The sequence below is a fragment of the Calonectris borealis genome, chromosome 3 (genome assembly GCF_964195595.1).
Source record: "Calonectris borealis chromosome 3, bCalBor7.hap1.2, whole genome shotgun sequence".
Taxonomy (NCBI): domain Eukaryota; kingdom Metazoa; phylum Chordata; class Aves; order Procellariiformes; family Procellariidae; genus Calonectris; species Calonectris borealis.
The window spans coordinates 101,940,472-102,172,000 of NC_134314.1; the positions used below are offsets into that span (position 1 = coordinate 101,940,472).

At 40.8% G+C, this 231,529-nt stretch overlaps 4 protein-coding genes across 9 annotated transcripts; 2 read left to right on the forward strand and 2 right to left on the reverse strand.

The window, feature by feature from the left end:
• Positions 1-93,162: 93,162 nt before the first annotated feature.
• On the reverse strand, positions 93,163-152,172 carry LOC142080854 (uncharacterized). Its single transcript, XM_075146957.1, has 12 exons — positions 151,411-152,172; positions 149,450-150,862; positions 148,192-149,327; positions 147,989-148,108; positions 146,655-146,740; positions 143,838-143,987; positions 129,522-129,791; positions 123,489-123,551; positions 103,208-103,273; positions 101,183-101,281; positions 95,381-95,474; positions 93,163-93,865 (listed from the first exon to the last, which is right to left on the reverse strand). Exons 3-11 carry the CDS (start codon positions 148,263-148,265, stop codon positions 95,398-95,400), a joined length of 1,005 nt encoding a protein of 334 aa, XP_075003058.1. The 5' UTR covers positions 148,266-149,327; positions 149,450-150,862; positions 151,411-152,172; the 3' UTR covers positions 93,163-93,865; positions 95,381-95,397.
• A 548-nt stretch (positions 152,173-152,720) lies between these two features.
• On the reverse strand, positions 152,721-198,070 carry BICRAL (BICRA like chromatin remodeling complex associated protein). 6 transcript variants are annotated; one of them, XM_075146951.1, is made up of 13 exons: positions 187,876-188,116; positions 178,911-179,003; positions 174,041-174,089; positions 170,065-170,113; positions 169,914-169,982; positions 164,017-165,717; positions 162,111-162,210; positions 160,771-160,868; positions 158,911-158,972; positions 158,636-158,781; positions 158,374-158,468; positions 156,776-156,878; positions 152,721-155,968 (listed from the first exon to the last, which is right to left on the reverse strand). In XM_075146951.1, exons 3-13 carry the CDS (start codon positions 174,082-174,084, stop codon positions 155,166-155,168), a joined length of 3,270 nt encoding a protein of 1,089 aa, XP_075003052.1. In that variant the 5' UTR covers positions 174,085-174,089; positions 178,911-179,003; positions 187,876-188,116; the 3' UTR covers positions 152,721-155,165. The 6 variants fall into 6 exon arrangements, with proteins under 6 accessions (XP_075003052.1, XP_075003051.1, XP_075003055.1 ...); XM_075146950.1 differs by lacking the exons at positions 178,911-179,003; positions 187,876-188,116 and adding an exon at positions 198,012-198,070; XM_075146954.1 differs by lacking the exons at positions 178,911-179,003; positions 187,876-188,116 and adding an exon at positions 197,192-197,586.
• TBCC (tubulin folding cofactor C) lies at positions 198,057-200,815 on the forward strand. Its single transcript, XM_075146958.1, has one exon. It carries the CDS (start codon positions 198,200-198,202, stop codon positions 199,262-199,264), a length of 1,065 nt encoding a protein of 354 aa, XP_075003059.1. The 5' UTR covers positions 198,057-198,199; the 3' UTR covers positions 199,265-200,815.
• Positions 200,816-210,268: 9,453 nt separating this feature from the next.
• On the forward strand, positions 210,269-220,826 carry PRPH2 (peripherin 2). The gene is made up of 3 exons (XM_075148158.1): positions 210,269-210,849; positions 213,593-213,839; positions 220,022-220,826. The coding sequence occupies exons 1-3, from the start codon at positions 210,269-210,271 to the stop codon at positions 220,256-220,258; spliced, it is 1,065 nt and encodes a 354-aa protein (XP_075004259.1). The 3' UTR covers positions 220,259-220,826.
• Positions 220,827-231,529: the final 10,703 nt, after the last annotated feature.

Consider the following 231,529-nt stretch of genomic DNA (forward strand, 5'->3'; position numbering starts at 1 on the left):
CTCAACCCACGAGTTTTACTTTTTTTCTGATTCTCTCCCCTATCCCACTGGGGCGACGTGAGTGAACGGCTGTGTGGTGTTTAGCTGCCTGTTGAGTTAAACCACAACAGCTTATCAACATCATCTGCTCCTAGCTTTAGACCTCTTAAGACTAATCAGCAAAAGAAAGTAGGAACCCAGTGTAAGAGCCCAGGTTAGAGTCCAGTAAGAGCCAGGATTGTTCAATTCCTTGTTAAAAAAAATGCCCACAATATCTCCCACTGGTCACCCATGAATCACAGCATTCTAAAATCTGTTTCTGAAAATGCCTGCTTAGTAAGAAACCCAAAAGCCAGGCTATTGTTTCATGACATATGCTTTGCTCATTTATTGATAAGTACATTTATTTCTTATGCATGATACTTTCTAAGGAAATGCATATGGTACATTTTGTAAAATATAAATAATTATCTGAGAAGTCACTACTGCACTCTGCTCTAAAGTTTTTAAGAGATTGAAAAGACTAGTATATTTGGGGGCAAATAATATGGTATCATACAAAATTCCCAAATATCTCATGTGCGGATATTTCACTTGGTTTTGGTCCAAATAAATTAATGGACACTCTGCTGTGTCAAGATTATGACTACTTGATGAATGATTGTTCCAGTGAGTGACTCTACCCCACAAAGGTGTACTTTTCTTTCTCTCCATCTCAGCCAAATGAATTGGCTGAACTTTTCTGGACACTTCGTAGTGACATTCTAGAGGTCCTTTGTTATGACTTCTATAACTAGTCATTTTAACACTGGAATGACATTTAAATGCGTGTCACTCTATGTAAATCGAATAAATAGTATATAATTTGCTTCAAAAACATTGCCATCTTGAATATAATAGAACGTGATTAGAATTTATCCCCTTTTGGCTCTTTTCCCATTGAAGACTTACAGTTTCACCTGGTAACTCTAACCTGCAAGAACTTTAAAATATTGTGTTTTTTCCGAGTAGGACAGGGCTAAAATGACGCTATTGAGTAAATCAGCCAAAACATTATTAACTCATATGCATAGTTCAATCTTTGGAGATTTTTAGGACCATCCAAGACAGGCAACATCCAGGTCATTGTTGATTTTAGACCATGATTTGAATATGTGAAAATATATTAAATATTTCAGCTGTACAAATCTCTAGAGTAATTAAAATAGAAAAGTTCTGAAACTCACTATTAAAAATTTAACTAGATAATAAATCTAAGGATGTGGGGGACTGTCAAAGGACTTTTATTGCTCTTTCTTGCTTTTAACTTAAGGATGATTACAAATACACGTATTTCATTAGAATTTTGGTTAGATCTGAAACCAAAACAACACTGGAGTTCTTGGTCTGTAGCTGACTTCATTTTTCTCCAAGACATTGCTTAGGAAAAAAGCCTCTTCTTTATTCAAGTTTCATATTTTACAAGCAAATCTGAGTGTTTTTTAAACTATATTTACAATTTCCTAGGCGTCTACACTGTCCTAAGGGGAAAATAAACTCTTGATATTATAGTGTGTCAGAGTCTGCTACTTGTTTAATATCTCACTTTAGACTTAGATACAAAAGTCACAAGAAAAAATGAAACTTCCATTAAACAAATTGCAAAATAGTCATCCCTGAGAACCCACTGGGGTACATTTGTAATCAAATAACTTAACTCTCCACATTACTAATGCGTATTTCTGGCTTTCTTACTTTTCTTAAAAGGAAACTGCTCACTACTAAAATATAGCTTTTAATTTGTGGTAGGTAAAAATTTAGTACTTAATAAGCATACTTACCAAAGACTTTTAAAAAATTAATAGAAACCAAATAAATCTTGGCTATTAAAAAAAAAATCTGACACACAGGTTGAGTTATACCAGCCAGCACAAGTACACAGTAAGATTCCAGATGTGCTATTTTCCTGTACACTGACAGCTATCAAACCCACCCCTGCAATAAAAAAGTCCTGAAATGGGTTTTTAATCAGGTCTAGATTTCCATTAGCCCACGAGGACTGATGTATGTGTGTTGTGGTTTTTATTCTTTACAGCACATGCCATTGCTCTTAATATGTGGGGAACACATATTAAGTCTAAACCTTTTTTCAGTAACCTCCTGAAATGGATTTTTTCATATCTAAATTGAAGCCAAATAAACGTTATTAACAGCTGTATTTTTTACAAAGTATTTGAAGGAGGGGTTAAACTCAGGATTGTTCAATTAACATTTCCCAGGCACCACGTAAGACCAGCATGTTCGATGGATGGACAATATAAAAAAAGGCTCTGAAGTATGAAAAAATGTCAAGGGAATTCAAATAATATGACAAGTTTCAATACATATAAAATAAAACCCAATCTTTCCCTTTGAAAAACATTCAGAGGCTGGCTTTGCATTAATTCACATCTTCCTGGAAACTGTTAGATAGCTATCAATTTCTTCTTATATATTTATTGTAAACATTGGTACAAGATGTTCTGATTGTTTCCAGGAAAATCCTATTAGTTACAGTTGTATAGAATCAATTTCACATAAAATCATACAGCACAGCTACAGAGAAAAAGAAATCTGTAGGCATCTAGTGTAATGAACAAACCACTGTGGTTTATATCCATTGCAAAACTTTAGCAGAACAATTGGCACCAGTAAAAATATTGCAAATTAAAGATATTAGAAGAAGCTGTTTAGGAAAAAACATTTAACCACAGTTAAAAGGCTAACAGAAAAATTTAAATTATTACTATTGTTTGTGTTCTGAAAGGATGTAATTGACCTCAATCACATAAATAAAATAATCATGCAGACCAGTATTTGGATTCATTATAAAGCTGACATGTTCCTTTACTTTGACTAGATGTTGAGAATTTGACATTTTATACCTTTGCAGTGCAAAGATCATTTGCAATTACTGCCAAAATAATAGCCCACTGTATGAAAAAAATGGTCAGCAATGTGAAATTTATAAACCAGTCTGCCTGCCTTCTTCCTCAGTCTAAATGTAAATACCTAATCCTCAAAAAAGCAAAAACAAAACATAAAAGAAAAAGCTTACTCAAAATTTTGGTATAAAGCCACTCTATGAATCAATAGCAAAGTTGAAACTGGCCCCAGCAATTTCAATACAGGCTTTGTTTTTGACATGACTATGGAGAGACATGTCTGTTCAGCAACTTTAAAGAGCAGGGTTTCTATTTTGCTACGTTAAATGAGTCATGCTGGTTTTTTTTTCTTTGTCTTTATGGTTGATGCTGGACTGAAGTAACACCGTAGTTTCATCTCCCTTTTCTCATCTATGTCAGTGCTTTGTTTTCACCGCAAGGACCAGCAACCACAGCTAGCAGACCCAGGTATTAAACCAGATTCAAAGTTAAAATAGGGAAATCCCAGTCCTGTTGATGTCATTAAGTTTTCCAAGCCTGCCTTTTTCCCTACTGGCAAAGGCCATGAATATGTTGTGATACTGCAACCACTGCCCTACTTTGCCTGTCCCCACAGCTGGAGAAAAGCTGCTGTGACCAGATAAATTCAGAGTACCGGCCTGGAAGGGCAGAGCATGAGTGACGCATCCTCCTCCTTTGCCCAGGTGCTGAATGCCTGGCGCTGCCCCATGCTATCAAATTTAAGCAGAATTCCAGTTGAGATTAATAAGGTGGTCTGCTTAAAAACCAAAGCAGGCTGATCCTCGCTTTGTGGAAATTATCCTTGGACTTCCACAGAGCGACAACAATTTACACTGGTTGAAAAGCCACCTGAGGAGGACCTTCTTGCTCCTCTTTCTACTTCCAGGCCTGCTCACGGCAAAAGCCCAAGTTCCATCAGCATCAGAGCCACGATTCTCATACATTGTCTCAACTCTAGGAGAGGAAGCTTTACAAGAAACAGAAGACCCGACAGCACTGGCTCAGCTCTGTGGCCAGCAGCCCCAGCCGGGGTGACAGATGCCTTTGCCACCACTGATCTGAGCGACCAAAAGCCGTCAGTGCCTGCCTGGTGTCAGTGCCCAGGTCACCACTGCTCAGCACTCCATGCTGAGCCAAGCAAAAGCACAGGACCAGCTACGGGAGGGTTTGCACCCTGGGCAAAGGAGGAGGATGCAGGAGTCTCTCATTTCCCTCATGGTCCCACTAGCCACACTTCGGCCAAATTTCACATCAGAGTACACAGCGGCGCTCATATTCATTACATGAGATGGGATTCCTTCAAGTTTTCATCCACAGCAATGTTGTTGCTTTAGTTTTAGCCAGATCCACAACTGAGTGTTTCTATTAGGTGATGGAATACCGTAGAAATACCTATGACATCCATGCTAATACCAAATAAGTTCATGATGATTTACGTTAATTAGAGAAAAGAATATCAAAAGGATTATTAATGGTGCTACTACAGAGCTTTGGAAATGGTTGACAGCACAAGCTCAGAAACTGAGGAAGTGGATTTGGAGTATGCAGAGCAGAATATGAGGTTTCGCTTTTGGTAAATAGCAGCCTGTACAAATACTAAATCAAATAGCCACTTCATTAATCTTTTTGTGATTTTTTTTTTTATTTTAAGGTTTTTCTAAGGTTTTTCTAACAAAAGTCATATAAGCTAACCTTGAAATACTGGCATTAAACTCCATCGGTTAATCTGTGTGTAGTTCTTACACTGAACAACTGAGACAACTCCTTTCCATTTTTCTAACATTCCTAGCTATTTCTTTTTGTTTCCTTTGCTTGCAAAACTAAACCGATTATTGTCTTACTTGATTCTGGAATTTAAATAAGCCAGAACTAACAAAACAAGAATTGGAGTTAGAATAAAATTTATAGCATTATCTGAAGGAATATTTTTCTTTGGACAATAATTTTTGTAAAACAAACAAAAACACAGAGAAATGTGAAAATACCAAACCATTGAAACACAGGCAAGCTGAAGTTCTCCTGGGCATTTTGTACTGCTTGGCAAATATATGTTAACAGTAAAGATGACTCACAACAAGCCTGAACTGCATATGGCTATTCCTTAAGCCCAGCATACCATATTGCAAAAACATTTTTTTTTCCTTACTGAAGATAAAGCTTCTCTCTCATGTCCACCGGAAGATGAGTGACAAGAACCTTGTATAGTTGGCGCAAACTTCCCTGTGGAGCTGAACAACCAGCCTGTTCACAACAACCTCTCCCGGAGTGCACATGGACCACTGCAGAAGCCTCCACCCTTCACAGACCTGCATTTTCAATGCCCTCATCTGGTGGGAAGGCTGTGGTTTTAGACTGTGCCATCTGCAGTGGAAATGGCAGAGAGCTGCCTATTTAAAGTGCTCACAAAAGATGCAGCTCTGGATGTTAGGGCTTCATTAGATGTAGTGGTGGAGCTGTACATATGTGACCTAGCACATAGACTCCCAACCCTCCCATGGCCACCGAAAGAAGACTGGAGAGCCTTACACTCACATCTTTTTCACAAGAAAGCATTAAAAGGGACCCTGGCCCGAGCTTTGCTGCACACTTACTGGACAAGCTGTCTGTGGAGAGAGGAGAAGCATCTCCACGAACGATGCCTCAGCTCACGTGAGATCTGAATCACTGCCCCAAGGATGCTCACTCTCTCTCTCTTCACTGACAATGTGGGAAGGGGAGGATGAGCATAGCTCTTACTTAGGGCATCACAGGTAGGTGCATAAAATAACTGTTGCCCCAAATATCTTAAAAGCCCAGGACCTAATGAAACAGACAGACTTGCTCCTGAGAGCGCGATGTGGCCACACCAGCCCCATACTTCAGAGCCCACTGAACTGGACGCTAACTGAGAAAATACAACAGATTGAATAGCTTATGCCATAAGCAAAAGCAAGCACAGAGACATCATTGAGATCAGTACCAGCAAGTGTTTTTTGGAAGATCAAGAGTCAAAGGTTATACACTAAAATGTGAAGGGAAAAAAAAAAAAAAAAAAAGACCTGTATGGCATTTAGTCCCCAAGAGTCAACCACGCTCACATTACCTTTAGAGCAGGACGGAGTAAATCCGTTTAGCCTACCACCTCCTCAGGCATCTCATGATAAAACCCTCTCTAGCTGCTTTTCTTACCTTCAGCCAGTTGTCTTTTGGTCAATGTAGTAATGGGATGACGAGGCTCTGCTCCTTCAGACTACAGAGTACCTCTCATCAGATACGTGGCTCTTCTGTAAGATCAGCTCCTTTTCTTCCACACTTACATTTTGAATCTGAACAAACTAATATGTTGTCAGGCAAAAAAAATTTGAATAAACAAACACCAAAAATCCCCTCAAACCCAACCAAATTACCAAATTATACAAAAACTCATGCTTTTCCATACTGACACCCAGCAGTACAGACTGAGACCATCAGCTTTTCTGTCCATCAAAGGAGAACTATGAAGCTGCCAGAGGAGAGCTGCTACTTGGAAAGCATTTGCATTTGTAGAATACAGCACTTAAAGTAAATCAAGGAGTGCTGTCTCAGCCATCCATCGTGATGGATGTATCTTTCTGAAAATCTTCTCTAGTACTTTGGTATCAAATTTAGTTTCTGACACTCACCTGATTTTTATGCTTTGTTGACAGAAAAGTAGCTTTACTGTTAGTGCGCTGTGCCTGGGAGAGGAAGGGATGCGTGTGTGCACCTGCTTTTATGTTTTGCAAAGAGCGTTGAGATGGAGCTGCTTGTGAAGGCACTATACAAATTGACACACTGTGGTTAACTCAGAGCAAAAGGAAAACAGGCTGCCTAGATACTGAACTTTCAATTTAAACCACAAAGGTAGACAGCAAGCACTAATTCAAGAACAGGTGGCTTTTTGCTCATAATATTTTATGGCTTTCATTGCTTTACAGTGGAATGAGCTAACCCACAGCTCCCCTCTTGACCTACCCAACATCCTCAAGTTTAGTGAAAAACAGGTGTTTGGTATCTTGGCTTTCCCTGAGCACTCCACAATCTGGGGACTCTTTAGCAGTCTAAAAAACTCATACTTTCACTTTAAAATGGAAGGCAAGTAACAGAGCATGTATAAAGTAACAGGTACACACTCAGCAACTAAAAACTTCACCCACAAAAGTAAAACTCGTCTTTTATATCCTGCACAGGTAAAAATGCAATAAAATGACATCGGTTCAGAAACTCAGAAAAATCTCATGGAAACATCTTTAAAACTGGACAGTTGTGATGAGCCTGGGGCTATCAGCAATCAAGTACTCAGTAAAAGTGCTGAGTTTCCCCTCTCCTGGTACCAGGCCTGAGCTAAAACCTTAAATCCAAACTTGAAAACTCTGATGCAAATATGGACAGACTTGCATCTGGCAAGTCCTTGCATTTTGTCTCCCTCAGATGTTGCCTTCTCTTGATATAATTAGTATTTATACTCTCTCTTCTAGGAACTTTCTGAGTCTTGCTGCAAGACAAAGCCAAACAATAAGAAAAACCTAATTATAATGAAAGGAGTAGTACTGCTAATGCTAAAGCAGTTAAGAAAAAAGAAAAGGGGGCAGGGGGAAGCAGTATTTTGACATAAAATCCTAACAAGCAGGTCATATCACAGAGCAAGGGTCATACGGAGTGACACTCTTCTCAGTTGCCAGAGTTTCCATTTTCATGCATGGTGAAAATGTGTGCAGAGAGTACTCATTTTATAAGATTACCTGTTAAATCAATATGGAAAATCTTTTCTGAAAAGTATTTTTTAGTTGGCACCTTTGGAAAAGCCAGTTGTTTGTTATTTAAATAAATGAATAAATAAACGAATCCAGAAATAGATTACTAGACAGATAGGTAGAGAACTTGTGAAAACTATATACTGTTCACCAAGGCAATTCTGACACTTAGGATGCATATTCCATATGGAGAAAGTTATACCAATTCAAATTGGTACTTAATAGGAACTAAATAGGAGCTATTCATCTGAAGTGCCTATGGCTACCACGTTTGATAAACATGGTTGCAGAAAGAGATGCCTACTATTATATGAAACTGGTATTTTGTCTAAAGAATTTTATTGGACTTAGTGCATTCAGTTTAAAAACAATGTGTGACCTGAGAAAAGGGAAAAACATCTGCCTTCTTGTGTTACATCAGTCCATGGGGGTCTGTAATTTACTTTTTTTTCCAACCTTAAACATTCAAGAATAATGGAAGGGCAAGCCAAGTAATATTAAAAAACCTCAAACAAAATAAAAGCTGAAAAATGTATATACATAAAACAGATCTGTGAAGCTGAAGTGAAATATTTCAGATTAACTGGCTAGTTGATTAATGAAGCCAGAAGGAAAAAGTCCAGATCAAGTTTAACATTATGCGTGTGTGCACACGCAAGCGTGTGTGTGTATATTTCATGGAGTTCAATTTATACATTCTGATTTCTCTTCCCCTCATCAGTAGCCTACATCTTGCTTTTAGAATTAATTTATAATTGATTTATTTTTCGCACAATAAGGTTCGGAGTTTATGTTTCAGTATTTGATTTTTGGGGGCAGGGGGAGGAGTCCTGTTTTTCAAACTGTTTTGCCAAGGCATTGAAGTGACAGTTACATGTCATACAGGCAAACACCTAGGGGAAAAAACTGCTGGATTAATTGAAATTCAGTCTGAAAACATTAAAGATCATCAGAATAGCTATGATAACAGTCTCTAACTAAAGATCAAATATGAGGAATGTAAACATAAGGTTGTTCTTTTCAGAAGTAACAAGGCTATAACATGCTATCAGACTAAGGGAACCTACTTTGTAAAATCAAGTCATATAATGAAAACAGACTCTTCCATCACCATGACGGAGGCAGGTGTGTGAATGCGTATGTCTGCATTTAGACATTGGTACACGTGGGACTGCAAGTTGGGGAACAATGTGAATGTCTATTTTTGACAGTGCGCGTGCATGTGTGCAACTGTGATCAAAAGTGTGGCAAGAAATAAGTGAGACCCAGAGAAGGAAAATGCAGGGAAATAGATGTCTCAGTCTGAGACTCAGGGAAGGAGGGGTGTGGGTGTCTCGAAGCCTCCCATGCACACCAACAAGTTTCCCAGGGAACCTGCAATGGTGAATAAAGACTCAAAACATTTTTATATGGTTTTTTCATATTTTATGCCAAAAGACCTTTGGTTCAGACAATGTACAAATGCTTGTGATGAGAGAGAGGACAGGGAAAAAGTCTGGAAGAAGAAAAGAGGGAGAGTACAGGAAAAGAGGCCATTTTTAAAATTCACTAGTAAAAAGTAGGTGCTAGGAAGTCCCATGTTCTCCTTCACCTTTCAGTTAAATATTCATTTTAGGGTCACTGAAACAAAATATGATAGAGGAAGCGGACACACTTTATAGATGAACTCCTGGGGAACCTTCTGAATATAAACCACAAGGCAGAATAGAGACGTCTGTGTGAGATGTCAGCAACTGTACAAATAAGGACTCATGGAAGCTATGGGCGGCTCAGCAAGGTATAGCTGACTTTTATGATACATATTCCACACAAATGAATTATGGAAAGTCAGATGAACAGTGAGTGTTAAGAAGGGCTTGAATTGACCATGCCAAAAAATATGAAGAGGAAAACAGAAATGTGAGGAAACCTGCAATTCCAAAAAAGAGCTGAGAGTAAGGATTGCTATCTTGTCTTACCGGATTCAAACTTAAAGGCTTTCTAGATGTTTCTACAACACAAAATAAACCCACTCTTCTACTTAGAAGAGCTTTATGAGGCAGAGGAGTAGAATGTTAACAGCTTCATTTTCTGGTACCAATCTAATAAAAATGCCTAGCTTTAAAATATGTCCATCTTAAAGTCACAAATCAAGCAGTATAGTATATTTCCTACAAATATTTGTAATTATCATGAAGTAGTACAGGAGCCTTAAGAATGCAAAACAAAAAGAGCTCCTGAAGTAAAGCCTGTTGACGTTACCTCATAGCTCACCGCTACATACACAGCGGTACAACATGCAGCATAACTTCTTGTACGTGTCCAAACTCAAAAGACCTGATGCGCCTAAGAGAACAAATAAGGCCAGAAAACTGATGTCTGAGAAATCAAACTGCTAGGTTACAAGGCTTGCATAATGCTTTCAAATCAATCTACCTGGGGACATTTTTCTGTCCTTAAGGGTCTATTAAAAAAAAAACTTTTCTGGAGCTGCTGTAGCTGAATTAAGCACTGCCTACGCACTATTCTTTTTTTTAATGACCTCCTGATCGTTATACAATCTTGACTAATTTCTGCAATTAGAGAGGCTCATTTTCAGAGCCCGAGATGCTAATGTTCTTGAATTAGTTTTTATGGTTCGGGGCTTTTAATTTGAGATTTAAATACGATCATAGCTCACAAAACCAAATAAACTGCAGCTAATGAAATTCACAGAAGTGGAGTGCTCACAGAACATTTCTCACTAGCTTTCCTGGATGATTTATTGACAGCTGGTTGTAAAAACAATTTTATTAAAGGTCATAATGTTTGGTTAGAAAAAAAAAAGTTTAATTTATGGTGTAATTAGCCTTCCTGCAATAGGCATGATGCCAGACCCATCACTTACGAACTTTGGCTTTGAAATAAGCACTTGGTGTTTTTAATTATATCTTTGAGAACGTGTTCAAAGGCAAGACCCCAGTGATGTGGTGTTACTTTCTCCCTATAGCCGCTTTATGGCCATTATAATGGCCACAGTAATAGATTGACTTGTACTGGTTGATAGGTGGCAATTGTAGGGCAGTACCTGAGGAACACGGCCGGGACGCGTACGCCGCGGCAGGAGCAGGAGGCGGCAAAGCCCCGCGCTCCCTGGAGGAAGCCATCTGGGATCTGCTCTATGTGCGAGTCTGCTCCTAGGGGCCGGGATAGTTCGAGATGTGCAAAAATGCCCAGGCTTTCTAAGTAGTTATAGTTTTTTAAAATATCCTTGAAATGTTACCTCTGCCCTGCCTGTTGAGTGGCGGAAAGCCAGACAGGAGCCCCGGGTCCCCTACCTGTAGTAGCAGGGTCCTCTGGAAAGCAAGGCCTAGCATCGAGATAGGACCCACATGCTTTCTTAGGTTTCTCCATTTTATTCTTCAGTTCCCAGCTTTATTTTCTTGGTGTTTCCTTCCGATTCACAAAATTAAATTTGTGGCCAAAAAAAATTATATGGGATTAAGGGAGAGAGCTTGTTGTAGGCCTCCAGCAGACCTGCAGCCTTTCCCAGGTGGGGTTAAACTGTCGGGCAAGATCAGGGCCGCGGATACTGACTGAGCACTTACAGGCAAGGTGTCGCCCAGCAATTATCAGCCTGGCCGTGAATTTTTATTTCCACTCCTTTTCACCTTGTTTTGCCCTTATTGTCATGAGGTTTCTAAGATCGGGGGGAGTTCCTGATTTGAACTTCAGACAGAGGTTTCACACCTGTATGTAGAGTCAAAGTCAGGAGAGTCAGCACTGGCTTTTCTTTCACCAAAGTCTGGAAGAGGCAGTACAAATTTCCCTACAGAGGAAGCAACCTGGGAGAAGAGTGCCTGTGAGGATAATTCCAGTGACAGATGTTAGGAGAGCATTAAGAGGCCCAGACCCTGAAGTGCCAAGTTAATCTTTCCATCCTCCAAGTTGTTCCACACACAGCATACCCTTCACAGTGTATGTCGTCAAGAAATGTTTTAATGAAATGCAAGACATGAAAACCTGCCTAACACTGTAGAAAAATTACAAATCTAACACCTAAAAATCTGAGAGCTGTATTTGTTTTTTTACCAAGAAGCACTGCTTCAGGTATCACTGCATATCAGCCATTCTGCCCATCTTTGTTGCTCATAACCCTTTAAAAAATTGATCAACACATCCAGCCACATCTCCGTCAATTTTAAGTGAGGCAAAACAGAAAAGGAGCTTGAAAAGAAAACAGTCTTGCTGCAGAAACTATCCCAGGAGGGACTTCAATTATCTCCCAGTGGGAGTCTCAAACTGGGCAAGAAGGGAGCCATGTTAAGCCAGAAAAATCAGAAATGTAAAGATAAACCCAGCATTAATTCCACTTCTTGACTAAAACACTGTTGAAAAGAAAAAAGGCTCACAGCTGTGGGGCACCTGAAATCTAACACAGAGCTGTCCGATCCAATTAACATTTTTCTCATTTGTGACTACATTTGAATTCTCTATGCAAAACATCTCAGAAAGCTTTATCCATCAAATGAACATAAACACGGAAGTATTGCCTAAAATTAGTTAGCAGTGAATATGTACCCACAGAGCTTCAAGGGAGAGTTGCACTGTGTGTGAATGTCCCGTCCCAGGGCTAGAGGCACTTGGCAGTACGAATCAGCAGTGTTTAAGATTTTGTTTTCAAGAAGCCATAATCACACTGCGAAACCTGATTCTGGAAGTTTTGGTGGCACTGCCTCGCACTTCTTTGGAGCAAATGCCTCAAGGAGGAATTAATGTTGGGCATTAATGAGTGAGATGACCCTCCCCAAAGCTCTGCGGTTACCAGTAAGCACGTAAAGCTGTGTCTAGACATGGCTGAAGCCAAAGCAAAGGGTAAACACATCCCTTTCTCTCTTTGAAAAGGTTTCCTTGTGTTTTTCCCAACTCACTCAAGAACCATCATTCTCTTTCTGTTGCTATATTTTCTAAGACACGTCATCACTTACAAGACATGAGCAGGGCCAGGAAATGTGAAATTGTTCAAGAAAAGTAGTTTCTCCCAGCGTTATAGAAAACGTGAGGCTCAGGTTGGGGAAAAGCGGTGAAACAGACAGTTGAGTAACTGCTCATTAAAACTCTACTCTGCCTTTTCTTAGAAAGTCTGTGATCACCAATTAATTCTTTTTATTTTGCTTTTACTAAAATAATGTAATATAGGTTTACAGAATCTCATGAGAACATGAGACAGCCCTTGTAATTTAATCTGAGAAAGACACATACTTCATCAAAAAAGCAGTTGGTTTCAATGATCTGCTAAGAGTCCCAAAGGGTTCTTTTTCTAATTTTTGAATACAATTATTAAATATTATTTGGCAGCATTGTGTTTTTTCTGGCTCAGCTTCTTCAAAACAAATGCTTTATAATTAATTTTGTTTCAGTCCAGCTGAATGATCTAGAGTTAATTCCAGTGTAATTAAATCCTTTCTTTGGAATCTTTCTTGCCCCAAGTCTCCCCCTCTTCCTCCTCAGTCTTCAACTTTCCTCACCACCACCCTCCACACACGGGTCAGGTATAATTTTGTGAGGGCTCAGATCGTTCTTCTCCTATTGATATAAAAGAGATTCCTCAACTTCTTACAGGTTGAAGCCCGTAGTGAGCTGAATTCTTTCTTCTGTATTGCATCAGTTTCAGTTTTTCAAAGCTAATAGACATGTGATACATAGCCTGAAAGATTTATTACAAAATTAAATCAAATGAAATAAACATCTACAGTATACTAAATTTAATTAGGAATCAGCTAATAAAGAAAATGGTATTAATTAAGATATTTCCTAAGGAGCCAAGGGATATCCAGAGGTAATAAATTGCACAGACTGCTCCCTAAATCAAGTAACACCTCATGTCTGAGATTTCCAAATAAATAACCACCAGTTCTGGTAAATGCTATGAAAAGTAAATGTCTACGTTACGTGGTCTAACTGCCATTCATAGTACTGCAAGCAGCAATCTCAGCAATTTCACCATAGAGTTCGGTGCAAAGACATCTGCAAGACTGGTACCTCAGGGGCCCATGCTAGACCACAGCATTCAACGTGAAGAAAGTTAAGTCCTTCACTGTGTGTTGTTTAATTACTGAGTGCTAAAGCTGCATGCTGAGCGCCAGCTGGTATTTGGTGTTGCATAATGTATTAACATTGCATATTTGTATAATGTATTAACATTAATACCACCAGACTGCACATTTCAGATAAGGCCTATTGCAATTACAACAGGTAGCATTAAACACTCATTAAAGCCCAAAACACAGTGCTGAAAGAGGTGGGAATGAAGCCAAAATTTGCAGATTTTCCTTTATCAAAATATGTTGCAAATAAACTTCATTTCTACACAAAAGAATACCGTTTTCTATCACATATTCATGCTGATTCTGTCACCTTCCCTGTATCTACAGAGCTGGAGAAAACAAGCCTGAAAGTGCACTCGCTATATGAAAACAGGATAGCTATTTTTAACTGCAAACTCTAACACACTAATAAATGTTATACTTGTTCCCAGCTTTAAAGAGTGACTTACAGTGACAAATTTATTGCTAATTGCACAAACAGTTTATTATGCAGACCATAAGAAATCTTGGGATCTAAAAGATGTGTACTAAGAAATTATTTAATCTGGCAAATACTGATGAATCAAGCCCTTATTTATGCAGAATTTGTTAAACTCAGAGCTTTATGCCCTGCAGTAATTCTGTAGGTGATTACAAAAACAAATGGGCTTTAGGGCAAAACATTAAAATTTGGCTAGCTAAAATTAGGCAAGTTAGTCTATACTCAGATTTCCAAGTAGGTTGACAAATTTTTAGATTCAGTGAGTACTTCCAGCTGCCAGCACAGAGACCAACCACTTTTGACTTCAGTACCCAACCAGTTCACCCCCTGCATTGACACGTAGCCATATTTTCTGACCTACTTGCCCAACCTGGCCTTTCCAACTCAGCCAGCCTTACCTTGTTTGACGCAGAGGAAATAAGCCCTGTTTGTTCCTCCTCTCCTTCATTTTGAAGCTCATTGCTCCACCAGAGAAAAGGTTTTTTGGTTTGGCTCTTCCTAGCTAACTCCTTTTTTTTCCATTTGTGCAAGTGTCTGAACTGCATCCAAGCTATTCTGCAGATGCCTGCCCCCCTGCCTGCTTCCTTACTAACAGCTTCTCAGTATAATTGCCCTTCTGCCAAAGGCCATCTGCACGCGAGCCACTGTTTGCCCTTGCCGAACACTCTCCAGCACATCTGGAGGCTGCCCCTGCCTACACAAGGCTGAGACCCTGCGTGTGACAGATGAAGGGATGCCCCAGGTCTAGCTGTAAGGAATCTAAATACAACTTCAAAGTTGTCCCCAATGCCCAAGGTACTGTGACAACAGATGCTGAGCCCAATTTTAGATTTGACATAAGTGTCAGTTAATTCTCACAGCACAGGTTAGTTTTACGATGAAGGACTGTCATTCAGGACATAGACTTCATTCCACATCAACAGGCAAGAAGCTTTCAAAGAGCAGCTATTTTCAGATCCGGATCTGAGGTGGATTTGTTTGTGACCCCGAAGTACTATGTCCTGTTTCCCCAGAGCCAAGGATGGAGCCACACCACTGCCACAGGCTAACACATCTCTCTGAGTTTGGCACCAGTTGTAAACAGTCAACATTTCTAAATTCAGTGTAATGCCATTTCCTAAACAACTTTTGCAACTGAAAAGGGGAATTTGTTAGAATTCAGATCCCAGTTTGTGGCTGATCGAGAAAATAACTAAGAGGTGCCCCATCTCCAAGCTCCACTCTCTGCAAGTCTGTTTCTCTTGGAAGAAATAGGTGTTTCTACCTGAAGTCCCATAGTGGCAATATTCTACCACTGATTTAAGAAAAGGAAAGAAACAATTGTTAAAACAATATTTCAAACTATGAACTGTGGACAGCTGTCTCCCACACTTACCAGGCTGAATTACAATATTGTTCCCTTTTAAAACAAGCCTTCATTTCAGTGAACCACAGTGAGCCAATTAGCATATAAATCAGCTTTCTACAAAATGGAGAACAAGTCTACAGTTGCCATTGGAAAGGCAATACTGAATGTAAATAAGAAAATATCCATAAGGCACACTGTTCCCCAGATACACTCATGTAACTCCTATTAGTGGTAAAGACTACAAACCCTATTTTCTTAAACTATTTGATCTCAAGAGATCTCATAAGCAGCCTGGAACATGCTTAATGAGCACTTGTACAGGTGGTCTTCAAAGACAAGGTCCATTGGTGCTTATGAATCAGTAGCTGCATGTTTCCTTGTGACTAAGCATGTGTCAGTCAAATCTATTCTTTAAACTATGAAGATGAAGTGCTATAAAAATCAATGACATAATCAAACACTTTGAGGAAACTTTTTTTCCTTTACAGAACGGGGATGAATAATGTCAAAATATTTTACATTAACATTTTGATTTCATACCATTTAAAATGGAAAATTTCAATACAGTTGAACATATTTTAATATCATTGTAAATATTTTTTTGTTTTCTAAATAAAATCCTGAGACTGACACTTCATTTCAGCTCAGGATAGTAAATTTTGAAATTTCAGCTACCATTCCAGTTTAAAATTGTATCTTTCAACCAACTCTATCCATTCCTTCTGTTGGATTTAATATTTACTTTGTTTACCAGTAACAGTTACTCTTAGCTTCAATTCCATGAGCAAAGACAACTTCCGATTACAGTATGTTTACTAAAAATACCACATGTTTTTTGTCTGATTAATTTTTCTTCCCTCCCAAAATATGCTGTGCCTCTTTTGTAAATAATCCTTGAATACCTCAGGTCAAATGGTTCTACAGTAACAGAGAGTATTATTAATGAGCACTTGTACAGGTGGTCTTCAAAGACAAGGTCCATTGATGCTTATGAATCAGTAGCTGCATGTTTCCTTGTGACTAAGCATGTGTCAGTCAAATCGTGTTTATCAATGGTATGTACGTTAGGGAAACAGTCGAACTCAATGTGTTTTATAGTGAACACCTATGTATTATTCCATTATCTTACCTTGTACAATGCTGGGTTAGTATTGTGGAGAAGAACAGAAGAGAGCCTGGCTCTCTTCTGCATCCTCTGGCAGTCATCAGCCCTGACCTCGCACAGATCAGAGGGGACCTTCTCCAACGACCACTGAAGTCAGCAGGGATATCGTTTCGATAGGCTCAGGCTCTCTTCCTGCCTTCTCATTTGTAAATGAGGCTTTTATTATTTATCTTCCTTCACAGGGGTTAAGTTAACTGACATTTGTTGAGCACATTGAAGTTTTCAGTGAAGTATTAGTATTTACAGGGCATGTTTTCTTCTTGGTTTGTAGTTGTCGTTTTTGGAATTCCTTTTGTTTTTCTGTTTGGCTCTTGTTCTCTGGAAGGACCATCTGAGTAGTACAAAACTTCCAGTGGAACAAGAGAGGAAACTCAGCTTTTTCCTTATCGGTTATTTGTGTTCAATTCCTTTAAGAAACATCTAGAGTATATTTACATTTGCCAACTGTGAGAAGTAGAAATGAAGCTTCAAGCCGGGTTTTATCCCTTACGAACTTCGTCTGTGTGAAAGCCGCATTAACAACAGTTCCTTCCTGAATGTCTGCTTGCCAGATGGAAATTTATCTTTAAAATCTGTACAGTAGTGTGATATTACTGACATGTTATTTCTGTGCAGTTTGCTGTGCACTGGTGTTCTCTCAGAAAGGAATAATCAATCCATTTTAAACTCAAAATATAATTGCCCATTAATATCCCCTGATACTGTGAGAACTTTTAATCATGCCTAAACATAAGTCATACAAAAGTTCATTTTTTCTTAGTTAATAAAGCAAATAAAAAACATAGCAAGCCATTAGGCTGATACAGTTCACTTACAGAGACTATTGTATTTATACATTTGATTGAAGACACTATTTTAAATCATGCATTTAAAAGAATTAATTCAACTATTTAATTTTAATTGAATCTTACTGTATTAAGACTTGCATAGATTACTTGGTCATCACAAAAAATACTTCCAAATATACAGTATTTCAAAATAAATAAAAATTTTAGGAAGAACATATTTTATTTTTCACTTTCACCCAAATCAATCACAGATTCCCTCCCAGATTAATCTCTTTTCTGACTTACCTTTTCTGGTACCCAGCACTTAATGAGCTCCCAAGAACTTCATCCTTTCGTGTATCAGTGCACTAACATGAGAGTATCTCCCAGAGTTATTTCTCCCCAGGAATACTCACATCACAAAAACTAGCTCAGTCTCCTTATTCTGGTGATCGAGCCCAGGTGAGAACAAATATCCTTCTGTTCTGACTGTGCCACAAGAAAACTGCCACGAGAAACCTGTCCCATCAAGTGGCGCACAAACAACAGAGCCAAAAGATTGCCATTGATATCACTGAATGAACATTAGGCAGAACTACAAAATTCACCTCCTTCCAAAAGGAGGAGAGGGCCACTAAGCCTGACATTAAGCCCAGCTATTTCTTCATTTGGCCCAGCTGGATATTTAGTGCTCGTGTGATGTGATGACACCTGGTACTAAAGGAGTGGCTTCAAAGGAACCATCTATTATTCATCAAAATCAATAGAGACTCAAATATCATCAGCCCTGGAGTTAAACTCTGGCAAAAGCCTGAAATAGTTTAACTACTAAGACAATAAACAATATTAGGTAGCAACAGGGTTTTTGAGAGAGAAAATGTGATTTCCTCTTAGCTGAGTCTCACTGCTGACACAAATCTTCTCTGATGTGCAATCTGGATTTCTCCGTGTTCGAATACTACCGAAGTTTCCCCTGGCCTAAAACCTTTCTAATAATCTTCTCTGGTGCTTCAAATTTCTAGCTTAACTAACAAAAAGAGTTTTATTTCATAGCCTTGTCTCTGAACCTTGAAGTCTTTACATATATCTTCCATTGGGGTGAGAAGGGGTAAAAGGAGCAGTATCAAGAACTATAAAGTCTCCCTGGGAAAAAAGGGGAAAGAAAGAAGGGAAAACAGCATTGATTAGAGTAGCTAAAATGCTGATTTCTGACCGTTTATTGTCGAGAGTAAGTTTTGCCATGTTCATGCACATTCCAAACTAAGAGGTGGATAAAAACTCCTGTCCTGACTCTACACTTTTTGCTTTTATACTTCTGGGTACATCAGAACATAGTCTCTGCTATTCATTTACCACTCGGAGGAGCAGAGAACAGGACCTCAGCACAGAAGGAAAAAAACAGAATTGAGAATATGCAAATATTTCTAAAATCAAGCTGAGAGAATGACAAAATAAACTATGAACCCTAGTGCCTTTGAGGAGTGATTTATGGCTGTGCCGTGACTTCAACATACAAACTATCTACAGAGCTTAAGGGCTAACTATCTACTCTTAGATATCCTGGAAGATCTACTGTCTCTCTTCCCCGCATAGCTCTTCCCTATTTCAATAAAGCCGCACTGTCTGGCTGCCCTCTCTCAGGATGTGTTGCTGTACATTTTTCCATCCCTCCCTTCTTCTCTCCAAACTGGGCTGGTCCACGGGGCGGAGGGTAGGAAAGCACACGGGCTGAGCCACGTTTGAGATGTGTCACTGCAGCAAAAGGAGACGAAGAAGGGGAAATAACATTCTGCAAAGTTTGAGATTAATCCCAATCTTTCCCCAAACAATTTTCCTCTGGCGTCATTCTATGCTAGGAAAAATACCATAATCAGGCAGAAAGAAGGCTTTCTTGTGAAAGTTAAAAGGGAGAGACTTGTAATAGAAAACAGGTCAGGAATTGAACTACAGCATCATTATTGTACTTCCCTAATGCACAAACCACAGCATTCAAGTTTTATACAAACTATCAAAATCTGCATGAGTTTCCCATCATATCCGTCAGTAGGCGAGCCTTATGAAAAGCGTTTTCCCATGTACTTATCAACGCTGCTCTTCTCATTCACAGGCTCTTTGTTTAAAGGGGCACAGTGGGCATCTTCCCAAGGTTTTATTTTTACTCTTCTGGTGCCCTCCAGATTAATGAGAGCTGAGCCCCTGCTCCTGCTGCTGTCAGACCTCTCCTTCATTTTTTGCTGACAGCCAAACCTGCCCTTCCTCCTTTCTATTTGATGTAGAATTTATATCAGCCACATGGGAAAAGGAGGAGCAGCTTCAACCACTGGCTTTAATCTCCATGTGAAAGGCAAGGCAATGATGGGGCAACAAGGAGCATTGAAGTCTTCAGTGTAAATGTTGTTGCTCATTACAAGCTCCCTCTCTAGGGATAAAAAAAAAATCTTCAAAGGGGAATTGCACCAGTCTCGCACACGCCAGCGCTCCCTCTCACACACACGCGCCTTTCACAGCTCATACATGTGGTTTCCACGCAGGAAACAATTACTGTAATTAATAGACGCAAATAACCCCACTGTTCATTTAAAAATGCACTTTAAATTGACAGAGGCATGAAAAAAGTGGCTGGGTGCTTGGGTCTCATTACCCATGTGGACTAAAAACCTGGTTGTGTATATAGACTGTCAGCTCTCTATTTTTCCAGACCTATCACATCAAATTCAACTCCAGCACAAAACAAAATATGCTCAAGATCTGACTGTTCTCCAGGAGGCACTCAGACGCCATTGTTTCTTCCTGCGACACCTAGGAGCTATTTTGTCTAGACTGAAATAAATGTGACTGACACTGGTGAGAGGGATCTTTTGTGCATGAAGAGGTGGTGGTTAATATTTGGTAGGGACTATAACGTATCTCCTACAGAAGATTAAATTAAGGATTCTCATTTGCCCAGTTGGGAACATTTACATTTGCTTAAAATTATTGTTACTCAAAAAAAAAAAAGCAGCATCATATGCTGTAATTTTTACTGCGTTTACATTTGGCCATATCAGAGATGAGAACATGATTTCTTCTTTAATTACCTTTAGTAAGAAACATACTATGATCACGTCAGGGAATTGATAAGTAATATTATTATTTCCATTTTGCTTTTTTCCTCCTGCCACTTGACTGCAGAGGCTGCTCTATCCCTCACACTTGCAAGATTCATGGCAAACCCCAGTAGGTCCCTTTGCATGTGACTGTGAGTCTACACATCCGAGAATTTCCTTAGGATGGGATGGTAGCCTTCTGCTGTGCTCCACATCCAGGAAAGCAGCAGCAGGAGGGAATAGGTTTACGGAGGAATAACATACGACCGCAGAGCTGCAGCTGGAAGCAGTAGGGTTGCCACTGTGAGTAAAGGCTTCGCAGGGCCACCAGTGCAGAGCAGCATCCTCTTCCTATGGACCCTGTCCAACCCTCAGCTCCTCCAGGCCCGGGAGAGACAAAGGAAGCAAAATTTGTCTCTGTAACCATGAGGCTAAATGCCCTCACCCTTGCACAGAGAGCTCATCGTAGAGAGTCTGGTTTGTTGCGAGTCTGAGATATGGTGATGCTTGCCTAGATGGAATAAAACAGCAATCTATTTTTTTCACCTCTTGTTTCTTTTCTTTAATGGTGCTGAGGAAACCCAGGCCATTTCAGCTGGTACAACAGCTTGATGTGTTGTTCAGTTCACATATCTCACATGAATCATCCATTTAATTTTGAACTCTTACTTTAGCTTTTCAAAATAAAGAGTTTCGGGTGGTTTTTTTTAAGGCCCCTGGGAAGAATATGTTAGATTTGACTTCTGGTATTTGTCTTTCATATGTTTCAGTGAAATTAGTTAGATCTGGAAAATGTTGCCCTTTACCTGGTAATTCAGGAAACCAAAGAAACTAATACATTTATCAAATGAACAGAAATGGCCCTCTGGATTTCAACAAAGTTTCCTTTTGTTGTATATACTGAATTCCAGTTAATCAATTTTCTACACATCATAATGTTTTAGAACAAAGGTTGAAATGACAGTGAAACTTGATTGTTATTGCTCCTTGCCTGTGGAAGAGAGGAAAAAAAGTAACATTTTATAGTGTCAATGTACACAGAAATAAATCCAGGAGCTCTTTTTGACAAGAAAGGCCACAGTAGTTCAATTCAGACAGTTAAAGGCTTTTATATCGTTCTAGGGGCCGTGATCAAGCAACGTATTAAAAAAAAGTATAATGAAAAAAGAGAACATAGGAAGGTGAAAAATTATGTTTTAATTTGCATTGAAGTGAAACGACTTCATAATAGGGGTTGACAAAAGAATTTAAAACGTGCCTAATAATGCACATATACTCCAGCAGGCATTCCTAAATCTGCCTGTCGTTTATGAGTAGAGAAATGCTTTTTCTCTCTCATTCTCGCTTGTAATTTGGACACACATAGTGATATCTGCTGGCAAAATAGCTCACATGTATTTCTCAAAACAGCAGATGGGGAACTAAAAACCCTGGATATATTCACTCATTAGGGGATCCTTTCAATCTTCCTCTTTGCTGTGGTTGTTGGGTTTCTTAGAGAAGTCTCTGGAAGCTAAACACTGTTGCTTTCTGCAGGAGTGTGCACTATATATCTTGGTATAAGAGAACAGCAGCAGCGTTGCCAACTCAGTATTTTACTACAAGGCTTAAGTGTTTGGAGTTTTTTTACATCTTCATCTTCTGGGAGCACGAACAGGTTTTTGGTTTTGTCTTTACTGCTTTACAGGAATGTAAATTTTATCCCACGTGTTAATGAGGAAAACTTGATTATATGACCCAAACACACCTGAAGGCACTAGAAGCGAAACAAATAAAAGGTATTAATTATATAATATCTAGCTTCCCAAGAAAACAGTACTAAATCCATACTGTCATATAATCTCACTGAATCCCTTCTTAACAGCTTTATAGCCCTCTGACCAATTTCATCCATATTTGAAGGAAAGGGTGGGATCAGCCCCATGCTCAACCACGTGAGCTATATGTCTGATCTACCGTTCTTGCCAACAGCGAGACAATTAATTCAATCACTTATAGCTGGTTGGTGAGACACACTGATCATATTGATTGCATCTCTGCTGCCAATAGCGGGAGCTGAGCTCAGTCGTAGCTCGTAGGTAAGCATACGGCTTCCTTGTAGATACACCAGTTTAAATGCTGTGTGTGTGGACTCAGTTCTGCACAACTGGAGTTGAGTCCCACCTGAAGGCCCACATCTCTGAGCTGTTAAATTTCTGTGTTTTTTGCAAAAAGAGGCAGTGTGGTACAAGAGAGTCTTCTGAAGAGTGAAAAGTGCCTCGCAAGGTTCAACCACAGGTTCATGCATTTATATCAGAGAGCACCACAGGGTCGCTAAACCCTGTTGCTCATGGAAGTACATTTTCGAATCTCATATCTCTGTGTGTGTGAAATCTCACAATGGCACGTGATTTTGACAATATTTCTGGAACATCAAATCTCCGAAGATTACAGAGCCACTACCATGGGGGATGAGAAAGGTGAGTAAATGCACATACTGGCAGGGAGTGATGGCCCTGTACCTGGAGAAACCCTTGTGTGATGGATTTCACTGCACTGAACATGTCAGGGGGTTGGAAAAGGAGATGAACAGGTTCCTCCAGATTTCCCCGTGTTCCCCCGGGAAACGCAGCATTCTCCCCCACAACATGTAACCCAGACAGTGCGAGCCCCAAAAGTAAAGTTCATCGACTACCACAGCATGTTTGTCCAACAGTCTGCAAGCACGGCGGAGCTTCATGCTCACTTAGCAGCAGTATAAAACACATATAAGGTACGTATCCGTAGAAGCCCAGACTTCCTGAAGCTCTGTGAGTTTAACAGGGGGAAACTCAGGCCCCTCCACATATGCACAAGCCACTACCATAAGCCACTGCTGGAGGAATATGTAGGAACTGAACTTTAGCCCATGAAGTTTCCTCTCCTTTTACAGAATATTCCCACATCACAGTTGAAGTAACAGCTGTGAACAGTTTACAGAATTCAAATGAAGGAAAACCTGTTTACTTTGATTTTTTTTTCTGAGCTGTTGATATTTCAATTATAAATATATATGCCATATATAAATATGTGTAGACATGAGCAACCGCAATGCCTCTGCAGACTCGTCTATTGGAAAGGAATTGTATCATTTCACTCCTCATAGAAACTTGGATGCAAGTTTCATTTTGTTACTAATTCCTGGCAAAGAGCTGTATCTTCCTATTTTAGTTTCACTGACTTTCCTATGTGATGCAGCACTACCCACACAACTCTGTTTTCCTGCTGAGGGGAGGTAGGTCCACAGGAACGTGCCAAGCCCACAGGACAAATCCAGAAGCTCTACTGACTAAAAACTTGCGTGTGTTTTTACTTTAGGGTTCCTGAGTTTTTCAAGGGAAACTACTAAGCAAATTTATGGGAATTTTCGGGACGAGACCTTCATATACCACATCATACTCATAAATATCTTCAAAAGGAACATTTCCTGCCTTGCTTCTTACACCTCCCTTCCCTTTGCACAAAGCAGGGGAAGGGGGACACCCTAAACTCACAAGTCAGAATACACAGAAAGAATCATATTTAACTTGTAAAATCTTTTGAACACTAAAGGCACTGGAAAAGTGACATGCATTTCCTTTGGCCCTACCCTTGGGAGGTCATTCTGCTTAGCATCTGAAAGAAAGGACTGCAGTTAGACAATTTGGTATAAACCTATGGAAAGTTCATGCAGGAATAGAGGAACTTCAGCTCATCTTCAGAGATTACTGTTACCACGCTACCAGGTCTCTCTTCTCTGGTCTGGAACCACACTTTGGCCTGAGAATATATCTGCTGAGCAATTAGGCATAATCTGTCCTAGGCCACTGACCTCCAAAACCAGCTTCAGGACTTCCCCAAAAGGACAATTAAAAAAAAAAAAAAAAAAAAAAAACAAAACACAAGAAAAAAGGACAAGAACTCAGAAAAACTCAGACTGGGAGAGAAAGAGGTTACAGGGGAAGGTCGCCTGCTATGAATTTAGTATCTGGATAAAAAGTCAGGCTGTTAAGCAACAAGACTCAAGGAAATAAGTTCAGAAAAAAGAGACACAAAAGACTTAAGGCAAAAAGCTGAACAGCGTAGATAATGCTCACTCTACCAAGATAAACAGTTTCAGTGTCTGTGTACGGCTGGCTTTTTCAAATGAGTGTCGGGTATGAAAGGAAACAGGAGGCAGAGAATGGGAAGAGAAAGGACACTGGTTCCAAGCAGTAAGGAAACACATACAAGGGAGAAGAAAGTTGAGTATGAGGGATGAATCTTGTTCCATTTACTCAGGCAACACTATTATTAACATCCCAAACGCTTGTCTGAGGAGCAAACTTATGACCACTTGCATGTCCTCAAAAAGGGTGTCTCACCACAGCTTGAACAGTTCCTCTGTGCAAGGGGTGAGGTGGGCATTTAAAAGAAGGCAGGCTTCAGAAGAAATGGCTGCCACATGCAGGTGCTCAGAAACCCCATCATAAAATCTGCCTATATGGAGGACTGTATCAGACAGTGGGATCCATTCTGCTGATACCCACCCTGCTTACACCCTGACCATCATTGAGTCCAGTTCATTTACTTCCCAGGTAGACACTTCCAGTGACATTTTTCACAGTTCCTAGAGAACTGGCACAACTTCAGGCAGTAATAAACGAGCACTTCAGGAGCAGTTATATGTTCAACGTGCAATGAAACTAATGAGTACAGATCTATGACAAGACAATCAATCCCACCAGCATTGCATCTCTGACATAAAGCAGCAAAAAACAGTTTCAGCAGCAGGTTGAATTCTGCACAATCAAGAGCTATGCAATAGTACTCCTTACTCACAAATATGAGCAATGGTTTTTCCCTAAAATATGGGATTAATAACATGAGCTACAGCAGCCAAGAACAACAGATTTCTTAGAGGATGTATATATCTGCAGAATCAAAGAGAGGAAGGAAGACGTCACAATACTCAAGTATATGTCAGATCTTCTGATCCATAAATCAAAGCCTCTTCAGCAGTATGGTGACATCACAAGAAGAGCTTCCTTTAGGTGTTTCCCTCCACAGGGCAATGTGGAAGAGTTTATGGAAACACAAATGGGTCATAGACCAGCCATGCAATTAGCCACTGCATGGAAAACGGCTTAGCCACGTACTGGTAAATATCTGAGACTACTTGTAGTATCCTACATCATTGAATGAAGAAGACCTAATTGTTCCACAAAACTGTGAAAAGATTTCCAACCTAAATTCAGCTATTTTCAATCTTGTACCTGGAACTGCTATTAAGATGGGCTCCTTTGCAGAGCTTCCATCATGGAAAACCTTATCAGCATGGACACAGACAAAAACCTTTGCCACTCCATTTTATGCCAGGTTGAAACAAAGCTGCAAGTACTATCTGATTAAGCCTTATAAAAATGTGCAAAATTTACGCAATGGAGTTTTTGTGCATAAATGAAGTGAAGGGAATGGGTGTTCTTTGGGACCTCTCGAACTTCACGTCTTCTGCATGAATGGCAGAAAACATGCGTTCTGATGATCAGCCATTTTCTTCTGGGGATTAAGGATATTCAATACTCAGCAGAATGGAACTGCTGCCACAGTTTTTATTATTTAGGAATAGGTTATCAGCTCCTTTAGTGTTCTCTAGTTCCACTAAAGACAGTAGAATTAACCAATTTTGTCTGCTCTTACACCTATAACGTTCTCTCAGAACCTCTTTTATGCAGAACTGAAGGTCTGGCACTTTAGTCTGTGGGTACCCTGTGTACAATAATGCTACAGTCCATATTTCCCACACTCAAATGATGTGATCCCTGAGCTCTCCAGGGCAGGCTAAGATTTTTATCTTGTAATTAATATCAGAGTCTTGTCAACAGAGACAGGATGTCAGAAAGGCTAGTGATCAACCTGGCCAGAAAGTCTGTAAATCTTTCCATGGCATTCCTGTGAACCTTCCACCCGCACAAAACTGCAGAGTCTACAGGGTAACTGCAGTAAAAATGAAATCATGCTCGTTCTTCCATCCAGCATTGCAGAGACATATCATGCTAATTCTTACACATCAGTGCTCAGTTATAATCATTTTGTTTGGCTTGGCAAAATAGCTGGAAAAACAAGAGAGAACTATCACTGGGGGAGAGGGGGGACTTAGATCATGTTCCCATGTCATTTTTTCATGATTTCCGTTAAAATTATAAGTCCTGCTAATAAATCGTTAAGACCTATAAAAACTATGCTAAGAAAAATCTGCAAGATGGAGAAAGAGAACATAAAACCCTTCCAGCTAAGATGGAACTTGCATGTATAAAAACATTTTGCCGTTTCTTTGCATTTCTGACCTTTCGCCACTGAAGTAGTCATGATACTTTCTTATTCTGAAAAATATATACATATGTATAAAGGTGTACATATAAAGAGCTATATACAGGTAAAGCATACTCTTAGATTGGATATTAGGAAAAATTTCTTTACTAGAGGGGTTATTAAGCATTGGAACAGGCTGCCCAGGGAAGTGGTTTAGTCACCATCCCTGGAGGTATTTAAAAGACGTGTAGATGTGGCACTTAGGGACGTGGTTTAGTGGTAGACTTGGTAGTGCTGGGTTTACGGTTGGACTCAATGATCTTAAAGGTCTTTTCCAACCTAAATGATTCTACGATTCTAATGAAAGTGTATTTTGGTACTGGGTGCGAGAGGTCTGGGGAGCACATTATAGATCTGAAACTGGACAAATAGCAGCAGGATAACATATCCAAATGGTGCTTTTATATAGGAGAGGTTCAAGAACTCATATTTCATTCAGAATGCAAAGAAAATGGAAGTTCTCTTTCAGCAAAAATCCCGGGCAGCACCTATTGCCTCATGGGGGTTGTGAATCATAGGTGATGTGAAAGCCAATGCTACACAAGAGAAAATTTCAGTAATATTTATTTTTATCATACTTATCTCAATCCAAAATTGTTATTCTTTGTACTTGGCAGAGGAATGTGTGTGGAGGGAGACTGTCCAAGAAAAAAACCTTCACGTTTTCACTGACAAGGCGCACAAAGAGTAAAAGGCCCCAGAAAGGTAAAGCAACTGCCTGGGTGCGCAGCAGGACTGCAGGTTCCTTCACGAGGAGTCCAGTGTTCTCTGCATTGAATCATTCAGCCGTCTACGGAAGCCAACTCCTCTGCGGGTAAACTTTGTCAGCATTTCCATCCATCACTGCAGTGTTCTTTGATCAAGACAATAATAAAAGTCTTGGGGGATGGGAGAAAATGTTAGATTTTTTGTAACAATCCTATTAGCCCTACCTCATGTTTTCTAGCATGAATAAGGTCTGCATGGTTTGGTCCAAAGCTCTCTTAATTCATGTCTACTACTGTTCCAGGTTCCTTAAACTCTTGTTTAAAATGCAATCCATACTGTCTACCTGGCTATTTTACAAACACTATTCTCAGTATGAAAAGGTTAACAATCACTGAAAACTAGCATAGCATCAAGAATCAAGTTGTTTAGAGAATCAACTGTATCTACATTCTGCTAACAGTAAACACTAATTAACAGTATCTGCTAGCACTAACATAAATCAGAACTGTCCCTTTTCCTCTCCTGGGCACTGCACTGGAAAATATCAGAACAGCAGAAGTACTTGGAAAGTTTCTTACTTTTTTTTTTATTTTATTAATGATAAAATATTGGATGTCAACGTGCAATGCTTTGTGCGTTGCATCAGACAGCTCGAACAGTAATTGTGATGAATGGGAGTGGAAGGGCCAAGGTTACAGGCATTTAAGAAGGCTCTGTGGATTGAAAATATTAGGATTGATTAAAGGTCAAATACTTTATGGATTTATCAGTGTTGTATACATTTTCTCATGACACAGAATCACTTACACTACCTATAAAATGAAATAGAAAAGAGCTGCAAATCAGATAATTTTTAAGTCTTTAACCCACATACAGGCTTAGCCATTGATCGTAATTAATGGCACTGAAATGTTTTCATTAGTTAAGCAATAAACCAGCCAACCCCCTACACCCCACCCTCCAATAATTCCTCTAGCTTCACACAGGTTCATAGGTAACAGTCTTTCTCAATTAATGTTTAGTATTTACAAATATACCATCTGGCAAAAGATACTTTTTATAATGTTGTTTAAAATCTGTATTTACTTAAACCAACTGACTTTAGTCAAGAGAGAAACTTTAACTTGATAGTTCACCCATGCTCTGTCTTCCTTTTCTGTTTTCTGGGAAAACAGCTTTTGAGATGGATATCTATATATTCTCTTTAATGCAAAGATTTTTCTAGGATCCAGACAAGCAAATGGCTGTCTCCATTTGTTTCACAGTGGATTTGAACTGGCCTTCCTGAGGTCTGTATGTCGATTAGGACAGAGCAGAAGAAGCTTCAAACGCAGGGAAGCGTTCCTGTGGGAAAGGAGCTTGGATTTGGAACTTCTCTTTAAGAAGTTGTGCGAGGCGACTCTGCTGGTCTCACTAACATCAGGGCTGAACCTTTAGCTCAAACTCCACAACATACCTAAGTATAGTACTTGCTCGAATCAAGTGAGATCAGGTTGGCTTCAGTGGCCCCATTCTTCTGCTTCAGAGCCTGATTGAGTTGCCCCGCAGTCTTTTTCATTGCCTTCGGTGAGCCCTGCGCAATGCGGGTCTACGTCAGTGACACATCTAGCGGCTTTTCGGTGTCTTCCCAGTGCAGCACTGCGGTGCTACCTCCATGTTCTAGTCCCGGCCTGGGATTTGCAATACACTATCTTTTGAACTTTACTGAAAAAAATGGAAGTAGAAACTTGATAGGAATCTCACCATAGTCTTGCACCTGCTTTTTAGGATAGTCTTTGCTATGTATATGTCTTATACATTTGCACGGTTGACAAACACCTGGGGAGACTGAGCAAAGAGAGGGGAAGGAGAGGGTTTTCTAAGCCAAAGCTTTTCTTTATGTGGGTTATGATTTCCTTCTGTTCTGAAAGGTGCTCATAAAGCTCATCTCTTCCCACACTACCGACAGCCACATTCACCACAGAAACCCTTCCCAGTTATCCAAGTTTCCCAAAATATGGCATAAATTGCTGGGTGACTTACTACCTAAAGCTTAGAATGGAGAAATAGCCATCAGCTTAATCAAAGGATCCCAGAATAAAGGCCCCTGTGGGACAGGTTACTGGTAGCTGCATTGTGAGCAAATCTCGTTTCGGTTATCCTGAGGGGTGTGAAATCCAACCCCTAAGGCTCTGCACACAGAAGCATTGAAAGGGCTGTTTGAAGGGCTGCCTGTCTCTTTTCTAGATCGATAGCAGTGAAGAAGAGGCAGAGTGTGTTGGGGACATCCACAGACACCTCTGTAAGGGAAGAAATATGTCTTTGCATTTGAACAACTTCAACATTTTCCCATTCTGTCTCCTGCGAAGAAGCCACTGGTCTTACTGGTTTCCTGAGAGTGTGGACATGCATCTTCCAGTCCACAGCTTTTGGATGCTTGCATGAGAAATAAGGGTTAAGGCAATAGAACAAAGGCAACCAAGTTTAAATTTTGGCCTCTAGTACGTGCCAATTTGTCAGTAATTATGATTCTATTAAATTTGATAGAAACCTCTAGTGGGCGGACATATGAAAACTCAGACCTGTTTCCTCAGCAAGAAAGCTTTAAAGAATAACCCCCATTTAGTAGTATAACATTTGATTAAAGTAGGCTCAAATATCCTAACTCTAAAGGTTAAGCACAGACATGTGTGTCACACATGATGCAGTGAGTAAATGATGTAATGCTGATAGACCCGTAACAACGAAAAACATTCCAACACCGCATTTTGGCAGAAAGTTTGATACCATATAAAATACAATTAAATGGCTATAACTTGCATGGCGTGAGAATCAGTGTCCTGTAAAAATAATACAATATTTAGAAGAAACTTGCCAAAATATTTAATTGCATTTCAAAACAACTGCTCTGCTTTTAAAATTGCAATTTCTTAAACAGGTTTGTACAGTGCAAGCTAGCTTTCGTAGTTTTATTTTGGCAGGGTGATGTTATAAGCTGCAGGCTGTTTCAAGTGCAATCATTTATCATATCCCTGGCATAAAAAAAACTGCTTTTGCAGCAAAGGAGGTGTAGCATGACTTTGCTTTTCTCTAAAAATGAAATTTAATTTATGTCACAGGATCCCTGCACCACTGAGGGTCATACAGTGGTCCAGACATTTACTGGTTCATGGGTACCAAGGAAGCTGCAAAAATTTAAGAAATTATGTGGAGGAATCTAGAAAATGTGGTAATAAGCAACATGTTTTTACCAAAGACAGATCATCCAAACTACAAACCTTGTAGCTTCATTTAGAAAATAAACCAGTCTCCCAGACAAAGGAAGATCTCATCTGTCTATGCTTCTGTAAACATTCAATACAGGGTCAGAGAGTAAATTATTGGGGGGGGGGGGAACCCAAGGATTAACAGGTAACTGGCTAAGAAGAGTTAGTGATTGAGAAGTATTATCAGCGCCATGGGAGGCTACTCATGGAGTTGTTCACAGTTCGGTCTGAGCATGTTTGATGTTTTCAGCAGTGTCCTTAGCATAAAAATGTGAAACTGTGCTGACAAAATTTGCTGATAACCATGGTACTGGCAGTACAGAAGTGTCAGAATGCCACGTCAAAAGGCCTTGAGATTACTCGATTAACAGAAAAGACATTAAATTGCATTGTATGAGTTGTAAGATAATGTATGGAAGGAGAAATAACAAGAACTTCTGATGTAAGCAGTGCATTCAGCTGCCAGAAATGGGTCCTCTTTGGATGTTTCTATGGACCCATGTCTTCAAACAATCACATAACGCTATTGAGCTGTCACTGTGATGTAACCATTAAAAAAACTAAACGGGATGGACCCAAGCCTTATCCACAAGGTATTTTCCACAGTGAAATGGAAATGCATGGCCATTGCACAAGCTATTGCTGTGAACTTTTATTTCAAAACATATTGTTCTTGTCAACAGTGCTTAAAGAGCTTGCCAAAGGAGCAGTGGACAAATATCTGGTGGGCATGGGCTGAGAGGAAGAGCGTGTGGCATCCTATGAAATCACTTCTCAGAAGGTGACAATTAAATTACTCAACTTCAGGGAGGGATTGGGACTGGTCTCTCTGCTCAGTGCAATACAGGACGGAGATGAAACTTCTTGCACTGAATGAGGTGACGTGGTCACTAAGCACAACCTATGGTCTATGGCAACACCAAGGTCCTCAGCTGAAGAACTAAGTCTGCCTGAGACCTTCTCAGTTGCAAGGCTGCTTCTATTACCGAACCAAGCTCATTTAAAACTACGCTGAAGTGAAAAGCTTTGTAGTATTTACCTGTAATGAATATCTTATTAGACTTCAGTAACCCAAAGAGCAGGTTGATTTTGGTTATCACTGCACTAGAGTGCCAACTTCCAAATTTTAACCAAACTTAACCCAAAATGCATGGGGACAGCCCCATAGCAGATATACCTCCTGACAGCGTGACTCCATGCCTGGAAATGACAATATTTTTTCTCATGCTCTTTCTCTTAGCACCAAGCAGACCCAAGCTCAATTTGGTTTTGTATGAAGCCAAGTTTGAAAATTGCTCCTAATTGCTTTATGTGCATAGCACAGTTAAATGACAAAGAAGACATCCTACTTCCCAGTTCACATGCCAGTTTTACATACGCTCATAGACATACCAGACACATATTTAAAACTTTGTGATAATGTGAGAAAGAAACAGTGACAAAGTCATCTGTGAAAGGAAAAGTTTTGGGATCTGTTGGCTCCTTGCTTTCAGATGAAACCTACAAAACATTCTCATCCCCAGGTATCTACGAATGGTGATAGTGAAATCCATAAAATGGGCATAGTGAGAAATCCACAGCATATGTCCAACGCTAGAAAGGAGATATTAGGTAGCACAGAAAAACAAGGAGTTTTATTGTCCTGCTCATATCATATGGAGCATGCTTAATTCATTTATTTATTTTTTTCTAATAGTCTTATCCTTTTATGTTATTGCAGTGCTTCAGAAAATCTCAAGGTCTAGGGGGAAGTTTAATGTTTGCTGTTCTGGGATCATTTGAAGCCATGCATTCAAAGAGGACAAAATCGCTTTTAAGTCTGCCTGTAGGAAATCTATCTTGGCAACCAGACAACTAGAATTAGTTATTAAAGGCATGTCAAATGAATAAAGACACCTCTGTAAGGAAAACCGCAAAAGCGTTTACTTTTTCTAATATGAATAGTGGGCTAATACCAAATCAGCTTTCATTTTCCACTCTCCCTTCACCTCCTAGACCAGAGGTCAGATCCAATAAAGACTAACGCAACTGAAAATCATTTTGGTTTTTTGCATCTATTACATAGCAGATGTATATTAAATAGCACTGCCTGGAAATGAAGCAAAATCACGTAATCTGATGTGGCAATCTCCTTGTGGAACTGGTTCACTGCAAGGCAAAGAAGTCTGTGTTATTATTAAAAGTCAGGAGGCACACCAAAAAGTGGGGGTTTTTCCCCTCTCAGAAAAAAAGAGGTAGATCTTTCTAGTTCTGTAGTGAAAATTAAGATACGGAGACAACTACATTCAGGAACAGAGTCTACACTTCTTCCTTATAACGGGCCACCCCCCTGGAATCATTTAGTCAACCAGTAAAGACAAATAAGCATTTTCATGGTAGCCAAAGTCTGCAGGAGTGGGAACAATTCCTGGTTTTACCAAACATTTCCTATATGATACCGCCTAAATTCCTTAGATCAAAAGAAGTGACTTTGGGATTTCCATCTTTACCGTGCCTACATCAGAAAGCAGGACCTCTGTGCCGTTTGACTGTTACATCTGTCCCCACCACTTCACTTGAAAATGTACAATTTATGTACATACCCACTGCTTTAAATCTCCTTATCAGAATATGGTCAGATTTGACCAAGGTCCAAAAGCAAGCATAAGCTTCTTCTAGACTTTTTTGTTAACTGCTGGGTAATGTCTAATAAGAAAGGAGCCAGAAAACCCATGAGTGGAATGGACAAATGACTGTCCCAATCTAGTATTTGTTGAAAGAAGCAACTACAGATTGTGGTTTTATCTTGATCCACTTAGTCAGGAATATTTATTTGGACTAAAGTAACCATAAAAAACAACTCTAGCTGTAGCTATAAAAAAAATGGATAAATTGTTTTGACATCAGGTAGCATATACAGTTACTAAATTTGTCAGAACTGAGCACTATCAAAGGCTTTCTTTTCAAGAAAAATATACTACTCATACACAAAGTAATTCACCTGCTTAATCAGACACAGGGAAAATTAAACAAAAAAATGGGAAAAGGAAATCTTGTGGATGGAAAAATACTTGTACCACTTATAGAAGTTGCAGGTTAGCTATCCAGCACTAGAAGACTTTGGAAAAGGAAAAGTTCCAAATCTTATAAAAAATAAGCACCTTTCACTTCATGCAATTCAGTAAAACATCGCTCAAAGGAACTTCTAGCCTGTGGCCTACAAATCAGATAAGAAAAGCTCTCCATACTTGCTAGGTATTAGCCTCTTCTTCATCACTTCCCAGAGGAGAATTTCTCAACCTTCTTCACTTACTCCTTGCCGAGTCCTAAAGCCCGCTGTCATATATGCTACCATACCACTTGCACTGTCTCAGGAAGAAAACTCTTCGTTCATACAACGTATCAAGTTAAACACTGGAAAAAGACATCCCTGATTTCTCATAGCATGTGTTGACTTCACATTACACTCACAGCCTAGCTCCAAGGAATTTCTCTTTCACTCAGTCTAGATACAGCTAACAGAGTGAATCCAGCTGAAATGCCTATTGAAATTAACCTTTGGAGCCAGACACAACCGCTGGGGAAGGCATTCTCTTAGGCCTTTCTCATACCTACCAATAAACAGCAAGAAAACATCATAAAATCATCCAGTTTGACTTCCACGACCTCTAACACATGTATACCACAAGGCATAGAATTAACCCAGTTGCTCTGGTATTGAAACGGTCACATTCTGATTTACAAACAGGTATTCCATATGTCTTCAGTGTCAACTTGAGAGGGTCAAGAAATGGAGAAGCCACCACTTATTTGGTACTTTGTTAACTCTGATGAACATTTTTGCAGCAATGATCATCAGTCCTAAAGAGTTAGTTAGACTGATAACTGCCTGTCGTGGTTTAACCCCAGCCAGCAAATAAACCCCATGCAGCTGCTCGCTCACCCCCCCCTCCGGTAGGATGAGGGAGAGAATCAGGAGGGCACAAGTAGGAAAAATCCCGGGTTGAGATGAAAACAGTTTAATAATTGAGATAAAACAAAGTAGAACAGTAATAATAACAATGAGAACAACAACAATAACAGAATACACAAAGCAGGCGATGCACAATACAACTGCTCACTGACCGCCGACCGCGTGTCACGAATGGGGGGCGAGCCCCACCCACCTGGTTTTTATACTGAGCATGATGTCACATGGTATAGAATACCCCACTGGCCAGCTGGGTCCACCACCCCGGCTGTGCTCCCTCTCCCCGGTGCAAGCCTCACCCAGCAAGAGCCAAAGCATCAATGGGCCATTGATGCTCCTTTCACACCAAACCCAAAACACAGCACACCCCCAAGCTACTGGGAAGAAAGTTAACTGGGAAGAAAGTCCAGCCGGAACCAGGACACCGCCCAGCACGTACCTTCACCTCCGTATTTCCTAGTTATTGAACACGTTACCTTGATGCAAGACCTGACCTCAGCTGTTGTCCACATCCCAGAAAGGCACAAAGCCCCATTTCTGAATCTTAGCGCTTTGACAATACGGTATTCACTGTAAAAAGGATTCAGTACTTACTGCAGCTCCCGGGTTGTCCGCAAGGACAGGATATATTTATGTCGTCTTGGAAGTATACGGAGATACAATTCTGTGGTAATTGCCACAGCATATCAAAATAGTAGCCCACTGCTCTTACGTAGCCCGTCTTTGACTTCAATTTGGGGGAAAATAGCCCAGTATTTCAGCAGGAAATTGCCTGTTTAGACTCAAAACGAGTTCCTTCCTAAACTTCCATGGAGGCTGTTTTGTGTCCTGAAACATGAAGATTTAAACCTTCTCTATTGTAAATTTGAATATATTTTTATTCATATGAATCTTCAACATTTTTAAAATCTAGCTCATTAAGCTATTGACCTGTTTTGATACCTTTATAGCACACAAATTTCAGATGAACCATGGGTAGTAAATAAATATTATTTATATTTAGACCAAGTCCTTGGTGACTTTTTTCACGGGCATCATTGCATATTTACTTGCAAAACACAGAGCTGGCCCTGGATATTTCTGAAACTCCTTGCTATAACAATGAAGGGTTTTTTTGCTTTGAAAGTACACACAAAGTCTGCTGCATGCTGGCAGCCCACAGGGCTATTTTGACTTCAAAGCAGTCACCTTTAAGAGACTGGTTAGTTGTGCCCACAGGGAGAAAAGTACTTATAGCAAGGAAAGAGATATCCCATTTAGGGAAGCCTGAAGGAAGTATCTTTACTGAGGGGGGAAAAAAAACCTAACTTCTCATGTGAAAATCAGTGAAAGCAGAGCTCTGCTCTGTAACACTGCTCTTTATAGTGATGTCTTCACGAAATGGCCATAGTACAAGGCTTCAAAAGAGCAGCTGCAAAATTATGTTGATGTTAACATGCTGCTTACCACACACTTATTTTTTCTGTCAAACTTGATTCACAGCCAATCAGATATAACACATGAAATCAAGCAAGGGAAGAGGGCTCCTGTCATTCCCTCCTTTTATTTTCCATAGGGCACAGAACAAGGAATGGCACTCTTTCATTTCAACAGATTACACCAAACTTGCATGTTATTACAACTCCATCCCTGAGCATATGCTTAATTTCCTGTGCATCCGTAATGTACTAGGGTCTAACAAGGCTGAGCAATACGGCCTGCAGTATTTTCTCACATACCAAGACAATAAGGAACCACGTAAGTTGTCCAACAGATGTCTGCTGTTAAGATATGTTTTTAATCACAGAACGACAAATCTAATAAATGGAGAATTTTTATTATGCGTTTCAAGTTGTTGTCTCTGGTGCCTACAATGGCATTGCATATCTGCTGGGTTTTTACCCCACAGCAGTAAATTAGAAAAGAGACAAAAGGAGTAGATCCAGAAGTCACTGCTATTCCCCTCATTAGCATTTAGTGGGTTTAGAAACAGAATAAACTAAAATTCATGTGAAAGAGCATATATATGCCATATTGGATTAATAAAATTAATTTCCTAGCCTTCTGAATCTCCTTTGCTTTCATTGATATGCCTCTCTCTAACAAGTTTAAACATTTTTTTTTATTACAAGCTGACCTGCTGAAAATGAATCCACGCTTGAATTTTAGTCTACTCTGGTTCTAGTTTGTTCATCAAAATAAAAGTAAATAATACTAGAAGGAGGAATACATGCTTGAAGCAATTTGTTCGTAGCATTATTGATTGAACATGACACCTCAGAGAAGGCAGTACATGAAGAACTAAAACTTGGCTTTTAGTCATAAATATAAAACTGTATTCTATTCTATTCTTCATAATCTGCCAGACACATGAGTAGGTAAGTACAAAAGTGTATCATTAGGGAAAGAAATTGCATAATCATGCATCATCAGAGCAATAGAGTAGGTAGATACAAAAGTGTATCATTAGGGAAAGAAATTATAGCATTATGCATCATCAGAGCAATAAAAGAGAAGGTGTACTCAGTTTTTACTCTTTAAGTAAAAGAGAGGGGTTTTTTACCCAGATTTAACAAAGTGGTCTTTATACTTCTAGAACTGAAGAATGATTTCTATTATTTTCATCTCAGCTCTCTTCTCATTTTCACTTAAAACATCAACATTTTCTACACAAAAAATACCTGAGTTTTTCTAAACACGTACGTGGTCATATTTCATACCCACCACCTCTTGCCACTGTCACTGGAAAAGACAAACTATCTCGGCTAACCTATAAGCTGGAAAAGAAGCTGGTAATGGTAACACGAAGCCAGCACTGACACCAATGTGATACCAAAGGCTTTTATACGCAGAGTGTTTTTCTCACATTTTTTTTAATCACAAATCGTAACTGCAAGAGGGTGTGACTGTTATCAAATAGATTCTTTCTGTTAAACTTTATTTTAAAATGTTTGAGGCTCTGCACAATCCTTAAGCAAAAGACCAAAAGAAAACAGTAGAGATAACTGCCACTGACCACAGAAGTCCCACAGAAGCAAAATATCCACAGATCTGAAAAACTAGTGATAAATAGCCTTGCCTTTGGGTCACACATACTATATTTCAGGACCTGTGATTCCAGTATACTTTAGCACACATTTAACAAGAGTTGGATCATGCAAACAGTATATATAAAAAAATCATTATACTTTCATCATTTGTAAGTTAGCACTGTAACCAGAATGATGGATTTCTGTACCCATTGCCCTTTTATGGCTGAAAGGAATTCTACCCAACTGCTGCTTTATTATTTTTAAAGTGGTAATTCATTACTGAAATACAAAAGAACTCATAATGGTAGTAGAGCATTATAAGAATTAAATTTTCCAACGCATGGGTACTCCTAGTCTGGTGAGTTTTTTACAAATGCTCCACAGTACAGAAATTTCCATTAAACAGATCCCATGATGCTACTGGGACTGTCACAAATTTCAAACTTTTCACAGACTGCTACAATATTGCAGAATCCCAACAAAAGGCTATCATTTCCAGTGCACGCTACAGTCCCCTTTATATTTTTGTATTTGTGAGGCTTATTCCTAACTGAATATTTCACTTCAGCCCTGGACCAACTGAATATTGCTAAATTTTCATTTAAAAAAAATCATAAAGCATGGTTACTTTGCATTTCAGTTCAGGTAGTGCACCAACTCTGGCACTCCATGGTGCTGCAGGGAGAACGGAGGAAAGAAGACTGCTTCAATTCAAACCATGTGAAAGTCTATGGCTGCACTGGTGCCTCTTGTTCTGCTCAACAGCGTGATTTCAGAAGACTGTTTGAAGAAGTAATGCAATCCATTTGCTCAGTTTCTAAATAATGAGAACTGACAGCCCTGCGCTGCAATTGCTGTACATAACACTGGTGCTGAAGCTTTACTCACAGCAATGTATATTGGGGGAGGTGGCAGTGAACCCTATTTTTAAGTAGCTTGACGCTCTTGAATTCATTGTTTTTCTTCCCTTGTATGTGTTCCTTCCTCAGGAAAATGTTAGTAGCCTGCCAAAACAACAACAGAACATGAACATTATGAGGGTAGGCCAACACTGCCAGCAAAGCCGCAACAGCCGTATGTGATATCTGAGAACCACCAGAGCTGTTTCAGCAGGTGAATTGGAGGGATGACAGCCATGCTTCAGCACCTAGATTGCAATGCATTGCCTCTTTACACGCTTATATTTTTCTTTCCCATGTTCAGCTTCTCGCACTGTAAAACCAAGGGAGCAGATTTAAATTTGTAGCAGGAACATTAAACAGAGTTAAAAGAAGGTAGGGACCTGCACCTTAAGATACAGGCAGGCACACTGCCTATCTATTGGGCAGACCCTGAGTTTTTTGCAAGAACAGCCAGGTACAAAGCTAGGAGTTAGCATGAGTGTACGGGCCACCAGCTAAGAGCAGACCCAGTACCAGTGCACAGCGGTGTAAGAGCAAACCAAAGAGACCCAGGGAAGCTTTTGTGTCCAGCTCCTCCTGCTAGCCAGGAAAAAGTACAAAAGAAAAAGATTTGTCTGCCTCTCCAGCAGTGACAGAATTTGGTGAACCTCTCTGGCAGCTGCTCCTTAGTAGTGTGTGTTTATTTTCTCCTGTTATAGGACTTTATGTGGAAAAGGTATATTTCCTAATTTGGCAATGTGCTACTTTACAGCCTACACTCATCTAAAGGAGCTTTTTTTAAAGCAGTATTATAATATGAGAAATCACAAATGTTGCTATGAAATAATAGTCTGGGAAAGAATAGTGAATTAATTCTAATGAGAAACTAAATGTGCTTGAGAGAATTATGTAGTAACATATTCTATCTTTGATATTTGCCATCTATAATCGATTGTACTGCATCTGACATTTCATTAGACACTACAAAATACAGAACTGGGACTGTCCTGCCATTTAGAATTTAGTTTTCCTGTTCTACTGAACTGCAATATTTCTACCATCTCTATATATTGCTTTAAGATTATGCAAAGTCATATTTATCTGGAAGTACTTTTTGTCATCCAAATAATTTAGATAAACTGCAATAACACCAGCAACTAAAAAAACCTAAAAGTTTCTGGAGAACAGTGTCACATGTTGAATACTTCTCACTGTTCAAGAAACGATGCCACTTGTATGGTTCAATAAGACATTCCTTATCATCCTACAGCCCAGGCTTATGGGTTGCCATCTGCCCCCCACAGCAGTTTATCTCGCACATCACCCTTTACTAGTCACACAAACTAATTGAGTGCTTGGTGGCTGCTCTCTGTGACCATATTTCCCCTCACCCTGCATGTGACAACGTGCCTCAAATTTACTGTGCATGTGCCAGTCAGCTCTGTTGCCCAGGCAGTGAAGCGCTCCTTTGTGATCGAGAGTCAGGTCTGCAAATGGCTGCAGATTACGGAGTGGAAGTTAGGCACCAGCGACACATCCTACAGATATAGGTACTCCAGAATTCATGCAAAAGCAGCTTTGTTCAAACCCATAGGCAAACTGATTTTCCCTCACAAATCCTGTTCCCTTTGAAATTATTTTTTTGATAGGATCAAGGATCTCGTCAATGTGTATAAATACCTGAAGGGAGGACGCAAAGAAGATGGAGCCAGGCTCTTCTCAGTGGTGCCCAGTGACAGAACCAGAGGCCATGGGCACAAACTGAAACACAAGAGCTTCCTTCTGAACATCAGGAATCACTTTTTACTGTGAGGGTGACCGAGCACTGGCACAGGTTGCCCAGGGAGGTTGTGGAGTCTCCCCCTTTAAACGTATTCAAAAGCTGTCTGGACGTGTCCTGGGCAACTGGCTTTTAGGTGGCCCTGCTTGAGCAGGGGAGTTTGTCCAGATGACTTCCACAGGTCCCTTCCAACTCAACCATGCTGTGAATCTGTGACCAGAATTTGAAGGAAACTTCCCTCAAACTCCTGTGTGAAGTCCAGTCTTAAATCCACCTGAAACATATATAAACTCTGCAAAGAATATGTGCGCAATCTGTCAAGAAGACAGTTCTCAGTTTGATGCCCGTCTGCCCAGTGATTGCCTAGCTAAACCAAGAGTGAGACAAACTGACTTACTACATCCGAAAAGAAGTTCTGCTTTTACGAGAGCACATAAGGAAATGTAAAAACAATTCCCTATTCAAGCCCTGAAGATTAGTTCAAGTGCCCAATTCACTAATGATGTGGCAGATGGACATAAATTATCTCTCTCTACTCTCATGTGGATGGAGAGACACAGAGGTTGTTCACACCGAGGCTTTGCCTTCATCATGGAGCAAAGGTTTGTGTTTTACTGTGGAACGTACACATCAGCTCAGTGAGGTTCTGCTGCCCGAAAAATCACAAGGAGCAGGCACCATATGGGGCTTACCTAGCTGGCAATAAAAGTTACAATTATGCTGACTCCATTGGGATTCAATGCAGATAACTAAGATGCAGTGGCTAATAATTATTTGTGGGATATGTATTTTAAATGGTGAGGGGGAAAATTATATCCTGATGTAGAATGGCTAGATAACTAGATGGTAAAGGCTGCTGTGAAGATAAGTTGAGAATGAACCTTTTGCCAAGCCCTGGCCATGACATCCTTATAAATTAGTATCATCACCTTTGAGACTTCATTGGCCTTCTATGACTTTCTGAGCAGGAGAGGACATATAGCTACTCCTTCTCCTGTGTCATGTACTATATGTGAAACAAATCTGGAATTACTTGTACTCACTGGCTCCCCGTCAGTCATTCTGATGTTGAAAGAGCCAGGTATGGTCTCGTTACTTGCACTTTCTGCAAGAAGTCTCACCTTACCTAGTTATACTAATAAAGCTATTGGTTTCAAAACAGCTATTTTGAACAACTTAGCATCAGAATTTGGAAAACAGATTAAATACTATGAATCTCAATCCTACCGTAATTCAGACTAGGGGAACCTCATTACCTCCAGAGTTACTACTAATTGACACTAGTGTAAGAGGAGATACTAATTTGTATCTACAATTTGAAAATATCTCTCTCATTGGGAAACATCAGGAAGCTGATGTGAAAAAGAACAATTTTTAAAAATCCAGACGAGTCCCTTGAAAAGATTTGCACACATTTGTCACACTACTACTTTGATGGAGCAATTCAGACATTGCAACAGTAATGTTTTTTGACCTTTTAATCAATTCCATTTTGCAACTACTCCGTCTGAGAACCACAAAGGGTATTTACAGGACCCACTCTCTGGAGTCGATGGAAACTTACTGTCAAATAACCATCTGCAGAGACAGATAAAACACATAATGACAGGATACGTTTGTGGGGAATCTGAATGCATTGAAAAAATAAATCTGGACCTGAAAGCAGATGAGTTAGAACAAAGGGACCCAAGAAAGATGTAAGGCAGCAATTAGGGCTAGAAAATTAAAAATACTGAGGAATTTAATCAAACAGGACAGTCTAATCAGTGAAAAGCATGCCACATGCTCTCTGGGTAATTGCATCCCTCCCCTCCCTTTTTTTTTTTTTTGTGGTGGTAGTAACAGCCCATATTTAAGATAATTGCATTCCTATAAAACTCAGAAGTCTAGGACTACCATCATTTTCATATTTGTCACATGGGACTTCATGCTCATTCCCTTGAAGTCAACAGCAGCTGTCAGTGATTTCAGTGGAAACAGGAAGGGCAGTGATGATGGACAGGTGACAAGTGGACTTCCAGCACAAACAACTCCATGATCTTTTATTTTATTGCCTTTCCCTAGAAGAAAGAATTAGCCCATTTGATGACACAGACAATCTGAGTACTTCTCCATGGTAGTGTGTACTCAGACACTATGCAGGTAGGTCTCCTGTGCACCACCCCCTCTCAATCTGGTCTAACTACGTCACTTACTCAAAAGTGGTGAGTAGACAAGAATTAAGTGTAAACCATAAAGCCAAATTGGACAGAAATATGCAAACAAATCCACTAATTAAACAACCACATCAATGATTATATTTACCAGTTCTGTATCTCTACTGCTTTTATCCAAAGAGATGGGTGAAATCCTTTAGAGATGCTTCTGATCTCACATCTGAAACAGTATTTAAAGGTGTGATCTTAAATCAAGATATTTAGCATAAATTAACCAAAACTTAAATGAAAAATAAAGAACTTTATTTGTGTATATACCTACAGTTCCCAATACTACAGCCTTTAGGGGAAGACACATCTGTGTTTGGTAAATGCATCTTACACACTTATCTGCTTTCTCATCTGCCAATAAATTCTGCTAGTTCTATAGTGACGCAAGCACTTCTATAGTGATGCAACCGCACCGCGCGAGGAGGAGCTAGACCAGTACAAGAGCAGTATTTTGTGCAGCCTTTAGGATTTTAGGTCCAGTTATTTAGAAAGAGTTGTAATTATTATAAACCCCCGCCACACACACACTCCTGAGTACATTGGGCTAGCCTTACTGTAAAACAACATCAAAATCTCCATGCCTTTGATCAAACACTCCAACAGACAATCAAGCGCTAATAACAGGGATACTGTTTGGACTTACCATATTTTCCTGGCTAGCAGGCTAATGTCATTTTCCTGATGGGAGATTATAGAGATTTAATTAAAGCTACCATGTTTAAATAATGGACTTATTTAATAGAAAAGCTGCTTTGGAAAAGGACAGTCAGTCTAAATGCCAGTCTGTGTCTGGGACCTTCATAAAGTTCTTTTCTTTTGTACTTAATACTTGTAGTCAGAACAACAATCAGGCCTTTGTTAATAATGTCCCAACAGAAGAGTGGCAGTGAAACTGCAGAAGTTAACTCTTTCATTCTATATCTTAATATTGATTCCCAATTCAATGCTTCTTTTTTCAGCTATAGTAAAATAACCTTCAGTGGACTCTATACCTACCTCCATAGAAAGCAATCTGGACCTGACCATTGCTTAGCCAAGATTTGAGTAATCAGTTCCAAACTATTGGCAGGACTAATCAAAATAGGCTAGAGAGAGAAAATTACTATTGTCTGTCTTAATTTTAAGAAATACCTCTCTTAAAAACGGGTATTATGTTCTATAATCAGTGTACTGACAGGTAATCAGAAATAAGTTTGTATAAAAGACTCTTTTATTCTTGAATAATAAAGGTAGTATCATTGGGATACAAATATGCTGAAAGTTAGGATGCTTCAAGAATTTACATCTAGAACTACTTGGAGACTGACATAAATACAAAATAGAATCCAACACCTAGAAACTCTGGACGAACCTCATATCTCCTACAGGCTTTCTAAAGCCTGCTTGCCCTAGAACAAAGAACACTGTGCAATGCCACTAAGTGACATCCAAAAGCAGTTTCAGTCTCAGCTTCCTCTCAACCATCAATTGTTTTTATTTCAGTGTATCTTCATTTATTAATTTCTCTTTATCTTCTCTTTTCCTTAGTCTCCATTTGTCTTTGATTTTCCCACCACAAATGAAGAAGATGCATTTTATTTTTAATTTACTTTTTAAAAGGAAGTTTCTTCTCTCTGCTGTTCATTCTGTTCCATTGTGCAGTTCACATCCTGATAGTCTGATACACTTCCCTCATCTGGGATTGTGTTTCCAATAAGCCTCCCAAAAGCACTGTAATATTTACTAGCATACATTTTGGCACACATGAAATGTGTGATTGTATTTATATTCATGCTTTTTTGCATATATACATCTATACAGATCTTGAAAATATTGCAAGTGTTTTTCCTAAGCTTTTTAACAATTTGACCCTATTGGTGTTGCCTGCTTTAAATCCCAGTATGACTCTTTTTTCATTAGTATCATTATAAAAACAACACAGAAACCTTAAAACAACCAGATGCAAAACCCCACCAACAGAAAGAATCCTCTACTTAGTTCAAGCCTTAGGAGAAGGCTTGAAAAATATGTATATGTATTTTCTGAATTACATCTTAACAAGCTTTTATTACCATCCCTATCAGCAGTAAAATAATTTGCTTTGAAAACGATCACAGTGATTTAGTCTCTGTGGTATTTATAGATATTACTATTAATGATTCTTTTAGATAAACTTTTTTTTTTTTTAAAGAAGTAGTCTCAAGCACAGTCATATTGTATGTAGGATTTATGAGAGGAATGCACTAAGAGCAAAATGTGACATTAACATTATGTCAAGTGGTTAACAAAAAAAAGCAATTATAAGTTAAATCTGAAGTTCCGTTCTGATGACTGTCTGTTCAGAGTCATTCTTCCTTAGATTTCAGAATAGCTGCTTTTCACAGATAGGCAGTATATAGAGTTTAAGATCCAGAAACACCTAGAAGAATTGTATGTAAAATAAATAGAAACCAATCTGAGTGGATGTTATAAAGTAAATTTTAAAAAGCACATATTTCACGGCAGTTTTTAAAGCTCCCCCAATCCAAAGAGAATTTAGAGACTTGATTCCAAGACACAATAGAAAAAAGACTACTTTAATGGATCAGCTTAAAGTAGGCCTTTAACTCATCTCACAGGTTACTGAACCCTTTTCAGGACTCTGGAGGAGCAGCCACCCTTCTCACTGGAATAGCAAACACCTGGAATGGGTCATTTAGTTAGGTAAGTCTTTTAAAAATATGGTCAGAACATAAAATATAAAAATACTGACACATCCTTTTAAAAAACAGTGCTGCCTGTATATAGCCTGTGCAGCAAAATTGTATAATAGATATACGTAGAACAGCAGAATAAACCCATTTGGAAAGTGCAGCAAAATAGTATTAAATTGTGCAAAGCAATTAGAACTGAACATTTGCATTCTTTTCAGATTACTGAACCATGTATGGCTATTCAATTTTTTTCAATTACAGCATTGTGCAAAGCTATATATTTCAAAGTGCTTCTCTAGGAACTAATATGTAGTTCAACCAGGGTGGTATCCGCAGTGTCACCACCAAGGGCAAATGGATAAAGTTACCAGAGGGAATTATTCTTTTGTGGCAGGTTGATTTAGTCTTTTTAAATGACAGCAGCTGAACAATCAACTCTTATTTGTTTCTGTTACTAATAGGGAGGTGTTAGGTGGGTCAGCCTTGTAATAAAGTTTTTCTGTGAGAAGAAACTGCCAATCTTGATAACAAAATTACAGCATTGATAATAGTAAATAGAAAGGCCAAGCAGCCCCCAGAGGTGTTTGAATCCATCACTGACGATAATCTATATCTGCTCTGTTTGGGGACATTGCTTTAGTCAGCAAAAACATCTCATTTTTTTACAGTTATTCAACTCTAATACTACTTTTAAATAAAGACTGAGGTTTGAGAACAGAAACAGGGGCTTCGAAAACCAAGCGTTGTGTAGCAAACGTATGTAGCATTAAAAATAAGTCCTAATAGCTAGAGATTTGAGAGAAACAACATGTCTCTATGTACATATTTGAAGAGTAACCATAATATTGTATACAGAGCATGTAATGTAATGCCCTGCCCCTGGGACAGCAAGTATCAACAGACAAAAATAAAATAAAATTAAACTCTCGGTAGGATAATCACAAACAGATCATCAAGATAGCAGTTGCCAGTTCATCAACAGCTTGGAGTGAAACAGTCACGTTAACTCTAATTGAACTTACCGTAACCTGAGAAGTAACAGTTTTGAAGGCTGAGGTTGCTCCACGGGGGAGTTGAGCCCAGCACGTGCTGCCCACCCTGCATGGTGGGCAGGAGGCAAGCTGCTTGGCTGCTGTTTGACACGCTGGCTCGCTTCCCGCATGGACCGGGCTGTGACTCCCACCAAAAACACAGGAGAGGGGGTTTCAGGTGATGTTTCTGTGCTGGAGACTGTGATGCTGGCAGAAGTTCAGCAGGTGAAGCCAAGCTCATGGGAAGGCCTAAAAGATGTAGCTCAGCTCTCAGGAGCAGTCCTCTGAGCAAGACTGGACCTCAGAAACCCCCACCCCATGCTAATGAGTTAAGCCAAATTACTCCATTTCCGTAGCCAGTGGAGCCCAAATTTGTCACCGTGACAGCACAGTTTGGCTACTTGGTCTACGAGCTCTGAGCAAAGCCTACCAGGCTTTTTATGAACCCCACCTCCATAGCAAAGGAAGTCTCCTAGAGACAAGCCCATTCCTCAGACCACTTCATACCCTGCTGGGAGCATCCCTGTTACCTGAAAGATGAGTTCAAAGGCTCTAGTAGGTTAAGTCCCCTGTCTTTCCAGTGAGCATGCCCTCTTGATGTGGTTGACATGGTTTTGGTCTAGTAATTTGGTCTGTATTTTTCCTGAAATACAATTGCAAATTTTATCCTCATCAACTTGTTTACCCATATATGCTGGGAAACCCTTAGTTGTAAAGCTTGTGTTTCCATTTCACCTGTTGTTGCCTACAGCCTTTCCTGAAATGATCCCATCATCACACTGTCTACAGCTAAATTAAAAGTGTTCCAGTCCTCTAAAATTGCCCTGCAGATAAACATAACCTAGTTGAATGCAGAGCAGTATTTCTCAATCTGTATTTTGCTTTGTGTAAAGCTTTGTATCTCCTTCAGACTCAGAGGAGGCTCCTACATCATATTTTATGCAGCTACATAGTTTGGCTGAATAGAAGCTCTTGCCTCTGTATTCAGGCCTTGTCTCAGTTATACCCCCAGCCAACAGCTAGCAAATTATTTCCAGATTAATTTACCTGCTGTGCTGGTGTTCAGTGCTCCCCCAAGGAATTCCTCTTGTTTAGTGGCACTTTTACCACGCCCCCTTCTGCATGCTGTGCACTCTCCGTGAACACTTCCAAATTCTCTCCGGGGGATGGTAGCTCCTCCAGTTCCTATACCTCCTTCCAAATGCCAAGCATTGTCGGGACTCAAGATTGCCACAAAACAAATGACAGACTTTAGGCTTCACCTGCCTTGTGATTTCCTGCCTTTTCTTTGTAAGATTTTTAAATTCACCAAAATATCCACACAGGCATCTTTTTTTCTCAAGATTTCATTCTGAAGCCTGCCCAGCAAATTCTGAATACTTCCCTAGACCTCTTTCAGACTTCAGACTGCTTTTTCTCCTCGGTATCAATGTGGATGTCACTTGTAATTGCTCAGGGCAAAGATTTTGTTAGAGGTCTACTTCATTCCAGAGAGGAGTTTCTAACTGGTCACAAACCAAGTTTACCCATTACACAATAGGCTGTGGCAAAGAACACCATTCCCCACAACCAGGCCAGTGGCTAACACGTTCACAGGGAGCAGGCTTCGTGCATCAGTCCTTCCCAGCCACAACTAGCAATGTTCTAACCACCGCGGTGACTAACAGGGTGAGGTCCTTTCCCTTTCTTGCCTTTTGAGTGAGGATGAACGTGCCCTGGTCTCGTAAGACTAAACCCTACAAGTGAGACATCCTCGTGACTAATCCATCCAGGATTAGTCAGAACCTGGGGAGAGGGAATTATGAAGACTTTTAGCTAAGGAGAGGTGCTTTCCGTACTGTGTACAGAGAATCTATTCAATTCTAGCCCTTTCTTTTTTATTATTTCAATTTTTTTTAAACAAAATCTCAGTTTAGGGCTTGAAAATACACTGACATTTCAGTGAATCCCTTGGGACTCCTAGGCCTTGCCCAGCACTAGCAGGATTACATCAGGCTGGAGAGTGCAGAAGTGTATTGGGTTAAAGAAGGATATTGTGAAAAACAGTTGTGCTTAAATCGCTGAAAACAGAGAACTACAGGAAACCTGTAGTACTCACACCCATTTTAAGAGCCTGGCCTTACTAGATAGACTTCATTCAGGGGGGCTTTAGAGGTGTGATGGAGAAAGCCAGGCTCAGTTATAAAAAACTGCTTAGGCAGCAGAGGCTGAATAGGCATGGCCCAGCACGGTGATTCACCATTACCTGCCTGCTGAGCTATGAAGCAGAATTGGCATCGTTTCTATTTAGTGGTTGTAAATAAACTGGCAAAAGTGAAAGAAAATCAAAGCCGAGGGTGAAAGGGTGGGATAAAAAAAATATATAAATAGTGAGAAAGATGGAATACCAGGGATTTTATTGCTTGCTAATGGATTTAGCAAACCCAAATATGTGACAGACTGGAGCATCCCTGTTGCTTAATTGTAAAACCAAATACTTTCCAAAAGCTAGGGAAAGCCACTATAGATATATAGCACTATTGTAGTCTTTCCTTGTAAAGCAATTAAATTGCACCATGAAGAAATTTTAACCATGGAAAACTAAATTTATACAGAGAACTGGGTGTCAATCTGAGGGTTGAATTTACTGCAGTCTCCTAAAGGGAAGATCTTTGAAACCAAACCCAAACTTTATTTAAGCATTTCTGTCTTGTTAAAGTACTTTACAAGGTGTTACCATATCCAACTGAAGTTCACACACAAATGATGTCATTTGCAGCAACACTTCAGGAAAAAACAAGGAATTGTTTAAGAGGCGTTTTATGATAAGCTACGTATCAGAAATGCAGATGATAATAATACACTGTAATTACTGCATGCGTTTCCAAAATCCTCAAGTGTCAATAAAACACTGAAGAAGGTGTGACAGCACAGAGAAGATACCAGAAGGCAGGGTCAGGACTAACTTTTCGGTGCATTAACTGCTCTCACAATAACTGCCCGTGTACTCAGCATTGTGCATAGCCGTGACAAACTTGCCCTTGAGCAGAAATGTGGGGTGGGAGCATGTGATGGGGCAGTTAAAGAAGAGCCGACAGGCTGTGTGCTGTCACCCTTGGCCAGGCACACTCACCCTGTGACACATGGTGACCACAGCTCCCTTCTGCCATCGATCTGGAGCCGCCAGACTGAGTCACAGTGCAGATCCCTGTGGGAGGCATTGGCCAGTGCTGCCGCTGGTCACCATGCATGGTGGTAACCTGGGAAACTAATCCAGGGCATCTCCGTCCCAGCCAGTCACATGTTATCTTGTTCCCGTAGTTTTGCTGCGTGGCTGAATTGTTTGAAGGTTTCTGCTTTCAGGATCTAGCGTTGGGGGAGTCCACAGCTGGAGACTGATGCAGTGTCTGGGTGATAGGCATTACTAGACAAGTGGCTGCTTTACCAGCTGAAAATACCACAGGAATTAGAAATGTGATTGCAGATGAGTTCTAATTAGAAAATCAAGGTATAAAATATTCTCCTGCTAGCCTGTGTGCCAGCAGGCCTGTTTTTCTTTTGATCTGAAGCAGATTTGCAGATCCCAGGAACAAAGCAGAGTCATTGTTCTTTCAGTTCCTGGTATTGTTCTTCCACTCTGCTCAGCCCAATCATATCCCCATAGACAATGCCCATAGACAATTCTTCAAATTGGACCACACTTGGTTCCTTGCTCTAATAGGCTTCTACCTGTCTTTTCATAATTTATTTGCCCTCTCTCAAGTTCCCACCATTGTAACCATTAAATTCTCTAATTTCATACTCTCTTCTCCCTCTGACTTTTTAATCTTAAAATTATTTTTCTTTACACCTGACACTTCGTGAAGAACTCATAGCTTAACTGCATACAGTTCGTTTAAGGCTGTAGTTTCTGGTCCATGGAGTAATGCTGCTAGTTCACCAGTTTTATAAATTTCTTTTTTGATGCCAGTGCAATGCTTTTCACAGCCAGTGGTGTTGATTTCTTTGTTGCTCTCTACATATCGTATATCTCCTTTTATCTGATAAATGTCTATCCTCTCAAGAGAAGCTCCAGCAAAATCACCTTTCTACACTCCATTTTTTTTTATTACAATTGAATTGGTGCTTCATTTCAGCAGTTTGCCCATTGCTTTTCTTCCAGGATGAAGCCACTTTGTGACACCTAACATTTAGTGCGAGTCTAGACCAGCTACACCAAATCTCTAATGCATATGAAGAGCATTATCAGTAACTTGAACATCCATGATGTAATGCAAACCACATGACCAAGAAACTCAGCCCTTGATCAGACAAATGCCCTGCCTTCCAATACAGTAGTCACCATGAACACATGGTGACGTCTGAAGACACTTGGAAGACTAAAATTCCACTCTAAATGATAGAGAATGCTTCCCTCCATAATGAGAACCTTACTTGTTTTGTCAACAAGTCACTCATTGCCCCTACAGTGTTTTTTTCCTTTGGAAGAGAGTAAAAGTTACAATAGGAAAGGAGCTGGGGTTTGTGGACATGACATCAGTAATCTGACATAGTCAGTAAACAATAGAAACAAAATATCCAAGATGAGAAAGTAACAATTATCTCATTTTGATCTTCCACTGTTTTGTTCTACCATCCTCTTCTTCCCTTAAAGAACAGAGCCTTCTTCCTCAGAACTTTACATAGAACTACACTGTTGCCTGTAAATGTGACTTTTTGGAGCAGCTTCGGGTAGGAGAGGTTAACGTACAGACACCTAAATGCTGTTCCTTACCATCCCAGATCATGAGTTCATCTGATAATATTGGATTCCCAGTTCCTTTTTTATTTTTCAAATTATTCTAGCCCACAACTTTCAAAAAAAAGATTGACAACATGGTGTTTATCTGATGTAGCGTGGTGTTAAGGTCTGTAATATGAACACATTCATTCATCTCAGTGAGATCTATTGCTGCAAGGTCTCTTTCAGCATCACCCCACTAAAGGACTGGTCAAATATTACCAGGAGAAAAGGCAGCAGGCTGGGCCAAGCCAAGCCAAGACTTCAAAGCATGGGGAAACATAGCTGCCTGTCTTCCAAGAAATTCCCTGTCTGCAAAGGAAAAGGGATCACTGATGCTGCCCGAGAGGGAAGCCTTCCTTCCACTGCACTTCCAAGTGTGTGAGGAAAGGAATGAGAAGGGGGGCAGGAAAAGCACATCCAATCCGTATGCTAAAATGTGCTTCAGGCTGCAGATAGCCATAATCTGTCCCTTGGTTCCAGTCTCTCAATTCATATCTGTAACTTCCATCAGCAAAAATCTTGAAATATTTGCAGTAAGTTCTTTTGCACATTTGGCTATTAAAATCAGTGACAAAAAATATCCAAGTTGCACCAGATGCTTCCTCAACATGCAGTGGGCGTTTCTGAAAGGGAGCATCAACTTGCTGTACAGTGATTTATAGAATTTTTTTTCATTAACACTGTCTCAACAATGCTGAGAGCCATTTTCTGGCTGGTCTAAATTAAATAGACTTCAAAAATTATGTTGTTACATGCACTGTGCAGAAGAAAATATACATTTCTATCATCTTCTCTGTTTCACTACAACAAAACCAAAATCAAACTAGTTAAATACTTTTAAAAATGCAACAAGGCATTTAATTCTAAATAATTCAAAATTTCTACAGCAAAAGGCCTTGCAAATCATCATGTAAGATACTTCAGACCAACATTTACTCAATTGTTAGCAACTTGTCTATGGCAAAGGATTATTTCTATACACATGATATAACAAGCTCACAGCCAAATACCAACTGAAGAGGGTTATCTTGATTCGACTGGCAGGGTTGGGTTTTCTCTTTGCAATGGTGGCTTTCTTTTTATTAATAAAACAGAGCTTTCCTGGCAATTCATACTCCTATAATTTATAAGTCCTGTAGTCTGGTAGTCTTAAATGGCTATCTAGGGGTTTAAATAAAAGGAAAATGATCTCTGTGCCACTGAAACAACCCAAATTTGTGGTCTGTGCTACAGCTTTATTGATTGGAAACTCTCCCACAGCTAGAAGAACATGAATTACATTTCATTTTGCTAACTAGAGTTAATAGCCAAGATGTGCTCAAAATAATTAGCTAGATTTAAAATCATTTAGGGCAACAAATTCCAAGTTGTTTGATCCTAGGTTAAACATGTCACACAAGCCAAACAAACCACAATTGTGAAATATTTCACTGTTCTGATAAGTTTTTTTCTTACCACGACACATCGGCTTCTTTGGAAACTGCAGCACTGAGCGTGATGTTATGTTTCTCAGACTGAGGAAGCGTTCTGATTGACTGATGATCATTTTAATGTGGGGCTTTAATCTAGTTAAACCACAGGACTCAGGCAGAGCAGATGTTCAGTGTGTTTCTGAACTGACAGCCCTATCTCCTTTCACCAAAAACATATACACTTTTATTTCACTCCCAGAATCTCCAAATATAGTATTTTAGGACACATGAACCCAGGTTGCAGCTAGGACACGGCTGCACTCCTAGCAACAATTAGATACAGTTTTCCTCATCTGGGCTTTCAAAAATCCCAACGCAGGCATTTTGTTATAAACAAACATCTGGTCGTGTCTCAGTAACAAAGAAAGATAAAGTGTTTTTGCCCTCTGGTCAAACTTCACTTTTCACTAGTGTCTTTCATTTATTCTTTTTTGAAGACTATTTGCACAGGCTTCTAACAGGATGTCAATAAGCAGATTCACTGATATGGAGAAAAGTGATCCAATACTCTGCGCATAGTTTTTAGAGCAAAGAAGGAAAATTGGGAGCCTGTAACAAACAAAAAATACATAATCAAGTACAACAGATCAAAGCTGATACAATGTAGTGACAAGGGTTTTCTGACTGCTTTCACTGAGGTTTAAACATGATTATTTTATCTCATACAGGACAAAAGAAAGCTACAAACAGTGCAGCTAAACTGCCATCCCTCCACACTCTCAGCCATATTCTCTTACCACAAGCATCAGAGGTTTCTTTCCTTGTTAATCGTGGGAAAACAAGTTGGCATTTTGAAGTTCAGAAATAAATCCCATCTTTGCACATTAAACTTTACATGCACCTTTTTGTCAGCTGGACATCTTGGAGGTCTCCAGTGAAGCTGGGAGGGGACCCACAGGAGAGCCACAACCAGGGGTGCTGCCCTGCCCGGGAAAGTGTTCTTCCAAATCTCAGTTCTCACCTCTGTTGCCTGAACCAAGAAATGTAAGGTAACCATAAGCCTCTGATTTGCTAAAGAGTATTCACCAATACAACAATGCAGTAAGTGCTGACATTTTACTGACACTTCTTCTTTAATATGTAGGCTAGATAGAAACAACAGAAGTAGGGTACCCTTGAAAAGATAGGTGACATCAAGAATATACCAGTTTCTTTAACAGTGTGAAATAGCAGATGTCAATAGCTGAATCCAATTGGATATTAATTAAGGATGCTATCCTTAAATAGCCCCTGAAAATATCTTACAATCCCACTTCGTTCAGACATTACAACTGAGGGAATTCATCAATTTGCACCTTCCAGAAGACACCACCAATAATTTCACAGAAGAAAGAGTAAAGTAGGAGTTTTATTTTAAGTGAAGTTATTGGAGCTTGCAAAGGACTAGGAGGGGTTCTTGGGATACAGAATGTGTCAGGAGGCAGTACTGATACTGTGCTATGGTCTCCTTAAGACATTCTGTATGCAGAGTGGGAGGAGGAGAAGCCCATTTGATGTTAATTTAATCTTCTCCTTTCAGAGCCTTCATCGCATACCAGCAACTATCCTCTTGGCTCTTGGGAATGTTTAGAGAAAGGAAAAAAAAAAAAAAGAGAGAGATGAGGTTGAAGGCACAGAAATTCTGGAGCAATCTGTAGACAGAGCGCAGCTGGAGAAATTGGGGATTGTGTTTTATTCAGTCTACAAACTTTAAAAAAAAAAAAAAAAAGACTTTTGAGCACACACAGATTTCTCTGCTGAAACTGCCTCATTGGCTGCTTTCTTAACATCTATCTATAGATGCAGCCAGAAAAAGCAGTCGTCTTAATGGAAATCCATACTCTTCATATTCCCTATGTTTGAGCTGTACCACCACATTTTGTTTTCTCTTTAAGAAACAAAGCAAACACTCTGCAGCAGCAGATAGGCTAGTGGTAGTAATCAAACCAATCTGCAATACGTAATTCTTGGAAGGTAAATATATTCCTCTTAAAACAACAAATGAATTATTTTCTTTGCATACCTTTCTCCCAAGAGAAGGGATAACAAAATTCTTGCATTGGCATGATGCTGAGATTTCTCTCCTGGGCTCTGTAAACAATACATTATAAGAGGTTATCCACATGTACTGCAAACACAACCTGTTTTTACGACTAAGCTACTACCAGAACATGAATGATAAGCCAGTTTCTTCCATGTATTCCTGACATTTCTCTTTAGAAAAATCAAATTTCACTAACAATGAAAACTGATATTTTAACCAGAGGTGATTTAGCCTTTGGGGCTCAGTGAACAAAATCCAACTATCTGTAATATTACACTGCTGTGCGGGTTGACAGCTCGTATTTGAGCTCCAAGTGACTGAAAATAAAACAGCCTCCAAAAGCTCCCTTGCCATAAACAGGAAGAAAGAAAAACCCCACCCACCTACATAGACTGAGGTCCAGCATTTCCCGATAGAGTAATGTTCACTCAGGATTTGGAGGTTTAGCTAGTCCTGCACAGATGTCCACGCACACAGCTAATTAACATTAAAGCTCATACAGTAGCAAAGCAATTTAATTCCACGTCTTGAAGTTATTATTCTCACTGAGCTAGTCCCAGAGACTATGGATCTTAACTCCACTACGGGAATGGTTGCTTTCTGCCCAGTTGTGACATTTGTCTTTTGTATATAGTACAGCACAGCATATAGCATATAGACAGCTGACCAGGCTGTCAAGCTAACATATGGGGAAAAAAAGCAGCTCAGCTACAGCAACATGGAGCCCTGCATATGCTCTATAGACCCTCATGCTCTGCCAAAGACCTAGCTGAGCACTGTGGTGTAGGAGGTCTGGCTGTGGTACATCAGGTAGTGCATTTAAAGCCAGTTCTGGTAGATCCAGATTACTGCAGTGTGCAACATCCTATATCATCTTACAGCCCTCTGACGTTACACTGATGGGCACCAGCTGAGAGCCTCAAGTCTTGCTTCCAAAGAAGGCAAAAGGAATCCTGCATTTAACTTCTTCAACTCTTTTTTTTTGTGTATTTTTCAAGCCATAACTAGAGGTAGATGTGGTCCCTGAGAGATGAGAAGCTTTTCTCTGTAACTATCAAGGCAGGAACACAGCTTCCATGACCATGTACAGTACGGCTGACAGCGAGTGTTATTTCCTATCTGGGAATGCTGAGGCTATCACATTAGTCAGCTAAAGTTGTAAAGCTCAGAAATTGTAACCAGACATCAATATGCCCTACAGAGGGTCTCAGGTGTGCAGTAACCCACCTTCACCATTACTGATACACATAAATGCATTAATTCATGGAGCTGATCCACTCCTGAAATATCAACACTGCAATACAAATGCTCTCATAAACTGTTGCAAACTGAATTAAAATGTGGCTATTTTAGGATGCTGTCCCGAAGAAAGGAATATATTTTTGAAAGGAAAACATATTGTTTCCAAAAGTCTTTTACCCACATAAACAGAATTGTAACCATGAAATTCTCCCTTTAGTTTCCTTGCTCTATTTAGCTTTTCAGCATCTGATCATAAAGCAAGTATCAATAAACTTCAGAGCATCCCTGGAATTCTTTTCCCGTATTTTCTTGATTTATGATCACCTTTCCTAACAGACACCAGAAATTAACCTCCTTTTCTATTAAATAGCTCATCAAACTGCAGTATGCCCAGCAGGGACTCCCAGATCTACAGCTACCTCAGCTGTTGACGTTCATCACTGGTATCTTGTCCGAACAGGTTTCTTTTGCCCTAAACAGAAAACCCTATAGGACAAAAAGTCTTCATATTTCCTAGCTTCGTTGCAGTGCCACTGTGGACAGAAGATGCCCAAAGGAATAAACACCACCAGGTGAATGGAGGTGAATAGTCACTGTATCTTGTTCTTCCAAGAGCTGCTTTTTCTGGGAAAAGCATTCTAGTCCTATCAGACTTGCCATCTGCTTGAATAAACTAGCCTTTAAAATAATTTGTCAATCCATCTATATCAGCAACATTTATTTCATTAATTGGAAGAATTAGCTCTTTGTAGCAAGTCGAAGACTGTGAAGCCAAAATATACTGTACTTTCTCCCAAGTGACCCAGAGACCCTTGGACGAACTCTTGGGGTGCCATTAAAATGAATAGTTATATAGAAAAAATAGCATTTTAATGTTTATTTAACGTAGCTACCTTTCCAAAAAAAGGAACTTTCAACATTTTTAAACATCTGGTTGCCTTATTTTTTAGTTTGTTTCTCCAGTGGTATGAGCAGAACGTCTTCAATTTAGAAAAGACAAGTCTGTATTCTTAGCCACATGGATGCTCTCACGTTACAAGCAGTGTGGAGGAGGAGGAGATATATAAATACCTTTTAAAATTATTTTAGGTCTGACATATTACATTTTAGAGGGCCAGGTTCTACTGTCCATTATGCTACTGAGATCAATGAAGCTAGTCTGGAGCTATAGTTGTGTACACAGTACTAGTCACACCAGATACTGCTGCATTTTAAGTATAAAAATATTGTATAAGGTAAAGCAAGATGAATTACAACAGCTTAATACAAGAATTAATTTGCTCTTTTAAATGGCTAAGATTTTTACACAGACAGAAGAAGGTATGTTATCACAATCGAGAAGAAGTTATGTTATCACAAAGTTCCCAAGCATACACACACACATACATACATACTTCTTTATATAAATACATACATATTTATAGATAAAATTATAACACCAGAAATACTGGTATATATTATGTGTTATACATGTAAGTTATACATGGTGCACTTGAGAGTCTTAAAGATCTATAGTATCGATAGACCCTCAGAGCATCCCCAGATTTTTTTCCCCCATATTTCCTTGGTTTATGATCCCCTTTGCTAACAAGCACCGGAAATTAACCTGCTTTTAATAAATAGCTCATCAGTCCTATCTATGAGAATAATCACCTCTCCAATCCTGCGCAATATTCTCCAACCTGCTCATACAGTCATGCTCCTAAAAGCAGCCTAAAAGCTCATGTTAACTCAGCTGACTACCATGAACTTTAAAACTTTCAGGATCACTGATTTCTAGCATGCAGAAATCTTACATGCAGGGCCTTCTTCCTCTTAAATACAGACCTTTGTGCTCACATTTGTCTGTTCTTCCAAACATACCCTATCAAACAGTCCCCCCTGGTTAGCAAAAACGTCCTATCAGAAAAAAGTATGATTACATCAGGATATTTTTCTAACAATAGCTTCATACTTATTTCCAAATAACTGGAAGAAAAGAGTCAACTGACTAGCACTGGGGTAACAATTAGCCTGACTGACTTCCTGAATAAAAAAACCTTTTCTACCCTTGTGATGATGATAACCTTTTTATAAATACTTTTTACAAAATATTTTTAATCCTTGCAATATGGAGTGAGTGGTTTTATCTCCTACTAATTATCTTAATCTAATCTGTTAAGTGAGCAGCTTGTGATCACATTTAACTTTACCAACAATATTTGAAATTTAATCTAGTTATTTGACAAGGGCAGATTTAAATAAAACTATCTTCATTGGCAACAATTACTTTACAATCTTTAGCTAATTGTGTGTCCTAAGAAGATTTTAATGATTTTTGATCAGAATAGTGTCAGATTAGCCTGCCTACAGTTACACAGACTATTCTGTTTATTCTCCTTAAACATAGCCTCCCATAGGTTTTTATTTTTTACTCCTTGGAATTTCTTTGATCTTTCAGAGCTAACATTTACACTGAATTCTGGTAAAATAATTAAAATGGAATAGCAGCTCCCTCTCATTCAGAATCGCAAGATCTATATTTGTTGGTTGTTTTCTGTAAATTTGCACAGAATTTCTCCAGGAGTCCATTCTTGCCAGATAGTATGGTATTTCATAGTCACCAATACAAGAGGTGTAGAACCACCCGCTTTCCGGTTCAGTTCTAATAGCTCAGCTATCATTTTTAGAAAAGAATCAAAAGTCACGTATTAAATTATCTTCAAGGTCTTAAACATCTCACATTACTATTAAGAGTTAAAATCAGGTGAATCATTTTTGTTCTCTGTTGTGAAAATGAATAGTCTCTTTGGTGTAGTTACTTAGAATGCTGCAATAAGTAAGTGATATCCTTCATGGCAACTCAGCAGACAATGCAATAAATTACTTATAGCTGGTTAAATTGTAAGGCAAGTCTGGGGTGTTTAAAAACCACAAAAAGCTGTTTATTGCACAAACAGTCCATTGCCACTATATTTTCATAGAAGAAAGCATTAAAAACCTTTTTTTTTAAAGAAAAAAAAGAAGGAAAATGAAAAAAATCAATACAATTCAGGTTTGAAAGTATTTTGCACCATCTTTCCTAGCCTTCCTACATTCAGGTTTTCAAAATGCAGCACCTCTTTCTGAAATTGTAATATGCACACATAAAAATTGAATCCACTCCCCTATGCATGGAACAATTTGGGGGGCCTTGAAATCCGTGCAGACACGCAGTGTGAGCCTATGCCACACTATCTATGTTCATGCATCTGGTAGCATTTTCAAAGTGTATGCTCTTTCTAGTAAGGCAAGCAGTGTTCTCAAGGAAAAAGACTCAGTGAACCACCACCGGCTGGAGCCAGGAGGGAAACTCTTCACGTCTCTGGGTTGAGCGGGCTGAGACAGAGACCATTTGCTATGTTGAAGGGTTTTGGCAGTTGAAGCAACCATCTGCAGGTTGGCACAGCAGAAGTAGGAGTAGGGTAATTACTTCATCTGTGCAAGGAAAAATGGCATTTTATTGCTAATTGGACCATAGAGCAATACAGCCTTGAGATGTACTAACTACCTTAAGGATAAGGGTTTTGTGAAGATGTTTAGGAGTTTGTGCTGTTCTGCTACCATTGCCTATGATAAGCTGCGACCGTAGCTGCATCATTAAGTGGGAAGAGAAAAAAGAATTAATGTTTTACTAATAGAACAAGACAACCCAAAAGTATTGTGGAATAGATAACCATACATAACTTTAAATTAATATATAAAGTTGGTAAAGTAAGCTATAAAAGGACATGTTTAAAAAATTATTCTTTGAAATTTTTCCTCAATGTGACTAACATCTGTTGGTCATTTTGTCCGCCAGCCCAAGGAGGTTCAGAATATGAAAGAGGTAATGAACTGTGAGCAAGGCTTTGCTTTGCAAGAGTGTTTCTTTGATTTTTTTGTCAGAATTGTAGTGGAATCTGACCAGTCACAAAATAACAATCACTAATTGGGTCCTTTTTACTCTCAGCCTAGTCTTGCAACCAGCAGAACCATGTCCTCCAGCCCATCCTCATCCACGAGCAGCAGAGTAAATGCTGCCGCGAGGAGAACCCACTTAAAGCGGATATCTATTTAAGGCCTGTTACAATATCTCATCTGGAGTAACAAAATCCAGGTGCTCCACATAGCAGCTGCTTGTCACCCTTCCTGATAGCTTGGCAGGTCTGAAAGTGAAGAGAGATCTGAAACCTTGTGCAGACATAATACGTTTCATTCCCAAGAAAATGAAACCATGCTTGGAGTTTCCCTAAGTGACAGCTGTAACAGGAGACACGGCACTGTCAGCACCTGTGTGGGAGCACCATTTGATGGAAACTGGGAACCTTTGTGTAATGCAGACTCAATCCTCAAAGGCCAAACATGATCAACCTCCTAAGAATAAAACGTTTCTTCCTCAAATCACTGCTTTTTATGGGTGCTCTATCAACTCTAGGCTATACTAGAAGACTGAGATAATTGTGCTCAGCTGTGCCAACTAATCCTACCATTCACACAGGTGACTTGGTAGAGTGGATGAACAATCTGAAGAAAAACTGGTCTTTTATAGAAATATTCCTCCATTAACGACATAAGATGCTCCCAGTTTCCTTCTAACATTTTAACCCAGTGTCAGGCTACTCCTTTAGGTACACAGGGAACCTCCATGCATTAGAAGCCCAAAGCAAGTTATCAAGGTCCTTCCTACCCCTCCTACCTTTGCCTCCACCACACATTTCAGAACTGTCGACACAGCTCCTTGTGTGGTCTTGAAACTGATGCTATTTAACAGCAGCCAAAAGAGAGGGGGAAATCTGCTTTTTTATTTATATAAATCTGGCTAAGAGTTTTTATTTATTTAGAATGGAGTTTAAACTGTGCTTGACTCTAAATAAATAAAACACGTTATTTTCCCTCCCTACTGGTTGCCACCAAGCCGTGTGAATTTCAAAGACCACACAGACAGCAGCGGCTGTGTGGTAAGATGGGGACCGATGCAAAGGGAGGTGAAGGAAGCAGGTGAAGGAAGCATTATGAAAGGCACGCTTCAAGGGTACAGCGAAGCGTAACTCTGAAAAAGACATCGATTCCTTGGATATTGTGCTGATGCTAATCCTTCTCCTTCCCTGTCTACCAGTGCATTTCTCCTCCATAGGACTGAGCCTTCCTCACGTCACTCCTATCCATTACAGCGACAGCTCTCTGTGAGTAACAGCCGTCCTGTGAGAGTGCGATGGTGGGGGGACAGGCAGGAAGAATGGCAGGGCAACACATTTCAGGCTTCAGTTAAGTGGAGAGGAAAGGAGGAAAACATCTTTAAGATTTATTCCAGGCTGGTCATTACCAAGGACAAATCAGCTTCAGTCAGATCCTTGAAAAAATAAATTGTAAGGGAAAAACCCCACAGAGGTGAACATGCTGGGATAAGGGACTGGAGTCTTTTTCCTCTCCAGTCAGTCATAGGCAACATTTCTGTAACATGTCTATCTTCTTTTTAGCCTTTAAGTCACAAATTCAATGGACCAAATACAACTCATCTTTGGAGTAGCCCCTGGCATGAATTTAGGTCTAGCTTTAATAGAAGTAGCGTCAGATGAAAAGTAGATGAAAATTGTGCAAAAAAATCCTTCATATCCTGCACTGACCATACATGGGTGAATCTCATCTCACTCAGTGATCAGCAAAGACACGGACTCCTAGTGTCCCACACCTGAACATCCCTTATTTCTTCACATGGTCAGTAAATGATAACTTCAGACAAGTTGACAAGTTCAGACAAGTTCAGTTCAGATCTTGCAGAAACACCATGCTCCTGAGATATCTATGTCCCAAAGTAGGCACCTGCTAAAGCTCCCAGTGTTTGGAGGAAGGGAGAAAAGCAAAAGGGAAAAGTGCTAACTGCTTCTCCTTTTGGCATCCAGCTAAAAATCTATTTGCTGCTTCCATGCTACTTGCTTACAATCAATGCCATATAAAGTCATGCATTTATGGAAAGCTCCCATTTTAGACCATCGGACAAATAAAGAATAGATCCATCCAACGCTCCGCTTGTCTCTGAACTGCTGCACCATTGATTTGCATTCTCATTTCTCCTCTCCTTCCAACATTTCTCCTTTTGAAAGCCCACACAGAGGAAATCACAAAATCCATCTTCTTGGCAGGCATCTTATTGTCATTGACCAAGGACTCCACCGTGCCACGTTTTGCTCCTCATTTTTTTTTTGTGGTTTACCAGTTGTTGACAGGAGGAAGAGCGGATTGCAGACAATCATTTTTCTGGTGGACTGTGATCTGCATTTCATCTAAAGGGCTTAATCTTGATCTCATTGATGCAACCAAGGGACCAGCATTTGCCTCCAAAATTATCGTTATATTCACCAATACCATCCTGAAAAGCCTACTCTTGGAACATGAAGATACAATAGACTACTTCTCAGGGAGCGTCTATAGAGCCTGCTTGCAAAGGGCTGAATTTGCCAGTCTATACTAAAAAGCAGTGGCCAATAGTTCTATGAGGCAGACCTTTCCATGCTCATGATTAAAGTAGGCTATTTTACAAGTTTCAATACAATCCTCAGCAGCAGCATCTGCTGACCTGGTGTGAATGTGAACTTGCAAATGTCTTATTCATGGGATGAACATCAAACATCAGCAGAAGGACTGGGGCACAATTAGCAGTAGCTACTAAAATTTTCTCCTCTTTTTATTGGGGAAGGAAGAGATATCACTGAACTCTTAGATGTGAAAGAGAGAAAAAAGCTTCACGCAAAGACTGGCAAGGCAGAAACAAGGTCAAAGGAGAGTAGGAAACTTACTGGGAGGTCAAGCCAACTGAAAAGCCTACGTTTTTCTCCAAATAAGGCAGATATTCAGAGTCCATAGCTTGTGAGGCACGTGGCCAAAGTCAAAGTGAGACATATAAAACCCTACCACAAGACAGACAGAAAGAAAGAAAAACATCCATATCTCAGCAGAGCAGCACAGCTGGCTGAGAATTTACTGTTGAAGGAAAGGTCAGCAGACAGCCCTTATTCAGTGATGATTGCTGAATATGGAGAGACATAAGCAAGGGGCAGCTAAAGAAGCAGAGATTATTAGAGCAGCAGCAAACCCTCCCCAGCTGGGAAGGGTGCTGTACAAAGCATGTATCTCTCTGTGCTCCCATGGATGCTAAAAACCAGAAGCAATTCTGAGAGGGGAAGAGACCGGTAACCCTATCTGGATTCACAACCTCTTTCCAAATTCAGCTGGTTCAGATAATGATGCAGCACAGATTTCTGCAAAGAGCAACTTGACTTTTCAGGACTGTCTTCTACTGACAGGCATGGAGAATACGTTGCTGCGTGCTGGCTGCAGGGAGACTATCAGAATCCCACGTGGATTCGGGATCCCTGCCCCTCAGTTAACACACCTGGCACATTTCCACCAAATCTGTTCAACATGAAAACTTCCTGTCCTTTTACCCCCTTATTTTCCTCTTTCTCTCCTCTAACGTTCTAGGTGTAACATTTACTGTAAGGCTACCTCTACCCAGCAGTACTCCCTTGTCCCCATCTCTCACATCTTGCACCTCAGGTGAAAGTATTAGCATAAACACAGCCAAATGTAAGGACAAACCACAAAAAACAGGTGCTCAGAACAGCTGCAGAGAACAAACATAAGCCAGAGTTCCCTGTTAACCCTAGTCTGCAAGACCTTTGCCTGCCATATCACCAGTCTTTATGAGTAAAGACTATGAATTCTTACTGCCAAGGATAAGGATGTGGATACAACCAAATTCGAAACATGAGTCAGGAACTCCTCATCTCCTCTCCTCTGTGTCTTCTTACTGGATATTACAGTAATACCTTTCCAAACTGCTCAGACATGTTTCCAAAGAAATGTTCAACACACTGCATTCTAACGGACTGGGTTGAGGGTATATGGGTTGAGGAAAAGTCTATGACTTTCCTCTTTTTTCTTTTTTAAATCTTTATTCTGATTTCTGGGTGGCAAAAGAGAGAAGACTTAAATTTAAAATGTTTTAGAGATCCTATGAGAAACCTCTTTATATTTGTGTGTGGTCCTGCAGTTTTGTCAGTTGTCTGACATTTTAATTTCCTGTTCCCCTATTATGGTGGGATTCTGATTTCCTCTCACTCTTTTTCCTTTCTCCATTACAAAAACCTGACAGACATCTCCATTTCTACCATCTGTTTCCTATTCACTTTTATAAATATTGAAACAAATAATTAATTTGGCAAACAAGCATGATGTAGCCTGGCTCATCTTCTATCAATATATTACTCCTACCATCCCTTTCCAGTCTTTCAACCTCTTACAGATATTAGCTCCTTTGCACCAGACTATTTATGGTCCAACTCATCAATGAAACTGGTCCAGCTTTAAATGGTTTAATGTTTTTACATTAGAAACAGCCATTCAGGGTATTCTGGGTCCTCATGAAATGCTATGTCAACACAGTCCAGTTGCAAACTACTCTTTGAGAAACTGTCTTTCTGTATTTACACAATATAAAATATGAAAGAACCATCCACGAGCAGTGTGATAAAACAGCCATGCTGAGCAATATATACTCTGTCCTCAGTGACTAAATACACATAGTCCTCTGCTGGCAGGCTTATGATGTTACTGGGAGTAGAAAGATTGGTCTACCTTTAAAGCAATCCCAAGCTGTTCAAAAGGATATCACCCAATGCCTGTCTTTTCCTGTTTCATATGCCAATGCAGCTCTCGGTGTATTGGGAATCTCAACCCATGAGATTCCTCCTGAATGTCCCGTTGCCATTTCCACAGAGCAGAGACTATCCTTTTCTTCTGTGGTTGGCTATGGCTTGTGTCAGAGCTGCTCAGTGTCTCCATACACCAAATACAAAACCCTAACATAGTACCTAGGAGTACTCCTATTGCTGCAGGAGCATAACATGTTCTGAATGTCAAGGATCAATTTAATAGATCTGAATTGTTCTTTACTGCTGTTGAAATGCTAAATCATGCCTCTCAATGTACCAAATAAGCTTTGTTGTGAAAGACCACGCTAACCCACCACCCATGCTAGCCAGAGGTGTTACCTGATGTTAAAAATCTCCTCTGTGTTGCAAAGCGCCAAAATCCCTTCTGTATTATTCACTTACTCCTCACACACCGATAAATACTGATGATTGTCAGAACTAAGACAAACCTCAGTGTCTTGTAGCCATTTCAGCCCTCAGCCAGGAGTGAGTGCAATTTTATTCCTTTCTGTTTGTCTGCCATTCACCGTTAAACTCCTTGGGAATACACCATCCTTTTAGCATCAACCCTGTAAGGCCACAGCGGCAAGCCAGCCAGGGGCCCAGTGCTGAGCTGGCACAGCCAGACTTTGTCTGTCACCCACAGGGACGAGTCCTCCATGTCCAAACTTGAGGAGAAACCACACCAGCCCCAGGAGAGCTCAGCATGCATGTAGACACCCAGCAGGGTGTGCTGAAAGGGGACAAAGGCAGGTCAGGCTGCCTTTTTGCCAGTCAGTCCAGCCGGACCGGGACCAGACCTCATGCCCCAGACCAAGGTTGTGCTGCCCTGTCCCCGAGTGCCAGCCAGCAGTGTGCCCCTTCTTCCCCTCTGCAAACGGCTGCACGGACACGCCAGGCTGCGCCAGACACTCACCCTTATCTCACTGACCACCGCAGCGCTCACCAAACCTTGCCCAGACCATCTTTCCTCTCCTCAGACTTGTGGTCATGACTCTGAATTCATCTTCTGGATGTTTTCCCAGATGAACATGCCTGTAACTTTTCCTTGGGGCTTAAAAAAGACTTTTCAACCCATTTTTCCATATCACCACACGCTGCCCTGGAGATGTCTCTGAGGATGATATATGGTAAGGTTACACATTCATAGTCCTCACTGTGAACAGAATTGCAAAAGAACATTCCCATTATTTTAGGTTATGGAAAAAGTAATCAAATATTTCACTCGCCACTAAAATGTCATCGTTTTATGCATTTCACAAAGAATTCTCTCATTATGTTAGATAGGCCTGGAGACACTCCAGTCTCTGTGGGTTGCATGCATTCCCCTGTCCTGTTCAGAAATTAAAAGCCTTAGTCTGTTTTTTAAGAAAGCTAAGTCACTTGGTGCCCTGCTACTGACCCAAAACCTGATGGCAACACACCTGATTTTTCTTACAAACTGACTTGGCCTTTTCTGAATTTGTTCGTCACACAGCTGTGTGCACAGAATTCTCCCCACATGCTTCGATAAAAATAACAATTGCACATGAAGAAAAAAGAAAACCCAGAACAATAACGACATCAGCAACCACTTGAGAAAAATTAATGAGTGCTGCCAAACAGCACAGCCATTCACTGACACTGAATAAACAAGACAGCAAGTCAATAAGGCCACTAGTAACCCAATTTTTAATTTAACTAGACTTCTTTTTTTAATTTTGGCACAATGCTGCAACAATACAACAGCGTTACATGAACATTGCAGCATCAGCAAGAAGGCTCAGAGTTTGAGCAAAGAAGTATGTTAGCAACACAGACTTTATGAACACAAGCAAGTAATTCTCACTGCAGGAGAGCGGCGAAGTGTATCCTTACCTCTTACTCTCCTCCATATCACCATAATGCTTAGAAGCTCAGAAAGTCAAAGACACTGGTGACTGAGCACTGTACAAACACATAAAAGGACAGTCCTAAACCTATATTCCACAGTTCTAAGACTGCAACACCTGCATGAGAAATCCAGTGGCATGGTAGAGACAAAGGTCGAGTAAGAAATGTCTGTATTGAGAAATACATTGTTTTTCAGTCTTTGTTGCTTTAATCTGAACTCCTACATCACTGGATTTTATGTAACAAAATGCATCTCCTGATAATTTGCTGCAAAATTTCTTCTTTTCCACAAGATCTTCATAAAATGTCTTTCTGCAAAATCAGAGAAGTAGAAGAGAAAATCTATTTAAGGAACAAGTATAACACATGTTCCAGATTATCTGAAGGACCAGGGTAAGAAATGACACTGACTGCATCTTAGTAAAAAAATGTAATAGATTCTTTTGAAATGTCATAGATTTCTTTTGAAAAGAAATATGTATTGGGACAACACACATTAGAGAGGCACTAAAGATCCCTGTTCAGAATGGCTAAGTGTAAGTAGTAGCTTTTAGTGCAGGCATTGGTGCTTTGTCCTAGTGATCCTGTGATGATAATAGAAAGTATCAGATCACATCAGATTACATCTGATCCTACAGACTGCACTCATATGAGCAAATCCCATTGCCCTGGCAGGTCACACTTCTGCGCATAACTCACAGAAGAAAGGGTATATGACTGAGAGCAGTTACTGACCCCTTCTAGAGTTGTCTTTGGTGAGGAGAAGAAGAGAGAAGAAATTGTGAATTATTCACAAATTTCAGTTTATCCCTAATCCCTTAATTCTGTCGTTCTGAGGGTAGTGACTTTTGCTTAATGGCAGTGCCAGAAATAACAAGCTAGAATTGCATGTTTATGAAATGGGGTCTTAGTTACTTATTAGGATCAACTGGGCTTGAATTAATGTTGGCTCGCATTCAAGAGCACTGAGTGGACTGAATAAGCATCACAGTTTTAAAACTCGTTAATGGATGTTTGTTGTATATATTTAACGTACTAGAAACATGCTAGACCATAGTTTTCTTATAAACATACAGACATAGAAAAATGCGGCAAATATAGCACTACATTCTTTGGATTTGTAGCGCTACTTACACTGGTGACTGACAGATGAAGATAATCCTGAATTTAACAGGACACCTTTCGCTCCCAAATTTAAGTTGGGCTGGGGTGGATAGACACATCACACTGTTATCATTTGGGCTTTTATCTCAGAAGGTAGGTGACTATTTTACAGGTGATAAGCCAAAACAGAGCAGAAGTAGACTTTAGGTAGAAGTGAGGGTGTAATGTAAGTGGAAGAGAATCCAGGCCAGGTAAAAAAAGTAGCTGACACCTTAGATAGCATGGGGCTTTGAAAAAACTTACTGCTGAAGGCTGCTGAATATGTGAAAATTAGTCCACATCTTGAACTGATAAAAATTGCACATAAGATACTTGCTCCAGATGACTTATAAATGATCTGAAGCACAGAGAGGACAACCATTCACACAGTTTTAATGCACATTGCACAGGACTTCTTACTATACTAGATTATTTTTTTCTTTTTTACTGTGTAAAGGCCCATAATGCTTAAGTTTGCATGAGAGCACAGCTGCATTTCTGAAGATTTAACCATGCAAGGGATATTCACACAGAGGGTAACGTGTTAGGAATCACTGCGCACAAGAAATAAAGGAAGTGTGATCACACTAGCTTTCTGTTTCAAATCAGGAGCAAGCTTTTGAAGAAAATGTCCTCATCATCCCACTTACCGTGCTTTGTTTTGCACTTCAAACAGCCTTAGAGCTCACAAACTGGATTATGAAACTAAATTGGAAGATCTGCTCCAGCAGCACACCTGCTGCACTCCAAGCAGTTACAGGTATGCAGCCTACGGGACCAGATTAGAATTAGTTCAAGGTAGAGCATCTGAAATGTGCTTCATGCGGACATCAGCTCCTCAGCACCAATTGCTCTGTTCACATAAGCAGAATGTGGGAGCAGAGAGAGAGGAAACAAAGTGTGACCTGCCAAGCAACTCCTCTACTCAAAGTGTGACTGCCAAGCAAGGCCAGTCCCAAAATCCTGACACTTGAACCAAGCACCTCCTGAGCTGATTTCATCCCTATTGAAGGACAGTATGTTGCCAAACCAGACCTAAAGAAAGAAAATCACTTTCAAATTAAGGTCCCAAGGCAAAAACTTTCATCTGAAAAGAAAACTGAAACAAACTCACAGGTTTGACTGAAAACGATGACAATAACAGTAACACATGCAATAATAACAAAATAAACATTACAGGATCTGATTTTTCACCAAAACATTGGAAACTTTGACTAAAATGATTAATCTTGTCTGAGCACAAAGTTTTTCTAATTAAAAAAAAATATTTTTTGAGAAGAAGAAATCCCTGTCTATCATACACAACCACAAAGTAATGGTGAGTCAGGCCAGACTTACCTCAAGCTGAGACGCATATACAATTAACATGATCCACACAGGACACAGCCCTGTCATACATAATCTTCATTGTTCTTTCACCAGAAGCAAAAGAAATTTTGCCTATTCTAAGACCTATGGCCAGGAGCTTCAGCGAAATAAATGTCATCCTCCTCCCCTTCTGGTAAGAAGGGAAACCTGTTGCCGAAGACAGTTCCATTGGCAAAGGCTTTCAGCCAGCATCTCTGGTAGGAACATTATCATAAGCAGACATCATTTGGGCTGCGGGGGAGCACTTTCCTGCTCTCACACCCCTATAGTGGAGGACTCTGTAGCAACAGAGAAGTTTGCCGTGACAGATTCAGGAGAGCTGAGAAGAAGCCACCGAAACTCCCAAGTCAAGCCTAATAAAGCCTCACCACGTTTTGATGGCCCCAGCGAGGAGAAAGAGGGAGTCGAGTTTAGCACAAGATCAGGTAGATTACTGCCACCAACCGACCCCAAATGCCAGCGGGTTTTGAGGATGGGTGAGGCACGGCAGTGGAGCATGACTGTGGCTCGACAGGTGGGAAGGAGGTCTGATCCCAGGCAGCCTTACAGCAGCAGCACATCGCTGCACTGAGGCTGCAGCACATTCCCCTGGCTGCGTACGTGCCATGTGGCTGCGCTCTACGAGACACTCACTAGGTGCGTTACATCTGTCTGATGGGGACTTTCCATCACACCTACCTAAAGAGGACCGACTACCCCCTAGCGTAGCTGTTGTACAGGTAACCTCCACAAAGGTTAGCTCTGCACAGCGCAAAGCTGACCACTTTATTGCTCTACCAAGAAGTCAAGAGACATTTGACAGCTCATGTACTGCAATACCTTTATAAGATAGTTCTTGGATAGGTCAAAAGTCCACTTAGATCAAAAGCCATTAAAGATTTTTGAAAGTAATCTGTGATTTTGGGCTCCTGCTTTGAATCACCCAGGAGAGATTGAGACCTCAGTATTTTAGGAAAACAATGCCTGCTTGAGGTATCTCGAGGTTTCAGGCATGCTACTTGATGCACTAGTTGTTCACAAAAGCATACAGAGAAAAGGAGAAAAAAACCCTAGTTGTAAATATCAGATAGATTTACTCCTATACTGTAGGAAACACCAATAGGCAACGAAAATCAGAAGTCATGCTATGGTACTTTCCCAAACGCAAGTAATTGTATTATGATTTAAAGGCTGTCCTATTTTTCAGCTCAAAGAATTTTTTTGCTTTAGCAGATTAACAGTGTCTTCTGAAGAAAACAAATAAAAAATTTTTGTTCTCCCCGCTATTCCTCTGCCTGCCTCAAAACTATCACCTGAAGATGGCAGCTCAGAATGAAGGTATTGAGAAGGATGGGGAAAATGGGAGAAGCACACGTCAAATTATAAGTATGAAATAACATAGTAGCTTTTAAACTAAAACATATTTAGGAGAGCAAGGCAAATAAAGGTTGCTGAATAATCTGAAAAAGGTAAATTGGGTTGTTTTACGCTGCCAAAGAAAATAAAACCAGCACCATTCAAGTTTCTCAGCAATTAAAAGACATTATGATAACAAAATCTAAATGCCTGCAAAAGATTGCATGAAACACAAACACTGATACTAAAAAAAGGCAAACATCACCTTCCTGAAAATCATTTAGAGACGTAAGGCTTTTTGGAATCAGAGTGGATGAGATATCCACTCCACAACATCTGAGTAAAGCAGCAGATTTCTTGTGGTTAAAGGGTTTCAGAAAGGATTCGTCAGACCTAACATCATTTTGCAATCCCACATAACGTTGATTTCTTCATAAGCTCATCTTGATTCCCTCATGGTTCTGGCATCAATAAATCACAGCAGTTTAAAAGAAGGTCATGTACACATTTTCATATTTCGTACACTATCCTGTTGCACAAAACAAACGATCTGGGGGTACTTTGCTTGAGGGTTGTAAAGTCATCAGTTCACTTTGGATTGACTTTAATACGTCTCCGTGGAATACTCTTATCCTTTTCTCCTTCAGAAGGACTCTGTACACTCATTCGTTCCCTAACTACTTTCAGGAAGGCCCAAAACTCATCCAAAATTTAACAGACCACAAAGCTTTCTCTTACACAATACACAAGATCATGCAGTCCGCCTCACTCCTAGCTCCTGAGTGGGATCTCTAACCCTCATTTAGGCACCTCAGCTCCCTGCGTAGTTTGTGAGGAGGAACAAGCACCTCAGAGTAAGACACAAAACCCAGACACACCTAGCACCCGCACCTCTCTGGGAACCTCTGACCTCCCGTATTGCTCCTCAGGAGCCTCCATCCAGCTGCTTCAACATGCTACCACTGAGCAAATCCAGCCTTGAGCCACCTCCTCAGGGCGTACCTGTGCTCTTTCCCTCAGCCCACTCAACAGGACTGCTCTGGTTCTTACTGTTTATTTTATATAAAGCTCAGCACAACTCAGAGCACAGGGGAACATGGTACACAGGGACCCGCATAATCTCAAAGTGACCAGGTTACGCTTAGTAGGGCTGGTGTTGGACTAGAATTAACAATTTCAGCTGGATCAGATCTGGCTCCATGCTAAGTCAGTCTGAAGCTTTTGCTCCCTTTGTGTCCTAGGGAATCTCTGTTATTCTGGTTTTCCCATCAGCCATGGAACCTCAATGCTTCGTCACGGAGAGCTGTGTGTGGTATTGTGTGCGTGGTAATAATGTCTGATATTATGAGGCTACTACACGAGATCATTTCAGGACAGAACGTAAACCTGAGCATACCCATCCCTGACATCTTTTCATTCCTTTTTGAGTTTAGTTTTACTTTTTGCGTCTCCAGGTTTTGTAATTGCTAATCAGAGGATATTACTCTGCATCTTTGCCATTTACTAATAATTTCATGCAATCTCTTACAGTTATTACTAGTCTTGTTTGGAAATATGATTGCATGTACTGACCTTATGTATAAGTATCAGCTTCTACCTAATATAAAATACAAACCAAATTGCTGTGTATCAGGAGCCTATCCTGTATTATCATAGAAACACAACTGTTTACATTTTCGTTACCTTTTTAGACCTACATGAAAATCAAACTCAAGACAATACAGAAAATGAGCACCAGTACCTAGAATAGGTCTTATTTTAAAACAGAGGTGTGGATTTCCTACTTCATGCACCCTTTTTTATGCCAGACCAAAACACTTTACATGCTAATAACTTGAGATGCAACTTTTATTGTGGTTGAAATCCTGACCCTTCCTCACAGCAAAACTGTCATGGTCCATGCTATAAAACGCAGAGCTAGCAACAGATATCAATTAGCAAGAGATTAGGGTCCAAGGGGATTGCTTCAGACCCCATTTTCATGCTCCAGAGATAAGCTATTGTATTATTTCTGCTACTGCTGCCTGCCGTCTCCTTGCTTTACACATGGTCGAGAACCCTCCCTGCTCCCACTCTCTCACGCCTCCAGCCAGGCAACAACTTGTAATAAAAAGCTGACGCCAAAAATTAGAATCATAACTGTATATTGAAACACTCCTCTGAAGTGCTTGCATCCCCAACACCATATGGACCCAGCAAAGGATCTCAGAGAGAGAGAGAGAGGGGAGGAGAGAGAGACGAGAGCTTCTAGCTGAGAAGCACGTGGATTCATGCTAGCAGCAGCACAGCGAGCTGCTGGAACTGATTTACCACTAAAGCTGTTAACCAATAACTGACTTCTTCCAATTATTGGTTTCACAAACAATGATCAGGTTAAAATTAGTAATCTGAATAAAAAACTTTTCTTAAAGGAAAGTGAGTGCTGTCCTGCAGGGGTAGGGGAAGAGGGAAGGCTCAGGAAGAGAAGACGTGAAAAAGTGTCCTGGAGGTGGGAAATGTGTTTTGTATCAGGGCAGAGCTGCAGGACACCATACAGCACACTTTCAGCTCCCTCTCTCACCTCAGGGACTGCCAAATGCCACTGTGGTGACAGCGGGGATGAGCTGGGAGCCAGAGCAGAAAGTATGAGGCCTGGGGACGTGTGTGCATAAGAGAGAGAGATGGAGATTTAATGGCAGAGATTAAAGTCTCAAATATATAATCCAGTTTTGTATGGCTTTTCCTACTCTATTCTCAGTTTGCAATTACAGACCAAAATTAACAACCTAGTCTACCATCTGCACATCTACTTCCTTAGATTTAACCATTGCACTGCAAACATTTACCAAACAGCCAAGTCTGTTTTAAGAAATGTAGCATCATTGAGAGTTGACAGACCAAGAAACAGAGGCACAAAGGTAAGAGACAGCATTTTCAAAAGCAGGGTGGCCCTGATTCTGGGGTGACCATCTCGTTTATCATGAACCAGAGACTTTTTTTTAAAGCTTCGGTTTTGGTGACTGTAGCCAAATACAAGAGAGAAAACTGGAGCCTGAACACAAATGTCTGGCTCCTATCCTCTTCTTAGACCACCATGCTGGATTACCACCACTGCTAACAGCACTTCCACTGAGAATTGGCAGCTGGGCCCCTTGACAAAATATGGAGATATGTTGATGGGCTTTGAGTTGAAAACACTGAAGTATTCACTCCATTTAATAAAGAAAAGCATCTAAATCTTTTAAGTCGAAAGTTCTACTGGGAAATAAGCAATAGGCATTGCCGTGTTCCAAATGTCAGGACTTCCATCCTTCTCCAATAAATCGCAGGCAGGGCTCAAACACGAGGAGGGAAATTCCCAGCACAATTCTGCACGCCATGTGGACCAAAGTTCTAGAAAAGGGCAATACTGAGCAACGGCATTATCCATATAGTTTTCCAGCCTTTCCACATGCCCAAAGAGAAAACAAAGCCCACCCTAGGACAGGAAGTGATTTTACTTAGCATAGTGGAAATTAAGGTACAAATTATGCAAAATACTTGTACAGGAAGAATTCAGCTTCCTACACACTTGGCAGTATCACTGACCAGGAAACGATAATACTAGCTGTTCAGAGACTGCACCACCCTTTCAAATAACTTTGTGCAGAATGAGATATCTCTTCCACTCTGCAAAAGCCTGTATAATTTTGAAGCATATTAGAGGTGAAGGAAGTGAGGACCACTGGCTATAAAACACAAAAGTCAAGATACAACCCTTGCCCCAGGAAGTCCCTATGCTGCGGATTACCAGCTGTTTCGACAGTTTAACAATGAAAGCATCACTCTGATATTGCTCTGGTTTTACACTTCTTTCAGTACATCCACTACAAAGCACTGCATCCTGGGCTAGAAAGGAGGGTGTTGGCATTTTTCTCAGCAATTCTTGAATTTTTGCCCCATATATTTTTGGTTTTAGGTATATTTTCTTCCTTTTTCTGCAAGTAAAAAACTTTCAGTCAGTAAACAACAAGAATTTCACAGCCATTATTTTAAAAAGCTCATAGGAAATTAGGCTCTAAAGTCCATATTTAAGTAACGAATAATTCCTAATCAGAGCAAGTTCTAATAAGATTTCCTGACGTGCTGAAAGACAAGATAGGAAGTACCAGGACAGCCAGGCTGACCTGAACTGATCTCAGACAACAGACTTTCACATAAGGCTTCTTGCCCGCAGTGTCACCACTTCCTGCTCTTCTTTGTTCCACAAGATAGGCTACTTCATTAGATTTGCAACCTCGAGCTCATTCCCATGGCAACTCATGGCACAACAAAACATAAGACATTAATCACCATTCTCAGACTTCATCAGAGGAGAGGAAACCAGACTGTGAGCTGACAGAATTGCATGACTCACAAATAAGTAAATGCAACAAGGGAAAGCAAAACTGTGATAGCATGCTAGGGTGCCTTAGAGATAAAAGGGATCTAAAACCACACCGCGTAGATCCCCATCCGGATCTGGATCTTAGCTCTCTCACTGTTTGGCAATATTAAGAGTCAGTGCTTCAACCTGTGGCATTTGGACTCAGAAAGGGATGAATCTGGGCTCCACAAAGATCATGTATAGTCACATTCCCTGATCTGCTCCTGCTCAGGGCAGAATCAGATGTAAGCCACAATGAGGTCAACTGACCCAGAGTTCAACTGACCCAGTTATTTCTCCTAATTGCACCTCTAGTAGAAATGTTTCCTTATCAGAAGCCCCAGTTGAAAAATCCTCTTCTGAGGGTGTGTGAGAGAGATTGTTTATTCTTATGCTTCACTCCTTTGAATGTTTTTATTTCCACTGATAATCCCATTTTATTGCCTGGCTTTTCTCTCTCTCCGAGATAAAGCCACATCAGTGCCAGAATCTTACTGCTGATGGTGACCTGCTTTCAGTGGGACTTCTCTGTAAAACATTTTCAGAATAAAAGATATTGCAAGACTCCCATCTAACTATTTCTTGCAAGTATTCAATTTTGTAAACTTGCATCTAATACTCTGGCTTCAAAAGAAAGTCATAACCGTTCTTTGGATGGCAAAATTAGTATTATCGATACTAGAACAAAAGCAGAGGAATGATGCATATTTAGATAAACTAAAAAGGTTCCAGAAAGTGAACATTTGAATCAATTTTATGCCTATATCTCAAGCTGAGGCTAAGAGTTTGATCTGTGGGAAAGGCTCCAAAGTAATCTTTGATCATAAAAAGTTCACTGTGCTGTATCCTTCAATTAAGTATAATCCCCCTGGTTCAGATCTCCTTGGACCTTGTGTATAGAAGCTAATCTTCCTTCATTTGCTATGTAAACACAGTTGCACATACCAGGTTAAAGTATATCTAGGAGGCATTCCTGCATTCTGCTGGCATGGACATTTCTCCTAAGCCATTACCTCTAGAGGTTCATTAATATCTTTCTCCCACTCAGTGCTCCATTGTATTGGTTTCAACAGGAGGGAAAAAACCCTTTCCAATAGGATATTCCTAGAAGCTGAATGAGTTTGGAGGGTGTTTTTATTCAAGCATACTCTCCAGGAGGTGGTATTTTAGAAAGACTGAGTGCAATGTGAAGTAAGGTGTGCAATATAAGTATGCCAGACTGGAAGTCTCCATTCACAGGGACTGATGAAAATCATTCCTTAAGCTACAGCTTTTATAGCTTCATATCTATGAACTTCATGCCTGCATGGATCCACACACAGAATAAAACAGAAAGCTAGCCAAATTTCAAAAATCTGGAAATCCCACAAAATTACTGAATCCCACACAGTTTCCTGTTCAAAAGTATAAGTTAACTGCAATTTGTTTGAGAGTCCTGTCAAAAATCTGTGAACGAGCCCAGTCTGAACTTTGCAACAGACATTTCATGTGACTGAAGGACCTAACAGCAGTCCTTAAAGTTTTGAAGAGATCTCAACATGCAGCTGCTCCCACAGAGAGAAGCTGATGAGAGCAGCATACCCCTGCTGAACGCCGAGCTCCGCGGTAAACCCAGGAGCTCAAACCGAGCACTGATAGTTTCCAAATTCCTTTGAAAATAAAATGGGCTCTTCCAAATTTCCCCTGCAGTGGCAGCAGCTCCAAAGGCATAAATGATTGCTGCTGTGGTCAAACAGTCACAGTGATTTCACAAACATTAGAAGTATGACTTGGGAAGGCATTTGGGAAGTAAGCTTTAGATTTATCCCTTGTAACTCCAGGCACCACCAGAAAGTTAGCCAGATCTTACAGTGCGGTCACTAGTCCTGTCTCCACAGACTGGAGGAAGCACTGAAGGCTCCTAGCGGTGGTACTCACCTCGGTGCCCGAAGGCAGGTGACAGGAATAGAGGGCATCATGTTCCCAAACCTCAGCAATGAATCACAGAATCATAGAATCATAGAATCATTAAGGTTGGAAAAGACCTCTAAGATCATCGAGTCCAACCATCAACCCAACACACAATGTCCACTAAACCATGTCCCTAAGCACCTCATCTACACGTCTTTTAAATACTTCCAGGGATGGTGACTCCACCACTTCCCTGGGCAGCCTGTTCCAAGGCCTGACCACTCTTTCAGTAAAGAAATTTCTCCTAATGTCCAATCTAAACTTCCCTTGGTGCAACTTGAGGCCATTTCCTCTCGTCCTATCGCTAGTTACTTGGGAGAAGAGACCAACACCCACCTCACTACAACCTCCTTTCAGGTAGTTGTAGAGCGCAATGAGGTCTCCCCTCAGCCTCCTCTTCTCCAGGCTAAACAACCCCAGTTCCCTCAGCCGCTCCTCATAAGACTTGTGCTCCAGGCCCTTCACCAGCTTCGTTGCCCTCCTCTGGACACGCTCCAGCACCTCCATGTCCTTCTTGTGGTGAGGGGCCCAAAACTGAACACAGGATTCGAGGTGCGGCCTCACCAGTGCCGAGTACAGGGGCACGATCACCTCCCTGCTCCTGCTGGCCACACTATTTCTGATACAGGCCAGGATGCCATTGGCCTTCTTGGCCATCTGGGCACACTGCCGGCTCATGTTCAGCCGGCTGTCAACCAGCACCCCCAGGTCCTTTTCCTCTGGGCAGCTTTCCAGCCACTCTTCCCCAAGCCTGTAGCGTTGCCTGGGGTTGTTGTGGCCCAAGTGCAGGACCCGGCACTTGGCCTTGTTGAACCTCATACAGTTGGCCTCAGCCCATCGATCCAGCCTGTCCAGGTCCCTCTGCAGAGCCTTCCTACCCTCCAGCAGACCAACACTCCCGCCCAGCTTGGTGTCGTCTGCAAACTGACTGAGGGAGCACTCGATCCCCTCGTCCAGATCATTGATAAAGATATTGAACAAGACTGGCCCCAAAACTGAGCCCTGGGGAACACCGCTCGTGACCGGCCGCCAACTGGATTTAACTCCATTCACCACAACTCTCTGGGCTCGGCCGTCCAGCCAGTTTTTTACCCAGCGAAGAGTGTACCTGTCTGAGCCGTGAGCCGCCAGCTTCTCTAGGAGAATGCTGTGGGAGACAGTGTCAAAGGCTTTACTGAAGTCCAGGCAGACCACATCCACAGCCTTTCCGTCATCCACGGGGTGGGTCACCTGGTCATAGAAGGAGATCAGGTTGGTCAAACAGGACCTGCCTTCCATGAACCCGTGCTGGCTGGGCCTGATCCCCTGGCTGTCCCAGACATGACTCGTGAGCACCCTCAAAACCAACCGCTCCGTAATCTTCCCCAGCACCGAGGTCAGGCTGACCGGCTTGTAGTTCCCCAGATCCTCCTTCCGGCCCTTCTTGTAGATGGGCATCACATTGGCAAGCCTCCAGTCGTCCGGGACCTCCCCAGTTAAGCAGGACTGCTGGTAAATGATGGAGAGTGGCTTGGCAAGCTCCTCCGCCAGCCCCCTCAGTACCCTCGGGTGGATCCCATCCGGCCCCATAGACTTGTGAGCGTCCAGGTGGCGTAGCAGGTCATTAACTTCTTCCTCTTGGATTATGGGGGCTTTATCCTGCTCATCGTCCCTGTCTTCCAGCTCAGGGGGCTGAGTAACCTGAGGATAACTGCTCTGACTATTAAAGACTGTGGCAAAGAAGGCGTTAAGTACCTAATGAAGCGCACTGCCTCTTCGGACTTGCTACCAAACCGCTAATCTGCAGGTTCACCAAAGGAAATTTAGTTACGCATTTTTCTAGCAATTAATTTTCTTGCATCTGGAAGGACACTGGAACACGGACCCTATGTTTTCATCACACCTATTTGTTAATGAGTGTAAGACCACCGTCATCCCTGATAGAGTCTGAAAAGGACAGAAGATATGAGAGCTAGGCCAGTGTAGCACATTTGGGTGTTTTCAAGCTGGAGAACCCTTAGGGAACATATCATGGCTTCCTTACATGTAATACAAGAGTACAAATTTGAGCCAGTGATGACCATGGTGGATGATGGGGTATGTGCGGATAGTTTGACAAAGTAGATGGAAATCTTTTCTCCATTCCTCATACTGCTGTAAAAACTTCTGCTAGGAAAATCTTGGTGCAAGAAAAATCAGCTAGTGCCTTGCCTTTGACATCAGGAAGGCTATGATGTTATCTTTGGTATTATAAAAAAATCTTTTCTATAGAATACAGATTATAAACTGCTCCCCTGTTTCCCAGAGGTCTCCACAGATAAACATCAAGAACTCAGATGGTGTGATTATAAGGTCAGACAAGGAAAACGTTACTATATTCACTTCTAAAAACTTGACAGAATGAACACTACATATTCGTGTATGCGTTTATTTAATGAGCTTTCTTTTCTTTTTATTGCTTTGCTTACTATAGCTCAGTAATTTTGTTTCTAGTGGTTTTTTGTAAGTTATCTTCATCTGACATGAAAGACATCATTAGAGGCAGTGTCAGGTTGGTAAGTCATCTGTTTTCTAGCTAAATCCTCCTACAAAGACAGCAGCTAGCAACTGGGATGTATAGCAGCTGAAGCTGTAATGGTGCGTACAATGTTTAATTGTGCATATGTGATACACACTATTTAGCTTTTTCTTTGTTTAACGCAGCACATAGAAATTCTCAGGAGGCTGGGGAGGGTCGTATCCATGGCTGAATGAGAAAAGAACATTAAAATTATCATTACAGGCCTTCCTCCCTTTGACTTAGCTGGGTAAACCCTAGAAGATTTAGAGTTCAGGTTCAGTTCAGACAAACATCCAAAAGTTCACAGGTTTACCCAAACTATCTGAATCTCTAGAGCCCCAAAATGAGCTGGAAATCTCCAGAACTGCCTTTCTTGGGGGATTTCCTGCACTTCCAATTTTGGGCAAAAATCAGAAGTGGAAAAAAAAAGGAAAAAACACTTAGCATGAATTAAATATTGCAGAACCTCAGCACAACTTGTTTAAGTTAAACTCTAAAAGTCAGAGTCTACTCACATAGATTTCTTATCAAGTGTTTTAGTGATCTTTTTTTAAATATCAGCCTTCATGTCTGAATCGGAGCATATTTACTTTTTCACCGACTTCTCAGTCTATCCTACTCATTTTTACCATCAGATTTTTTGTGAGTGGAACTCAGAGCAGGTGGTAGAAGGAGGCTCTGTTCTACACATTTACAGTACATCTACACAGCACATTTATGTCTTGCAGAGAATATCTCTCCGGCTAAAATATTTAAAGCGGAGGCTAAGAGTTGAAGGGAAGAGAAAGGGAGTATAGTGAAGTAGTTTACAAAGTGCTAACATTCATAACAGATAGCACTCTCATTGGCATAGTTGCTGCTGGTTTCCCTCTTTGACACTGATATGGAAAAAAACATCATCAGCCGCACTATCAGCAAGAACACGACCCTCTGATCAGCCATTGTTCACTTTCCCAGAGCAGATTCCCATCTACCAAATTAACTGTGGCCATTCATTTTCTCTGTTGTAAAAATGTGTTTTCAATCACCTTTGGGACCAAGACAGATGATTTGTATTAAATGAAGAGCGTGTTGCCTTATAGTACTTTCTATCATTCCCTCCACTTGTAAAGCCAGAGAGGAACGTGGGCACCCTTGCCACAAGCACGGTTCTCCTGTAGGCTGTGTGTAGCCTAACTCGTCACGAAACACCCTCCAGAAACACTCCCCCTATTCACTCGGTGATGTGTTGTGCCATTTGTACCAGGCTGACAAGAAGTCACTTCTTGTGCTACCAAGTGAGGAAAAAATATATTTCATAATCTAGCACTGCCATACTGAGCCAATCAAAAGTCTGTGTAGTCCAGTCTAATAACAGCTATAAGAAAAGGGGTATATACAAAGTAATTCTTTCCCTGCTGTATTCACCCAGCTACCAGCAAGGTACCAGCTTAGAGACTTCCCGAACCGAGAGTTTGCACCTGCACCACCGTGTTTAATAGGTACTTACGAACCCATTCTCCTCTAATTTGCCTAATCCTTTTCTAAACCTGCTTATGTTTTTGTCCAGGAGAACATCCTGTGGCAATGAGGTCCACAACTTCATCGCACTTCCTTTTGGTAGTTTAAAATCAGCTATCTGAGAATTCAACTGAGTTTTCATAGTTCTTGTTTAGTGAGAAACAATGAATAGAGAAATAGCTCTTTATTCACCTTCTCTATCCTTCTTTGTTCACCCTCACTGCTTTTAAAGATTATTATCATCTTTCCCCCACAGTCACTCTCTTCCAGCCTAGGAAGTCCATCAAGCTCTGTCACGAAAAAGTCATTCCATAGCATCCTTATGATCCATTCCTCCAGTTTTTCTTAAAATCCTCAGGATTTTTAAGTTACAATGTTTCCAGAGTTTCACATAGAAGACCAGGTGTGAATGCTCTGTTCTCTATGCTATGACTTCTATTCCCTTCCTACCAACTCCTAGCATTCCAGCCAACTCTGCCATTGTTTTGAAGTGACATTGTCAGAGCTAACCATAATGACACCTGAGGTGCTTCCCCCCCAGATGGGAATAGCTATTTCCTGCTAGTCATGGCATATATAAAATTTGTGCTAGTTTCTTCACTCTTCGTTTACTAAGATTAGAAAATAACCTGAGAAAAGATATTTTCATCATTCATCATCATCCTAATAGCATCCGGAAATCCCCAAGGTTGATTTGAGTTTAGATTTTCCTGAATAGTTTTGTGTCATTAGCAAATCTTGTCCTTTTACTGCTTATCCCCATTTTTAGATCAGGAATAATTTGAATAACATGGAACAGATTTTTGTCAGTAACTTCCCCCTCCTGTGATTGCCATTCCTTCTATTACATCATTGCAATGTTCTAGCTAATTGGGGAAGTGTTTTCTACATGATTTTCACCCATTTCTTGGAGGCTTGCCACATCCGTCCTCATAAAAGCATGAAATACCTCTTAACTGACATGGGTTATGAGTCAGTAAAGCAACATGTTTCTCTTTCTTACCTTCTTGCTGGGTCTCCATCAATGCTATGATACGTGTTAGCTCTTAAAGAAAAGACCTGATATAGGAAGCTCAGCTTCCTACATCTTTTTTTGTTTTTCTTGGTTGGCTTTTTGTTTTGGGGTTTTTTTTCAGACCAGTTCAGTGCCGGTCCGGGGCTTGCCTCCTATCATCATTGGCTCAAATGACTGAAATAATCAAATATCCCCAGGATGTTCTCAGGTTTTTAGGCCTGCCCCCTCTCCTGCACAGCAAGCCCAGAGCCTGCTAGAGTTTCACACCCTCCAGAAAAACCTACCAGTCAAACTAGCAGCTGAGACACGTGTTTGCTTCACCTTTCCAGAGAAACATGTCTCATGGGGTCTGTTCACCCGCTGATGAAAGGCAGGCTTAAGCATGAAATCTTCTGCGGCTCCAGCGGCAGCTCGGTGTTGCTGTCCCCGGTGCGTTGATGCTGGGGGAAGAGGAGGGGCACACCACACATATATAGCCAGGCACACACAGTACATCTTCTTACCAGATGGTGCATCAGACCTGTTGCAGTTTAACTTTTAATTAAACTAAGAACTAAGGGCCACATTCAGTCACAGCATCAGTTTCCTCCAAACCAGATGTCTGCAAGATACCACAAAAATTGTATTCATGTGAGCCCAAACCCAGGCTGCGGGTGGCCACTGCCCGAGCCTCATATACCATCTCTGTCAGGACAAGAAGTCTTCTCCAGCAGCGAACTGACAGCCCCTTTATTCTGGGCCACCATGCCCTGAAAGCCTCCTCTATCCTGCATGGAGCACATGAAACCAATGCTCCTGCAACATGTCGCTGTGCTAACCGGGCATAGAAAACAGCCTGGCAGGAAATGCTCTGTAGGGTTTACCCAAAGCTTCCCAAAGCAGCATACTTCTTGCCAAGGCATCCAGTAACGGTGCAGTGCATACATAGTTACTTTTATTTATATATTTACCTTAATTTTTTCCAGCAGCTCAGCACGCTGACCGAGACGTCCTCCGTGCCAAAATGCCAGACGTGTACTGTAGTCCTGGCTATGAGCAAAGTGGCAGAAAGTGTCAAAATTGATAAGCCTACTAGACTCCTGGAAAACAATCTATGAAGCCTTCAGAAGCCCCTGGATAACATTTGCAGTAGGTGGAGGGAAAGAAAATGAAAAAAGACCCAGGCCAAGTTGCATGGCAGCCCTACATCTTTCCTGGAGCCCTGCCTCTAGATCTCAGTCAGTGCCATACGACGATTTTAGAGAAATGAGGTCCATAAGGCTCCAAAGAAGCAATAATGATTTAATTTATGTAGGTAAAACCCGAAGCCAGCAGCCTACCTGTAATGTTATTTGTCAAGCAATGGTAACAGACTAGTACAGATTTTTATATCCTGGGCATTGACTCAGTGTCAAATATTTAACGAAAAAAGTAGCTGATCCAAGAACTGGCAATGACTGTACTCAGGGACCCAATCCCTCTCTTGCCTCCAGTCCCCTCCCTATGCTTCACCCTAACTTTCCCCTCCCTCTCTGCCTTTCTCACTTGGAAGATGTTATTGTTTAACATGGCACGTTCCCAAGCTGCTAGACCAGGACAGTAAAATTATTCACTGACTTTACTGTACTCTTCTACCAGTCACTCATTTTTTAAGCTTTCAACCCACCTTCCCTCCACCCCCACCTCCTCCGTTCCCCAATGAAATTCTCCTTTTCCCTTCTCTCCCTCCCTCTTTGCTAGGCAGAATCTGGAAAAAAGAAATCAAGGCCAAACTCAACAAAACTACTGCTGCGTAATAGCAGTCCTTTTTCACACACAGATGGTCAGTCAGGAGAATGAGTGCTTTATAAGACAGACATCATGCTGGTCTTTGCAATCCTGTTCTCCCGGACCTCAGCAGGAGTTTTTCATCACCAAAGTGGATAATAACTCTGTCAGACACCTCATACACACAGGTATTAATAAAAAAAGAAAATACTGTAGTGACTGATTTTACAAGAAACTGGGAATCTTAATGTGATAGTTAAAAATGCGCACGATGATTACGCACAACCGATAGCTATGTCAACAGGGGTTTATAGCAGGTTGCTAATAAGCAGGGAATGCGCTTATGTATACATCTATGGTTTTGCACTTTATTGACAACATTTCCGCGGCCAAAGTCCATGTACCGTTGCATAGTCATAAACATGAACACGTTGTGTGCTTGTAAACGCCTAAGTGGCCATAGACTTCTCCACGTTTGCATATAGAAACACCATTTGCATGGGCAATAGCAGTTTACAGCATTGCTGTCTGATATACCATGAGGTGCTAGCAGTTACGCATGCCTTTATTTCTGAAAATTGCCTGAATCTATAAATAGGCTTAAACATTTTATTTTTTAAAGAAATTTTCTTTTTCCCAAAACTGAGTTTTGATGACAAAGAACGTAGATTCCCATCATTATTAATTAGATGCCAAGCCCTCAGTTTTTCTTGTGATAGATCCAGAGTGTCAAGATCACATATGAAGACACAGACAGCACCAGCATACACTAACCCAGAAACACAGCTCCCTTTGTTTAAAATGGAAAAATATTTTCAGAAGCTCTACATTTTCCTACAACAAAAGAAGCAATGCTAAAGAAAATCACTGCAATAAGTTTGAAGTAGGAGCTCTGTTCTGATAGCCATCTTCCTCTTTCTTCCACAAATGGAAATTCTTAGCACTTTTGTAGCTCAGCATTTTTAAATTCAAATAGAATGAAATTATGTGTGAACTCTTGCACTCTCACTTCATTAGTCATTCTCTTCATTAGTCAAATGAGAGGGGCAGCACTTAATGCTTCTGCTCATGAAAAGTTTTTGCAATAACATATCTGAGAGCTATTCTGATATTAGTTAAAAAAAAAAATTGTACTTTATACTTGATCTGATTCAATGATGGCATAAAAAGAGAAATTACGCCATTTTAGAAGCTTAAAGATGATTCAGATCCCAAAGAGAAATGAATTTGCTGACGTCCTCTTGTTACCAGCAGACCATCACACACTAAGCACTAAACAGTTACTGTGTTTGTGGAAGGACAAATCCCTGCTAAGGACACGCGGTTTTCACAGGTTAAGCAGTACCCAGTCTTCAGCCCTCAATCTCCGTTCTTCCTTGGACAGAGTGGTAAGAAATATCCTCTTTTCCTACTCTGGCTACCCCATTTCTCCTGTTTCTCCCTCCCCCAGCCTGTGGTGCAATTTCATTGCACTACTGAAGTTTCTGAAAAATAAACACCACCAACAGCATCACACTGATGATTTGAACTCTCCTCTGGGTGCAAAATTAATTCAGGATTTTGTTCAGGAGTTACCAAAGAGCAGCATATTACCTATCATTAAAGAGATGCATGGACAAAGCTGTGACTGAATATTGCCAAGAACTGGGCTTTGCAGTGCCCACCTCAGTTTGGTGCTGTCAAGCCTTCAGCTTCATTCTCCAAACATAATGAAACAAATTAAGTCAGCCTTTTCAGCATCATTCTCATCCATCATAAATTAATTTTTAGTGGCATTTTCCCATGGATTCAATCCGAGTGACCTGGATTCCATGCTTCTCTTTTACACCAATCATAAAAATGAACAGTAAGTGTTCAAAATGAGATCTCATGTATTTGGAGGACAGAATAAGATTTAGGAAAGGGAGGTTAAAAGTGTTTAGCCACCAGGGAAAAAAAAAAAGGTAGTTTAAAGAGCAAATCTCTGAAAGTAACAAAAAGTTATTTAAAACAAATTTATATTATACTGTAGTACAGCAAAAATAGATTATGTATTAACTTCGAATGCACAAAAATCACGTATACTCCTGTTTTCAATCAGCCTTTTCAAACCTGTAGACACTATTTTTTAATTGTTATTAATGACAAGCACTCAGACTTCACCACATCAGCAAAACTCTTATTAAAGGGGGTGAGAGGAAAGAAACTTACCCTAAAGACAGGTTTTTCAGCAACTCTTATCTCAGCGACTCATGAAACCTTCTCTGGCACGGATAGTGCTGGCCTCTGTGAAACAGAATGTAGGACTGAGCTGGGGATGAGATTAGCAGGCCAGTCCTGACAGTAAGTAAGCTAAGTTTTTAACTGAGGATCTTAAACAGGGTAGGAGAAAATAAAGTAGACAAGAAAATTTTTCTTGGACAAGAAAATACATGGAGAAAAGGGAAACTGTGGATTTCAATGTATTCTCACCTTCTCTCTCTGGATACCTCGGTCTGACAAACTGTGTTTGCACTCCTAAGAGCATCAGTTGCAATGATTACCATAGCAGCAATTTTTGTGGTTAAAGGCAGGGAAAGTCTAAAAACAGATAGGGTGATGTATCCTCAGTCTCCCACATTTATCAAGCCAGCTTTGGAGAATTTTTATAATCCCACATAAGCTCCAGAGTACTTAACAGGAACTTCTGTGTTTTCTTTCAGAATTTCACTTTTTCTGAGTTGGGTTTCAGAATGTTTTCATCTTAGCCTGAAAACAAGGGAGGGTATAAACCAACCCTGCAATGCTCTGGCAACCTTGTGCAAGTCAGAAATACACATATGTGAATGATCTGACAGGGGCTGAAATCCCAGGCTTGTAAAACCAACCAACAGACTTCAGTGCCCTCAGTGGAGGCAGGATTGATCCCTGGCAATCCAGGATTATTAAGGCTGTATTTTTTAAATAGAACAGCGAATGTATTTTAGCGGGATTTTTAACCCAAGAAAACTCTTCTGATTGTAATGGCATTACTACCTTCCTGTTTTCCCCTTCACTCCTTCCTGCTTAGTTCCCTCTGCCAGCAGCTCCCCACCTTGCCCTCCAACACACAATGCTCTTTCTCCAACTCGGCCTCAGACACACAAATTGCTCTGAAAGGCAGGATCCCCACGCTCTCATGAAGCTCCTGCTGAAGTTAATGAGACTTGGCACAAGATCTTCTTATAGAGCATGATTTGCAAGAGCAGCACCTTACTTACTATTGGAGACAACACAAAAATCACTTCTCCACTGACAGTTTTCGTCCTCAGCTCTAATTTCTACTCGTCAGGAATATTTTTTGCTTTATACCTGACTTGACAGTTATTAATTCTACTGTGAGTACATACCACCTGACTTTATATGATTTAGAAAGAGGAGAGAGAGCAAAGATAACAGTTTCATTATAAGTTTTAAGTGCCCATAAATCTTTCTACATCAAACCATTCCTGATCTCCCGAGAGGGACTGTCCAAACACTGAAGCCATGCCTATTTGGCAAGAACTACAGACAGGGATTTCTTTTTTAGCCTCCTTCGTCTCTACAGAGGGCAAAAATCTTGGATAGAAAACTTTGGTCCAGAAGCCTTTTTCTTTTCCTGCAGCAGTTGGAGGCACAGTGATGGTTTTAATAGAGTTCTCTAATGACTCTATTGCTACTTTTTATGACTATTTCTTGGAGTAATAAAGCGGCAGAGGCAACGATATTGAACCACTGACTTTTCTGCAGCGAAGAAGGGAGCATACTGAGTCCATGAAGTTATTTCTATTCAAAGCCCAGCGTTTCTAGCTCCTGCAAAACACAGAGTAAAAGCTCCTTCTTACCTGTGCACTCTCCTAGTTAACATCAGGAGGTAAGCTCATGCTGCCCAGTTATCTGGGGGGTAATTTCAAAAGTCCCACCTTGACTTCTGTTTTGTGATATTCCAGTGACTGTTCCTTAGAGTGCCTGCGATAGAGCAGATCAATGTCCCCTTGAACACCTGAGGATCTCGTGCTCTCCAGGGAAGTGCAGAAGTAATGGGCAGCTCCCCAGCCTGGCTTACCCCACCTGTGCAGAGCACAGGGCAGCTCCCTCCAGAGAATGAATCAGATCCCAGGTGGAATAAATTGCCCCATGTCTCTTGGCTGGCCTTGAAAAGGGTCAAGGCTCCTAATTTAGGCACTTTAATTTGATGACAAAAGCCAAACAGGATGGTTCTAGACCCTCACACAAGTAGTTTTTCTAATGTCAGGGACCTTGCAACATAAAATAAAGTGAATACTTTTTCACCACAAATCTTTACAAAAGTGCAGACTGAGATTGGGAGACCCATACCATGGCTGTAAGGTAAAATACAAGTTCCACTGAAGGAAACTGATGGAGGTTTTACCACAGATTTCAATGGCACTGGAATTTCACTCCTACTTATGCCCAAATGGCTAGGTTTATTAGCATGAGATCCCCCTATCTATTCAGTAGAAAACTTATTAACTTTACAAGAGTGTATCTAAAATCACTATCTAAACCAATCATGGCTGAATACATGTACGTCATTAACCAAAACCAACTGTGTTTTCCTCTACAGTTCAGTTCTTGCTGCAGCTGTATTTGCTGGGCTGGAGCAAACTCAGTGACATGGGTCTGTGTTATGCTGTACTCTAGCAAGGCATGTCAAAAACACAAACTGTAGGGTAAAGTTATTTCATTTCCAAAATAAATAAGTGCCTTTGGTCAACACTAGTACACAAAAGGCAGGTATTTTAAATTAACGGACCTGCAGGGAATTGGTTCCTCACAAAGCTTCAATTACCTTTCAAATTATCTCTCTCACAATGTGTACAAATATTCCTAACCAAACTTCACTGAAAAATGGATTCTCAATACTTTTATTTACCTAATAGTTAACACAAGGATAACAACACACATGCAAATTTAAAATAAAAACATATGTGGGGATTTTTTGCCCCAAATAAGAATTTGAAACAGATGTGCTCTTTTAACTATATTTCTTCACCCAATGCTTTTCTCTTCACTGTTTGTATTTTTAATGTATTTTTTTTCAAAGGTACAGTAAGATATAATCCTAATAAATTATTCCCCCTTTTATCTGACAAGCATGGATTTCAAATAACGTATTCTATCTTTATTTCTTGCTGGCATAACTCATTCATATCAATTGGTGTTTTGCACAAAGGCAGCTGACTGCAGTTCAACTATAAGCAGGGATACCATTTTCATTAGAACGGTATTTAAAAATCAACATAACAAAGTTGCAGGATGAAAACATTACAATATTCGCTCCTGTTTCCGCCAGTCCTGTATTTTCACATCTTCACTAAACCCATACTTTTATTGGACACTGCTGTCCTACTTCTCTCCTCATGTTTTCAACTAGCAGCACCTAATGTTTAGAGGGATAAATTAGCCGTAGCAGCTTTTCAGCCCCAGAACCAGAAAATACTGGAAAAGATATTTGATGTCTCCTTTTCTCCTCAAAATTTTATCTGTAACTTTTGCAGAAAAGCATCAAAAATCTGGTAAAGCAATATTCCATGCAGTAGCGAAACACAAGAGATATTAATGAATCAGCTCTCTACCAAATGTACCAAATCTGAATGTCTTCTCTAAAACTCAGATTTCAGGGTATGCTCATCTACAGTGCTCTCAGCTCAAGTTATTCAACAGATGATTGATACCAAGAAAGATCCCAATCAGGAAAGAGCAACGTGAATTCCTGTAAAAAAACGCCTTCGGATTTTCTTTTATAACAAATCGTCTTCGGATTTTTCAGGGACATTTAATCATGTCAAGCTTCATTAGCACTCACCTGGTCATGAGGTGTCTTGGCCCATCGTTACGATACAAAGTGCTACTGCATGAAAGCATTTTGCTTCAGCATAATCTAATTCCAAATAGCAGACCCAACTATACAAGTTCATATTCAGATGCTCTGAAAATAGACTTATAACAAGCCCTGTATTTACCAAAAATGTATTTATGGTGTAAAGCCAAGAACTGGTAAGTTAGAAGACGTTCCTAAATTTCTACTGGCCCTAAATGGCAGGGGGTGGGTAGCAGGGGGCTGCAGGGGCCCTGCGTGGAGGAGGTCTGGGGCTGGTCGCCACAAGGTCCTGGTGACTCCGACACCGCTGTGCGCACCCCAAAACTACAGCCTGTCAGGGGAGCCCGCGGCACCTCTGCTCAGACGTAGTTAAAGAAAGCAGCCGCTGGGGCAGGAGACACGTGAGGAAGGGACGTGTTTTGAGCAAGAAAAGGAAACAAAATGGAGGGGGCACGTGGAAGATGTCATCCTTGGGGACATGGCCGGAGACATGCTCTCGGAAGGAGGCACTCCCTGACAGATGAGGGATACCTCCATGGGACTAGGTCGCCCCACACCAGGGCGGGCACACCCCTGAGGGACTGTGGCCTGTGGGCACCCCATACCTGAGCAGGGACACCCCTGAGGGAATGCAGCCATGGGTCACCCACACTGGTGCAGAGGAAAACAAGTAAGGAGCAGCAGAAAGGCCTTAGGCCGGTGATCCCAACCTGCTGTGCCACCTGTCACCTCACTGAGGGGACTGGGAGGCTGTGGTAACACGTGTGGCGACAGGGGAGGCTGAGGCCAGGAAGGAAGAGGAGAGGAGTCGGACTGAAGCCGAGCCTGGGGAAGGGGGAGGAAAGGTGTTTCCTTAAGTGTTCCTTTAATTGTCTTTTTTTCCTCAATACTTGATTCGGTAATTAAAAGTTTATGTTAATTGGCAATAAATTAAATTAAGTAAAATTCCCCAAGTCAAGACTATTTTGCCTGTGACAAACTTAACATTTAGGAAAATCCTTATCTGTCCCTTTCCAGTGTTTTCATTCAGCCTTTCCGGTGTATTCCCTACATGACAGGATCTTCAACTGCACGGCTGTAGGCCACCTTCACCACCGAACCTGCCACATCCACCATGAGTAACTTAACCATGAGTGAAGAGAAAGTGTCTGCATATGACAATGGAATTTTTTTCCTTTTTTACCATGCTTACTTAAAATCTTCCAGAAATCGGAATTGGGAATTGACTTCTTAGCATTTTCAATGGTACTCCTAGTAGCTTCACAATATGATATCCAAGAGCATTTTACCACATGGTATCAAAGAAGAAATTACCTTGGTAATAGCTGAGCAAACCTGAAATTTTCAACACCCAGGAAATGTCAATGCTTCATATAATTCAGACTTCATAAGCTAAAACATTTCTGAAAAATATATTTGAATTCTGATTTCTAAAAAAAGATGATAACCTCATCAAATAAGGTAAGTTTTTTTTAGGGTAGATATCAAAAGATATATTTCTGGCCCAAGTACTCAAACCTTGGGCTTTGTCAGGTCTCTGATTCAAAGCACGTGGCTACAGATACTTTTTTTATCTTTTTAATACTTAACAGTCAAAATATAAATGAAACTGTATTTTTTTTCCTTTGCATTACTCTGAAAAATGCTAGAATATGTTGGTGTATTTTTTGTCCAAGCAAACACATTCTGCTTGATGCAGATACTTGACAAAATTTAAACCTAACAGTTAAAGTCTGGCAAAGCTAAAGAGACTGAAAATAGGGTCTTATTTAATGGGGTCTTACAAGAACAGTTTTATGAAAATGGACAGAAGAGCCAGGCAAATTCAATAACTGGGGAACTTATTAGGACCATGATTAATTTGGATACCAAAGAGTAAATTAGAATATTTTGGGAGCTTTGGCGTCCTTGAAGAAGTGCAGTTTCACAACAGTCAGATAGAAGGGGAAAAAATAAGACCATCTTGCAGACCTGGCACATCTCACTGAAAGTTCACAATAGAAAACCAAGCTGCAATGGCCCTACACCAATCAAAAAAACCTATAAAGACTGAGACTGGGAGATGGCACTATAAAAATCGTAATCAGACTCAGGAACCAGACTGAGTGAATTACATGTTGGCCTTTGAGCAGCAAATCAAAACAATCAGCAGAGAAATCCAAGCAGCAATTGAACATTGACCATTGGAAACTAAGAGCAGCAGCAATTCACCAAGATTTTTCATTTTTTTAAAGTGAACTCAAGTAAAGCTAGTAAAACTCAGCAATTGCTAACATACCACCATAACTACAGGTTTAATAATGTCCCATAAACTTTAAGAATTTGAAATTCATTGCTGCAGAGCAGCTTATGCATTTGGTTTGCAACACGCCCATTTTCACACTCAAAGACATCAGAAAAGCAGATGAAAGTTTATTTTTCTTTTGATAAAGAAGTTAAGCAGATTTTGGCAGCTTGCCATCAATTTGACCCCATCCCCCAACTTCCCCCCTGCCCAAAGACTATAAATTAATCTTACACTGGTTGAGGGAAAAAAGAAAAAAGAAAAAAAAAAAACCTGAAAAACTTCCAACATTCAAGTCCTTTGGCTGAACCTCTCAGGGGCATATCCCATGGTGACAATCTTTAGTCTTGACTATCTCAGCTGACTTCTTCCCCAAAAGTATGCCTATAGCACAAACTTCTCCCTTAAACTCCAATTCCATTTTTTCTTGGTCTTGATATTACCATCAACCACAATATCTCATTCAGACCCTCCAGAAATACCCACTATAACTCTCTTCTTCTGGACTAGCTGCTGGTCTCCACACAAGCACATTTGCAGAGTAACTTTATTCAGCTGAAGTCACTCCAGGTTTCCACCACGAAACCTAAGAGCAGAGTATGGGCCCTACAAACTTAGTCTCACAAATTAGCAATTAAATCCAGGAATTATGCAGGGAGGAAAAAGTTTTAGTTGATTTTGACTGCAAGGCAAATTAGATGAAGGTTTTTATAACTTGTCTGCATACCAATGAATATATGAACAGTGAACAAATAATACAAGGGGACTCCTACTTCACACACACATGTAAGTGCAATGCACCCAGGTTATCCTAGGTCAGATTATAATTTAATCCTAAGAATACTGACATCCCAACCTTCCTTCTGAAAGTTTAACCATTTTTTTTCTGATAGTGATTCTGCAATAATTTCTTACAATGCTAAATCCCCAGCTTCCTCACTTACATAAGCGACCACCTGAAACGATTTTTCAGGACAGACTGAAAATGGAGGAAAATTTCAGAGTTTCTAGTAAGTCTGAATTTTGTGAAACAAAAAGCTGGTTGTTACATCACTCCATGGAAAAATATTTATATTGGCTCTGGCTTTAAGGTTACATTTCTCAGTTCATGCAAGTGGCAGGAAACATGCAGAATCTAATCAAGAGATAGTCCACAAGGCTTGTTAAATGAAATGTTAAATAAAGACTTGTTATGAAAACAAAAAGATGCTGCTCAGGAAATGAGCTTGGTCATCTCACAACACTCTGTTGTTCCACAGCCAAGCATTGGCTAAACATTAGGCTATCTTTATTAACAATACACAGGGAAAAAAATGCATTCAGGATTTACCCTAAAAGTAAATTTGAAGAGCACCTAAGTGACTTATGAGCCTCAGCTTTATTTTCAAATCTGACTTAAAAGACTAATTCAGATCTTAATGAAAACCAGGGGATGTAGGCTTCCAAGTCATGCACTTTTGAAGCATTTACCTAAAATCTAAAATACAGTTTTATGCACAAGCCAGCAAAACCTGCAAGAAAATATATTTACAAAATGTGAACTCACACACGAGACAAATCTTTTCACATGGAAGAGTCCTTCTTTGAGGAGGAAACGCTTTTTATTTTTCAATGCAGAAGGTCAGTGTTACTAGAAAATAAATAACATGAAAGAGGCGGAAGAGAACAAGGGAAATTGCTCTGCAGAAGAAAAACAAAGAACAGCAGTCACAAACTTCTCGTGAACTCCTGAACTACCAAGTTAACCAAGGTAATCTATTGCTATCCTCCATATTTCTGGTCCGGCCCCATCTTTCATTTCTCTGGCCTCGTTGCTGTAACTTTCATACATTTGTAAGGGTGAACCATGTATTAGCACAGTGAATATGATCTCTGAGCTTCCAGTGGGGTACTCAAACTGGTACACATCAGTCTCAATCCAAGCATTTCTTCAGATTATACAAGTGCAACAGCAGTGTCTTGTATTAAAATTGTTGCCTCTGTTTTTATTTGACAGCATGATTGCATTTACATTTGGGGGAAAGCCTGTACAAAGGGATGGCTTTTGAGCTTGGCTCCTGTATGCGCTCTTAGCTCCTAACATGGTGAAATTAACAGCTATTTTTATTTCATCTGGCAGGGAGTTTTGCAGTCAATGTAGGATTGCATCTCCTGTGACCACAGGGTTTCTCAGATTTCCCAACAGCTTAATTGCTCTATGCTACGTGAGGTTGCATTTTCTGAGAGAGAAGGAGCTATCTCATACAGCCAGAGCTCTGTAAACCAGCCAGCAGTCTTGAAACGCAGTCTTTGTTCAGTGCCTAGTAAGAAACGAAAACTAGTAAAGTTTCATTGGATAAAGAACCATAACCAAATAAAGAGTTTATGCTTAAAAATTACTATCAGTCTGATAAACTAATGAAGCAAAAGGAAGTTTAAAACAAAAACTAAAATTTTCAGTGAAAACTTGACTGTGATGGAATGATTTAAGTATTTTCAGTATCTTCAGTGCGCACATTAAAATTCCATAACCCTTTGATTTCTAGAAGGGGAAAAAGGGGAAAGGGAAAAAAGAAAAAGACAACCAAGTGAGTTGGTTGTCTGGACAATCAATGAAACCTGGACAATCAATGAAAACAAATACTTGGTTTGTTTTTACTTTCCTCTCTTCCTGAATGAATTAATGAAACTATTGAACTTTGGCCTCTTTTTCAGGCTAAAGCAGCAAGGAGACTGGCTGACTTAATATCCCCCACAGCCCACAGCAATGCTGATGGAAGATTTTAATGTGAGAACACTGTGTGCTCGTTTGGCATTGCATTCCCTAGAGGGAATATGGTAGACAGTGTATAGATTAGATTTAGCTAGAATTGGACATTAAGAAACACATTCTTGGTGCCTTGATAGTAAAGATCAAGACAGGTCACTCTATATTTGGTTTCCTTTGTAGGTTTATAATGCCTTTGCCTTTCCCATTCCTTTTTTTCTTTTTATGGCATAATTGTTGCATAGCAGACAACCATTTTGTTTTTCTCAGTGATGCTAGTTAGACAATAGGAAACTTGTGTCAAGAAAATAATCAGGATTCTCTGACGCAGTCTCGAAGTCCTTTCAGCATGCCTTATAATTGATTTCAAGTGTCTGATGAAAAGTCAGGCCCTGTGACACAATTTTTCTTTGGCTTCAAAATCAGATGAAGAAAAATTCCTGCCATAGGAAAATAAAAACTTCAGGTCTGAAATGAGAGTTTTCTTGGATTTTCTTTTTGTACATGAAATGCCACTATTCAGAGGTAACCTCAGCATTGCACCAGCTAATAATAACACAAGGATAGTGATCTGCAGCCACTCTTTTGCAGACAATAAAAAGGCTCACTTTTAAAATGCAGTGCCAACAACAGTTTCAGGTCATTTCCCAACTGGCTTTTCCTGTCTGGTATGCCTTTCAGAGTTTTGGCTCTGTTGACACTGCAGGTTAAATGAAACAAAAAATCCAAACAGAAGCCACAAAACTCAGCAACTCAGCCTTTTTGATCTACCTAAGTGTTTTTAAGCCTGCTCATCACCATGGGATCCAAGTGCCCTTTTTCACATTTCAGTGTTTCCAAAAGGGTCAAGCCATGGTAAGACCATAATGCTTGAGTGGTTGTTGCAAGAAAAGATTGCTTTAGAGGAGAAACAAGCCCTCTTCTCCAGAAATAAATCTGAACAGGACAAATTAAAGGTGGAATAGGACAGAAAGGAAAGGGCTGTTTTTCCTTGGCAAAAGGATTAGTAGAGTTGGCAGCATATGGAAGCAGAGTTGTAAAGAGTCGGAAGAAAACGCTTTCCTCTAACCTTCAAGAGCAAAGAGGTCACAGTTCTTTCAAAGGGCTTCCTTTGGGATAATGTGAATATGGACCGTCCCATACTTCACGGATTGAATAACCATCTGAAAGTACAATAATTTGAGATAAACTGAGATTAGTTTCTTGCATTGACATCTGCTTGGAAAATAACATGGAAAATCTCGTGCAAGGGTCATTTGGCTTGCTATGTTAATGATAATACTGCCAACATCCAGTACCAAAACAATGAGTAATTTGTAAAGATTTGTCATATTACATCCTGCTTAATAAATTCAAAGGTTTGAACATGACAGCATATTGTAATGTAGTAACATAATATTGTAAATTAGCAGAGCCAGATTCAACCCATAAGCAGACCCAACATTGATTTCAATATACATGCTTACTGCAAGCTGAATGAATAATCTGAATACATACTTGGCTGAATACATCCTAACCCCACTATATATGCAATGAAAAAAAATTGTGCTGCTTCTTTCCAGTTATTTTATGTAGTCATGTAATAAATGTACTTTTTCATACATATTTGCGTCTATATTTTGGCAATGAGAAAAGTATACATTTAAATGCAAGATAATTGGTCTTTGAAGACCTGGCTGGCATGTTTTAGTTAGCATAAGTTAACAGAAGCACAGGCAAGGCATTCATTCAAAACAGGCACAGTAACTTTGGGATGAACGGAAAGTAGTCAAATGAAAGATAAGACCTGCTTGAGTAACCCAATGTAGCCAAATAATAATGGAGAGTACAAACTGGTCAAGGGGACAATGGAAAGAGGGACAGGATAACCCAGTATCAACTATGGCACATAGTTGCCATAGGGGAGAGGCAAGTTAGTACCAATTTCTTGATTCCCTCCAGCAAACTCATCACCCAAATAGACTGATCACCCACTAGAGTGCCTAAAAAAACATCTCTCTGTCCATCTTACACTGTTACTCAAGGAGCCAAATGAACACCCAGAATAAAAACCCTGATTTTGGGAGTCCCATTGGCAAGATTTTTATCATATATCTTCCCAGAAAGAGGGAAGTTTTCCATCACCAGAGATAAGTCATGGCATTTCTGCTGGGACAGGCTAACCCTCCTACAGAACACCTGATGAGACTGTGGTCAGAGCAGGAACTCATCTGGAAGGACCGCGAACTGGGCATAACGCTCGACAATCCCTATGCTTCCACAAGATCTAAATGGAGAGACACAAAAGAAATGGACATAGACTAACAATTCCCGTTCTTGCTCCAAAACTGGGTTAATTTGCTGTGTGAAGAGTGAAAGTTTCCTCTAATAACAGAGTTCCTCTCTCAGTAGCAAATGGGGGACAAGTGACCCAATGCTATTTTGCTATCCAAGACCCAAGCATGCCTCTTCAGCCAGATACAGAGAGCTGGTGGAGGCAGAGGGGGAAGCAGGGCAGTGTGGAGAGATGGTTCGCTAATCCTGTCAGGAGAAAAAGTGTTTCATGTCACTCAACAGCATCTCCACAGGGCAGTTACAGGAGGAGCGCTGACAGCCTCTGAAAGGAATCGTATCCAGTCGTCCTCCAGCAGGAAGAGGTTGCCTTTGACACAAAGCTTATAGGGTGGTTGAGATGAAAGTGGGGGGAAGGGACCTCTGGGCTCCATGTAGGACTTCGCCTTCCTCTGCCCCGCAAGGAGACGGAAGAGGAATGCATTAGCAGCCCCGACTGCTTTCAGCTAGCCTGTCCTTTCTGACCCCTTTGCCAAGCAGTATCTCTCTCGTTCCCCGCCTTTCAAAATTTAAACTTGTTAATCCTGCTGCCAAAAATAAAGACAGAAATAACATCAGGGTGGAAAGCAATTTTAACATAAGGAAGAGCTGCAGAGACAGACCGGGGATTCTTGCCACATGACACTGAGTACATACCATACTACAGCACATGCTGATAAGTACATTTTGCAACCAATTTTACAGATTTGTCCTGCTTTTCTTTAGAACACGTTTAGTAAGGTTCTTTCAATCACTGGTGCCCTTGAATGATTTTCAGCAGTACAAGCAGTAAATAAGTGTAGACAAAGAGGTGAAACTTCTACAGAAGGGATGAAGTCAGCCAAGACATCAACAGGGTTAAATAAGAATGCACTTAAATCATATAATAAATGTCTGTATTGGAGCAGAGTTACCATCTCCAATGCACAAATCAGAAAGCATACAAAATGAATATCATTTACGTTCTACCTAAGAGCAACTCCTTACTGAGTTGGGATTCACCATTCCCGCACCACGCCGGAGCATTCCGAGGGACAGGGCATTCACCTGTGACCAGGGACCTAAATCCTCCTCCCAGAAGACACTTTAGAGTCATGTTTTTAAAGCACATAGGTGTCTAGGCTTACAGATAGGTATCTGGATTTTTACACAAGGTATTCCTAACTTTCTAGGAGGCTTATACAGCGTTTTTACTGCAGCACACTGCCTACTTTCTGCCATTTCCTCTGTGGCAGCAGCCACACATCCCTCTCAGAGACCCTTGTCCTTCTCTTCTAGGCCCTCAGCACCCCTTTAAAGAGGCAATAATTCTTGCCTCAAAAAGCAAATTAAAACTGCTTTTTTCTGATACTGAATGACAACGCAGAGAGCAGCCCCTTGCCCATTGGTGGGGAATAAAATTCAGAGGTCTGGCTGTTCCTTTGCTTCAATTGTACTTCAACATCACATTTTCCCCCCTTTGGTGGATTAAAGATGAAAGGCTTTACAGGAGACATGTCTGTTACAGTAATGTAAACAATAAATAACAATAGGAAAGTGAAAGAAAGACTGATTTATTGAAGGCTATTCACTTCTATAAAGTAAATAACTGAACTTTCAATTTAAGTGGACATTTTTACTGCCAAATAAATCTCCTTGCACAGATATGAGAGGAGCAAAGACTTCATGTAGTACACAGAAAAGGAAAAGTTAGAGAAATTCAGATAATGCAAGTGAGCGCACAGGGCCAGACTCCTGATGGATGCTGCTGTTTTACACCAACCTAGGATTGTTTATATATTCATCTGCCATTGAATGATAATATTATACACTAAGATATAGCAGAAATAAAGAAATCGCTTTTGAGTAAACGAAAAAATAGCTATATGACTATTCAGCAGCCTTCACATCATGAAAACTCCAAAGAAGTTGATATTTGTTTTGCCCAAATAAGGACTACCAAGACTTTTGAAGTAAGCACCTAAAGTTAGGCACTGCATCTATTTTTATGCTTCTAAATGTCCTGCTCTGAAAAACATTTGAGTACCCAGCAGTTCCGCTGGACCACAAAGAGAAGTGGCATTTTTCAGTACTGGACCACTTATCTTCCTTTGCAGATTCTGATGGAGATGGGTCTGTGGACTGATACGCACATCCAGAACCAGAGTTCAGGTATGTTCAGTATTGGCCACTACTTGCCTCGTTGTAGTAGTTGTCCTAATGCACCAGAGGCCAAATTATTGTTACTGTACAGAGAGCTCCGCTGTAAATGAGAATGGACTGATAGATCTGACAGACCACCATAAGAACAATATTTGCACCTGGCTTATTACCTGAATCAGTCGCTATATTTGGACCCATCGAGTTTCTAGTGATGAAGACAGTGACCTGAATTTCTTACCACTTCTGAGAAATGTTCAGGGCAAAACCTGGGGTCTTCTCCTCAATATTCTTTGCTGATTTCTGCTCTGCAGCTTCTGTACGGTGCAGCGGTAGTAATAACACCATTTCCCCAGTCTGCATGGATTCTTTCAACAACCTAGAGAAAGGGAATTTAAAATCTACCCTCATGAATTTTCAGCAGCTCCACTCTCTCTAACTGTCCTTTTCCAATGAACCAAATCATTTCTTTTTGATCTCATTTCCCACAAAGACAAGGAACAGTTGACACTCCCTGAAGTAACATAACAGATATGGGTACACCTAAAACATAGGAACTCAGGAGTGATTTGGAAAGTTTTATGTATGTGAAATAATTGAATTCACACACCAGTGACTTTTGTCTCAAAGGATGGCTGCACAAAATGCTAAGTATGATTCCTAAGTGGTGAGATACCACTGCACTTATTAGATTTCCATCTGATCTGATGGACAGTCTTAACAATTTTACGGAATGTGTTATATCCCTCTGGCTTAGAGTGAACTTTGGCAGGTCGCAATTTTAAAGCTCCAAAACTTGAATTTGCGGAACAGATTTGCAAATCTAAAAACTTTTTTGGATGAACAAAACAAAAGAATAAGACAACAATGGAAGAGAGGGTTAGGGAGAGCAAAGAAATACATGCTGCAGTTTTTTATATTTGTTTTACTGATTTACTTAATTTTATTTTCAGTTAGTTTAAACACCTACCTCTGAGGCTTATTCTATTTGTTTCCCTAAAAATTAGTAGTCCTTACTTTAACAGTGAAGAGCTAGTTAGGATTATTCATTATTCAGGTACAAATACAATGGATCTTTCAAAATATATAGTAGACTTTTTTTATTCTTGGCTGATCTATTTCAAGATCTTTCCCTGTTTTGTGACCACATACAATAAACCCACATTTCTGTAGCCAAATCAAGCGGATTGTGAACTTTTCTCTAGACTTGGAGCGGGCTTTGAAGTCAGAGAGCTAGAGTGATGAAATTAAAATGCAATAGGACATTAGTTCACTGAGTTCATGTACCAGCAAAAATCTGTTTTAAGATTTGAAACTGAAGTTAAAAGCACAATAAAGATACAAATTCCTGTTAATCTGAAACTTTTTCTTTCTCACCTTGTCATAAAAGCCCTTTGTGCCTGTAACCACAGTCCCTTATCTATCTTCCAGACTCTGCCAAAAGGAAGCTGACACCTCATCAGAAGATATCTAGGGAGAATGGTACTGCTTGAATCCTGCCTCTATCTTCAGAACGATATTTTAGTCTTCAAGGGATGGCAAAGGATTTCCACAGGCAGATGGATCAGCAGAAAATGTAACCGAACAGCTCATAAACAACATGTCCTCCTCATAACCAGCTAGTTGGTTTTCTGTTTCATGTTCTTACTTTTAAGAATTCAGCTGTGACTGTATCTTTGCCTAATACCTGTGAATTTCATTTCCCTAGTTCTGCCCTGGAATTAGAACTGATTTAATAATTATTGTAAATGAAGATAGGTCTTCCCTTCACTGCCAATATTAGTCTGGTTTTGCTGTGGTAGTTGCATAAGTTTACAGTATTAAAAGTTAGCTATTAGCTATCCCACTTAGCAGAAGCTAAGCACTATAGTTTTTCTAAGAGATCGAAGTAGGCAAAGTCAGTCACTGCTGACTGCAAGAGAGTTAAGCCTACTTAGCTACCGTGTGGTAGAAATCCGTAATGCCTGTAGGACCTTGCAGGGTAAGGCTTAGCAGGCACCAGTTACTCTGCAGTAAAAAAAATACCCTTTTGCAGTAAAAACATATACATAGCCACTTCTTTCCTGCTTTCCTATTCTTTAGCTATATTTCTTTTTTCCACATGTTTACATAGCATTTCTGCAAAAGAAATCTTGGGACTTCTAAGCATTTTGCTCAGTCATTGGCTTTGATTACTTGTTATATCCAAGTGCAACTTTTCATTGATGTCTCTTTACTACAGTTTTTGATCCAAGATAAACAGTTCAGCAGGAGCATAGGTAACAATGAATATAGGATAATGGAAAATGAATGACAGATAATAATGATCTTTATTCAAGAACATCTTTTATTGTGCGTGGCACAGTCATTAAAAATAACATTCTCCGAAATACTCAGGAAAAATGAGATTTGGAGTTAGCAAACCATTTAAGCATGTGCTTACCTTTAAGTCTGTAGAAAGTCTTACAAATGTTAACTGGAGTAGTCATGTGCCTGGAGTTAAGCATGCTTAGAAATACTTCACTGGACTTAGAGCCAAAACCTGTTTGCATTATGGTTTGGGAATAGCAAAGGACAGAGAACAAAAGGAACAGTTATTCAGAATTTGGACAAATAGCTGTAAATACATTTTTTTGTGTTATTAAGCCAATATTGGCTCTGCTCAGAGCGCACTGACTGAACACACAGTCCTAATAATCACAGCTGAAAAACACAGACCATGGACGTTTATTGATTTAGACAAGATCACTCCTCACAGGAGAGCGAGCCTCTAGTTTTACAGACCTTTTAATTCCCTGTACACCATTCCTTTCCCTTTTACAAATCTCCTGCTGTGAAACTCTAATGCACTCTTGAGACACCAGAAATCATGGAACTAACTCTGTAAATTGTCCATCAGCCAAAAGAGGAAGCAACTCCAAAGACCAAGGAGTTTAGTTGTTCTTATCCATGCTATGTTTTTGTCCAAGACATAAAGCAACAGAGCCACCACATACCCGCAGAAACTGAAATGCTATTGCAATAGAGATAATAGCTGCATATCGTTGTTGTTTCTGTTGGTATTATTCTTTAGCCACCTCCCACCCCCCCAAAAAGGTACCTAATATCTGGTGTGTCCACTGGCCAAAAACATCATTTCTTATTTTAAGCAAATCCAACATTCCATGCAAATGGAAGTAATTTCTGCAGTACAAAAAGTCCTTTCAGAAAATGCTGAACTGATTAGTATTATGGAAAAGTGGAACTAATTACTATAGTGATATAACAAAAAAACAAAGCTAGAAATTAAAGCCATCCAATTCTTGCAGAAAATGATGGCGTATTTCCCACATACGCAGTCTTTATGCACACTCATTAAAAGGTATAAGCAAGATAATCATACATCCCCTATCTAACCCATAAACACATGGCTCTCTGCAAACCCTTAAGGACCAGGAGCGTATCAAAAGCCTGTACAAAGTGTTCACGCCTAGGCTTGCTTGCTCTTCAGGAACTCACCAAAAGGGCTAGTTTACTCCCTAAAAATGAGGTTTGCCAGCACAAGCCTTATCTATCAGTCAAGCCCCATGCGAGCCTGAGGCAGAGACCTTTTGCTGGCCCTTCACTCCATGGTAAATTTCACCTTTGGAAAATAGAGGCCATGGGCTCGTCTGAACAACATGTGCCCCTTTTTTTGAAGGAAGACTGTCAAGGCCGCAGGGCCAAATCATTAACCTACTCCCCAGCAGTCCCATCTGGATGGTCTTATCTGTAGGAATTCGGTCGTTCATTTATTTTTTCAACCACCGTTTGTGACAGAGTTTCTTAAAAAGCAGGCTCGTGACTTATTATTAGCACATGGGCAGGTCAGCGCACAGGTTTATTTGCTGTTAACCAACATCCTAACATGCTGTGTTTAAAATTTCCAAAGGGACTATGAATAGGTTGTAAAAGTAGGAGGTTGAATTCCTGAAGGTAAGAGCTTATGATGGGACCACTGTCAAAGCAAGACATATTTTGCTCTGATAACCCACAAAAATTGCTGTGCAAAGACATATACTTCATACACACATGAATTCCTGACAGCTCCCTTTTTAAAGGTGCTTTGATGACCGGCCTGTAATACTTCAGCTGTGCAGCTTAGGGAACACCGAGAAAATAAGCAAGCGTTAAACTTAGAAAATGTACAATCCATTCAGAAAAGGTAAAAGAAGGGGAGAAGCTAGGGTCAGGAGAGAGGGGGGAAGGGAAAGAGGTAAGAGAAAAAGAGAATATTCCCATTAAAGCATATGCAGCACAATTCCTGCAGGCTATTAGGAAGAATAAACACTCCCATCACTTTTCTCAGGGGCAAGCCCCAAGCACAGGGATGTGACCAGTAGGACATTGGCAGGAATGCTTGGAAGGGAAGATCCCATTTTCTACCTGGGATGTCTATCAGATCCTAGGTTATTCAGAGCTTCACCAGCAGAAACACTCGCCAAAGTACCTGTGTCCCTTAATGTTGACATACGCTGTATGCACACAGCTGGACACCACACCCAGGAAATTATTCCTAGTGAAAGAAAAAAAATACAGAATCACCTCCAGAAAAGATTATCCACTTGCTTGCTTTCATCTTGTGCAGAGCACTGAAAAGTCTGGAAAGAGATAAATGTCTGTTATACAGGGATTTACACATTTCATCCAGACAATTGACTTAAATTTCAAGCATGAGGCCAGAATTGATCATTTATCAAGTTAATCTTCATGATGTATTTAGCGTCTAACCATAATACCTTCAATTGCTTCCACAGTCTGCAGAGCACTGGGCAGGGGGAGAGCACCTGTTAAGAATCAAGAACTGAAAAAGAGCTATGCAGTAGACTGAAGTTATAAATATTGGCCCTGATCCTGCCAACGCTTGGTATCCACTCAGCACCACTGTGAATGAAGCTACAACTGGCTGCCTTAGTGGTCTGATGGTTGTCTATCTGTTTTAAGCAAGGGCCACCTTCTTAGTTCATTGGGAGGCATGCAAAAGGATTAACAGCTGAGCGTGGTCCACTATTTCTATCCTAACAAAACAAAGGAGCAAATGAAGGCAACTTGATTACAGCATTAACTTAAATTGTTAAGATATCCAGCAGCTTCCTTTCACCACTAGTGCCTTGATGTTTAATCATCACTAAGAAACTTTTTGTTTGTCATTTTTCGTAATGCTCCTGCCAAAAGCAAGTATTAAAAATAATTTTAAAAAATCACAGATCAGACATCTCTCCACCCTCACATACAAGATAGCTTTTTAAATCATGAGCTCTTCCAGCCAGTTAAGAGTCAGAATCTTATTTTCTTTTTTGAACGAATGAAAGAAAGCATAATTTCTCAAGTAATACTTTGACTTCAGCAGCACTAGGTAAAACTGAAAGCTCTGATCAAAACCAAAGATTTAGTAAGTAAACATCTTTAAAGCTAAATTAATCATTTCCCACTCAAAGTTCTGCATCTTAAACTTCAAAACTAAACATTTTAAATAGGTTTTCTTTTTGTTAAACTGAAGTACAAATAATAGGGAAAACACTCAAAACTCTATGTGGTGTTTAGAATAGGTAAAGGCTATTTTGATAGACTTTTGATAGACTTTTAATAAAGTCTATACTCCTAAATCTCTTGAGCGTATTTTCAAAGTTTTGTCTGCTTTGTAAACAACCACTGTCCATTTTTAACATTTGCTTTGCCTTTCCAGCTATCCTTTCTATATATTTAATCTAATTTCATTTTCACTGAATCTTTTCCCTAGATCAGTTTAACTGTCAACAAAGTGAGCAAACTGCTAATTCTTAAAAGCAAAGGGTTCTGTCTCTGCCATCGTAAGTCTAGAAAAGTGGACCTACAGGCCAGTTTCTCGGCTGCCTGTAATCATCACACATCAATAGCTGTCACTGGAAAGGTGCTGAATTACAATACTACATGCTGGGGGGAAAAAAAGATCCCTTAGATCTCTAATTAAATCACCATCTTCTCTCCCTCTAGCTCTGACCCTTTCATTTGATGACCACTTCCAAAATCAGTGGGAGGAGGAGTATAGGGGAGACTTGTTGGGTTATTTTCCAACCCCATGTCAAGAGAGGTCATTTTTCATTCTGATTTTGTACACCACCTTGACACAACAGAATCCTGGTTAAAGAGGGTTTTCAGCATTCCTGTAATCCAGTAATTAAATTAATAGACTTGGAGGCCATTGAAGTTATTCTTTGATATCACTGTGCGAAGAGTTGGGGTGCCGTAGCTCTACGGTCACAGATCCAGAATAATACAATTATTTCCATTCCAGATTTCAAAGATCGACATTTATATACTGAACAATTGTAATGGAGTGTTTTAATTACCCAAATGAATGAGATACTCACATTCAAAATCATTGCTGCATGGATTGTCTAAACTGTACTTAGACATGACATTCTGCTTTCAGCTCAGTAAGCCCAAGTACAGATCACTAACACGTGTGAAAGTTAGAAACTGCAGAGGGACCAAACCTGTAAATTTGCATTTGTACATTTTTTAACTCTCTGGGGTTGGTTCTGGATTACCTCTGATAAAAAAAAAATAAAATAAAAAAAGGAAGCAGAAAATGATGATGTCAGAGTGAAAATTCATGCATCTGGGTAGCAGGGAAACAATGCTATTTTGTCCATTTATACTCAAGAAAGAGTTTTATTTCAAAATGAGAAAAATATATAGGATCTGTATTAATTATTAGTAATTTGAAAAACAGCAAGAAGTACAAGCTAGGCTATGCAAGGTAAATGAAAGCTACTTTGGCCTGACTTTTGCTTTCTTTTCTGAACTGCCGCTTCGCTAAGTGGCAAGCAGCAGAGGTCAGAGGCCAAACGAAAAGGATAAGCGTCAATGGGAGGCCCTGTGGTGTGACACAAGTGCATAGTAGTATATTGTCCACAGCCCATGAAGAACTTGTCAACAGCTCAGTGAGAATCCCTCAAAGGAGCGTCTACGGTTTCATTGCATCCTCCTCCCTGGAGGCGGTGGCAGATACCCAGGGAAGGAACAGCTATATAAGCAAGATGGCTCTCTAGGAGCTCTGCTGTCTTCTAGCATTTATTTTTGTTTATCAGCATAAAGATTATCAGCAGAAAAAGCTTCCAAGTAACTGGAAAGTTCTATACAAGCAAAAATTGCTAGAAACAGGTTAGACTAAAAATTAATTCCGCCTTAGAAAGCTAGCTGTGAAAAATAAATCAAATAATATTTGCTAAATTGGCTCACACTACATTAAGCCCCTGCAAAATCTTCTTGTGACATCCCAATGCCCGGTCTTTTGTTCTCCTGTGAAACCTGAACTTACCTAAGCAGCAGACCAGACTTTGAGGAACCAGAATTTCTTGCAAGGGAAATAACTAAGACATAGCGTCCTTTTCAGGAAAAATTAATTATCAAGTTATCCTCTGAAATGCAACCTCTTGCAACAGGCAAGCTCTCATTTAATTTGTTCTCAGCACTGAAGTTATCAAGGACAGCATAAAGAGCATCTACTGTTAAATGAAATCGGTCAGATTTTTCAACCCTGGTATAGAGTAAATGGAGTTGAGCAGAAAAGAATTTGTCTCACAGTTAAGAAGAATTCTTGCATTTCTAGAATAACCAGTTAAAAAGTACACAATATGCATGCACATTGCCTTTGTTCTGGTTTTATACAGCTCCTAGAACAACTGAGTAAGAGCCCAGGAAAGGGCTTTTAGGCCTAACATCATACAAGTAATAAATCATCATCCCTATCTTATTTTGAAAAGAAACCAGAGCTGAAGAATCTTGAATTGTGTCTGTAACAATACAGACAATGAAGAGATTCATCAGGGAAAGAGATCAGAAGAAATTAAACAGCATCTGTTTGCCGGATGAGGCACATCACAAAAGTGTTTGTGGGTGGACATGAAGCCAGGTTTATTCATACAGCAACAACAGGACTAATCAGAGTTAAAATATGAAGGAAAAAAAAAGTGAAAGCAAGCAACATTTTGTCCTCTTGGCAGTGGATTTTAAAGAAGCTGCAGCTTGTGTTTCTGCAGAAGAGGTAAGGAACTGGTTGGGGTTGCAAAGCACATTTTAATGAATCTCCTCTGGCTCTTAATGAATTCAAGTGTTCTATATTTTCTACCTTACTTTCAGACTCTCCCTTAATCAAAATTTTAAACACAATAAAATATGCAAGTAATGAAGATGGATCCCAGTATACTGGCCACCTAACTTCAATGCAGCAGAGAAATATTTGCCATCTGAGAGGCTGAGTCAGGTGGCTGTATTATTTTTAACCATTTGTAGTGGCCTATGGGCATTTTGTTAACTTCTCTATCACCTATATTATTCCAGATCAGCTGTGTTGAAATGAATGGGGTTATGGCAGCATGAATGGAAACACAGAGATGAACCAGACCCTTGCACTGTAAATACGATGCCATTTGTGGGTTGTAACATTACATGTTTACGTCCACTGCTCCCAAGGCCAGAAGAGCTCAGACTGTCTCACTGAGCAAAGCAAAATCTACAGCACCAAGTTTTTGGAGAAATTACTAGCCGGGAACCAAACCATAACTCACAGATATTAGAAGATGGGTTGAGCTGCTCTGAATAAAATACTGCCAAAGTTATAATAAAATAAATACATTATGATTGTTAATAACAACAGTAATGTACAGTTGTTCAATCCCCTGAGGAGTCTTAAAAGCACGGGCCGGTATCAGTCTGCCAGCCAAGCCTGACAGCATCCCACACCCTCAAGAGAAGTGCATGGACACTAGAAGCAGCATTTTCAACAGCCAACTTGAAAACAAGAGTGTCCAACCTGAATCAAGTCCCGCTATTCACCAATATCGGCACCTGCAGCTCTTGTCGATTCTAGCGGGAACTGCGACTCCTTCAGGTCTAGGAAAATTAGGGTTTCAGACCCAGCCCAAAAGCTGTCTTTGGAGCACAGGTCCTCTGCTCCAAGCAAGACATCTGCATGCTCATGTCAGAGCCGAGCAGACAACGACAAACAGGACTGACAGGCCACAATTTCTCAGTCTTGGGAGCCTGCTATAACTACGTTTACAAGTTACTGTTACAAAGACTGAAAAAAACCCTTGGTACTTTCTTCCCCACAGTTATAATGTAATCCCAGTCTTTATATGAAGCTTACCTAAAAACAGTCTGACTAGAGAACAGCTGCCTGCTGAGAGCTGCTGCCTTCAGAGAAGAGGCGCGACATGGCAAGCCGGCTTACTGGGAAGCACAGGCTAGCGCTCAGCCACGCTGCTGCTGCTACAGGAAAGCAACTTAATTTGGGTGCATGTGAAACCTGTTGTGCTCTCTGCACAAAGCCACACTTTGATCAGCTGCCTTTAGAAACCCGGAGGAAGCCTCTTTTAAACACGGTACTTGAACCTTTGGCAATAGGAAGCTTTTTGCCTTTTTGCCTGAAAGTTTCCCAGTAGGATCCAAAGGCCTGGGAAATCACAACTATACTTATCCTCGGAGGCCACATTTACTGGTGTTTGCCTTGTGAGCCCACTCCCCATTAACATCAACAGGAGATGGACATGGAAGCTGAAGACCTTAAGGGATCACTCCACGTCTGATCCCTTAACACTCGAACCCCTAATAAGAAGGGCATCTAAATTAACTCGACACAGCTTTCAAATCCCCTTTCAAAACTGACTTTGGCCCAGCTTCTCTCCTCTTCAAAGCCAAAAGTGGCTTCAGCTTGTGCAAGCGGAATCAGGCTGTTTGTCTATCCCCACAAAGATGGCAGAGGTGTCGCCTCTCCTGTAATGGAACATTTTAATGGTGTTACCTTCTCCTTACACAGGACATCATGCAGTTGGATTTTGACCTTGTCTCAGTTTCAAGTTAAGAAGTCAGGTTTATTCTTCTATTTTCCTGTAGGGGATTAATCTTTCAGAGGAGAGCATTTATTTTTAAAAAGCTAAACTTTTCTCCCTCCATCATGGTGGCACTCCATTCTCAATCTGCATCTCCCTATTACTTCAATGCTTGAGGAGCTCTTCATCCTATAGCACACCGGCATCAGCCCTAAGCATGAGCAGTCTGCTTCATATGTGGCACACGTGGGGCAATTCCCCGTGGCTGCGTGACACACCAGCACGCTATCATTTGTTACAGGTTGTGGTTCTGAACACAGCTGAAATCACTCCCTAGGATATTCAGAGTGTTAATGGAAGGAAGGAGGAAACCAGAAACTTTCTTCTGCAAATCCCACAAAGTATTCCATAGCATTTTCTTAAATGATAGAAATAGTCATTTGCAAACCTCAGCAACTGTTAAGGGATCACAACACGGAAACAATAAACTCTTCAGATTTCTTTGTGGAAAATGGACGAGAACAGTCTTTTGAACACAAGGATAATTATCTGATCTCTGAACACAGAAAGTTGGCTGACTTGAAAGAAAACCCGAACAACTTACAAGATCCTGCTAAACTTCTGCTCCTCTGTCCAACCAAGGCTATCCAGCAAAGAGCCAATCTTGCATTACTAAAGGCAACTTGACTTCGTTGGATGATGGGCACTGTAAGGAGACGCAGAAGGGAGAGCGACTAAGCAGAACAAAATTTACGTGAGTTTTATTCACAGATCTGCCAATCCCTGGACAAACATAGTGTGGGAAACCAAAATAATGCACTGAGCTCTAAAGATGAAAACCATGTTGAAAAGACTAGATGTCACTGTAAAATTAAAAGATAAACAACATCTTTCCCTTCGATGGCATCAGTACCATGTGACTCTTAATAAATTATGTGAAAACAGATTTACAGGCTCATGCCCTAAACTTATTCTTCCTTTGATAAGAAAACAGGCAAACATAATGATCTGGAGAAGAAAATAAAATCCCTAGGACTGGATCATATTCAGAATAAAAACAAAGAGGTTCTTCAAAAGCTAATCTCTCAGAAGTCTCAGTACAACATGATACTCTCTCAAGGTGCAGATTTCTCTACCTTGCTGCTTAACTATGCTTTACTATGCAGACCGTAACAATAAAGAGCATTTTTTTTAATTCAGTTAAAAGGTAACAAATTATCTTAAATGACAAAAGAAGAGAAACAAGACCCTAGAGCATGAAATTAGAAGTGGTAGGAATCGGATTCACAGACAAATACAGAGATGTCACTCTAGATATATTTGTTTTATGAAAATCTAGCATAGTGTTTTCTTTATCAGCTACTATGTCAGGCATTTCTGAATAAACATATTCGGATATCCAAAGAAACTCCTCCAATGAAAGGAAGTGAACTTTATCATTACACTGACCTGTAAACAAAGCCAACTGCCAAGGCTGTTTCAGGGAGCATCACCCTAATGAAACCGGAGCTGGCAGTCGCCTTCCTGCTGATTTCTCAAAATCCAGAATAATATGAACTGTCCCCCAGGATTTACAGACCCTTCTACCCAAAGCCTCCCCACTCACACTCTTCCACGCTGTTTTCAGCTGGACAAACCATTTCTCCTCCCCATAAAATTTGCCTGCAGAAAGGACCCCTCAGTTTATACCATCACCATAAAATGGGAAACACACCCCATTGCAAGAGGCCACCTGTGGAGTCTGAGATCTGGTCCAGTTGAAGTTGCCACCGTGGAAATACAGAAACTCTGGCTCCTGTGGATAAATGGCTATATAGGAACTCCAGTGGCAACAAACTCGCTGATTTGTGTTTAGCCAGATTGCGACTTTAGGGCTGGTAGTGAAGAGAGACGTGGGAGAGACCTGTAGATGTCTTATGTTCAAAGAAACCAAAGGAGTCTCAAGTTCGTATCCCTCTGTGGAGGGTTAACCTCCATGGCTCAGGAAGAGAGCACGAGAGTTACTCTCGCACATGAAGAGGAGATCTCTAGGCATTACACGGTGACTAGCTCGCTCTCGGTGCGTTGTCAGAAATACAGACCCAACACTTTGGGGCAGCAAGGAACCCCGTTTCTTCTGTAACTTTGGTTCATAATTTGCAGCTCCTGTATTGGAAGGGTCAAGGACTGAACCAAGACCTCTGACTCCAAATCTCCAGCTCCACCAAGATGCCACCTTTCTCCTTTTATCTTCCTGAAACCAAATCTCAGAAGAAAACACCACAACAACTACTGTTCCCTAACCACAATTAGGGAAAAGACGCAGCCCAGCATCTTTCAAATGCTCTCTTCCATCTGGTGTAACTTGACCAATGATGAAGACAGCAAGCAGGCAGTCCCACCTTCGCATGGACCACAGTCACGCCTTGCACCCTCGCGCTGACGGGAGCTTCTGCACACAGCTAGCATAAAAGCGCGGGACTCAGTTCCCTCAAGTCAGAGCCCGGCACAGACCGTGGCAGAAGAGGACGCCACAGCAGCGAGGTGCGGACTCTTTGGATCGATAGCTCCTTCCCTGCTGTGGACCCTACCCCTTCAAAATCCCTGCATAACCACAACTCTAGACAATTCAAAGAAGAGGAAGGGGAGGACTAATGCATTGCATATTTACTATACCTTTTCTGTGATATTTGGTGCTGAAATTTTGCCCACCCCTCTATCTTTTGCCTGTCAGCTATCATGTGTCACAGTTAAGGACCAGTCCAGTGCTGAGATTATTGAATGTCTTTCGACTTGGTTCTTCAGGCTTTCATTGAGTAAAGGGGTCCTGGAAGCCTCTTGAATCAAGATCTACACATTAAACACACGGTTTATTGCCTTTCCCATAGTGTTTCTTTCAACCATCCAACATTATCTCCAAAAGGCTGCAACAGGAGCTTTAAAAAAAAAAAACAAAAATATTAAATACCTGGTTCCCAGACTAGCTTCTTCCTACAAACTTCTCTGTGGAGCAATCCCAATTTCTGAATCAGTGAGGAAGACTTAGGTAGGCATATCTTGCACTCTAGAGGCATCAGGTCAAGCACATGATTGATCTTACTCCAGCTGGTCACTTTAGGCCAGTTACAAAAGTGCAAACAAAATTTACTTTAGCAAGTAAGAAATTATGGTGTTTATAGATCAGAAACATACATTTTTAACACACTCACATATTCTTCCATTGGACCTGTGGAAAACTTAAGGATATATAAAATACCTGCAGGCTGATATCCCAATAGCACACGCAGCTTCTGGTTTTTCCACATGTAGATTGTTCTTCAGGAGGTAGCCACTAAATGTTGAGTGTTCATAGTACTAAAAACTGGGTAACTGGGTGAAGGCATGAATCTAGAAATTGCTAAATTCTTTACTGTGTTCTGCTATTTATATATGTATGGGGCTACAAGGAGGAAACAGATTTTTTTTTTTTTAATGAAAGATCATTCTCTCACATTAAGTCTCTTATATGTACATGTACCAAAAAATTCTCTGTCCTGGGACACACTGATAACTGCTCTTCAACTCACCTTCAAAAGTTAAAACTGTTTTTTGACATTTTCTTATTTAACTAGTACATTTATTGGTAATAATCCCTCATTGTTCTAAGGAATTTCACAAATATTCAAACATGACTGAAAAAAAAGACTAATACCGCTTTTATTGTTTCAAAAATAAAAGTGCATACGCATGATACAAACAATATATTAAGTAATCCAGTGTAATCTGGATAATTATTTTAAATGCATACTCCGAAACCCTGAATGTGTCAGCCTACAAGTCCACTTCCTATGTTTTTCTATCTGCAAGATCTGCAAGTAATTTAGTCTTGTTTTCACAGAGCGCAAAGACATTCCATTTGTTTACACTAGAGACAAATTTTACTCAATTGACGCAATTCCATTGATTAAATAATGGCTTTCTTCCTCATTTTAGGCAATTTTGGCCTTATATCATGACATAAAAGGGGTAAGTGATTGTCACCTGTGTTCATATTATGTGACGGGCAGATTATCAGGTATGAGCCTTACTGCCTAATGACAGGACCTTTCCAAGGACTGATTTGAGTCTGAATGCTCATAACCTGTTCTGAAAACTAGGCAGATGATTAAATAAGTCAACAAAGGGTCAACTGTAGGCCAACTACAGGTGATTTAACTGGAGGGACCTCTAGTAGGTCAAGCGAAATAAAGCAGATATAATTTGTCCAACTTATGCATTAAAAACACTGGTGAAGACCAGCTTCTGTTTATTTGCCATTTTTGTGATAACCCTTCTGTAACAAGATTATTGGACATTCAGGTCCTCTTTACACTTTTTTTTTAAAGGGAAAAAGCATACAAAAGTCTGCCTATTCCTTATCAGCATGGAGTTTTGTCTTAGAATAAAATGCAGAATTAGCTGTTGCATTTGGAAGATAAGAAAATAAAATCCTTAGCAATCCTGGTAAATAGAGCACTGTTGAAATACTTTCACAACAAAAGAGGCATTTGCCCTTATGTGCTTGCACAATGCTAATCCCAAAAGCGTTAGTGTACCCATCCACAGGCTCTTCAAAACCTTAACATATAACATAATCTCATTTTCTGGTCTTAAATTCGTGTGAGATATTAGGCACCACACATCAGCCCAGGCAGAGGCAGAGGCTGCCATGGGCAACAGACCACCATTTACTGCACTTTCTTTTGAATGATCCAACATTGGCTTCTGCCAAGCCAGAGTACTGACTGTGAAAGACCTCTGCTCTGATCCAGTGTGATAACTTCAGGGTTTCATAATGTCTCACAACTCATCTAGCAACATTGCACACAAACTGAACAAGTTAAAAATGATTCTTCTTTGTCGCTGGTAGAAAAGGTACTGAATTGTGAAAAGCATTGATCTTTTCCTCTGGCTTTAGCAGGTATAGGAACAAAACCCTATACTTCAATTATTATGCATTTTCTAAAGGGAAACCAAGAACAGAATTGTTGGGTTTAGAGCATTAACAAGCTGCATCAGCAAGTCACAATCCATCAGCAAGTTACACTCAGTATATATTTATCTTGGGATATTGTATATTGGTATATGAAAGCTCCGTTCCTCAGGTCAACATGGGATGTGGAGAGGCAGTACAAGCCTTAGCACAGGAACGGCGCTGAGACGGGTGCAAGGACAGTGACGATGCTCACCTGTACATCATCTCTTCAACAACCTACCAGAAAAGGCTTTTTAAATCTCTTTTCAGTGAAGTACCAGTGACATCTAGTGGGCAGCTCTTCTACAGTAATATACCTAATGGAGCAAACCCGGGTAGCTTTCCAACTTCTTCGAGGGAGGCTACAGAGCAAGGCTCAGACAGAGAATGGAAGATTTAAATGGTAGATTTAAAAGGAAACTTTAAAGCTTTTCTAGTCCAACTCCCTGCTCTAATGCAGAACCGACTATACCTGCGTCGTTCCTAACAAACACTCGCACAAACAGGTCTTAAAAACTTTCTGTGATGGAGCCACAGCCGCACCAGCCACGCTTCCTCCCGAGCACTGCAGCAACAAGTTAGGCACCGAATTAATTGCTGCACTATAACATCCTTTCTTTCCCCCTCTTGTCCTACTCATGACAGGCTCGGGTAACAGTGAGTGCTTATAACTTACCTAGTTACCTGGATGAGCAATTGTAGCATGATATATAAATGGTCTGGACAGGTTAGTTACCTGCCTAGCAAGTCACTCGGCAACACATGCAACCTCAGCTTCTCACAAATGCATAATTTGTCCAAAACTGGGTGAAGTTTCACAGACGCAGCAAAAAAGCACATCCCTGGCAGCAGGACAATGCCCCAGCCATACTGCAATACCTTATTCCAAAGGGAAAAGCACAAACCCCCATTTCTCAATCTCATTTTCAGCAATAGTTTCAAAAATAGCCTACTCAAAGTGCTCTGCTCACACTGAAGCTTTTAACTCCAAAAGCTAAGGTTTAGCAGACGTGTGCAACAGCAGCAGGGATCTTATAAAGGACAATACTAGGCAGCTGTAGCTCTAAATACGACTTACCTGCATTTGCCTCTATATAATGTATCAGCAGCTAATCCTTTCCTAAATAACAGTGCTGAAATGATATTTCATTTCTTAAACCATGGTACAGACTTGTTAGGTTTCAGCAGTAATTCCAAACACTAAAACCATCTAAAAGCTATAAAACAACAGTAATTTATTTTCTGAATAAGATTCTACATAAGCACTTTATAGACACTCCTGAAACTTGCTTGAATAACACAAAGATTTTTTTTCTAAGCCAGTATCCAGACCTTGGCGGTTTAGGCTGCTGTGTGTGCTTCACACCACACAGCAACATCTGCTAGCAGTTAATTTGGAAAATGGGAGACTGTCACCACAAAATGTAGACCTTTTAAAATAAACACAAGAAAAATATTACCAAGCAAAAATAAAACTGCATAATAAATATAAGTGGGTGGTAGCTACACATTGGTATAGAGGGTTTTATAATAGATCAAACAAATCACCATAGTGAAACTGCCCACCACAGTGCCGCTTTCAAGAGACTGCTGCTGTTGTCAGGCTGAGATCTGGACCTCTCTCTCATCCCCCTTGCCATTTCTTCCCCTGTAAAAAAAAGTCCTAATTATCTATTTACTTTCATGGGATGGTAACATTAAAAATATAAACCTCAAAACCTAAATTTCCGAAGTACTCTGTCAGCAAGAAAAGCTCGGTCTTTCTTCTTTATGAGCTCTGGCTATAGAGGAGCAGAGAAGTACGCTCTCTCCCAACATTAGATGAAATATGGCTTAAAAGCAAAGTAGAACTCAGTTACTGGGCCTCGGTGGAAGTGTTGTTCTCGGATGGACAAAACTGCATTAAATAATGGGATCTGGAGAAAAAACAAAGTTTTTCCTTATGTCTTTATATTCCTCAGTATGAACAAAAAAAGAATAATTCTGCCATTTTCAAAAAGAAGAAAAAAAACATATAGTGAATATAGATAATTTTAAAATGTAGGGCAAAAATTCCAGTAGTCCAGGTGATATCAACTGGCAGAGGTTATTTTGTGAGCCTTGCCAAATGGGGCTTAGTAGATGTTATTGTCAGGATCATATTGAAAGAAATACCCCACTCCCGTATGCCATTAAACCTCAGTCAGGAATCACAAGCCCTCCCCTGTTTGCATTTAACTGGGAAGCCCAATGGCAAAATAAACTTTTCAGCAACCGCTATCGTTACAAGGATGGGATCTCCTGTACTGATTTTTCTCACAATGTGGTGCTCTTAGGGAGTCTTGCCCAAGTTTTCAGAAAGACTGTGGCATTTTTAGTCTGAGAGCATATTGCCTCACATGAGTCAGGCTTCTGCTTGACTCTAACCGTTCAGACCTGTTGACTGATCGCATGGGAGTCTATACCATGAATGTTTAGGGAGAAGGGTTTTGTGCAAAGCTCCCAAGAATCACACTAAAAAGAGTATATATGTTTAAAAAAAAATCAGAGCATTAAGGCTCTCAACTTGAGCACTCAGAGTGTTTTGGTGCACAAAATGACCTGGATTTGGCCAGTAGGTTTGATAAAGTTCCAGCTGAAGATAGTGGGGAAAAAAAAACTTGTATTATCATCAGTGGGGCAGAATAAAATCCCTGTTGAACATCGACACTGCTGGGGGAGATTTTCAAAAAACCCATAGAGATGAACTGCCTATTTACCATTCACGGGTTTTTACATCTCTGTTGCTTTCTTCCTCATTCTGCCTTTTTGCTGGGAAGACTGGAAGGTGCAAAGTGAATGCAGGGACAGCCGTTTTCATGGCTCCAGCACACGAATGCTGCTCTCAGCAACTCAAGTTGACTCTTGCTGATGGGCAATGCTTTCAGGTGGCTCTAGGCAGCTCCCCACAGATGGTCACCAATTCTGGGAGTCTCACCTTGGAGTGAGTCTAAACCAGATTTGTCTAGAGCGTTAATCCCTCACAAAACCAGCTGAAATTATTGGAGACTCTCAACATCCCTGTTGCAGTCTTAATCCCTTCTATCACTGATTTGGGCCATTTCGTCACCTCACAGGGGCAGAGTAAAAATGAATGCATTGGTATGAAAGTCTCAGATAACTTCATGATCAGCACTGTAGAAAAGTCCACAAAAAGAGAGAGCTTTATATATAACGGATACTTTATGGAAACATGCATGACCCAGAAGAGCTGGCAAAACCCATGGAATAATAAAGTGAGACACTGAGTAACTGTTCATTCAGTGCTGTCTGTCCTGTCCCCTGTGCCAGGCTGAGCTGCCCTCAAAGCTGCAAGCTACCTATGAGGAAAGAGGGCCTCTTCTACATGGAAACAGGCATTTCAGACAGTCTGGAGGGGAGAGCCCTGCCCAGTGAGTTCTCTGGCCCCTTGGGTCTGCCAGGAGCTACGGGAAATGGTATTCCCTACAGCAAAAAGCTGGCTTTTGTAGGCAATTGAATGTACCGCAACTGATAGTACTCAGGTCAGACGTCAAAGGAGGACTGGTGCCAGAACGGTGATATATGGCTGGCATGAAACGGCTTGGGGCGTCACCATCACCTTCCACCTGAAGATATCAAAGACACAGTCGGACATGAACAGATAACATCCACTCACACTCGGAGAAACAAGAATTTCAGTGCTTCCAAATATTTCTATCCCCAAGGTAGTCCCAATGAATTAACCCCTGTAGAACTTGTAAGTATGCAAGAATATTTGGTTATCAAGCTAGAAACAGGAAAACAGGAAAATAAGATTCTAACAAGCTTTTTCAGGTCTGCTGAGTGACCAATTTTGCTGTTTGATCTGATGAGGTATACTAGTCTAAGGTTCCTCTTCCTCCAGTATGGGGAGATCTAGCAGACACAGCTCCCTTCGCTATGGGGAGTGAAAGCTGCTACTGCCACCCTCCCTGCCTCAAGGCTGTCTCTCCATACCCCAGACAGCCCTTGACTAACCGAGTCTGGGTTAACCACGTTAGACCCACGCTGTTTCTCTGCTCCCACTCTTCTGTTGACATGAACGTAGCTACTTCTCCGTCTTCATCCTTTTGCTCTCAGGCGAGGCGAGGTCAGAGCACAACGTCCCCTCGGGCCCCGCAGCGCTGGAAATGTTTACATGCAGGAATCGCTCTCTGCTGTCAAACCAAACTGGACTAGAGCTCACTTGCCTGAGAGTTTATTTCATAGCGGTGATTTTGAAACCAGATCTGCTCACATGGGAACTGTGCTGTGTGTTGGCTGCGACTATGTCCATAATCCGTAGGAATCACAGGTTGGAAATAGCACATCATCTGACTCTGTTACTGGAGGTTCTCACTAGCCTTTTATTATTGCAATATAAAGGTAATGATACAGCCAGGCATTTAACTTCAACGACCTGACTGTAATTGTCTGAGGGGCTCAGCTCTTTCTGATTGGGCATAGACGTCTCACATCCGTACTGAGGACTGGGAGTCTTCTCACGATGGTAAACGTGAATCCCTGGTGGTTTATCTGACTTACAGGCTTTTACAGCTCGGATCTCCGTATTCCTACATTGCATTGTTTCTCCAGAAACTGCACCATTATACATTTCATAGTTGTAAGTTATCTTTCACATTTCTCTTCAGTTATTCAAAGCAGCCAATTCTCCCAAGAAGCATTTAAAGTGCTATGCTTACATAGCCTGTTTTGAAACTGGCAGGCGACGGTGAAGACACACACAAGTCAGCGTAGCTTTTGCTCACATGCTTAATTTGCTGTTCAGATTCCAGAGCTGGTTTTTACGTCTGTTGCAGGGTGTCTGTCATCACTTCTCTTCAGAAGCCCAGCAGGGTATCCCAAACAATACCAGCCTTGCAATGGGGAGGAAGGTTCCTTTCTTCCCAAGGTTTTAGTGGCAAAATCTCAAACAGAATGAAACATTGTGTGTCAGAGCCCAAACTGGAGAAAATAAAAAAAAAACAAAACCCAAACAAAAACCAGCTTTTCCACCCACCCATCTTTGCAGTGAGCCCAAACTCTCCCTGACTTATGGCAAGCACCCTGGAAAATATAAGATTTTTCCAAATTAGAAGACCATATGTCCCGACCACGGTTCCTTTTCAGAGAAAATCATAGAAAGTCCTCCTGCGTTCATAGTCTACTCCAGTGGGAACAAGAAATTCTTGTTTACCCTTTCTCCTAGGATCCTATGGGAAGAACAAACAGGGAGTGGCTTCAAGGAGGACTACGTGGTACTAAGCCCCAGACGTCACCAGCACCACTAATTTATAAGCAGATACCTTGGGATCAGTTACATTCTGCTGGTACCTGTCTTTTGTCTGCAAAGCAAAAACAAAAACCAAGTTTTTCTTGGTTTCGGAGACCCCCCTCTCTCAGCTCAGGGCATGTGCCAGTGCAGTTTTGGTGGCCTGCCCATCAGACCGCTGTTGTCCCAGCTGCTGGCCCCTCTGTTACAGTCATCCCAGGATCCCAAGAACCAGAGGGCTACAGGCACCCGTCCCCTCCACACGCAGCTGCGGGCACGGGACCAGCTGAACATCAGCTGAGCCTTCACATCAACCACTTCCCCCATTCCCTGTTTATCTGTCAGCTCCTGCTGATGGTACCTGTCCCACACAAAATGAAATAAACACTGCAGTTGTAAGAGGCCTCCGCTGCAGGGCTGACACCACGCAGGGCAGAGGACGCAGAAGCCACATGCAGGTGGCTCATCAGGCCAGGGTGCAAGCGCTCCAGCTGAGGACCGCTGCACGGCTGTGATCCCTTCTCAGAGAGCCGCCTCGCACCTTCACTGCCTGTGCTGCAGCTCTGGGAGGAAGATAAAGATAACTCCAAAAAGCTGCTCTCCTTTTCCCAGAAACCTAGCCCAGACGCATGTCCCTTCCAGGAGCTTTTTCAATCAGCTGCCCATGCTGTCCATTTAAAGTCCCCTTGCACAATTTCTTAATCTTACCCAATATCTGCTACATTGTGTCTGGGAATTGATAAAACAGACCCCAGGTTCCTGACTTACAATGATTTCTTTGCAGTGATTTGAGGCTGTCTCAGCAAAGCAGTTTTTTTCAGGGAGCATGAGAAACATCATATTCATCTGTGGGTTCCTAATCCCTCCAGATTAAAGACTACTTTCAAGAGTTTTTTCAAATTACTTTCAACTTCTTTGGTTAGATATTGCAGGAAAGAATTCATGGAAGATCTTATCTGAACCCTGGCATGCAATGACCTTGTTGCTCCACTTCATCACTGGTTCTTGGGTCACGTTATTAGGGATAATACTGGGAACTACAGGATTATCTTAGGCTTCTGAATACATTTTACATTGACTAATTTATTCTGTCTTCCCTTTCATGAATGCCTGATGTAATATATAAGGCAGAGGGTTTATAAGACTCTAAAGGTATTAAGCTTTCACCTAATCACTATTGTTTGAGGTCTGATGGAAACTCAGCCTGATCTGCAGCTGGGTATTACTAATATCTGACCTCAGACATGTGATGGTACATTAAAAGTGCTAGTAAAGTATCTGGTTAGCAGATTCATGAAGGGAAAGTTAATGAACTAGTACTATGTGTACGCCGCTGTGCGTGTAAGTTATATCTGGCTGCCATGTGTGCCCAGAAGCAGTTCTTTCTCAGAGTATGCTGAAAAGCTCTGTCACCACAAGTCAGGCGCACCCTTGATACGTTTCATAAGGCTCCAGAGGAAATTAATGTTGGTTCTTCCAGGTTATAGCTTTTATATGATAAAAAACCCTACACCAGCTGTATCATATGGAAAACAGAAACAGATCAGAACAGAGACAGGTAACATAATCCACATGCAACTGATAATTCAAATACAGGTCTGATGTTCAGTATTTGACAGAATGATAGATGAGGCCAGGGTTTACCTCCTTAAAATATCCAATAACTGTGGGAGAAATGAAAGCAACACAAAAATGTGCAGCCTGATCGTGACTGAAGGTGAGCTGTAAAAAAGGAATAATTGTTATTGAAGGTGACCTTTCAGTCAGTAGTAAAGTCCCTATTTATTTCAGTGTGCTTTATGCTAGGACATATGTGACCAATCTGCAGGTATCAAGAGATTTTCTGTATACCACCAAGCTCCGAATGATTTGGTCCTGAAGATGTAGTGGATATACCATAGCAACGCACGCTCTACCCTTGTCAGAGTTGCCAGCCTTATGCACTGGACTGAAAGGCACTCAGTTAATGACCGAATGCTTAATAAATGCCTCGATGAGACACAGACATAAGAAGCTTGGAGGTCACTCCCATGGTGTTGCATCAATATAAAACTGGAATAATGCAGCGGTGAGTCAAACCAAGGACATACCAATCGACTAACACGAGGGCTCATTTCTTGACACACTGCACATGAGACTGGTGAGAGCAAAGTGAACCCTGCAGACAGCATTTTGGGTTAATCATCCCTTCTACCTTTTAGTTATTCATTTGCAGACCCTTTTTGTGGAATAAGGCAAGATGGATTATACATACAGAGACAGGCTGTGTTTTATGGGAACGGAGGAGGTGTGCTTTATAGTGAAATCCATCTTAAGCCCAAAATTCAGCACCAAATTTTTCAGTGATTATCTGTACCAGTAGCTTGTAAATGCACCCCTTAGATCTTAACTAAAATGTTAAAAATATTTGAGTATAGCTGTACAGAATTTGTCATTGTCCACACAAAAATTCCTCTTAAGGATTCATCATTTCCCCTGTATCCTAATTTGCTATTTTCACTATCTCTGGGTTTGTCTTATCAGAAGAATTCTTCTTTTAACCTGGTTTCATATCAAAGCAAGTTCTATCTTCATTAACACAAAATTTATCACAGAGAGAATGAAGATTTATGACATCTTGTCTGCCTAAAACAGGAAATATTCTACCAACGCAGCTCAGCGTGTCTGCAACTGCAAAGCCGCTGAAGCTTGTTGTCCCATGACATGAAAAAGATCTCCATTACAGAGAAGGTCCCACACCTTGCCAAATTTTTAAATCTTAAGAGTCTAATTTTTGCATGGCTGAACTACTTTGCCAATACAAAACAAAGGCCTTGAACCAGGGCTCTGCTATTTCAAACAAGAAATGTAGTTCTCAGATACTACAGCAACAAGGATGGTGGATACACCTGGCTTAGTATGTAGAAGTCAGATAACAAAATATAAATCCCCATTCTTTTGATTTTTGGCTGTTTGCTGTCACCCAGTGCCTTTCAGCTTGAACCTTCTCCCACAGGCATGATGCAGCTTGGCGATAAGGAGACCGCGGCAAACACCATTTGCCTTTCACAAGCTATGGCACTGCCATGCAGGCAGGTCCTTAATGCCAAAGCAGAAACTGGTTCCTTTTTCTTTCCAATTCCCTTCTCTGCCGAGCAAAGGAAAGGGAAGGGTAGAAACACTCACGAGGAAGATTAACATGTCATTGACTCCATCTTCCCTTTCTTTTCCTGACTGGCTGTGTGCTCCCATCACGAGAGACCGTGTCTGTAGCAGGAGCTCCAGCATTGTATGGTGGGAAGTCCAGGGAACCTGCTTGCCACCTGTTTCACCAAAACTGGCATTGCCTGTGGAAATGAGTCCACTGAGTTAAAAGTTAAATAAAGTAATCTGAAGTGATCAAGGTCTTCTATATCCACATATTTTGAATGGGATATCTAGACTTTTCGTTCCTAATTATTTTTTTATTTTGAAAAAAATCTTGTACAAAGTGAAAAGATAAAAAAGATCGCCCCCCCCCCTCCCCCCAAATCCTAAAGGAAGACCTTTAGGAGGACCCTGCTGACAGCCTCAGAAACGGACTCTTGATTCAGAGTAGTGACAAAGCAATTCAGACTCCAGAATTCAAACTAAAAACAATTTATCAGATTTATGCCTGGCCTGATGCATGCTTTCCTAGCTCGTAAATGCATTACATGTGGCATCTAGGAATAAAGCATTCAGCCTCAAAAAGGAAGAGGAAATACATACGAATGAAACCTTGTGTGGGAATAGTCAGTGCTTCCCTGCTTAGCAGTCTGAAAATGCTGCTTCAGCTTTGGCTATGTTTTCTCAACTTCAGCTGCACTGTGACCTCAGATGACCCAGACTGCTATGAATCTGGCCACTGTACATTTGATCCAGAGTACTAAACAACCGGTGTCATTTTCAGTCAGTGCTAAATCCAATCTGACCTAGATAGAAAAGCCCTTACATCCCATTGCTAATCCCTTCGGTTCCATCCAAGCAGTGAAGCCTGTAAGCAAACACAGCACATGGACTTTAAGAAAAGCAGGCAAACAATTGGACCTTCACAGAAATCTAAAAACTCAGACGTCAGGAGATCGGCCCAAGTAATACCAGTCTCCATACTCTCTAGAAGCATATTTCTCTGTATTGCCCAAACACTTTCAGACCATTCTGTGACAGTAAATAGATTTTATCTTTCTTCAGTGTCTACCTCTCTAGGACCAGACCGGAGCAACAATATATGTATTATTTCTGGTCTTCTAAAAAGGTACATCTTGCATGAATCTTGCAAGAAGTTAAAAAAAAAAAAGTAACATTTTTAAAATATTTTGCTTCAACATGCCAGACATTCCATTTCGCATTTTTTCCCTTAAAATCATGATTCTCAGCCACAGCCACTTCATCAGTATAGAAATAGCTGATTTTCCCACAGTCTCTCCAACAGTCAGACAACAAACCTGCACCAAGATGGTTCAATTTCATTGGAGTCAGCACCTACTGAGCAATGTGGTTTAGGTTTCTTTTAAGCATTCAGGAACGTTTTTCATAATAATGCCAGATGGCCTCGCAATCAAAACCTTCACATTTAGCCTTTTACCTCCAAATTTGCTGCTGATAGCGTATGGATTTGAATTTGAATACACAATACAGAAGTTTCAGATTTTCTCAAAAAAATAAAACAAATTACCTCTGTAGCGACAAATTTTCCAAATTAACTGCATTAACTGTGCTCTGGCTTCCACATACCTTTCTAAATATTATGTGAAGAAAACAAAAAGACAGAAAAGAAAGAAACATTGCTTGACTACCATCACAAAAGAAATTGTTCCTTAATTACAAACAGGACAACCTTAAGCCGAGAACTGAAGAGAAAGGCAATCTATACGACCTTCCCCCATCATTTTGCTTTGAAATACGGGGTAGGCAGAACCAATTGATGTGAACAGATTTAGTAAGATAAACACCGGTGGCAACTTTTTATATTGAACAACATTAGGCCTTCTCCAGGACAAAGAATAGGAATGAGAATACTTGTTATGTACTCTCACAAAATGTACTGTGTATTTAAAAAGAAAATATTTGCTTATCAGTTGTGGCTGTATAATGTCAAACATACGGTAGTTACATGATATTTTAACCTTACCCCCCAGATACAAGGAAATTGAGTAGATAGTTGGTTTTCTAGCGTCTTTAAAGTAACTAAACATGAAAGGTCAGACTTAGGAAGAACAGTAGATAAGCTGCCCAAAAAGGGCGGCAGAGCTGAGGAAACACGCTCATGTGCAACAGATATCCCAATGTTTGCTTAGAAACATGTCATAAATGTAACATTTAGTGATGGTTTAAAGTAGCCCACGTGAATAAGTAGTGGAATTTACACAGGAAAGAAAAGGATATGAGAGACTGATTCAGAGAATAGAAAGATGGCTGCGTTAACACTCTTAGACCAATTTTAATTAACTGTATTACATACTACCATAGTTCCTGGTCTTATGACCATGCATCACAGTTAATGTAAACATATTTCCCACAGATGGCCTGCACTGACACCCCCAGCCTCAGAATAATGTCCTGTACATATTTAAGCCACAGGGTATTAGCCCTTTGTGATGACAAAGTGGTGAAATGGGGAAAATGTGCCTGTACCTGCCTGGGCTGGACCCAGTGTCCTCTGAAGTCAACTGAAATAAGTTTTCTACAGACTTTGACATAAAACTCAAGAAGAAATATAAGCATAAGTTGAGGTGCTCGCTATTAGAATTTTTTAAAACTTGTACTAACTGTTGGAGGGGAATTGTAAGTGTCGGAAGTTTGTTTCATGCCAGTACAGAATAGTCCAATGTTTTGGAGAAAGAGACATAGGGCCCTTTCCTATACACAGGATTTAAAACTCCACTATTCAGTGATAGTGCCCAACACATCTGGAAGGCAGGATGTCTCAGAAAGAGTAATGAGTCCTACCACAGTCACCCACCACCAACGTAGAGGTAGGATGTTGCAGTGAAAGGGCACCATTCTTCAAGCAGGTGGCTATCTCACAACAGTAGAAATCTCAACAAAGATGGTGTTGTTTAGTCATGAACTCTAGAAAATTTTTGTTTGTTCCAGTGGAGGTTTGGTAGGGTAGAATTCAAAGAGAATGTCTTCCCCTCGTTAGATCGTTTTTAGAGAGCTGGATCCCACGCTGGAACTCACACCGCAGAGAGGCTGAAATATTTCCACTGAAAAAGGTAAATATTTAAAAAGATTTTTTTCTTGGCAAATATGTAGATATGTGGGTATAGGCCTGTCACAAAGTTTCCTTACAGCTAATTACATAACTTTTTTTTAACCCCGTAATATCACTGATAGCTATACATTTGACTGCTTTGTTCTGAGACCAGTTGAAGCAGTAGTCATAAACTGTTGCAGAGTTTAGAAATTTGCGGTGGACAAGACAACCAATATTGCAATTCAAAAATTACAGCTTTCAAACAAATCACTCACAGATATCGCTATTTTATTTCTGTGGGTCATGGAATCAAAAAACACATCGCTCACCCGGCTACAGAAAACACTCCCAAAACCACACTGTTTGACAAAGCAGCTCAGGAGGGCTGCATCCACAATTTCCATCCTCTGCAGCTGCTCTTCAGCAGCAACAAATGAAGCCGCACAGGAGCTCGGTGGACTGCAGAGCTAGCACTTGGCAGTGAAGCCCCCCCTGTCCCCAGCCGTGCTCCAAAGCTGTCCCGAGACCTTTCCCGTGTGCCATCTCAGTGGAGCAACATTCACGGGGACACAGGGATGGGATTCATGGGACAGAAACATCACGTGCCTCCTTCCGCCATCGTCCTGAGCCAAAGCCTGTGCTATGCTTCCGACAAAGAATGACGAATGGATGTTGGAAAATCACTAACTTAATGGAGGTGCAAGTGCCAATTTGAATAAACTCTGTTTAACCTGATATTCCCCCATTGTAGACTTGTCATACTGTACTTTGCCTTAATTTTTATGAAATTTTATTTAACTGGAGTTTTGAGTGTTCCCCCTGACTTCCATAAGTTTGGGGTTTATTGTACACCAGTCAGTTCTCTCACATCCAGCATACAGTGCCCGTAAATTTCAGGTTAATTAACTCACATCTGGTTTTCCACAAGCACAAATACTAAGTTCTGCAGCCAACTACTATTACTAGCTAAAGTGCTTTGTGCTCTCACTTGTCTGGGGATGAAACTAGTGCATCTTTGATTTTTTAAATCTATATCCTTAAATTCTGATGCCTTGTTAGAAGGCCAAGGGTTATTAATTTCAAAAACAGAAGGTAGAGTTTAATGAATAATGAATAGCAGCTGTTGGAAACAAATCTTTGTAGCCCTGGGACCGTCTTTCCCTATGTTACAATTACACTTTGATTGACCTCAACAATAACTAACAAGCATGCCCAGCTGGATCATAAACCAAGTATATACTATGTCCAGATACGGTGTAAAATTTCACATCAATGAAACACTCACTGTCAGTCTAACTTTGTCCCATCATATGTCAATCAGACTTACAAATAAACTTGTTAGAGCTGGGACATGCATTTTCCTAAAGAAAAAAAGTTCTTTACTGGCAATGAACACACAGTTTAGGAAAATCATGAGTACGCAGGGATGGCTCTACCTCTGAAGAAAAGCCTTTTGTCATGACAGACGTGTGGGGTTTGTTCACTGTGTGAATATGTAGGGCTTTAAGGAGGAAAGGCAGTTTTCCAGGTTGCCTAAAACAGCTATATCCCCATAGCCGGGAGGCTGAAAGCAGAAAAAGATTACGTTTGGGCTGATCAAGCATCTGACATATTTTCTCTATGAAGGAATGTGCTGCACTGGGACCTGGTGCTTTCGGGGGTCTGTGGGTGGGAGGCCCGTGGAGTTCATTGGGGGTTCAGTGCCTCTCTCCTGTGGATGACCACATAGTGCAACACCTAAATTTGGGATCTGTCTAAACAAACGGGAACAAAAGTGCAGGGACAAACTGTTTCTACACGCAAAACCAGAAAAATCTGGCTTGTGCTGTTTGGTGGATGGATTACTCAGTTTTACATCCTGTCTTATCAGATAGGAACTTTGGTGTATAGCCAAACAATATTAGAGATGAGCCACTGGTGAATAAAATACTCCAGCCTTGGGATTTACATATACTGTCAGCTTTCTAACACCTTATCCTCCCTCTCCTGACAGTTCCAGGTGCAAAAACCAGAGAAGCAACAGATCTTTCTCTCATCAAGTCGTTGGACTTCTCCTAGGCTTCCCATTTAAAACAGCTATGTATTATTATTTGTATTATTATTTATATTATTATTTCTATTGCTAAACATGACAAATTAATTTGTCACCATTTCTTCCTGTTCATGGACTACACTATTACAAACCCCAAAATATTTTCACAGGCACTTTCTTAAAGGGCACAGCACAACCATTAGTGCATTAGCACAACCACAGCAAAATTAGTTAGATGCCCAAATATCCCGGGTTTAGTTTTCCAGCTTTAATTTCCTTGGTGCGCCCTGTGAGACCACATCATGGCACCTCATACAATCTGCACTGAACAAGAGCTGGCTCAGCTTGCAAGTTGTGTGTTCTGTACTGCAGAACTGTAACTGCACGTCCTACCTCTCTCCATCAGAAATCAAGGTCAAGCACATCCTTTTGCAGCTTCCCATCTTCTGCACCTTGTTTAACGAGCTGAGAATAAAACAGATTGCATGACAAACGTCAACACAGATTTTGCCTCCCCTTATACTATTGCTTGCCTTTGCTTTGTTTTCTCCAACTGACATCTCTGCTCTGTAATGGCACGTCACTGATCACAGTTTTAAAGGGAAGTCCTGTTATCAGGGTTTCCTGATCTCATCCATCTTTACATAGAACTTCTTTATAGATTCTTATCTGATCTCAAAAGTTTTGCTCAGGGGAATAAATCCTAGTACCAGGGAATGAGTTGTATACTCCCACTGATTTCAATGGAATCAGAAATGTAATTAATTAAAATGCAGTTGGCAATGCCTTGGTTCCAGCCATATGATTGCAGGTATAAACTCTAGCTATGGTATCATTTCAAAGACAATATACTGTTCTTTCTAGCAGAAAGAGAAAGGGGGGAAAAAAAAAAAAACACACACACCAGTAAGTAAAATTACACACCACCACCAGCATAAAGCAAACCCCCAGTACCTTGCACCATCCCCTACCAGGTGTTCAGGCAAACCAGCTGAACTTACAGCACACACCAACTTTTGACAGACCCCAGCCCAGGTGGATGGATTTGGGAAGTGAATTCCAAAGCCGAGGGCGAGTGTCTCTGGCTGATCCCAGTTACAAGTGCTGTGCTGCAGGAAGGGAAGCAGCCTCCTGGGTAACCATTTGGGGCTTTATAGGTTCAAACTAACACCTTGAATTCTGCCCAGGAACTTATTAACAACCAGCAGAGCTGATCTAAAGTGTTCTTGGCATGAAGTTCCACATTGTGCACCAGCTCCAGTTTCCAAGGGTCTCAGCACGCAGCCCTGTACGGAGCGCATGGCGATAATATAATACAGCGTCAAGGTGTCAAAGGCATGGATAACTGCGACAAGGTTTCTCCATCAGACAGAAAAGGCCCGTTTCTCTTCATAGCAACATAGTAGGGAAAACACGTGGATATTTTGTCAAAGACTTTTCTCAAAATGTTTTTATGCCCTGGACACCACTAATCTTAGAGCCCTTATAAAAGCTCGGTTATAGACCTGCTCTGTGCTTTGGGAGTTTCCTGACCTCACCCTGATGAAATTAATAAAGTTATCTAGGTGTGAAAGCAGCGTGGGGGGGGAAACATCAGCCCCAAAACTCGACAGGTGTGAAGATTAGCTAGGATATACCAGTGAAATTTTAGAGGATAAAATGTCTGTCTTTGTTCTTAGAGCTTATTTCTGCCATGCCCCATTGAAGGTTTATGGAGGTCAATTAATTCTTCCCCATTCTCAATTCAGGACTGAGCTGTACCGAGTAGTATATTCTGGAAAACCTATTTAAAATCATATATAGTTGAGCTGATTGTCTCCACATTTCTTCTTTTGATACTTACTTTCTGACTGTAATTATATGAACAATTCAAATTACTTTAGGACTGGAGAAGAATCTAAAGTAATACTTCACTTTGCTCTAAAAGACTTGCTGGACCAAAAGCAGAAATAAACAAATACTGTAGAGTAGATTCCTACATAGGTAAAGGCAATTTGAGTCTCAGATAGTCCAGGTACACATGTCCAGCACAAAGTTGGGGACACAAGCTCTGGCACACACAGGCTGTCTGTGTTATTGATTTATGAGCAATAATATGCAGTACGGATGCAAATTATTCTAGACCGAACTAGTCAATGAACTGAAGTTACTAGATACGCAAAGCAAAGTATTATTTTAGTTTCTTGTCCAGTCTGGAAAATTATTAGGATTTCCTTTATGATGAACAGTAAATAGGAAGCTCTGTGTTGAATTACCAAGAATGCATCAGGGTGTTTGCAGTTATGTAGCTTCTTCATAAGTCATGAGTCAACAACATAAGTCTCCTGGCCAGAGTAACAAAGCTGGCTAAAAAGCTAGACATCAAAAGACCACTTCAGTTAAAAAGCTTTCTAGGAGAAAGAGGGCACAGAGCTATCTAGGAAGACAGACTGACAGATTCCAAATAATTGCTGAAGTTTTTAAGCCTTCATACTGACCACAAGGCTGAAGATCCACCAAGCTAGTACACGTCAAAATGTATTTCTCTATGGGCCCAGAGTCATTGGAGAGGCTTGTCCAGTGAAGTAAAACAGAGTGGTGACTAACAGGAAAGATGGGATTTAAATGCAAGCTTCCTGTCGGCGTCCCAGATTTTGTTCTGTATGTCACGGAGGCACTTCTTGCAAAACCATGAATGTTGCTGGCTTGGACATAATAGGAATAGAAGGTATATGGAGATAGCATAGTATCAGTGAAGGTCTGAACACCTAAAACAAATGGTAAGAATAAAATTGTACCAGTCTAACACATTAAAAATAATCTTAATTTGCACACTTAAAGCCTTTCCAGCCCTAATCCAAGACCTAAGATATTTATGTCCATTTGCATGCTCTTCTTGACATCATTATGAACATTGTAACTTCTCAACTTTTTTTTTTTTGTAACAGGGAAAACCCCTCTTCCCTTTTCCCTTTATTATCTTTCACTGCACATTGGCATCACTAGAGAGAGAATTTTTCCACTGAATTCTCCTAGTTCCTGCTTTAATCATGAACAAGATCAATACAATTATCTTCTTATTCCTCCTTTGTTTGGAAATAATTATTTCAAATGTAAATCAGCATTTATATTAGTGGATCTGATTTAGAAAAAAATCGCAAACCATTCTGTAAATTTTCACACCTTTGTTTTTGGTTCATTTCATAGCGTAAAACCAAACATTTCACCTTTCCGTGCTTTCACTTCCTCACTTCTAAAATAGTGCTTAATAGTTCATTTGTAATCTTCGATGCAAAGTGAAACAGAAGTGCAAATAATTATTAAAAAGTATATCCAAAGCCTATATTTACCTTCCTCACCCCCTACTTTCCTTTACTCTAGATAGCTTTTTAGCAGCTTATTTACCAGCTTTTTAGCAGCCATGACCATGAATAGCTCCTGGGTATATCCCAGAGGCAGTTACACATATTAGTCATCACAGCATGATATGAATTTATGTACAACTATACCACCATACATTGTTTTGACTTAAGAAATAGTGAACACTGAGTAATATATTACATGCCAGAGCATGAATACCCTTGAACTTTTTCAAAGAAAATGGAGAAGACATAACTATTTCTAAGTCGTCTCTGTATGTCTGCACTGGTAAGCCAGCCCTGAGTACAACTTAAAGAAGAGGACCACAAAATTATTAGTATTGCTAGATATTCAACCCTTGACACTGTAGTACAAAAGCAGCCAGTGTCAGCCCAGTAATTGCTTACAGCGCTTGAACTACCTATAGCAATCACAAACTTATCGCTGGAGACCAGGTAATCTCATCTTCATGCCTTTCAAACCCTGGTACTTCAGGCAAGGTTGCAGATCGGCTCTGCCAGTGGCCGCAATGGTTATTGCAACATCCTCGTGCATTAGAAGTGAGCAGACAAGTGATGCAGCAGATTTCAGTCTTGCTGGCGAGATTCAGCTGTTTCTTTTTCAGCTTTTGGGTTAGCACGCTGTTCGCAACTGCGGGTGCAAGTACTCGAGTGTACTCTAGAATTGTTGAGCCTTTTCTGAGCTGCATGGACACACCTTCCCTGGCTGAAGCGCTTCTGGGTGCAAGAGTGGGGTACCAAAGCCAATTCAACAAGTCTCTTGGACAGGCTAGCAAGAATCCTCGGAGCAGGAGCGTGACAACTGTTGATGTGAAGGACATCGGCAAGTAGAAATTTGCCATGTGTCCCATTTCCAATTTTGTCTCCAGAGAAAAGAATGGCCAAGAGGCAGCGCAAGTCAGCATGCTAGAAACTCGGGAGAGCTGCAGTTTATGGGATGGTGGGATCCCCATCTTATGGGCCTTCAACTCAAAAGAGCCACAAAGAAGAAAAAAAGCACCCAAGGGAAAAAAAAAAGAAAATAAAAAAGAAAAAAAACCAGTGAGACTGCTATCAGCAGCAGCAAGAACCACAAATCCTGTGAGATGACAAAACAGGAGGACCCCCTCTCAGAACTGAACCCTTCTCTAGAACCACATGCTGTCCTGGAACCCGCTCTGGAACCAACAAGCGAGCTAGAACCTGATCTAGAACCAACAAGCGAGCTAGAACCTGCTCCAGAACCATCAAGCGATCTAGAACCCGCTCTAGACCCAACAAGCGAGCTAGAACCCGCTCTAGAACCAACAAAGCGAGCTAGAGCCTGCTCTAGAACCAACAAAGCGAGCTAGAGCCTGCTCCGGAACCAACAAGAGCTCCTGACACAACCAGCAGTCCTGAACCAACAAACAAGCTAAACCGTGATGCTTGCTCGATAACCAGGAAGTGATCTGGAAACCCGCTCTAGAACCAACAAGCGAGCTGGAACTGGCTCTGGAACCAACAAGCGAGCTGGAACTGGCTCTGGAACCAACAAGCGAGCTGGAACCCGATCTAGAACCAACAAGTGAGCTAGAACCCGATCTAGAACCAACAAGTGAGCTAGAACCCGATCTAGAACCAACAAGCGAGCTAGAACGCGATCTAGAACCAACAAGCGAGCTAGAACGCGATCTAGAACCAACAAGCGAGCTAGAACCAACAAGCGAGCTAGAACTGCCTCCCTACTAGCTCCAGAATTCATACCTGCTCTAGAAACAACTGCACCAACACCACCATAGCTCTACAAACCAAGCCCCGAAGCCCAATCTCTGGAACGGACCTGAACTCTAGGGCCCCAGGTCTAATGTCGACAGCAAGCACATTACTTTCCCCTTTATCAAGTACAGGGATCACAAGAGGCAGATCACCCAGAATGTTGATATTGTCTGCCAGAAAACTAACCAGCACCATCTCAACATTATGAGAAAGTTCATTCAGTGTTGATGAACACCTGATCACCAGATGGCAACTTTATTTCAATAGGAATATAGGCTAGATAAAATTGGATAAAGCCAAAAGGTTGAAGGTTCTACATTCCTCAGGTGAACAACTCTACCATGTATTTAGCTACATTTATAATTAATTAGAACCAACGTGATTTGGAGTTAGAATCGTAAGCAACTTTTTTTTTGGGGGGAGCGTTCATGTTTTAGAGCAAGTATTTCATTTTATCCTCAAGACAAGGATTGGTATCTCCTGAGCCTCTGGTTTCGCAGAGCAGTTAGGAAAACATTGTTTTAATTGGGCATTCTGCAATACTATCCCCCAGACTACCGGGCCGATTTAGAAGATTATTCTTAATTTTCCTTGGGAAGTTCAATGTTTTGAAGTTCAATGTTTCTACAAAACTCTCATTTAGTCATAGGATAATGTTCATCCAGTTGCACTCTCATAAGCATTACAAATTCCACACTGTACTGAGAAAAAAGTAACATTACTAAAAGTTCTGACAGCATTAACAACATATTTTTGATATTCAAACACCAGCAGATGATTTCACATCATTAATTAGGGGGATTGCAGGAAATGTCAAAAACGTCTTTTGAAACCAAATCTATGTTTTTAAAAAATAATGTTTTGTTAAATAGAAACACGTTGATGTCTCATTATACAGCTAAACACATTCAGAATTTTTCACTCTCTACAAAGTATGTAGGTACAGTCATGAAATAACATCCTCAACAATGCACTCAGATTCAAGCACATTACAGAGCACAAATTTATGACAACAAAGTATAATAGCTTTTCTTTTGAAATTAATTCATATTTTTACTAAAGTTAGGCTTTTAAACTAATTTAAGGCATTGCAATATTTTCTATTAGCGCTTTCAATTTTTTTTGTAATGTTTCTTTCTCTCCTCTCAATCACTTAATCCCATGCTTACATGGGGTCACATACCTTTCCTCATGGTATGTACTGCGGAGTGTCCAAATTCACAGCACAAGCCACAGAGTAATCAATCAACTGTAACACAGCAGCATGCACCAGAACATAAAAATGTTAGGTGCATTCCAAAGGATCTGTGCTTCCACTGAATAATAGACTTTTTTTTTTTCCTCCAGGGTACATGCCAATAATCAGAAAGGCTCAACTTCTGCAAAATATTAATGCTGCATTGGTGTGAAAATGCAACAAACTAAAGAAGCTGCTAGAACAGAAATCAAACCTTAGCGGCATTAAACCACACTTGTCGTCTTAAAAAAAAACACTTGCGTGCCATATATACATAAAAACAGCATCCAAATCCATCTCCTTTTCTTTGATAAGAGGATCAATAGTAGCACAAAATGGCCTTTCCAGCTAGGACAGAGTGCCGAGTCCTTGAGGACTGCCTTCTGAGGGACGCCTTTCCAAGCCTCAACATGAGTGAAGTGGTGCTGCTAAAGGCAAACCAGGAGCTACACTGATAGCTTAACAGAAGGTGCTAAAAGTTAGAGACCACAAAAAGCTTTCCTGATCTGTTAACAGTTTAAAACCAGGAGGACAAAAAAAACAAGTTTCAGCACATTATGGTCTCTTCCATTCACCCTAATTCTTTCTCTGAGACTTTGCCTCTTTTAGATTTTGGAGCCTGTGTATATTTGCAGGGAATGCTTCTGGTGGGTCAGTTAAAGTTTTCCAGATTAAAAAGTAAAAAATTATCAGCCCTTTTGGGTGACTCAGTTTGCCAGACTTTAGACTGGAGTATTCATTTCTTTCAAACAAAATTAACAACACAGAACAGTAACCCACTAAAGGAAAACAGTATAATGTATTCAAAATCACAGCGAATGATGATGACAGAAACGAGAAATAATTAAGAAAAATTGCACATATATATAGATCTGTACACACACACACAAACACAAAATCTTTGATGTCGTCTTCCTATAAATACTTGCTATAAGGGTAGTAGTTTTTGGTTGTATAAATTTCAGCCTCATCACTATACGGCTGGTAAGTAAGTCTGTCAGAATTTGCAGGCTCGGGGGAACTCCACGAAACAGAGGAATTGAGAACTTCTCCTGTAGGAGGAGATTGCTGGAATGGAGCTAAAACATACACAAAAACAGAGGATGTAAAAATGAAGGTAATCAATAATCACACAAATGTAAATAACAATGCAAAGAAACTGCTAAGTTTTCTTCAAAGAAAAACCATCAAGTAAACATACAGTCACTCAGGCAAGACATTAATAGATTAAACTGATCCATCCAAATGCTCTCCAACAAAGCTTTTTTTCCAAGTGCATGAAACACATTTATACATTTAAACAAATGACAAATAAACTTAAGCCCCCTTTCCCTCCTTCCTCCAATTAAAGCAGGTACACCACAGTTTTCCAAACTTTTTTTTTTTTTTAAAATGTATTTCAAGACCTCTATAAAACGGAAACATGTTTATTTGGTCACATTATTGAAGTCTATAGTTCAATTATAGTTTTTTTTTCCCAGAGGATTCATTCCATTTTAGCATAGGCCAGGCATAAATTCCTCTATTAGAACAGAAATGGAAAGTCCAACTATCTATAAATTTTACTGAAGTGTTACAATAAGCCTACTTAATTAAATGACAAAAAACACGAAGGGGCAAATTTTGAAGGTTATTTAGGCAATTCACTTCCATTTGTTTCCAATGAAACTTAAATCAATGGCAGCAAGGGGTCTAACATTTTAAGAAATCAGCTTCAGATTCTTATTTACCAAAATACTACTCTGCTATCACCTCCGTTAACTTTGGAAAATGTGCTACTTAATTGCACTAGTATCAATAAAGAGAAAAACAAACCTGAAGCTCACAAGCCAAGTGTCTCACATTTTCAGAAAGAGCAGTCAAAGTCTCTCCTATGTCTCTTTTGTAATCCAACTGTATGACCATGGTCCTTTCTAAGATAATGGCTATTACTCAGAAATTAAATTCTATATGCATAGATACACACATATACACATATATACACAGGTGCACATAAACATACGGTTTTACGGTTGGACTCGACAATCTTAAAAGTCTTTTCCAACTTAAATTATTCTATGATTCTATATTTATGTTATTATTCAAGTCAGAGCATGAGTCCATATCCTGCTACGAGATCTCCACCCCGCCTGCTGTACTGAGGACAGCACTACCCTCCATCCCTCGGTATGCCCTGCATTAGCCCAGAACAAGACTGGTCTCTTTTGGCAGCTAGTAATTGCTGTAGCTTGACTTAAAGGCAGATGTGCCATTCCCTACCCTCTTTCCCAAGAGAGGGAAAACCAGGAGGGCATGGATCTAGAGGAGAACATTTTGCTCCAGGAATGAGAACAGCTGACAGCAGTACAGAAATCAGCATACGGAGTAAGCTACCGGCAGCTGGATCCAGAACCACCCAATAAGCTTTTCTCCCTTACATTAAGCACTATAGGAAAATATCAACATTAGAAACATGTGGCTTTTCATTAATATTTTTCTCCTTCTGTGTATAAACTATCATCATCTCCATTATGTGGATGTTTGCTTAATAAACAATTCACCAAAAGTTAATTATCAAAATCTGTTCAGCCAAGCTAACGGGCGACAAGAAGCAAAGAGTGAAGTTGCAGACAGCAAGCAACATGAGGACCTCAAGCCACACGAATGATAGATGTAGAGACTTACGCCAGCATCAGTGGGTCACATTACATACGGGTTTTTAATACACATCTAAATTGTGAGTTGAAGCTCTTTATTTAGAGTAAGATAACGAAAAGCCCTGCTCCTACTGTCGTCAGCTGTATGAGCCAAGAAACAGCAGAAAATATTTCTAGAATTCATTGGATTGAACAGAACACATAATCATCATCTCCCATTAGAAAGCATAGGTTGTTTTGCTGCCAATCTAGAGGTTTTGAGTTCAGCTGAGTTAGGAAATGAATGTATGCTAAAGCGTCTACAGGAGTAAATTTTGAGAATCAAAGAAAATAAGTGCTCCTAAATCCCTTTGGCATTTTTGAAAGTGTCTCTCTATAATACATGTTTACAAGACCTGAGCAATCACAGAAATTTACCGGCATAATCTTCATTCTCCATTCTTAGGCTCACACTATTGCATATTGCTCCCACGCGTTTGCTGGTTTGCATTTTAGATGTGTAAGCAAAGCACTGTATTTCAGATTTTTTTATGGAGCATCTAAGAGATTGTTGGGCAGAAAAATTGAGGTCTTTTCCTTAAAGAATGTTAGTTGACACTGACGGCAACTTACGTTTGCTTCCCTTGGCAAAGACTTATAACCAGTAATGGTATGTGTCAAGAAAATACTGTTCTGCAATGAAAATAACCACAAATATCAAGCTAGGCAAAGCTCCATATCTGTGCAAGAAGTTAAAATATTTTAGTATGAATAACCAAAAGACTGCAATTGCTATATCATTTATGTCCAGAAGAGGACTCCACTTGTCATTTAGAATACTGCCTGATGTATCTTTTTGTGATGGATTTCAAACAGTATCCACCACAATGACAAGTTCCCAGAGTCTCAACTCAGAGTCTTTGGTGGAACAAGAATGGGAACAGAGACCCTCCCGCAAAACAGCATGATTACAAGATATTTTAGCAATGGTATCGTGCTTCGTATGGTATAAACATTGCTCCAGGCAGCTAACCTGCAGACAGAAGTTCCTTGAAAAGGTGAATGCTCAGGTTTTACTAAAGTGAGCTCCAACTACTAGGAAGATTATGGCTAAACCATTGAAGAACTTAACAGAGCTCACCACCTTCCACTCTCAAAATCTCTGCACAGAGGTGACCATTCCTTTAGGGCTTCACTCTAAGAGAGACAAATCATTTTAGGTATTATCTGAAGGCCCTGAGAATATAAAAAGGAAAAGTCTGTCTCATGTTGCTGTCATCACCTGAGCAGAAGAGCCACAGATATTAGGAAAGACGAGGTGCCTACATACATCACAACCAAACCTTACAAAACACCCACGGAATTTGCATGAAATACATCTACGAATCTGAACATCCCTACCTTAAGATTTATCGCACTCCTATGATGACAGACAAGTACTTGTTCCTAAGTCCGTTATTACTTCTGGTTTTGTTAAATAAGTAAGATCCCCCGCCTTCATCAACAAACGTTGAGACAATCCAAAATAAAACTTCTACCCTAAACATTCTAATGCATCTTGTATGCTGTACCAATTCCACCAGCGTATACTCTACCTCCATTGTAGGAAGAAAACATTCAACTACTTGGATTGGATTTGGCAGGACTGATAAAAAACTGTAAAAATATTATGGAGATTAACCAGTCACATAGCACTGGAATCCAGAAACACTGATCCAAACAAACAGAGAAGTTTCCATTTGGCAAAGAAGAATTCCCTGTATCGAACCCTGTTGAGATGCATGATATCCATTTTGTAATTACATCTCCACTTCAGAAGGACCCTGATTTTAATTGTGACTGACAGAAGCCCAAACCTGTGAGGTGTAAGAAATACTTGCCATAAAGTTGACATCTTTCCTCCACTGACAGCAGCAAACATTTTTACATTAGGTCACCAGTTCAGACTTAGCTGACTGTTTGGACACCAAACCAAAATAGGTTCTTCTTTTGCTGAGACATTTAACCTATCTTGAAAGTATCAAAAGACAACTTTTTTTTTTTGGGGGGGGGGGAGGGGAGGGAGAGTTGGGTTCAGTATTCATGGACTTAGCTAAAATAAGGTCCATTTACTCCAGTCACTAGAAAAAATAAATAAATGCAGGAAATGCTACATCATATTACAGAAATATCTTGAAAGTGTTATTTAAAGAAAAAAAAAATCCAAAACCCCTACCAACTACCTCCATGTTAAAAGAAAACAGAGGTCAGATGTGAATCTACAGAACAGCAAGTTAATAAAGTATCCTCCTCCGAGCTTCCAGGAGAAGAAAAACAGAAGGGGGTGTTAAATCTTTGAATAAATCTCCAGTAAAGACAGCCAGAAATGATGCTGCCTTTAGTCACATGAAAGAGAATAGAAGGATTTCTCTTTTTAAATTAGTCTTTATTGTCTGCTTCGTAAATCGTGATCACATGTGGTATTTATTACAATGAAATTTTATTGTTGCTATAGCCCTCTTGCTTGCATTTGGTGCTTTCTGTTTATTTTAAAAAGAGAAATGTCCAGAATTCCTTCAGTTCTGTGACTGAAATTTTATGGCTGTGCACATGGCAGAGGGTCATGGTGACAACCAAGGAGCCTGCGTAAAATATAATACACGCATTTTTAAGTTCAGATTCAATGCAGTAGAAAAGAGTCTAGATCGTGTTATCCCATCTCTCCATTTCATCCTCACACAGATATCTCTTCATAGGTAGGATGGGAATTGAAGTCTAACGAGCTTTTTCTGTGCCTGTGTAACTGCAGGACTTGCACTCCTTATTCTAAAGCCCACCAGAACCATCCCATTGGGCACAATTATTTAAGCCCTTCTACAACTGACCAAACCCTCTACAAACTTGCCAAACAGGCAAAGCCAATTCACGGATTGACACAAATTCACCTCCCCACTGAGGCCATGAATCACCACATACATAAAACTAAAGAGAGACACTGATATGACCGCGGATAAACACATTCCTTGCTTTTTTTTTTTCCAGTTGGAAACTGACCCACGTTTGGTTTGAATTAAAGATTCATCGCACTGAAACAAATAACTAAATGGAAAGATATGAGTCCCTTTGAAGAGCGTGCAAATCAAATTTGGGTGATAATTAGCAGCAGACAATTGAAACCTACCGTTTGTTTGCACAGAACCCGATGTTACTGAAACATGGCTTGAATTCAGGCACAGTGAGGACTAAGTGACTGAATTTTCAGGAATTAATTTAACAGTTTAGTATCTGAGGTAGAAACAACCGTGCTTTTAACAAAATGAGTACATGTGCTCAGACCCTTCGTTCCAGCTACTGTCCCCTACCATACAGTTACTGCGCTTTCAAGACTTCATGCCGTAATTTTTTTTCCCCCGAATACTCCTCTCTTGGGAAAGTGATGCATAGGGATGCCATAATTGGAAAGGAGAATAAGCTGCTCATAGTCGAGTTATAATGAAGTATTACCTCCTATAACGTCTGCCCAACTTAGTCCTTGTTTGTTTAACTTAGTTTGCCAGGGAGCATAAATACATGTGTCATCAGCTGCATGTTTGGCAAACCAAGCATTTTTTTCTCGGGATGTGTTTGGCCTCGGCATAAGAGGAAGCACAATTTTGCAGCACAAGTGAAGATGAGAAAAATGGCTCTCCAGCACAGAGCAGGATAGAGTAGCAACTCCCACAAGATAGATTTGGCCAGAGCATTGAAGTGAAATTTTGGTGTATTTTTCACTTCACCACATGTTTTATAGATTTTTTTTTTTTTCCAGTCAGCCTGAGCCTCCAGCAAATAAAAGAAGGCCTGATAAAGATTTTAAAGAGATTAGAAACGATAGCATCTTTGTGATGAAGGGAACTAGCAATCAGAGTAATGAATTACACCGGAAAAAAATGCTGTTGCAAGCTTTAAGACACAGATCTTCCTGTATCAGGAGACTGGTCCCAGTTGGAGCTACTAAAGCCATCACTCCAAAAGAAGGAGACAGCATTCATTTCACGCTCGCTTTTATCTGCTAGAGTTCTGAACTACGCCAGTAAAATTTGATTCCTATAGCTTGTTATTGCCTCATTTTATATCAATCGTCCGTGACTACAGGGATGGAGGGACGGTCATTAGTGCGGCAGAGAAGGCAACACCTCTCCCATGCAGGTCACCGGCAGAGGATCGACAGCAGCATCCCGGGTCGTGCATGCCGGAGGCTGCTGGGCGGCTTTAAGAAGCACCGAGGGCACCTACTGAGAGGCATTGCTGGTGTTCCCAGCCCTGGGCATGGATCAGCGAGGAGCCATCCCCCGCCGAGAAGAGCAAGGACCAGACCAACAGGCTGGTCCTCGCTCCAGCCCAACCCTGTAGGGAAGCCATCAGAGCTTTCTCTGCAGCTCCCCACTGGTTTTTGCACTGAACTTGCTGTTGCTGGAGAATTTGAGGCAGTCCCTCCCCTTCTCACCAAGATGGAAAACAGAGTGAAGCTTTAAGGCAACTGCTGTCCCATCTTGCTAAATGTGACCTACCTCCCACGTAGGTATTGCCCAACTTGAGCCCTGTATCAATAATAAAATAGCAAAGCCAACACATTCTTTCAGGTCTCTGCAGGTAAGTTTTGCCTCTTCTGGGACAGGTAACTCGCATCATCTAGCACCACTCCGGAGATCAGATATCTCTGGCCAAGGTTATGTTCTTAGGGATAAATGCATTTTTCTTCAAGTAGTTTGGAGGGTGTTTCCATATATTTACCCCTCCACCCAGAGAAAGCATATTACTATTAAATTTCCATATTTCTGAAGTAGAATGATTTCCGTTAAAGCTAAGATTCTATAAATCATAACTACGGTCACCATTTTTTTTAAGCCTCTAGAGAGGAATTGGGGCTTGGTCATCTGACTGATTTACCACGCTAACAGATTGCCACTAATCAACTGACTCTTCAGTAACAAGACATATTCTGTTAGAAATTTCGAAGTTCCGGCTATGAGCTAGATGAGTTACTATCAGAGGTATATCAATCAGAAGCAAGAAGAAATTATGGCCCTAACTGGTGAAGCTATGCTGGAAGAAGCCCTCATATATTTTGGCAAAAATAAATACTGTTGTTTATTTCCTTTAAGGAACTGGCACAAATAATACCAGTGAAGGGAAAAAAAAAAAAAGACAAAAAAAAAAAAAAGCAAGCATCAACTAAACCAACCAACCATCTGCCCTTGCCCCCGAAAAATAAAAGCTTTGGGACATTGTAGAGTACACTCCTTTGTACATTTAAGAACAGGTTCACGGACACTTTCCCTGATGGCAACACCGTTTATCAAGTCTACACCTTCCTCACCTCCCATTTCTTTCTAACCTCACGCTGCAGCTCAGAGATGCTTCATTTATGGCAACACAATGCTTGTGGGAACACAGAAACAAGCAGCTCACAGAAAATGTCTGGGCTAAAGGGAAGCAAAACGCCCTTTTGTGTAAGCTCATAACTGCAACCTTAGACAAACTTCGGCCAACAACAGTATAGGCATAGAGGATCACGTATCGAGGATGAAATGGCTCCTCAAGACCACCCCTTTCCAGCCTTCTTTCCAAGCAATTTACTATTTCAGTTCTATTCCTGTGTTCACTTATTGTAAATCACCTTAATAACATCCCATTCCAATGGTTTTTCGTCTTGATACAATCACATTAGCCCTGTGCAACTCAGAAACAACCTTAGCACCACTGCAAACATACTTTAACGCCTTGAAAAATAACTCACATGATCTGCCAGAAGATGACCAGCTAAAACAGAAACAGTGTTGTCTCATGCGTATACGAGTATTGACAGAGATCTTTTTTCCAACAGAAATTAACTGAACTGAATTTTAAAATTAACCAATATTTTCTACTTTGGGCTGACCTGTTTCATCACAGGCAAAAATAAAAATCAATCGGATTATAAGGTTTAAGACAAGGAAAGGAAATTACAAATTACATGAGTTTTGATTTTTAGGAGCTGCAAAGACTGAAAACACAGGACTCTGAGACACACAAGCTGGGGCTAGCTGTGCAAGGTAAGTCCTTCCAAGTCCTGCCACAGTCAACAGAAAACCTGAAACACTGTTCACAAAATCAGAGCCCTTAGCAGAAACCTAGTATAAGTTACAATATTTTAATACAGACACTTGCTGTTATTTTTCCTACTTGTATTTTATCCATAAAGAACACCAATTTTATAGTGAAACTGCCCTCTAGGAGTGAATACACTGCAGCACACTGCAGCAATCTCAGAGAACCAGGTTTATCTGCCAGTCCGGCCACTACCTTGCTGTATGACCAGAGGACAGGCACTGCACAGCTGTGCAACTAGGCTTCTCCAATGGAAAAGCAGACATGGTCACGTCGGCATCCTTCATGAAGCCCCTAAAGACCTCCTGATGAACCGTAATATTGAAATCCCCATTTTTAAAAGGAGCAAACCAGCAAGAAACCTTCAGAGCCTGTTCTTGCAGCCTCCCTCCGTGCAGTCCGAGAGGCTGGGCGGTGTGGGGGCTGGCGGGTGGGAGAGGAGGGGAGCAGGAGCCCTGCACAGCTGCACAGCCCCTCCGCAGCCGCTTCCCCACGCCGCAGCCTGCACCCCGGCACACACCGAAGCATAAGCTGCTTCCTCCACCTCGTGGAGAATCATGAAACTGATGTGGAAACCGCAGTCACCAAGAGTTGATAAATTACAGAAGTTTTAAGTCCGGAGAAATATCCTTTCCCCAGCCCAGAAAGCTCCAGAATTTTTGGAAATAGTTTCCTGTTCCGCCTGTTCTCTCATAAGTGGTTAAAAACCCTGCGTTGGTTTTATTAGTATAGAACATCATTAAATTTACAAGAGACTCAGAGCAGCAACTTAGAGACCACTGCTGAGAAGTGGTCAGATCTTGAACTACCTTGAAAGTTGTAACTCCTGTAAATTGTTTCCTCACTATAAAGTGCAGAGAGTCTCCGCAATCAGCATGGTTTTTTCATCTCACTGTGCTTTAGGTTTCTAAACCTTGTACCACTAAATTCCATTGCTGTTACACAAGGCAGTAGTTACTATTCTGTTAGTATTCTGGAACAGTTACATTCTTAACAGAAGTTTTTTGACCTCACTTGATGCTTATCTTTGTTTCATTAGCTTGTCCTGTTCTCCTGTATTCCAAGTTTACGTGGAGGTATCCAATTCACCTTCTCTGCATCAGCCACGATTTTGTCAGGTTCCCTTTTACTGGATTTCTTACATGTTTTAATTTTCTGTCACTCAACTCCCTCTCTTTTTGCCATAGTTTTTTCGGGCATAACAGAAGTTAACACTTTATTCAAATTCATTTTATTAGAATTACAATATTACCAGCTTTTCCTGGCTTATTCCTGCTTCCATAGCCCCAGATTTTGTTTGCTTTTTGACTACTCACTTACCTTAAACAGGTATTTTCATTAAAAGTGTCCATATTGACACCCAACCCAACACAAAGTATGGTACCACACAGCTGAACTAACCAAATGTATTAACTGGGTGTTAATTGCATAGCAAGCAGCAGTGAAATTAGGTTTTAAAATCAACACACCATTAAGACAGCTGGGAGAAATTCACCCTTTGCAGTACTATTGTGCCTGTCTGCTTGCAGACTCTATACACGCTATTTCTTTCTGAAAAGTAGGCAAAATGCAGAAAAAATTGGGTCTGCAGAGCAAATTTTAGCTTTTACCCAGATCCTAGGGTTTACTTGCCCCCAATTCCTTCTTCCTTCTCTTGGGAAAAGAAAAATTAATAAAAAACACTCCCAAATACTCGTTATCCAGAGGTACAAGTGATTTAAGCCTAAACCCACTCACCTGGCTGAGGATACAGGCGGCCAGAGCCCTGCATCAGGCTCGGTGCAGTCAGGCATCCCAACAACTGAGGCAGGCTCCAACACCTGCACCGAACCGGCACCACACACCCCTGGTTTGTGAGGACCCTGACCCTGGAAGGTCTGTACGTTCCTACAAGGGGAAACAGGAGTGTGCAGCCTTTAATACAATTTTTTGCAAGAATCTGTACCAAAACTACATGCTGTTACCAATTACCAGGGCTAGCTAACGATTTCACTACCACCTTTACAGGCAGCAGTTCACTGATTGCATTTACCCTTTTCCCTGCTGTGGCTGTTAAGTGCCTAGCCAGCTGGATGGCAGATTGCTCTTTGGCTGGATCCATTACAGCACAAAGGCACTAAATAAATAACAATTTTTTATCACAAAGACCGATTTTAAGGTGCAGAAAAGGCAGAGGCTCAGATGTCTGAACAAGGACCTTCTAAGTTTGCCATCTGCACTCAGAGAGCAGTTGCCAGCGCCACGGGCTTTCACCCATGGGCTGAAGGAAGACATCAAGACTGTTCTCAAGGGGGAAGCTGGCAGCTGCTGCAGTAGCGGGTGATAGACTAGATCACTGACAGAGACTGTGGATGAGGATGGACATCAAATATTTTTAATGGTGAAAACAGGTAAGGCCTGTTGAAATGAAGAGCATTCACTCCATCCAGCGAACATTTTATCACCGTCTGGAGTTACGAGCTATAGCATATAGCAGATTTCCCAACAGAGGATGAGTAGCTGTGGCGTTTGGGAAATACTCGAGAGCCAGCTCTGCTAAAGATAGCACCTACTTTACTGCCAGTTGCTATTCTGGCTTCACAAAGACTGGTACTGGGAGTGCCCAGGGATCTGGGAGATCAGTGCGCTCTTCCCAGCAGCGTCAATCGGAGGAGGAAGTTTGACTCTTAGAGGAGGCTGAGGAAGTGGGAATTGAAGCTAAGCATTTTGCTAGGAGACAGACTCTTACCTAGGAAATGGAGATGCTGTTCAGATGGGGCTTTGGCCTCATTAGGCTTGGTGTAACTTTTACATAGCACGCAGACAAGCCTCTAGATAGACCTGACTGCAGTACAAGGTACCGGTGCTGTCCTGCGCGCTGAGACAGGCACCCTTGGAACAAGAGCAGGCAGTCATGTAATTAAAAAGCTGTCTGACAGCCAAGGATAATTGCAGGTCCGAAAGGTCAGAATGTGGTGAGTGTGTGTAAGCACGTGAATGCACTATATGACACGTGCACAGGGCAGTGCTAACGAGTCCTCAGCTCTTAATCTATGAGAGCATAAAAATTAAAAATATGCTCCCTTAAGCAGGATAAATAGTCATACAGGCACCTGAAATTCTGCTTTTTCTAAAGACTAAGCATTTGACGGGTAACAATCTTTTAACATGTTTTTGACGATATATTCTCTTTCTAGGTCATGAAGAACAGAAATGTATTTTTCAATACACCCCATCACATGTGTGACCCCAAAAAGTTCAATTCAAAACTGCAGTCAGTGAAACCAAAGTTACATTTACTACCGCACACTTAAATATCCTTTCTTCACAATTTTTGCTAAATATTATTGGCACAGAATCACAGAATGGTTGAGGTTGGAAGGGACCATTGTAGATCATCTTGTCCAACGCCCCTGCTCAAGCAGGATCAACTAGAGCCGGTTGCCCAGGACAATGTGCAGATGACACAGTACTGCAAGATTTCAAAGGTAGTGCTCAACATCTACTTAGTCAATCACTGCATCAGACGTTTCTAAAATTGCCTTATTTTCTCATTGTAGGCCTGTATTTTGTAGTTGATGCTTTTGGTGGAGGAAAGACATGCAACCATTATTTCAATGCCCTCAGAGACTTTAGGCTGCATCACTACAGAGAGAGGAACAAATAACCCTGTCTATAAAGATTAAAAAGAAAATTACTGGAGTAGAAAAAATGTGCAGCCAAAGGACCAACTGACCTGATGTTGCATAAGGGAAAATAATACCTGGGGAAAAAGATGTACTCAGAATGAGATGTTGTTACATCTGTGTAACTTTAAGACTTCCTCTCGTTACTTAAAGCTCACCAGAACCATCCCATTAGGCACAATTATTTAAGCCCTTCTACAACTGACCAAACCCTTTAACAAACTTGCCAAACAGGCAAAGCCAATTCACGGATTGACACAAATTCACCTCCCCACTGAGGCCATGAATCACCACATACATAAAACTAAAGAGAGACACTGATATGACCGCGGATAAACACATTCCTTGCTTTTTTTTTTCCAGTTGGAAACTGACCCACGTTTGGTTTGAATTAAAGATTCATCGCACTGAAACAAATAACTAAATGGAAAGATATGAGTCCCTTTGAAGAGCGTGCAAATCAAATTTGGGTGATAATTAGCAGCAGACAATTGAAACCTACTGTTTATTTGCACAGAACCTGATGTTACTGAACTACCCCTGGAATGGATACACACACAACTCAGTATTCTGCTTTCCACCCTACCTTTTCTTTTTTTAAGCCTTTTACAGAAGTCAACTCATCAATGCCAAAGCTCCTGCAGCCTTGTTAAGTAAAGGATGGGAAGCAAGAACCAAGCAAAAATCTCATTTTTTGGCTGTTCTAAAAAACAATAGACCTTTAACAATTTACGTCTGCTCCTTCTCCGCTTCCTCTCCATACACACAACAAAGCTGGATTTCAGGTCAAATACTGTCTTTGGATTGCACTACAGACAAACAGAACTATATTTGCTATAATGTTCTGAGGCTCCTTTAACCTGGTCTCACCATTCATGGGCACGGTTACCTCCAACCTTCAGTCTCGCATTCTTTCCATGCCTGGACCCTGGTATCAGAGTTGTAGCCATAAAACTGCTATTAGCACATTCAGGTCTGAAAGAGCATGGCAAATGAAAAAAAAACAAACAAACAAAAAAATCAAATTTCTAGTTTTCCCTGTCACCAATGATCTTGCCCTGGTATCTAGATTAGTATTTATTTCTACTAAGCTAGCCAGGTAAGAAAGAAAATACATTCACCCTGCTTGGGGTAGATGCTAAACACAGCTGAACGCAAATAGCAAAGGGGGTCTCTTAGCTAGAAAGTTTACAAATTAAAGACATAAAACTAAATTCCCCCAAAAGTTATTATATTGCACTTGGGAGTACAGATAACCAGTTACGATTATTTGTAGGATCCTGCTTGATCACAACGGCTCTGAAATAAACCAGGCAGTCTCTGACAGAACACTGCTGCAGAAACAGGTCTCAATGACTTAAGGCTACAAGTATCTGAAAATTCTTATTTACTTAGGGGCTTCAAATTTGATTGCCAAAGGATAAAACAGCAACAAAAAATCAGAGCGGGGTGGGATGTCTCTTTTGGTTTTGACAAATCAAATGTGGTATAATTCAACTTTAAAAAAAGCAGGTCTTCAAGTCCTTGGGAAGTAAGTTTTAACTCTCAGACTGGTTGTCACAGAATTAAAATTGCCCTCCTTAATAGGCAAAAGTAACATAAGGCATTCTCATAAATTGAATACTAATTATTACAGGTGTCATGAGGTTGTATACATTTTCACTAAAACCTCAAAATCTACTCTTTTCTATCAGTGGGGAAAATTTAACCTCAGAAAAAACCAGCATAGTAGCAAATAACTTCCACACCTTCCTTACCTCTTGGTGAGGAATACGTTGCCAATGATGCTCATTCAAAATCATGACACCACTTCCCCAATTCCACAGTATTTTGCAGTTCACTCACAATTTTTAGTAATGTTCTTGCTCAATTTAAAGCCAGACGTTGTGTATTAGCTATGTTCTTTCACAACCAGCTTTCCAACTGTGTGTTGAGCCCATGCTTGCAACAGTAAGACGTACAAATCTACATCCAAGTAGAATATTCACTATGTTGTTAAACGCCTTCTTCACCCAGTATCATACAGATATTTTCAGAGGTGCAAGGGGAAAAAAAGACACTATGTTTAATAATTTTTTTAAATGTTAATTATATGATCTAATACAGAAATTGATACAATCCCGTACAACTTCCTGTGTATACAACACATCCTGTGTTTAAAATCAAGTTTAGTCATTCAGATCTCAAAGGTCCCCACAAAATCCATCCCCCACACGCACCTACCTACCTTCCTGCTCATTTCTTCCAAACCCTGGGGCCTTGTCTCCTTCAGCTTCATCCAAATTTCCTTCTCCGTACCCAAAGGTTTCCAAGCCCCTGTTCCTGAGCACTCTGTTTCCAACCCTCCACAGGCACAGCAGACTGGTCTGTTACTGGCCCCTGTTAATAGGGGCCTTCCAAATCCCCTATTCCCTGACTAATTTTACCTTGAAAGCAAGGTGAAATTGAATTCTTCAACCTCGGTAGTATTAACCATATGCATTTTTATTCTGCTTGCCATTTATCCGCCTCAGGTACACTTAGCAATATCAGGCTGTGAAATGAATGACAGCAGGTTTCCAAGTGTCACTCTCTGCTGCTGCTCACTTAAAGGAGACGCACCACACACATATCAACCTCGGTATGGGTAAAAAAAAAAGAGCCTAAAACATCTATTAGATAATTGAAATATAGTTTCAGTGTATTATTGCACTTCAGAATGAGACTTTGGAAGCAGAAGTTCTAATCTGAGATGAAATCAGCTTCAAACTGAATTTTAAAAGTTATTCAAATTCACTAATAGTGCAGAAATATTCTTGTTTATATCACTTAAAGCACTCTAAAGAGAACAAAACGGACATTTATATACATATTTTGTCAGTGCTGGCCCAGTGGCTGAATGCTGCAATGTAAGAAAAGCATCTAAATACCTGTATTTATAATATTAGCCCCTTGACTTCCAACAATAATCACTGAAGCCAAATCGGGCCAAATTTTCTTTAACTGAGTTTTTCCGTATGCAAACAAGTACGTGCTGCATGTAGCTCTCCTGAAGCCTGTCAGCTGCCTGACTCATCAGCAAATGGAATTCACTCAAAAAAATAATAGCATAAATTTGTGATTACAGCTTTAGAAGTTATATGAAAAGTTTAAAAAACAAGTACCTTTTTCCAGTGTCTTATGTGCCATCTGATAATTTTAAAAAGCTGTCAGTTTTGAGTATCTCTTAAGTAATTCCCAAAGCTTGAAGTCGATGAGAATCCAATTGCTGAGACACAGCTCAGGAATGACATGCATTATTTTAATGATTTCAACCTTGTACCTCCTCCAATTAAACTTCACAATTTGTAATTTCTGAATTTAATTTCAGCTGCTGAACTTTAGTTATCACAATAATCCAGACAGGATTTTAGCCTTACATAAATGTCAACTATTTTAGCTCACTTTTGTAATTCCAGCCACTGTACCACTTACCTGACGTTAACTATTTGCCATGATTTCTCACCATGACTTGCGCATGGTTTCACATCTCGGTATGAACATTTGGAGTCACAGGAGAGAGTAAAGCTTCGTATTTTCAGAACTGTGCAGTAATTATTAAAAGTGTATACTGTTTGGAGGAAAAAATGAGCAGCCTGCTTAGATGAAAACATTTTATTCAATCACCACCCCAAGTAACACCATTAATTATATAATGCTACCTACCTCAGTGCCGAGATGGTCATCGCTGTAGAATCTGAGAGGCCTCGTCATCGCCTTCCACCCAAGGATATTATATCAATTAAATGCCACGCTTTTTTAATTTTTTTTTTTAAAGAGAAGTATTACCACCATAATCCTTAATTGAAAAATCATCTTTCCGCTGATTCAACAGACTCTGGATCAGGCCCTACGTGCCAGGTGTCTAGAAAGGAATGTCAGAGTTAGGTCTACGTTACTTTCACCTCGGTGGTGTGCAGAAACAGTGGAGCTCTATCAGGACAAGCCTGTTTGGTAAATTAATTAAAATGAAACATCACTATCTTCACAAGTTTTAATAAACATGTGACAGTAATGAACTTGTATAGCCAAGATTCAGAATCATTTTGAAAATTTGGCCTCTGGTATGACTACACTATGGAATGAAAAGCTATGTAGACATAAAAGCTAACTGAAACATTAAAAGCTGCCTAGAATGTATCAGCATGGACCAACTAACTTTGCTTCCCCTTCAAAGCACTGAATTCTAAAATTGCCCTCATTTCATTAACATGGTTGCAACAATTTACCTCAAATGAGAACACCTCATTTGACTTGTTAACGGTTGGACTCGATGATCTTAAGGGTCTTTTCCAACCTAAATGATTCTATGATTTCCTTTTCAAGAAAGGGAAGGGGGGGGGGGGGGGGGAGCGAAGAAATTCCTCTAAAAAATCCTGCAGTGCAAAAGCAGCAATGAAGACTGAGCACTATATTCCCGAAGGGTATCTGCAGAAACAGTGGCACCACCTAAACAAAAGCTAGTGTATGAGGCCAAGCAAAGAGTATACTACAGAAGAGCCTTAAATTCTGATTTAGCTTCTTCCTCCATTTGTAAAACAATTTTCCCCACAAAACTGTATGATATCAAGCCTAGAAAAAAAAATAAAGCAGGGTTTTATGCTCGGCACACAACAGGGCAACTTTAGAGGTTTTTGCTTTTATACCAAAAATATTGGTTCAGCTGGACACTTTGTGTCCTTTTTATCTTTTTCTTCCCTAGTACTGCAAGCTTGCTCAAGTTTGCTGGGTGTTTACCTATTGCAACTAGTTATTATGGATACATTTTTTTCAACTTCCAATACAATGACTAGTTGCAGGACTAGTAGCACAGAAAGACAAATGCCGATCCATAAATTATAAACAAATAATTCAGCATACCCACCACTACTGCAATCTGAAATCTGCGTACAGTGTATTGTATCTGTGCACCAGAGCTGCTGCTGTTCATCTTCACCAGAACTTGCTTATTTTCTGCAATGACTTTCTTTAACCAAAGTGACAGGTGACCCCCAAGTCATGAAGACAGTTTCTTGCATTTCTTGAAGCTGTCTGACGAACACATCATTGTGAAAACTCAAAAAAAAAGTGTGTAAAATTCTAAAGGAAAAATTCAAAGGCTTATAAAGAAAACACCTCCTGAAGAAGAGAGGAATTTCTCTAAGGTTTAAAATTACTTACATACCTTTCTTTGTGCCAAGCTTATTCTGGCATTTTTTTTCCTTTGTACAGATCCTCAAAATGAAAGGTGTTCTGACTTTCTTAAATAAGCTATGCATTAACATAATGCCCAAACCTTCAGAAATTCTGCCCTGAATATTGGAATAAACTTAACAAACCCACCATAAAAATGCTATTGAAAGGCAATTAAAAAAAATACACCATGTTCTTGCAACGAAGAGAACTTCTAAAGTGAAGACAGCTGCATGGTAAACTGTACATCAAATGTTTCCCAACCCAGAAAGTTTGCCTGGTAATTCTACAGGGATACGATAAAAAGAATTCCAAGATGCTTAGCCATCCTAACCCAAACAGGTTAAAATAGTATATAACTGATTTTATTCTTGTAGTTACTGCCTGAGAAGTATGTGAGCAGCATTCAAAATGCATGTTTATTTTGTCTCATTGACAAAATAATGCATACTAACCATAAAGATTTCTACCTTTCAACACTGCAGGCCCTACTCCAAGTTGAGAGGCAGTGCACTTAACCAATCCTTTGTTTTCATAGCCTCCAAAAATAAAGTGATGAAGTTCCAAGCTAAGAGCTTTACTAGATCAGAATCTCAGCATACTTCCTGAAAAATTCAATCACAGTAAGAAAAGGTTCATCACCCCTCTAAAAGTAGGAAGAAGCATTACATCACCAGCACTCGTAATATCTTCTCACAGCCAAAATGAAGGAATGGGAAATACGGCAAACACAGGTATCTATAACCAAATACAATTGGCACAACTCAGAAACCTGGAGCATGGATGAGACAGCCAGCTGAGTAACAAAATCCCTCTCTTTTCCTCTATCTCCCCGACGTTATCAGGAAGATGATGCCTCTATCTTGTGAAAACATGCTGGAGAAGGAGAGCGTGTCTCAGCAACCTCACCATGGCAAGATTTCTAATGACAACAGAGCAGGACCGTTGGCAATCTTGTTATCTGGAGATCGACATTACTGTATGTAGTTAAAATGCCACATGAGTCAAGTCTTAATAGCATATGTTCAGAGAGATTCATAAAGAGTATGGAAACTTGGCCTATTAAGTATTTTATAACAGGGCTGCATTATAAAAAGCACAGGAGTAAGAATATTTTGCAACCATACTACTTAAAACTGAGAACAAATCCTCTTTCAGAAATGTAAATTCAACTTGGTTAAATCAAGACAATCACAGATAGACATTTTTTCCCAAATCTTTGGCTGTATTGCAATGGTTGTTTCAATTTGTAATCTCCAACTAAACATTTCCTATCCATGGATTAACAATATATTTACTGACTTGTGTCTTTTAACAGTATTTATCCAACATAACAAAATAAACTGCAATTTGTTATACTTTTTTTTTTACAAAACATTTTATAAATATTTTTACAAAATGTATACAAAGCAATTTCAAGTGAGACATACTTTACAAATGAAGGTATTTAAGCAAATAAAGTCCATACCACACTGACAATAAGTGACACATCCTCTTTAAGTGAAGTCAGTCTGTAAGGCCTCCCTAATCTAACAGATAAATTATACTAAAATCTTCAAAACGAACATAGTTTTCTTAATTGCCAGTTTAAAATTTGTTTTAATATTAGGCAGTATTAAATAACATTGAAATCACAATGCTGATCCAGCAAAATAATGAAAACATGTTTAAAGTCATGCACATTCACAATACTTTGCTGGACTTGAGCCCATATGATTAACAAATTCATACTTTTTTTAAGCACAACAAAAATACGATTCTTTCATTTACTGCTTCACCACGTACCAGAATTCCTTTAGAACTGAATTCAAAGGAGTGAACAACAGAATATTAACAATCTAAGATTAATCTTGCTAGGCTTGTTCAATGGGTTCCTCTCGTAAGTAGTTCAGAGAAATGTGTCTGACCAAATCAACCATGATTACTTTTTGTAATTTGTCATTTTTTATATGCCATTGTCCCCCATCCCCAAATGAGATCCACTAGAAGACACATAGCCTGATCCCTCATTATGTATTTGCTGTAGAGAGGCTGGAAACCCCATACCCATTTTGAGGTGGTACAAAAAGCAAGCGGATCAATGAATGTGCAACTTTACTTATTTTTCCCCATCAAAGAAAAATTTAACAAGTTAACATACAGCTGTGTAACTTACTGTTCTCCTTCCTAGATAGTTTAGAACGATTAAATTTCCAAAATGATAAAATAAAATATGCATCAGGATACACAGCCATGAGCATATTATTAAATCTAAAAAGGCAATAGGTGAAGACTATATTGTCAGTTTTGCCAATAAGAAAACAACTAACTGCCTGAGAGTCTATTCTATGGACACCTAACTAAAAATTTAAAACTGGCAATACTTATTATTACCTTGAGTATTTTATACAACACTTGGGAATGTTGGGTTTTTACAAACATGTACTTTAAGATTGGCACAATTTTTTTAAATGGCAATTAGTAACATACAAAACCAATATTTCCATTCACGTTGAAGGGCAGATGAATTTTAATTAAGTTCACCTTTCTCACATTGCTTTCTAGATTTGGTTTCCTTTAGTGGTCAGACAGTGGACTGTAGCTCAACACTGCGTTGCACTGTAATCTTCTACTGTCACAAGGATCTAATTCTGCTTTCTTTTGCGCTATTCAGATGAACTGAATTACATGACAGTAAAACCTCCTGTTTTCTTTCCTGGCAATCTGACTGACAACCACAGCTTATCACAATGAGCCTCTCTATTATGAAAATTGTAATCAGCACATCTGGAAAATGGCTGGTAATTTTTCTAAGAAATTGTGGAGAAGGTCTGGGGGAGAACGTGAGCATACCTTAGAAATCACAAAAGCTATATCCTCCTGAGCAGACATATGTACTACACGCACGTGACGAATGTCAGCGTACTTATGTGCACAAAAGCACTCATGACCAAAGTAAACGAGGAAAAAGCAGCATGGGCAGCAAAAAAAAAAAAAAAAAAAAGGTGTCATAGATTAAAATAAATAAATAAAATAATAAGATTCTATCTTAACAACATGACAGCAAGCCAAATACAAACCATGCAATGGTTTCACTTGGCTTTACAATATGAATTAATAATTACACACTTTTCGATATGTTTAAACAAGGGATTGCTGATCAACTTTGGTCTGTACATATCTTGGTAATTATGACTGCTACGGTGGATGATTTAACATTCTCTGACAGCAAAAAGCAAAAAAATCAAAAATAAACACTGGCCTTTAAATTTAGTCAGAGTAAGGCTAATGTCCTCTTAAAATATAAGCTACAAATATCACAACAGTTTTCAAATAAAAGTGCTTTTGACACTTGGTCTAAAAAAAAGAATCAACAAAAAAAAACATTTATACCACTTCAGAAAGACTCAAGGCTGACTACATCCAATTATAAAATGCAAAATCTTTTCCTCAAGAGTTAACATATATATGTATTATATATATAAATTCATGGCTCTATCATGGCCTCATCCTGTACAGTTTGCCATTTACTGGCTTCCATTCTACCCTCCTTAGTCAAGCATTTATTACTTCATATCATGCCACTGTGACTAAGATCATATAATATCATCCCACAGACTAAAGTTACCCACTACAAATATATCATCAAATACTAGTTTCTGCTCAGAAAGCAATAGAAAAGCACTTTAAGTTTAAATTATGAAGCCTTGTAAACACACTGATGATATCCTTCCAACTTAAGAATCCTAGAACACAGATTCATTAACAAAGCAAATAATTACTTCTGAATAGAGGTACAGTGGGTTTTCCAGAAAAACTAAAAATCTGATGATTTGTGGAAGAGAAGGGTAGGGGAGAATTGTTGCTTCCATCATTCTTTAAAAACATTTTCTTAATAAATATATCCTTTCAAATGACTGTGATTGTCAGTATATTACCGTATTACATAGGGCCTAACAACCTGCAACCTTGTTATGTTGCAGTACTGCACAATTATCAAAAGCACTATCATAATAATACTTGAAATAGTAAGGCCCTAACAGACTGCATTCTAACAAGGATTAACTTTACTTGGATATCTCACTGTAACCACAATGAGTATTGCTCTCAAACACAGAACAGAATCTAGTTTAGAAAGGTTAACCTTAAATGCATGTCAGGCTGTACTTGTGGTGTCATTCACATTTGCTTCTGCTAAGAGAAACATAACTTGTCCATGGTACTGTAACTATTAACACTCTAAGATACTATTTACAGCTGCTTCTAAAATAGAGTCAGTTTCTACAACACCTTCACTGTGGTCTGGAATAAATTTTTCCAGGCAGTTTTCCTGTGAAGCAATAGGTGAAAAGTTAGGAAATTCTAATTCAACTGAGCTGCTACTTGTTGCCTCGTTTTGTGGCTGTCTCCCAGCTTTTTTAAGTTCCAAGATGTTTTTAAATGTAGTTTCTAAACTCTTACTGAGCAGTAAGTCTTGCTGGGGTTCACCAGAGCCTTTCCTGTTATCAGGATGTAAAACCTCATTCTTTGGAGAACTCCTCAGAGTTTTGTCTTGGAGGGAATTATTACACGTTATCTTTGAGAAAGATTGAACTGTGTTCCTTGATATTTTATTGTGTGTTCCATGACCGCTTCTTGAGACAGTTTTTGACAAGTCTTCAGAACTCGAAGAATTCTCAGTGGACTTGGCAAGATCTTTCCCAGCCATCTTTTCTTCAGAAACGGCCACATATTGGCTCTCAGAAGAACAATTAGCCTTTTCAAACTTTAAAGCTTTAGTGAGGCTCTCCGATTTTTTAGTAGAAGCTATTTCTTCTTGTGATGTCAGAATGTTGTTAGGCACTAGAGGAAGTTTACTGTGATTTGTGGACTCTGCTGAGCTGGATTTTGGTCGGTCTCTAGCTTGGGTTTTGGTAGTCTGACTTCGAGAAGGTAATGTTTTGCTAGACTGATGGTCACTTTTGCTGGACTGTGCTTCTTCAGGTGTTTTATCAAATTGTTTGGCAGAACAACAAAAATCGGCCTGATAACCATCTGAAAATTAAGTAACAACATTTTACTTAGATTACCTATACACCAAAATAACAGACACTCCAACGTAGTTTCTGAGTATTAAAATTCAAGTAACAGCCACAGATTCATGTCTTTAAGAGACATACATACGCTTAAGTGTTCTGCTGTGTCCAGTGATTATCACCAAATTAATCAGCATACTACGCATGTATGTGCACTGTAAAACCAGACTACGGGCACTTCCTGGCACTCTAAATATGCAAATATAGTATCTAGAAGACTAATACCTTCTTCAATACATCCTCTGAATATCTTTTAAAATAGGCAGAGTATGCAGAACATTTAAACAAACAGTAACTGTTATCTTAGACAAATAATGTGTTTCTAGTTGCTACGTTCAACAGCAGTCTGGTTAAAAATGCTGCCATTTAAGTGGCCATAACATTCCAAAAGCAACACTTCATTACGATGAACAAGAGTATTCATGCTTCATACAGCGGTGTTCTTTCTGACTGCCAGCAAACTCATAGATTCTTCCCTACTAGAATTGAGACCATGCAGGAGTCATGACTATTGTCAAAAGAAACTCAGAAATACTTCCCTGCCGAACAGGCCAAATATATTTTTTCCCCAAATAACTGCCTTGAACCTTACAGTGTGTTTAGATTACTGAATGTGGGAGTTATTAAAATTTAACTTGCAACTGCTTATTGAGTATTTCGATTACTGGAATCCCTAGCAATCAGTGCCTCACTGTGGCCACAACTATTTTTAAACACTCTGTACTTACGCTGCTTTTGTAAGATTCAGAAGTTAACCATTACTTACCAGGATCCACTAGTGCAAGACGCTTATCCCGGGTCAGAGATGCCCTTTCTTCCTGGTTAAACATCCTATCAATCATAACCATTTCTGCAGAGGGATTTATCCGCTGCAGGAAAAGGACAAAAAACAACCATCTCTGTAGTAACTCATAAGTTGGTACCAAATCAAAACATTTATAGCTTAGTTACTCTTCAGAGAAAAAGAATGTCTTTCATTAGGTATTTGCGGAGAATGTTCACAATGTCACAGCATCCTCAATGATCTTCACTGTGACCCCAACCACAACTGAATCTCAACCATAAAATATTATTCACATTTTATGGTACATTTTATTTGTTAAAAATTTTAAAACAAGGAATTACTATTCCACTTGTAAGAACTGCACCTTTTCAGGACTGAGTACGTTTACCACTGTACACCACAATTTTTTACATCATACAGTATCTTTCTCTTTTAGAGAGAAAACAGCAAAAATCTTGCAACGGGACCACCTATCATCTTGTTTCTTCCCTGCACTTCTCTCCCATCCTTCTAACTAGTTGGTGCTGAGTTGCCTTCAAGCCAGGTGGATCCATCCATCACAGAAGAAAGTTCACTGGCTACTAAGTCATAACACAGGCAACTAGTTCCAAACCTGAACACTATGTGAAATAATCTCTTCAAAATGACTGAATGGGATTTACCATACAATGTACCAGATGCTACAAGAACAGATTTTAACCTCCATCCCCCCGCTTTGCACCTGCAATTACCTGCAAATATTTGATGGTTAGTATCTTTTTTAATGGGACTGCTAGATTCCAAAACCAAATTAGTTCTTACACTTGTATTACGCATTCCTGTCTCTAAAGCAGAGTGATTTAAATGTCTATTATACTCAAATTCGAAACTTTTCCAGGCGTAAAAACTAGCATGTCTGAAGCCACAGTGACATTTCCTGATCCTTGTAAAATACATTCTTAAAGTAACTTTGTCGGTTTTCTTTTTACCTCACGCCTGTGATTAGGAAAGCACTTAAATCAGAAGCATTTCTGATGAAAATGTGAGGCTCCACCTAGCTTCTAAGGAGAAGTAATGATTTCCTAAACTGTAATATGATTTAGCTCCAATTATAATATGGCTGGAGGCTTCTGAATGGAGCTTTTCGACATTCTTTCAGGCTCTATCACCCACAGAAATACACAGAAATCACCTCCCTGACTACCACAGCCTGTTCAGCACAAGAGCAAAGTATAATCAGAGAGCGGAAGTTCATGTGTCTTAAATGTCTGTGGAACTTATACACAACAGCACCCTTACTTAGGCTGTATGTGAAGTACAATTCAACTCATTTCACTGGGTTTCACATTTTAAGATGTGTGTACACTTAAAAATGCAGCTTGGCCACTGAGATTGCTGGTGCAATAACAAGTACAATGACTATATACATGTATCTCTAAAACCTTCACATATGTATTTATCACCTTCGTAAGGTGATAAATAGTATCAACAAAATGAATTGTAATGCTAGTTCTTGCCTTCCTGTAGATGTTTTTTTTTTTTTTTAAACAAACTGAATCACATCCTATGAACACAAAATGCACGTGGGTTATACACCTTACCATTGCATCTTCTATAAGCAAACATCTGTATTTGTTCAGCATAGCCTGTGTCCTCTTCAGAAGCTGTGTAGCTACAGATTCAAATTCACTGTCCACTAGAAAGACAAGAGTATACTTTCAAATACTGTTCTTCAGTAAGCAGAAGGTTCAGTAACCTGCACAAATTTTAAAATGTTCCCTTTCTTACTGCTCTAACTTACATAAAGAATTCTCTCAATACACTGATTACAAACGTATTGCCAATTTTTAAAAAGAAATTTACCTTTTCTTAAGTCTTCCTCTGTTGGCAGTGATCCTTGGCACACATGGTATGAAAGGAGTCTCTGAACTGCATCATTTAATGATCTGAACCGACTTTTATCTGGTGTCACAGCATGCACTTGATCCTTCTGTAACTGCTGTAGAATACTACCAGGAAAATTAATGATATATAATTAACACATACTCTAACAGAAGTTTATACATTGACAAAAACTAAAAAGAGATGAAGGTTAGGGGAAATATCTGCAATAAAATTACAAAAGAAAAATGACTTACAAAGCTCCTTTAGTTAACTGTTTAGCAGCAGGCCTTTTCTGTCCAACTAAATGACCATCCACCTAAGTTCAAATAAAAGACAAATTACAATACATCCCCTCCTTTGCAAAGCCTAAGTTTCAGCATTTCTTTCTGCCAATTAAGTATATCACCAATACTAAGTGTAACCACCACATAAACACTTTCAACTATTTCCTATTTTCAAAGGGAACTGTATCAACGAAATAGGGAAGTCACTTCTCTTACATAAACCAAAGGCCTGAAATGTTGTTTGTAGACAAATTCCAATTAGTGCATATATATGCTTCACCAGGAAAAGGGTGGGTTGGTTCTTTTCCAAAGAAATCTGCTCTGAAGAACTGTCCCTGCATTTCTCAGGTGATGTCATCTTGCCTGATTTTGATGGATTAGAGTATCTGTCAGGAAAGCAGGCTAAGGTTGTGTACTTAAATTCTCAAAAGCCATGGTGGCTTGGTGGGGGGTGAGAGCGGTTCTAGGATTTCTGTTTTAGTGTCGATGCTATAGATATACCCATCAAGTAGATCTACATCATCTTCTCCTTTCCTTAGACATTCATGAAGCCAAGGTTCTTCAGGGGAACACTGTCCTAAGATGTGACGCTCTCTGAGGTGGTAACGGCTCGTGTTCCTACTGTATGAGAAGCATTACTGCAATCCAAGTATCCTCCCAAAGAAGCCATTCTGGATCAACGAGTCTTTGGTTAATACGAAGTTGTTGGGTTTTTTTAGTCAACTAGTCTTACTAATGAAATTGGTCACAGAGCAAAAGTTACTTATGATTTAAAAAAAGATTGCATGAAAGCTCTTTTAAACTACAACATGGTTAGAAGGAACAAAAAAGCATGTGGTACAGAGCATCCTTCTTAGCAAAGTAGGAGCAGCATGAAGCAGGCACACTGTAATGGTACTCGCTGGCCAAAAAGCCTCTAGCTTCAGAGAATAAAAAGTATTCACCACCACAGGAGAATGAACATCTGACCAACAATTACAAAACCAGGCTGAACTCATAACTGAGCACTACTGTGAGTATCTTCTGCTCTACTTGTACATCAGTAAGACAGGGAAAAACATTCATGTCATACTACATTGACACATACATTTACAGCAAGGAATAAAAATTCTAAATCAGATCCCCCTTTGTTTTCTTCCATGATTGTGTAGTTTAGTTCCATCCACAACAAAGCCCACACTTTGAAGCCTACTTCAAACCCTTGTTTCTTGCCCTCAGCTACTCAGTCCATGAATGTAACAATTGTCTCCTCCCTCCAGACGTTCTTGTATTCCCTCCCCAAAAAAGCTGTCCTCCCCTTCCAGTCCCAAACCCTGGATGTAGTTAAAAATTTTTGTACATAGCTGCCATATATAGGAGAACTTCTGGTGGTTAAAAAAAGAAAAAAAAAAAGAAAAAGACACTGGGGAAAGAATACAGTGCAGTAAAGAATAAAACAGACAAAGACCAGATGGAATTTTTCTGCTACTTCTCACAAACCATCCCCTCCCAATCAGCTAGAGAACAGCTGAGTTTGTAAGAAGTAATGATAAGAGCAGGTCTAACTTATGTCCAACTCAATGAAGAATTGCTATGTCATATGAAACTATCTTCAGGGAACAGTACAGTCAAACTCCACTTATCGAATTACATCTCAAAACAGCATCCAGAATATCAATTTGCAAAATACTCAATGTTTATTACATCAAGGTAGAATTTGACAAGCTTGAGTGACTTCATATACTCTAAAAAAAGCAAGGACCCCTACATTATCAATAAGGAGTTGAAACATCCTTAACTCCACTAAAATTTTAAGGGAAAGGGAAAGATATAAATAAAAGTATCCTTTACCTGTATACTCTGTTGAACTGATGATGATCCTATTACTTTTTCTTGTGGCTGTGTGGTTCCTAGAGATTGCTGTATGACTTTTCCTCCAGAGTCCTGTCCTATAAAAAATATGTTAAAAAGACTGTCATCCTAAGCAACAGAATAATGTCACGTACCTATCCTGATCATTTTACTTGAGTTTTCAGCTTTTAGGAGAAAGATACATATCTCATATACTTAAAAGCATTAGTGCAACTACCCTGTGGAGAAACTGGCTCATAAAAATGAAACAGGACTAATATTTTGTGCTGCAAACTGCAAAAATCCTCAGATAAAAATCATCTCCTACCATAGTACTGCAATGTTAAGAAGAAATTCAAGTACCGTAAATACAGTGTCCCAACAATTTACTGAAAACTATGCAGTACATTTTATCAAGCTTTTCAATACTAACCCTCCCTCAAGCATATAAACCGAATGCTTCTAGAGCTCCTGAAAGTATTTAGACAGCAAGCATCAATTTTTTTTCTAGATTTTCTACATGGGCAGACTTCCTCCATTTGCCGTGCTCAGGAATTCAAACAGCATCTTATCAGCCATGCTACATTACAACCAACACAAGAATTTATTTTTTTCCCCAAAAAAAACCCATACTGTGTTGATCGTAGAGAATTGCCTGGACAGCTTGCACGTAACAGTACACAAGGGAAAAAAAAAAGCAGGCAGATTATGGGACCTTATTCAAAAGGGTTACTTATGTACAAAGAGAACATGAAGGTTACTACGTTTTTCTGGTTTTGAATATATTGGTTTTGTTCTTTCAGTAGCATGGTGCTGCTTGAAAAGCCCAGTATTTTGCCATGAACAATGCATTAACTATTCTAACTGAAAGTGACACATTCAAAAACAAACTGAGTGATGACAGCCTGCACATAACCTTGTAATCACTATTTTTCTTTCCTCTGTATCTGAAGCAGCCATCACAAGAGAGGGTCTAGAAGTTTCATAGAATTTTTAGCAGATGTCCATATTTTGAAAATGACTTATTTTTATTTTCCTAAGCTGAAAAAAAAATTAGAAAAAAAGAAAGAAGGTACAATTTTGGATTTCATAGAGGGGAGAAATAATTGCTTATTGTGGAGATTCAACTTTTCACTCTACAAAATGCCATGGTTGGGAAAAATAAAAGTACACATTCAATACTGAAAAATTTAGTTTGCGTTCTTCTAAAAATAAAACTCTGATAACCTTTAGGACCCTATCAGCATGAGCCATCAATGCAAGTCTGACACATCGAAGAAGAACCAATTTATGTTGCTGGAGAAAATTAAGAAAATTATTTTAAAAAGACCTTAGTTGACCTGATAGTGTGTTGCTCAGAAGACTTGTTAGCTGAGGCTGTCTCAAATTATCCTGTGTCTTCAATGCAGAAACTGGTGATGTCTGGTTCATAGCTTTTTTCTGTGCCACATACATTAAAAAAAAAAAAACCCACAGTCAAATATTTACTGAAAGCTTTAACAAACAGAGGAAAAAAGCACAAAAGGCAACTAAAGTTCAGCTCTATGCATCCTTTTTCAACCTCAAACTTCTAAGTGGTGAAATTTCAGACATCTCAACTCCTCCTAAGTGCAAGAATTTTACAAAGTAAATCAGAGAGGAATAGAAATTACACTAACAGTACAAATACACACCAGTTACATTCTAGAAAAACCATGATTTACCACTACAAGTGGCCCTTCGAAAGCTCAGCTTTTCAGAGTCTCAAAAATGCAAGATGACTAAATAAGCTGTCTCCACAACAGAAAAAATACACAGTGGAACAAACCGTCCAGTCTTTAGCGACTAAATGATACATGGTTTACGATACAGTACAATACTTAAAATGCAAGTACAAACAAACTAAAAAGATTCTAGTAAACAGTAGAATTTGTTCTCTGTAATTCCCATTTTCAGCTCTGAAATTTCAGCACAAAAACAAAATGATCTTTTACAGCAGTAAGAAATATTATGCTTTTATTACTGCTGAAACTCACTGACCCAGCACATATCCTACAAATAGGAAGACGTTGTCACACGAGGCGAGAGAAAGGCAGGCCTCAAATTACTCACCTGCAAACAAAATGGTACAACCTATGCTAGCAGTTTTGGCGAAGACTAAAAATGTGGTTCTGCAACATGTTCGCCCTTATTTTCTAAATACACATTATTTTCCAAGACACAATATTTCATTGCCCATTTTGGTCTTGGTTAAAAAAATCCATCAGACCTTTGGGAAAAGACAAAGATCTAAGATAATTAGTACAATAACTGAGACAGTTATTACCAGTATTTTATAACGACCAAGAAAAAAAAACAAAAGCAAAAAAAGGACAGAAGTAGAATAATAGCTTGTTGCTAATTGTGTGACAAGTCACCGAGTTAAATATTGGCAGAGTTTGGAAGTTCGCTTATGAAAACAGACAAGCTTGAGTTGAATATATACTGCAGCTGCATCAACTGGACAAAAAAAGACCAGTTCTCACTTTAAAAGTAAGTTCAGAAATTTTTTTTAATTATTATCTAAGTAGACCTCTTCTTAAGAGAAAATGTTTTTTAAATGTTATGCTTTTACAAACTGCTTTAAAAGGTATTTTCTCTTAAGGATTCTAAGAAATCTTCTTGTCTTGTCTTTGCTTCAAATTTGAAAGCTTCTAACTGCTCCAGACACACACAACTACAGTGGGCAAAATGCCAAAAAGGTTAAGTTTTAACAGATTAATTTTGTATGGTAAATAACAAAGAGAAACTCAAGAAACCTTTTCATCCGAATTTGAGTAGGTCAAACCTTGAAAACACATGCATAGTTTTTAGTGAGGTCAAAAGACTTGTTAAGTGCTAAGAAGTACCCGAGCCTTTACATCTAGCTCTACAGTAAGATTTTCAGGAGAGCTCATAGTCGTATAATCTTACAATGTCCATTCCTTTAAATGGGAGTAGAATAGATCAGTGCTAAGAGTTCTGAAAATATTACTATAGATCACCAACAAAATCTTCTGAATTAATAAAAGTGAGACTCATTCATTCGGGGATAGACTTTAGAAAATACTGAGTGAAATGACGTCTCTGGGTTACACTAATTTTCAGCAGTTTCCACAGTATTTTTAACAATACAAACTAGCAAAATTAATGTTCTCTGCATTAATACCAACTTTAATACTTTGCTAAGCAGATTTTAGCATAGCTTAAAAGCATTTCTTTGGCTACATTCTCAAGCAGATTTCATACCTGACCAAAAGCAAACTGTTGTTGTGTCACTCCAACTGACGTGTGACTAAAGGTGCTGATAGATTTGGAAGAGGATGCTGGAAGACGATGCGATGCACTGACAGGAACTTGAGTTCTGTTCTGCGTGAGCTGATCTCCAGTAAAGTTTCCTCCTGATGCGACAGACTGAACTGATGGTCCCAAGCTAGAATGTACTGAACCAGAAGAACTTGCAACAGCAAATCGATTAGAAGCTGACATATTTGAGACTGTAGACTGCCCAGGTGACATTGTAGTAAAACTCGATCTACCTTGAGAAACATTAGCTTGACTGGGTGACAAATGCAACACTGTTGGTGACGCCTGCTGCAGTGGCACCTGTCCACCAACAATTTGTGAAGTTCCGTGATTTACTATAACTTGGTTTCCAGGAGCTGTGAATGTCTGGCCGGAAACAAGCTGAACAGCTGTGTTCTGATTATTCAGCATCTGTCCTGAATACGACTGGTTGGCTCTTAGCATGTTTGTAGAGTTCCTGTTGAGCATTACATGCTCAGCAGACACTTGGCTAGGAACCAGCTGGGAAGGCTGAGTCTGAAGAAGTTGTCCATTTATGGCCTGGACATGATGAACTGAATTAGAATTAACAGACAAACTTGTAGGTATGAGAAACTGGTTTTGAGGTGCATGAGGCTGTCCCATAGGAGAATGGATAACAATACTACCTCCAGCATTGCTAACTGTCTGAGGTGTAACTGATTTTCTTGTATTTTGTTGATTAACAATATTAACAGACATATGAGGACCAACTACTGAACTCTGAGGTGAGTTTGCAGAAGCAAACGGAATCCCTTGCTGTACATGATGTTGCTGTATTCCCAAGTTATTCACATTGTAAGCAGTCTGCTGACCCATCTGGATAGGCTTTGGTTGGATATTAATGGGAACTTTGTTAGAGTTTGGTGCCAAACCCCTTTGAATGATGATATTATGGACAGGCAATGATGTCTGAAAATTTGTGCTGTTAAATGGAACAGTTACAGGTTGTGCTACTGGACTTGAATTTGAGTTACCAAACAGTGAGTTACCATTTGGAGTTTGTCTATGAACCAAGAGGCCACTACTCATGTTTGCAGGTGTTTGTTGACCATTGCCTTTCAGTATTATCTGAGATCCATCAAGGTTATTAATGGTCATCATGGAAGGTTGATTACTAAATGAACCAATTAGCTGTATCTGCCCAGAACCACTAATCTGGCTGCTATTAGACAAATGCTGGCTGGGAACACTAATTCCGACATGTTGCATAAAGCCATGTTGCACACCGACTGTATTGCTTGCAAAAGATGCTCCAACAGGTTGCTGTACCACTTGAGTAACTCCTATAGGTTGCAACGTCTGACCTGAGTAATTAGAAACATTAGAAGCCTGAGTAAAGGATGCTGATGAAGAAGGATGAAGCTGAGCTTGTGCAAACTGTTGGCTAGAACCTACACTGGCATCCAAATATGCCTCTTCTGCCAAAGTCTGTTCAGTAATATTGGCCTCCTGCAAGGACTTCTGAAGAATATCAAAAGGCTGATCCTCAGTAAGATCAGGTAAAGGAGAAGATACAAGTTCATCTTCAAGAAACTGAAGGCTACTGGACAGCTGCAGTCCATCACTAGGCCCCTCTCCAAGCTGACTGCTTACACCTTTTACAGACGACTTAGGATCAGTGTTCTGAAATGCAAAACAAGAAATAAATCATTTTCAGAAATTCCAAGCTCTACCTTGTTTCCCCATCAAGCTTTTTTTCATGCAAGCAGACTTTCTTTACAAAATTATATTCGTTACATAGTATGTATATAAGGTGACGTTCATCCCATACTGTGGGCCAGCATAAACATGTGCGTCACATCCCACTCATGCCCTTGTAACAGACTGCTGGAGACACTACTCTCCTTTCATTTCTCAAATCTCCCAATTCCACAGCACTCAGCTCTGCAGCTGCACTGTTTCAAGAGGATGTGATATGCTCTTGAAGTACCATTTTCCCTTCCTCAAGCTGAGCACTGTATGGACAAAAGGATAAAAGAAAGGAGGAGTGAAAAGACCTCCACTGTAACTCAATTTGGGGCAAGGTTTCAGTAGCAACAGCAGTAGCAGGGAAAAGGCAGGAGAAAGCTGCTCTTTCACTGACTTCGTCTAGCAAATGAGATTCATCTCCAAATTCCTACCAATATTTCTATAGTCACACAGTGCAAACTAGTGACCATTTCATAAAGTTAAGGAATTACACTAATTCTTTGTTTAGAAAAATTTTACAAACAAAGCAATAAGAAACAATGCTAGAGACTTTGTGTTTATGCTAGCAAAAATATTATGGAGAACTATAAACACTGAAACTACAGCAAATATTAAGTGGCACTTTGAATGAAAAAATCCTTCAAATCTACATCCGTAACTACTGTGACAAGGAAAATCAGAACCTACTTTACTCTGGTCTACTGTCAATAAAATTTTCCTAAAACAAAACTATGTCCAGAAACTCTGAACAACACAAGTACCAGGTTTCTACATGTGGAATGACAAATTTAAATGCATAATACTACTTACAATAGTTTTAAGTTAGAGTACATCTTTCTAAATTGCAAAATCGTATCTCAACTATTCAGAGACAACATCCAGTTTCTTTTCAGGTCAGGACAAATGCAAAATGTGGGTGTGAAATTATCAGTCACCTTCATACCCCAAGCTTCACCCCTTGAAGGTCATAGACACTTGTTTTCACCTCATATAAACAGTGTGAAGATGCTGCAAGCCATGATTATGCGAGAATGACGCCACCTTAACTTCAGTTCCCCAGGCATATTTATTCAGAATTTTACCCCAATCTGTTCCTGAATCAGCTTGTGTAGTCTATGAGACTTCGGTCATGTTTTAAAATATTAAGAAATTGTTCTTAAAATTCAGTAAAGTATTTTCAAAATACAATTATAAAATTACAGTAAACTTTTCTACATTTAATGGTAACAGATGGAATTAAACTAGTACTTAAATGTCTTGATGACTGCATCTCATGAACACCTAAAATTACAAATAAGGTTCTCAACTGTACCTAGCTACCATCAGGCAAAGCAAAAAGGAGCCACTATCCAGGGTGTTATTAGGACTCATAACTGTCAGGTTCTTGTGGAGAATTCCTTATTGCATCTGTAACTTGTCGCCAGTGACAATGACCAATCTGAAATCTTTCATGAATATGTAACTTAGAGGCTCCAGTTAATGCTGTTCCAGTTAGTACTAATACAACTATTACCACTACTACTAACAGCAATAGTAATAATAAATAATATTACATGCAATCAAGATTAATAACTTCAAACGCTCCCACTGGAATGAAGAATCCCAAGTTTCATTCCCTGCTCCCAGGACTGCTTAACATCCAAAAACAATTTCATGTGCATAAACTGGAACCAGGGACCTTCCAAGTTAACATCTGAATCACTGCTGCCCAGACTCAGAACAACCACGCAGAACACCATACTCACTTCAACAAGAAATTAGTCCCTCTGCAACTTCATGAATCTGTTTACCAACAAGAGCCTTATTCTCACTGGCTCCGTGAATATTCTGCTCTCTGAAGCTGCTCTACTATAATAGGAAGGTGGAAGCAGTCAATGAGTACTACCCAGGTAATAGGGCAATGGCTAAGGAACCTTCTCATGAGGGTTATAACAGAGACTGACGACCACCCAAGAAAACAAACCTGGAATCAGCAGAGGTGGTATGCAATCATTCAACTCGGGGCGGGGGGGGAGAGGGGAAGAGTGGACACTGCTTTCTTCTCCTTCAGTCAGGAGGAACTTAATCTTGTTTGCGTTAGGTGTCGGCTAAGCGTGCTTACCAGCTGAAGCATTGAACCCTTGACACTGAATTTGTAAACTCTGCCACTGAAAGGCATGAGACAGGCATCAAGACAGTCAATCCTACTTCGTGGTAGCAATTCTGACTACATACAAAACCAGAACTTTCAGTATCTTCAAAAATTTAACAAAAAGCTCAGAAGCTTTTGACTTTTCAGGTATCTTACATTATAAGTAGGGACTGTGAAACCATCTATTTATTTATATTTTAGATATTCCTTGTTCCTTCACAACGCACTATAAGAATCTATCTTTGCAATCAAGTCGTTCTTCACTTAGGTCAGCAAAGGGCTCTCATGTGAGGGAGGGAGGGAAGAAAAGATGGCATTGGTATTCACTATGAAGATACAAAAGGATGAGAACAGAGCACGAGAGGAACAAGTGCTGGAGAATGAAAATACAGTAAGCCATCTTAGGAACACTAGAAATTCCTGCTCCTCTGATCACCTGCCTTCTAGATAACCTACACCCGCAATCTCATATACCAGAAAGCTCTTTTGGCTTTCACCAAGTATTTTTGTTTCTCCCAACTGCTACTTCCTATGCAACAATCCCACCTTGCCCAGAATCTCCCACCCCCTCTCAAAATTACTCCAAAAATTCACTTTCTGAAAATACACCAGAAATACACTCCTGACTCCTGCCCCCCTAACTCGTGCTTATCAGAAGAATCTCTACAAAGAACAACCAGGAAGTCTAGGCTATGACAAGTGCATGTCATATGTCACCCTTTTTTCCCCATAACCTCATTTTTCTTAGGATGAGTCCTCAAAACCCACTCCTGCCATGTTGCATACAGGAAGCTGCTATCCAATAATGGCTAGGCTGGTACCAAGTTGAAACCACTGTTCCTGATTAGCTGAAAATTGGGCACACCCTATTACTGTTGGTACCCCACTCTCCCACCATTATCTCAACCAGCTTATCTGGAAAAAGAACTGTCACTCAACATACGTTTCTTCTACAATATTTAATAATGATATTGGAAGGGAAGGACAGGGCAAACACTTCACACTGCTGTGGCTACAGAAAAGTCACTAGTTCTCTACGCACAGATAAACAGTTTTCAGGATTTATTTAAGCCAATTATTTAACAGCCCTACACACCTACAAGCATATCCACGTATCTGTTAGAACATGGGACAGAGTCAAAACAATACTACAACAGAAAGAGGAATTACCAAGGAAACCCTACTCTATGTATTCAAATAACTAAATTGTGGGATGAAGAATTCAGGTTTTTTTAAAAAACACAGCAATGAAATCAAAGAAACATGGGTCAGAAGGGATCTCTGGAAGTCATCTAGTCCAACCTTCTACTCAAAGCAGGACTACTGCCAGCATTAGAGCAGATCAGCCTTGGCTTTATCTCCAAGGATGGGGATTCCACAACCTCACTGGGTAAAACTTGGTCCAGGGCTGCAATACACTCCTGGCAAAGAAAGAATACTGAAGACTACTTGCAACACCTAATGAATGTAAAGTGACTTCCCTAACACTGAAGTTACAGGAAGGAAACATCCCAAGCTAGCTATTCAGTCTGAAGAACAAAAAACCCCCATTCATTAATTTAAAAAAATTGCTAGCTCAGATTCTACTTAGAAATAAGAAATAAAATCATCCTAACATGTAACATACATAGGAAAAGTATGAATGACTAACTTTTAAGGTCTACATTTGAGCACTACTACATCTACAATCACTAAAATTATACGTCCAGTTTACTGGAGAGAATTACACCAGAGAATATTTTCACTCCTCAGCAAGCTGGTTTACGTCTTTACGAAACACAGTCCAACAGTGCAGTATCTTTTGATTAATTCCCCACTGAAAAACAACTAAATACTTAAAATATTAACAGCATGAAGTGGTTCTATGTTAGCATTTGGAATTTTCATATGAAAAGGGTCAAACCCACATCTACTTCATTCAGTTTTATAAAAGCCAAATAAAGCCACAACAGAAGCATGCAATCTCAATACAAATATAATTTATCTCCTGACCACTTACATTGGAGTTGGCGAAAATTGAATTTGAGTTGGCTACAGAATATTCTGCATTAGTTAAGTCTTCATTGCTCTGGTAAAAGACAAAAATCATGTTTAAAAATAATATACTCAACGAAGCTTATGTATGTCTAATACACAGGAATGCTACTTACAGATTTACTACTAGGTCCATGTAGAAAATAATTCAGCGCCTGTGGGTCCCTTAAGCAGGGGGGGGAAAAAAAAAGAGTTACCACTTTTAGGAAGCCCTTTCTGCTAATGAGGCTAATTTAACTAAGCCAGATACTGTATTCATATAAATCAGGTTTATAGTAAAAACACATTTCTTTCACTGACTGCAATGCAAAGCTGAAAGTTTATACCATCTGAGGATCTGTGTTTCTGTATCAGCACAATTTTCAGCTGTTGATTGTATTTGCTGTCATTGTACCAAGGCATTTCAAGCAATAAACTATGTTCATCACAAAATTTTAGTTACATTCTACTTTACTTCCCTTTATGACAGTATTACTCATATTGTCTTAAAACAAACAGCATTTTATGACAGCACATAATACAAAACCTAAGGAAAAAACGACCAAGTAACATGAGAACTACAACAGGTACCATCTCTTCTACAGAGATGAACTATGTATTCTGCCTGTTTAGCTAGTGTCTAAGTCAATACGGTATTTACAAACCTGAATCTTTAACATGTTTTCTGCCACCCTTAACGTAAGTTAACAAAAATACCCCATTGAAAAACCTGAATCTTTAACCTGTTTTCTGCCACTCTTAACATAAGTTAACAAACACTTATGCTTGCCACAGTCCCTTCACTGGGAGAAAAAAGCGGCACCTTTTCCAAGTGAAATCAACCACAGAAATAAATTATTAAATATGATGAAATACAATTTCAGTATATTTCATTAACTTAGCACTACCACTGAATAAAACTCAGATTAATAATGTGGTCTGACAGAATGAATGTTGGAAATTCAAACAAATCAAAAATACATTAACGTAACTGTACATACAGACCAAGTAAAAAACATTAAAAGGTTGTGTTACACGGGATTATTTTAATACAATTACACAGCATATCCCAACATGTCCGTTAACAAGAAGAGTAAAATGACATGGTGTTTTTTGATTTTAAAACATCTTTATTGATTAACAAGTAATAATAAAACATTTTTGAGAAGCAGGAGATTCTCATGTAAAAAAATATTAATTCTCTCCTTCCCTCTTGATCATCCTAGAAAATAAAGAGGGAACAAGTTAAAGATCTTTCAGGTTCACAACTAGTCTTCTAAAAGACTACAAATACACAAAATACACAATACACAAATACACCTCTATTCCTTTTTTTTTCATTTAGAAAACAAACTGCATTCACATGTTTACAAAAGACGTGTTAAATCGACAGTACTTGGCAGGGACTTTATGGTATAATTATGCTTACCACATAGAAGTGGTTACATATATTTTCCAACGAAAATGTCATTTTCATAGTAGATTACATTAAATTTCAAGAATTAAGGAGAACAGAACACATGATCTCATATAGGGCTCTATCACGCTTATGAGTTTTATTGATAAATAACCAGGCCGTTTAATACTAATTACACTCAGTGGCTTTAAATAATGAAAAATGTAAATAAAAATGAAGAACACTTCATCACCTTAAATATTGCCTTTAGTAAGGAATTTTAGAAGGCACTTACCAAAATCAAAGCTCAGATGGAAAAAAAAATGCTGTTTTCCATTCTTCTAGATGCTTAAGACAGTAATTGCTGCCAGCAGCAGGAAGAACACTGTAATTTTTCATACAAACACTCATCTGTATAAAGAGCACTTCATTTTCTGAACCACCTGTGAACTTGTACCAGGATCCTCGTGATTCATGCTCATGACAGGGCACTTAATTGTCCCATGCAGTCAATTATCATCTTTATGTTTCAAGCAGGATATTTTTTCATATGGCTACAATCAGTAATCTTGCACAGTATACTTCACGGAACATTACCGTGAGCCATTACTGACAATGCTTTTGCTATAGCATCCACAGAGTAACCCCCAAATTAAAGCAGCCACTGTTGTGATATTTTGTTTTTTCTGAAGTTAAAGTTCTTACTCGTTTTGCTGGAAGCTTTGAGTGCGTGAGAAAGGCAAAACGCCTATTTATTTACTACATTTAAGACAGCAAAAAATTCTAGTATGAAGCGGAGACGATCTTTTGATAGCTGCTATGAGACTGATGTCGTACTAATTTCTGGCAGAGTTTGAACAAAGTATCATATATTAAATGTTTGATTTTCTTCTTGTTTTAAATGCATTATAGCATATTATCTATCCTTGAATACTGATCACGAATGTTAGACAAAGGAAGGTAACTTGTCGCATATACAATCCACAAAAATCTTGTTCATGCTTCAGCTATCCTAATTATCTTTTGAGATTCCCATATGGAATTATAAACCTCCAAATAGAGCTGTAATGGAAAAAAAACCAAAAAAAAAAAAAAAGGACCATTTAAAATCCCCAATTTTATTAAAATCAAGTGTCTTTGAGCAAGAGTTAACGGAGTTAAATCCAGTTGGCAGCCGGTCATGAGTGGTGTTCCCCAGGGCTCAATACTGGGGCCGGTCTTGTTCAGTATCTTTATCAATGATCTGGGACGAGGGGATCGAGTGCTCCCTCGGTAAGTTTGCAGACGACACCAAGCTGGGCGGGAGAGTTGGTCTGCTGGAGGGTAGGAAGGCTCTGCAGAGGGACCTGGACAGGCTGGATCGATGGGCCGAGGCCAACTGTATGAGGTTCAACAAGGCCAAGTGCCGGGTCCTGCACTTGGGCCACAACAACCCCAGGCAATGCTACAGGCTTGGGGGACAGTGGCTGGAAAGCTGCCCAGAGGAAAAGGACCTGGGGTGCTGACTGACAGCTGGCTGAACATGAGCCGGCAGTGTGCCCACGTGGCCAAGAAGGCCAGAAATAGTGTGGCCAGCAGGAGCAGGGAGGTGATTATGCCCCTGTACTCGGCACTGGCGAGGCCGCACCTCGAATCCTGTGTTCAGTTTTGGGCCCCTCACTACAAGAAGGACATGGAGGTGCTGGAGCGTGTCCAGAGGAGGGCAACGAAGCTGGTGAAGGGCCTGGAGCACAAGTCTTATGAGGAGCAACTGAGGGAACTGGGGTTGTTTAGCCTGGAGAAGAGGAGGCTGAGGGGAGACCTCATTGCGCTCTACAACTACCTGGAAGGAGGTTGTAGCGAGGTGGGTGTTGGTCTCTTCTCCCAAGTAACTAGCGATAGGACGAGAGGAAATGGCCTCAAGTTGCACCAAGGGAGGTTTAGATTGGACATTAGGAGAAATTTCTTTACTGAAAGAGTGGTCAGGCCTTGGAACAGGCTGCCCAGGGAAGTGGTGGAGTCACCATCCCTGGAAGTATTTAAAAGAAGTGTAGATGAGGCGCTTAGGGACATGGTGTAGTGGGTATGGTGGTGTTGGGTTGACGGTTGGACTCGATGATCTTAGAGGTCTTTTCCAACCTTAATGATTCTATGATTCTATGAAAAGACTTGCTCATAAATTCTTGTTTGTTGTGAATACTTAACAGTACTGAGTAGCAATTCTATTTTTCTAACATTTTTATGCAGATGCATGTTATTAGTAGAAATTAAGTATTTATAATTAAGAAAAGAATAATTTTACTTTTCCCTTTAAAATACAAGCATAGTATTAATAAAGTATCTAGTTCCATTACTCAAAAAATTGAGATCTTTATTTTTACCTTAATCAAAAAAATCAGTTCTTCGCAATGAAGTTTGTAACAACATCCCTAGTAACGTGCTTCAACACTGACCTGATATTACCACTAGCTGAGAAGAGAATCCAACCTCCAGGCACACTCACTCCTTAGCTCCTCTTGAGGAGAATGCCAGCAAGTGGACTGTCAGCTAGCATACACTGGGATGGAAGGCTTTGTGATACACACATCTCCACATGGAGGAAGTGAAGCATAGCTACTCATTTCATTTGCAAGTCACTTAGTCTTGAGACAATACTGAGATAGAATCACCTTCCGGAAGATGATTTTGCAAAATTATTTTTCCCAACTTTTCTGAAAGAATTGCTTAAGAAAACTTACCCAATAAGATCAAGGAGACAGGATTCATCGTCGTCATCATCCATGACAACTAGAACAAAAAGGGAGAGGATGGATATTTGATACGTATCAGACAAAAGATTGCTTTCAACAACAAAACCAATTTAGAATATCTCAATATTTTTTATTATACAATTTATGAAGTTGACAGATGTCTCCTATTGGCAAAGTTCTTAAATAAACCTGCACCTTCTACAGAGGTCCACTGATTTATCTCAAAAATCAAATTCAGTCACATGTAATGATATACAAAATCCCATGCAATGTTTTACCATTTAGGGTTTTTTTTAGAATTTTAAATTGGAGAAAGACAAATGATTAACAAAACTGATGAAACAGAACTTCTACGATTTAAAAAAGTAGTAAAAAAAAAAAAAAATCAACACTGAATGCAATCTGAAGACTCCAATTAAAATGCTTCTATAGGAATTTACTCCCAGCTCATCCCAGTGAGGGAATAACCAAACACTACAGAACCTACAAAGACTGTTACAAATTAGTGGCTATAATACTGACCAGCCAAAAAGGTAAACAAATTTAGGTCATGACAGTGCTGTTACAGGCTAGGACCAAAACTATAGCCAAGACATTACAAAGCATTAAAAAGAACACTATTTTCTAGCATACCTTTCTTAGCTATTGCTAGTGACAATATGGCTACTTCCAGCTTCTCCTCAACAATATTCAGAAGTGTACTTAAACAAACTTGTCATTGATGGTACACAGTTCTGACAATCCTTTTAACAACGGGTGGGGAATTAATTTGCATTAGCCAAACTGAATGTAAGCATCCATTCATTGGGTACAGAGCATTTTTAGCCTCACAATATCATGACCACCAACTCTCTTATGCACTGCCTACTCGGTCAGGTGCTGCCTGTACCAAGCACGTTCCACCACTCTTTCCTCCGACCGCTGTTCCCTCGAAGCTTCTGTTTGCATATCCTGGTTCCCCTATTCACCGTAACTCTCAGAATGTCATCTGAGACTGTACCTTCTCCCTTTCCCTGTCAATAACTCTCAGGACCATTTTATCCTCCCTTATTCTCTCTCTAATGATCCCATCTAATCCACCAGTTCAATTATCAACTGATGCTAGCATTTCCTAAACCTCTTGGTATCCTGGCTTCCATTTCGTTATCCAACCTCATCTTCACAGTACCTTCTAATTACATCAAATTGATCACTGTGCGTTCCATGCTTGTTTTTTTCTCAACTTCCCTTAAAAAGTCTGCTATCATACTCATCCCTCAAATTTATTAATATAGTTTGGGCTTTAATTCATTTTGCTCTATCTTACTTCTTGCCAAATAGAAACTTACTCTCCCTGACCAGATCCACACGAATCATTCTTCAGGCTCGCTCTCATACAGATCTCTGTAATGATTAAGACAATGAAGGGACTAGAGCGTCTGTTATACAAGAGGCTGAGAGCACCAGGTCTGTTCCACCTGGGGAGCAGAAGGCTATGGGGGAATCTTATCCATGTGTGTAAGTATCTGGTGGGAGGGTGTAAAGAAGACTGAGCCAAACTCTTCTCAGTGGTATCCAGTGAATGAACACGACACAAGGGGCACAAATCGAAACAAGGAAAAAAGTCTATTTAAACATAAGAAAAAACTTTTTTTTTTTTTTTTTTTAAACTCTGAGGGTAGTCAAATACCAGCACAGGTCTTCCAGCAAGGTTATGGAGTCTCCATCCTTGGAGATACCCGGAACCCAGCTGGACCACAGCCCGGAGCAGCCTGCTCTGGCCAAGTCTGCTGTGAGTAGGACATCAGATGAGGTGATCTCCAGACCTCCCTTCCCACCTCAGCTGTCCTGTGATTCTGTAACCTCTTTCCTGACAGTTTTCTATACTCCACTGATTCTGAAACTGGTTTATACTTTAGACTAGCAAAGGGTATCCTGTCCTCTATACCGCATAGCCTCACTCAAATTTTTTCTTCAATCTCCTGTGCTTTAGCTTACAGTGAGGGTGAAGCAGAACCAGAGGATACATCACTATAAGGATCCCCCAGTATCACCTCTCTGGAGAATAGGAAAACAAATCATGAGAACTACCTCAAACGTCGACAAAATCAGCATTCGTGAGGTGATTATGCATCTTAAGAAAAATAATTTCTCCCATGATTCAGTAGCACATCTGCTCACGGTTGCGTACAGCCACCAGCATGAGCACTGATCTTGCAATTTAATGCTAAGCAAATAACATGACATTTTATGTCATGAAATTTAAATGTAAATGTGCATTAGCAAGAACAAATTAATAAGCCATTAGCATGAAGTGATTAGCATTCTGCTTTAACTGCACTGTTAGTACTACTTACAGAAAGCTGTTACTTCCTCTAACAGCTAAACAGCATATCCCTCTCTCAAGAGCAAGGTTTCAAAGACTCCTAGCTAACCAAAAGTAAAAATCAGCTCTATCGAAAGTCAAGAGGATCTTTGTTTTCACACTGCATGCCTAGTTTGAAAATCCCATCCCATCCCATATGGCAATACTGACATCGTTATTTAAATAAAATAAAATGTCTTTGCTTTACCAAACCAAATATTCTCTGTGACTATACTACAATAAGGGTTCAACATTATGGAAAGTGACCACATAGAACTTTGTTCAATCAGTACCCCGTGGGTATTAAAACTACTAACACAAATTAGACAAATTTGGTAAGTTCACTATACTCTTGAAAACCTGCATATAATGATCAGAAGGAAAATAAATTGCATGAAAGCACCAATGAGAGAAAATATTAATGGTAATACATATTCTTCACTATTCAGCCCTTTAGCTGAACATGCAGTTGGCTTTATTAGAAAAAATAATGTTGTTTTTCCCGATTTCACAAATATAATACAAGAAAAATCTACCCAACATACTGTGAACTCCTACCAGTTACAACAGACAATAAAACCCAAAGAAAACAGCTACTTTTGATAAACATCAAGAATCACAACCAGTCCCCTCCAGAAGCGCACCTTCCTAACACGCTTTAACAGCATTCTTGTCATCACTAGCAGAATTCTACACAGACATGAAAAAGAAATACTATATCAACCTTTTTTTAAAAAAATTCTGGTTTACCAAAGAGCTAATCTGTATAAAACCATTACCAAGTTTTTATACAGCTGATGACTGTACAAAGCCACGAACACACCTATCACACACGGCTCCTCCTACATTCATAAGTTGTTCTGATCAGCGTTCGCAGTCTAAGGGGCTACATGCTCCTGCACCTTGAAAACTGCAAATAAAGCACAGTCAGGTCGCTCTCATCTCAGTATCCCCACACATGATGGCTAGGTAACACTACACTAACATGATGCTGCACGGCAGTGCTCTTTTGAAATACCACAGGACCAACACGCAATTTAAACAGCACACATAAGGGTATGTGGTCTGTGAAAGAGCAATCAAGATCACAACCAAGCCACAATCCTACCTATTTAGACTAAATTCCATTCCTATTTCACCACACATACCCAAGATACACATAAGCATGTAACTGCAGGTTTAAATCTTTTTAACTGATGCAGATTTTCAACGAGGGTTAGTCTCCTGTTAACTTCAGGACAGCAACAGAGGAGCTGCACAATCCGACCGAGTCCTTGCACACCCAAAACCAACTCCTCGTTCAGTCTATTCAGAAAAGAGGGCAACTTTAGCAGCACATGACCTTGACACAGATGATCATTTCAAAGTGTGTTAATAAACGCAAGCCTATCCTGTGAAATTTTCCTAACATGTTTTCCACAGCACAAATGGTAGAAAAGTTTGCTGCTTTTCTTGCAATCTTTTCAGTTTTTCTATTCACAAGTTATACAAATTCTGTCCTCCTCAGTGTTTAATAACATATAGTGGTCCAAATCAATGATCGATGTATGAAATGGGTATAAACCAAATTAAGCCAAGACAGTCTGAAAATGAAACTCGACACAATGAGTGGAATTAGAGGATTAGAGTTACGTAGCCTAGATCAGTGGTCTCCGCAGTGGGGCGTGTGCACCCCAGTGGGTGCACAAGACAATCCACTGGGGTGCAGAAAGAAAATATTACAACTTCAGTAGTACATGCATATAATTTGTAAATATGTATACATACATTGGGGGTGCATGCTCAAAAAACTTCTACCGATAGGGGTGTGCGATCAAAAACATTTGGAGATCACTGGCCTAGACTCTTGAAGATTGACTTGCTTCTGTATTTGGATCGGTTGATGGGGGCTTCAGCCCACAGGCAAAGGGTGGGGGTAGAGGCTCCAAGCGAGGCTTGTTTGAGCCATCGGGGCCCATCAGCACACCCAGGGCCTGACAAGAGTCCACACTGGAGACAGTTGGGGGAAAATGCACATTGGGAAGATTCACACAACTTGCTGGAGCGCTGTTACAATATCTAATTATCGTCAATACTGTTCTACAGTCTTTTTAAAAAAAATAGGGGGAAAAAAAAATTTAAAAAAACAGTTTATCATAAGTAGGCCAAACTCAGCCCTGCTGGTGCATCCCACTAATTTACACAGGGCAATCCTTACTAATTAGTCACAACCCAGCACAGATATTCCCTGTAACTTATTATTAGCAAAGCCTCTACTGTTTTATTTCATACCTCTACTATTGCACTGGTGAACCCAGTATACACTTCAGCTTGGGTGACATGTACTTGTGGCAGCAGTATTGCCCATCCCTTTTGGGAAATACCCAGCGTACCCTTTATTGCATGCTCCCAAACAGAATATAAGAAAAGGTGAAAGTAGTAAAACTGACAAGGAAAGCCCAGCTATGCAGGCCAACGCTCTGGGGGACTGCTATAACTCAGCCTTAAAGCCTGTGCCTTCCTTTCAACACTCACCTATACAGAGCACAGACCAAAAAAGAGGAAGAGAGCAGTCCTGCGCCCTCTCATTCACTTTGCCCGAGTCAGCTCAAGGCTTTGAACAGTAACCTGGAACAGAAAATTGATCTGACAAAATACATCGATCTGTTTCAACTTGGATTAGCTTCTTGATTTGGTTCTGGCTTGCCATGGGGCTACAAGGGCGCTAGTGCCAGCAAACGACAAGGAATAGGAATGAGGGAGCTGGGTAGTTAAGTATGGGGGAAGGCAGCAGTGCTTCAGCCAGCTTAAAGCAATCATCAGACTGTAGCCAGACACGTACAGTTAATACAGCCATCACTCTCACGTTAGCTGCAGTGCAGGCAGCAGGTCCATGGAAGCGATTATTCCCCTTATTCAGCACTTGTGAGCTCCCATCTGAAATACTATGTCTGGTTTTGCCACACACACACACACTCCCTTTAAAAGAAATACAGAAAAACTTGAAAGAGTCCAACAGAGTGCCAATAAAATCCTGCAGGCACATGACACTAAGAAAGTCTGAGGGAACTATATTTTGTCAGCCTGGACAACAGAAGGCTAACCGAGGCGCTACCTGCAGTCTGCCACTAGCTAAAAGCAGTACTAAGACAAGCAGAGCCAGCCTCTTCTCATCAATGCACAGCAAGACATGAGGCAACAGCCAAAACATGCAACACAGAAAATCCCAACCGGATGTAAGGAAAAAAGAAGTTCACAAACAAGAATGCTCGGGCAAGAAGGTGGCATCACCCTCTCTGGAAATTTTCAAAACTCAAATAGCCCTGACCAACCTGTCCTAACTTTGAAGCTAGTTCTGCCTACAGCAGAGGGCAGGGCCAGATAACCTCCAGTGCTCCTTACCAGCCTAAATTTTTAATCACCATGCTACACAATCCACAGTATCATGCAACACATGCAGGGTCTACAACCTGCAGAGACATTAAAACGGGATTTGTCCAGAAATAGTCCAACTATTCACACATGCTTCATATATTGTACATGAATTTTGTAACTTAAAAAACAGTACTCAAAACCAGGGTAAATACTGGATTTTAAATTCACAAAATAATTATTTTCCTTTCTCAAAGTCATGTATGATTTCATACAACCTTAATACACAACTTCAGATACAAAGCAGTGAAGTATTATTTCCACATTTTGTAAAAAGCCTAGGACAGTGGCTAGTTTAGAAAGGCAACATTTGGAGCAGTAATTCCCAAAAGTGTGATATGATCAACACCAAAACTTGCTAAGACACAAGTAAATAAATTTATCTGCAAAACTGTTGTTAAAATCTACAGACTTGTAACTTCCCTGTAACTACATGGGATCAATTCCTGACTGGCAGCATGCTGACCCATGACTTCTGAGAGTGAACACTGACTTTTGGAAATCAATGCCTTAAAGCAAGGAAATGACTGCTGTAGTTACAGCTTTATAGTGGGAAATAATCAAACTTGCATACAGTAATATACTTAGCACCTGAAGCAACTACTGTTTGAGTTACAAGATATGCCCACTAATCCTCATAAGTTCAGTAAGACTTTGTACACATCCAGTCAGCAGGAACTCTGACAACACCTCGGTCATGCTTTGTAATGGATCTGAGCCATCAAATCTTCTGCACTGTTCTGTTACTCTACACCATTCTACAGAATTTTAATCTACAATCCCAACATTAATAGTAACTTCACTATGGAATATCTGAAGAAATACTTTGTCACTGTAACAATAATCATCAGAACAACAATAATACAAGAAATCAAAGTTACTGTAATAGTCACTGTAGAGAATGGTACTGTAGTGAACTGAGTGTGCTACATCAAATTTATGACATTTTTATCCCTCATACTCTTTTTGAATACAGATGTAAGATAACTCTATTAACCCAATACAAGCATCCATCCCGTGTTAAGTACATCAAAGGATCACATCACTGACTGCAGAGGCAAAAGTTGAAGTCCCTGAGTTGAAGTCCTTCCCTCGCACAAATTTCCACCACGACTCCCATTAATTTTCACAGTGCTAATATTTTGCTCAGTGTGCTTCTGAACTGGGGGGGGGGGAAAAATAATGCCATTTTACCACACACTAGGTAACACATATCATTTAAGCAGTATGCACTGCAGGTTGCTAAGGTGCTGTAACCACTGCCTTACATAGACTGTCAGCTACCTCTCAGGTTCCTAACAAACAGGCAGCCTTGGATTCAATGAAGGAAACTTACCTACACAGGAACAACCAGACCTCATTTGCATTCTCTGCACACCGTAGTGTAAGAAAGGTGTATAAACTCAAATCCTTATTACCATATATTTCATTCTTACATTTCAAGTCCATGCTACTTTTGAACAATCTAGTATCTTGCAAACTGGACAATGTCAGATTCTTGTAACTAATCAAGCGTGTGTTTTATGATTTAGGAGCTGCTCACCACATCAAGCCCTTTATTTTCAAGTAACTGATTTTTACACAGATGGAATACAAAAAACAAATATTAAGAGGTATTTCCACTCATTACTGTAAAAAATGAAGCGGAATGATGACACAGTATTCAATGGAAAAGAGGTAAATATTGAAAAACTCAATTGCAAATTAAAATCTCACTCTCAATTTTACTCAGGCAAAAATACAGAAGGCATAATTATCAAAAAGTTGTCATTTCCGGACAACACGAGTAAGGAAGCAAAATTGATTTTAAAAATGTACTTTGTAAAACACAAGGATTTAAATACTGAGTTGTAAACCATGCTGTGCTTATGTTCTACAATATGTAATTATTCCTTACAATATTTTGAAAGGTCCTGATTTCATCCCAGAAGAGGAAAAGAAGGAGACGTAATCTCAACAGTTCCTTAGGAAATAAATGTTCACCTGCCCAAAGGAAGTTAGATGCTCTTAAATATTTCTAGAAACTACTGTATGCAATAATGCAGGCTATTAGCATGTTATTTGTGCAACAAAATACTTCAAGAAATGTCGAGTCAGTTCTTCAGCTGTTTTTACCTTGTTTCTACTAGAGAATACCTGTGTATCATACTTCTCATTCTGTGCATATAATTTTCAAAGATTCTGAAAAAACACTTATGCACTCCCAGAATGTAACTTCCTTATGAACTGATCATTTCTCAATTAATTTATAAACCAATGACCGATTAATACCTTTTCACTGTCACTCTAGTCCATACTAGTTTAAAAAAAAAAAAAACAAAACAAAAACCAAAAAACCATAACTGGTTACCTTGCCACAGGCCTGGTTCACATAAGCTAGTATCAGCTAACAACTGCCAATAATTAAAGCTGAATGGAGATTTATACTCCTTTCAGTTTTAATGTTTGGGAAATCAACTGAAATTTGAATACAAGGGATTGACAAATGTATAACTAATTCAGCAGTACAGTCCATATCAATGCCCCCAAAACCAGACTGAAAATTCTCCACACTGCCAATCTTGCCCTTGCTGAAGCCAATGGCGATTTTGCCACCTATTTCAGTGGGGCCAAGGTATTTTCTGTAGTTGACACACCTCAATAAATTCAAGCTTCAACACCAGATCTTGAAATTCCACACTCAGATCAAGTTCACAGTAAAACTACTGCAAGTTCCACCTGAGACAAGGCATAAGATCAGCCCTTACAAAAATGATCAGTCTCTTGCAACGAAGTTGTAACTTTCTCCCTGGCCTCCCCTCTCTTCACCACCCTTTCTTAGTATCTTCAATGAAAGAAAGGCTATTGTGTTGTGACAGTGATTTGCCCACTTTCTTTCTTTTCCTTTTGGTAAGCATTCCCTTACTCAAAGTGACATCAGAAGTAGTTCTAGAACATTTTAAAACTATTGCAAGAAAATAAATTAAAGCAATAAAAAAACCTGATAGTCTATTTGTGCTGGTTAATCATGTTAATTTTTATTTTGTCTGAAACCTCAGCAATTCTCAAATAAAGCAAAAATAATACAGTAGGGGTTTTTTTGACAATGAAAGCAGGGGCAAATGAACATTTGAAAATAAAGATACACATATTCGTTTAACTACGTGATGATCTTGAAAAAACATCAGTTCAGGTTGGTGTTTATGCATTTATGTTGGTGCAACAAGAGCTTTACAGATACTGCTTATTCCAACTTCCAAACTAGAACAGTTGCAGGTCACAATGAATGTTAGAACAGTTTATTAATCTTGCTGCTTTTCCTCTACTGTAAGAAAGCAAAACACGCTTGTTTTTGTAGACAATCCCCATGTCTATGCTGGACTGGGTACGTCACCATAAAAAAATCTTTCAAGCACAGATGCAGCTTATTCCAGCAAACTACTAGAAGAAATTACACCAACTCTGAACAGAATGAACTACATTATCAAAGAGGCTCTTACGTCTGGACTGTATCTATTACTTAGATAGGGATGACACATTTTCATGCTCTCACTACTACATCTACGCTAAAAAGCGCCACCCATTAGACTTATCACAAGCCTAATGCAGCATGAAAAGGCATCATCATTGACCATTAGAGGCACATTATAAAACATAACTGCAGTTACACAGACAGAACTTTTCTGGAACCGATGCGGAAGTATACCAGCAAAACTCTGAAAATACAGCTAGAGTACAATGAATACCCAAGTGGCATACCAACGCATCCATGCCTGCAAAGCTCTTCAACTCCAGACTATGGACTTACGTCTGTTGCAAAACTTCATGGATACAAAAAGGGTCCTTGGAGGAAATTGGAAATGCAGCTTATACTAGAAGGACCTCGGTTCTTTTCTCTCAGTACAATTAAACTAAATATATAAACTCTACTGGAAAAGGACACATAATGGGGGGCAGGAAAACCGCACATCTATAAGGTGACGTAAATATTTAGCTGCAGTAGAACCATCTCTGGCAAGGGCACAACTATGTAGCACTGACCTCACCTAAGGCCACATATAAGAGTATTACCAACTCAAGAATATAGGTATAATATACAAGGCAAGTGCTTGAAGTATGAACAAAGTAAGAACACACTCAAAATACGTAAGTATCATACTAGTGAATAAGCCAAGGTGTACCCATGAAAGCACAACTGCGCTAGTGTATCAACATGGTGAGCTTCTGCACTCCTCCATCAATGTAAACAAGCTATGCAAAATACAAAAACAACAAAAAGAAAGAACTTTTAAGCTCAGACACAGCCAGAGAAATACATCTAAAAAGGACCGATCTAGTATATTTAAATACTATCCGCCAAAGATCTCAAGACAAGAATATATTTTGCTTTAATGCAAGGAGGTCAGAGTAGAGAGTATACATAGTCATTTGGCAAGTATTACGCCCTCAGAGAATATAAACTGGTCATTTTTATCCCATTTTTGTCATTTCTTCATTATTTTCACAAATTAATGAAAAAAGCAACACACAATTTGCCAGACATTAGTGCATAATAGAGAAATTTTATTGTATAAAAATACACTACCACTAAAAAAAGATTCACTATCTTGATTCCAAGACTACTGTTAACAAAAATGCAAAATAATCACTTCAAGAAAGAGTGAATTTCATATAATAATAAGATTTCTGCAATATGTGAACAAATACTGTACTCCACACTCAATAGATTTTTAAAAACAATTAAAGTTTTAGCAGGTGTATTGTTTAAAAAGCTAAAATGTTAACAAGGTTGTCCCCATGAAAGTCTTTAGAAAAGAGAGTTTATATTGAAACAATTTTTTTAGTATATTCCAAGCAATAAATATGTGTACTTCACAAGAAAAAGCATTTAAAACCCTTCAACACCAACAGGCAAAAAATTTAAACAGCTTTAGAATTAATCCCAAAAAAATCTCCCACTTCCTTCAGGAACAAGCAAGAGGCATGGGGAAGCCCTCCTCTGATCTGTCAAAAAGCGTAAAACAAAGAACTAAACAGGCATTCCACACTCCTTAGTGGGCACAGTACAAGTTGGTCTGGCAGCATACTTGCTGTTCCTGAATACAGATGTTGCTGGTATTAAACTCAAGCCTCATAAGCATCGATCAGATTACACAGAAATGTTAAAAAAAAGAAGTTTTGATCAAAAAATATGAGACCATTTTCAACACTCTCCCTAAAAAACAGCACCAAAACAAAACTTAAAAACCATATTAAAGGGGAGCTGCTAAATTTGAATATTTGGAAAAAGCACTGCTTCCTGTGAGACACAAAGGAGGGATAAAAACTTGAAAAGATGCTCGTCCACCCCCCAAAAAAAGATACCGAGAGAGTAACAGCCACAAAATGAGTTATCTATCCACCCACCAAAAAGTTACTTGCCCTTGTATTTTTGCAAGCACTTTTAAAGGTATTGAAGGCTCTCCAATGAAGATTACTTTGTCCTATGTGCTACACTAGTGCATTTTTTAAAGGTGGATTTCTTTTTTTATGACATGTTATATTTTTTGGTCATATTAAACAGCAGAGGATGTTCTTTCAAGTCTTTTTTTCTTCCTACATTCTGAATCCACCTCATCTCAAGAAACACGTATTTTAGAGATACGGAAACAAGCTCTGAAGTGGTGTTTACAGGCTTCAAGCTGAGAGCACAGGCTCCTCTGAACCAAGCCAGTTTAACACCTCTCAGAACCGTGACCCAGACTACTCAGGAGGTGGGGGAAGCCCGAGAAGGCAGCGATTCTGAGCGACAACTCTGACGGGGCGCTTCCTGAAAAGACCCATGCCCAAAACAATCCACCCTTTTTGCTCCCCTGCACACACAGAGCTAAGAATCCTTCACCTCTCCCCAAAGCACACACAGAAGAAACCCCTTACAGAAATTTCTTAAAGAACGAAAGAAATGGGGGGGGGGGAGGGGTGGGGGTGGGTGAAGCAAGAAGCAAGCAGCTTGTGGGATTTCGGGGAGAGGATCTCAAGGCCCAGAGAGTAACGCTTCCGAGACAGAAAGAGAAATCGCCCGAGCAGGGCGCGACGGCAACGCCCCACACGGCGCGGCGACAGCAGAAAGGACCTTAAAATGGCGCCCGTGGGGGAGGAGAGTCAGAGTGAAACTGCGCAACAAATGCTGGCAGGAAGCCAGACAGCGCCATCTTCCCCTCTCTCTCCCACTCCCACTCGCATCGAGAGCTGCACTGCAAACGGTCGCTGCCGAGCCCGGGCACGGCCGGAGCCGGCTCCGGAGGAGCTCTTCCCCTCTCCTTCACACCCTGTTTCATTCCGTACTGCCCAGCCCTGAGGACGAGAGGAGCGGGGAGCAGAGAATCGGGCAAAAGCAAAGGCCTCCACATCTCTCCTTCCCCCAGTCATTATTTAGTAACAGTTGTAAGTAAATATAAACGTGTCCTCTATACATCGTTTAATTTTGCCCGGGTTTTAACATTACTACATCTGCTTTCTGCCATAATCTGTAAGTGAATTTTGCTATTAATAGCAAAAACAAATTATCATTTAAGTACTGAAGCCTCCCCCCCCCCCCATAACCCAATAAATGTGACCTGTGAGGATTTCAGAAAATCCCTTCCACAACCGACTACTGTTGTAAGCCGCAAGTAAAAACTATTTTAAAAACATTGTTTCTTCTACGGAAAATAATCCCAGCCGCATAAAGGATCAGATTCACATCCACTCTACAGCAAAGCGGGTCACTCCAGAAAGAGAGGGTTTATTGTTATGTTTTGAAAAGAGGCGTTACAGTTAAATATTCTCTCTCCAAAAGGGAAAAAACCCACAGCGGAAAACTCGGTCCCGAAAAGGAGAAAAAAGCGCATTAGCCCAAACCTACCGCCCGAGCATTTCGCGCGCCCACAAAAAGCAGCACCGTTTCCATTCCTTGGTTAAAAGCAGGAGGCACGGAGCAGTTCAGAGGAAATCGCAAATAAAGAACCAAACAAATCGAATCAAATCTAGTGGCGACACCGAAAACGAGGAAACGAGTGAAAAATAAATCCCCAGAAGGCACAAATCTGAGACACAAGCTCAAAGAAATGGCAAGATTAGGGTGGTGGCAAGTGGACGGGGGAAAGGAAAAAATCAAGCCAGGAGTGAAAAAGGAAAAAAGAAAAGAAAAATCCTTCCCAGCTCCACAGCCAGGAGAGAGACGAAGTGTCTCCATTTTCCCGACGAGGAGGAAGAAAGAGTGTTTCACAGACCACAGAGCTTTAGAGAAAAGCAAAGAAACGAGGGGGGAAAAAAAAGAGGGAGGAGATTTGAAAAGATTATTTTTCTTTCTCCCTCACACACTCTCTCTATCCCCCTCTCTCCCTCTCACTCACTCTCTCTCTCACACTCACACATACATACACACACACACACACTCTCTCCCTCCTCTCCTCTTTCCATCCCTCTCTTGATGGCCATCAAGGGGGCGGAAAATAAAAAAAAAAAAAAAGACAACAACAACAACTAATTTTAAACCGGCTCAATCAATGAGTCATTAAAAGAGATTTTTCTTCCCTCCTCTCCTGAATTTGCATGGCATCAGCAAGAAAAAAAAAACCCACCCCAAACCTCTCCCCTCTGCAGCTATCAGCCTGGACCTGAAACCTTATCTCTCCCTTCAACCCCCCCCCGCCGCCTTTATTTTAAGAAACAACTTTTTTTTAAGTGCCCTCAGCAGCCACCACCACCAGCCTCGCGGAAAAAAAAAAATATATAGTTCATTTCCATGTGAATCCACATCTGCCCAAACAACATCCACCCACAAAATATCCCTCTTCTTCCTCCTCGTCTCCCCTCTCGCTCGCTCTCTCTCTAGATATATATTTATATACATAGCCCCAGAGCCAATAGCTCTCTGGGCTGAAACCTAATATCCTGGTTTTGGCAACTCCTGGTTGTTAATTTGCTCCTCTTTCTTTTCTGTCTGTCTGGAGATAGATTTCCCCCCTCTCTTTTCCCTCCCCGAAGGAAGGGAGGAAGGAGGTTGTGTGTTTTTTTTTTCCTTGAAATTTTTATCACAAAATTATAATACACTCAAAGGGAAACTCACCGTCATGAAAAAGCAGTGCCTTGTCAACGGGGTTTCTTCGCCATCACATCAGGGGCTGGCAGTGTAAGAGAGAGAGAGGGAGAGCGAGAGAGCGAGGGAGGGAGGGGGGAGAGCGCGAGCGAGCGAGCGAGCGAGCGAGGGGGAAAGAGAAAGAGAGCGAGAGAGGAGAGCGCGGCGCGGCACGGCGCGGCACAGCGCAGCGCTGCACGGCGCGGCACCGCACCGCACCGCACCGGCGGGGCCCGGCCGCGCAGCTCCGCCGGGAGACAATGCCGCAGACCGGCGGCCGGGCACACGCACCGCCGCCCTGACATGATGAGTCCCCAGCTCCAGCCCGCTCCTGGCTTCGCCTTTTGTACAGCCAGTCCCTTTAAAAAGTTTAGCTGCCCTGTTGGTTTTTTTTTTTTTGAGAAAGCCGTAGATCTGGCGATCTATACGTGCCTGAGCTGTTTACTTTCGGTTAAAAGTTGGGGTGTGTTTCGCGTTACAGAAAAGTAAAAAAATAAACAGGTATTTCCCACTAAAAAGAACATTAATTTTAACAACTCGGTCGATTTCCTTCGCATTAATGTTGTAAACCACGACGCGCTTGGGGTGGGCGAGGGGGGTCCCCAGAAAAATAAGGTCACCTTGAGAAAGGTAAGATTTGACCCTCTTACAAGTTGCAATATTTTGAATATTTTTAGATACGTTCTACCCTTGGTGGAAACAAATGACATGAATTTCAGCTGCTTAAAAAAAGTTTTGGGTAACCCAAAAATGCTAATTTGGAGTCAAAGCTTATAGCACTGAGAGTCCACTGATACAATTCTACAATGTATTTCAGCTAAAAGCATTAATATAATAATTTTGTTCAAAGCTTTTTGGTTATACAAAACTAATTCAAATTTAAAATACTCACTTTATTCATTAAAAATGTAATTCAAAATTCTTTCTTCAGATGATTCAGAGAAGCCTGAACATGTTTTTTAAAACAAAAACATTTTGGCTGAAAACCGAGTTAGATTCCTAGCATGTAGAGATATGTATGGTAATGCTTTTAAAACAAATCTCTTTAAGACCCTTTTTCTGCTAGTAATCCTAATTCCCAAGGACTTGCACACAGCAACCTTTTCTGTTTTTTTCCTAAGAAAAAGTAACTTTGTTAAAACTCCTTAGAGACAAGGATTTGACGACTCTATTTAGTAGCGCATTCTTTTTTATTAGCTTTACAGCTCAAAAAACACTTGAAGTTCTTAGTTTTTAAATACAATTACATGAAAAATGGGGAGTCTACTAAGTGGACCTTCTCGAAGAAATTGGCCAGATGTTTTAGGTGCAAAAAAAAGTCAGCACCTCAGCATTGTTTTAAATTAGAATCTGATTATATTATTTTTTAAGTAATCGACCACTCATATTATAATATGGGAAACAAAGGGTAAGCCTGATTCCAAACCTTTGCCAAAGCCGAGACTCACCTGCAATTCTTGTTTACATGCATGCCGACAGTAGAAAATTTAGGTGAAGTTTCAAATCACTCCCTGAATGGAAAGGTCGGGCCCTAGCAAACAGGCCTTAGCGTGAGTCCAACAGATCCTTTATGCAGTCCAGACATATTGAACACACAAACATAGCGCTGCCTGGTCCATCAGCCAATACATTAACTTCACTTTTCATAAATACAGGATGGGCCTGAAGAGCTAACAATATGGACGTAAACACCACGTGTCAAAGAGCTCAGCGTCCTAATTGCTCTTACAGCCTATACTCCTGACACGAGCATTAGAAAATCGAAAAGGCCAAACTTCAAGGTCCCTAACTTCAGCAAACGCTTCAAGGGGCCAAACCGTGCCCTGAATTAAAGCCTACTCAGCATCACTGGCTTTAGAGAATGTTGCTCAAGTAAGAACTTGTGAGCTGGAGAGACACCACAAGCGTTCTTCTGATTTGGTTAACAGGAAGGAACTTTGCTTCAGAGGTTACGAGGCAGAATATCTGGTGAGTGTATTATTATTCTCCCAGTCCTACAGAAACCACAAATAGGAAGTAGGCAATACAAAGAAGGAATAGGAGGAAGGAGGACAAATGATTTTGAATAGATTGCCTTATCATAAGAAACGTAAAGAAGGCTACGTAAATTGTCCATGATTGTACCATAATTTACACTTACTTTCCCTGAAGGATGTTTCAAAGCAGCATTGGCAATAACCTTGCTAAGCAGAACAGTACAAAAAGGGAAGGAGAGCTAACAGCTATACAATGAAGCACCCTGAAGCACCTAGATTTCTCCAGATCTACACAAGTCAATGAGTTTAAAAATGTAAACCCTTTACATTGCCACTGAGTGGACAAAACCAAACCAGAACACGCTGTACCCTCTGCAGAAGTAAATTTGCATATATTTCTGTATTTGCTAAATCTGTTCGGAAACAAAATTGGCTCAGGTAGAAACGGTTACTGAAAAATCAAAGGTTGGATGTGACTTTATAGGTCAGATTGAAGTAATGTTACCTTCAATACTGAGAAGTTTGAATATAGTCTTCAGCTGTAGTGTTATCACTTTCTGGTGTACTACAGCATTTTCCAGACCACATTTGTAAAGAAATACTGCTTTTTGCCGTGAGGTACTCATGTTTTTTGAAGAGGATCACATGGTATTTCTGAACTGAGTGTCCTTGCTCCAGGAGGTTGCCCCTCTTCTCACTGCCTTAGTGCATTAACACAAAAGACCCTAATATGTCAAAATTCTTCTACCCCAAGATCAACTGCCCAGAGCTGTCGTCCTCAACCAGAGTCTTACTCTCCAAATTACGTACAATGCACATTCAGTTGCTGTCCCTCCTTAGCTTCCTCAATCACATTCATTAATTTTCTCATTCATTTTCCTTTAGCAGCTTCATAAGGAGTAAGGGGAAATAAGCATGAGAAGAAAGGCAAAACCAGTGTCAAAAAGGAATAGGAGAAATCTTTAGAAGACAGACGTTGGCGTAATAATTCTTAAGTACGGCTACCGGGAACATCATATGCACCCATCACACAACATACTACTTGGCTATATTTTGACATCAACTGTCAAACTGTGACCATGCTATTTAACAACTACCACTCTCATAGGTGTGCAAAGACACCAAATGACATTTAGAGTGAGCTGAGATACATAGCCCTGAAATGACAGATTGTGCAGAAGTGAAAACTAGGCTTAGATATTGAGAGGGAGAAAATAACGGGTGTACAAAACACTCTCCCCATTCATTCTGTCTCCAGGTTTCTCCTAGATCAAGTCACTTTATTATTATTATTCAGCCCATTTTTCCAGGTCTGCATCACAAGCATTCCAATTCTTGTGCAATCATAAATTAGTACCCCAAAAGAAGATCAAGCAGCAGCAGATTCATAAGAAAGAATTTAAGGACTAAGCTATTTGCATTAAAGAAACGAATTCCACAGTCATCTCAAGATTCTTGCGTGAATAGTTGTTTCGTAACCTCAACTCACTGCATCCTCTTGGACATATGTTGGATGGAAAAGAATGCCATTTACTCCACTGCAGCCTTGCTTCCTCAGACTGAGTGCTTCAGCTCTACTGATGGCACTTCCTCCTCCCATGCTTCTTTATCTCTCCATCCCTTAACATGTTTCTTGTGTCAGCTATCACCAGACACACCATTTATCCAACTACATACTGCTTTATTAATTACTAATTTAGATAAGAATAAATAACTCTGAGCTTGAAGGCAGAGAAACAAATAGGTCATCATTAAAAGGTACAAGCAATAGAAAGGTAAGAGGTCACAACACTTGAAAAGTAGGGCATTCAAATACAGTGGCATGAAGGGAGACAGGGACTTCAACTTGGAATATAAATGCAACACACCACATGAAAAATTCAGTTCGATATCCATATCAACTGCCAAATTTTGAATAGTTGCCATCAATACTTCGATGACCCACCAGTAAAAATTTCCTAAACATTACAAATTTCAGCTTGATACTATGCCTGCCTTACACAAAACAGTTCTTACAAAACCAGGGTCATAATTGCATGATGTAACTTATAAAGCTGTATGACTCCAGTATCAATCATCATACCAAACACAGGACTATCTAACCAATATGTATCTTAAGGGGTGATTGGTTAGGACGTAGGTAGTAAGAGGAGGTAACGAAGAGTGAACCTCCAAACAAAAGATCTGCACCAATACCAGAAGACAGACAGGTTTCTATGACTGGAGATTGTGTGAAGGCCAACAGGGCTGTTCTGTGATGAATCCAAAGAACAGATTTTGGAGAACTGCGCTTCTCTGGGATGTGGCTCTGACGTATGAAAGACAATCAAGTAAAACCAGAGAAAATGTGGTGACTGGACCTCCCATTGAAACAAATGACAATGCAAAATTATTACTGGAACAGATCAAGAATAACTATATCATGCTCTAGGTTATTTAAATAGAGTCTCATATTCTTCAGCTTAGAGTACCTTAAAAAGGAGAATTAAGTTTGAAAGATTAATAGCTCTCACTTCCAATTTAGAATAATCTTAAGATATTCAGCCACTGAAATGTATTAGAAAAAAAACACCTCTGGAGACAGAACTTTACTACGGTATCTGGAGAAATAATCTTCAACAACTAACACCATCAAAATTTATAGAAGAAATTTAAACTAAAAATTATGGCAGAAATTGGGAGAAGCTTCTATAATATTCATAGTTAATTTGGTTAGCATAGATGAATGGGAAAAAAGGTAAGTAAGGATACAGAAATACATAAGAGTATGTTAATGAGTAGATGGACACAAGGTTTAAAAAAAAAAAGTAGTAGTAATTAAAAACAGCAGCCAGGCAATGAAGCTAACAAAAGGACCATTCCCAATACAACTGAAGTGCTGTGGATGATTTAAAAAAAAAAAATCAAATAAAGATTAATAGAAGGAACCTAAGCAAAAAATGGAGGACTAAAACATGAAACGATGCATTATAGGGATAACAGAAACACAGCGGAATAGTAAGTTATACCAAAAGCATTCTGGTTCAGGAAAGAAACACAAACATGCTAGGCTATAATTGTATAAAGACTAGACAAAATGGAGGATCAGAAGGGACATTATGAATAAAGCACCACCTAAGGCACAACTTTTGAGAAAGAATGATTTTACTTGGCTATTTCTGGGACCCTACTAGAAACCAGCTGGCTAAGATTTGGATATGAATAAAGATTGCTGTAAGATAAGTCTCAATATTATCACTAGAAAGTGTATCAATATGAATGGAATTTATTCTCTCAGATTTAGACTGAAGAACAAACGCTAATAATAGGAGGAGGCAGTCCTCCTTCAAAGTGACAGCTGACAGATTTTTTCATAAAATGAATAAAAGGCAAAAAGAATACTAGTTTTGTTAACTAATGAATGTACCACAGGAGAGCCGTCAGAAAATCAGTAAACTTGGATACAATGACTTCAAGTTAATTCTATTTAAATTATTCAGAAAAATAAATGGAATATGTTTGCAGTTAAGATTCACAATTCCAAAATGGAAAACTTTGATATACTATTGAACCTAGGTGGTCCATTGAACTGGCTCGTCCAATAACCAAACATAGTTTTCTCAAATGCCTTAAAATTAAAAAAAAAAAAGTAAAAGCATCTCAAGTCTAAAGAAAGGTACTGAAAAAAGTCTCTTAGGAACTCCAGAACTAATAGAATAATTACCTCAAAGGGAGAGTCCATAAGACAGCATCTGTAGCTTACATACTTGGTCTTCAGAATTTAACTAATGTCAATTAGCAAGTTAGGATTCTAAATACCATTTAGCAGCTAGGCCTGGACCAAACCTAAGTGCTCTTCTGCTCTTGAGCTTTTGTGTTTAGCATATTTGGGCCTTGCTTTGTTAATCTTGAAGTGCCTCTTGTCATAAAATGTTACGCTCTGAAGTCTGTCCCTGGTTTTGGAGGATAACTCATTTTCGTAGAAATGAATTTGTTTCTCCACCTTTAGCATTGGGAATACCGGGTTCTCGGAAGGGACCGGCTCAGACTTGCTTCAAAACAAGTGCACCTTGACTGGTCAGAATATAATTAGTATCTTAAGCATTCCCAAGGATTACATTTCAAAGCTTTTGCATTACTCACAGCAATTAGGATGCACCAAGTAAATTTTATAGTTTTAGCTCTAACTCTCTAATTAGTGATTTAAAAACACACATATTTTACATTGTCTTGCCTTTCCATATGGCCAAATATATAAAGCACAACATTTTAGTCCAAACAAAAGCTTTTTTAAAAACAATCAGTATGCCAAACGTAATGTTAAAGGAATGTATTTTTTTCCAAGAGAAGAACACAGAGATACAGTGACTTGACAGTCACTTTTACTGAAGCCCCATTCCACTGTGAAAAATGTACAGTCTACAGTATCTTAAATGAATCATAATATAGCTTACATCTTTAATGCCTGATCACAGTGTCAGAGGAATTCAAAGAGCCCTTACTAAAACCAGCAGTAGAATATGATGGTTGCGCAAGCCACTGAAGTACCTACTTTGTAGCCAGAAGTAATTATGTTCATCTGCTAATCTCTTCTGGAGAAACTCAGTCTAAGAGGCAGAGATCACATCTATCAGATAAGAGCCCCATGCAAGACACAGGGGCTGCTGCTTTTCTTGAAAACACAGCTAAAAGACAAAATAACATTTTTTGTGTGTGACAGTGCATACATGCATTACACCCTTTGGAATAAAAAATGTCAGTGTTGGGAATACATACCGATGATAAGGAATAACTGTATTTACTTCCTTCTTTTGCTTGAGAGAGTGCAAATCTACATCTTGAGATCACGCCATAGCTTGACTTTCACAAGCTCAGGAACCTCAGGTTTAAGAATCCATTATTATGAGGCCAGACACCCAGTTGCCTCTGTGGATCTCGCTTTTACTCCCCACTCTTCTTGAACCTTCACCTGAACTATGTAATACATCTCACTTCAAAAGGCTGTAAGTTAATGCTGTTGAGCTAGTTTAAATCAGTACTAAGTATTTCAGGTAGATAGCATCCAAGAGCGATAGCCATGGGATACAGATTTAAACCTGGAAGCGTGCGTAATGGAGCTTATGTTTTGGGCTTTCACAGCGCTAGATCCAAGTAAGCAAGTGTAACCTGCAACTTCACATAAAACAAATGACACTGTACAGTCCAAGTAACAGCAAAAGGTCTTACTGAAATAACTGCTATCTACTTTCAAACCAGAGAGGAACTAAAGCACATCGGGGCGGGGGGAAGTAGGAAAAAACTATAACACAGACAGAACTATGTACCTTACTTTTATCTAATATCCTCAAACAGCTAAACTGCTTGTTGCAGCTTACCAAAATGAGTCCAAGTCTGAGCTAGAAGGCTTACATTTTATTCAGGTGGTTACTGTTTGGGAAATTGTAAATCTTCTGTTCTCTATGGCTTATAATGGAGCACACTAAGCAGCCTTAAAACATGAAAGTTGCTGCCAGCAAAGTCAGGAAGAAAATTGTCAGTCTTTGTATTACCACAAAAAAAAAATATATATACCAATATCAATTATGCCAAAACCTCAAATTGTAAGTGTGGAAAGTAATTTTGGAACATAGAGATAGTTGGAAGAATTTTACTGCTCGCTTTTTAACTTTTCATTGTGGTCATACACTTCACCTTCTTGTATCTGGGGTTATTCTGCTTCTAATCCAAAAATCATTTGTGCGCATTAGCAAGGTAAAAAGATTCCAGTCTCTCCCAGAAGCTCCTATTCAGCAGTGTATTTGGTCCTTATTAATTTAAACCTCCAATCACCCCTAGAAAAAAAAATTTAGAATACCTAGCTTTCTAAGTGCCCAAATGTAATAAAAAGTATACTGCAGCATAAAATACTTAACATTTATTTTGAGCTGTGTACACTAGTGTTTTCTTGTAATCTTTTCCTATATAAAATTGTTTTACCCACTGCAGTTCATCTGCCGGGTCACACGTGTAACAATACCAAAGCCATATTCCAGTAGCATTTGTGCATACTGAAAAACAGCAAAAGCCTTTTTCTGTTAATATTCTCATGTATGGGATAAGCACTTAATCACTGTTACCATCTTTATTACCTACACTCACGGGAGCATAAGGCAAAAATGTCTGCTATGCAAAATGAAACTTACACATCTTTCTTAGGAAACAAGATGGAAATAAGGAATGTTTTTTTTCTTACAGTGAATTAATTGTGCCATATTCCTGCCTAATGTAACATTACTGCAATTACTGCAGGACTGGATTTGACTATTTATTAGCAAAAGCTCCTAAGACTTACTAAATGCATAATTTAAACACATTGGTAGGAAAAAAAAAATCAAGTGAATATTTCAAGATATCCTTTCTTTTTCATGATTGAGCATTCTCCCTTTCTACAAGGTAAGAGGTTTTAATTTTTAAGTCTCAAAATCTAATTTTTCAGAAACAAAATTCTGGACACATTAACATTGCAGTGTTGTGACAGTTAAGAGCTGTAATGCATTAACCACAACGTTACCCATCCTGCTGCCCCCCATCCAACGTGCTCCAAAATACTACTGTTATACAACAATCCCTTGAAATCCCCTGATTTTATATTGTAACAATGATAAGGAAAGAATATTCTGTATTTTAGTGCAAGACCTTTATGCATTACAAGGATTAAAGGCATTTCGCTGCCTTTCTAGTGTTATCCTAACAGGGCTGACATTATTACATATAAGGTTCAGGTACTCCCTACCCTCCAACGATGTTATATCATGTCTAACAGAGAAATTAAACCATATTTCTCAGGAAACAGAAAACATATAGCTACCTTCAAGCTAAGGCTACTTTCAAATGCTAACCTTACATAGCATAACAATCTATACTTCCAAACAGGAACATGAGACAAAAAAAAGACTCAATGCTATCACCAAATAGAGGACAGTAAATTCAGAATACCTACTTTGGGTTTACCACCTTTTTGTTTCAATGCATAGTTTTAGGTCCTATGTTAATTTATTATAGGTAACTTAGAAATGCCAAGGGAATGGAGATGATATTCATAGAACTGGACAGGAGTTAAAAATGTTTCTAAAAGAGTGCTTTGTGTTAACTTTCTTTGCAAAAATCAATGCTCAATGAAATAGAAGAGCAGTTTTCAAACAAATGTATCAGAATGATGGTCACTTTTCTACTTTGCAGCCAGGTGTACTTCATTTCTGGTTCCTGCTGCGAATTTACTTAAAACACATCTCCTAATTACAAAACTTAAACACATAACGAAAGTCTTCCTTGCCATGTTTCCATATAGGCCTCTCTGGATTTCTCATACAGACCTCCCTCTAGGGCACGGTCATCCACAGGCACTGCTCCCAAGTTTTGCCTCAAGAACTGAACTCTTTTCTGGAACGAAACACTCCAGAAATCAAATAAGCAGCTAAGAAGGAAAACAGTCCATTTGGCAGCACCCTTGCAGTTACCTACAAGCGTTAACAGCCTTTTTCGTAACTACTTCACCGCAGAAGAGGAGACAGCAGGGAAGGTTTATTGAAACGCCGCATTTACAGAGCCTCCTGAAGACACCGGCCCCAGGAAGCAGCCAGCCCGCCCCAGGCCCGTGGCTCCGCGCCCACCCGGGCACGGGGAACGCCACCAGCTGGCACCGCTCTCGGCCGCGGGGTAGCCTGACGCCTACCAGAGGTACACCATCACCTCAGGCCGGACCCGAGCAGCCAGCGCGGCCTGACTTCGTTTTTAACGGCAGGTGGAGAGCTGCTGCTGCCGCCGCCGCCGGCGGCAGCGGCCCTCAGCCGCCCCCCCACGCCGCGGAGCCGGCCTCCCCCGCGCCCCACGGCGGGAAGAAGACGCCCCCGGCGCCGCTCTGGCTCTGCCGCCTGCAGGAACGGCCGCGGGCGGGGGGCTGCCGGCAGCTGGGGCCGCCCCCGCGCCAAGGGCCGCCGGCCCAAGGGCCGCCGCGCTCCCCGTCGCAAGCGCGGCGCGGCCCGGCCCGGGAGGGGGGAGGGAGAAGGGCGGGAAGAAGCGGGCACTTACGCGGGCATACAGGGGGAGGGCGGGGGCTTATTTATAGCCCGGCTGCTAATTTGGGAAGCGGGATAACGCGCCCCACGGAACGCGGCACCTGCCGCTAGGACTCACCCCATCCCGCAGAGAGGCGCCGGCCCCTTTAAAACCACAGGAGACCCCTCCCTCCGGCCCTCCTCCCTTCCCCCTCCCCTCCCGCCGGGCGCCCCCCAGCCCGCCAATCGGCGGCGGCGACGCAACCGGGGCTGCCGGCAGCCAATCGGAGGGCTGCTTAGTGACCGGAGGGGAGGCGAAGAGGCAAGATGGAGGCAACCGGAGAAACGGCGACGGCCGGCGAGGAGCTGCGGGCGGCGGCTGCCTTCGTGGCTCCTCTGCAGCCGGAGGCGGCCGCCGCCGTCGTGGTGCTCCCGGAGCGGCTGCAGCGGCGGGAAGCGGAACGGCAGCAGGGCGTGGAGCGGCAGCGGCAGAAGAAGGAGGCGCAGGTGGTGAAGGAGGAGCAGAGCGAGTTCTTCGTCGCCGCCTTCGCCCGGGAGCGAGAGGCCGTGGAGGCGCTCCTGGCGGCGGGGCCGCTGGAGGAGGCAGCCGCCCGCCTGCAAGGGCTGCAGAAGCTGCTGACCGAGAGCGTGCGGTTCCTGGCGCCCTACGAGGTGCGGCAGGGGCAGGAGGCCGTGGCGCGGCTCCAGGGGGACCTGGCGGCCCGGCGCCAGCAGCTGCAGCCCAAGAAGAAATTCGCCTTCCGGGCCCTCAAGAAAGAAGCGGCTCCGGGCAGCGAGCCGCGCCCCGCGGAGCCCGCCCGGCCTGCTGCTGCTGCTGCCGCCGCCGCGCCGGCCCCTGGCCGCGGCCCCGCCGAAGGGGAGCCGGGCGGCCCGCCGCTGTGCGGGTTCAGCGGCGCCGAGGACGAGGAGCTGGAGCTCGGCCCCGCTGAGCTGCTGCAGCGCGACGTGGTGCTCTCCGAGCTGCGCGGCTGCCGGGTGCAGCTCCGCGGCAACGCCAACACGCTGCGGGTGCGGGACTGCCGGGGCTGCACCGTGCTCTGCGGGCCCGTGTCCACCTCCGCGCTGGTGGATGGCTGCAGCGATTGTCTCCTGGTGCTGGCCTGCCAGCAGCTGCGCACCCATCGCACCCGCGACAGTCGGTTCTACGTGCAGGTGACCAGCCGGGCCGTAATCGAGGACTGCACTAAGGTCTCCTTCGCCCCCTACACCTGGAGCTACGCTGGCATCGAGAGAGATTTCGAGTCGTCTGGGCTGGACAGAAGCAGAAACAACTGGAACCTGGTGGATGACTTTGACTGGCTGGCATCTGACAAGCCTTCCCCCAACTGGAGCCTGATCCCCGAGCAGGAAAGAATCAGCTGCTGGGACTGACTGCAGAGACAGCTCGGTGCTGAGCGAGAAATCCTGGTGTAAACGCATTGCTTCATAAACAGTGGGGCTTCATCCCTGATACGCCATTAAATGATTCCATTTGGTATTTAAATTGTGAATTATAATGTATGACTGGATTTTTTTAATTGAAGAATACCAGTCAAATATGGTTTACTATTCTTACACAAGTTGCTGCTATAATCTTTATGTATCACTGTGGAATATGCCAACTACTGCAGTACCTCATTGCTGAGTTTTTTTAATTAAGGTGAGGCAAGGGGCACCAATGCACAACAGCGAACCTCTATTAGAGCTGTTGTGCTGCTTTCACTCACACAGGCAGAATCTGAATTAGCTGCAAGTAGTACAAGCTGTACTGGAATGGAAAGATCAGATACTAAATTTTTCATATTTTTGTGGTTCTCAAGTTGCAGATGACAGTACACTATATCTTATGGGGAGTATGGGAGAGGACTTTTGTGAGGTAATGGGAAACAATGAAATCTGGAAGTTGTCTATATCTAGGCTTTTATTTCAAGTGAGATAAGTCTAAAAGAAAAAAAAGTCTCCTAATGAACATTTAATGCTCTCCTAATATATTAATGATTGTTTGAAATTAACAAACCTATAGAGGCTGTATAAATACTAAACCTTCACAATCTGAAAATACTATGTGAAAGAATGCTCCTTCTGTAAACAGTTTTAACTTGAGATGAATAAAATGAGTGCTTTGAGTGTACTTTTGGGGGCATACAGTAAGTGCTGATTAACATTACGGAAGCTAAGTAAACTTGCACTACTGCAGTCCGAAACTTCAGGGAAGAGATGTTCAGGCATGTCCTACTAGTTGTTTCATCTGTCTACCAGATGCTAGGCTTTGTGGTGCTGCGATCTTAATGCAGTGGCAGGGTGCTGTAAGTAAGTGCAATGTTCACAGAGGGAGTCAGTAAAATGGGAAGATGAAGTCCTATATTCCAGTTCCAAAATTGCATGTTATCTTCCATAAAGTGCACAGTAACTTAAGTCCCATTTCTTCACTCCTGCTAAATAAAAAAGTAAAAGTAGCAACATTATGGAATACAGTGTTTTTACAGTGCCCTGTTAGTGGCGGTGAAGTGACCACTATCAATACATAAAGTATATGTAGTAGTTCTAGGTTTCCAAAACCACTCCTTAACTTGTGATGTTTTACAAGAAATCATTGTTTATCTTGCCTAAGAACAGCTTAGAGTTGTATTTTAAAACTGCAAAATATTTCTGCTGCCCTACCATCATATATGCCTCTAATAGAAAATTAATACTAGCCAAACCATCAAAAACTGTATCATTGCCGTTAGAAGTACTTGAAACTTCACCCAAGTACTTGACTGGTTTTGAGCAGAGAAACTTTTTATGTAAGTTGTTTTCAGCATATTTAATTTAAAAGGGGAGGGGGGAAAAAAGGGAATTTTTGTATATTCTTCACAACTTTCAATTTTGTTTACTTCTGTTAATATATACTTTTTGACTGAATTGGATGTTGCATTTCAAATATATTTGTTTTGAATTGTTTCAGTTGTCCCTTTACTAATGATTCTTCTTTGCATTGACAGCATCTTAAAATGATTTAAAGAAAACACCCTTATTCTTGCTTTAACATACATAATTTTTAATATCTTGTTAAAGGAATGCGATCAGATGAGGCTCTCGAGTATCTTAATTTTAACATCCATCTTAGTAGAGAACCTGATTTTGTAGTTCATCTTTATTCCCCACATACGCCGGTAGTGACAAATCAGTCCCCTTAGCATCCTCTAGTCCTGGGATAGCAAACTGTTCAGCCTGTAAAAAAATACCTTTGTTCTGCTAGCCAAAAGCTACAAACATTTAAATTTACTTACTATGTTGATGGACACCGGCAAATCTAGAAACAGAGGTACTACCGCTAGGCTTTAGTGGGTGTCAGAGATGTGCACTTCTCAACACACTTCAAACTGGCACGGAAGTGCACTCCTGTGTTAGCTCTTGGTCCACAGCATGCAGTATTGCCTGAATAAACAGAGCATGAGTCAAAACAAGGAAATTTGGACTTCAATTTCAGTCTGAATATGCTTCCTTAGTGATATTTTTCAGATGACATCCCCGTTTCCAATGTCGTTCTCCCCACCCCCCCCAAATACTTTTATCAAGTGAAAATTATTAGGTAATACTCTTCAGGACATGACTTTAGAGGAGACTGATAAATGTGTTCCAGACAATTATGTTTCCTTAAAGATTTATCATTACCGTTGTAATACAAAATAGGTAACTGAATCTTAATCTCAAGCATGATACGAGACAAAAAAATTCAATTTGAGAACAAGTCTCTGAAAAAGTTTGGTTAGGCAAATTTTTATATGTGATTTATAGTTCTAAATGTGTACCTTCGTGTATATATATATACACACACACACGGTTGCACGTTTCCTCACACCTTTTTTAAACGTAGAATCATACTAGAGAAATTAAAAACTATTTTGGAACAGAAGTGTGTTATGTTAATAGTAATGTAGTATGTGAACACAAGTTATGCACTAGAAAAGGTTTGCTCGTATATTCATAGGCCTTATCAATATAGAAATTGCAACTTACTCAGGTCTGGAAGAAAGAGAAACACCTAAGCATTTCTATCTAATTAGTTATTTTATCAACACTGTTTATAATATTTTTTTATTAAACATACATGTGGAAAAGGAAGTCACAATTAGTATAAGCACTAGCAAGCTGTCATCTGTGTGTCCCAGAAGAAACGATTCCTCCTGACAGCACCAGTGCAGACAGCTCGCGTGTTACTCGAGCTGTGCTATAACCCCCAGCATTCCGCAAGCCCTTGTAGGTAGGAAAAAAGTAAAATGCCATGTGAGCGAGGGAATATTAGCTGATATCCCGATAGTACAGTTATTCATTTGAGAATCCGTTTTCCAGTCATATCTAGTGGAAAGTGATAACTCAGATGTATTGAGAATTATATACTCATTAAATTTTTACAAAAGTAGTTAAAAGCATGGTAAGATTAAGTATCTGTGTATATATATATAACAAAATGTTTTACAGGATAGTTATATGTATAAAATCTCTTTAAAATTTCTCAGCTATTTCTTAAGCTAATTTCTTAGCATCTATTTTCTTAGATGGAAAAAAATTCTTTTTGTGTTGACACATACTCAAACTAATGTGTTGGAAATAAGATGTTGGGGATACTTTGGCAGGTCTAGACTATAGAGTTGTCTAGATTATTTCCCTGGAACTACTTACAGAGTAAATACTAAACACGGAAAGACTAAAAGTCTGGTCCACAGTATTTGTAACTTCATCGTATTTCTTTACCTTTTGCCTCAACTGACAAGGGATCAGAAAAATTATTTCCAGTCTGCAGGTAAGCCTTAAGCTGTTTGTTCAGGAGGTCAAAAGCATATCTTAAGTATGGAAGCGATGAAATAGGTTCACTGGGAGTGTCTTGTTTCAAAGAGTGAGGAATTTTGTGCTATCTTCTCTCTAAATGACTTGATGATGGAGCGTCTCATACATCACACTGAAGCAGACCTCCTTCAAAGAGAATAAGGAGCGTGTCACGACATGCCCTGAGCCGCCAGCAGCAAGTGGCTGGGCTCCTGGATTCCCCTTCTGAAGCTTGCTGAGAAATATTCGGAGGGAAGATTGGGCAGAGCTCGAGCAGCCGCTGGTTTGAGCAGATGTGCCAGGCTGTCTCCATGTTCCCGGGTCAAGGAGACTTGCGATGCCAGCCTGGCCAGAGCCGCTTTGTCTCTCTGCTAATCGCAGCTTGGAGAAAGGAGGGCGGCACATGCTCAGTTTCTTCCCTCGGAGCGATAGGCAATGCTGACATGAAGAAAATGCTTGGCAGCCTCTTCTAGGCCAGGAGCCAGGATTGCTTTGTGTCTAACTTGCTAGGGAGAGCTTGCAAAAATCCCCTTCCCCGGAGAGCCACGGGGGAAGAGGTGCTTTGTTTGGGAGGCTTTGTGCAAGCTGAGCAAGGTTTCATGGCTGTGCAGGTAGCAGGTAACATCAGGCTCACAGTCATGCCACAGGGAGGGCAGAAGCAGTCAGAACTGCTATGAAAACAAGATGGTTTCAAAGCTACCTTGCCTAGTAGCAAGGTGGAGGACTAAAAACATGATGCAAGGGAGAAAACTATTCAAAGGAGTCCATTGAATGAGCGTGTTCAGGGACGGTAATTCCCCAACCAGTTAAGAGCACCACCAGCGCCGCTTTGCCTCCGGCTGCAGCAGCTTGTAGGTGTGACCTGCATGGTGGCTAGGTTCACGTAACCTGCATAACCCAAGACTGAAGTAAAGAGAGTCTCCCCAAGAACTCTGGCTGTGGTTTGCATCTCATTGCCACCAGAATAACCAAGGAACTTCTTTGAAAAACGCATACCCTAAAGAAATTAATCATGCTAGGCATCAGAAGGGGCTGAAAAACAAATGCCTGCCAGGGACACAGTTGTGAAGAGATTAGGAGGATAACAGAAATATCAGCACCATAAACTAGGTGTAAATTGGCCCAGAATAGAGGGCTAACTGCAGAAAGTTTATAAAAACAGTGCAGGGCATTTTCCACAGGGAGTCACCAGAGCAAAGTCTTGGTTTAAATATTTTTGAAAGACAGCCTGGCTGGACAGCCCTCCTCCAGCTTACCGAAATCTTTAAGGCAGTCAAACATCCTTAGTTCACCACAGCACTGTTACTCAACTTTTTAAAGCTCATATGTGTCTGTGAATGAAATGAAATAAAATAGTTCTATGCAAAAATACACCACGTCCCAAGAGGGGCCAACCCCCTCAGTTCCCACTGGAGTCCAGACATTTCCCGCTGTCTGCACCTGCTTCTCTGAATACCAGGAACAAAAATGAAGTTATTTGCATTGTCTCCTTATCCAGCCCTGTTTCATTTGAATAGATTCTGGTGTGGGCTCTAGCAAAATTGTTGTGTGAAAAAACAGGTAAGAAATGTGTGCGTAAGACAATTTCTTACACACTTTCATGCATTGTATTTTTGAGGGCTTGGTTTTTGATTTTTTGGGGTTTTTTTGGTTGGTTGGTTGGTTGGGGTTTTTTTCAAGTTTCTTCCTACTCGAGCAATAGCTATATGTAGACAAGGTTCAAATCTCAGTGGCTTTACCTGGAATTGCTTCAGGTGTAACAAAATACTTAGAAATTCTTTAGTGAGAGGAGTTTTTGTCAATACATACAATCCTTCCCCCCCCTACCTACCCTTCATATATGTCCTACTTCTGTCTTTCCAGGTGGATTTCTCCCAGCATATAAGAGTGGGATCTGAGGGCAGACTCGTTGGATTTGAGAACTGTGTGCAGACAAGTGCATTTCTTTACTTCCTTTACGCATCATCCTTTTGCTGCTCGGCTCAGCCCCCTTACCTCCTACTTTCCATGAGGCTCTCCCCACTTTTTGTGACGGTGGCCTTTTTTCTACACAGCTACCTTGTTATGGTCATCGGATCTGCACAAGAGAGCTCATAGCCTGTACTGTACTAAAAAGTCAATTTCATCACATACAAGGAAAGATACAAATAGCAAGAAAAAAAAATTGTGCAACTTCTGGAATGTCAGCATTTCCATTCACATCATGATTTGATTTATCTGACTTACTTGAGGATTCATCTGTTGTGCTGAGATGTTTTCCAGCAGTAATGACTATTGTGAGCCTTTTGTAAGCTGCTTTCAATTCCCAATATATTTCTTTCCTGTTTCTGCAAGTACAAGCATTGATTTATAACTCTTATTCTTTCAGCGGTAAACACTACACCCTAGGCATCACAGTAATACAAATAAATACTCATAATGAGCATTTCGGGCATCAGAGAAAAACTGTGTTTTCTGAATATGTTACCCACACTGTGGGTAAGGATGGCTGAAATGCTGGGAACTACCCAGAGCAAAACCACGCTGAAATCCCGACAGTACGCCCCGGCGTAGTTTAGGAGCCACAGGGTCTGGTGGATCAGATCACCCTTCCCAGGGCAGACAACAGCCCCAGCAGTGAATTTAGGAACTTGCCTGTTTCCAGCCTCAGGACCTGCAGGCACCTCACGTGCCACAACAATAGTAGCCTACCAAGTTACTTGTGTACATAGGAGGAAAAAAAAGTTGTAAATCAGACTTTGCTCCACCTGTTAATCATACCATGCGGTGCAGCCATTTTATCACGTTGTTCCTCAGGAGTGTCCCTGAACACAGCACACAGTTACAAATGCAAGCCAAACCATAAACTACAGTGCATAAACAAACCTCTTACCTCTACACAATAACCTCCTATCATAGGTAAAACCAGACATCTTCATCCTTGCAATGAATCCTTCCTAACCACTTCTAAGGAAAGAAAAGAAAAAAGAAGCTGAGAAAGCCACATGTTTCATATCACAGAGCAGCACAAAAGAAAGATTGGGCCAGGAAATCACTTTTATTACCAACTAAGAGCACTTGCATAGTTTAGGTACATAGGATATACCTATATAAAGGGAATTTGCCTTTTAGATCTCATATTCCTGAAGACAGAAGGATCATGGTTGATCCAGGACCGGGCAGCAGACTGTATAGCAAATACCATGTTTTTAATGTTTGCTTTAAAAACAACTTTTCTCTCCCTCCTAGCACTAATTGGTAAGTTTGTAGGTTATGTTTAGGTTAGGAGGCATAGCTTTTTGGAACGGTATCAATATTGTATTGTTATCCATAGAAATTATAATTTTTAACAATATTTTGAATTTGAACACATTCATGGTGAGGTCTAGGAGATCAATAATCATTTGAATATTTTATTCTACCATTTTTTTTCTCCAAAATGGCATATAAATTATACATTTGAGTTAATATGCAACATCTGAGGAGACTGTTAGTTCAAACATCCTTGCTGCAATTAGCTTTTGTCTGCTATGGATCAGCTTCAATATTTTCTATTTGAAGTAGAAAGCGGTAGTAAGTCTGCCCAATTAAAGGCAAATCCCAGACAAGATAAAGACTTGCAAGAAAAGCAGACGCCAGGCAAAACCGGTTTCTTTTTTGTACTGTCCACACCCCAAAACACTTCTCAATGATCCCCCACAACCTTCCTCTTCCTTAGGTTGCTCTGCTTGAGACAGCCCTCAGCTGACCAGTTCGTGCTGCAGCTTGCACAGGGCTTGCCAGCTCTGTGTCTGGGTAAGCCGGAAGCATTAACTCTCTGCTTTTAAAAGTCATAGAATCATAGAATCATTAAGGTTGGAAAAGACCTCTAAGATCATCGAGTCCAACTGTCAGCCCAACACCACCATGCCCACTACACCATGTCCCTAAGGGCCTCATCTACACGTCTTTTAAATACCTCCAGGGATGGTGACTCCACCACTTCCCTGGGCAGCCTGTTCCAAGGCCTGACCACTCTTTCAGTAAAGAAATTTCTCCTAATGTCCAATCTAAACTTCCCTTGGTGCAACTTGAGGCCATTTCCTCTCGTCCTATCGCTGGTTACTTGGGAGAAGAGACCAACACCCACCTCGCTACAACCTCCTTCCAGGTAGTTGTAGAGCGCGATGAGGTCTCCCCTCAGCCTCCTCTTCTCCAGGCTAAACAACCCCAGTTCCCTCAGCCGCTCCTCATAAGACTTGTGCTCCAGGCCCTTCACCAGCTTCGTTGCCCTCCTCTGGACACGCTCCAGCACCTCCATGTCCTTCTTGTAGTGAGGGGCCCAAAACTGAACACAGGATTCGAGGTGCGGCCTCACCAGTGCCAAGTACAGGGGCACGATCACCTCCCTGCTCCTGCTGGCCACACTATTTCTGATACAGGCCAGGATGCCGTTGGCCTTCTTGGCCACCTGAGCACACTGCCGGCTCATGTTCAGCCGGCTGTCAACCAGCACCCCCAGGTCCTTTTCCTCTGGGCAGCTTTCCAGCCACTCTTCCCCAAGCCTGCAGCGTTGCCTGGGGTTGTTGTGGCCCAAGTGCAGGACCCGGCACTTGGCCTTGTTGGACCTCATACAGTTGGCCTCGGCCCATCGATCCAGCCTGTCCAGGTCCCTCTGCAGAGCCTTCCTGCCCTCCAGCAGATCAACACTCCCGCCCAGCTTGGTGTCGTCTGCAAACTGACTGAGGGAGCACTCAGTGTTAGCTTCACTTTTTGAAGGAAGCGCCGGAGTACAGAACATGATTTACTCTCACCAATCCCCTTTAAAGCTTCCAAGCATGGTGAGATAACTTGATAGGTGGGTAGTTTTTGCCACTGTAAGTCCCCAGCTGGTATTGAACTATTGAAACTACTTAAATAAACAGCAGATTTCCAAATCTGGGTTGTTTTGGTTGTGTTGATTTCTCTCTGTGATGACTTTAAAGGTACCACTTGAAGTCTTAAAGGTCTAATTAGCACCTGAGTGTCCCTTCCTGAGCATCGGGTGAATCACTGATCATCTCCCAGAAAACACTAACAATTTAGGAGGGATTTTTTAGGACCCCTCCTATTATCTTTGTTTAAGAAGAGTGAATTTGGAGGGATCAATGAGCCCTGAAGCATATGCTGCATGCTCTATTTCACTATTTTTATTCCTGGATTAACAGGAAACATCCTAGTGTATACAACGACATGGTTTTGCTGCATCAGATTTACCATGGACATCCGAATGTTAAATTATTAAGGTAGCGGGTATCCAGACTGTCATCTGTGCTCCTGGATACAAACTTCCCCGCATCCAGAGCAGCCCCAGGCTTAGATCTGCTGTGGGCAGGTTTACTATTTCTTGTCCTATTAATTACACTGCAGAACATATTTCACTGTATATCCTCGTGATCCACAGACCTGATAGAAAATTCTTTTTCACTTTAACTAGAGTTTCACTCTGTCATCACTGACAAGAAAGGAAATAGTTTCAAGTTCATTTATCTAGAATTAACTTCAGGCTGTCAGATAAATACACCCTCCAAACTATCTTGTGTTTCTTAGCTGAGCCCTGGAGGAGTCAGTGAAATGTAGAAACATGCGCTGCATGGTTATGGAATATTTTGCTGAGAAGGCAGGAGAGATGTTATGTCAGTGCTAGGGCTTATTGCACAAAAATATTTAAGAGGCTCTCCCAAGAAACAGCACTTTTCATCCACTTCATAGCAAGCAGAGAGAATAGCCCCTGATGGATAATTGCTTTCCTCCTTTCCTCTTACACACTCACCCCGCACCTGCAAGAGCAGCAGCAATGCAAACAACCAGGCCTGCTTTAAGAAAATCCCCATTACCAGCTGCTCTCTTGGTCACCGCGGTAGCACCCGGATGAGCCAGGAAAGGTCCATCGCAAAAACCTTCTATTTACTTAGTGCAGGAAAAAGTAGCAGGTTGATAGCCTTTGTCTTTACTGAAGAGACCTCCAGCATCCCAGGACCTCAAACGGTAACTGAGCAGCATCCGCAGTACCACACAGCAGCAGACTGTGCTGCTATTTTTCAGTGCTTTTTTTTTTATTATTATTATTTTTTTTCACACTTGCCTTCCTCCTGGGCAGGTCCCTTCCCCTTCCCCAGGGCTGGCGCGCCATGCTGCTGGCAGCCGCTAGAGGATGCCCCCAGGGCACCCGGGCAGCAGCAGGTCGCGTTGGCTGGGGACAGGGCAGAGCCTCCCAGTCCCTCTCCTGGGGCTGCTCTGTTCCCACCTGCAGCGTTAGCACCCATGCCCTCACACACCTGCATGCTGATTTTGCCTTGCTTGAGGTCGCCTGAGGTTCATTTTGCGTTGCCCTGGCAGGTGGTGAGCCGGCGCAGGACTTTCCCAAGAGCTCTGAACCTCTGCGGAGCGAGGGGGGAGCAGGAGGCGATATTTCAAGGCAAGTAAAACTCCTAAAGCACTGGAAAGAGCGAAAGCCCACCACCCGTGCTTGCCTGAAGTGGCTGTGCGGCGTGAGGAGGAAGGCCACCGCAGAAGGAGGGGGTTCATCCCTCCTTTGCTGCCCGCTACAGCATGAAAGCAGAGCCAGGCTGCAGGTCCCTCGGCAGACTCCGAGGTCCCCAGGAGTGCCTCCCTTGCACTGGCTGGTGACGACGGCCCAAGGGTCCCTGCCCAGCCGCTGTGTCAAATTCCTCCCTGGTGTAAGCTCCCGGGGCTTCTTGGGCAGCCCTGCTCCCCTCCCTGGCCCGGCGATTATCCAGTAAGCTGCTCATGTCAGCTCGCTTTTTATAAAAGCATCTCTAGTTTCAGGCTGGGGTTTATTTATTGAGTTTCTCTGAACTTTTCCTTTCTCCTTCCCTCCTGCCAAGGCCTGGAGATGGTACAAGCCTGGAAGTAAATAGAAAATGCCAAGCTTAGTTTTTTTAGGTAACTGTAAACATCACGCTTATCTGCTTCCAGAACACATAAGCCACGGGATGTCATCTCGGGTCAACACAGAAGGATGAGGACTAGAAAGGTGTAGATATGAGTAAATCAGGATCACGTAGGGCAAGTATATTTTTGTATTCAAGCAGCCTTTTTTCATCTTGGAGCCCTCTTCCTTTTTCCTCAAAGGATCCATATTCTTCTGGCAACAAAGGTCTCTTTATATCTCTGGGTTTTCACATTCTGCCCAGCAGCCTATCGTAAGAAAGCATAAATCTACTAAATAGTAAAATGAGGGATTATTTCCACTCATCTGTTGACAGACATTTCTCCAAATTGGATCAAATGATTAAAGGTATTAGAATGACGTCTTGCAGATCCAGATCAAATCGTTTGAAACCTTGAGACAGTTTCTCCTTTGCTTGGAAGGAACCACCAGAAATAGTTGTAGGTGCTAATTGCCCATTATTCTCACTAATGTGAAATTGTTAATTTGGACCTTTGAATATTTTACTTGCTTGAATCCTAACCGGGGGAGCTCAAGATGGAAGGACTGTGCAGTGGCTCGCTTCCCACCGTGCCGTTCGGGGTCTCTTCCAATGCCTGAATGGTTCTTCCTCGAGTCGCTTACACCAAGAAGAGGGGTCCAGGCTGCAAAATCTTCCAACACCTCACATTACGAAGATGGCATTGCTGAAAGTCAAATTCAACCAGAAGAAACGGGTAAAACTAGCGCAGGGACTATGGCTCATGAACTGGTTTTCAGTGTTTGCTGGAATCCTTGTTTTTAGCATGGGGTTGTTCCTCAAAATTGAACTCCGGAAGCGAAGCGAAGTGATGGACAATTCTGAAAGCCACTTTGTGCCCAATTCTTTGATACTGATGGGTATATTATCCTGCGCCTTCAATGGTTTTGCTGGCAAAATTTGTTATGATTCTCTGGATCCCGCTAAATTTGCCAAGTGGAAGCCTTTGCTGAAACCTTACCTGGCACTATGTTTCTTCTTTAACATACTCATTTTTTTCACTGCTCTGATTTGCTTTCTCATGCGGGGCTCTCTGGAGAGCACGCTGGCCCAGGGGCTCAAGAACAGCATGAAGTTCTACCGGGACACAGACACCCCCGGAAGATGCTTCATGAAGAAGACCATCGACATGCTCCAAATTGAGTTCAAATGCTGTGGGAACAACGGCTTCAAAGATTGGTTCGAAATTCAGTGGATCAGCAACAGATATCTGGACTTCAGCTCCAAAGAAGTGAAAGAGTAAGTGACTTAAGGGGGGTTGTATCGCATAGTATCATTATTTGATCAGTATTATACTAAAGAAATGTACATCAAAACAGGCACTGACTGCAGGGGGTTTTGAATAAAAAGGGTGTTTTCTCTGCTTCTGCTTAATAAGCATCCCAAACGTTCAGCTAGATTGCTTTCTCCCCTGACAAATTCCTCTAACATTATCCAGAACATAAAATACAAAGCACCAAAATACAATTCTCTACTATTATGCAGTGCTATGTAAACAGACTTAAAATAATATTTTTTACTGTCTTTTACCTCTTTATAAACCCATTATTACCCCACACATACCTACTCCCAAAATCAACAGGAAAGTATCAGAACTTCACTATTCCTAAAGCAGATTTCAATGCGACTTACTAAGTTCCTTAAAAAAGACTTCCCTGGACATATACTGCTGACACCACTTTTAAAACTCCACTTTAGATACGGGCAATTAATCAAGTTCATGGAAACAAATAGAAACAGTAATGCCTTACCAATAATTCATGTGTTTTAAATCCTTAAGGTTTAGAATTTTATTTTTATATTCACTCAATGGATTGGTGCAGCACTGTGGCAATATTGAGCTGTCAACATCCGTTGACGTTCCTGGCTTTACACAGTGTCCCTTGTAGCCAAATGCATTTTATGTTCTCTCTTGTATAAAAATATGTTCAATGTATATACTTGTGCCTAATTTTTTTAAACCTCACATGAAAACAGCACTAGTTTCCTTTATACAAACCAGAACAGATTGTTGACCTGAAACACCTTAATGGCTCTGATGTCAGTGCCCAAAGAGGCAGTAATCTCAAAATCAGGTTAGGTGCAGTAAGCGCAAGTAAAAAATAAACATGAGAACAAATGAACTTTTGAAATTAAAAAATGAGCATTAAGCATAAATACCCACCACCTTTTAAAAAATTAAGCATCGGGGGAAGAGATGGTTACTCAGAGTTCTTTGGGAACATCATTCGTTAACGTTCATACTCGGTGGCTGTACAAAGGGTCTTGTAAACTGGAAGCAATCTGCCTTTTAAATACACTGCCTATGTTAAAAATGTCTGAAGTAATTTTGAAAAAAGCTTTGTGTATCTCTTGGGATCCCTGCCTGACTGTGTAAATGGTATTTCACTTGTGTGTCTCTCTGCATATTGTTTTGACTTGTTGGGTGGTCTGGTTGTTTTTCCAATTCTGAACTAGGACTTTGTAGTGAAAACTGTTACAGGCTTAGCCTATTGCACTGTGGGGTTATAACAAATACATTCGCTGTTTAATAAGGGAGTATTTGCATTGCGAAGGTATGCCCATGGGTATAAATAGCTACTTGAAAACATAGTGAGTTCACCTTGCCAGCATTATGTGGAGATTTGAGAGCTGTAACTTAATCCAGCAGCAGTGGAAGGGCAAAGCACAGAGGGAAAACAAGGTTATATTGTCCTTAGTAAATGATGTCTTGTTTGGGACTGAGACTCAGGGCAACTTCTTTGTACTACTGAGGCAGGAAACAGGGCATTAAAAATCCACAAATGGATGTTAATGAGTGAATTCAAGGTTTGAAATACATGGTGGTGCACAATCGCTGCTCACATTCCTGGTGGATATTCTGGCCCCTTTGAAGTCAATAGCAAAGTTCTCCTTAATTCCATCCCCCGCAATGTGATTTTTATATTATTTGTAGAGCGAAGGCCTGATCCAATCTCTCTGAAACTGGTGGAGCATTTACACATCAATGGGAATTAGACCCAACTCGGAGCACACTTTACATCTAGAGAGAAAACCTCAACTGCATTTGGCATTTAGATATATTTAGGTCATGACTGCAAAGTGGAATTCTGCTGCACCAGGCTGTTGCAACCACCTCTCTCTCTATGACACAACTTTAAAATATCCATGTAGAAAGCTACAAGCAACTCAGATTTTTTTTGCCTTTCTAGATCACTGGGGGTCTCCATTCTGCCATTTTCTAAGCAAAATGGCATTTGTTAGAGTTGCAGTCCTCATTATAGTCTTTTTTTGCAGTGCCAGTGGAACTATTTGCCTTCTAAGTATCTCTCATCTAAACATCTCATAAGGCACCAGACTAAATGGCTGTTTATGGAGAGCAACCACAGTCTCAAATGAACAATAGCAGGGAGCTCCTGCAAGGACTTTAGAAATTTTTCAACGTCCTGTTGCTGAAGCCCATTTCATATTTTAAATACTGGCTACCTTCCCAAGCCAAGAACAAATGCATAATCCCTTCCTGGAGCTATTATCATCAAAGAGAAGCTATTAGGTTTGCTGGATCAATGGTCTAGCTGGATATGGTGGGTCCTAAGGCTGTTGTGGGTTCTTTTCCAAGCTCAGGTCACCTCCAGAATCTCTCTTCCACCCTAACTGTGCTGTGACCACTCTTTCTTGACTGCCCCTTCTGAAATTTCTCTCAGCCATTTACTTTTCTTAAAAATTAATTTATTTGAAGAAGTGACAAGAAAGGGTGCGTTTCCATCATGAAGAGTTAATTATAGACTCAGTGTAGCCTTGACATAGAAAAGGATTTCGGAGAGGAAAAACACGGGACAAATGCCGCTACATAAACAGGGGGTGCGGAGAAATGGCATGGCCAGGAGGCACGATGGAAAATCTGCGTTGCCTTTGCTTTCCTTTCTCATGCAAGTTTGCTCCGGTATATCTTTATATATGTGTGTGTATGTCTATCCATGCTTCCTTCTGCCCTTGCTCATAGTCGGATCAAAAGCAACGTGGACGGAAGATACTTGGTGGATGGTGTCCCTTTCAGCTGCTGCAACCCCAGCTCCCCGAGACCCTGCATCCAGTACCAGGTCACCAACAACTCGGCTCACTACAGCTACGACTACCAAACGGAGGAGCTCAACCTCTGGCACCGTGGCTGCCGGGAAGCCCTCCTGCACTACTACAGCAGCATGATGAGCTCCATGGGCGCCGTCGTCCTCCTCGTCTGGCTTTTTGAGGTAACTCTCTCCCCTCAGCCCCGCTTTGCTGAAGCGCCAGCCCCGGAGGGGCAGAGCGTTTTTCAGTGTGGACTTTCGAGTTAAAGATCAGATCTATTTAAAATAAATCGTCCGCTGCCGTTCTTTGGCTGAGAAAACATCTAATAGTGAACACCTGCGTAAGGCCTGAAAGGTCCCAGGCTGGAGATGCAGCTGGGAAGTATGGGGTGGGTGTTGGATCACAGACCTGCCTTCAGAGCAAGGGGCCAGAGCCTCGAGTATCCCACAGCAAGGGGGAAAAAGGGACCAAATTTCTGCCAAATACAGGATGCTGAGCAGTGAAGAACGTGCGAGGGCTCAGCTGTCCAGATCCATTAATTTTGCGTGCCTCACCATTAGTGGGGAATGAAAAGTACACAAAGCAGCACATCAGAAAGAGACAGCAGTAATTTGTGAGACAGAAAGTGCAATTAAGGGGTTTACGTGCTGATGAATATAAGACTTAGAGCCATGCACAGTGTCCAACTTCAGGGCAGCATTTGGTTTAAGGTCCTTCAGCTTCATCAACGGTTTTGGTCACAAGAAGTGGTTTAGGTGAAGCAGATGGATTAATTTTATTTTATTCTGCTTCCCAAAACCACCGTGCGTATGCAAATAGGTGCAGGTACTGCCCAGTGCAGGTGTTTGTGGGCACCATAACCCGAAGTGCAGTTTTGCTGCTAAAATACTGTTCATTCAATGCGAGGAAAACGTGTCCTTCTGCCTCTGGGAGATGGCCAATTTTCTAGCCGGGGTGTTTAATCAATACTAATACGCAGGGAGGGTGGGCTGGCAGTGGCACGAGGGCTGGCGCGTGAGGCGCGGGCTGCGGAGGTAGGGCAGGACGGGATGGCAGACGGGGAGGGTGCAGCTCACTGTGCGACAGGGAGCGCAGCAGACCCTTTCTAACCCTTGAAATGCAGCTGCAAATAGCATTGTCTATTTTAAAGGATTCAGCCAGCTTTTTTAAAGTTTAGATAAATGCAAATTTTTTAAAAATGCATGATATTTTGATACAAGCACTGGGGAACACCCTTCCAGGAATGAAGATGCTTTTTAGAAAATAAACACCTATCCAAATAATCTGTGAACTGAAAAAAAAATCATGAAGTTACTTCATGTTGTGTTATTTTAAAAATAACTACTCCGCACGGCTGAGAAAGGTACTACCTCCTTGTAGCACTGTTATTTTGGTAAGAAAAGAAAGAGAAGCTCGTGTCTCAGCCCAAATTCAAATGAAGAGCTCTTGAAGGAGGGGAATTTCAGCTATATATGAAAATCAGAAGGAAATTCAAAAACTCAGGGGAAAAATGCACAAAAATACTAATGCCAGCTGTGAAAAATCATGACTAGGAACCTGTAACATACCTCTGCTGACTTGTAGGAGATTAATGACAGTGATATATTAACATTAATAGCAGCAATAAAAATACAGTATTTTCTTTCTAACTTGTCAAAGTACACCCGGCTAGTATTTTCAATCTGTAGTATAATGAGAAATACGAACTTCTCTTTTTTTCTTCATCTTTTTCAAAATAAGAGGTGAGATTTTTCTCAGGTAATCAGAGGACTCTCAGGGCAAAGCTTTAAAGAAATATCACAATCCTGGGTTGTATTAATTGGCCCTCCTGAGTGTTTATGACTTGCCTGATATTCTACCATAAAGGGTCCAGATTTGGGTCTCAAACTCCCTCCGCTTTTAAGGCAAACTTTGAAGGGAGGAAGCAAAGCAGGAAGCAGACATTAATTTAGTCTCCCTTGAAATATAATCACTTTATTTAAACTGTGGTCAGGGTAGGACACAATTTTATACTGAGTAGGAGCGCAACAGAGGTCCTGACTCCTGGCCAAGGTAAGGTTTCGGACTGACCAGGGTGCGACCCAGCGGGGAGTTAGCGTGCTGGCTCTGCGCTTCTCATTTTCCCTTGGACCAGCTGGCTGAGAAGTTACAGAAAAGCGCAAAAGCAAAGGAGGACCCTGGTTTGCTTTGCACCTGGAGCCGCTGCAAACTCAGGCCAGCGGCACGGCCGCAGCACCTCCCTAGCAAAGCCCTTCTGGGGCCGGTGGAGGACTCTTGCAGCCGGGTTGGTGGCATTGACCTGTGGGAAGTGGGACAGAGCACGAGGGAAACACTAATCGCAGCTGGTACTTTGAGCTGTAGAAAAACGTAACGTGCCAAATGGGTGTAGGGACCTCAGGGAAGACCATTTAGGTTTATGTTTCTACATTAGGTGCAAGGAAGAATGAACCTATTTTGAAGCATTAAAAGTTCTATTTGAAAAAAATGCAGCGTGTCATATTTTCTGGAAATACATTATTATCCACATGCTGCTTTTACTAGCAAAAGCTGTAGGCTTCCCAGGAGTGACAACCGGTCATGAGGGTGACAAAAAAAGATCACACCCTGCTCTAGCTAAGCCGCCTCAGGCTAAACCCTGGCAAACAGATGGGCTTCGCTGCAGAAGGTCAAGCAGAGCAAGCCTGGCTCTCTTCTTGACCTGCCTCAGCCAACGAAGAGGAAATGGGGGGTTCAAGGGTGCCATGAATAGAGCATTTCAAAAGGAAGGGAGGGCAGCCGCCGGTTCCTGAGGTGCTCCAGGTCCTTCACCTGTATAAACATGTGGCTTTCGATAGGTCACAGCTACTCCGATGGCTGAGACCCCGAGATTCATCTAACATGTGGTGCCACAGAGGGAGCCCAGCACTGAGAGAACTCCTAACAACCTTCAAAACCAGCCCACAGGCAGTAGGGGGACAGGGACCCTCCAGAAGGACACTGTTTGCTCTGCTAGCGCAGATCGAGGGGCTGAGCATGCCGTGGTGCAGGGGGATGCATCAGCCCAGCCCGGCCATACCCAGCCCTGGAGAAACATTGCAGCCTTGTTCTTCCTGCCATTTTACAGGTGCTGTAAAATGACACGAGTTTCATGATAGTTTGTCCATCGGGCAGGGGAAATCATCATTCAGCAAGACTGGGCTAGCTTTGGGACCCTGATGCCCAGGCCTTCTCTGCTGGATTGTGATTAAGCACAGGTCTACAACTCAGAGCCACAAACTGGTTGAGTTTGGAAGGGACTCGGGGGGTCATCTAGTCCAACCCCTCCTTCTCAAGCAGGATCACATGGAGCCAGCTGCACAGGACCATGGCCAAATGGCTTTTGAATATCTCCAAGGAGGGAGACTCCACCACTTCTCTGGGCAACCTGTGCCAGTGCTCAGTCACCCTCACTGTGAAAAAATGTTTCCTGATGTTCAAACAGAAGCTCCTATGTTTGTGCCCATGGCCTCTTGTCCTGTCACTGGACACCACTGAAAAGAGCTTGGCTCCATCTTCTTTGCATCCTCCCTTCAGGTGTTTGTACACACTGATGAGATCGCCCCTGAGCCTTCTCTTCTCCAGGCTGAGCAGTCCCACTTCTCTCAGCTTTCCATCATAGGAGAGGTGCTCCAGTCCCTTCATCATCTCGGTGGCCCTTCGTTGGACTCCCTCCAGTATGTCCATGTCTCTCTTGTACTGGGGAGCCCAGAACTGGACAGAACACTCCAACTGTGGCCTCACCAGTGCTGAGTAGAGGGGAAGGATCACCTGCCTCGACCTGCAGGCAATACTTTGTCTAATGCAGCCCAGGATACCATTAGCCACCTTTGCCGCAAGGGCACATGGCTGGCTCATGTTCAACTTTGTGTCCACCAAGACCCCCAGGCCCTTTACTGCCGAGCTGCTTTCAGATGGTCACCCCCCAGCATATATTGGTGCAGGGGGTTGTTCCTTCCCTGGTGCAGGACTTTGCACTTCTGCTTGTTGAACTTCATGAGGCTCCTGTCAGACCATTTCTCCAGCCTGTCTAGGTCCCTCAAAGTATCTTACAAAGCTGAAGTGTGCTGAGACATTAACATACATTTGAGGGAACAGGCACATCCATCTGCCTTCCATAATTTTGCTGGTAATGTGATCTATGCATTGCATGGAGCTCTAAGTGTCCTGGCCAGGACTTGCAGATGGAGAGATGGGGCTATTGAAAAGCTGCCTGCATTAAAGGTTCTGGATAAATAATTTACAACATAAATTACTTCAGCAAAACTGATAGTCCAAGGCTCTATGCTATCATATAGGAGATGATAGACTAATTTGCCAGACAGTTGTCTTCAACCTCCTGGACTCTCTTCTCATCTGGCAGAGAAGGCAGGCTCAGGTCAGACGTGCGTCCAGTCCTATTAATCTTGCAACAGCCATTAATAGGAAAGATATTAGACCCGTGACTGAGAGCAGCAAAACTGAGACTCAGATTGAAAGGAAGATGTTAAAGGCTTTAAATCCCCAGACTAATGTGACGTGATTTGCCACTTCTTGTGACCTTTATAGAATAGTGTTTCACCTGATTTAAGTCATCATACTATTGGGCAGATCCACAACAAAATGAGACTATGTCCAGATTCAGGGCCATTAGAACCTTCTTTGAAGACCAACACGTTGCAAGTCATGTGTTCCTATGTTGAACAGGATGAAAATTTGCCTTTGGATATGGAAGTATTTGATGAAGCTTGTTTGTTTGACCAATGTTTTTCCCTTTCTGGTCTTGAGTGAAGGCAGAGAAACATCAACGTCTGAAAATTTTTACTGTACCCAATGGTTACCCTTTAGCCTTCCCAGAGTTTGGAGACACTGATCATACACAAGCAGGATGACCAGGATAGATAAGCTAATGAATAGTCCACAGAAGCACATGCTTAAGTCCAAAAGCCAGATGTGAATTTTGCAATTGGCCACACCATGTGGCCGAATCCCAACTTCAAATCTGCCCAGCTACCCAATGCTGTAATCCCACATGACAGTTCCCAAGCTTCCTCCATCTCTAGTTCAAAAGCCCCAACAGAGAGCAGCACCTTGCAGGTCCAGGGCAGCTCTCCGTGGGCCTCAGCTGTGCCACCAGATACACAACACACAGGGATGCCGACCGCTTTAACCATTAGGGTGTGGGAAGACCAGAGGTAATCACTTCCTTGGGAATTTGGATAGGATAACAAAGGCATTGTACTTCCCTTACAGAACAAATCCTATGAGGTCGATAACAACAGTAAGTGGTCTCGATCTTAGCTGTACCTAGCACGTGAAAGACTAAACTAGTCTTTTGCTTCCCTATCCTGACCACCTGCTCTACCACCTCATCAAGCTGGCTCTTCTGGGCGCTGCCTTTTCTTTCTTTCTTTCTCTGCTTCACAGATCAATCACTTTTCTTCATAAGCACCACAACGGTGGAAGTCAGATTGTTCTGAACAGTGTCAGAAGGCAGGAGACTGGCTAAAAACATTCTCTCTGGATGCAGGTTTGGGGTGTTGCTGGTGTCATGCTGTTACACCAGCATAGTACAGTAGAAAGAGCCTCAGTCAGGGCTGCTGGGACTGGCAAATATTTTATCAGAAATAGAAATTTGTTTTAGATGGAACCCGTAAAAGATACACATCACCTCCTGCCTTGGTTTCCTTATTTGCACGTACCTATACAAAAACACCACCAGAATTTGAAGTAGACAGGCTGATGGCTCAAATCCTAATGCTGCTCTGTTCTGTACAGGTGCTGATTCATGAGTATCTCCTTGATCAGATTAATATACTTGCTAAACATATTAAGGTCAATATGAAATAAAAATATTTAGAGTTAAAATTAAGAGGATGGTGGCAGAGCACCTTGTTGCACATGTAACAGTTTTACGAACACCTAGTGCACAGGAGCAGAGGTTTCATTAAAATCTCTGGGGAGGCGCCTACCCTGTGACGGGGTACGTGGAAAGCCCCCTCGTGCAGATGGCCACCCAAAGCTGCTGTTTCGCAGCAGCCAGCACGTACTTCGTTCCTCAGTTGATGCATCCACTCATTGCTTATCAACCGTCACACTTCCCATGGCACTCACTGATTTCAGACCTCCACCCTCTCCTTTCCTACATTTTCCTCCTGCCAGCTCCCCCTGGCCATCCAAGCGGGAAGGGTGCTCAGGATCTCCTCTCATTTGAAGGATTCCCACAGCCCTTAAGCTGTGTCTGTTTGGTGCTGTTGGCATTTTGTTGATGCCACCAGCCCGGGCTGCTGATAGCAGAGGATGGTGAAGACATGGACAAGGGTATAAAGGTTTTCCTGACGCTCTCTGCCTTTTCCGTTGCATGGCGCAGATGTCCGTGATGGTTGGCTTGCGTCTTTTGCACACCTCTCTGGAAAGCATTGCAAATCCTGAAGACCCTGAATGCGAAAGCGAAGGCTGGATCCTGGAGAACAGCCTGAAGGACACTTTGAAGTCCGCGCTGGAGAGTTTGAAAAAGCTTGGTAAGTTCAATCAGGTGGAAGCAGACGCCGAAGGGGCCGAAGGAGAGGAAGGTGGGAAGACTCCAGCCATCACAACGGTCAGTTGAGCTTCTAATTGATGTGGACTTTTTATCAGAGAGGAATAAAAAAACTGAGATTTCTGAATATCTACGTTTTAAAAGCTATGTATCATCCATCAGAATACACATTTCTACGCATGCTTTTTTTGTATATGGGAGTATATAACATAGCGCACCTTGGGATAATACATTTATCCGCAATGTGAGTACACCATATTTATAACTTCTGGGGGAAATGACCCCACTAGGACTTGCAATATTCACGTGTTCCCTTATCAGGGACAATTAGTTTAAAAAAAAAAAAAAAAAAATTGCTGGCATCACACAGTGATCCATTCCATCTTATTTTGAAATTAAAAGTGGAATTTGAAAAGTTAATATTTTTTGCTCAAGTTGTTTTATCAGCATACTTTATGTACTTCAACTTTTAAAGACAAACAGATTGGTTTTCTGGGGAGTAACATGTTAGAAGTCAAAGGAAAAAGGATTTCCAGAATTGTATATAAATTAGTATACAGGTATTTTGACAAACCTCTCCTATAATGTGATTTTTGTTAATGTGCTAAGCAATGGTATTTTCTGCTGTATTCTTAAGATGTACATAGAACAAAATGCAAACTTATGCTGAGAATTTATGTACTAAGCAAAAATTGTAATTTAATAAAACAGCACAAGTATCATGAAAACAACATTAAGGTAAGATTTAAGGGTTTTGTTTTTCAGGGTTTTTTTTCAGCCTGTGTAACTTGAATGTGTGTGTTGTAGACTTACGCTTCACCTTGTATTTAAACAAGCAGAAGCTTAGAAGATTCCTCTTGTAGTGGGTGGAATCAATGCTATGAGCATGTGCCAGTTACAGTTAATCTGGGCATTTTAAAAAGTATGTAATCTCATAGCCTACTCCAGAATATTCCAGCCCAACTATTTTTAAGACAAGGGAAAAAAAAAAAAAACCAAACACCAAAAGGCTACTTAGAATCATAGAATCGTAGAATCAGTAAGGTTGGAAAAGACCTCTAAGATCATCGAGTCCAACCGTCAACCCAACACACCAAGCCCACTAAACCATGTCCTTAAGCGCCTCATCTACACGACTTTTAAATACTTCCAGGGATGGTGACTCTACCACTTCCCTGGGCAGCCTGTTCCAAGGCCTGACCACTCTTTCAGTAAAGAAATTTCTCCTAATGTCCAATCTAAACCTCCCTTGGCGCAACTTGAGGCCATATCCTCTTGTCCTAAAACTAACACTTTAGATGTTTTCCAGGGTCCTAGCAAATGGATACCATTCATCCGCAAGTATGTCAAGCCTCAAACTTTGAGGCCAGGGAAAGTAAGTTTAAATCAGTCCCCAGTGTGCAAATTTTGCAAGTTTTATTTTTCTGTATCAGTGATAGGGTACCCTTCATTATATCTTTTAAGTCAAAGCGAAGGCACATTTTGCATATGCTGCATCTCTCCGAACATACTGTCATTGCTGGAGGACCCTGTTCTCATATACAAAGTTGGAATAAGAAATGGAAAGAGTTTGCTGTGGTGCATAGCCTCTAGTAAGGAACAGAGCATCATCTTGAGTTTATCTGCAGCTGCCAGATAAAGTCAGCTAAAGGGAAAGAAACCTGAGAGAGCAAACCCCAGCCCGCTGCACAAACAGTGTCAGGCATCGCAGCCCCTCAGCTACGAGCACCACACTTGTTGTTACCCCGGCTGTGCAAAACCTCTACTTCTCTGCGGTGTACCTGGGAGGGTTTTCTCAGCAGGTCCCTTCCACCTGGCTGGTGGCCAGTCTTCAAACGAAGCCATGTTTGCAGTTGCCTAATCATCGCACAGCCCGTTAGTTTTCATTCTTAATCACTTGTGCACTTGCCCCAGCAGCACTCAGCTCCTCTGGCTTTTGTTCAAACTCCTTCTAGGATGGACAGACCAGTTCACAGCGGGACAGGTAGGGACGTGCCTGTACATCAAGCCGCAGTCTATATCCTGGTGGCCAGGCTGTTTCAGGCCATCTGCAGGCAAGGTTTGATTTTGACAGGTGCTTGTGGCATCCTTTCACTTTTTCGAAGCTGGTGAAAACTTTTAACTTTAGTTACAATAATGAATTTAATTTCAATAATGAATTAACAAGTCCACTCTGTTCTTTTGTGTGTACGACGGACTAGAAAAAGGGCAACTAATGTAAAAGCCAACTTGCTATTCACCACAGCCTATCGTCTGTTGCTTTGCTGAGGGACACTGCACGGCAGAGCTGTGCAAACCAGACCAACTCCTTCCTTCTCAGTAAGACATCACTACGACCGGCCGCTCCTCTCAGCCGGTCTGTTAGAGAAGAACAGGATTGTGGATGGCGCATGATGTGGCCACACATGTCAGAGAAGAGCTTTTTGGAGGAGTCACGTATGGATAGGAGCTGCATTACGAGGATGAATTACAGTTTTTCCTTGTGAGGCTTCGGTGTGCTGCGATCTATACTGGTTACTTGACTAGACACCTGATTTTTCAAAGAGATCTAGATTTATTGCTGCCCTAGAAGTCTGGCTTAGGCCATTGCTTTAGACAGGACTCCAATTATTTGTGGTCTCTTTTTTTTCAGACTACTCCTAGAGCGACATAACAAATTGTCAAATTATTCTTTCAACACCACATTGGAGAAGCCAGTTCCCAGAGCAAGGGTCTCACGGTATTAGACAGGTAGAGAGACCAGCTGAGGCAGGTTTATGAAGAATTGTACTGGAATTGGGGTTTTGTACCAATAAGAACAAAGAGTGTATATGCTAATGCTGTCTAAAATAAAGCCTCCTGGTTAATGAAGATCTTTGTAACATCTTATGATTACTACAAGATTGTAATATGACTGCTTTGTAAAATATTATATGTAATATATAATTCGTCCAATCTTACATATACTTTCTTGTGACATCGCAAGTGCTGTTCTAGATAAAGGTATCTCTGCTGCCTGCAAATGTAAATCTAGGTATTAAAAATTATATTGCAAGTAAAGACCTCTTTAAAGAAAATGTTTAAATATATACAATTTAATACAGATTTCTTTAATTTGCATTACTGCTGACTTTTTGTTTCTGAATTCATTTTTTTGGACCCATTTTATGTGTTCTTATAGATGGGAAGCTTCCCCCCCCATATAATGCTCTGAGAGAAAGCAAACCTTCTTCTTCTCATGTGCCCAGCTAAGCTCAGGATGTGCAAACAGACCCCTAAATCACTTTCCTTTTACTAGAAACAGAATTTGCTGCACCATTTTAGTAGTATGCTCTTGTAGTACATAGGAATTACAACATCTTCACAGGCCTTAGCTTCTAGAAGTGCTCAACAAGTGAAACCACCAGCACCCTCAGGATCTTTGGTGATCAGCTAAACTGTGTGTATAACCTCTTTTTTCCCCATTTAAATCTAACTTGCAACAGACATTCAAAAGAAAGCATTGTTGTTATTTTAAATTTAAGTAGTAAAGCTCACATAGTCAAAGCTGCCTGCAGCAATCCAACAACTTCCAGAGCCATGCCCTGATTTTCAAAGTAATAAACTTCAGAAGGATGTGAGCTTAATTCATACAAACTAGGCCACTTCTTTTTAGGTACCTCCATATGGATTACCGGCTTAAATCCAAGTACCCAGATCTGAGAGCCAGCCCAAGGCCTGAAGTGCCAACTTTTAAGAAGTATCATTTATTTTTTAAAAGAAATGACAAAAAGTGCACTATTTTACTGGTGACATTTATTTGAAGGGACACAGAACATTCCTTAAAGTGCTTTAAAGGAGGAAATATAAACAGCTCTCTTAAAGCTATTAATTCCTAAGTAGCCTTAATACAATTGATAAGATTAGCCTCCATGCATTACATGAGCTTGGACATTTTATAATACCAGCCAAATGCATGTGTGCAGCTTAGCAAAGAGCATGGGAATGCTATATCGGGCTTGTAGGCACCACGCACTTCCTAACTAGTGGTCAGGGCAGGTTTTCAAGGCTGATATAAAGAAAAAGGGATCCCAGCTAAACACTGACTTATTTCCACCTGACTGGTTTGTTTTGTAAAAAAAACAAGCACTGCTCTTACTATAATCAACGTAAAATGGGGACGGATCACAAATGCTTATTAAAAAAAAAAATAAAGAGCATTATTAGAGATTAGTTAATTAAGAGATAAGGCCAGAAAAACAGAATGCTGCCATGTGATAACAGCCCCCTGCGGGGAGACGAAGGCTTAGGCAAATTTATTTCTGGTAACAGGAATGAAGCTATCTCAACAAAATCTGAAGTAATGCGTACATGAAGCCTTTTCTTTTTTTTTTTTTTGTTTTAAATTATATCAGACCTATAGCATTCAGTGACTGACAGAAACACTGAAGTAGTAAAACACCTCCCTCAAAGCACCTGCGTTTGCTGATCCCATGTCATTTTACAGGTGTTACTGAATTTTGATCCAAAGCACTTTTGCGAGGTGGGAAAGCTGGAGGAAACCCTGGCCTGGAGCTCAGCTTTGTGGGCACAACCTCTGCAGCACCCTTCCCCGGGGAACGCACCCTGTTTTGCAGCCTCCCCCTCGGGCGCGGGTGCCGGAGGAAGGGCTGAGCAGGGCTCCCACCTCCCGTCCCACCAGCCCCTCCTAAAGCAACACGCGGAGAACAGGTCTTGCCTGATTGACCTGTTTCTACTAAAAAAGGAGGATAGTCCATAAACATGAGTCAACTATTAAGTTCATTATGAGGTGCATTTCCATAGTTTGTTCCCAAAGCCAATTTTTCCAGAGCAAAGGGTGGTGCGGGAATCAGACGTGCCAGGCAAACTCAGCAAAACAAGGACCAAAGGGGCAGGCCTGCTGCCTGTCGTCTGATGAAGCCACGCCGCTTCACGGGGCAACCAAGCCTCCACGCATTTTACATCACGTTCCCAGGCAAAACAGGGTCAAGCATCGCAAATCAGGTACGGGGAGACTCGGGCACGTGAAACTCGGTAAGGCAGAACGCCAGCTGGGGGGGCGAGGAAAGGAGACCAAAGCGTTGGCTCCCAGCAGAGAAGTAGAAAGCAGTAAGTCTGAGGCACACAGTTCCCCAGACGGACAGTCTTGTTAAGAGGGTAAAAACAAGTTTAATTCTTGAAAAAAGACCACAGAAATCACTTTGAAATACGTGACGATACAGAGTTTAACAGCAGCATTGAAGAGCCCCCGTCCCTCCCAGCCGGAGCCACACCGAGCCCGCCCGCCAGCCAGGCAGCAACATCAGCGTGCGCAAACTGGAAGGAGATCGCTCGCTGCGTTCATCTCTTCCAAGACACGCGTAGTCCCCAAATGCAAAGTTTCCCTTTTAAAAATTGCTTTTTGCCTTCCCAACCGCCCAAGTAACTTGTTCAGGGGGTAGCGCAGCTCTGCCTTAGGCAAACGCTTTGTCAAATGGGTGTGAGTTTTCCCATTTACACACGTGTTTTCTCTGACACAAACAAGACGAAGGTTAAAGATGAAAAAACCACAGGTGGAAAATACAAACAAGGACAAGGTGAATTCACAGGTTCGTATGAATAAATCTTTCATTAATTATATGAATTAGTGAAGAGCAGAAGTAACATTGATTCTGTAATGTTGCTATAGGCGTATTTTAAGTACGTTACAATGACAGCATTTCTTGTTTTCATCTCAGAATTTTAAGTGTAATTCGGTCCTAAACTTTACATTTATTCTCTACTTGTCTAAGTTTTTTTTAAGTGTTAGAGTACTTCAGATTATTCTTCAGATTAGGTAACATCAAATATGGATTAAATTCATTTCAGGAAGCATTTTATTCAGGAAGACACTCACAGTGGTATATCTAGGTTTCAAATAATTACTACCGCAGCATGTCCCCAACTCCAGTGGGCCAAAGTGACTTTCTGTCCCCTCCCTCTTTGCAAGCTGGTGCTCAACCAGGCGTGCTGCTCATGCAGGTAGCATTCCCAGTGCCACGTACCCTCCTCAAGTATTTCACAACTAGGTCTCTGCCACGGGTGAAGACTTACAAGTGGGTCCTGAAGCTCTGAGAGCAGGAACCAACCCCACCTTTCTTCCGCTACAGCCCTGGGAAACGGCGCACCCCTCGCTAGCCGTGCCTGGAGCAGGGCTTCCCACCCTGAGCACGTGTTACGCTCCAGTGCAATGAAGCAACCGCATTTGTTCTTGGGTTTGCTGTCTTAGACTGACGAGACACCTTTCAACACCTGCTTAACTTTTATTCCACATCTGCCCAACCATTTGAAATCCTACCCACACTAAAGTGTTTTATTTAAATATCTTGCATATGTTGATATTAGCAGCAGTTACCCCCTAGCCTCCCAGCTGAACACTGTGCGCTTCTGCATGCTCCAAGTGCCACACACGTTGTTATCACCTTAGCATTTATGTCTCCATTAAATAAAAAACTGCTCAAAATTTCTTCCTTTCAGCTCCATCCTGTTCAAGCTGATAGCAGAGATATAGGGGAGCTTAAAGCCTACATTGAGTACACAGAAAAAGAAAACGCAACACAAAGTACTTTGTTTCAGAGATCATGCAACCTTCTGAGCTTTCAACTACAGCATTTTATGAATTACCAAAGCTTGACATGGAAAGATTTAAAATACACAGATGAGATGCCTGACTAGTTCAACAGCATTAAATGGATGCCCAACAATTACTGCAGATTTTTTTTTCTTCTTCTAGTGTACTTTGTATCAAATTGCAGGTTCATTCCAAAAGACTCTGACACAATCATTGCAAGAAAACGCAGGCTCCTTGGAGCTGTCTTTATGGGGAGCAAAGGTTACCCCTTTATGCAGGCATCTCTGGTTAGAGCACACCAGTGAATTACATCAGTGAACATATTGCTGATCTCCTTGCCTTCGTTATTTTTATATATCCTTCTCTCTGATTTATTAACAAGCTTTAGCATCCTCCATGTTTAAAGTACTGCAAGTACAGAAATATGTTCCACACATTATTCCTCAAATACGTGGTTGATTTCAAATCAACACCTTGGTTTTATAAGTCACTAAAACATCCCGCAGCGGTCTGCACAGATGCCATCACTAACCTGAGCTCAGCTGTCCCACCCTGCCCGGGGCTGACTAGCCAGTCTGGCTTTCCTTCCAGGATCCTACACAAAGAACAAGCTGGAAAACTTACCACCTCCGAGCTCATGCTGTCTGGAAAGAGACTGTGAAAATATATATATATTCACAAACTGATGAAAAAGTAACAATTTAATCATTGCTGTCATGGAGACGAAGTTCAGTACTTGCCATTTCTCAGCCCCTACGCCTGGCGCACTGCAGAAACTCCTCATGCTCTCCCTCTTCTTTTTTCTCCAAGAGTGTTTGACAAATCTCTCCACCAAGACATAAAGATGTAAGATTTGGGCATCTAATGTTTGCATGCCAGGAGAGGAGGAAGGGTGGCAGAAGAAGCAGGATACTGAGACAAAACATGACACCACAGTTACTGCTGAATCCCAATGGGTATAAAGAAAACCCTTTCAAAAGCCAGTTTGTCATTGCCAACCGAGGGGTACGTAGGGAGGACGTGGCAGCCACCTCTCCTGTCCTCTGTGGCACATAGTCCTGGCCAGACCACTTGGACACACACATCTCGGTGCCTGTGGGTGTAAGTGTGCGGGTGGACACAGTGAACTTAGAAAGATAAATAAGATGAAATCACCATGCCTCTCCATAAGGTCTGAAGTTGAAGGAATAGGATGTTTTAGTATGAGGCTTCCACCTACCACCATAAATACTTGGCCACTTCTTAGGGCCAGCGGGTGAGAAGGTGTACTGAACAGCATCGAAACACTCCCTACAAGATCAGACGGTTACAACACACATTCAAGGTGTCACATTCACAAGCCCCTGCTTTGTAAACATCTGAACTATTTTACTGTAGCTTATATTCCTGTTTCAGCCTGTAACGTGTTTAACAAAATACGAATGGATCGATAGAAGGTAAAAGTAATAACGTTGACAAAACTAGCTCCATATAGTTACACAAGAGTCACACCTGCGTTAGCAATCGGACACTGAGCTGACTCCCCCAGACCAGAACCAGGAATTGCTATTTCTCCTGACCATTATTAGCCTTGGAATAAAATAAAGATAATAATAAAACCCCTTCTCCCTCTTACTAGAAAAAGCTGCCCATCAGTCTGAAGAGTAAGCTCTGTGGGACTTTCAGTCAGGCCTCGGAGAGCTTTCCAGTGGATGAACTCCCAGAGCCTGGTCTGGGGCAACACTGACTGGTCAGGAGCCTCAGTCAAGCCCGGGATCCCCAAGCATCCACGTGACGTGGAGTTCGTCACTGTCCCTTACCCAACGGTTCAAACTTCCACGACAGCAAACCCCCAAACCACACGGGCACTGCTGGCTGGCAGCAAGGAGAGGCAGGGAGGCTCCAGCTCCTGGGCATGCCTCCACGCTCTACAGCTGCCTGCAGCGTGTGCTCTCACTGCAGTCCCAGCAGCCAAGCAGGCAACTCTACTCAGTTATCCCAGGCTGACAGCAATGCCCTTCAGTCAGTCACTGCTGGGTCCCCAAACCAAGAAATGACACTCCAGCAAGCTGAAACCACTTACTGGTAACTAGAAGTTATCAGCAACCGGAGATTAAGATGTGCTATCCACACACACACAGACACACGACTTTCATCAGGCGCTAAAATGATGGAGACTTTTTTGCCTCAGCAATACCTGTTTGCAATGTCCTTACTGTGGGACTCTTCCCACCTTTGCTTGAACATAGCCCAAAAGGAGAAGCCAACTCTACTCCTTCCCATTCTTCTAAATATTCAAATCCCGTAAGAAACAAAACGGAATTCATGGTAAGGAGAGACATTTCCCTAAAGACAACTTGTCTGTAAGACTCCCCACCACTGGCAAGCAACCTTTCTGCATGCCTGTTCCTATGCCTTTACGCTGAGGATATGTTGAAGCACTACCATACAACCTGAACCAGTTATCCAGAGAAAGCGGACAGCCAGGTGGTGACGTGTTAGCTATGTACGCAGAGGTGTGGTTGGCAGGCTCCCTGGCTGTCATCACTCCTTGAGCGCCTGGAAGCATTCCTGTGGAAGGCAAGCCTTGATAACAACTGCATCCAGTGTTGTTCCCATGAAGCCTCCAACCTTCTCCACGCAGGGTCAAGTACGACTCTGGGACACTTACTGTAAGGAGCTGGGGAACTGAACAGCTAATGGTAGAAAAGTGGATGTCTCCCCTAAGGAAGTTTTCCTTTAATGCCAGTTAACATATGAAGAGCACCATCCCATTCCCACTAAGATGCAGGATTGGCCACGTAACAGTCCTGGCTCACCAAAAGCAGAGCAGATCGCAATACGAAAAAATGAAGATCAGAAGACCCATAGAAGCCCCACAAAGATCAACCCAGTATCTCTTGCTATTATCAGAGATAGCCTCCCTATCCTGGTCATACACAAAATCATTCCACTGTTGGGTTAAAGGCCTGTTCCTCTTTTGCTTCTTAGTAAATGAAAGTTGCTGTGAACCCCATTTTTTCTGTACAGTAGATGTCTGTCTTTAGAAAAACTTTCAATATGATTTCAGACAACATCCTCATAACCAATCATGGGAGATGTAGACTAGACTGCAAGGTGGACAGAAACCTGGCTGGATTTTCAGGCTCAGAGGGCAGCAATGAACAGTTGGACACCAATCAGTTACGAGTGGCATTCCCCAGGGGCTCACAGAATTATAGAATCATAGAATCATTAAAGTTAGAAGAGACCTCTAAGATCATCGAGTCCAACCGTCAACGCAACACACAATGTCCACTAAACCATGTCCCTAAGCGCCTCATCTACACGTCTTTTAAATGCTTCCAGGGATGGTGACTCTACCACTTCCCTGGGCAGCCTGTTCCAAGGCCTGACCACTCTTTCAGTAAAGAAATTTCTCCTAATGTCCAATCTAAACCTCCCTTGGCGCAACTTGAGGCCATTTCCCCTCGTCCTATCGCTAGTTACTTGGGAGAAGAGACCAACACCCACCTCGCTACAACCTCCTTTCAGGTAGTTGTAGAGCGCGATGAGGTCTCCCCTCAGCCTCCTCTTCTCCAGGCTAAACAACCCCAGTTCCCTCAGCCGCTCCTCATAAGACTTGTGCTCCAGGCCCTTCACCAGCTTCGTTGCCCTCCTCTGGACACGCTCCAGCACCTCAATGTCCTTCTTGTAGTGAGGGGCCCAAAACTGAACACAGTATTCGAGGTGCGGCCTCACCAGTGCCGAGTACAGGGGCACGATCACCTCCCTGCTCCTGCTGGCCACACTATTTCTGATACAGGCCAGGATGCCGTTGGCCTTCTTGGCCACCTGAGCACACTGCCAGCTCATGTTCAGCCGGCTGTCAATCAGCACCCCCAGGTCCTTTTCCTCTGGGCAGCTTTCCAGCCACTCTCCCCCAAGCCTGTAGCGTTGCATGGGGTTGTTGTGGCCCAAGTGCAGGACCCGGCACTTGGCCTTGTTGAACCTCATACAGTTGGCCTCAGCCCATCGATCCAGCCTGTCCAGGTCCCTCTGCAGAGCCTTCCTACGCTCCAGCAGATCAACACTCCTGCCCAACTTGGTGTCGTCTGCAAACTGACTGAGGGAGCACTCGATCCCCTCGTCCAGATCATTGATAAAGATATTGAACAGGACCGGCCCCAGTACTGAGCCCTGGGGAACACCACTCATGACCGGCCGCCAACTGGATTTAACTCCGTTGACCACAACTCTCTGGGCTCGGCCGTCCAGCCAGTTTTTTACCCAGCGAAGAGTGCACCTGTCTAGGCCGTGAGCCGCCAGCTTCTCTAGGAGAATGCTGTGGGAGACAGTGTCAAAGGCCTTACTGAAGTCCAAGTAGACCACATCCACAGCCTTTCCCCCATCCATGAGGCGGGTCACCTGGTCATAGAAGGAGATCAGGTTGGTCAAGCAGGACCTGCCTTCCATGAACCCGTGCTGGCTGGGCCTGATCCCCTGGTTGTCCTGGACATGGCTTGTGAGCGCCCTCAAGACGAACCGCTCCATGATCTTCCCCAGCACCGAGGTCAGGCTGACCGGTCTGTAGTTCCCCAGATCCTCCTTCCGGCCCTTCTTGTAGATGGGCGTCACATTGGCGAGCCTCCAGTCGTCCGGGACCTCCCCAGTTAAGCAGGACCGCTGGTAAATGATGGAGAGTGGCTTGGCAAGCTCCTCCGCCAGCCCCCTCAGTACCCTCGGATGGATCCCATCCGGGCCCATAGACTTGAGAGCGTCTCACATTCAAGCCAAAACTGTTTAATACTGTC

What these genes read in the sequence shown, in the direction of transcription:
- LOC142080854 (XM_075146957.1), bottom strand. Translation starts at nt 148,265, where the DNA reads ATGGCAAGCAGAATAAAAATGCATATGGTTAATACTACCGAGGTTGAA. An exon ending in AATTTCACCTTGCTTTCAAG is followed by an intron (nt 148,109 to 148,191) that starts GTAAAATTAGTC and finishes GTGCCTGTGGAG; the next exon opens with GGTTGGAAACAGAGTGCTCA. An exon ending in GAAAATTTGTCGCTACAGAG is followed by an intron (nt 103,274 to 123,488) that starts GTAATTTGTTTT and finishes TTCTTTCACTAG; the next exon opens with GAATAATTTCCTGGGTGTGG.
- BICRAL (XM_075146950.1), bottom strand. Translation starts at nt 174,084, where the DNA reads ATGGATGATGACGACGATGAATCCTGTCTCCTTGATCTTATTGG. An exon ending in CAGTTCAACAGAGTATACAG is followed by an intron (nt 158,973 to 160,770) that starts GTAAAGGATACT and finishes ATTTGAACTTAG; the next exon opens with GTGGATGGTCATTTAGTTGG. An exon ending in AGAGGAAGACTTAAGAAAAG is followed by an intron (nt 158,469 to 158,635) that starts GTAAATTTCTTT and finishes TTGTCTTTCTAG; the next exon opens with TGGACAGTGAATTTGAATCT.
- TBCC (XM_075146958.1), top strand. Translation starts at nt 198,200, where the DNA reads ATGGAGGCAACCGGAGAAACGGCGACGGCCGGCGAGGAGCTGCGGGCG.
- PRPH2 (XM_075148158.1), top strand. Translation starts at nt 210,269, where the DNA reads ATGGCATTGCTGAAAGTCAAATTCAACCAGAAGAAACGGGTAAAACTA. An exon ending in AGCTCCAAAGAAGTGAAAGA is followed by an intron (nt 210,850 to 213,592) that starts GTAAGTGACTTA and finishes CCTTGCTCATAG; the next exon opens with TCGGATCAAAAGCAACGTGG. An exon ending in TCCTCGTCTGGCTTTTTGAG is followed by an intron (nt 213,840 to 220,021) that starts GTAACTCTCTCC and finishes TGCATGGCGCAG; the next exon opens with ATGTCCGTGATGGTTGGCTT.